The sequence below is a fragment of the Salvia hispanica genome, chromosome 2 (assembly GCF_029641045.1).
Source record: "Salvia hispanica isolate PSC_SH4W2 chromosome 2, Shi_PSC_v1, whole genome shotgun sequence".
NCBI lineage: Eukaryota > Viridiplantae > Streptophyta > Magnoliopsida > Lamiales > Lamiaceae > Salvia > Salvia hispanica.
The window spans coordinates 14,024,051-14,308,069 of record NC_142693.1 but is presented as its reverse complement, the minus strand read 5'-3'; the positions used below and the strand labels follow the sequence as shown (position 1 = coordinate 14,308,069).

At 35.5% G+C, this 284,019-nt stretch overlaps 26 protein-coding genes, 2 long non-coding RNA genes and 1 other non-coding gene across 44 annotated transcripts; 16 read left to right on the top strand and 13 right to left on the bottom strand.

Annotated features, from left to right (window-relative positions):
* Nucleotides 1–9,140: 9,140 nt before the first annotated feature.
* Nucleotides 9,141–11,849, top strand: LOC125187293 (G-type lectin S-receptor-like serine/threonine-protein kinase LECRK2). The gene is made up of 2 exons (XM_089064846.1): nt 9,141–10,429; nt 10,694–11,849. The coding sequence occupies exons 1-2, from the start codon at nt 9,141–9,143 to the stop codon at nt 11,847–11,849; spliced, it is 2,445 nt and encodes an 814-aa protein (XP_088920972.1).
* An 810-nt stretch (nt 11,850–12,659) lies between these two features.
* LOC125201494 (delta(7)-sterol-C5(6)-desaturase) lies at nt 12,660–15,655 on the bottom strand. Its single transcript, XM_048099637.2, has 3 exons — nt 15,299–15,655; nt 14,351–14,656; nt 12,660–13,181 (listed from the first exon to the last, which is right to left on the bottom strand). Exons 1-3 carry the CDS (start codon nt 15,513–15,515, stop codon nt 12,889–12,891), a joined length of 816 nt encoding a protein of 271 aa, XP_047955594.1. The 5' UTR covers nt 15,516–15,655; the 3' UTR covers nt 12,660–12,888.
* A 3,105-nt stretch (nt 15,656–18,760) lies between these two features.
* LOC125224244 (copper ion binding protein) lies at nt 18,761–20,853 on the bottom strand. Of its 2 annotated transcripts, XR_007176858.2 has the most exons (4): nt 20,701–20,853; nt 19,660–20,460; nt 19,394–19,469; nt 18,761–19,157 (listed from the first exon to the last, which is right to left on the bottom strand). XR_007176858.2 is itself a non-coding variant. In XM_048127649.2 (3 exons), the coding sequence occupies exon 2, from the start codon at nt 20,404–20,406 to the stop codon at nt 19,666–19,668; it is 741 nt and encodes a 246-aa protein (XP_047983606.1). In that variant the 5' UTR covers nt 20,407–20,460; nt 20,701–20,853; the 3' UTR covers nt 18,761–19,157; nt 19,660–19,665. The 2 variants fall into 2 exon arrangements, 1 of the variants encoding a protein (XP_047983606.1); XM_048127649.2 differs by lacking the exon at nt 19,394–19,469.
* A 3,522-nt stretch (nt 20,854–24,375) lies between these two features.
* Nucleotides 24,376–32,112, top strand: LOC125211113 (uncharacterized). The gene is made up of 6 exons (XM_089064845.1): nt 24,376–24,387; nt 24,458–24,538; nt 27,780–27,878; nt 28,406–28,564; nt 28,655–28,804; nt 31,960–32,112. The coding sequence occupies exons 1-6, from the start codon at nt 24,376–24,378 to the stop codon at nt 32,110–32,112; spliced, it is 654 nt and encodes a 217-aa protein (XP_088920971.1).
* A 3,586-nt stretch (nt 32,113–35,698) lies between these two features.
* LOC125187276 (uncharacterized) lies at nt 35,699–36,957 on the bottom strand. Its single transcript, XR_016134884.1, has 3 exons — nt 36,810–36,957; nt 36,621–36,738; nt 35,699–35,901 (listed from the first exon to the last, which is right to left on the bottom strand). It is a non-coding gene; the product is annotated as an uncharacterized LOC125187276 (long non-coding RNA).
* LOC148931618 (uncharacterized) lies at nt 36,094–38,165 on the top strand. Its single transcript, XR_016134885.1, has 3 exons — nt 36,094–36,415; nt 37,430–37,494; nt 37,999–38,165. It is a non-coding gene; the product is annotated as an uncharacterized LOC148931618 (long non-coding RNA).
* Nucleotides 38,166–60,340: 22,175 nt separating this feature from the next.
* Nucleotides 60,341–62,639, top strand: LOC125212837 (uncharacterized). Of its 2 annotated transcripts, XR_007174781.2 has the most exons (5): nt 60,341–60,509; nt 60,953–61,013; nt 61,078–61,273; nt 61,449–61,725; nt 62,225–62,639. XR_007174781.2 is itself a non-coding variant. In XM_048113111.2 (4 exons), exons 1-4 carry the CDS (start codon nt 60,384–60,386, stop codon nt 61,489–61,491), a joined length of 426 nt encoding a protein of 141 aa, XP_047969068.1. In that variant the 5' UTR covers nt 60,341–60,383; the 3' UTR covers nt 61,492–61,914. The 2 variants fall into 2 exon arrangements, 1 of the variants encoding a protein (XP_047969068.1); XM_048113111.2 differs by lacking the exon at nt 62,225–62,639 and having other exon boundaries at nt 61,449–61,914.
* A 95-nt stretch (nt 62,640–62,734) lies between these two features.
* PGLCT (plastidic GLC translocator) lies at nt 62,735–69,209 on the bottom strand. The gene is made up of 14 exons (XM_048099601.2): nt 69,014–69,209; nt 68,557–68,814; nt 68,256–68,370; nt 68,022–68,089; nt 67,077–67,209; nt 66,885–66,984; nt 66,694–66,806; nt 65,658–65,751; nt 65,403–65,556; nt 65,054–65,200; nt 64,896–64,969; nt 64,135–64,223; nt 63,927–64,041; nt 62,735–63,084 (listed from the first exon to the last, which is right to left on the bottom strand). The coding sequence occupies exons 2-14, from the start codon at nt 68,786–68,788 to the stop codon at nt 62,902–62,904; spliced, it is 1,617 nt and encodes a 538-aa protein (XP_047955558.1). The 5' UTR covers nt 68,789–68,814; nt 69,014–69,209; the 3' UTR covers nt 62,735–62,901.
* Nucleotides 69,210–77,921: 8,712 nt separating this feature from the next.
* On the bottom strand, nt 77,922–79,426 carry LOC125221860 (uncharacterized). The gene has a single exon (XM_089066160.1). The coding sequence runs from the start codon at nt 79,278–79,280 to the stop codon at nt 78,591–78,593; it is 690 nt and encodes a 229-aa protein (XP_088922286.1). The 5' UTR covers nt 79,281–79,426; the 3' UTR covers nt 77,922–78,590.
* Nucleotides 79,427–87,883: 8,457 nt separating this feature from the next.
* Nucleotides 87,884–90,464, top strand: LOC125202005 (uncharacterized). Its single transcript, XM_048100313.2, has 10 exons — nt 87,884–88,152; nt 88,697–88,792; nt 88,970–89,054; nt 89,151–89,272; nt 89,360–89,384; nt 89,477–89,560; nt 89,650–89,679; nt 89,760–89,862; nt 89,986–90,050; nt 90,205–90,464. The coding sequence occupies exons 1-9, from the start codon at nt 88,060–88,062 to the stop codon at nt 90,047–90,049; spliced, it is 702 nt and encodes a 233-aa protein (XP_047956270.1). The 5' UTR covers nt 87,884–88,059; the 3' UTR covers nt 90,050; nt 90,205–90,464.
* A 1,054-nt stretch (nt 90,465–91,518) lies between these two features.
* LOC125216089 (Glutaredoxin family protein) lies at nt 91,519–93,059 on the top strand. The gene has a single exon (XM_048117714.2). The coding sequence runs from the start codon at nt 91,604–91,606 to the stop codon at nt 92,753–92,755; it is 1,152 nt and encodes a 383-aa protein (XP_047973671.1). The 5' UTR covers nt 91,519–91,603; the 3' UTR covers nt 92,756–93,059.
* Nucleotides 93,060–101,797: 8,738 nt separating this feature from the next.
* On the top strand, nt 101,798–105,617 carry LOC125201650 (mannose-6-phosphate isomerase 1-like). Its single transcript, XM_048099850.2, has 5 exons — nt 101,798–102,298; nt 102,694–102,861; nt 103,822–104,034; nt 104,593–104,859; nt 104,936–105,617. Exons 1-5 carry the CDS (start codon nt 101,945–101,947, stop codon nt 105,275–105,277), a joined length of 1,344 nt encoding a protein of 447 aa, XP_047955807.1. The 5' UTR covers nt 101,798–101,944; the 3' UTR covers nt 105,278–105,617.
* Nucleotides 105,618–107,481: 1,864 nt separating this feature from the next.
* Nucleotides 107,482–109,301, bottom strand: LOC125205752 (small ribosomal subunit protein eS7-like). The gene is made up of 6 exons (XM_048104859.2): nt 109,168–109,301; nt 108,601–108,684; nt 108,430–108,503; nt 108,233–108,356; nt 107,877–108,059; nt 107,482–107,783 (listed from the first exon to the last, which is right to left on the bottom strand). The coding sequence occupies exons 2-6, from the start codon at nt 108,673–108,675 to the stop codon at nt 107,664–107,666; spliced, it is 576 nt and encodes a 191-aa protein (XP_047960816.1). The 5' UTR covers nt 108,676–108,684; nt 109,168–109,301; the 3' UTR covers nt 107,482–107,663.
* A 962-nt stretch (nt 109,302–110,263) lies between these two features.
* On the top strand, nt 110,264–115,347 carry LOC125201664 (zinc transporter). 2 transcript variants are annotated; one of them, XR_016135859.1, is made up of 12 exons: nt 110,264–110,489; nt 111,136–111,328; nt 111,431–111,516; nt 111,869–111,953; nt 112,318–112,396; nt 112,537–112,667; nt 112,799–112,885; nt 113,047–113,150; nt 113,570–113,700; nt 114,131–114,244; nt 114,635–114,995; nt 115,138–115,347. XR_016135859.1 is itself a non-coding variant. In XM_048099871.2 (11 exons), exons 1-10 carry the CDS (start codon nt 110,431–110,433, stop codon nt 114,241–114,243), a joined length of 1,068 nt encoding a protein of 355 aa, XP_047955828.1. In that variant the 5' UTR covers nt 110,264–110,430; the 3' UTR covers nt 114,244; nt 114,635–115,059. The 2 variants fall into 2 exon arrangements, 1 of the variants encoding a protein (XP_047955828.1); XM_048099871.2 differs by lacking the exon at nt 115,138–115,347 and having other exon boundaries at nt 114,635–115,059.
* Nucleotides 115,348–115,407: 60 nt separating this feature from the next.
* ABA4 (abscisic acid (aba)-deficient 4) lies at nt 115,408–117,314 on the bottom strand. Its single transcript, XM_048099872.2, has 6 exons — nt 117,017–117,314; nt 116,417–116,618; nt 116,229–116,329; nt 116,004–116,132; nt 115,824–115,912; nt 115,408–115,745 (listed from the first exon to the last, which is right to left on the bottom strand). The coding sequence occupies exons 1-6, from the start codon at nt 117,068–117,070 to the stop codon at nt 115,604–115,606; spliced, it is 717 nt and encodes a 238-aa protein (XP_047955829.1). The 5' UTR covers nt 117,071–117,314; the 3' UTR covers nt 115,408–115,603.
* A 1,138-nt stretch (nt 117,315–118,452) lies between these two features.
* On the bottom strand, nt 118,453–122,337 carry LOC125202719 (alpha/beta-Hydrolases superfamily protein). 2 transcript variants are annotated; one of them, XM_048101168.2, is made up of 9 exons: nt 122,198–122,337; nt 121,882–122,078; nt 121,142–121,171; nt 120,511–120,637; nt 120,275–120,421; nt 119,571–119,701; nt 119,350–119,487; nt 119,184–119,282; nt 118,453–118,843 (listed from the first exon to the last, which is right to left on the bottom strand). In XM_048101168.2, the coding sequence occupies exons 1-9, from the start codon at nt 122,241–122,243 to the stop codon at nt 118,634–118,636; spliced, it is 1,125 nt and encodes a 374-aa protein (XP_047957125.1). In that variant the 5' UTR covers nt 122,244–122,337; the 3' UTR covers nt 118,453–118,633. The 2 variants fall into 2 exon arrangements, with proteins under 2 accessions (XP_047957125.1, XP_047957130.1); XM_048101173.2 differs by having other exon boundaries at nt 121,882–122,073; nt 122,198–122,328.
* A 927-nt stretch (nt 122,338–123,264) lies between these two features.
* On the top strand, nt 123,265–124,136 carry LOC125224424 (uncharacterized). Its single transcript, XM_048127859.1, has 3 exons — nt 123,265–123,527; nt 123,619–123,673; nt 123,791–124,136. Exons 1-3 carry the CDS (start codon nt 123,442–123,444, stop codon nt 123,965–123,967), a joined length of 318 nt encoding a protein of 105 aa, XP_047983816.1. The 5' UTR covers nt 123,265–123,441; the 3' UTR covers nt 123,968–124,136.
* Nucleotides 124,137–125,815: 1,679 nt separating this feature from the next.
* Nucleotides 125,816–127,238, top strand: LOC125212483 (uncharacterized). 3 transcript variants are annotated; one of them, XM_048112688.2, is made up of 4 exons: nt 125,816–126,155; nt 126,660–126,792; nt 126,882–126,964; nt 127,014–127,238. In XM_048112688.2, exons 1-3 carry the CDS (start codon nt 125,992–125,994, stop codon nt 126,936–126,938), a joined length of 354 nt encoding a protein of 117 aa, XP_047968645.1. In that variant the 5' UTR covers nt 125,816–125,991; the 3' UTR covers nt 126,939–126,964; nt 127,014–127,238. The 3 variants fall into 3 exon arrangements, with proteins under 3 accessions (XP_047968645.1, XP_047968646.1, XP_088920191.1); XM_048112689.2 differs by having other exon boundaries at nt 125,817–126,155; nt 127,029–127,238; XM_089064065.1 differs by having other exon boundaries at nt 125,822–126,155; nt 126,882–127,238.
* A 7,223-nt stretch (nt 127,239–134,461) lies between these two features.
* Nucleotides 134,462–137,012, bottom strand: LOC125218647 (cytokinin hydroxylase-like). Its single transcript, XM_048120367.2, has 5 exons — nt 136,527–137,012; nt 136,106–136,332; nt 135,781–136,022; nt 135,274–135,643; nt 134,462–135,058 (listed from the first exon to the last, which is right to left on the bottom strand). The coding sequence occupies exons 1-5, from the start codon at nt 136,801–136,803 to the stop codon at nt 134,633–134,635; spliced, it is 1,542 nt and encodes a 513-aa protein (XP_047976324.1). The 5' UTR covers nt 136,804–137,012; the 3' UTR covers nt 134,462–134,632.
* Nucleotides 137,013–142,090: 5,078 nt separating this feature from the next.
* On the bottom strand, nt 142,091–146,334 carry LOC125212126 (ALG6, ALG8 glycosyltransferase family). Its single transcript, XM_048112200.2, has 6 exons — nt 145,914–146,334; nt 145,480–145,663; nt 145,268–145,375; nt 144,246–144,407; nt 142,824–143,076; nt 142,091–142,734 (listed from the first exon to the last, which is right to left on the bottom strand). Exons 1-6 carry the CDS (start codon nt 146,312–146,314, stop codon nt 142,295–142,297), a joined length of 1,548 nt encoding a protein of 515 aa, XP_047968157.1. The 5' UTR covers nt 146,315–146,334; the 3' UTR covers nt 142,091–142,294.
* Nucleotides 146,335–147,514: 1,180 nt separating this feature from the next.
* LOC125200767 (ubiquitin receptor RAD23c-like) lies at nt 147,515–151,856 on the top strand. Of its 2 annotated transcripts, XM_048098528.2 has the most exons (12): nt 147,515–147,722; nt 148,506–148,667; nt 148,956–149,006; nt 149,895–149,968; nt 150,046–150,087; nt 150,187–150,361; nt 150,559–150,699; nt 150,779–150,844; nt 150,922–150,969; nt 151,059–151,168; nt 151,264–151,342; nt 151,546–151,856. In XM_048098528.2, the coding sequence occupies exons 1-12, from the start codon at nt 147,657–147,659 to the stop codon at nt 151,660–151,662; spliced, it is 1,131 nt and encodes a 376-aa protein (XP_047954485.1). In that variant the 5' UTR covers nt 147,515–147,656; the 3' UTR covers nt 151,663–151,856. The 2 variants fall into 2 exon arrangements, with proteins under 2 accessions (XP_047954485.1, XP_047954486.1); XM_048098529.2 differs by lacking the exon at nt 148,956–149,006.
* A 346-nt stretch (nt 151,857–152,202) lies between these two features.
* On the bottom strand, nt 152,203–179,670 carry SWEETIE (HEAT repeat-containing protein). Its single transcript, XM_048098527.2, has 48 exons — nt 179,336–179,670; nt 178,619–178,826; nt 177,091–177,197; nt 175,904–176,140; nt 175,718–175,807; nt 175,566–175,647; nt 175,192–175,256; nt 174,007–174,111; nt 173,256–173,345; nt 173,094–173,174; nt 172,118–172,186; nt 170,901–171,026; nt 169,866–169,969; nt 169,519–169,651; nt 169,337–169,443; nt 168,625–168,732; nt 168,341–168,508; nt 168,084–168,170; nt 167,804–167,897; nt 167,639–167,707; nt 167,421–167,543; nt 167,272–167,340; nt 167,085–167,189; nt 166,006–166,094; nt 165,107–165,263; nt 164,114–164,263; nt 163,649–163,698; nt 163,379–163,478; nt 163,245–163,301; nt 162,636–162,703; nt 161,444–161,537; nt 160,610–160,830; nt 160,144–160,288; nt 159,986–160,054; nt 159,204–159,260; nt 158,959–159,045; nt 158,751–158,879; nt 158,399–158,599; nt 157,846–158,295; nt 157,653–157,718; nt 156,492–156,589; nt 156,320–156,416; nt 156,036–156,165; nt 154,703–155,013; nt 154,497–154,631; nt 154,102–154,266; nt 153,905–154,030; nt 152,203–153,605 (listed from the first exon to the last, which is right to left on the bottom strand). The coding sequence occupies exons 1-48, from the start codon at nt 179,498–179,500 to the stop codon at nt 152,586–152,588; spliced, it is 6,864 nt and encodes a 2,287-aa protein (XP_047954484.1). The 5' UTR covers nt 179,501–179,670; the 3' UTR covers nt 152,203–152,585.
* Nucleotides 179,671–183,927: 4,257 nt separating this feature from the next.
* On the bottom strand, nt 183,928–186,296 carry LOC125215729 (Cytochrome c oxidase biogenesis protein Cmc1-like protein). The gene is made up of 3 exons (XM_048117259.2): nt 186,137–186,296; nt 184,807–184,954; nt 183,928–184,238 (listed from the first exon to the last, which is right to left on the bottom strand). Exons 1-3 carry the CDS (start codon nt 186,189–186,191, stop codon nt 184,160–184,162), a joined length of 282 nt encoding a protein of 93 aa, XP_047973216.1. The 5' UTR covers nt 186,192–186,296; the 3' UTR covers nt 183,928–184,159.
* Nucleotides 186,297–190,595: 4,299 nt separating this feature from the next.
* On the top strand, nt 190,596–193,977 carry LOC125202334 (ultraviolet-B receptor UVR8-like). The gene is made up of 11 exons (XM_048100712.2): nt 190,596–190,812; nt 190,878–191,022; nt 191,120–191,230; nt 191,331–191,391; nt 191,562–191,680; nt 192,074–192,159; nt 192,369–192,570; nt 192,964–193,017; nt 193,278–193,388; nt 193,498–193,554; nt 193,652–193,977. The coding sequence occupies exons 1-11, from the start codon at nt 190,784–190,786 to the stop codon at nt 193,850–193,852; spliced, it is 1,176 nt and encodes a 391-aa protein (XP_047956669.1). The 5' UTR covers nt 190,596–190,783; the 3' UTR covers nt 193,853–193,977.
* Nucleotides 193,978–196,286: 2,309 nt separating this feature from the next.
* Nucleotides 196,287–210,742, top strand: LOC125222599 (uncharacterized). Of its 4 annotated transcripts, none has more exons than XM_089065475.1 (12): nt 196,287–196,832; nt 197,101–197,243; nt 197,323–197,505; nt 197,585–197,675; nt 197,758–197,890; nt 199,688–199,758; nt 199,832–199,925; nt 208,342–208,695; nt 209,515–209,802; nt 209,886–209,972; nt 210,053–210,113; nt 210,228–210,742. In XM_089065475.1, exons 1-8 carry the CDS (start codon nt 196,800–196,802, stop codon nt 208,554–208,556), a joined length of 963 nt encoding a protein of 320 aa, XP_088921601.1. In that variant the 5' UTR covers nt 196,287–196,799; the 3' UTR covers nt 208,557–208,695; nt 209,515–209,802; nt 209,886–209,972; nt 210,053–210,113; nt 210,228–210,742. The 4 variants fall into 4 exon arrangements, with proteins under 4 accessions (XP_088921601.1, XP_088921599.1, XP_088921600.1 ...); XM_089065473.1 differs by having other exon boundaries at nt 210,213–210,742; XM_089065474.1 differs by having other exon boundaries at nt 209,502–209,802; nt 210,213–210,742.
* A 40,987-nt stretch (nt 210,743–251,729) lies between these two features.
* LOC125206282 (uncharacterized) lies at nt 251,730–260,397 on the top strand. The gene is made up of 2 exons (XM_048105558.2): nt 251,730–251,910; nt 258,374–260,397. The coding sequence occupies exons 1-2, from the start codon at nt 251,730–251,732 to the stop codon at nt 260,395–260,397; spliced, it is 2,205 nt and encodes a 734-aa protein (XP_047961515.2).
* LOC125208743 (small nucleolar RNA R71) lies at nt 258,436–258,542 on the bottom strand. Its single transcript, XR_007174222.2, has one exon. It is a non-coding gene; the product is annotated as a small nucleolar RNA R71 (small nucleolar RNA).
* A 6,591-nt stretch (nt 260,398–266,988) lies between the features above and the next one.
* Nucleotides 266,989–274,430, top strand: LOC125222557 (uncharacterized). Of its 4 annotated transcripts, none has more exons than XM_048125254.2 (15): nt 266,989–267,375; nt 267,565–267,662; nt 267,746–267,832; nt 267,900–267,993; nt 268,073–268,300; nt 268,669–268,811; nt 268,891–269,073; nt 269,153–269,243; nt 269,326–269,458; nt 272,008–272,102; nt 272,844–273,215; nt 273,404–273,501; nt 273,585–273,671; nt 273,748–273,808; nt 273,908–274,430. In XM_048125254.2, the coding sequence occupies exons 1-10, from the start codon at nt 267,268–267,270 to the stop codon at nt 272,082–272,084; spliced, it is 1,242 nt and encodes a 413-aa protein (XP_047981211.1). In that variant the 5' UTR covers nt 266,989–267,267; the 3' UTR covers nt 272,085–272,102; nt 272,844–273,215; nt 273,404–273,501; nt 273,585–273,671; nt 273,748–273,808; nt 273,908–274,430. The 4 variants fall into 4 exon arrangements, with proteins under 4 accessions (XP_047981211.1, XP_047981195.1, XP_088922163.1 ...); XM_048125238.2 differs by having other exon boundaries at nt 271,903–272,102; XM_089066037.1 differs by lacking the exon at nt 268,073–268,300 and having other exon boundaries at nt 271,903–272,102.
* A 2,716-nt stretch (nt 274,431–277,146) lies between these two features.
* On the top strand, nt 277,147–283,294 carry LOC125204130 (uncharacterized). 3 transcript variants are annotated; one of them, XM_089065401.1, is made up of 11 exons: nt 277,147–277,515; nt 277,703–277,800; nt 277,884–277,970; nt 279,332–279,685; nt 279,878–279,975; nt 280,059–280,145; nt 280,212–280,272; nt 280,375–281,718; nt 282,116–282,570; nt 282,682–282,694; nt 282,836–283,294. In XM_089065401.1, the coding sequence occupies exons 4-8, from the start codon at nt 279,515–279,517 to the stop codon at nt 280,534–280,536; spliced, it is 579 nt and encodes a 192-aa protein (XP_088921527.1). In that variant the 5' UTR covers nt 277,147–277,515; nt 277,703–277,800; nt 277,884–277,970; nt 279,332–279,514; the 3' UTR covers nt 280,537–281,718; nt 282,116–282,570; nt 282,682–282,694; nt 282,836–283,294. The 3 variants fall into 3 exon arrangements, with proteins under 3 accessions (XP_088921527.1, XP_088921528.1, XP_088921526.1); XM_089065402.1 differs by lacking the exon at nt 282,682–282,694 and having other exon boundaries at nt 279,336–279,685; XM_089065400.1 differs by lacking the exon at nt 282,682–282,694.
* Nucleotides 283,295–284,019: the final 725 nt, after the last annotated feature.

Here is a 284,019-nt window from a genome sequence, read left to right as displayed (position 1 = left end):
ATCCGTGGTAGAAGCCACCCTATGCACCTTACTCCTTTCGTTGCTCCATCCTTCATCACTGGATGCAAGCTCTTCAATCACCTCCATCGCCTCTTCCTCTCCTTTCTTGAGAAGATTACCTCCCGCGCTGAGATTTAACTCCCGTTGTGCTTCAGGTATACATCCCTTGAAGAATGTAATGACTTGCACTGTTGGGGATAAGCCATGATTGGGACACCTCTTCAGCAGGGCCTTGAATCTCCCCCATGCATCTTTAATAGTCTCCGCAGGAATCATCTGGAAGGCAATGATCTCGTGTTGCCTCTTAATAGCCTCACTAGGGGGATAGAACTTCTCCATGAATTTGTGGACCATCTGGTCCCATGTTCTAATGGACCCCGGTGTCAAACTCTCGAGCCAATCCTTTGCCGCGTCTTCCAAAGAAAAAGGAAACAGTCTCAATCGGATCTGATCATTTGTCACTCCATTCATTTTCGTCGTGTTGCAGATCTGAATGAACTTGGTAATATGCTTGTTAGGGTCATCTGAGGATTTGCCCCTAAAAGCATTATTTTCCGCCATCTGGATCAGTCCTGGTTTCAGCTCAAAGTTGTTGGCGTCAATATTGTTAAATACAGTTGGGTTTGCCACTCCGTGGTATACATATTGATTCTGCACCGGCACAGCGGGTTCACGATTAACCTGTCGACGCAATTCCTCCAGCTGTCGTAGGAGCTCAGCATTAGTGGGAGGAGGGGGTGGTGGGCCATTGTTGCCTCCGTTGTTGTTCCCTTCTTCGTTCTCCATCAGAAAAGGAGAATCGGGATCAAGCTGAAGATGATCCTGAACTGGTGATCGAATAGGTGAGAGGTCCCTCCGATCTGAAGATGCTCCTACGCGGTTTGGCGAAGAAGCTTGAATCTTCTTTGTGAGTCTCCTATATGCGTTCCTCTTCCGGTTCGATGCTTCGATCTCAGAGTCGAAAGGTTCTAGAGGCAAGCCTTTAGAACGTGTGTGCATACACCTGAATAAGAAACACAATTGTGAGAACTCGAAAAATTAAAAGAAACGAAAAAAAATAAAAATAAAGCAGTAATGTCTGAAGTAGTAGTCTTGATTATTATCACGATATCAAGCTATATAACACAAAAATCATCCCCGGCAATGGCGCCAAAAACTTGACTCAACTTTATTTTACCCAATTAATACCCGCAAGTGTACGGGGCTATCGTAGCAAACAGCAAGCAAGAGTATATCGTATCCCACAGAGACAATTAAGTGTAAACCTAAGTACCACGAACCAATTTCAACTACTATCCAGACGATCGAGAAGTTTGGTTTTAAACTAACAACTACTAAAAACATATAAAAACAGAGATTAAAATAAAACACTTAAACAAGAGAACAAAGAAACAAGTTGCAGATAAAGTTGAAGAAATATGCAGAATTCAAGGATCCGATGCACAACTCATAGCCTAACCCAATTGAAATCGATTTACCATTTAAAGTCTCCAGAATTGTTGAATCAATCACAAATATAGATTAAACCCCCTCCCGAGGTGAGAAATCCGTAGATTAGGTGTAATAATTGAAGTCCCCTTCTAATTCTTAGACCTAACTCCTAATAGTTCGATTAGATTAAAGATCCCACTCAAAACCTCAACTCTCCCGAGTTTTATTGAATTAAGGTGTGAATAATTCTTCTTTCAAGGTTAAATATTTCATCTCCCGATTAGTCTAAGAAACCCTACACTCCCAATTGGTGATCAAGCAATTGTTAGGAAAAAGCACAAGAATAATTCAAACAATTGCAAGAGCAAGATAAAAACGAAGTCAATTGGATTAAAACTATAAATCAATGCATCTTCACCAAGAATTCTACATAAAAGATGTTTAGCTACTCATGTTCATGGTAGAAAACAAATAGAAACAAGGAAAAACAGTGGAAATCATGATCCGAATTGCAATTGGTGGAAGAATTGAAGCTTGAATCTTCAATCTTCTTCCAAGAGTTCTTCACAAAGAGAGAGAGATGTGTTTTGTCGCTTGTCGAGAATGAATAGAATTGACCTAATTCTTCCTTCTTATTCCCCTCTTCAAAAATAGCGTTTCTGCTTTGAAAAACGTCAGCTTGACGGACCCGGCCGGGTGGAATTAATCCACTAGAAATTCACCCGGCCGGGTGGGACTTCTTTGGTACTCTCTGGAATCTCGCAGGCATAATTACGCCACCCGGCCGGGTGGAATTATAGGGTAATAATTCACCCGGCCGGGTGAGATTTTCTGGACAGCGCAGTGTTCGTATAACGGCCATAACTTCTTCTACCGAACTCCGATTGAGGCGTGCGAGATACCCACGCGAAGCTCTTTCGAAGAAGAAGAGATTGGTATGCATTAGGGGCTGATTGGACTTCAAAATCTCCCGTAAATATTGTCTCAAACCAAGGCTGCTGCACATCCACATATTTTGTACCTTTTTCTACACATTCTTAACAAAATGGTCAACATACCAACATAATAGAGAAGTAGATATATACACGCCTAATAATAGACGAAATATGCTCAAATTCATACAAAACTACCCTCTAAAACCATGTAAAATCCAAGTATGTCAGTAATCCTAGTTGTTCTCTGTTGGGGATGATTGATATATTGTTCGGATTAATAGCCATGAGCACGTCAATGAAGGCACCGGATGATAAGGACTTTATCCCTATCGACGTCTACTATCACAGATTCTCTCCTCCGTCGCGGATGTCTCTCCGTCGAACAAGAAGAAAGAAAGGAAATAGGAATAGTTTCTGTAACTGATAAGGCTCATTTCATGCATTGGTTTTGGGTTAAAATTCTGTGCATTTGGGGCGCTAATCTGTGTTTCTGAGTTCAGGTGCGTAATAAATCTGCAAGACCTAGAAGTTGTTGTTACCTGACCCGACAGATGCAAAAGAGAGGAGATTGAGGTGAAATTCAGATGTCGTCGTCCGGACCTGGGAGAATTAGAAGTTGGCGACATGAGCTGAAAGAGGCAAAGAGCAGATATTTTAGAGCGTCTTATTCAAGGGCACAAGCGTCAAATCACCAAAAAGGATCCCCTAGGGATCAGAGCCTCTCCTATATAAAGAGATCAACCTTAAGGAAGAAGGCACGACCGAATATATCATTTCTCGATCAGCTTCAACACATCATACTTAGCTCCCTGTTTTTCACACTTCAAACTCGTTTTCACTTGCTGCGCACTTGGAGATGAGGAGATTTCTGGCCGCCGTCGTGGATCTCATCATTTTGCTCTCGTGTAACACCGCCTTGTGAAGGCGAAGAAACAATGTTTACCTTGCTTTGTTTAGTTTGCTTTCTGTTTCAAGTACTCGTTGGTTTTAAGCTCCATAACTTTAGTTTCTGACTTGGATTGGCTGGATTCGAACCTATTTCTCGTTATTGGGGAGAATGTATCTGCAGTAATTCAGAAGAGGATAATGCCGTCAAAGCAGACTGACCCAGGTATGTTTACCTTACCTATCACTATAGGAGGTGTTAGAGTCGAGCATGCTATGTGTGATCTAGGTGCGTCTATTAATGTGTTACCGCTTTCCATATATAAAAAACTGGTAGGAGCAAGAATGACTGATACGAAAGTGGTGATCCAGTTAGCTGATAGATCGTGCATTAGCCCTGAAAGAGTGTTAGAAAATGTGATAGTAAAAAGTACATGATTTTCTATACCCTGTTGATTTCCATGTGATAAAGATGAGTGAAAATGAAACTGCTGAGTCTAGTGGTGTTCTTTTAGGAAGATTATTTTTTAGGACCGCTAAGACTATAATTGATGTTTTTGATGGTACCATATGTTTAGATTACAATGGGGAGAAATTCACTTTTAGCATTGATGAAGCTATGAGGAAACCACTTGACGTGGAAAACCTCCATTTTGTTGATGTCATTAACCCCCTGGTCCAGGAGTTTCTTGAGACCGAACTATTGCAGGAACAGGCTGATGTCTCGGAGATGACTGAATCTATGAAAAAAGAAGTTGCAGGATGGTGTGAAGCAGTTATTAAGCAAGGGTTATCTGATGAAGAAATCACAAAGGCAATAATGGACTTCTGTAGCAAAGCAGGATCCCATGGGTCCAAGGGATCAGTCCAACTGGCCAGTGTGGAAAAGTTGCCAGAGTTGGATGAGCTAGTCAAGAAAGGTATGGTGAAAAACTCGTTGCCTCCTGAAGTACCCCCTCCAAAGAAAGAGTTGAAGACCCTTCCTCCTGGTCTAAAGTACGCCTACCTAGGCGAAGACGAATCTCTGCCGGTTATAATCAGCAGCCATCTGACCCAGGAGCAGGAGATCAAATTATTGGAAGTATTGGGGAGGAACTAGAAAACAATAGGGTGGACTCTATCTGACTTGGTGGGATCGGCCCCGATTTATGTATGCACCACATCCATTTGGAAGGAGCCAAGGAACACCGGGATCTCCATAGGAAACTCAATCCCAACATGAGAGAGGAAGTCTTAAAAGAAGTATTGAAACTATTGGCCCTGGGAATCATATACTCCATTCCCGATAGCGAGTGGGTGAGTCCTGTTCACATGGTGCCGAAAAAATCCGGAATACAAGTAGTCACAAATGATCGCAACGAGCTGGTGCCCACAAGGTTAGTCATTGGGTGGAGAATGTGCATAGACTATCGAAAACTTAATGCGGCCACACGCAAGGATCATTTCCCGCTACCCTTCATCGACCAAATGCTGGAAAGGTTAGTGGGAAAGCAATACTTCTGCTTTCTAGATGGCTACAGTAGATACTTCAAAATCTATGTCAATCCGGAGGATCAGGAGAAGACCACATTTACCTGCCCCTTTGGAACATACGCCTACCGAAGAATGTTGTTTGGTCTATGCAACGCACCTGGGACATTTCAGCAATGTATGATTAGCATTTTCTCAGATTTGCTGGAGAATTGCATAGAAATTATTATGGATGATTTCACCGTATATGGAGATTCCTTCGAGATTTCCCTAGGGCACCTGGATGTTGTTTTGGAGAGATGCAGGAAGAAGAACCTGGTGCTAAACTATGAGAAATGCCACTTTATGATCAAGGAGAGGATAGTACTAGGACATGTTGTATCGGAAAGGGGCATCGAGGTGGATCAGGCGAAGGTGGAGGTGATCTCTAAACTTCCACACCCAACGAATCAAAAGGAAATTCGAGGATTCTTGGGGCATGCTAGGTTCTACCGAAGGTTCATTAAAGATTTCACAAAAATCGCGCAGCCCCTGACAAGATGGGGTGATTTCTGGCCGCCGTCGTGGTTCTCATCATTTTGCTATCGTGTAACACCGCCTTGTGAAGGCGAAGACACAATATTTACCTTACTTTGTTTAGTTTGCTTTCCGTTTCAAGTACTCGTTGGTTTTAAGCTTCGTAACTTTAGTTTCTGACTTGAATTGGCTGGATTCGAACCTATTTCTCGTTATTATGGAAGTTTACGATGGTTTTTGTTGGATATATTTCTTGCTTTTTACTTTCGGTCTTGTTTATTGTTGGATGTTTGGAGCTGAGATCTGTTGGTTTCTTGTTGAAGGTTGTGGATTTACGTATGTAGATGTTTGGATTTGTTGAATCGTGGTGGATTTGAGTTGGAGTTTCGTAGGTCTGGTGTTTGTTGTTTACCATGATTATGACTATTTACTTCTTGTTTCTGCATTCTCTAGGTCTAGTAGCGTAGATCTGTTAGTTTAGGCTTTTATTTCTCATTTTAAGCTTTGATCTGAAGTTTGCTCTGTTTTCATGGTGTTTAATGCTCTGTTTTATCTGCTATTCTCGTTTGATTCCCGAAGAAGATGAAGTTTGTTGATAGTTAGAACTAGATCTGCTTTTGTCAGTACTTTTTGCATGTATCTTGCTTTTCTGCATGTTCTTCAGACCTTGTCAGTACTTTCTGCATGTCTTTTTACTTTTCTGCATGCTTTTTCAGACCCTGGTAGTTTAAGAAAATTTGTCCCCACTGTTTGCTTTTTCTTTGTTTGTCCAAATTAGAAAAGTCCATCTAGTTAAGTTAACTCCAGTTGTCTTAGAACTTTAAAACATTTCGTTTCTCAAAGTCATGCATGTTCCATACGTTCTCATTTCTTAGACCTAGTAGGTAGAGTAAAGTAGTTTAAGTCTCTCAGACCCAGTAGTTTTAGTACTCGACCCACAAATTGCGTGGCAGCAGCCAACCCCCTTCCCCCAAAACATCCTCAAATGCAGTTTCGTAACACATTCGTCCTCGTGGGATCGATCCTTTACTTCCCTATGCTAGTCGTAGTATAGTGGGTTGAGGTTTTGAAGAAATAGAGTGCATCCAACGACCCATGTCTGATAGTTTCATGATCTTCTAGCCTTTGTGAACTAGTTGAATCCTCTGGACCTGTTAGATAGAGAGATAACACTTTGCACTGCACGTACACTTTATAGCTCTTCAGTAACTGATGAAGAGAAAAAATATTTAAAAGGGTTCTTATTATTGCTTAAATTCAATTAAGATAATACGTTCCCTATTTATATTTACTAAGGACCCTAGGGTTGATTCGACTCTCTTTTGCATATCGGGAAAGAACCAACGAAGAATACCCGACATGGAGCTTATAACACGCTCGACTCTTCCTATTACATTAGATAAAGCAACTGAACGAAATACAACACACATAACTAATAACTAACATAGTCTTGGAGATGTGAAGATCGACGTCTTGTGCGACGAGTACTCGAGTCGCGCTTGCTTGTCTGTGCCTGACCATCTCTGTTTTCCTCTGATGGCTGCTCATACTCAGCTGTGGATGATGAAGGTTGACTCGTATCATGGTGTCAATAATATTATGCCATTGCTTCATTCTCGTCCCTAATAGCATATCGCACAATAGACATGATAATACTCCCTCCGTTCACGATTAATTGAACATTCCTCTTATGACTAAGAGGTCATCCTCCAAAAAGACCACGATCAAAATAGCTAAACTAAATTTCATTTTTTAACACTGCAAAATTAGGGAACAAATCCCCTCCTCTCGTAAAGAAATTTCTGAAAAAGAGTCTCAATTCGGAACCTTTCAAAATTTGAAATTAAATTTGCTTATCTATTGGAATATGGGGTCGTGGCATGCGAATTTTTCGGAATAAGTGATTTTTTATTTTTTTTTATCTATTTTCTCTTCTTTTTTATTATAATTCTCAAAATATTTATTATTGACCAAATTACCCCAAATATTTTTAAGAAATTATGATATTTTTACCGCTAATATTTTCACCCAATTCTGAAATCACCGCCACCTCCGCCCTCCTCCTGCTACCCTCTGACAAATTTCAGATTGCTTATGTGACCCCTATTAAGGTAGACAGTTTAAATTATGTACAGATATATTGGCTTTTAATGCAATAAAGATGTTTAATTTACTCTATGAGACAAGCTTAACAGAAACTAGATCCTGATTCCTGAATTCCAAAAAAATTTCTCTATGCGTCATAAGCTATAGAATCATGAACTTATAAATTTCTTAATGTTTCCATAAAGAATAAATAAATCAATCCTACAGAGATTAAGTCATTCAAAACTGGAAACAACCATCAAATGGATACATTATCCCATTCTCCCCCTTCGAAAAAAAAAAGGTAAGGGGGAAGGGGAGGAGGAGGGGTGGAGTGGGTGAAAATAGAAGGGATAATTTGGTCAATAATAAATAGGGATAGTCTCCCTAAAATCATAAATTTTGGCTAAAATTTGGTATTTCCTATGAACTTTAAAATAGGCGTAGAATATCACAAACTTTGCACTTTGTTTGGTATTTTCTACGTCATGTCTATCACCATATTTGACAAACTTACGAGACATTTTTATCATACTTGACACAATTAAATCAACATGTTTTTTTACGTGACTTTTTATCATACTTGTTATTAAATTAAAAAGTGATTTAAAATATCATAAAACGTATCATGGTTGCCCACGTAAAATAAGATTTTGATAAAAATATCTTATTTGGGTCAGTTTGGGAAATATCAAACAAAGTTCAAAGTTTGTGATATTCTATGTCAATTTTAAAGTTCTTGGAAAATACCAAATTTTGGCTAAAGTTAATGGTTTTAGGGACCAATATACCTAATAAATATTGTGAGAATTATAATACTTCCTTCATTTTTTTAAAATAGCAACTATTTCCATTTTAGGTCGTTCCTTAAAAATAGAAACTTTAGAATCTTTCTATTTTAGGACATAGACCTCACAATCCACTAACTCTACTTTCACTACTTTTTCTCTTCATCTCTCTTATTTTACTCATTTTTCTTTTCTCCTCTCTTACTTTACTAGTTCTTCTCACTTACTTTACCAATTGTGTATTAAAATCTGTGTCGTTTCAAATGTTTCTATTTTTTTAATACGGGGAGAGTAAGAAAAAAGAAGAGAAAATAGATTAAAAAAATTGAAAATCTCTTATTTCGAAAAATTCGCATGCTACGATCCCATGTTCCGAAAAATAAGCGAATTTAATCCAAATTTCGAAAGACTTGCGATTGAGACCTTTTTTTCAAAATCTCTTAAGAACTCTATAAACAACTCCAACTTGAATAACATTGTACAAAATAAATATTAGACTCTAAACCAAATCAAACTCTAAGATATAAGTTTATCCCTAGCAAACTAATACTAGCAACAAAATAAATTAATCATAATAAAGACTAACGAGTACTCCCTCCGTCCCTCTGTAGCTGTGCCGTATCCCTTTTTCGGTTGTCCCAAAAGAAACGCATCTACTACATAGGGATGAGCACTGAGCAAAGTACCTGAAAACAGACTATTTGATCCGAACCAAATTAAAATTTGAAATTTGGTTTGCTTTTTTCTTCGAATTTCAGTTCGGTTCGATTTAAATTCTTGGCAAATTTCGATTTTTGGGTTCATAGGAAGTGTTTTAGGGATATAGAAATTTACCTGCGAATTTAGATTTGTGCCGCCATAGCATCTAGATTGTTTACTAGAAGACAAGTGCATTAGCTGTTACCAAAGATGATCATTTTGTCTATATATTTATACAAGAAATGTTGATAGTAATTACCGAAGTAGATTAAGACTTGAATAATCTTGCATGGTAACCCAATGCTTCTCTTTCTTGATGAAAATAAGTAAAATGGCCACTTTTGCAGCCTTGTTTCTCTTCCTTTCTGCTCCCATTTCAGCAGAACCCACTTTTCCAGTAATCACATCAATCAGCCTATTATCTTCCTTAACACCCACAGACAACACTTCATGGTTCTCGGCTTCGAACACCTTCGCCTTCGGGTTCCACGACACGGAGGATGGCTATTCCGTCTGCATCTTTTTCGGCAGCATCAAGGAGAGGACAGTGGTGTGGACAGCTAACACAGAGAAGAATCCGGTCGTTCCTGATGACGTTGTTCTGGTGCTAACGGGAGATGGACTGGTCTTGCATAAGAACGATACAAACGATATATTATCTCGGGTTGATAACTCTTCCCAACCTATAGCATGGGCAGAAATGCTTGACAATGGCAACTTTGTTCTCTACAATGCTAATTCCAGTGTCGTTTGGCAGACCTTTGATTACCCGACTGACACCCTTCTGCCCGGACAGCGCCTTCCACGGGGCGGGATGCTTTTGACTAGAGCTGCGAAGACGGATTTCAGGATGGGGATTTTCAGGCTGTGGATGCAATATGATGCGAACCTTGTTCTGTACTATGTGTACGGACAAGACACACCGATAGATGCCTACTTCTCGTTCGACACATGGGGGATGGGCAACGATGTATCGTTGAATCTTGAATATGATGGCTGTCTTTCTTTGTACAACGGCAGTGTCAGGAAGAAGAGTTTAACCTCGGGAGGGAACCCAACAGTAGGGGCCATCAGTCTCGTGAGGCTCGATTTGGATGGAATTCTTCGTCTGTACAATCGATCACTGGAGAGAGAAGACAATTGGAAGTCAATATGGTCAGCCACGGAGGACAAATGTTTACCGGAGGACTTGTGTGGCGTTAATAGCTACTGCACTAACACGGATGGAGGTGCGGAGTGCAGATGCCTCCCCGGATTTGATATCGCTCGTGAAGGAGAATGGAGCGCCGGCTGCACCTCCGATTTAAAGGTAGACTGCAGAGACACGAAACAAAGTAGAAGCTATGAGATGAGGAGTGTTGCCAATGTAACATGGGAAGACAATTACTACAGTGCTTTGAGAGGAACGACTGAAGAAAGTTGCAAAGACGGCTGTCTACAAGATTGCAACTGTACTGTAGCCTTGTTTAGAGATGGAGAATGTCGGAAGCAAAAGCTTCCGCTAAGCCGTGGCAGATTTTCTCCAAAAGACACTGACATGGCTTTTGTGAGAGTGAACAGCCTCACCCATATTTATCCAGGCAAGACAATTATGAACTATCACACTGTTCACAATTTCTTTTCCATATGTATGCACTTCTGAGGCTTAACCATTGCTAGATTTCTATTCGGATTGACAGGACATCGAAAGAGGCTTACCGGTGTGCAGAAGCGTGCATTACTAGGTAAGTACCGAATAAATAATCGTGTACAAAAATCTCACTAGAACTGCATGTCAAGCAAATAGTGTTTCAGTAGCTAAAACTGCAGTCTACCTAATTGTTTGTTTTTTCCAGTATCTATTTGGTTAAAATTCTGCAACCTATATTATTTGTACAACTCGGCAGGAGTATCGCTTGGTATACTTGGTCTGCTTATATCCGTCATTTTCTACTACGTTAGAAGACAGCGTGGATGGTGCAATCAGGGAAAGGAAAACAAACAGCGTATCGACAAATTTGTACTCAACCATGGATATCTGGCTCCGAAAAGATACAGCTACAATGAAATCAAAAAAATAACAAAATCCTTCACTGAGAAACTAGGCCAAGGAGGCTATGGTGTTGTGTACAAAGGAAAGCTACCTGAAGGTCAGCTAGTGGCAGTGAAGGTCTTAAAGAAAACTCATGATAATGCGGAAGAATTTGTTAACGAGGTCGCCAGCATCAGTAGAACCTCCCATGTCAACATTGTCAATCTCTTGGGATTTTGCTATGAGAGAAACAACAAGGCTCTAGTCTATGAATTTATGCCCAACAAATCATTAGACAAGTTCATCCACAAGAGCCGATCTGTGGATCCAAATTGCTCGCTAGGGTGGAGGAAAATGTACGAGATTGCAGTTGGGGTTGCCCAAGGTCTTGAGTACCTGCATAGAGGCTGCAACACGAGGATCGTGCATTTTGATATCAAGCCTCAGAATATTCTTTTGGATGAAGACTTTTGCCCAAAGATATCGGATTTTGGGCTTGCTAAATTGTGTGTGAAGAAGCAGAGCATAATATCTATGCTTGGAACAAGAGGAACTATAGGGTACATTGCTCCTGAAGTGTTCTCAAGAAATTTCGGTGTAGTTTCTCACAAATCTGATGTGTACAGCTATGGTATTACGCTTCTTCGAATGGCAGAAACAGGGACTAATGTTGAGAATAAGTCATCTCAATCAAGTGAACATTATTTCCTTGAAGAAATTTATGAGCATGTGGTAATGCAAAATGAAAAGATTCATGCCCTCATGACAGAAGAGGAAGAAGAAGTTGTGAGGAAAATGTTAATGGTAGGTTTTTGGTGCACTCAGACAGCTCCATTAGATAGGCCTTCGATGAATAAAGTGGTGGATATGTTGCAAGGGAATCTGCAGTCTATACAGATTCCCCCAATGCCATTTTTGCTCTCTTCTCCTAAGCCACAGCTCTCATGTTCACTTCCTGTAATTGTGGAAACATATGAAACTCCATATGGTTTAATAAACCATTACCAACCTAGGGGCACACTCCCGTGAGCGCGCGCAAATTTGAGTGGCGGCGGCTGAGTGGAAGAGGGAGAGGCGATGGCCGTGCAGGAGGGAAGGAGACAGCGGAAGAGGTGAAGAGGGGGAGGATTAACCTATTGTATACAAGTTTTTTGGTGAAACAAAAGGTTGAATATCGAGTTCCATCAGTTTTCTTGCTAAATCGATCATGTTTCGACATTACTCCCATTACTAGGAATTTGCAATGTAAAGTCATAAACAAACTTCAACATTTATGCAAATAAGAAAACTGCTTTAACACTATCAATCTATCATAAAATCACCACCCCAGTAAGTTATATATTATGAACTGGAAGGAATACTTACTAAACAGCTTATCTGATCTGATGCAACCGTCTCTTTATCCCTGTCCAGCAAAAGCGCTGAGGTTGTCAGCCAATGCTGCTAACAGCCACCAGTTGGGCCTCTTCCGCTGCTGCAATTTTCTCCACTGCTCTCCTTACCACATCCCACGGCCTCACCACCATGTAGCCTGACCGACTTTTCATTCCTTGCTTTTTTGGATTTTCCTCGTTTATACACTAATGCTCATGTCCTCAAGCACGAGTATGAGTCCCCCTTAATTGATTTCAACCCCAAACTCAAACCTAGTATAATATAGATTGGAGTTCAGAACAATATTCTAAAACAAGACAGAAAGTAGCATCCTAGAAAGAGTTGGTACAACATTTGTATTGCAAATCAGATCTCCAACCATATACCACAGCCTGGATCCAAATATTTTACTGCTTATTACAACTATCACCTTAGCCATGTTCCATTGTTTTGAGAGAGAAAAAATGCGAATAAAAGGTGTCTGGAATATAGAAACAAAACAAATACGAATAAAAGGTCTCATAAATTTCACATTTTTTCCCTACTCTAGAACGAATTCTAGAAAAGAAAAACCAATCAGTAATTGACAAAATGTACATCTGAAGCATGCAAGCAAAAGATAGTTTTTCTTTCCTGATGAATCATCAAAAGGAAAGAAGAACTAATACTAGGACCCTAAAAACAGCAACGGGCATTATATCTTCTTGGCGTCATCTTCCAGTGGATCACGTAGGGTTCCGAACATCCAGTCCATCCATATTGTGTAGTGGCCATAGTTATGGCGATAAGTGGTGTGGTGAATCGTGTGGTAGCCAGCACCCATTACCGGCCATATTTGCCCGTGTATGCAGTCGTGAATATTGGCAGTCCACAGAGCCTCTATGAACAGAAGGGCTATGTGCGACGTGAAATGCATTGGCACCAGGAAGAGAGCTACCACATGGGGCACTGCCTGCAGTATACCATCAAGTGGGTGGAAGGCCAGACCTAATTTAAAAAGAACCATCTCAATAGTTAGCAGTCATAATTTTCAATGCAATGCATTATAATCTACCCACACTAGAAACAAAACAAGATCATAATATAAATGTGATGCACAGGCACGGCACAGCCATAATTTTCAAGGTAATGCGTTATAATCTATCCACACAAGAAGCAAGATCACATTATAAATGTGATGCACAAATTTTTAGCAAAGAATGTAGTACTAGTTTACAGTGACTTGCATCTATTAGATTATATGAATAACACATTGAAATTAAATGGAACACGTAAACTAAAAGATTCATGACATGAGGAGTACAAAGAAAATAAATTTTAAACACATAAAAAGTTAAAGTTTCAACACATTTATTTATTCATCACTGTATTGCTACAAACGCTGATTTTTCTTTTCATTTATGGAGAGACTAAAAGCCAGATCTTATAGATCAAAAGGTGTTGGATTTAGCACGTATGGGCATATTAACAGGCGATAGAATGTTATGCTAGATGTAGAATGGAAAGTAGAATAACACTAGTTGCAAAAGGATGTCGAGATAAAATAAGACTAGTTACTTTCACAAAATGGATAATTACCAAGGAGCCCAGGTTTCTCAAGATCTCGACTAGTTCAAAGTACATTGTATTACATAACCAGAAGAAATCCAATTCCTGTACGAGGTAACTGTTTCAAAGCATGTATCGATGTAACCATTGACAGGGGGGTATTAAGTCATCTTCTTAGCAGCTGAGGGAGGTCACATACCTCACTAAATATACAGTTTCAAGTCAGTCAATTACAATATTGTTGTAACAGAAAGTTCACACACAATCCTAAGGTGACAATGAAAGAAATAATTAGGAAATACTTTAAGGTTACTTTTCCTCTCTCATAAGCATCATTCTAGTGCTGATTTTTGCCAATTGCATGGTTTACTCTTTACACAAAAGCAAAAGCAAAAGTGAAACAAACTACAGAATTCCATAAATAATTCTTCTTCAAGGCCACAAAATTCATAGGTTACCATTCATGTTCGAAGTATCCTACCTTGCTGCAACTTGGCTACTTTCAAAACTAAGTGTCTACTGGTTGCAGTGAACACTCCTTAAAATTGTCTAAGCAATGGAACGTAGTAAATTATCATGTGTAGATATGAGATAGAACAAGAAATTACCAGCAAATGGGGAGAGCGTATTTTGCTTGTTATATATGTGATGCGTGGCGTGGAGATACTTATAGAGAGGCTTTATGTCATGCAGCTCTCTATGCATCCAGTATATTCCAAATTCCACAATTATAAGATAGACACAAATATAGCAGAGGTATTCAGCAAACCCAACATCGCTTATTCTTGGAAAGCATTTAGTCCATCCACGTTCAATCATGTATTCAGAGATTGTTGGTAGAGCACAGTACCATGGCATAGCTTTCATTGCAACCTTTATCTGCAAAAGCATGGCTTTTCTAGTAGGAATGGCATCTGAAATCAAACAGATCATCAATGTAACATATCCTGCCAAACTAGACTGATATTCATATGCTTCATTCAGCTAAAACCGCTCAAGGAGAACAACAAACACAGATTTAGGCCTTATAAATCTAGTTTCCACCTGCTCAATTGCATAAACAAAATAGTAAAGATGAACAAAACATAGCCTAAAAATAAAGTACTATCAGCTAATAATGATTTTGACCAAATAATTTAAAAAGAATTATCTAAAATACTAGCCACTAGCAGATGAGAGCTTAAAACAGTAAATACACCGAACAAAATTAGGTTTTGCTCCCATATTTGCAACAGTCAAATCTCTTTAAAAGGCTTCCAAGGAGACAAACAAACAAACCCAGTCACAAACTACATCACCATAACAGATTCCGAATCGATCCAAATTTGGCAAATGTGAAAATACTACGTCAGACATCAATACTTCATTTCCCCAAAATCACAGAATCCACAATTTTTCTAACTAATCCGCGCTCATCACACATTGGGAAAATGCTCAAATCAAAATTGAGAGCAAACCAAAATTGACATCAGATTAAAAAGCGGATACACGATCAGATCGCGAGAATGCGGCTAATCCTCATTCATCGAACAGCAGAAAAAGAGAGAGACGGTGACCTTTAGGAAGATAGACATTGCGCTTTAAGTAGTAGATGTAGAAACACCATAAGATCCCGGAGACCATGTAGAGCAAGGTGCCGCCAATGTAGTTCCGTAGCCAGCCTCTGTAGAAGTGGGGGAGTGGGGCCCACCACTTCTCCGGCAGCACCGCTCCGAGAACGAGGTCGTTGTACCACGAAGTTTCTTCCACGAACTGGCGCAGCTGATCCTCCATCGCCCCGGCGGAGAAGCAGAGGATTCAGAGAGAGAGAGTTCCAATTGGGAGTAGTTTAATGGGGAGAGAAGGAGAAATAGAGTGAAGTGTGGAGGAGATTTGTTTATATTGAAGATTTTTTAAGTTCTCTACCTCTTTTTGTTCTGTAAATGCTTCGTCTGGCTTCATAATATATCTGATATTAATATTTACCCAAAAAAAAATGGTGTGGATCGTATTAATTATTACTTTCTCTTTTATATTTCATTGCAATTTTTCCCTTTTCATTTATCTCATAAATATGCATTTTTAACTTTGAAATTTTTTCTTCATTATTAATATTTTAATTATTTTTCTTTATATTTTTCTCTTACTTTACTATTTGTGTATTAAAATCACTAATCGTAAGTAGGTCTCGTATTTCACTAACTTACTTCACTCGCAATCTATTATAAAACCAATATAAAAAAAATAGACATCGTATTCCACTAACATTTTCATTCTACTATTATTCACATTTCTTAAAACTCGTGACCCTACCAAATACTCCCTCCATCTCAATTTTATAGTCACATTTTACCATAAAAGTTTGTCCTACATTTATAGTCACATTTAAAATTTTTCATATTTGGACATAAAATTTTACCCCATTATTCACTAAAATTACACCAAAATGTCATTATTAACACAAAAATAAACCAAAACAAAAATAAAAAACCAAAAAGTCAAAAAGGGACCACCTTTAACCAACTCCCTTCATTTATTACACACTTCATTATCTTACTTCATTTATTACACACTCCACCATCTCACTCTTCCATCTCACTTCATTTATTACACACTCCACTATCTCACTTCATTAATTACACACTCCACCAATTCCTTAAAACTCATGCTATAACTAAATGTGACTATAAATTTGGGACGGAGGGAGTATGATTTTTATTGTGAACGGAGGAGTAACAGTTTAAGTAATTTTATAAACTAATAGATTTTGAATATAATATTGTTAAGAGTAAGAAAAAATGATATAGCAAAATGAAAATAGGTAAAATTTACATCAAAACAAATTATAGTTAAATGATACTTTAACATTTTAACAAAAAGAAAAAACAAAAATTAAAAATACCAAAAAATGAAAAGAAACCAAATAAAATGAAAAATGGTAATGTTTGGACTGGGGTGCAAAACCCATCAACACTCATTCGCGTAGAAGTAATCCTAACTTGGTGACGTGGTGTCTCATAACAGTTTCTTTAATGAGGTAAATTTAATATTTTAATTTTTACTAATAATATTTCAACAATTTGTTCGCTTTTATATCTGTTTACATATTCGTATTTTAATTTTTGGTTAGTTTTGAATTATTTTTCCCCAATCAATACTCCCTTCATTCTATAGTAATAGAGTCATTTTGACATTTTGGTACATTCCATATTAATAAAGTCATTTTCCTTTTTAGTAAAAGTCTAACACATTTTTTCACTAATATTTTTTTCTCTTACTTTTTTATCTCTCCGTCTCTTTACTCTTTTTATTTTTTACTTTATTCTCCATTTACTTAACTCACCTAGCATGATTTTTTTTAATTTTCGTGCTAAAAAGAAATATTTCTATTACTATGAAATAGAGGAAGTATTAGGTTTATTAATTTTTTTTGGAAGAAAATATTACTAGGTTTATTTGTTACTCCTAATAAAATCTTAGATTGTGCTTGAGTTGGAACATGAATGGGATACAGACATGCATTAACTTATATTATTGACACTGACGTGACATGACATCAACAATTCTATGTGCACTTGCATTACTATGTACTGTACTCCACTTACCGATATTTCTTATACTCCCGCCGACCGCCACATTACTATGTACTCCACTTACCGATTTTTTTTACCGACCGTTATTAGAATCTCATTTTTTTGCGATACACTTTGAAGAAATGTTAAAAAAATGGGTAAAAAAATTAACAAAGTGGAATAAATTAGTGGAATGTGGGACTCTATTACTATTTATAGTAAAAGTGAATTGGGACTTCTATTTGCGGACAGACTAAAGTGGAAAAAAACGGGACTCCTTCACCTTTTCTTTTTAATTTATCACACTCAAAATGTCCGCTTTCTACGTTTGAAAATAAACCCTCTCTCATTTCCTGTCATTAAACTATTCAAACTACATTTTTCTTTCTAGTTACTCCATTTAATTACTCCTTTCCTTTCAAAATTCTGTATCACTAAAAAAATGTGAATATTTTAAGTGAGACGAAGAGCGTAGAATATAAGTTCTTATTTCAATTTAGACAAAGGGCGTACTACTATTTAGACGAATTTTAAACATCCGTGCCTCAATCACTGACGCATCACTTCATTCGCATTAACAATGACATTCATATTATATTGTTCATTTTGTTACCGTTTTATTATTATAGTTTGTATAATAATTAACTACACCTAATGATTTCATTAAAGAAGTTGAAAAAAAAATATTAAAATAAAAAATCATCAAAATTTAAAAATATAGTACATTTAACTAAAAAAAATTCCATAACCGTAACTTAAATAATTATGCAAGTGAGAATATGTTAATACTTCATCAAGGTTCGAGGAGATCAAAGTGCACTATGATTTCTTCAATTAAATCATTTCGGAGTTGGGCGTTGACGTTTTAATCACTTATGGATGAATGTTGCAACTGGTAAATCTCAGAATGTCATGGATGCACCTCGAGATGGATTTCACTGGCGAGTCAAGGAGCTCGAGGCATTGCCCGTTTGGAGGTGTATGTTCCTTCGCCCTCAATTATCACGTTGAAGAAAAATTGTGGTTGTGTTGGGACGAAATGAAGGGTATTCTAGTGATGGCAGGAGAGTTAAACACTCATACCACGGGGCACTCGAGCCAGGCAACAGTTGGTTAGTTCACTTCTCGAACCCATTTCATATCATTTCGTCAAAGATGACAAAGACGGCCTAATTTCAGAACTGTATTCCATTGATGCAGCTTCACTCCAGTTCCGACAATAGGCAAGCAATAGGTCTCAAAGGTGTTGGTCATACAGAAGAAATTTACCGGAAAGTCAATTGCTTTTTCCTCCACATAACACCAAGTTTTCAAAAAATGGACATTGTTTCTCTATTTAGTACTACTACCTAAATGAAATATTCTCGAACATACAACATCAAGTTATTAATTTTCATCTGGCAAGATATAACATGAATACAACGACATACTGAAACTTGATTAAATCAGATCATAGGACAAGGTAACTTAACTGGTCGTAGGCCAGTATAGATTGGAGCAGCATTTTATTTAATAATTTGAGAAAACCATGAAAGCAAAAGGAGGTGTTTTCTTCCCATTCCTTCATTTGTACGATTACTCATCCCCTACATACAACAAAACAACCAAGAATTCCCATGCAAGCAAACCAAGATCCAAGAATGAAATAAAGGATCCACAATGATTTGAAATACTAGTCAAAAGAGCCATTGGAGATTGCTAACATGACTACTGCTAGATTCTTATTTGCAGCAAGCAACAACTATCAACCAACCAAAATGTGACTTAACTAACCAAAGCTGCATATGCTGCAACAATTTAGTCATCATATCATAAGCCCAAGACCACCACAAACTGAAGCTGCAAACTGGCATTGAAGCTTCACCTGGTGAAAATAGAAATTGTTCAGCAAACTATAATAATATTATCAGTAATGCAGTTAGATACATATAATGATTGCTTGATTACCTAAAATTTGACCAGAAAAACGAATAGGACTTACTAGCAGCAGGTATTAAGCTATTCTAAATGTCTTTTAGCAGTTAAAAGTCCAAATTTATACACTTATTTAAAAACACTTAAGAGGGAGTATAGTATGGATGATAGAATAAATGGAAATACCTGATTGCGAATTTGAAGAATCGGACAATCACAAGCTCAAAATTATTCATTCCATCAAACTTTGAGGTCGACTAGCCTACGTTATTGTTATCTTTGTAAGTTATCAACTAAAATAAACACTTCCTAAGAGGGACTACCGAAACATGACAAATGTTGTAATAGATGAATCTTAGTTAGTCTATTAACCTTATGCTCCAGAAGTATTCCAAATACTTCAAACATGATAAGCATTAGAATATGAAAGAATCATGAAATACGATTCTAACCTCTTATCATCTACGCTTCTTCCCTTCAACACTCTTCCGTGCTGCCTCGTTGATCTTCTCACTATAGCCTTCAATTGGTGGGGTCAGTGTTGCCATAAATCTATTCGCTGGAAAAGGAGTCAAATCCGGGACTAAAGCAGCTGCTCTCAGATGCTCAGGCAATGCCTCAATTGCTTCTTTCTTACACTGCAACAGCAGCGTCTCTGCCGCCCGCCTTGCTCTATGCTGCCTCATCAAGGTCCTACTATACTCCTTCGCAAGCCTTCGTCCATCCTCAACACTCAGATCGTACTTCGGGATCTTATCAGCATCAACTAACCCTAAACTAATATAATCCAAACCCGAAGTTCCTATGGCCCAAGGTGAAACAAATTCATCGGTTTGTTTCTTTAGCTTCTCTTTCGCCTGCTCGTTCGCCTTACTTACGAGCCCCATCATCTCTCGCTCGGCTTCCCTCTCCTTCTCTTTGGGCTTCAAGAACCTCCGTGGTGCAGTGGCAGTCAAACATTGCTCAACCATTTCATCAAAATTGCTCTTCTTCCTCGGCCCTTCTTTCTTAGATGGATCGGGCGGTGTCCCCTTCTTCGTAGTGACCTTCGATCGCTTCAACGGCTGCCCGGTCTTGATCTTACCCTTCCCCTTCGCAGTGCCACTGACAGAGCATCTCTGAAGGAGCTGGTAGCTTAGAGAATGATCCAAGGATGAGGCCAAAGGCTTCAATTTCTTGACAACAGTAGAGCTCAGCATCTTTCAATCCAATAACAAACCTCGTTTTCGCTTAATCAGCGAATACAATTAGACCTATTCCAAAGATGAATGCACAAATGTTCATCAAATTATCGCCATATCAAAAGGTATTAAGCACAAACGCAGCAGTGTGTTCAGATTCTTCAGAAATCGCTACTAGCATATGCAACTAGATCTATAACATTTCATAGAATTACTAATGAAATTGCAACAGTGTGCGTTCAAAAATTGCGAATAACACCTCATAACTTCAAAACAAAACAAAAAAAGCGACTAGCCATATTAACAACTCACAATCGGAGAAGTCCAGCGTTGGCGATTCAGGCGTGAATGAGGCGGCGCTGCACAGCAATTTGTTCAGAGAAGGAAGCCCGGCGAATTTACTAGGGCTTTTTCTTTTTACTGGAGCAATCTCTTTTCTCTTTTCAAAATTTCAGGCCCATTACGCTGCCCACAATTTATTTTCTAAACTTCACTATTTAAATTTTTTTAACTACTTTCCTATGTCTTTTAAAAATAAATCACGTTTATCATTTTGAAATTTTCCTTAAAAATAGATTAAATTATATTTAAGAAAACTTTTTCTCATGAATCTCAATCTACATTAATAATATTTCAATCACTTTTTTTATCTTTCTTTTAATATTTTACTAATTGTGCATTAAAATTCGGGTCGTTTCAAATATTGTCTATTTTTAATAAGGAAATGAGTAGAATTGAAAGTATAATGATAAATGTAGTATTTAATTTTTCACACCTGATACACAACTAAATAGAGTATCAAAATCGGACTTTTTATTTAACTATTCTTCTAATTTATTTTAATAGTAATAAATCTCCAGAAAATAATGTTTTGATTATAACATTTTTCTTTGGAATATGCAATCTCACGTTTTCTTATTTAAAATAGATATAGGTTATTTGTTGGTATTTTATGTTAAAAGTTGTACTTTAGTTACGCACATCTATCAATATTATCATTTATACAATAAAATTACCATTCAATAAAATTACATAACAAGAATATATTATTGTGATTACATTTTTATTGTATACGTATGAATTAATATGATAACATGCTAATTATAACAAATAAATTCAATTCAATTATGAGTCCGAGTTTATTCTTATAATAATAGTCTCACTCCAGTGCTATGCACGGTCCATTCTATTTATATAAAATTATGAAATATTTAATTGAAATACGAAAAATATTACTCCCTTCGTTTCCCACTAATTGAAATATAGTAAAAAATGGGTGAAAAAAGTTAATTGAACGTGGATCCTACTTTTATATAATTTATATAAAATGTAGTAATTTGGAATGAGTTAGTATAATGCGAGGTCAATAGTGAAAATACTAGAAAAAAGTAAAAGTATTTGATTTTATTAAAACAAAGTTGTGCAAATATTTTAGATAAGAATAACTTTATTATATAATATAAATGTGCATAAATGTAGAACAAAATTATATAAATGGAGTAAGTTTGTGACATACTTGGATTTTACATGGTTTTAGAGGGTGGTTTTGTATGAATTTGAGCATATTTCGTCTATTATTAGGCGTGTTTATATCTACTTCTCTATTATGTTGGTATGTTGATCATTTTGTTAAGAATGTGTAGAAAAATGTATACAAAATATGTGGATGTGCAGCAGCCTTGGTTTGAGACAATATTTACTGGAGATTTTGAAGTCCAATCAGCCCCTAATGCATACCAATCTCTTCGTCTTCGAAAGAGCTTCGCGTGGGTATCTCGCACGCCTCAATCGGAGTTCGATAGAAGAAGTTATGGCTGTTATACGAACACTGCGCTGTCCAGAAAATCTCACGCGGCCGGGTGAATAATTACCCTATAATTCCACCCGGCCGGGTGGCGTAATTATGCCTGCGAGATTCCAGAGAGTACCAAAGAAGTCCCACCCGGCCGGGTGAATTTCCAGTGGATTAATTCCACCCGGCCGGGTCCGTCAGTTTGGCGTTTTTTAGAGCTGAAACGTAATTTTTTTAAGAAAAAAATAAGAAGGAAGAATTAGGTCAATTCTATTCATTCTCGACAAGCGACAAAACACACGTTCTCATTTTTGTGAAGAACTCTTGGAAGAAGATTGAAGATTCAAGCTTCAATTCCTACGCCAATTGCGATTCGCATCATGATTTCCACTGTTTTTCCTTGTTTCTATTTGTTTTCTACCATGAACATGAGTAGCTAAACATCTTTTATGTAGAATTCTTGGTGAAGATGCATTGATTTATAGTTTTAATCCAATTGACTTCGTTTTTATCTTGCTCTTGCAATTGTTTGAATTATTCTTGTGCTTTTTCCTAACAATTGCTTGATCACCAATTGGGAGTGTAGGGTTTCTTAGAATAATCGGGAGATGAAATATTTAACCTTGAAAGAAGAATTATTCACACCTTAATTTAATAAAACTCGGGAGAGTTGAGGTTTTGAGTGAGATCTTTAATCTAATTGAACTATTAGGAGTTAGGTCTAAGAATTAGAAGGGGACTTCAATTATTACACCTAATCTACGGATTTCTCACCTCGGGAGGGGGTTTAATCTATATTTGTGTTTGATTCAAAAATTCTGGAGACTTTAAATGGTAAATCGGTTTCAATTGGGTTAGGCTATCAGTTGCGCATCGGATCCTTGAATTCTGCATATTTTTCTATCATTTTCTACAACTTGCTTAATTGTTTTCTTGTTTAAGTGTTTATTTTAATCTCTGATTTTATATGCTTTTAGTAGTTGTTAGTTTAACACCAAAATTCTCGATCGTCTGGATAAGAGTTGAAATTTGTCCGTGGTACTTAGGTTTACACTAAATTATTTCTGTGGATACGATATACTCTTGCTTGTTGTTTGCTACGATAACCCCGTACACTTGTGAGTATTATTTGGGTAAAATAAAGTTGAGTCAGTTTGAAAATAATTATATTGTACATATGCATATAGACTATAGAGTATGCAATATGAAACTATTGTTGGAGAAATTATATATTTTATACCAAAAATATGTAGAAAAGAACTATAGTTATTTAAAAGCATACCATTTTTATATTTATAACTTATATAAGGGGGTCTTCATCTATCAAAATCAGTCCTTAAGTATAGAAATATAGACCATATCTAAACCGTCGGATCTGGTGATTAATGGCTAAGATCGTTAGTGACTCCTTGTTTTGTATGGGTCATAATAAGACCAATCTGTGCCATGTGAGGGGTAATTTAGGAATCGAAAATATTAGGAACCGTCGTTCCGTTTTCTAGGCGCTGATTAATTGGGATTTGGGAGTAATTACTGCACACGTTAAGTTGGTGCTTGGATTCCCGCGCCATTCAATCTCACTCTCTTTCAACCAAATCCCTTCAATTTCCCACAAATCTTCTTCTTCTACCACCAAATCAACAAACAATCCTTCAACAAAAAATCCTCTCGGCCCATAAAAATCGTCGTCTCCTCCACAAAAACGTCGCCTCCTTCCAGACATTCGTTTCTTCTACAAAAACCCTATTCCTAGTCCAGAAAATTGGCGAAGAAGGGAAACGAAAAACCTAATTCAACAATGGTGGACACTAGATCTGTTAGTCATGACGGAAAAGGTTAGTAATAATTTGTTCAACTCTTGACTTCAATTTGACAAAATCAGGCCAAAATTTCACTTCAATTTGTTGTTCGACACGTAGTGTATCAAAGAAAGGACGTGAATAATAAGAAACCTCGAATCCCAAAAGCACCGAAAGGTAAGTCGATTTCACTTTCTGGGATTTGGATGCATGTAGTTTTGTTTCGATTTTGGTATATAATTGTGGTTTTTGTTTCATAAGCAAAAGGTCAAACTTCCACAAAACCCTCAACTGAAGTGAGGCCTAGTAGCCACGACACAAAACAAGGTTAAAGTTACTGATTTTTTACATTATGTAGCTCTGATTTTTAATAACTAATGAATTGGTATGACAAATATGGGAAACCAGGTATGGAATAAAGGCATATTTTTTTGCTTTGTTTGTAGTAATGTTATACGCTAATTTATTGATGTTTCAGATACGGGACCCCATAACAAAATCATTCCAGAAGGGGACAAAGGGAAAGAGACGGCTGGGGATTTTCCAATTTCTGAAAAAAGTGCTTACATTATTCAACTAGTAATAACTTGCTATGATTGTGATTATATCTCTACTTCACAATTGTTTTGTAATGACACTGGGATTAAGTTGGAAAATGTCATATATTCTTCACTCTGTTGTGTATGTACTACCCATTATTGTGGGAAAAAAAAGAGTCATCTTTGGTGCCTGTGATGTGGTTATATAAGTGTGTAAAATGTATTACTTAGTTGAATCTTTTGAGAACTATAAAGCTTACTCTACTATGATCCAAGAAATTGATGAGGGTCCAGTAAGTTTATTATCTAAGAATAATGTCATACTTGCTAGGATATATATGTTGTACTAATTTATTGATGTTTCTGATACAACACCACATAAGAAAATCAGTCCAGAAGTGGAAAAAGAGAAAGAAACAACTGATCATGTTTCCAATTCTGGAAAAAGGTACTTAGTTTTAACACAAATAATAACTTACTATGATTTTTGTGATGTCTTTATTACACAAATGTTGATTTATGACGGTTACCTATAAGTATTAACATCGTTCCATTGCACAGATGCACTAATAGGGGGAGTAGACACCTCTGCAAATGGGAAAGAAGTGGCAGAAAACGCAATGAAGGGTGCAAAAAGGTTATTCATTTACATTTTAGAAAATTGTAATGCTTATTCCATCTAAGAATAATGGCATACTTGTTTAGGACATGTGACAGTGACCCTAAAAAAATACACTCAAATGTTTAGCTCATTTGTTTCCCAGTTGAATGTAACTGGGGTAATAACACAATCATCTTGATTGTTTCTGGGTCATAATAAACAGATATTGAAGTCATTAATCGTATGGTTAATCTGGGTCATAATAATCATTTATTCGAATCATGACATAATTAATTCAGAGCAACAGGATGCCCCATACAACCACTTCTAAGGGTATAAATATTGCACTTCAAGGAGTAATGCACAACTTGTAATCACCTGTGTCTAATTTACTATATTTTGAAGTTTTATATAATCATGGCTGTAGTTACAACTATAATGAATACTTTGTGAAAGTATTATGTCACTGGAGAAATAATTAATTTTGCCTATAACTGTGTAGGTGTAGGCATGACTGGTCTGTCCTTAAACAAGGCAAACGAACTGATCATCAGGAAAAGAGCCAGGGCTAAGGAGAGCCTCAAAATTATGCAATTGGAGACAACAACAAGAGATAAGGCAGATACCTCCAATGCGACTGGCGATGTAACTGAATCACCTGATATGTCTAAAGGTATTACTCAAGTATAAGACAACTAATATTATTAACTAAAAGTAATATTACCTGATTTGGTTTTATGTTTGCAGGCTCAAAGCGCCTTCGTGAATCTGTGATGGAAACAAACTGTCCAGGTGTAGACAATAAAGACAAGATACAACCAGAAGAGATACACAAACATGCACCTGGGAAGAAGAAGGATAGCAAAGGGAAGGAAAAGGTCGAGGAGGTTGTTGGAACAGCAGAGACATGTGAAGAGAATATAAGGCACGGAACGTTTAAGTTCAAAGCCAGCCCGCGGAAAATCATAGAGCTTTTACAAGCTCTAAACGAAGAGCAGATGAATGAAGTGGTAGAGATGGGATTTGGAGAGTTGAAGCATTTTTGCATCGCTGAGGTCCCTGGCAAAATGCCTTATGACCTGGTCAGAGGTTTCTGCGAAATAGACTGCACAATACAGCTGGACACCGGACGACTGCCTATTTACCCTGAAGATGTCTACATGACTTTGGGGCTTCCTATGGCGGGGACGTTGATCAACCGCGTCGAAAGGCAGAAAAAGAAACCATTCTTTGAGGAGGTTGCTCGAAGAATAGAAAAAAACTCTGGTCGTATTCTTCCAGAAAACCTTATAAAACAGGTTTTGAAGTATAAGTCTGGAGGTGAATGGTTTCGAAAAATCTTCGTACTTATCTTAGACACAGTGCTAATAAATCCATGTGGGGATGACAAGTGCAGAACTCATATAGACTATTTATTCAGAGACATGTCAGTTGTGAAAGAATAAAACTGGTGTGTTTATGTACTTGAGACACTGGCAGTTGCAACAAAGAACTGGAGGATAACCAACAACGCCCCCTTCACAGGACCAATTGCATTCTTGGTGGTATGATCTTTATTACACTATGTTTATATACAGTTTCCAAATAACATTCCATTTACCAAATCTGCATTATGTATATAATTTAAATTCTTGAAGCATGAGTTATAACTTGTTAAATCTTACACTTCAGTTGCAGGCCTTTTATGTGGATCGTGTTTTCCACAAAAAATTGTTGGTGTCACGCGTTTTCCCGACCGTTTATGGCTGGACAAGCGAAAAGCTCAGGCAACGAGAGAAGATGGAGCTTGAGTCCAGTGATACTATCGGGAGCGGAAGTGTGGTAGAAAGAGGTGACCCTGAAAAGCTGCCTCGACCATCAATGCTAGTTGTCTTTGAAGCAGAAGAGCCGGAGCCAAAGGAGCAGTTGGAAACCGCGATGGAGGCGTTCGCAGAAGTAAGTGACGATGCAGTACGGGGACTGGAAAATTTGGTGAGAAGTATGCATGATTTAAGTGATATAATCCATAACTTTGAAGCGATGAAGCTTCCTGCATCGACTGCCAGCAATATGATGGGGATAATTGCTGAGGTGGAGGGAGATGAGGAGAAAACGGTTGCGTCCATGAAGACCTCTTTGGCAAAGGACAAGCTGAATGCACCATAGCTTGTAGAGGTTGTGCAACGCATGTTCAAAATTACAGCACAGCTGACAAAGCTTACAGACGAAGGGCTACCGTTTGAACTCCATCCTTCTTTTGTAGCAGATAATGTAAGTTGAAGACTAACCCGAACACAAATGTAATTTTTTGTGGAAAACCAATTGTCTGTACTAACTATTTGAACACTGGTGTCTCAGTAGCATGTAATTTGTAATGGTACAATGATGATGTGCAACTAAGGAACCGCTTGTTATGACCCACTTTTTACATGTGTTTCTATGACTCAGATATGCGTTTAGTATCACACATATGCTTATATATTGCTATGACTCAGATATGCGTTTAGTATGACCCAAAGAGCTGATATGATGTTTTTGGATATTGTTAGTGTATCCTTCGGGCGTAGTAATTTTTTGTACCCATGACAAGCTTATCTGATATATGTGATACAAATGCTCTTTTAGTCTGATGCATGATACTGTTTCAAAGTATTCTGTTACAAAAACATAGTGAATCGCAGGGTGGTGTTGTCAGAAGAATCTCCATGAAAGATAGAAACAGAACTAACATAAATGACTTACAGAGTTGTTTTGGTACACCAAATATTGGAGTGAACAAGGTATATCTTCAAGGAATAATTCTATATGTTTATTGATTATTAATGATCTAAACAGGATTCTGCAATGACTTTATCGTATTATATATAGAAATTATTTTTGCAGATCAATGTCATACTTAAACATTCTTTAATATTACTGTTGTATTTAGTCTGTTCCGCAGATCAGTAGTTTCACGGCTATAGGAAGAAATGAATGCTCGGACACAGGAAAATCTGTTATGAGTGTTGGTTCCGGAGCAGCACGTCTATGTGCATCGAAGGTAAATGATATGTACTGAAAGGTTTGTTGAGGTAGTGTATAGTACTTATTATCTATAACTGTTTCAGAGTGAGTATCAGGAGCGCAACCCAAAAAATGATACATCATCACACAGTGGTGGCAGTGCATCACATCCGACCGGTTCAGAAAAGGTACATTAAGCGTTGGTAAACATCGTTGTATGCATCTATTATGACCCAAAGGCTCGTACAGATTGACGTTAGTCAAAGATTATTTCGTAGCTTATTCTGAACTGTCATATAAATAGGAAGGAGTTGTCAATGTGGATGAGATTATAAAATCAGCCGTGGCTGACTACATGGAAGGCGGTGGTAATGATGTTGCAGACGAATTTTTCTTGGAAGCATCAGGAACAAAATTAATTACAAATTTGGATAATAATCTTAGTAGCATTGATGAAACTAAGGTATGTGTCTATCCTTAGTTCCATTATTAAAGAAATACTACAATGTTGTATGCACGTCTTTTGTAACATTTTGATAAAATTAACATGTAGGATAAGGAACTCGCTGTTGAAGCAATTGTAAAGACTGCAGTGGAAGCGTACATGGAATGTGACGAAGTTGATGAGGATTTTGTCACGCCTTTCTCTAATAAGTCAGAACCAAAAGTAGGCAAAGATTTGGTCATCTATGACAACGAACAAGTAATTTGTTGTTATTTTATACATTGATTGAGTTGTTGAAGTCACGCTTTTGAAATTCTGTTCGTTATTGCCACATCAAGAAGTCTCTACAGGAATAATTAGTGCCTACTGCTCGGTACTTAACCAAATGGAAGATTTGAAGTCGGCCACTTCACCCAAAAGGCTATTTTTCACAACCTACCTTGTTGTGAGTTAACCTAACCCACCTATATGGACACGAATATCTAGTTATCATGACATGTTTTTAATGATTTAAAGTTATTACCTAACTCTGCTGCTATAACTTGTGCAGCTGTACACGGTTGTGGAAGCAAATGGAAAAACTAATGATGCAGACAAACTAAATGAATTTGCCACAAACATTGACAAAGAGGTCAGCGAAATACCACACTTCAGATGGGAAGACATAGATATGGCATGTTGTTGTAGCATCCACGATACAAATTCAAAACTGGAATCATATCATAACAGAAATAGGCAACAATTTTAAGGGGACAACATTTACCTATTCGTTGAGTAGGTAGTGTCAAACGAGACAATGTCACCAAATTGCATGAAATTCTTCTTAGCAATAGGATCGCACCAGAATAAATGCATCAGTCGACTACGAGAATCAACCTCATACTCGTACGTGAAGGCGTCACAACTTTCCTTCTTCTTCTTCTTCATCTCGTCTATTATCATTTGGGCGTCATATCCTTCAGCGTATCTTCTGATGTCCCGTGTGTAGTTACGGATGTCCAACACAGTACACCCAACGGACTCATATCCGCCATCAATTCAGTCAACAACTTGAAAGTGAGAGAAGGACCGATATTAGCACCAGCACAATCCGTAATAAATTTTTGATGAACTAGATCAAGTTGACGATTTAATCTCATGAACTTCTGGTGTTGAACCAAAACCATGGGGTGGTTGTGTTCTTCGTTCAAGTGTTGAATGACATAACCACGGTCAGAATCGAATTTGAATGCAACCCGAGCATTACATCCACTTTTTTTGGATTTACGTCGTCGTTTGGGATGTTCATCGCTAAATTTCTGCTCACCTTCTATGTGACACACCATGCAAAACCATATGGTAAGATCATCAACCTTCTTTGAACCGTTCTTCCTTGTGTCAAAACCGGCACATCGACCATAGTTCTCGTAAAACTCAATGGCGTTGTCCAAAGGAGGGAAGCTACGACCAACAAAAGGTTTAAGCTCTATAGGGCATTCTGGTGTATTTAAATCTGTAATAATAAAAACAAAGACAGTCAGTGGCTGGTTGATTGTCCTAAAATAATACATGCAGTACAAAGTACTGCTAAAACTTGTTACAGTAAATAACATGTCATGCTAAGTGCATATTTGAGTCATACAAAAACATGTCATAGTTGCCCCTTTACTAAGTAATACTTGTATCATTACTACTACCGATGAAGACTCAAAGATAAAAACAACCCAATCGTTGTGTCATACTAAGTGCGGATTGAAGTCATACGAGATAATGGCATAATAAACAGATAAATAAGTAATGATTGTAACATTACTAAAACAAAATGATAAAGAATTCATGGTTGAATCATTATTAAAATTACAGTCACAAAATTAAAATCATAACTTGTATTGTCAAGAATGTCATCGGGGGATGATTGATTATCTAGATGTGAATTAGATGGCGTTTCAGATTCCATTTCCATAACGATTGAATCTGGAAACAAGTGCTCTATAAGTGTAACAGAATGATGCAGCGTCTGAATGTTATAAACGGAAATATGTAGTTTTCGACATTGTGGAATGCAAACTCAAAGGCTGTGAAGAAGAAGAAGACAAAACTGGAAACTAAGTAGAAGGTAAAATGAATTTAAGATCGTATGAATCTTCATAGAAGATATGAAGAAGAGAAATTATTGATTGTAACTCACGCTGATGATCAGTGAGTGGAGAGAGGAATATGCAACATTATAGGAACTTCCATAACCAACGAAAACATGGATTAACCAAAGTGACCTTTTATGAATATAAATGATTAAATTAATATAATCTGACAAATAAATCTAGCCATTAAATAATCTAATCTGAAGATGATCACGCCTAATCCTATGGACAATAAACCGTCTGTATTTCTTTATTTAAGGCCATTTTTGTTTGATCAAAATCCTATATAAGGGACCGCATTTTTAGTTATTTAAAAGTTAAAACTCATTTCATATTGGGGTTTAAAATGAAAATATTTCACGTGCATGAACCATATATATTCCTCGAACAATAAATTTTATAATTCAATAATATTAATACACTTGCATTCTAGAATTAAAAGAAAAAAAAAATTGTGTCGCTGTTTTCTTCCTCCCATTTATTTCTCTCTTCCTCTTCAACTCTTTCCTTCATTAGCAAAGTTTTTGTAGCACTCGAATAAACAAACATTACTACTATGTATACTTTGTTTGCCGTTGATGCAAGCCCCGACCGCCGTCGATGCAAACCCCGACCGCCGGCGATTTCCTCTCCCTGACGACACTAAATAATATTATGGCTCATTGATCGGATTTTTTCATCGCATACGAAAAGTAGTAAGAGCCCCCGTCGTAGATCCTCGTCCAAGAATAACAGATTTATTTTGAAGGTAATTAATATTTATTTTTCCTATCAAGAATGTCACATAGATAAATAAGCGCATGAATATTATAGCACCTGTTAAGTGCATGAATAAGCGTGAGTTCTTTCAGATTAGTTGTTGCTGCGTGCTACAGTTTTCCTCTTTCAATCGTGGACTATCATTCCACACCTCCGTCATCTACAATACCAATGAAGAGACATGGGTATGCTGAAATATCAATCAAAATTCAAAAAAAATTTATCAGAGAATGTGTATTGCTCGTCTAAATGGGATCTCTGACACATGAAGTAGCACAATTATATTGGCAAGAGAGGGGTCGAACCACATAGACCATGGACCTACTCGAGATTGTTTCTACAACACGGGTTTGGTGTTAGCCACCACGCCTTGAGCACTGGAGCATGGGACCTAAACACTAGGGTGAGAAACTTGAACTTTAAACATGAAAACAGAGTTAAGAGCTTAAACTAAATCTAACTAAGGGAGCATGGAATGAAATATAATCTCGGCGTCGGAGTTGTCAATTCCTTCGCCGAGACTACAGAGCTAAGCTACATGAAAGTAAGTCAATCATCAACATGAAAGTAAATCAAAGCGGTAAAGAAAGCAAGGATCCAATATCGGAGCTGTCAATTCCTCTGCCGAAACCATTAAATCTATCTAGAAAGCGAGGTGTGAAAGAGCTTCTAAAATGGGGGCGTTAATTCCACCATCGTAACAACCAACACACTGTAAACCTGCACTAAAACATTGAAAACATGAAAATAACTAAAGCTACATAAAACTGGAATTTAACCAGGATCCAACGGCGGAGTCGTCAATTCTTCCGTTGAAACTCGGATCTAACTATAGCATCTCTAAAGCGGTAAAGAAAGCAAAGATCCAACATCGGAGTTGTCAATTCCTCTGCTGAATCCGTTAAATCTAACTAGAAAGCGAGGTGTGAAAGAGCTTCTAAGATGGAGGCGTCAATTCCATCGTCGAATCAACCAACACACTGTAAACCTACACTAAAGTATGGAAAACATGAAATTAAATGTAATCCCAATGTCGGAGTCGTCAATTCCTCCATCGAAACTACAGAGCTAAACTACCAATTGCGAAAAGCATCCAACAATTATAAGTAAATAGCATTATCAACATGAAAATAAACAAAAGCTTCGTAAAATTGGAAATAAGCGAGGTCCAACGCCGGAGTCGTCAATTACCTTGCCGAACTCTTTAAATCTAACTACAAAGCGAGGAGGTGAAAGAGCTTCTAAGGTGGAGGCGTCAATTCCACCGTCGAAATGACCAACGCCATGTAAATTTACACTAGAGTCTTGAAAACATGAAATTAAAAGTGATCCCGACGTCAGAGTCGTCAATTCCTCCATCGGGGCTACAAAGTTAAGCTAAACTAAGCTAAGAGAGCTTCCTACCTAAACTACCGTAGTGTTCAACCCTACTTTATTGTGGAAAACTTCCATTTATAGAGCGGCTTCAATCGTCAACCCTAAGGTACTTCTCGTCTGATTTGACCATTTTATCCTTGTAGTAATTTAGGTTGACCCAACAGATATGTCCTCATGTGGTGGCCTGATCTGTTAGAGTTTGTATACTAGAAATCACGTTTCAAGTGATTGAATGTTGCAAAACTCTTATTTTATTTTCCAATAAATAAAACAGATTATTTTTGTCATAATGTTGTTATGTTTTACATTTAATGGATGTTAATGCATGTTTAAATGTATAAGTTAACTTAACAAAGTCTAAGTCTTTGTTTTAGTAGACCAGTTGTGGGCGTCGTCCACTTTAAGGTAACACGGTCAGTTCTAAACAAAGAAAAAGATGAATTTCACAACCTAGATGGAATTTGACTATCCATCGAGAAAGGTTGCAATGTCAGTCCGCATATTTCTAAGCCTTACTGAAATAAGATGACATTGGTGTGGTATAGCACTAAACGGATCTAACAGCAAGACTTGCCTTAGGCTATCTACTGAAAGGCGAGGTCTTGATAAATATTTATTTCTTAATCAATGTAGGTTAGCATTGAGCATACGGTATTGATTATGCACTGCTTTGACTTATAAAATGGTGCGGGTTTTTCGTAACCCAATTATCCTGATATATTGGGTAGTGGTGATCGATATCTAGCGGTGCTAGGATTGCTATTATATTGAATCGTGCGCGAGCTGAGTCTCGTTTGATAATGTCCTCAAGAGGAGCGCGAAACGAGGTTTTATTATTCGGAACCTAGCTAGTTGGAGTGTGATTACTCTATGAATAATAAATAAGCGTTTCATGCAAAGTCCACTCTTGGAATTAATAAGAAGTTAATTAATTAAGTCAATAGCAGACATTAATTAATTAATGGACATTTTAATCTTAAGCACGGGAAATGAAAGTTAAACGGAAACCCGAATTACTTGTAATTTCGGATTTGGATGGGGAGAGTTCAATATTACTTCTTTAGTGGCTGCTCGTAATATTCCAATTATAACTTATATTAAATTGTGGGTTCAATTTAATTAGTAAAAAGTAAATTGGATGAGCCCATATCCAAAACCTTCCATAGATCCCTGTCTGGGCCCAAAAAGAACTTAATATAAATAGGAGAATAAAGGAGACAGAAATAACACAATTTTATTTGCTAAAATTTTCGAAAATTTCAGCTGTCACAAGCTGTAGGAATTTTCGAATTCCTCTCCTATTCCAAAAAGGATTTCTTCTGTCTTCTTTATTTAAGTCCTAGTATTCTAGTAAGATCAGCCCACACTGATATTGGGATACAGTTCGGGAACCAGAGAGAAGATTTGTGGTTTAGTACTCAAAGCATCACGTGGAGAAGAAGCTAGCCATCTTCAATTCTTTGGAGAATTAATTAGGTATTTTTCTGCTCCGTAGAAAAGCATGTTTTAGGTTTCAATATTCTTAAAGCATGATTGATTCAAGTTATGAGCATGATACATGTGATAATTACGCGAATAGCTTTTGTCTAAATAATCTGCTAAATAGATCTGATTATTATGTGATTAATTTATGCGCCCGCTTCCGCTGCCGGTTCCAACATGATCAACTCATGTCTTCATGTGTTGGCTTGATCAGCTCATGCTTCATGTGGTGACTTGATCAGCTCATGTCTTCATTTGATCAACTTGTTGGCCACCTGGTATTGTCAATTCACCTTTGCCCACTTGATCAGCTTGCACCATCTGCTTGATCCAGCTTGATCAACTTAGCATGGTTGCCTAGTATTGTCACCCCCATCTTGGCTCTCTTGATCAGCTTGTCTCCAACTGATCAATTTGTCCTCATATTTGGCCATTTTTTGCTCCATTTCCGAGTTGATCACGTTGTACTGCATTCTGCTGCTTCAACACCTTTTTTGCTCCTACACACTTAAATTCACCACTTTTTCACATTTATCAACCCAATTAGTGTAATAAACACCTATAAAATCATGCATGAAACAAACCTCATCAACCATCAAAAAGCACCTTTTGTGAGTTGAAACATCTGATCTAACTAAGGTATCAAATTTAGCTCAGTCGGCAGAACGAATGACAGCCAACATAGAAGCTGAAAAAAATTGTCAGCAGAAGAGAACTATAGAATTTTATAAAGAAGTATCGAGATCTGATAAGAAGTTTAAGGGTTTTCATGGAAGTAACTATTCTGCACCTTCTTGCACTCAGGAGTGCAGTCAAGAAAGAGAATCAAAATCCATACAATGATCTCAAGATCCCTCTGTGATTAGAGGTGCCCACGGTTTAGGAACCGGCGGTTACGGTTCGGAATCGCCGGTTCCGATTTTAGAAATTGTTGAACCGGAACCGAACCGCGAGGGTGTTTCGCGGTTCCGGTTTAAGTTTCAGTTCCGAATCGGCGGTTTTTCGGCGGTTTTTTACGTTTTTCACGGTTCCGAACCATCGGTTTTTTTTGCGATTTTTGCGGTTCCGGCTTGATTTCACGGTTTTCGGCGGTTTTTCGCGATTTCGGTTTGGAACCGTCGATTCTCGACGGTTCCAGCATGGTTTCGGTTCGAAAATTTTTGGACCTGAACCGAACCACGGTTCAAAAATCGACGGTTTCGATTCAGGTAAATTCTCACGGTTTGTAACAGCCCACATTTATTTTAATGCTAATAATAGTTTCATATAGAAAGTGAATGATACCATAAAGTGGAGTAGTACTTTAAACTACTATGTTTGCTTGCTTTACATTATTATCTATGTTGAGAAAAATTAATTACTAAGATGTGAGAAAGGAAGCTTGCTAGAATGATAAATACAAGAAGTCGAGGAATGATTTATGCAAGTGCAAGTATAGTAGAAGAATATTAAGTGTTCATGTACATATATGAGATAATGTTCTTTAACATGAGTAATACAGTAGCGATACATGTGAATATAATTTTCAACTCTCTAATATTTAGTACTATACAATAGCAGCTTCTCGGATAGCCATTCCTTATTCTTGAATGCCCACTTTCTCTCCCAAACCATGTCCTGCAGTCAAAGAAGATGAGTTTGTGATACTAGAAGACAAAGTACTTCTACACTCTACTTCCTTATTTAGTCAAAGAGGAAATAGTCCATGAAAGAACAACTTTGACATCATTCTATTGATGGTGACACCGAAGCACACACGCGTTACCATCTTTCAAAATCTTGCAAGAATAAACCCTTCCCCATGCATGCTCCAACAGTGAGTTAATTAGCATAGTAAGTTAATTAGAATCAGAAAGTCTCCAACATCATGATGAATTTGAGGAGAAGAGTTATGTTTCTTGTCGCCACATTCAAGATCACACGGTAAGAAATTCACTATAAATAGAACATCCCTCTCAACCTTTTTCCCATCACAATCTCTCATCAGCTTCATCGCATAAATGTATCTTTTCCACCCACAAAAATCCATGTTTCCACACATTCAAATTTAGAGGAAGGTGCTTCAAGAGCTTAGCTAGCAAGTAGAGGAGAGTTGCATTTTGTTCACTCACCAAGTTTTCTCATTATCTAAGTAAGTTCCCTACCAAAATTCTTTCTTTAAAGCATGCCATCATTTAGTACATATCTCTGTCCCAAAACTCAAAATACAAGCATGCTTAGTACTTCTTCAAAATCTCAACTTTTATGCATAAATAGGAAAAATCGTAGCCTCTTAAGTCACAAATATATGAAGCCACCCAAATAGGAATTTAACTAAGGAAATAAGAAAAACATGCCTTGGCTGGAATTCTGCTCTCCGGTAAATCGGCGGCGGCGGCGGCGGTGATGGCAAAATCCGGCAAAAGGATGACATTTCTCCGTCCTCTTTAATGTGTTTTCCATTCCTTCTAATTTCTGGAAATTGATATGCAAAGATTCAAATTTTAGAAGCTTATTTTACAAAATTCAAAATGAGATAAACTTACCTTCTGAGCAATGGCAACGGTGGTGACCGGAGCAGTGTCGGCGTAACCGGTGGTGGCAGCCGTTTTCCGGCAGTGGCGAGAGGGAGTTGAGAGAGAGAGACGTTGGGGGAGGGAAGGAGGCGCAGCAAGGGAGAGAGAGTTGAAGTGAGTAGGGTTCATCTTTTATTTCCTTGTTGGACTAAAAGATTGGACTTTAAATTAATTAAGTTTGGGCCTCTTTTATTTACTCTCTACTACATGGAATGGATCCTTTTTAAATCAAATTAGTAGAGCCCAAGTCTTTCTTTAAATATTAGAGTTGGTCTAGTCCAACTTATTTGATGAGTATAATTAATTCTTGAGATTTGAATTATTTAACTAGTAAGCTATGTTGAAGTGTAGTTTTGGAGATTACGTGCCTTAGATTAATATGTGCTCTAGCATAATTGGAGTAAAGTAATTTATGGTTATATTAGTCATGTAATCTCTCGATTAATGTATTCCTTGCAAAAGAATTAATTCTCCTAGTTGAATGGTTTAAGTTGATGTCTTTTAAGGAATGGGATGAGATATGATCCTAGGTGTATGACATCTACTTTTACTTATCTTGAAGCTAAATAGTTGTTATTAATTTTCTTAAGGCATTCGCAAGGAAGTAATACCATAAGGAGGAGGTATTTTTGTATCAAAGTTGCAAGGACCTAAGGTGAACTTTCGAACTTATATACAAATGAAAGTATGAAATATATTGAGATAATATTTATCTATGCAAATGATATTGTCTTGCCATAAATTATTTTGGTTTTATGTGATGATGCCTATCTGTGTTGGTTATACCGAATGTGCTATGCCAATTAAAGTAAGAATCGAATTCGGGTCCCAGCAAGGGGAGAGTCCCTACTCGGACTAGTGTACACATGGGCTGTGTGTCATCGAGAGGGTTGGCCGGTCCGGTGTCCGTGGAAAGTGGTCACTTTCCCGGCACAAGAAGGAATGTTCAGATATGGCAAATTACAAAAGGAATGAGACTGCAGTCAACTTTTTAAGCAAAGGAATTTAGTAAGCTTGGGCCCTTTTTACGAAAACTCCCAAGTATTACTGTGATGATGGAATGACAATATTTCATTTATAAATATATATGTGTATATTTCGGCAATGTGTTCACTGAATACCTTTGTACTCAGCCCTGCATGTATTTCTAAATGTGCAGGTTGAGCTGCGATGAAGGGGGGAGAGTGCTGAATCAAAGGGGCTTATTTCTAAATCATGTAGTACTCTCGGAGGTTCATGTCTTCACACATGGAACCATGTTTCAGTCATTCCGCTGTGCTAGTTTCTACTTTTTCCCTAAGACTCTGATATTTAAATAAATTGTGTTGTACGAACCTTTAAACTCGAATCCTTATGTGATCGAGTGTACCTTATCTAAGTACTCCTTTTATGTTTCTCTTTTATTATATGATTTATTCTTATATCTTCTTCCCCATTTCCATCCCCTCTTCTTATTCCCATCCCCAGTCACATTAACCATGTTTTACTATCCTTAGTAAAATGCGGGCGTGACACGGTTTCAGTTCGGAACCGTAACAGGCGGTTACGATTTCGGTTTTAACCGCCAGTTCGATAAACAGGTATCATGAACAAGTCGTCCTAATGTGGATATTGTGATGGGAAACACTATGGCATGTGCAGAAAGTTATTGGGACTTTGCTTCCGATGCGGATCTGCGGATCATTTTCTGAAAAATTGTCCAAAGAACACCGAAACTTCTGTTGTTGTTTCTGAAAAAGCCGGTACCAATGTTAAGAAAGGTCGTGAAACCGGTAAAATTCAGAAATCGGAGGAGGTCAAATAATAGTTTTTGGATCAACTGCGAGAACAGAAGTCTAAGCACCAACCTGAAACTTTTGTTATACGAGTTCGTACATTAACATCGACATGATTTTAGGTACGTTTAAATTATTTAGCGTTATCTTTTCATTCAGCTAGAAACTTCGAGGAAGAAATTTTTTTTAAGGAGGGTAGAGTTGTTGATGCACTATTTATTAGCACTAAAAATACTTGCAAGTTTACGGGGTAGATCTAGTATAGCTAAAGGTCAGTACCGGGATATCGAGCACTGGGAATAAGATTGCAACTGGCTATCATATACTAAGCGTTATACTATCTAGACATACGGAGTTTTTGGGTTTTGGATTTGTAAACTAGGCAAAAATATGAACAAATAAAAGAAAACAAAATAATACAAAGCAGGCTAAGGAATGTAGAGTTTTAGAATCCAACCACTACGACCTAGTGATGATTAATCTTATAGGACCTTTACCTTTATGTGTCTTAGGATTATTATGAAAGTCGCGATTCTAGGATAAGTCCTCTCTCGAGTGCACCTACCCAGCAGATTAGACTCTAACTATCAAAGTCTCCTTCCAATAGATTAGATTGAAACTCCTTAAGTTCTACTCAAGCCCTCACAAAGGGTCCCTCTCTCGAGTGCAGATAAACCTATGTGTTGTACTCGTTCCTTTTACCACGTAAAACTAGCTATCTCTCGATTAATCTAGTTAAACGGACATAGTTCTAAAGTTGGCCAGACAAAAGAACAATAAAAGCACAAGAACAAGCAAAACAATCACAAGAGATAGGAAAAAGTTCAATTCAATAAATCAAAACATGTTCATAATAGTTTTCACCAAAAAATCTACAAATGATGTCTAACTACTCATAGACAAGTAGTAAAAACAATAAAAGTGCTAGACATGAAAGAAATCGATAAAATCGAAGATTGAATCTTCAATCTTCAGTCTTCTCTTACCTGGATCTGTAGAGCTCCGCTCCAATGGAAGATGGATGAATTGATGTGTGGAAAAATAGAATGGAGGTATGTGTAGAGGGGGAGAAGGGATTGGAGGCTCTGAGATCAAGAATGTGAATTAGATTAAGGGGTATTTATAGGTGGGAAAAAAGGCTTAGACATGGTAAAAAAATTCTCCTCCAAGTAATAGAAAATATAATAATTTTGATTCCCCAATTAATGGGAGATATTTGGGCAATAATTTCCTCCTTCCTTGATTTTCCGCCTAATTTTCGCTAGCTTTGACTGCACTGCGCAATGTTCGTAGAGTAGTCATAACTTTCTCTATAGAACTCCGATTGAGACGTTCTACGTATCCACGCAAAGCTCTTTCGAAGACGAAGAGAATGGTATGTAGTAAGCACTGATTGGACTTCAAACATGCTGGCAGAATGGGCTCGAACAGAGGCTGTTGTACCTTTTTGCACCTTTTTCTATCTATTTCTATTATTTACCAACAAACACATAAAAATACCAAATGTATAACATATGCAATTTAAGAATATAATATGAATGATTGACATTTAAAAGGCGTCAAATCTAGCCCTTAAAAATATGCAAAATCCGTGTTTGTCAGTTGTAACGCCCTATAAATGACCCTAGATGAAATTACTATTCTGATTATATAATCCTTGATTTAGGTTTTTGGAAAATAAAGATTTATATTGAAAATGTAAAATAATTAATAGGCATACTTGATAGATTGCTGAAGTTCAAAATATGAGGATAATTAAGAATTGGAATTATTATATAAATTGGATTAAAAATAAATTATATTGAAAGTATGATGGTTGTCGGTTTAGAATAAAAGTGTTAATCTAATTTAATTATTTGATTAAACAAGCATAGGAATAAAGTGTTGGAATTAACTTTAAGACTAAACAAGGGAATTTATATCAACGTCTATTGTATTAAGAGGTTAACTTAATAGTTAGTAACGACTAGATATTAATAGTAAAATGAATGTATACACATATTTTGTTGTAGGAAATAAAAGAAAATGAAAAGGTAAAATAGTAGAGAAATTGAGAGGAGTGTGAATTATTCTAGAATTACCTATGATAAATCCTTTTTATAGTTTCTTTTAAAGAAGAAAGGGGAGGAAAGAATCACTCTCTTCACCTCTTACTCTCTCTCACACAAAAAGGAGAAAATAAATAAAACACCACACTCCAAGCCCCACACTCACCGTCTGCAGTGTTGGTCGGACCACCACCCGGCTACCCAGCGTCTCCGGCGTCACCTCATCCTCATCCCCTAAAGTTGTCATATTTTGGAGTCATGTCTCAGTCATTGCCTCTCCGTTAGCACTACGCCCTACTTAGTCACTGATCAAATCTCATTTTGGGTACCTATCTTGTTTTGATGGACTGTAGAATGTCTAAGATAAATTTTATACCTTGGATTATGCTGTGTTGTAAATATGCTACATTGTATGTTTTGCTAACATTGAAATATTCATACCTATATATATAAAATTGCATGGTGCAGAATATAATTGGTTATCAGTTAGTCTATAAAAATGATTTTTTTACTCAGCATATTTTTGATACCGGGATTGTGACACTTTCGATTCGGTCAATCGATGACCGAGATTGGGGGTGTTACAGTATTAATGTATTGATGATAGGTCTAATAGTTCATTTTATTCTATATCTAATTATGTATAGTTTTTATGGTAGTGAGTTGAGTTTGTTTTTCACTCATGATCTTAGTCACAATGTGATATGAAATATTTGTTCACAATATGATATGAAATATTTGTTCAATAGTATATGAACTTTAGTAATTTTTTCACACAATTTTTATTTATAGTATAACAAAATTTGTGAATTAATTGTTACAATAGTATTTTGCTTTTCTTGATTTCATGACTTACATGTATGACTCATATTACATAATTTAATTAGAAAAGAATAAATTGTTGACAATATTTATGTTATTTAAGTATAAAAAAAATTAAATAAGACATCTTGATTATAAAAATTATATTTAAATAAATATATAATGCATGATAATTATGGTGACAAAGGTTAATAATTTTAGAAAATTTGTTCTATTTATAAACTCAATATGATTATAAGGATTTAATTATAGTAGATTTACTATATTTATAGAGTATTTTGAATTTAAATGAAATTAATATCTACCTTCAAATATTTATATTGTATTTATAATTTATGATTACATACAACTTTTAAATATAATATTTATCTGCCAATTCTTGAGTGTTTGATTGTCCTACATTCTGTAATATTACTTCAGTTTTTACAGATTTTATGATATTTTTGGAACTAAGATGTTTAATTTGTTTTGTAATGCATAGAGAAACATTATTATAATATATCAACAAACAAATAATTTATAAATAAATATTTTAATAAATTATTTTTTAATTTTCTATTGCTGCATAATAATTTAATATTATATCATTTAAAGAAATAAGATATCGTGCATAGCACGTTTTTCTTTTTAACGACACAATATAGTTTACTTATGTTTATTTGTTCGTGAATTAATTGAAAGAAATCTTTTTTTTTAGTATTGATTTTTATAATTAAAATTTTTCTTTACTTTTAAGTTAATCATAATATATAATTTACTATTATATTTTATTTTTTAATTTTTTTTCCGAATAAATACATACAATGGTGTAATTTTATATTTAAATACCACCATAACAACCTTTTTACAATATTACATTGACTATATGAAAGTACATTTCTTTAGTAAACTCTGATACCATGTTTTGTATACGCATTCGAGGTTTAGAACAAGGATAACATACAGATCACTATGCTAACGGAAGCTTTTTTCTTGTTTCATTTTACAAAAAAATGTGACCGTTTACTACTAAATTAATGTTTCTTGTTCATTTTTAACATAGTACGGTCAATGACGGAACTAGGAATTTAAATAAACCGGGGGTGAAAAATTTAAAAATTATAACAAGAGTAAAATATTTAATTTCATATACAACAACATTACAATTTTAAAAAGTATTAAATTACTCCTTCTGTCCTTCTGCAGTAGAGACATTTCATTTTCAGCATTTATTTTGGAAAAATGATACTCCCTCCGTCCCATAGTAGATGTCACACTTGAGAGATTGCACGAGATTTTAGGATATATTAATTTGTGTGATAAGTGGTGAGAGAAAATATAATTTTGTAATTTATGTGAGAGGGAAATTTTTCCAAAAGAATAAATGTGATATCTTTTGTGGGACAAACTAAAAAGGAAAGTGTGACATCTATTATGGGACGGAGAGAGTAATAAATAGAGTAATTAAATAGAGAAAACGTAAAATAAGAGAGAAAATAATATCGAGAATACTCTTTTTTATATTATTCTCTCTCTTACTTTACTCTATCTCCACTTTAACTATTTATTAGTATATTTTTCCAAAATGAGTGTTCAAATGAAACCCATCTACTAAGGAGGGAGTAATTGTCTTAGACGAATTGTAGTAAAAAAAGTTTTTCACTATCAATTTTATATACTTTATCCACATGACAAATATATTTTAATAAGTTTCACAAATACTCTTTATCTTAGTAAATTTAAGACTGTTTGGAACTAAACTTTTTTTCTTTATTTGGGAGTAGTTATGTAGTTTGTGATGATTTGATTTTAATTATTAAGGGTGGAATTAAATTATGATAAAAGTATTTTATACGATGGAGTATTGGACTATACATATGTTAGGGAGAATAAAATAAATTAAATGCTCCTTTCATTTTGCTCAATAAGATGGAGTATCAAAATAGGGTAAATATAGTTATTTATCACTAATTTTTATACCATTTGACACGTCTTTTCCTTCTTCCAATGCTAGAGATATATAAAAAACAAAAAAAAAACAAAAAAACAACGGATCTTTTGCACTCCAGTTCCTCTTTCTTCTTTCCGTAATTCCTCTTTTTGCATACTTCTCTCGGGCGGCGGGACTCTTGGGGCGGAGACTGAAAGCTTTAGAGATAGACTCCATAAATGGAACCAGAGAAAGAGACAAATATTATCAGAAGAGATATTTCATTGCACCTTTGTTCAACAATACATTAGGAATTTATACAAGATGAAAGAAGCATCTAGAAAGTGACATCAATGCTAATTGTCCATGAAAGACCACAAGAGATTCCCAATTCTGTTAGGATCTCATCACAGTGGCTATGCAACGTCGCCACGTTGCATATTTGTTTTCTCTTCTTTAATCTTAACTCTATTACGCCCCCGCAATTCGAGCGTAGATAGCGAACACATGCCGAGTTTGTTTCGTAATCTAGCGAAGAATTGGAGACTAAGAGGCTTTGTGAGTATGTCCGCCACTTGGTCGATTGAAGGGACATGACGTAGGTCAAGTTGCTTAGCTAGGACCTTGTCTCAGACGAAATGCACATCCAATTCGATGTGTTTGGTGCGTGCATGAAGGACGTGATTGGATGCCAAGGAAATAGCACTCAAATTGTCGACCCAAATGGTGGGTGGCTTGGGTGGCAGCATGTTAATTTCAGAAAGCAGAGACATGATCCAAGTGACCTCAGATGCAGTGTGAGCGAGGCTGCGATATTCAGCTTCAATGCTCGAGCGAGATATGACATATTGTTTCTTTGAGCACCAAGAAATAAGATTAGACCCAAGAAAAGTGCAATATCCAGTGACTGACTTCCTATCATCAAGATCTGAGGCCCAATCTGAGTCACAAAAGGCACTAACCATGTTATTTGAGCGACGAATGTGAAGACCGAAGTCAATTGTGCCAGCCAGATAGCGGAGAATGCATTTCACAGCCTTCCCATGAGTGTCAAGAGGAGAGGCCATGTATTGGCTCACTTTGTTGACAGAATAACTTATTCCAGGACGAGAAATTGTGACATATTGCAGGGCGCCTACTATGCTTCTATAGAGTTTCCCATCGGGAATGGGATTGCCATCTGACTTGCTGAGATGAGGAGAGGAAATCATGGGAGTGGATATTCCTTTGGCATCTTGCATTTTGAGTTTGGACAAGAGCTCTTTTATATATGTTGACTGATTAAGGTGAATCCCCTTATCAGTTTTACTCACTTCAATTCCCAAGAAAGTCTGCACCTCGCCTAGATTCTTCAAAGAAAAATGAGAGCTCATTTTGTCAATGACATCTTGTATGCATGAAGGAGAATTCCCAGTGATTAATATATCATCAACATAGATTAAAAGGTAGATCACTTTTCCATTTGAAGACCTGTGAAAGAAGGAGCCATATGCCTTAGATTGTGAGAAGCCAAGAGAGATCAGAACCGAGTGTACTGTGAAAAACCAAGCTCTTGAAGCTTGTTTCAAACCATTGAGTGACTTGTTTAATTTGTAAACAAGGTTGGGAGAGCCTTGTTCGAAACCCGGAGGCTGCTTCATGTAAATTTCTTGCTCAAGATCGCCATGAAGAAAAGCATTATTTACATCAAGGTGTGTGATGCTCCAGTTGGCAGAAGTGGCCAAGCTTAAGATAATTCTGATGGTGTTTGGCTTGACGATGGGGCTGAATGTCTCGAAGTAGTCAAAACCCGGCTGTTGGGAGAACCCTTGAGCAACCAATCGAGCCTTGTGCCGAGCTATAATACCATTAGAAAACCTTTTGATTCTGAAAATCTATGTACATTCAATGAGATTTTTGCCAAGTGGCAGCTCAGTCAAAGTCCATGTATGATTTTTAAGCAAAGCTAGAAATTCATCTAACATTGCTCGCTTCCAAACGGGTATGAGTAAAGCAATATAGGCAGATTTTGGAAGTAGAGATGAGGGTAGGACAGCAATCAGCAGCTTGGGCTTGAAGACACCAGCCTTTGCCCTAGTAATCATTGGATGAGGAGAAGATCTGCTTGAGCTGACGAGGAATCACTAGAAGTGGAGGGTGGATCAGAATGGTGATCATGATGCTCAGTAGGAGGATCAGGGATTACAGCAGTTTTTGGAGGAATGAGATCAGGTTGTGGGATTTGAGTGGGAGGATTATCAGTAGGTGAGTTCTGAGAAGAGAGTCTATGATCGTTAGATGAATTTTGAGCTGAAGTTTGAGGTGTGAGAGGATTTTGATGTGGAAAGCTAGCAGCTGGAGAGGTAGAGTGTGGAGAAAAGAGTGACTAAAGGGGAAAGAGGATAGTGAAAAAAAAGTGTGTATCAGTGATGGGGGGAGATGAATGAGTTCTCTGAGGGAATTGCAGCTCATCAAAGACAATATCTCTTGTAACAACAACTTTTCCACTAGGCAATAATGCTTTGTAGCCTTTATGTGAGCTGCTATATCCCAAAAAAGTTGCAGCATCATATCTATATTGTAGCTTGTGCTTATTGTAAGGTCTAAGGAATGGGTAACAAAGACATCCAAAGACTTTTAGAATGTGATAATCTGCTTTCACATTAAAAAGTTTCTGATAGGGAAAAACAAATTGCAGTACCTTAGAGGGTATCCTATTGATGAGAAACACAGCAGTGACAAAAGCATCGTCACAAAAGCGTGAAGGAAGAGCTGCTTGACCGAGCATAGCAAGTTCCATTTCAATAATGTGCCTATGCTTCCTCTCAGCGAGACCGTTCTGTTGAGGTGTGTAGGGACATGATACTCGATGACGAATACCATGCTCCTTAAGAAAACCAGTAAGAGACTGAAACTCCCCACCCCAATCTGATTGCAAAACCTTAATTGGCTGTGATAATTGTTTTTCAGCAATAGCTTTGAATTGAGGGAAAATGTGCTTTAGCTCAGCCTTTGACTTCAGTAAATATAACCAAGTGAATCTGTTGCTACTCATCAATAAAAGTCACATAGTAGGAGAAACCATTTCTTGATTTGGTGGGAGAAGAACCTCGGAGGTCACTGTGAACAATAGAAAGGGGTGCAGTGCATGTGGAGGAGGATAGAGTGTAAGGAAGTCTATGTGATTTAGCAATGCAACAAGGATGGCATAGAAGACTTGAATTCATTACTTGAAAAGAGATGTTACAGTTTTGGAATGCCTTTTTCACAACATCATAAGCACAATGGCCTAGCCTTCTATGCCATAACTCTAAACTAGTAACAGACTTGGAAATAGAGGAAACTGTAGCAGAACACACAATGGGTAAGCCACTAGAGTGATTATTGAAAGTAGGAGAGACAACAGGCTTTGAGATGGAGTTGAGATGCTTGGGTGGTTTGTGAAGGCAGAAGCGGTAGAGTCCTTGGTCAAGGGAACCCTTGAGGTTGACTTGGTTGGTGGACAGATCCTTCACAAAATAAGACGATGGGTAAAATTAAAAAAATACCCCATTATCCTTAGCAAAACGAGATACGGAAATAAGATTTTTAGTGATGGAAGGAACATGTAATAGATCTTTAAGAATGAGAGGTCTAGACAGAGAGGTAGACTGAGATGAATTAAGAACAGTATGACCAATATGAGTAATATTAACTTTGGAGCCATTACTAAGATGAAGTTGCTTACCACCATGGTATTCTGAGCTTGAGTGCAAGTTAGAGAGATCATGAGAAACATGATTGGTTGCCCCTGAATCCGGGTACCATGAAGGGGCTGATTGAGAATCCAGACTGAAATCAGATGGAGGGGTAAAAGATGGAGGAGAATAGGTGGGAGGGCCACGAACTTGAGCAAGATTAGCTGCTGGGTTAGAGTTGAAATTAGAATGAGAAGGAGCAGTAGGTTGATGATAGTGTCTTGGAGGCTGGGATTGTTGAGGTGTGGTGAAATTTTGGTCGAACTTGTACCAACATTTCTCGGCCATATGGCCAGGCTTGTGACAAAGTTGACAAGAGAGGCGATTAGAGTAGTAACTCCTTCCACCATGACCTCTTCTACCACCTCGGAAACCACCTCTGCCACCATCACTTCTACTTCTTCCCGGATGCTGCTGACTTTGTTGAAAAATGGATTTGTCCCTTTGATTAGAGGTATGAGCAAGATTCAGGGATGGTTGAGATCCCTCAAGGCTCCCTGCAGCAGGCATTGCAGATTCTTCTAGCCTTGATTCAAAACTCAACAGTAGAGCACGAGTGTCTTCAACAGAGTACGCATCAATTTTTGAGGAAATTGCTACAATGATACCATGAAAGCTTTAGAGATAGACTCCATAAATGGAAGCAGAGAAAGAGACAAATATTATCAGAAGAGATATTTCATTGCACCTTTGTTCAACAATACATTAGAAATTTATACAAGATGAAAGAAGGATCTAGAAAGTGACAGCAATGCTAATCGTCCATGCAGGACCACAAGAGATTCCCAATTCTGTTAGAGACTGGTCGGAGGACGGCCATGTAATGGGGAATCTGGGTCTGGGGCTGGCCAAGCCCCCGCTGGCGCGGGGGTTTGTCTCCATGTAGTTCCGTCACTGAGTACAGTGGTCCTCTTTCTAATTCATTGCTGCAGGGAAGTTGAGGATATAAACGAAGATCATGATTTTGAAGGTATTAAATCAATTAAGAGAATAGTAGCTTTGTACATGATCATCTTTTAAATAAACATGGGCACTTATGTTGAGTATATAGGCAAGGGTGATGATGAGTATACAAATACTCCTTCTGTCCCATTAGAAATAAACGTTTTCCTTTTTGGTCTGTCACATTAAAAATGAAATGTTTCTAAAAATGGAAACAATATTCTCTCTACTTTTTCACCTCTCTTATTTTACTCTCTCTTCATTAACTCATAAAACAACACAACATAAAATTATGTGCTGAAAAGCAAATGTTGCATATTTAATGGGACGAAGGGAGTATAAGTGAAGAGCATGAGAAGAGAGTGATGGTGAATACACTGTAGTGCTAACTAAATGCTACTCCCTCCGTCCCGGCTAAGATGACATATTCCTTAGCCGACACGAGATTTTAGGAGTTATTGGTTAAAGTATTTAATTGGAGAGAGAAGATGTGGGTATAAGTATTAAAATAGAGAAAGAAAGAAAGATGAATATTTTAATAGGAGTGAGAAAAAGTGGTTGGATGTATTAATTGGAGAGAAAATATTTCCAAAATATGAAATGTGTCATCTTAATTGAGACAAACTAAAAATGAAAACGTGGCATCTTAAGCGGGATGGAGGGAGTACCTAGTTAAGGTATACGTACAATCATTAATATTCAATCTTATTTAGGCACCGATCGATACTTTTTGGCCTTGGCTTTTATCTTCCATCCATTGAGATTAAATAAAGGGTACGGATTGAGATGTGATATTTCTCAATTTGATTGTATATGTATTAATGTCTAGGATGTCAGGTTGGAATACACACGAGCTTCATTTTTCTCAGTTAAGCATGTTTGACCAACATCTTACCTTAATTGAGACCTTTTAAGGGGGCGGAGGGTCATTTCTAATATTCGTAATACATTGCTAATATCCTAATACTATTGAATTAAGTAATTAGATGAGTGTCTGGGCACGTTTGACCAACATCTTACCTTAACTGAGATCTTTTAAGGGAGTGAAGGGTCATTCCTAATATCCCTAATGTGTTGCTGATATTTAGATGAGTGTCTATGCACATTTGACCAACATCTTACTATCACTAAGATTTAATTGAATATTTTAGAATATGCAAATATGTCATGTCGCAGTATTATTACTTTTATCGTGAGAAGCATGTTCTTTATAACTAATACTAGAAGATTACTAAATTTTAGTTGAAATTTGTAAATAATTGAATTTTAGTTGGGATTTAATAAACGATGAGTTGGGTGCACAGGTGAACATCAATTGTTAATTTACGAGTTAACAAATCGTTGTCATGAGTACGCAACTACTTCTTTTATTTTACTCCCTTCGTCCACGAAAATTTGTTCCAGTTTTCCATTTCCGTCTGTCCCCCAAAATTTGTCTCATTTCACTTTTACCATTTTTAGTAGTGGACCACGTATTCTACTTACTCATTCATGCTCACATTTTATTATAAAACTAATATTTTAAAAGTAGGACCCACAACCCACTAACTTTTTCAATTCACTTTCCATTACATTTTTTAAAACTCGTGCCCGGTCAAACCGGGACGAATTTTCGTGGACGGAGGGAGTATTATTTTTTTTATTTTTTTATTTTGTAGAGAAGGCGGCGGATCGTGCTTTTGGGTGCAGCATGAAATGGGTTTGTTAATGATAATGCAAGTAAGCTTCCAGTTATAAATAGAGCAAATTAATCAGTGATTCATATCCTATATCCATCTCAGAAAAATATAATGGGGTCTTCCACAATTTCCATCTTCCTAAGTCCTAACACTTTCCTTCTTCGCCGCCACCGCTGCCGGACATAATTCTCCACTGGATTTCTTGATCGCCCACAACGGCATACGGGCGCAGGTTGGCGTCGGGCCCATGATCTGGTCGCCAACTACGCCCTGAGCCGCGCCGGTGAATTCTTGGGTGATAGAGAAGTGTGCATAGATGCAGATGTCCGACAACCCGGAGTTCACCGGGTTGCAGTCGCCGGCGCGGCTCAGGGCGTAGTTGGCGACCAGATCATGGGCCCAACGCCAACCTGCGCCCGTGTGCCGTTGTGGGCGATCAAGAAATCCAGTGGAGAATTCTGTCCGGCAGCGGTGGCGGCGAAGAAGGAAAGTGTTAGGAAGAGGGAAATTGTGGAAGACCCCATTATATTTTGGATATTATAGGATGTATGCATCACTTATTTGCTTTTTTTATAACTGGAATTTTACTCGTATTAGAGTGTAATAGCTGGAATTCTTATTTGTATTTGCTCATTATCTACCAAAAATGCGGTAATGTGTTGGTGTAGTTTCCGAAGCATTTTGTTAATCTTTGTATGCTTGTCCTCCTATTACAGTCCTTATACAATCTCTGTTTGCTTGTCCTCCTAAAAGTATATATATACACTCAGTGTAGTTCTTGAAGCTCATTTAAAAATAGCGAAGTCTTTACAACCCGGCTGTGCACGTTCACACACAAATGAAAGAAAACAAATCGATCTTCATCATCTTTAGAATGACGCCGGTAGTCGAGGGATGGATAAGTGAACATGGTTGTTTTCGATTGCCTCTGCTCACTTTATAATTCGCCATTTTATTTTATTTTTATTTTTCTACTTGTGCTAGTTCTTTGTTATATTCCTTCTGTTCCATTAGAAATGCAACGTTTTCCTTTTTAGATTGTCCCACTAAAAATGAAACATTTCCTAAAATGGAAGCATCAATCTCTCTACTTTTCTCTTTCTCTTACTTTACTCTCTCTTCATTAACTCACAAAATAACACTGCATAAAATCTCGTGCCGAAAACCAAATGTTTCATATTTATTGGGACGGAGGGAGTATTAGTTTTATAATAAAATATGAGTAAAATGAGTTAGTGGAATATGAGTCCTACTTACCATTTACGATAAAAATGAAGTGTGACAATTATTGTGGGACGGACCAAAATGGAAAAGAGTGACAATTATTGTGAGACGGATGGAGTATTATTTATTAAAATTGCAGTGATTTCAAGTTGTTGGATATCAAATAATAAAATGCAATTCTAGAAAATATATAAAACTAAGAGCCTTGAAAGAAAAACAACAGTAAAAATAATAATTAAAATATTATTTAAAATTTACTTAAAAAATGATTCGGCAACTACATTAGCAATCAACGCCACTCAAAATAATATTAAATATATATGTAACAACATTAATGTTATATTTTTGTTTTAGGAAAATCGATAATGGTTTTAGAAAAACATTTTATTAGTGAAGTTAATTTAAATTTTGAGATAATAATAGCATATAAAAAGTGAATAATTCTATTTTAAAGAAAAATGTTTTTCCATACATTTAAATTGTTCTTCTCATTAGAGAATCATATATAATTATATTTTCTTGATCATATTATAGCGAAAGCGAAATTGTCATCTTGGTCCTCAAATGCTTGAAATTAGATTTGTCAATAAGAGAAATTTTTGATTCAGCAATTAGTTAATGAAATGGTTTAATATTTTTAGGTGAATAAAACATATTGGAAATGTACCTAAAAACAAAAATATAAAATAATTTCACTGGAAAATAGAAGAAGAAAGTGACAAATAGAATAACACCTACAAAACACAACACATCCACGAATGCAATATTAATTGTAAAAACACAAATAAAAAATAATTACAACCAAAACTGGCTCAACCTGTAGTTACCCAAATGGCCAATCACAATAAAATGGCTTATCATCAATCCATTTAAAACCCATTCAAATACATAAAAACTAATACTAACAATCAACGCTCTCTTTGCCTCCCAACGGCTTGCTCTCTCTGTAGCTGTGACAACCCTCCAAGCACATACAGAAAAACAAATGCATGTTCTCTCACATCGATATGTTTGCTGCGTTCGTGAAACATTTGATGCCTAGAAAGACAAATGGCCCCATTGTTGTCACAATGGACAGAAACCCCTTCTTGCTTTATTCCAAAGTCTGAGATTAATCCCACCAGCCATTTGCTCTCCTTTACTGCTGAAGTGAGAGCCATATATTCGGCCTTTGTTGTAGACAAAGCCACCACATTTTGCAGTCCTAACTTCCAACATATAGCAGAGCCAAATAAGGTAAAAATGTAGCCAGTCTGAGATCTTCTAGTGTCTAGATTAGATGCATAGTCTGGATCACAAAAACCAACCAAGGGCTCATTCTCTGCTCCACCTTCTTTGGTAAACAAAATTCCAAACTTATCAGCTCCTTTCAAGTACCTCATTGTCCACTTTAGAGCACTCCAATGCTGTCTGCCATATCCCACCATATATCTGTTGGTAGTGCTTATGGCATGAGCTATCTCAGGCCTAGTACAAACATTAGATACATCAAGCTTCCGACTACATTGGCATATGGGATCATCTCCATCTCCTTCTTCGCAGCTTCAGTCTCAGCCACTTGTTGCTTTGTCAACTTAAAATGCATGGCCAGAGGTGTTGAAGTACTTCTCATGTTCTCAGCTCTAAATTTCTTCAAGGTCTTGTGGATATAATCAGTCTGAAACAACCACAGCTCCCCTTTTTTCCTGTCCTTATTATATCCATGCCAAGAATCCTTCTAGCCACACCAAGATCCTTCATGTCAAATTCAGCCCTAAGTTGAGCCTTCACCTTTCTGATCTATGTGACATCTTTTCCAGATATCACCATATCATCCACATAGAGGAGTAGGTAAACTGGTTGCTTTCCTTTCTGCTTCTTGATGAACACACAAATGTCATACAAAGATCTGCAGAATCACAGCCTAGACAAGCTTTCACCAAACTTCAAATACCACTGCCTACTACTCTGCTTAAGGCCATAGATGCTCTTTTTGAGCGAACCTCAAAACCTTGTGGCTGTGACATGTATATTATCTCCTCCAAGTCTCCATTGAGGAAGGCAGTTTTAACATCAAGTTGCTCTAGCTTCCAGTCTTTCCTTGCAGCAATTGCCAAGAGGATTCTGATGGAATTATGTTTAACTACTGCAGAGAATACTTCATTGAAGTCAATTTCTTCCTCTTGATTGAATCCTTTTGCAACTAGCATTGCCTTGAATCTTACATTCTCTGATTGTGCAGACTCAATCTTTTTCTTAAACACCCACTTACATCCAATTACTTTCCTGAATTCAGCTTTATCCACAAAAATCCAGGTCTTATTCTTAATCAAAGAATTTATTTCCTCTTTCATTGCTTGGATCCATTGCTTGGACTCAGCAAGCCTCTGCATAGGATTGGGGCTCGGCAAGCTCTATCTGCTCTGCAACATGAAGAGCAAAGAACAACATTTCAGTATCTTTGTATCTTGCTGGTGGCCTCACATTCTGCCTCCTCACCTTATCTCTAGCTAGCTGATATGTTGCAAGACCACCAATATCTCCTGCATCTTGAACATCACCAGCTCCTTGGATATCAGGGATTTCACTTTGAACATCCTCAGCATCAGTATCAGTTGTATGAGTATTTCCCTCCACCTCAAAGTGATAATCATCTGCACTATTCTTAGCATCTGAAATGGAGTCAGCCTTTTTCTCAAGAAAAGGCATCTTGTGTTCAATAAAAACAACATCTCTACTAATCAATATCTTCTGATTATTCGGCTCTATGCTCCAGAGCCTATATCCTTTAACTCTCCTCTGATACCCCATCATCACATACTGCACAGCCCTTGCATTTAGTTTTCCCTACTTCTGGTGTGCAAATGTTTTGCAGCTAAAGGGTCTGAGGATTGCATAATCTGGCTTCCTTCCATAACACCTCTCATCAGGTATTGATCCACCTATTCCAGAGGCTGGACACTTGTTTATTAGACATGCAGCAGTAGAGACAGCCTCTGCCCAGAAGTCCTTCGTAGCACCTAATGAGGAAAGTAGACATCTAACTCTTTCAAGCAATGTTCTATTCATGCACTAAACAACCCCATTTTGTTGTGGATTTGCGGGCACAGTTTTATACCTTTTGATGCCACTCTCTTGACAGAATCCATCAAACTCCTTAGACAAATATGCTAAACCATTGTCAGTTCTTAAGACTTTTGGGGAACATCCCTTTTCTTTCTCAACCTCCTTACACCAGACCTTAAATATCTTGAACGCCTCTGATTTCTCCTTCAAGATATACACCCACACTTTTCTGGACCAATCATCTATAATAGACATATAGTACCTTCATCCACCCATGCTCTTGACTGGAAAGGGTCCCACAAGTCTGAATGTACATAATCTAAAGGAGATGTTGAGGTATGTTTACCTGTAGGAAAGCTGAGTTTCTTTGACTTTCCAAGCAGGTAATCTTCACAGGGTCCAGCTTCTCTTCTTGCCCAGCTTCAATGAGTTCAAGCTTGATCAGAGCCTTGAGGCTTCCTTCTGCTAGTGCCCCAATCTGCAATACCACTGCTTCAAACTCTGCTTGGCAACAGAGTGTGACTCTCCAAGAACAACAACTGCCTGCAGATAATAGAGACTTCCATTCCTTCGAGCAATCATTTTTACTGGAGAATTCTTTGAAATCTTCATCTCACCATTTTCTGAAGTGAAAGTATATCCCTTCCTCTCCAGAGTTCCCAGTGAGATCAAGTTCCTTTTCACCTCTGGAATATATCTCACTTCAGACAAAACCTTGATTGATCAATCAGAGACTCTCAATGAGATGCTCCCTACTAGACTTGCCCAAGGTTTATCGAACCAGCGGTTAATCGCGAAACCGTAACCGTCGGTTATGGTTCCGAACCGAAACCGTGAGAAATATCTCAAACCGAAATCGTAAATTTTAGAACCGTGGTTCGGTTCAGGTTCCAAAATTTTCAAACTGAAACCGTGACCGAACCGTCGGTTCCGGACGGTTCCAAACCGTCGGTTCCGGACGGTTCCATGTGATAAAATTATTCTAATTTTGAATCTAATAACTAATTAAGCTAAAATTTTAAAATTCACATCTAAAAAATCTTAGGATTAGCATTTTAACAAATTCACACAAAATTCTCAAATCTTTATGAAGTAATATTGATTTTATTTCGACCAAAATTAAGAATGAAACATGATTTAGTTAATCAAGATTAATTAAATTCAATTACTTTAGTTAATGCAATCACACATGATTTATTAATACTATAAATTAAATGAGCACAGTTTTTTACGCATGAATATTCTCATATGCAATTTTCAAAATTGATTAATGAATATGGACATAGCATAATATGATAATACTATAATTAACATTTGGTTTAGGTACTCGAAATTGATGAGGGGGTGGGGAATAAGCAATGAATAGGCGAGAAACATAAGATTGTTACTTTCAATATTTATTTTCATACGATTCACTGGAGAACAACATAAATTATTTAGACAAAAGTTATTATATAAAATTGTTACTTTCAATATTTTATTAAAACATATAATTATTACATAACTGGAATTATGCTATAACAAGGAGTAAGAGGATATATGGTTAATTATGTCTAGAAACATCAATGTAAATAGTTCAACATCAATGCATACATAATTTATATATATAGTTTTTATATTACTAAAATGTTTGATTATGTTAATAGTTCAACATTATTGTTTAAATAACTTTTTTCTAGAGGTGACACATATTTGATGGTTAACCCAATCCCATAATTAGACCGTTATATGCTAATAATATAATTAACATTTGGTTAATGAACATGCGGTCTTCGAAATTGAGTGGTTGGACTTGGCGGTGGGTGATGATGGTTGCACTCCTCAAAATTAATTGCACAAAACACTATTTTTTATTTATTTTTATTTTTTTAAAATGTTGATTTTAAATTTAAATTGGATCTCATTTCCCTCCATTTTTATCTATAAATATCCCCCTCTATTCTCACTTACATTCATCCCAAGAATTTCTCTCTTCAACCTCTCAATTCTCTCTTTGCCTCATAGTATTTCTCATTTTTGCAATTGTGTTTACATTTTGAGAATTCAAGTGCTAGTGCTACTTTTATTTATGTATTATTTGTTATACTTATATTACTGTCAAAATTGTGGATACGTAGGCAACTCAACTTAAATTTGAAAAGTCTAACTAGTTTAAGTTGAGCTCAAGCCCTTTTTCAATTTTTTCCTTTTTCCCGCATTTCATACTTTTTTTTTGGTTACTTTTAGACGAGTACGACACTTGTAAATTATATCAGAATGTAATTTGTTTGTAAATTATATCACATTGTAATTTGTTTGTATATTTTATCACATTGTCATTTGTTTGTAAATTTTATCACATTGTAATTTTTTTTTTATATTTTATCACATTGTCATTTGTTTGTAAATTTTATCACATTGTAATTTGTATATGTAAATTGTAAATTTGATATAATTTTCACCTTACTCGTCTTACTTCAATTTAAACTATGCATTTTCTTGTTCCAATTTATTTATAATTTCAAACTACATGGCCAAAAAAAGAGGAAAAAAATCGCGAAACCGCGAAACCGAACCTAAACCGCTACGAACCGTCTGAAAACCGGCGGTTCAGAACCGAAATCGAAACCGCCGGTTTTCGAACCGAAACCGAAACCGTGAAACAGCCTAACGGTTCGGTTCCAGTTCCATAGTTCCTAAAACCAGAACCGGCGGTTCAGAACCAAAACCGCCGGTTCATGAACCGTGGGCAGGTCTACTCCCTACTCCTCTGATACTGCAGGTTTGGTTGTTATCTAGCAGCACAGAGCCCTGCAACTCATTGAGATCTTGAAACCACTCCTTAACTGGACACATGTGAAAAGAACAGTCGGAGTCCATTATCCATGAAGCCCCTTGACATTGATCCACAACATTCATCACTTCATGGACCTCATCTGCCTCACCACTGATGACATTAGTGTGTGAACCCCCTTCTGCAGTCTGCTTTCTTTTCCAAGCATAGCATTCTTTCTTAAGGTGCCCTGGCTTCTTGCAATAATGGCATGAACGTGTTTCTTTTAATGTAGAGGCCTCAGTTTTTGGATCTTCAAACTTCTTTTTTGAAATTTTTCTTGCTGAACTTCTTGATGTTCAGAGACTCAAGCAGAGGGTCAGATTTCTTTGCTGCACTCCTTTGTAACTCCTTAGCCATCAAAGCTGCTTGCACCTCAGCCAAGGTAATCGCCTTATCCCTTCCATATAAAATTGCATCGCTCATTTGATCGTAGGAATTTGGGAGAGCATTAAGAACCAAGATTGCCTTGTCTTCGTCGCTTATTTTTACATCCACAGCTTCAAGATCGTCTATAGATTTGGTGAAGTCCTCCAACTGCTCTGAAATTGATTTATCTTCAACAAAACTATACGAATAAAGCCTTGTAGGGATCAGATCAGTCTAGATTCACTAATTACCGAGACCTCTTTGTTCTTGTACAAGAGAGCTAGCCAAACTCTCACCCACGCGGCTGATTTTACACAAGTAATACAAACTTAGATTACAAGAATCTAGTTCTAACTATTACAAGGTCTTGGAAGCTATTAACTCTGCTTCCTAGCGATTACTTCAACCTGCACACTCAACACACAAGTTAGTAACAACAAGAAGGATCCTCTTGGATCTAAACACAAGAACTAACTAAGAACAAAGCTAAAGACAATAGATCACATAAACTTGGCTCAGAACCCGCCACAACAACACTGATCTATTCTTCCAGAACTAGACCCAAGGGAGCACAGATGGATTGGATAGAGTTAACCCTCAGACCACCAATACCTCCACCAGAGAAACCCCTCACACCAGATCAAGTTCCACCGAACAAATCTCCACGCACAACCTCCGAGTTCTCACAAAACCTAGTTCCTCTCCAGCAACAAGCAATCGAAGAGATTGCTTCACACCAGCACTCACAACAGATCTACCAATCAGAGAACCATGGAAGATCACCAAGAGATGGCCGGAAGATCATCGTAGAAGAAGAGAGAAGAGAGAGAAGCACTGAATCGAAAGAGGAGAGAGAGATTAGAGTGAATAATGAGAACGGCGCATAGCCTTCTCTCAATTAACACACACAACCCTACATCCAACGGCTGGAAAGCAGCATCCGAGAGAGAGGGTCGTGGCAGCATCTGGTGAGAGAGGGTAAGTAATTGGGCTCAGCCCAATTAATCACATCCGGGCTTAACAAATAACATAGCCCAAATAAGAGTCCACTCTAATATATACAACAAGCCTCCTCTTCATGTAGAGGCGATTGGCCAAGGACTTTGCTAAATAGACTTCATCAAGCCTTTTCAAAATGCCTGCAGCTGTAGTCTCCGATTGAATTTCCCTCAGCACCTTATCTCCCAAACACAGAACGACAACGTTGTGGGCTTTCATCTGCATCCACCGGATTCAATATCTCAGCTAGACCTTGCTGCACAAGAACCGCACGCATCTTTAATTTCCAAAGACCATAATCATTTTTTTGGGTGAATTTCTCAGCTTCAAGCCGCGCAGCCATGATCTGAATATGTGGATTGATCGGAATTTCCGCCGGACGGCGCCAATTGTTGTAGATCTATAACTACTGCTTGATTTTGAGAGCAAGCGAGAGAGAGAAGAATGGGGGAAGAGCTTCTTCTTTATTCAATGATTTTTTATTCTACAAAGTTGAAGGAGAGAATACAACTGACTAACTAACAAGAGCTACAAAACTGACTCTATATACTAAGCTAAGTCTCGGGTGTATGAGAACTACACCGAGTTAGTTACAAAAGCTAACCAACTAACTCTAGCTCAAATCTTGATCACATGTGTTGCATCTCCATGATAAGCTTCCCCTGCACCCCTGCACCTCCATCTGACGCTCCATGCATACGTTCACAGCTGTGCATGACCACAAACCCCAACGCTTTCTGTAGGAATTTATAGATCCGCACCTTTTTAGAGAATGACATTTTGGGATTGATATTTATAGTAGATTTGGTAGTGTTTGGAATTCTTCTCAAATGAATGATTTTTAGGGAGTGTTATTGTCATTTATTATAATTAAATTATAGCGATGAAATGTTTCATCACTTTTCAATACTAAATTGTGTGATGACAATAGGAGTTTCTTTCCAACTAATGCGTTTTTTTTCCAATTAATACTTTTTAATTTTTATTTTGATTTGATGGTGGAACCAATAATTATTTGTAACTGTAGGCTGTAGGATTAATTTTAGTTTGCAGTTTTTATAATATGGCAAAGCAATAAGATGCTAAATAATTATGATTGGCAGTTACATCAAACTCTACATTCTTTTAATTCATTCAAAAGGTCTATAACTAATAACTATTTAAAATTTTGCCTCAAATTTATAAATATTTAAAATGATACTCGCTTCATATGCATGTATAAAGTTATCATAATTTTTATTTAAGCTGGCGTTACTATTTTTTATTATTGAATCTTTAAATTTCATCTACTAAAATTATTTGAAAGGTCCAAATAATTACGAGTGATTTATTATTAATTTAATTTATATGGATCACTAAAAGTCATTTAAGTAGAATACCAAAAGCTACAATATATGTATAAATTCCAATATAATTGTGCTACTTCTTGTGTCAGAGATCCCATTTAGACGAGCAATACACGTTCTGTGATAAATTTATTCTGAATTTTGATTGATATTTCAGTATACCCATGTCTCTTCATTGGTATTGTAGATGACGGAGGTATGGAATGATAGTCCATGATTGAAAGAGGAAAACTGAGGCACGCAGCAGTAAATAATCTGAAAGAACTCAAGATTATTCATGCACTTAACAGGTGCTATACTACTTTTATCTATGTGATATTCTTGATAGGAAAAATAAATATTAATTACCTTCAAAATAAATTTGTCATTCTTGGACGGGGGATCTATGGCGGGGGCTTTTAGTGTATTTAGTTCATGAGATTCAATCTCATCATTCAATTCTAAATGGATAATCATGGATAATTAGTCATAGCAAACCTTATGTGACTAAAATAATCTCACAACTCGATCCTAGATTGTATTTTGATATATTATTTTATTTAGGAAATCGAACCCACTTAGGTAATTAATCTACACTAAAAATTCAATCATGATAATAACTTAAATCATCTTCTTACCATTAAAATTTTCACTTTTCCGTTTTAATTGGGAATACAGATATTTTAGTACAATTACATTTCAAAATTAATAGGACAAATTATTATATTGAACACAGAATTTAAATATTTATTTTATTTATATAAAAAAAATAACTTGTACTATACTATTTATTTATTCACATAAAATTAAATAATTTCTCTCATTTATAAACAATCTCTCTTCATCCTCTATCTGTTCGAAAATTGCAGAGTCAGAGAAATGGAAAGGGAGAGCCGAGAAGAAGCAGACGAAAGGAGAGAAGCAGCTATAGCCTCAGCGGCGTGTTTACGCCCCAATTTCAAGCCCAAATCTGGAATTACTGAATCGCAGCTCTCCAAATTTCAGGTTCCCCATCAACTCTTTCAATCCCTCTCTTCAATTTGTATTAAACTGCAAACCCTACAAAACAATAGGTTTTGATCAGCAATCTCCTTATTGTTGTGTTTACTTGTGTATTGATCCTGGGAGACTCCATCTTCATAATTAAGTAGCAACATTCATATTTATTTGTTTATTATGAGTAGGCATTTACAATTATCTAATTTCTATCAATGGAAAAGATGCAGTTGGGAATAGAGTAACCGATGTCTTGATTTTCATTCACATATTTCTCCAAAATGATATATCTGGTTAAATTGATGAACATGAGATGAAACTGTGTTGAAATTGAATTGAGTTCATTGGTTTTCTCTCCTTTTTTTTGTTTTGTTTTTAATTCATATTCATGTGTGGTTACTCTGTAAGGTAAGCAGTGATTCCAGGTTCTTTTTTCTTGTTATGATTGTTAGGAATTGCGCAGGAGGCGTTTACAAATCAAAGCCAAATCTAAAATACACAAGCAAGACAAAGGTATATACTGTTCTGTGCTTCTTCGACGTTCATTGATCGGTTTCTGATTGTTGGAGATATGCAGGAGCTAAAGGGAAAGGGAAAACCCACAAGAAGCCGGTTGAAATTCAGGAAAGCTCCAATCAAGAAACAAGTAAACCTACTATGAATGGCACTGCTGATTTGAAACCAGAAAACAACAGACTGGTGAATGTATCGTCTGAAGTAGACAATGTAGCAAGAAACGCAGCTGTGAAAACCCGCCAGAAGTTGTTTTGGGGGTATTCTCAGACTCGCTTTCACATTTACTTGTCTGTTATCATGCTAATTTAACAATCGGGGAAGATAGTGGTTGAATTAGGAAATGAAAGATGCCTGCATCAGTTGATGATACAAGTGTATTAACCTTTGAGATTATTCAGTTATATTTAAATGCTCTTTTTACAAATTGTGCAGGCTGGACACGAAAGAGAGGTGGGAGAGGAAGTCCAACATGTGAAATTGCCACCGCAAATTTTTATGCGAATCAATCTTACTTCCGGTATTTGGTGGAGTTTTTAAGAGAGGGGGATGCAGCAGAGATTGTGTCGATTATACAAGGTTATCTTCCTCAGCTCCAAAGACGAGTATGTGATTTACTTCTTTCGTGTTTGTGGTGTTTTATCAATGGCTGCCAGTCTTCAACTAATGGTAAAGGGAGATCAAGCTTTACAAAGTGAATCGCATATGTTTGGTGAGATGCATACCTTTTGGCATTGTCAGCATTTTAATGGTCCACATTTTGGATGCTTACAATTGTCAATCATACAATTTTACTCATGTGATGCCATGTTCGTGTATATATTAGATTTGCATGTTCGTGTATCCATTTTTTGATGTGATAAATCACATTTGGCCTATACAAGATTTGGATTCACCATAATCTTACCATATTTGTGTGTGTACTGTATGCAAATACTCATATTTGGATAATGTTTTTTTTGTCTAAAATGTAGATATCATTATGCCAATAAATGGAGACCAAGTTTTACAAAAAGAATATACAGAGCTTATTTTATAGAAATCGTATAATCCTGAGTCCTAATCATTTATCACTGATAACTGATAAGTTCCTTAATTAAGGAAATTTTGTATAGGTATTCGGGTACATGAGTATCGGCTCATGTGTACATGATACTCGTAAAATTCTTAAATATGATACCTGCTCCTGACTTGCATCCCGACTTTTGCAGGTAATGAATGTCGAATACCTGCACGGGTAGTATGTACTCCCTCCGTTCCATAGTAATAGAGGCAAAACTTTTCGGCACGGAGATTAAGAAAAATTGTATTAGGTGAGTTAAGTAAAGAGAGAATAAAGTGGAAAATGAAAAAGGTAGAGATGAAGAGAGAAAAAAGTAAGAGAGAGTAAAGTAGGTATGTAAAAATGTGTTGATTTTTACTAAAAAGGGAAATGACTATTACTTTGGAACGGAGGAAATGGAAAAACGCCCCTATTACTATGGAACGGAGGAAGTATATAGTGTTGTGTTGTATGTATACATAGTGCATTGTGTGTGTAGTGTATGCATATAGTGTGTGCACAATTTATTTCAATTCAATTTCATACTACCAATTATTTAAATATAATTTCAATTCCAATTCCAATTCCAATTCCAATTCCAATTTCAATTTCAATTTCAATTTCCATGTGACCAAATGGAGCTTATATTATTCAAATTCCAATTCCAGTTCCATTTCCATGTTACCAAAGGGAGCTTATATTATTCAAAATGTAAGTGAACAACTCTGTCCATTCCATGTACGTCAAACTCCTCTATAGTCCTAGCTGGAGTTGGCATAAAAACAACTTAAGTTACTACAATAAAAAAAAAAAAGTTAACACACAATACATACTAGGAAAAATGTGTCAAACAGCGGGGCTTAAAGCGCGTTCAATTTCCTCCAAGGAGCGCCCCTTTGTCTCCACGACATTGCCAGATATGTACATAACTGCAAGGAGACACACAGAAGCGAATCCCAGGTACACCGTGCTGATTCCAAACTTAGTTACAACACTCAAGAAGTAGAGCCCAATCACAAAATTTGATATCTGTAAATGTCGGAAATATGGTTACCTAACATATAGCAGGAGATAAACCCCAAGTAACAGACTATTCAAAACTCTGACTTTGTGCCATTACAGAATAGTCAGTGTTTTTATTTTTTAACGTGCCATATGATACAACTAATTTAAGTTGGCCTTGGTATTTTGTATGGGTAATGGCTACATAATGAGGTGCTTAATGTGGCTCGGTCTCCATGAAGACATTGAGGCACATATACAACTAGTCCCAATTAGCTAAGCTCAGAGTCGTCTAATTAAACAACATTTCATCCAAACCTAGCAAATTCATGCTTTCTTTGTTCAGCATATCCATTAATTTTTTTTCTCTAAAGTTCTTGTATGTTTTATCTTTTGTCCTAAACTGTTCTCAGGGTTATGATTCTTATTTTAGGTCCCATCTTCTTAGTAGCATATGCAATGTAGAACGGCAGAAGCAAATGTCAAGGCATCTAACGTTTAGATCATCCAATAAACAACTTAATCAATAAAAAATGTTGGAAATATAGTTGGGTCATTTAATTCCCCTTTCCTCTCATTTTCAAATTTTTTGATAGGATCTTTGTATGACTAATCTCAACAAAGTGGTAGTTCCTGAAACCTAAACAGTAGATAAGACATCTAAATAAGAGTACATGTGCACTAGAGCAAGTCGACATGCTCACCCACAAAATTCAATGAAACTCTACTTATAATACCGCGACAATCCTATTCTTTAAACCAAAATTTTTATTCATACTTATTGGTGGCAGAGGCTGCTCCAATGTGAAACTGAAGCATATGGAAAAATAAAAGAACAAAGTAAAACATTTCCTTAAATAATCTCTTACCCAATGCATGCCCAGAGATAATGCCACTGCTTTTGCTCTGATTCGAGATGAAAAGATCTCTGGAAGAAGGAGAGCAGGCACAGGACCAGCACCGAGAGAGAAAGATAATACGTAGCTGTTTGACAAAAAAAGAGACATGTTGATTACAAGACAGCATTATCACTACAACAAATACAATAAACATGAGCTGCCAGAAAAGATCACTTACAGAACTGTCCCAAGAACAGCAAGTGTTCCTGAATATGGTGCCAGGGCCTTCCAAGTAAAACTCAAAGAAAGCAACAACATCGAAGCAGCCTTTCACAGAAAATCAATAAAAATAATCATTCAAAACAAGGGAAATAACTAAAGCAAGACAGTGGAGAGCACGTATTCAAAAAAAATACTTGCACAAGCAAAGTTCAATAAATAATTCAAGTTCATGCAGCATAGGGTTTCGGATGTTCACGTTTCAAGTTGAGGCAGAATCTAACAAGAAACCTACAAAATACTATACAACTTCCAGCGATAACTTCCATATGGTGCAAAGCAACAGATTTTTCAGATTGCTCCAAGTTTTTGTTGTCATTATCGGACAGATCAAAGAGCACAAGCATCATGAAATAACTATATCAAGTAAGCAGTAAGGACTACTGGAAGGCAACATCTTGGTCTCAATCGGAGTTGGCCTACAGCATTACAATGACCTAGCACTAGCAGTAACACTGGCCACTTACTTTGCTTCATTCCAGTTCCATTGAACCAGTTACCATAAGTTGTTAGAAGAAAAGTCAATTGAATCTTCTAGCAACTTGAGTCAACCATTTTGATAAAGCAAGAACTCATGCCAAATAGAAAAGCAAGTTGTACCTAATCCCCCCCCCCCCCCAAATCCATGGGCCCAGGGTGGTTCCAAAGAGCTTATGTCGTAATTCTTGAAGAATACTCAGAAAAGGCTCATTATTCGGAATCCTACAAACTAAAACATACCATTCCAGCAAAGCTTGTAAGAAGAAGGCTCTTGCGTCCTTGCTTGTCCATCAACGAGGATGCAACAGTTGTGCCTAGAAGAAGATTTACCCAATAAGGAAAATTACTTGCGGCCCTAAACAACCCAACCTTTTACAGATTTTAATATAAAGACTAACCAAATACATTTGCAGCTCCAACAAGAGCACTGGCAGCAACATCAGATGTTATTCCAGCACTGCGAAATACTGAAGTTGAATAATAAACAACGGCATTTATTCCAGCAAGCTGCTGGAACAAGAAGAGAGCCGCACCTACACTAACAACTACATGGAAACATGTGACGAGTATTAGTTTTCGGCCGACCCAAGAGATCATTATTTAAGTTTCTATAATTCAGAGTGCAATCAGTGATTGGGACTACAAAAAAGAGACCACCAATATCCATAAACAATATTGATGAATCAGAACCATATTTGATTAATTTAAATGAGGTCAAAAGGAACAATCAATAATGGAAAGATGTACTTTTCCAGTAACGGCTGCTGAAAAGATCAAACCAGCCTGCTTCTGGTTCTGTGGAACCCTGTCCTGCTGCAGCCAAATCCCTCATAACCTCAGAAACTCTTTCTTTCCCATATAGCCTTCTAATAGATACTTCGGCATCAGAAATTCTTCCTTGCTGCAAACACAAAACGGGATTGTTTAGCACTATCTACAAACTATCACAACAAATAGGCAGCCACAGAAGCATGGAGGTTGCAATCAAGTTCACAATGAAACCTGATAAAGCCATCGTGGACTTTCAGGAGAAAATGCCATTCCAAGTGCGAGTAAAACAGATGGAATAAGCGCAACACCAAACATTGACCTCCACCTAATACAAGGGTAGAGAGAGAGATAGAGAGATAAGACAATCAGTCAAAATGTACGAGGATAATCTTCTTCATGTGAACAAAGTTAGATATATGAGAGATTAAAAATCATATTACACCTATGAATAACAATATAAGATTCATAAATGAAGAAACTTATGACTGGCAAAATTCCTTTGAAACCACCAAATTCTAGACCAGTAAATGGTCTTATACTTCAGAAATTATTTTAGTTGGGCTTATGTCCAGATATATTCTCAGGGTGTCTATGAATTGAAATACACATGAGGGTACTGAAAACAAGCATAGGATCCTATATGAATTCAAATACAACAAGATGGTACTGAAAACAAACATAGGATCCTACCCCACCTTTAGATAAAGTCAAGACGGGTAGAGAATTCTAATTGCCTCTATCAAAGTAAAGAAGCTTATACCAGATAAGAATAAAGAGACACTACAGAAAATTAGATTAGATTGATGTTATCCAGGTACATATACTAAAATCCATCCGCTTGCTAACAAAAGTTTCAGGAATTGATGCTCTTTCATTCTAGAGAAGCCCATCATGCATAGCTGGCAATATGAGAGCCACCATGTTGCTTCAGATAAATAAAGAGAACAATAAATAAATGACCACAAGCTCATGATGCTGTGGTGATACTCCAAATGATAAAAAGTATTCACTGTTATCATCTTTGAGTTTTTTTAAACTGCAAGCAACCATAAAACAACTTAAAGAAAGAAAGTCAATGAAATCAATTTAGATCAATTGGAAAATTGCAGACTACTTTTGACTCCATTTGTACAAGCAAAAAAATATTGGCTATATCTTGGAGTTGGAAGACAACCTTAGTCAAATTATCTATTTACGCAAATTATTCCAGTCAAGTATGAACTCCTATTTCCTGTTAAGAATGAATTTGGGAAGGATAATTATTTACCACAGAGGATTCCCGGCCAACGGTAGACCAGCCACCAATGCTGCAAGAATCCCAATACATATAAATAGCTGGTTGACAGATCCAAGTGTACCTCGGATTTCAGTTGGTGAGATCTGGCAAGAGAAAGAGGGTTAGGGATGTAAAATCTAGTAATATAAAACATTGACATGCGAATTAAGAGAAATCGGTACCTCAGAGATGTAAAGTGGCACAATTGCAGAAGAAACACCAATCCCAATGCCAGCAAGTAACCGACCTATTATCATTGTCTCTATATTCTGGGCAGTGGCACTGCAATGAGAAGAAATTTCAAGCATTGTTTTCCAACCCCCCACTTAAAAATATTATCGAAGAAATTGTATCCTCCATTTAAAAGTATTTACCAAAGAAATGCTCCTACAGCAAGTGGAACTGCATCCAAAATAAAAGTCTTTGTTCGCCCAAACTTATCTGCCAATGAACCTCCAGTAAACGAACCAACTGTGGCACCAGCAAGAAGTGTGCTAACAATCCAGCCTACAAAGAAACAAAAGGCACAATGGTTGATTCATATAATAACATAAAATCCATACCCACCAAAATAGCTCTCCAAACAAGAATAGCAACTGTATAATGAGAGTGAGTAGGTATTTGGTAATCATACATATCCTGAGCAAAAAACAACATATACTGCATCAACAGCGAACCAACCCCTGCTGATCAGGCTAGTGTTATCAGTATAATCTTATTAAGATACATCAATCTACGGGTCTAATCTGTAGGATGCATAAAAGGTTGATAGGTTAGACAGCCACAGCGAAGATCTTTCCAGCACAGTCGAAATGACTTTTCAAAAGGAATCGACAATGTAAGGTACTTCAGATGCCAGTAACAGAAGGTTGCAGATTGGAGCTACAGGATTAAGCACACACATCCTTTCTACATTTATTAAGCTGAAGATAAATCAAAACTCTAGAGATCACTCACTTCTGATCAATTAGATATATGCTCTCAGTTCCTTATCCCTTAAGTCATTTAGGGTGCATTCTCTTTGGTTGTAAATTTTTCATGGGAAAATAACGAAAAGAAAATTTCCACACTTTCTTGTTCCTCCATTTCACTTCAATGAGGGATAATATTATCACACCAATAATTCATTATTACATTATCCCTCATTGGATTATTGGAGTGAAAAGGAGGAATAAGAATGGGTGAAGAAAGGAAAAGAAATTAGGTGTGCTAAATCCTAGATTGCACCTTTATCCTTCTTCTGATCATCTTTCTAACCCTTTATTAATCAATTACAAAATGGACCTCATAAGTAAAAGAAGAGTTCAACAACAACTTGCCTTGCAGCACTGTGTTCTCTGCAATTCCGAGATCCTTAGCAAGGTACTCGAGAGCTCCATTAACCACTCTGAAGAAGAAATGTTACAATAGATCAAAACAAATAAGCTTCCGAAAATCTAACTCAAACGCTATACAAAATTGTATCTCGCTCAAGCATGGAAGTGTTGCGAATGCAAGAACGGCGAATTTAGCCAGTTTTTTTACTCAAAAAATCATCTAACAAAAGAACATACCCTAGATGATATCCAAATAGAAATGCTCCAAGACAAGCAACACCAACATACGGCAACACAGAACCAGACGATTTCACCGGGATTTTCACAGGGGCGACATTCTCAATATCTCCTTCTGCACGATTGTTAGTGTAAGAAAACACTAATAAACCAACAAAGTAGCATCACTGATCCATATTTCCATTCCCTAGTTTAAGGCATCTACAACAATGTTAGATTCCCCAACTGCATCTCACACAATAGCAACATTTCTACTCCTTGCAAGTGTTAAAAAACATGAAATCAACCAAAAATTACGAACCAGAAGCTTGAGCTCTGACTAATCTAGCCTTGGCCGATGAACCGAACAAACTCTGAACACTACCTCCCGCTCTCCCCATTGAAGTCGAACCACCGCAGCTAATCCTCAAAGCGTTGTTCCTCTTCGTCGCGCGAACACTGCATCCTACTCCAATCGTCGATCTCGTCAAAATCCCGCGGCTGTGGAGGCTGAAGCACGATTTTGTGTTGACGGTATACACGGAAGCTTCCATTATAACACTAAACTGACTCGTCAACGCTGAAATTCATAAAAGTCCAAATCAGAAAATAAAAAGTGTTTATAAAATGCAGTTCGATGAGAGTCTGCAGAAAGTGATATTTATGCGCGCTAATTACGCACAAGCAATGCGATTCAAATCAATTAAATCGCAAATCAGCATAAGATCACCACTGTAATCCAAATTATGGCAAAAACAGTGAGATAGATGAGCTATTACCGGTAGCGGTGGCGACGGCGGCTGGAAGCGGAGAAAATCCGGTAGATGATTGGTGAATGGTGGTGGTTTTGGCGGTTTGCGGTGTAAGCGTTAATCGAATTTGTACGTGGATTGTAACGGATGAGTTGGCAGCTTACTGCTTTGAGGAAACCGGAAGCTGAGACTGGTAAAAAAATCAATCATAGATTTGTTTGGATTTTGTGAATTTTAACCGCGCCACATCAAACTTCCCAGCACGGATTTACCAATGAGCCAAATAGAATAAAGTTATGGATAAGGCTGTACAGTATCTAGTTATATCACAATAGACAAATTGTGATTACATAAGTCATGTATAAATGATTTCAATTACAAAAGTTTCATATTTATATATCTATCCATTACACTTATGCTGATATAAATAAAATATTTATATTTGCACGGTTATGTAATTCCTGTAAGCTATCTATTTCTATACTTCATCATTCCTAGACTGTCTAATTATAAGTGGGTACATTCTGTAAAAATGGAATTTTTGCAAACAAAAGATTTATTAATTATAATGGATCGTATGATTCATATCAATACTTTACATATAATTTTTAACTTACTTAATTCGTATGTCCAAATGATTTAGGTTATTTATTTAGAAATAGATAGAGTATTTTGCAAAATCAATACAAATTTAAAATTCTACTCCACTTATTATTAATTAATTTTAAGGCAGTACCATGTGAATTTCTAGCATGGTATCATAGTGGGTCGTCGACTCATGAATTGAAACTTAACCGATCCATCAATATATTTGAATTGAAACAAAAAAGTGATAAATCTAATACTAGTATGTATAGGCTTCAAATTTGATGGACCGGTGGACTGAAATTCTATTTGACACAACGATATATGTATATCAAAACATGAAAATAACTACAAATTACTATAGTATAGAATTAGTCAATATTGATTAAAAAAACCTCAATCCCTGTAAAATTCACGTTAAGGAGGATATTGACAATTGAATATAAAATAAATATGACATATTTATGTAAAAAGGGATTCATAATAAATACTACAAAAAAATAAATAAAACCATTTATATAACTATTTAAGTATTACTCCCTCCGTCCCAACAGAATATGCGCTCTTTCCTTTTTAGTCCGTCCCACAAGAATATGCACTTTATAATTTTAGAAAGTCTTTTCTCTTTAATAAAGTGAGACTCATTCTCAACTGACAATACTTTAATTATTTTTTCTTTCTACCTCTCTCTTACTTTATCAATTTTATATTAAAACTCGTGTCGAACCTAAAGTGCATGTTCTTTGGGGACGTGGGGAGCATGACTACGAGCCTACTAATATCAATTAGTTTTAAGTTGCAACAAGGTACACTTTTTTTTTATCACAAGTATACCGAACCCGCCTTTGACCTGCTCGACCGGATTTGTGGATTAAGGCCGAAAGTCGCCCAACAGATGGCGGGGTTTGAACCGTGACCTCATGGTCACCACAGCTCCGTGCTACCAGCTGTGCTACGACCCGTTGGTGATGTACACTCTTATTACTACAGGATGAAAGAAGATTACGGTGAATGAGACCGCTGCATCAATTCAAATAAGGGAGTTTCTATTTCTTGTGGTCTGTGTTTCAAACAATTTCTCTATTGTAGTAGATTTTTATTGCCACTTGTGCGACATACATGTCGTATTATGCTGTATGATGAACAATATATGGGACACTATGTTAATTATTAAATATACTAATATTAGAATTGAACTTATTCAAGTAGGTAAGAAAATGATCTAATTTCTACTACGCCAATATCATTTATACAAAAATATGACGCGCGCGCGCGTGTGTGTAAATATATCATAATTTATACATATATTTATTTATAACATGGTTAGGTTATATAGTTAAAATCATGTTATTCATAGGAATAGGAACTCATTTGAACCTTTAATTAACATATGACAACCCGTTATTAAGTTGTCCAGAATTTTTCCCTTACAAAAAGGTCATTTTCTGGGGAATGGATCCCCTGCAGTGGGGAATTCAACAGCACCTCATGCTGTGCATGAAACGCAGGCATCAATTCATCAAACGACAGGTAATAAGTTGGCCAAATTGCATTTAATTTCGTTAGATTTCATATTTGACTTTTACACATTGTTAATTAATATTTTTATATGATTATTTTGTCATGATTGATACACAATTTAGTGATACTAGTATTATTGAATTTTTAATATCTGTTTTATTAATCATCATTTTTAAGTCATTTAATAATTGAATTTATAGAATTAATATTAAATAACAATAAAAGTGTAGTAAATGAATAAAATGCAATTTGACCAACTTATTACCTGTCGTTTGATGAATTGATGCCTGCGTTTCATGCACAGCATGAGGTGCTGTGGAATTTCCCACTGCAGGGGATCCATTCCCCATTTTCTGTGTTATCAAAGATAGGGGCCGGTGAAGCCTGATTTCAATTTACTGAATGCACACATGGAGTGCTCCTTAATCTGAGTTTGGATAGGAGTTATTATAGGGCTGACAATTTTTGATATAATGCAATAATCCAATAGGAATCTGCATGAAATGAATGAGTTTGGGTCAAGTCTTAGGCCATCCGCAGCGCGGCTCGTCGCCGGCTCGGACTCGTCCCGCAGAGACGAGACGGCGACGAGACGCCGTTGCAAATGCCATCCCGTCCCGCGTCGCACGCGGAAGGGTCCCGTGACGAGCTGTTGATAAGGCTAATTTCATGCATTGGTTATAGGGATAAATTTTGTAATTTTCTGGGTCCAACAAGGTTTTATAAGCCAGGTGTGTAGAGAAATCGCCAGCCCCAGGAAGAAGACGAAGATTGCCTGGAGGAAGAAGCTGGCGGGAAAAGTGAGCAGAAGAAGGAGTTACTAGACTGAGAAGCATCCGATTGTAGGGCAAAATGGGAATCACATGAACAGTCTAGAAGCTCTATCCACTATAAATAAGAGCATGCGATCAACATGAAGATATCTCTCTCATTCCATTTGGCTCTTAGCTTAGTTTTTCCACTTTTCTCTACACATACTGAGGGGAAACATTTTGGGGAGTGCACTTTCGGATCTAGTTGTGGTGTAACACCGTCTCTACGGAGGCGAAGATACAATCATTTACTACTTTTCGCTTTTCATTTCGTATTTCCCCGAGTCTTCGCTGTTCGAAGCTCGGTTATGCTTGTTATTGTTCCATTGGATACTGCGTATTTTGCTATGGATATTTCTATTTTGGTTTCAGTTAAGATATTGTCTTTTTATTTGATTGCCTTGGTGGATATTGTTGGTTGATTTGAGTTTGGAGTTTGAATTGCTTGGAGATTGTGGTTGATCGGTTGAATCTAGTTGAATCTGTGAAGATCGGAGATAGAAATGGTGTTTTATTGTTGTGGATGGCTTGGATCCGGAGTGGATGAAGCATCCGACGTATAGATCTGTTCGCAATTGCATGGTTATTATGTTTTGAATTCTCTTTACTTGTTTGCCTCATCTAAGTAGTCATGGATCTGTGTTAGTTTCAGTCGCTCTTGATGTCCATCAGTTTAATTTCGTTAGCCCCTGTTTCGATCTTTATTTGCTATGTTTTTCATCGGTTGTTTCGTGATAAAAATTAGAGAAGATGATGTCGCTGTTAGTTAGTCCTTAGGTTAGTTAATTTGCAGCTTTTTTCAGTCATACTATGCCGTTTTGGGAAATGGTCCCCACGTTTAGCTTTTCGTCTGTCTAGGCTAGCTCAGGAAGTCGTTTACCCAGTCAAGTATTCTTTTCAATTACTTTTAGCCATTATGCATGTCCTTGCCTAGATCTAGCTGTTAGAGTAGAATATTTCATATACCCAGTCTAGGAATTAAAGCTCAACCCCAAAAATTGCGTGGCAGCAGCCAAAAATAACTTCCAGGTCTTTGAACATGTTTTCTTACACATCTGTCTCTGTGGATTCGATCCCTGCTTCCATGTACTAATATTTTTAGCTATAGCGGGTTGAGGGTTTTGAAGGGCGAATGAAGTGATTGTGTGCCCAACGACAGGTTACCCAAGATTCTCTGAGTTCCTAGACCCGGTGTCTAGTGGATTCTGTGGATCGGGAGATTTTATTTTAAACACATCTCGCTTACTCTTCGACCATTCTTCAGCTGTCTCGCCACGCGCCAGCGCCACGTGGCGCGCGCTGGCGCGAAGCATGATGCCCACTCGCAGGCCCGCGAGTGGGCGTCGTAATTATGACGTCATAATTTGATTTTTTTTTTAAAAAAAAAATCGATTTTCAGGGAAAAAAAAATTAAAAATTAAAACGGCAATATGACCGTTCAACGGTCAAATTTTTTAATTTTTTTATTTATTTTTTATTCTATAAATACTCTTCATTATCCGTTTTACACACAAACACGCATCTATTCTTCTCTCATCTCTCATTCTTTCCTTTCCAATCACTTCTATAAATCATTCCTTTATTTTTTTCTTCTCCCAAATTTAATCCATTCATGGATCCATTTGAGCAAATGCGTCGAATAATGGAAGAATTGGTAGAAGAAGATCGACGTAGGGAGGAGGAAGCCGCCGCGCCTCCTCAAAGGCGACCCCGGACTTACATCCATCGTAACCGGGAGGAAGTCGCCGTAAGGTTGGAACGTGATTACTTCAGTCGGAACCCGGTATGGGGAGATATCTACTTCCGTCGCTGTTTCCGTATGTCACGCGTGCTATTTTTGCATATCGCGAATACATTGGCGGCCCGGGAAGAGTACTTCAGAGAAGGGTTCAACGTTGTTGGCCGTCCTAGCCACACGACGCTCGAAAAATGTATTGCAGCGATCCGTCAGCTTGCTACTGGACAAACGGCGGATTTGTTCGACGAATACCTGCACGTCGGAGAATCCAATGGGAGACTTTGTTTGATGAACTTCTGCAAAGGCGTCCGGGCAGCCTTCACCGATGAATTTCTGAAGAAGCCAACCACCGCAAATTGTCAGTTTCTGCTCCAACTTCACGAACAAGTGCACGGATTCCCCGGGATGCTCGGGAGTGTCGATTGCTTGCATTGGCAATGGAAGAATTGCCCTGTGGCGTGGAGGGGGTCATACACGATCGGCCTCAAAGGCACCCACCCCACTGTTATACTCGAGGTCGTCGCCGACTACCGGCTATGGATTTGGCATGCATATTTCGGGGTCCCCGGCTCGAACAACGACGTCAACGTGCTCAACAATTCCGACCTCTTCAGCGAAGTTCTGAATGGTAAAGCGCCGGCCATCAACTTCATCGCTAACAATCGCCAGTATAAAATGGGGTACTATCTTGCCGACAACATCTATCCGAAGTGGACAACCTTCGTGAAGACGTTCAACAGGCCTGCGAACGAAAAACAGACTCTTTTTGCGTAGAAGCAAGAGGCTGCTCGCAAGGATGTGGAGAGAGCGTTCGGGGTTCTCGAAGCTCGATTTAACATTATCAAAGCCCCGGCTCGCACGTGGTTTATGGATAATATGGTCGACATCATGTATACGTGCATAATCTTGCACAACATGATTGTCGCCGACGAAGGACCTGAGGCGGGAAATTGGTTCGACCCTGAAACCCCGGGAAGCTCGACCGCAAGTAGTCCGCCTTAAAGGGGAGTGCATCCGTCTTTGCAAGAGCGGTTGTCTATTCGGACAAGGACACGTGATTCTACCGCCCACGCCCAACTCCAGGAGGATCTAATGGAGCACATTTGGGCAAAATTTGGCAACCGTTAGATGATCATCACTAGAGAACTCCTTCTTCTGCTTCTTTGCCTCCATTTTTTTGTGATTTGAATTTAAGTGTGCAATTTGTAATTTCTAGTTTTTTAAATTATGTCTTTTTTTATTTTTTTAGGTTTTTAAATTGTAATTTTATTTTATTTAATAAAGTGTTTTTTATTAATTGAATTTGTTGGAAATAAAAATAAAAAATGAAATTGAATTAATAGTTAAGGGATGAGATGGTTAAGAGATGGAGGGATGCAGGTGTTGTCTCTTAGTTAAGAGATGATCTGAAAAGCACAGTGGGGCCCATGAATAGTTAAGGGATGAGATGGTTAAGGGATGAATAAGAGATAGGGATGCGGATGACCTTATTGGTTTTAGGTCCTTACCAGGCTGACCCAATAAGAATTTGATGACTTCGGGTTGGGTCGAGTTGGGTTATCCGATAAAAAATAAAATTATTATTTTATCAGGGAGTATTAAACTTTAATTTTATTATCTAAATTTTGATTGTGATAAATTTTTAATTATGTTATGACAAGTTTTAATTGTGTAATGTCATACTCCATTCGTCCCATAATAGATGTCACACTTTACTTTTTAATTTGTCCCACAAAAAATGTCACATTTTATTTTTTGAAAAAAGTTATCTCTTACATTAATATAACTATACTATTTTCCTCCCTCCGTTCTGCCATTTGGCACGGAGATTGAGAAAAAGATGTTTAATGTTTAGTGGGAGAGAGAAGCAAGAGATGAAAAAGCAAAAAGAATAAATAGAAAATTGAATAAAGTAGAGAGATCAAAGTAAGAGAGAAAATGTAGTAGGAAAGGAAAAGTGAGTTATTTATTGTATAAGGAAATGTCTAAACTATGAAGGAATTTTCCAAAAGGGAAAAACGACTCAACTATAGTGGAACGGAGGGATTATCTCTTAAAATCTCGTGTCATAATCCAAGTGTGTCATCTATTAAGGGACATATGGAGTATTTTATAGTGTACTGTCAAATTTTATTCATTTAACATTATGCATAGGTCGTTATCGTGTTGTGTCAAACTAAATTATATAGTACTCCTAACTTACTAACAAATGGTAGGCTTGACAATTTTCGATAATTACACGAACACACACAAAGTTAATAGGTTGGGATCCAATAAGAACCCGACCATGTCAGGTTGACTTTTACAAATTTAAATCGAGGGTTCTAAATTTCTAATAATTAGATGATGATTATTTTCCAAGGGCGGGCTTCTGTAAGAGAAAAAAGTGAGAGTTTATATGGAACGGTCCACTAATATGCAGAGCCCAAAAACAAACATACATGGGCCAACTACAAATGAGATGAATGCGAACAGCGTGCAGAACAGTACACAGATGCTCAATTTAATAACAAAAAAATAATTGAAAAAAAAACAAATAATAAACCAAAACAGAAAATATACAAAGCTACACCAGCTCGAGTTCTCCTTCAACAATGTTACTATATCATTTCATCGCATTTCATATACAATAATGTAATTGTTGCTGATTTTTATTTTAATGGCCTCACTTGTAACTATAGGCTATAGGTTATGAAAAAAAGAACACTCATATTAGTCATTTTTACATTAATACCCATTAATAGTATTAGATTTCTATAACAATTTAACTTTCGTTATTTTCTGTCCAACCAAATAAAAGTTCCGCAAAGTTATATGTATCACCTAGAGATGTAATCAAATGCAACCTCTAAATATTGTACAAACTTCAAACTATGATCTGACCGTTAGAAAATGTCAACAAATAATAAAATAATAGCAATAAAAAATGTCAACACAGTGTCAACGGTTGATGCTATGTTGACATTGTGTTGAAACTGTGTTGACATTTTTTGTTGCTATTATTTTGTTATCAGTTGATATTTTCTAACGATTCAGATCATAGTTTGGAGTTTGTACTATAGAGTTTGCATTTTATTACTACGTGTATCCCCTATATATAAAACCATGTAGTGACATAAATGCGATTAGCATGTACAATTCTTTCCCTAGATCATACTACAAACTTCCTATCTATTTTAAAATTTGAGAGTATCTTACTACCATTTTACTCTTACTAAATAAATCTAGAATTTTGGCAATGAGTCGTATATATGCATTTGCCATGATGATCAATTATGTTACATACATACATTTTCTTACATGCTTGATATTATGATATACTACTATATATGTAATTTAACGGCATATAGACTTCAAAGAGAGGTAATGAAAATATGAATACATAAAATTAGCTGGCAGGTGAGAGCTTTTAAATGTTTGTGATCTAGAGTCCATCCATGGTGATGGTCATTATTAAGCTTCAATAATTTTGATTAAGCTTGCCATAAATAGGTTGGTGTATGACAACTGACAACCAAAACTGGTAAACTCACTCAAAGACATTTTTAATTGCTCTTTCTAGTCCATCACCATTATCAATCAAATGATGTTGTTGTATAAGATTTAATTCCACACTAATAATATTTGTGGGACCTATATTCTAGATAATTGATTAGGCCATCCGCAACGCCGTCTCTTATCCGTCTCATAATCGTCTCATCTCTTAACTATTCATGCGCCCCACTGTACTTTTCAGCTCATCTCTTAACTAAGAGACAACACCTGTATCCCTCCATCTCTTAACCATCTCTTACCCATATCTTAACTATTCATTCAATTTCATTTTTTATTTTTATTTCCAACAAATTCAATTAATAAAAACATACTTCATTAAATAAAATAAAATCACAATTTAAAGGCCTAAAAAATTATAAAATACATAATTAAAAATACGTAATTAAAAAAATACATAATTAAAAAATAATATAATTAAATTAAATTAAAATTACAATTTAAAGGACTAAAAAATTAAAAAATACATAATTAAAAATTAAAATTTACAATTTTTTTTTTGAATTTTCGATTTTTAAAAAAAAAATTATGACGTCATAATTCCGACGCCCACTCGCGGGCGGCAAGTGGGCGTCACGCCATCGCTTAGCGCGCGCCATGTGGCCGCGCGCGTCGTCTCGCCAGCTCAAGGCCGGCCTCTTCCGGACACGTCGCGCGACGAGATGTCTCGTCTCGTCGAGACGAGACCGAAACAGCATCGAGCCGCGTTGCGGATGCCCTTAATACCGTTGTGGTTTAACAAATACTATATCAAATCAAAAACCTAGTAGTATACAAGAATGAAGTTTATCTAAATAGGTTGTCAAAGAATGCAAATACATCTCCAAGTATCAAGCAAAAACCCACTAAATTCGATTGGCCGCAACTGTGAATTTAATTAGGGCATTGCAACTACACTAAGGTGTCATTGTATTGTTCTAAATGATAGCAAGATAGTACAAAGTAAAGATTCAATCACGCTGAAAAATAAATTGTTTGATTGGAATGAAAAACATAATTGTGTACACATTATATGTATTTAATAATTTGCTCAAATACTCCTAATTTAATAAAAAAAGTAATTAATCTCAGATTAACTTTGTTAAAGGAGATGACTATAATTCTTTATTACGTGATTGTCCATCCCAAATCATGTTGTGGATTTCAATCTTAAGATCCGAACATGAAATAAATACGTTAAGATCCAATAGCCCGAACCCAACTGTGTATAAACTCCTAGTTTTAACTCTATGACAAACAAAATGACAATAATGTGAAGGAAAAAGAAGATTAAAAAAAAACAGCCAATTTCTATGACAAATTTCACCTGTAAATATGCAAATCTTATTTTCCTCATTAAACATTTTATTTTTTTAATAGCTTTTTTTTGTGCTAAGCATGGAAAAATTATTAAAATCTAAATTAAAAAGAATCCCTTCTTCTTGCCCTTATCCCTTCCACCGGAAAATATAGAGCCCAACCCAAACAGATTCGCAGACGGAACGTTCAAAACGGGGTTAACTTTAACGGCGCCATTGTACGAATAGTAGCCGACCTTCTTCGCCGGCGGTTTACGGTAGTTACTTGACGGAAACTCCTTCAAGGCGCTGTTTGGCAACGCGCATTTCTGAAAATTCTGCTTCTGATTACTCCGCTTCACGCTAGCCGTGGACCCGGTCGAGTTGCTGCGCGACAGAAGCGGCAGCGGGCACAGCGTCCTCGCGTAGCCGCTGCCGCAGTTCAAGCTCGCGCTCCGCTTGAACCGCCAAAACGACGTCGCCGGCCTCGGATTCTGCTTCTCCGAACCGGAAATCGTCGGATTCATCCGCGGCGGCGGGGGAAGTGGAGGTGCCGCCGATCTGAGAATCGACGGTGGCGATCGCTTTTTGATTTCGATCGGGAGGATTTTGCCGTCGGAGAAGAGCTCGTCGGCGGAGGACGATTCGTCGCGGAAAACGCAGAAGTCGAAGTCGATGCTGGAGGAGGAAGACGAAGGGACGTAGTGCTCGATTGGAACAGCGTCGTTTCGGAGATCGTGGGAGAATGAGATTCGAGGGCTGATCAGCTCGGCACTGGGGCTGTCGGGGAAGAAGATTTCGACCGCCATTGTTAGTCGTTGCAGAGGTCAAAACATCGAACAGTTGGTAGGCTTGTTTGGATGATGATGATGATGGGAATTGGGAGGAGAAGGATTTAAAGGTGAGTTGTAGAGAATTGAAATGGAAGTAATTGTAAAAATGGGAGTACTCATGCATGGAATGTTACTATGGAAGGTTTTTAAATAGGTGGAGTAAATCATAAAAAATGCCTCATTCAATACAACAAAAATAATTACATCCAGCTTTTATAATCACTCCGCACGTAATTAAATGTTACTACATCTGTCCCTGAAAATCTGTCCCTGAAAATTTGATACATATTACCATTTTGGTCTGTCCTTGAAAATTTGATACACTTCATTTTTACCATTTTTGGTAGTGGACCACATATTCCACTAACTCATTCCTACTAACATTTTATTATAAAACTAATACTTTAAAAGTAGGACCCACATCCCATCAACTTTTTCAACTTACTTTCCATTACATTTCTTAAAACCCGTGTCGGGTCAAAGTGTAGCAAATTTTGGGGGACGGAGGTAGTAGTTTTAAAAATATTAGTACATCCAGTTTAAAAAGAAAAGAATAGAAAAATTAATAATCTACATCCACCTATTTAGGTGTATTTCTAATTTTATACTTCCTCCGTCCCACAAAGATTGTCTCACTTTGACCGGACACGGGTTTTAAGAAATGTAATGAAAAGTGAGTTGAAAAAGTTAGTGAAATGTGACTCCTACTTTTATATATTAATTTTATAATAAAATATGAGGAGGAAATAATTAGTGGAATATGAGGTCCACTACTAAAAATAGTAAAAAGTGAATGGGACAAACTTTATGGGACGGAATGAAATGGAAAAATGGGACAATCTTTGTGGACGGAGGAAGTAGTGTAATGTTGATGCATGATTCATTTATTAAAAATAATACTCCTTCTATCATACTGTATAAAAATAAACATTCTTTTTATTTTGGTATATTCCATAAAATAGTCTACATCTACTTTTATTAAACGAGTCTCGTTACATTACTCTCTCCACTTTCTATTTATTACTCCATTAATAAATAAAAATGATCCAATTACAGTAGAACGGAATGAGTAATAATTAGTATTATATAAAACTATACTCCATTAAATATCTAAATATGTAAGAATTTTACAACACATTTTTCCACTTCTACTTTACTCTCTCTGACTTTTTCTCTCTCTTCATCTCTCAACTTCCACTTTATTATTTCTTTATTTAACTCACCTAACACAATTTTTCTTAATCTCCGTGCAGAAAAGTTTTGTCTCCATTAGAGCATCCACAATGGTCGGCTAGCCGATTCATTTAATAAAAATAATACTCCTTCTATCATGCATACTATATAAAAATAAACATTCTTTTTATTTTGATATATTTCATAAAATAGTCTACATCTATTTTTATTAAATGAGCCAATTATTACTGTAGAACATAAGGAGTAATAATTAGTATTATGGAGTATAAAACTACATTCCATTAAATATCTAAATAGGTAAGAATTTACAAATTGGGAAAATAAACTATATATTGTAGAAAAAACTAGGGAATATGTTTGGACATTTGTACTACTTCCTTTGGCCTTTTTCGTTTCATTCTTACACTTTATCAATTGTGTATTTAATCTTGACATCCCAAAAAATATCAATTTTGTAGATTGGATGGAGTAATAAAAGTTTTGAATAATCGACGATGCTATAAAATCGATGCCACCCCAACCCTCTCCTCGTCTTTTCAACCTCTCACATCTTCACTTCTATCATCTTTATATTGTCACTCCACAGTCATCCCAATGGCCCCATTCCATGCCCGATTGTGTTCCCGCACCTTCCTTATCATTTGCCGTTCTCGTTAATGAATTTTCGAAATCCGAATTCAATTGTTTTTACTTTTTTATCTTTACGCAGATGTGTTGCAAGCGTGTGAATATGTATTATCTGAAAATAACCTTACTTGTGCATTGTTTGAGCATATAAATATTCAATTTGTCTTTTATTAAAATGAAAAAATGTTTTGTGTATTTTATATTAAGGTAAATTGCCAAAAAAATTTATATTGGTCAAATTTTGGTCAATTTCATAGTCTTAAAAAATAATCAAATATACCATAACTTTGATATTTTTCTCCATTGTCTCATGGCAAAAACTTTCATTGTACTACGTTTTTTAATTTATCGATATAACATGTACATGTGTGAAAATTAAAGACATGATGCCAAATGATATTAAACGACATCAATTACGTCACCGAATATTTTGTCCGGATAATAATTTTCATATATCAATCAAATAGTGATAATTAAGTAAGAAAACTATCAAAGTTATAGTAATATATAATTGGCTGATTTCGAATGTTAAAAGAATTAAACAAAATTTGACCAATTTTATGATTTTTTTAGGTAATTTGGTCTTTATATTACTTCCTCCGCTTTTTAAAAATAAGGAGGTTTGAAACACACGAATTTTAATACATAATTTGGTAAAGTAAGAGAGAGAGGGAGAAAAATTGGTAAAGTAAAAGAGAGGAAGAGAAAAAAGTAATGAAATTAATGTTAGTTGATCATGGGGTCTATTTTAAGTTGTTAATTGTAGTGGTATAAGTGGTAAATAAATTGATGTATAGGGGTGTTAAGATTTCCTAAAATAGAAAATTTGAAAATTGTTATTTTTAAAGAACGGACTAAAATTGAAAGAGTTGTTATTTTTAAAAAACGGAGGGAGTATCAAAGTAATAAGAGTCGGAAGAGAGGTATATCAAAAATAAAGTAAATTACTTCATTCGTTCCCATATAGTTGAGGCGAAACTTTTAAGAAAGGAATATTAAGTGTGTTAAATAAATAGATAAAAAAAGTAAGAGAGGGAAAAAAGTAGAAAATAAATAAAATAGAAAGAATAAAGTAAGAGAGAGCAAAGTAAAAAAGAGAATAAAGTTACTATATATGGAAATGATTCAACTATGAGGATTCCCGAAATGAAAAAATAACTCAACTACGAAGAAATGGAGGAAATAGTTTACAATACAATTTAAATCTTGAAGACACGCAGAACTAACTAACTGCCTAGCGTGATTGTAGGATATGTCGGCTAATGAAATAACTACAGTACATTATTGTGTTATGCTTTTAATTTCTATATTGTTTTTTAAGTTGAGGAGGACCATAAGCTAATAAAGGTGATTTTTTCGGTTAGAAAAATGCAAATTAAAATTTTAAAATAAATATAAGTTTCTAAGATAAAATATTTAAAAAAAGAGGAACTACATTTTCCAGTCTCTGGATAACATCATTTGCGTTCTCTATATATCATCCGATTTCTCTAGATATTGATATAATATCGTTGAAAAAACTTTTACATTTTTTGGACCAAAATATCCTCTAGGTTAGAAGGGTTATTTATGTATTTTTCATGAGAAGAGATAATTGTCAGTCTGTTACTTTGATTCATTCATTTCCTTTCAAGTATGTGTTTGAAGACTTGACAGAGCAATTATTTGCCACATATTTTGGTGACTTCTTTTGAGGAGTACAACAGAAACAAATGAACTAAATGTTGTCGAAAGTGGCGGTTCTTTCTTATGAAAAAAACAAATATATAATCATAGCTTTTATATCTAAAAAGTGTTAAAAAATTGTAAAGTCCTTTCATGATAATATATCATCTGATAATATTTTTGAAAAATAATAACTGTGGATGGCATTGCAATTATAGCTTCCAACTGTGATGAGTATGATCTATGAAGGAGTGAATATGAAGGTTGTATATGATGGTGGTTGTGTTAGGGTAGGGAGTAAAGAGGACGGATGCTTTGTGTTTATAGCAGAAATTGGGACATAATGAAGACACACATGTGCTTCTTCCAACAAGAACATAAATAACTAATTATAGTATGTGGTACATACATAGCCCACTCCCACGCTCTACATATTTCACATCTTCAAAACTAATTATTAAATGCTCTCACTTCATAATGGTCGCATTATTTTTTTTGCAGGACATTGGCATTCAATTATCCACATGCTTTGATCCTCTATTCCAATTTATGTTTATTTAATCTTTTGTGCGCTTTATTTAGTAATCTAACTTAATTTGTTGTTTATATGTTCACCCCTGGTCCCATTATATATAGTACTAGTACTACATTTATAACAGTATTAATTTGTGCATTTGGACTTACATATGTGTACACATTGATATAATTCCATACTCATTTTTTCGAAAATAGGATACGTATTTGCCATGATCTATGCTAAGTGACAATGTTGAGGCACCGCAAGACTTTCCTTAACGAGAGATATTGAGTTCAATCTCATAAGTTTAGTTCATCCAGCACCTTGTAAAATGATGCATCTAGTGGTTCCGTCTTTGTAATTATTGTAGTATTATTGCAGTAAAAGGCGATTCCGTCGTCTTGGCGGCCCCCTCACTCCGGCCCGACATCATGTGAAGGGGTTAAATCAGGGTACACAATATCCCGTTAAGGGAGAGGCCTTAACCCACTGGCTGTCAGAAGCCCATCTTCCAAGTCCTCACACTTCGAAATTATTGTAGTACTAATATCTTATATGGTGATGGTAGAGTGTTTATATCACAAATATGGTTTTTATAAAAGAAATTACCTTGGTCGATGGAGACAATAAAAGTTTCTTAAATGGGTTCAGATTCAGGGTTAAGACAACACTTATTTTGGTTGACCCATTAAGTAGGTGGCCCAAACCTACTTTTTCTATGTCCCTATGCCCACTACTAGTAGTGGCCCACGTGACCAACAGCATATGTTTACAAAACAAAGTTTTACAGACTTCCTTGGTTATTGACTAATAGTTCAATAAATACACGAGTAAATTTGTTTGCTTGTTGGTAGTTGTTCAATTGATTTGACGGGTTTTTAACTGATAAGTTACACTAGTTTTAATAATTTGTGACAAATTTACTTACTAGTTATAATTTGTTAAATTCTAAACTAATTTACGAAATACTAGTACCAAATATAAATTACACGAGTGGAGTATGGTGTGGGATCAATTGCTGACTTTTTAAGTTACTAATTCTGCTTACTCATTAACATAGTGTATTAGAAATGTCAATACGGTGACATTAAAATGTCAACATTCGTATTGACATTTCTAATACATTGTGTTGATGAGTTAGCCGAGTTAGTAACTTAAACTAGCTAGCAATATAACGCACCCCAGTGGAGGATAGTACTTCATTCATTCCATAATAATAGAGACATTTCTTTCTGCCATGTAAATTAAGAAAAAAGTGTGTAATATATTAAATAAAAAGATAATAAAGTATGAGAGAGGAAAAAGTAGAGAAAAGAAATTAAGAGAGAGGAAAAGCAAGTGGGAAGAAATGTATTGAATTTACTAAAAAAAGAAAATGACTTCACTACTATAAAAACGTATTCTCCAAAATGACAAAATGACTCTACTATTATGCAATGGAAGCAGTATTAAGTTATTATTGATTTTAAAAGGAGAAGAAAAACTAACGATTAAGAGTTGATCTTTGCCGGCATGATATTTTTTGTTATAAAATGATGAGTAATGGTCAAAATTGGTCCTGACATATGGTCATTTTACCTTTTTGGTCATAAACATTATCTTTTGGATTTTTTGGTCCTGAACATATAAGAATTTGATCATTTTGGTCCTCTGTTAACTTTTCCGTTAAAAACTAACGGTCAACGGATTTAAATTCGATTTTGACCAAATTTAAGTTTTAATTCTGTTTTTTAAATCCTTAATTAAAAACCCTAACTATTACTGTATTAAAAATATTCTTTTAATTATAATTAGAAATTATGAGAAAATTGCTGTAAAACACAAAACACGATTTAGGGTGTAATGCCAAAATTATACCCTAAAACCCAAATCTCAGATTAAACAGTGAAAACGAATAAAACACTCAAATCAAAATACTCAACTAAACCCCATTAATAAAGTTAACAAATTTAGCATCTTCTTAAGAAAAAACAAAAATGGGCATACCTCCATTCCCAGCATTGGCCTGATCCTGGCAAATCGAGAAGGCGATGCTCCTGGCGGAGGCGGCAGCATCAGGCGGCGGCGCCGAAGACAAGAAGGAGAGCATCTTCTGGACGTCGTCGGGCAGCGGAGGCCAGAGATTGGATCTCCTGAAAGAGTCAGAGGCCATCTTGGGGGAGAAATCAGGCTGAGAAGATTTGAGTAATTTGTGCGATTTCCAGCACGCCTGAGATGTTTGGTTCACAGATCCATCGGCGTTTTCATCTGAAGGCAGAGAGCCTGCATTTTGCTTGTGGCTCAGCACCCCAAAATCCATTTTTGGTGAGAAAGGAAGGAGTTTATAGGGTTATCCCCACACCACAACATGAGTTCATCTCAAGCAATTTCTGTGTTGAGAATAAAAGATATTTTAGAGTTTTAATCATAATTTTTAATTAAAATTAAAAGAATGTTATTAATAATAGTTAGAGTTTTTAATTAAGAATTTAAAAAACAAAATTAAAACTTAAATTTGGTCAAAATCGAATTTAAATTCGTTAACTGTTAGTTTTTAACGGAAAAATTAACAGAGGACCAAAATGATCAAATTCTCATATGTTCAGGACCAAAAAATCAAAAAGATAATGTTTAGGACCAAAAAGATAAAATGGTCATATGTTCCGGACTAATTTTGACTTTTACTCTAAAATGATATATGAATTTAATTCGTTTTTCCAAATGAACCAATTACCATTTTCAAGTTTTCAAAATATTAATTAATGTGACTGAAATAGACAAACCGTTTGTTATCTTATACCTTAATCTCTCCACCCCCACGCTAAGAAAATTCCACGAATAAATATTAATTAGGGAAGAGCAAAAGCTAAAAAGTATCAAGATTTCCAAATAAATAAATAGATAATCTAAAAAGAATCGATAAAAGTTGTAGATAATTTAATGGATAAAAAGCTAGTACAGTAAAAAAGACTTTTTCTTAAAATTTTGAGGCCCACATTTGTTTTGTATTATTTCTTGTCGGCAACTTGTTTATTAATATGCGCATGTAAAACCAAAGAGAATATTTAAATCCCATTATGTAATCTTATTATACGAGTTATTGTAATAGCTTTTCCGAAATTGTGAATAAATTTATTATCATATTATGATAACATTCAACAAAAAATTGGTTGATAAGTGATAATTGGAAAACACCAACATGCTGAACATTTTATATTGCATACCTATGTGTGCAAGTGAATATTATAAATATATTCAATGTTTTACTACTCCTAATTCAGTTCAAAAAAGAGAAACAAAAAATTCTTGTACTGCTACTTCTCAAATCTGCTCAACAAGTTTTTTATCACTGGGCTCAGCCCAGTGGTTGTAGTGGAACAAAATTTGGGTATTACTTAAAGCCCAATACCCTTTTTGCATATAAAGCTTGAAATTTTTTAGAGAGAAAATAGCTTCATACCTCTAACTTGGTGTCATTTGTTTTCTTTGCCATGTTACTCCCTTTTTCCCTAAAAAAAAAGTACTTTGGGTTCGACACGGATTTTAATATAAAATTAGTAAAGTGAGAGAGAGATAGAGAGAAAAAGTAATTAAAGTATTGTTAGGGGAGAATGAGTCTCACTTTAATAGAGAAAAAAAAACTTTCCAAAATTAAAAAGTGCATATTCTTGTGAAATTGATTAAAAAGGAAAGAGTGCATATTTAGGGAGTATAAACTATATGTTCCTATATTACTCCTATTTGAATAAATATATTAAGATCCCAAATTATTAATAGTTATTCCAAATGCTTACTGTAAGTTGGCTAATGAATAGTAGTAGTAGTACTCAAATAATCAAATTACACTGGGTTACAACTTTCAACTTTCCGCACAACCCTGATAAAGGCCAGGAATTAAGATAAAAAAAAAATAAAAATTCAAATATAATGCCAAAATAATACTCTTTCCATTCACAAATAAATGTTTTTTTTAAAAAATGAATGTTGTGTACCCTAACATATATATATAGTGATAATCTCACCACAGTTTAAGAATCGACAGTTCTGATTTTCAAAAGGTTGGAACAATCGGATATTTAGCAAATTTTACCTATTTTTGTTATTGATTTTCTCCAATATTCCACATTTTCCCGTAATTTTCTGAAATTTAGGCCAAAATCGACTATAAACGACTAATTATATTTCCAAAAATTTTAGAACTATACCAAGATTATAAATGAAATACACTTTCGAAGTAACTAGACAAACTTCATCCGCTCGTGACTAAATGATTCATTTGAGAACATGGATTAAAAAACTCTGTAAATAAAAATAAATAATTTATAGAATGTGAAATTCAGTTTACATAAATAATTTTGTAAATATGAGAGAAATGATTTAGTTACACTTATTATACGCGGACACTAATAAATGAAGCATTTAATTATAAACATTTGAAAATGACAAAACGAATCATTTAATCTCCGATAAAGTGTTCATATAATTGAGTTTAAGGTTTTTTTTCCTTCTAAATAATGAGTCAATAGTCAACCGACAACAACAAACGTCCACGCTTGATTCGTCCAGACAGAAATTGAATTAAATACTCCCCAAAATAACGATTTCAGTTCGAAGATTTCAAAATTTCTCAAATATCAAGACTCCCTTATTTTCAATTTTATTTTTTTGAAAATTTCCTCACTCTATCTTCTATTCTTCTGCAATTGGATTCTTGATCCTCTGTCTGTGTATATTCGAGGGCCCTTTTTTATTTTTTCCCTCTAATCTGAAAACATGAAGCCTAACTGGGAGCTGACGAATTGCTGTCAACATGAACAAGTCCGATTTCTAGCTACCATTGGCATTTTCACCGTTGTTATTCTTGCTGTAAGTCTTCGTGTATATTTATTTCTCTGGTTTTATTAAACTCCATTGTTGTTGTTGGTTTAGATTTGGGTATTATTGAAATTGGAGAGCTTTAATTATTAATTAGCTAACGAACATAGGCATTTAGCTTGATTGCAAAAACTATTAAATTCATTGTGAAATCTTTCTTGATTTGAAGCTTTGTCGTGTATTGAGCTTTGTTATTGTGGTTGTATTGAAAAAAAAAAAGTGAAAGGAATTAAGTAGGATTCACAACTGGCTCTCTCTTACCTGTATTTGGCTTGATCCGGTGTCGATTACGCTGTAAAGGTTGAAGCTTTTGTTGAAGTTAGGTCACATTTAGAGATCTTTGCTTGAATGAATGCTGGGTTTCTAAGCTTCAAGCATTTCATGGTGGGAATTTTTGTGTGTGTTTTGTAATTTTATGCTATATGTATAGCTAGTGAATTGGGGAATTCGGATCTTTCTCGATTTTTCGCACTTTGAGAAGCCATTTTTGGTGAAATAACTTTCCAGTTTGATCTTCCTGTGGTGATGATGGCAGTTCTGGAGGACATTTTTGCTGACACCTTTTAAGCTCATCACTGTGTTTCTTCATGAAGCAAGCCACGCGATTGCGTGCAAACTTACTTGTGGCGAGGTAGAATCTTTCTTAATCGCAGTATTTTGTTTAAGGGCTTTTGGTTATATTGACTTAGGAAGTTCAATAGACTTCGCAAATATGTTACTAATATTTCTGCTTCGTGTGTGTTCCTACCGCCCTAAAGTGCATTCCTCTTTGTTGAGTCCGAGGCATCTGATATCCCATTCTTTATAGGTCGAGGGCATTCAAGTTCATGCTAACGAAGGTGGCATGACTCAAACACGTGGTGGTGTATATTGGTTGATCTTACCGGCTGGATGTAGCACTTCTTTTTCTATATTATGTTTCTGTTTTTGGTTAATTTTGATGCATATGCTACATGCCATCTAATCATTTATATGGCTTCCTATTACAGACCTTGGATCATCGTTTTGGGGTATGGCTCTCATACTTGCTTCGACAAATCTCCTCTCCTCAAGAATCGCTGCTGGTTGTCTTATTCTTTCCCTCTTTATTGTGCTCTTCATTGCACAAAATGTAAGTTTCTTAGGAAATCGTCCCTGAATTATACTACATCTATTATGATATTATGATGATTGACTGACTCATTCAAACGTTGCACAGTGGACTCTACGAGGGCTTTGTATCGGTAAGCCAGTGAAACATTCTTGTTCTTGAGATGTTGTAATTTCTACAAATTCAAGATATTAATTTCTTGAATAATGTGGTTTAATTTACCAGGATTTATTGTTTTTCTTGCTGTCGTCTGGGTTCTTCAAGAAACAACCAAAGTTCGTATCCTTCACTACATTATTCTCTTCATTGGTATAGGCTTACCCATTATATTTGCTGTCTCTTCAACCGGCTTTCAATAGATTTTCTCGTGTTTCTCACACATTCTTCTCTGATGGCAGGTGTTATGAATAGCCTGTTTTCCATCTACGGTAGAAACTCAACTTGTCGCTATCAGTAAATTAAACTCATCACTTGGTGGGACATAAAATAACCGTGTTTTATGATGCAGATATATACGATGATTTGATATCTCGAAGGGTTCACTCAAGTGACGCTGAGAAATTCGCAGAGCTTTGCCCCTGCTGCACGGGAGTTGGTTGGGGAGTAATCTGGTACGTACGTATACATGTAAAATTTCAACTTATTAGGCCTTAAAATCTCTTACGCTTATGAAGCTCAATGTTTTTCTCTTTTAAAAGAATTTACTAATGATTGATGAAACCCCCTTCTTGTAGGGGAATGATATCCTTACTGTTTCTCTCTGCATCGATATATCTTGGACTTGTCATCTTGTCCTGAGGTACGTTACCATGCTGTAATATATTCGCCAAAACATATGATGACCACTGAGAAATGATGCAAAGCTTTATGAAATCTTCAACTCAGAAAATAGCTTAGTTTCTTGTTGGATTTGTGTTGTCCTTATTTGACAATTTCAGTGTTCATTTCTTCAGGGTTGAAAATAGAAGAGTTGGCCTATTAAGGAGTTGCAACAACATTATCCATACATATATCTCCATAGCAATCAAATTCATTTATTTGGCTGCAGGATCAAATTTGATCCTCGAGCTTCGCATTCTAACAAAAATTGAATTGTTTTGGTTCCAATTCTGTCGAATGGTTATAATTTTAGAAATCATTTCCAGATTGTAATATTCAAATTTTATAGTATATGATTCAATGCCAAAGCTGGATACAGCATTTGTTTTAATAAGTGTGTTTACAAATTCAACTATCGTTATAAAAGTAAACAAAGAATTTAAGGCTCTATTTAGCCTAATCTGAGAGTAGCACTAGCAACCCTGCTAACCAAACACAGCCTAAACTGATAGAAACTAATCACATTTTATTAACTTGTAAGAAGATAGAAACCCAGAATTTGCTCTCATTGAGAGGTTTCCGACCATCATATATTCGAGCCATTGCTTGTGAAATAAAAGGTTAAGATGATTGTGTGAAGAAAAATCCAAGCCTTCACAGAGCAGATCAAGAGAAACCTCCTTTAGTTTTAACAAGTTAAAGCTAATAAGGGAATGTCAATAAGAATCATCAAATGGAAGGACCACTTGCGCTCGGTCAATTCACTCCCTTTCAGAGATTGAACTGAACCATCATTCTATCACGTCATTTCAACGTTTAACGTGCATACTGAATTCTCCCCTTCTCAAGTTATTTACCATCAAAGGAGAGGCTCACAGAATTTCCCCTCTGTCCATCCACTGGTTGAACCATTTGCTCTAAAATAGCCTTCATAGACGAAATACACTCAAGAGCGGCAGTAGCCCGGGCCTCATGTAGATCCTAATGTAATAGCCAGAATAAGCTAGAAACTTGGCCTTGTAATAAAAATCAAACTTATAAGGTATCCATGCTGGATTTATAATCATAGCTTAGTTTCAAGAGGCTAATGTTCTCCCTTGTTAGACGTTAGTTGTCATTCTAATTCTGTCAGTTAAAACAAAACTACAACAAATATAGAAACACATTCAAATTATTGATGAATATATTCGTTAAATAATCAAATCGTAGTAGTATGATTTTATCTTTTGTTGACACCACTTAAAATTCAAAAAATCGAAGTTTGGACAATATGTTTGTTCCACTACAAATTTGTATTTTCCTTTTAACCATTACCATTTGTCTCGGACCCCAGCCATCACTCACAAATAAAAATATTTGTGGGTCCATTTCAAAAATAACAAAAGATACGAGGGCATGCCCCAAAATATTACCACCTTATTTTTCAAATTTCAGACCGTTGCCCAACAGACAGTGTAGTAACGGTTTTTTCTTACTGTCTTAAAAATAAAAAACAGAGCAACATTCTGAAAAAATCACTCTCCCCCAAATCAAATGGGCTGCGTCTCGTCAAAGCTGGTAGCTAAACAAATTCAGGAGGAAAGAAAATCGCTCAGAAATGCCGACTACGCACACCACGTCGTCTCCCTCACTTCAACCACCTACGGCGCTCTCTCCTTAGACAAAGCAAAGGTTCAAATTCCGGTTGCGGAGGAGAAAGAATGCGCGGCGAGGAAATCATCGTCGTCGCCGGTCCGGGAAGAGCCGGCGGAGATAATCAACGCGTGGGAGCTCATGGAGGGTTTGGAGGAGGAAATCGCCGTCGCCGTCCAATCAAAAAAAAGCCCCAAATCGAAGCTTTTTAGGGATTCAATGAGCCCTATGAAGTTCCTGGCTTCTCCGAGGAAGGCGAAGAAGGCGGCCGCGGGGAAGGAGAATAAGGGAATTAGGTCAATTGAAAATAGCCCCAAACCGATTTTGAAGGAGAACAATGCTAACAACAATCACAGCGTGAAGAAGCCCTCTCCGAAGCTGTGGGCTTCGATCAAGAAATCCGATAGCTCGAGATTCGATTCAGGTGTCGTTGCGTCGTCGAGGAGGAGAAGCCTAGAGCCGCTGTTCGATCCCGATCTCGTGGCCTCTCTAGAGAGAGAGGTGTCGGAGGAGGAAGAAGAGCTGATGAACAAGAACAAGAGCAAGGCCACGTCGGGAAATTCGAATGCGTTGCTCGAGTCTTACGCGAAGAAATGCCCTCCCGGGGGCGAGAATGCGGTGGTGATCTACACGACCACGCTGAGGGGGATCAGGAAGACGTTCGAGGAGTGCAACGTGGCGAGGTCCACGATCGAGTCGAGGAATGTGGAGGTTGTGGAGCGGGATGTGTCGATGCACTCGGCGTTTAAGGAGGAGCTGAGGGTGCTGATGGGGAGCCAGGAGGTGAGGGTGCCGTTGGTGTTTGTGAAGGGGAGGTTGATTGGCGGGGCGGAGGAGATGGTGAGGCTGGACGAGGAGGGCAAATTGGGGATTTTGCTCGAGGGGATTCCCGAGGCGGCCGGGGGCGGGTGCTGGCGGTGCGGAGGGGTGAGGTTTGTGATGTGTGTGGAGTGTAGTGGGAGTTGTAGGGTTGTTGGGGAGGATGGGAGGAAGAGTGTTAAGTGTGGCAAGTGTAATGAGAATGGCCTCATTCAGTGCCCTAAATGTGTGTAAGTTATCTCACTTGCTGTTTATGTAAGGATTAATTTGATTGCAATTTTGCATTCTAATATGTATTTTAGGGTGTAATTTGCAAGCTTCATGAAGTGTGTCTTTTTGTGCATTGATTGTCTTTTGTTGGAGAAATGTATACTTATTGACATTGATATGGGGATTGATAGTGACATGACAAGGTTATGGGTCGACCAAACATGATTTCGGAATTCAATTTCTAGTTAAAACAAAATACGCAGAAAACGACTTGTTGAAATTTTGTGGAGGTTCATTTGAAGGAAATGGGAATTTATCTGTTTTTATTGGTGATGCGTTTCAATCTTCTTGGATGAGTGAAATTATAGGATAGATGTATGGTGAGTGAAATTAGATGAGATCCATTTTAACAATCAACTTTTTATGTCTGAGAATAATTGTTTCATGTATCTTTTTCATCAGTTAGCAAATAATTTAAAATTGTCTCTAGTATCTTTTTTTAATAAGTTAGACAAATAATTTACAAGGGTAGTGATAAAATGTAAACTCGTATATATATTATACAAATTTCAAACTTTTCAACACAATGTCAATATAGTGTCAACCGTTGACACTGTGTTGATATTTTCTATTGCTCTATTGACATTTTTCAACGGTCTAAATCATAATTTAAAGTTTGTACAATATTTAGAATTTTCATTTGATCACATTCCTACTTTATAAATTGTCTTATTGTTTCATGTATCTTTTTTCATAAATCCACAACTAAATTTGATCACATTCCTACTTTATAAATTGTCTTATTGTTTCATGTATCTTTTTTCATAAATCCACAATTAATTTATAGTTGTCTCATTTACATTTTATTTTTGGTAAATGAATTAAATATTTCACTTACTTCTTCTACTTAGCATTTATTATAAAATACTCCCTCCGTCCCAGAAAGATTGTCCCATTTCCTTTTTCACACTCGTTTTACAAAAATAATAATAAATAGTTAAAGTAGAGAAAAAGTAAAGTAAAAGAGAGAATAATGTAGAGAATAGTCTTACCTACATTAATCATTCTTTTGTTTTACTCTCTTTCAACTTTACCTATTTATTATTATTTTTGCAAAATGAGTACAGAAAATGAACTGAGACAATCTTTCTGGGACGGAGGGAGTACTATCTTACTTGCATCTCATTTATTTTTACTATTCACGATCGTGTACATGCCAATAAAAAATGAGATAATTAATCGTGCACAGAGTGGGTACAATATTACTTTCTACCCTTTCAATTGTCTTAGGATCTTCACTATACTAGTTAGTGATTAGTTGTACTTCCTCTGTCCCATAATAGATATCATACTTTACTTTTTAGTTTCTCATAAAAGATGATACATTTTTTTTTAAAGTCATCTCTCGCAATAATATAAGTATACATTTCTTTTTCCAATTAACACACAAAATCAAATCTCCTAGAATCTCATATCAATCCTAAAATGTCCTAAAATGTGCAATCTATGGGATAAAGGGAGGATTATTTTATTTATTTCATTAGTTAGGGTGAGGTATCAATTGAGACTGAACATCCTAGTATTGTTTGTGTTCAGATGGAAATGCCGGTTCATGTTCCAAAAATATTGTAATTATAATCGAACCATAATGGACTTCATAGTCTCTTTTTGAACCATGAATCACCAGTTCTAGTTTAGAGATAATCGATTCCAGTCAGATTTTCATTTTTTCTTGTTTAAATAAAAAATTTAATTTGCTATGAAACTTGTACTTATAATTTATTCATTAAGTTAAAACAGTAGAATATGTGAATTAAATTTAAAGCAACTCAATAACCACAAAAATCAATATTTTATTGATTTGAATTAATAATTATAATACTCTTAATTGATGAAATGCCCTCGTTAGCTTAATTGAGGATGATATTTTGCAATTTAATTTTTAAATATCAAGTCTATCTATGTAAATTAAATTTAAAGCAACTCAATAACCACAAAAATCAATATTTTATTGATTTGAATTAATAATTATAATACTCTTAATTGATGAAATGCCCTCGTTAGCTTAATTGAGGATGATATTTTGCAATTTAATTTTTAAATATCAAGTCTATCTATGCTCTTGACGTTCATGGTAGAACTGCGAAAGTGCTGCTGCCATATTTGGTTAGCGGAAAAGTAAAGTTGACAAAAAAAAGATTTCTGGGAAAATGAATGCCGAGAATATAATTCTTAATAACTTTACTTTCATGTCTTTAGATAAAATCAAAGATTTTAAATTTTATATTTGTTGAACACCAAACGAAAAAAATACTTATTACTCCCTCCGTCCGCCATTAGGAGTCTCATTCATGGACGACACGAGTTTTAAGAAATGTTAAGAAAAAGTGGGTGGAAAAAAGTTAGTGGAATATGAGTCTCACTTGTAGGAGAGTGATCAATTGCTAACTACTCCCTCCGTCCCAGAAAGATTGTCCCAATTCATTTTTTGCACTCGTTTTGCAAAAATAATAATAAATAGGTAAAGTTGAAAGATAGCAAAATACGAGAAAGAATAATGTAGGTAAGACTATTCTCCACATTTTTATCTCTTTTACTTTAATCTCTCTCTACTTTAACTATTTATTAAGTATTATTTTTGCAAAACGAGTGTGTAAAAGGAAATGGGACAATCTTTCTGGGACGGAGGGAGTAATTACCAATCTCAAACTAAGACTAAATCTTAGCCATTAGATTAGAAGATCTAGTGGTTGAAATAATGTCACATAGATTATATTTTTAATTAAAAAAATTAATAAATAAAATTAGAGGGTATTAATGTCAATTCTCTCTCATTAAAATCGTCTTAAAACTTTAAATTTACGTAACTCTCTCGATTTAAATTATTTTTTTGCAAAAAATATATCAAATTAAAGATAATTTTATAAGGATTCCAACGAGATTTCAATTGCATATGTTCTGATGACGTTCGGATGATGAATTGATATTTTTTATTTTAATTTTCGTAAATGTTGATAACCAGATTTTTATCAATAAATACATCAAAAAATCTCAATAAAACCATGTAAAAATCTCAATAAATATGTGTTGATATTTTCTTGTACTAGTGTTGATATTCTTAAGTCATATTGTTGATATTTGTAATACACTATATTGATATAAAAAAACATTCACGAAAATTATCATATGATAACATAATGACGATATTACCCTTTTGTTGATATTTTGTCTACTATTTATTGAGATTCGTAAGATTTAATCTCATCCACTTATTTTAAAATCTAAGAGTGGAGACTTGGTCTTGATTTTGGATTAGGGTGCTATAAGTATTAGAATATGACCCCTCACTTGTATATACTTAGTTTTAAATGAAATGTGAGTAGAATGAGTTAGTGGAAGGTGGGACCCTATTACCATTTATGGTAAAAGTGAACCGGGACTCCTATTCGCGGATGGACTAAAATGAAAAAACAGGACTCCTATTCGCGGACGGAGGGAGTATTATTTTATATATATATAAATAATAAAATAAATTTTTTATAAATAATAATTATATTATTACATTTATTTTTACGGTGAAGAATTTAAATATGGATCATTCATAATAATATAAATAGATTTATTGTTGATTATAATAATAAGATATGATTATTATTATTATGATGATATTCTGAATATTATAATTAAATAAATATTATAATTTAAAAATTCACTATAATTTTATTAATTAATTATTAATTTCTAAAATAATAATTAGTATTTATTATTATTTGATTTATATTATACAATTATATTTTAATTATTGATAAACTATTATAATTATGGTAATAACAATTATATATAAATATTATAATAATACAGTCGTAATTATGATAATTTTAATTCTAGTTATTTATTATACTAAAATTAAGTATAATTAATAATTTATAATTCTTTTAAAAACATTATAACAACACCAACAACAATAATAATAATATTAATAATATATAGCATTAAATATGTAAGAATCCTAAAACGGACAAAAAAATACCTAAGAAAACTTAGGATTCAGAATTTTATAAAGTTGTAATACTAACTTTCCTTGTTCTTGGGATTCTGATTACTTTCCCAGTTTAATTGAAAACCAAAACAAACAAAAGAATTTAAAAATTAAAGAATCAGATTACCTTTCTAGACAAAATTTTGACAACCAAACATCACATGCAAGTTTTCCAAATGAGGAATAAAGAATTAAAAGTATCTAATTCAAATCCATTGTCAAATTAGCTCGTTTTATAAGCTGCAGTTACAAATGTATCTAATTAATATTCATGAAAAAATTAGCCAACGTTATATAAGTGATATTTACATTATTTTATATTGTATTGGTACTAAAATAATTAAGATAAAAATTGATTTCATCTCAAGATTAAAAATCTAATTATATATCATTCCATGTTCCTATTTTTCGAAAAGGAATAATTAATTTGAATTTAAATTCACTAATCAAAATTGATTATAGGAGTATTACTTTTATTTTTAGTTATTCGATTATAGTTTATTAAATGCAGATACGCAATGCGGCCTCTACCACACTATCGATCGTGCATGTGCGCCTTCCACAATAGCTATTCTTCGGTTACGTTTGAAACATTTTTTCCGCATCACACTACTATAAAGGTTTCAATACTTTGAAGTGATGAATATAGTATGAAGTTATTAGAGGAAAGATAAACAATGGACACACATTTGTGAGATCATTGAGATGCAAATTTGAGACCTCAAGATCTACCTGATATTCTTCGTTGCTCTACCTTTAAAGTATAGATTTTCATGATTTAATTTATTTATATGTCTTTAGGATAGAAAATAAAAATACTAAAGAAATTTGCCGAGGTCACCAAAAAACATATATCACCAAAAACATATATTTTCACTTAGCTCGAATGTTAAAAACACAAAACAAAAAATTTGCTGAGGTCACCAAAAATTTATACTATTATATCCAGAAAATACGAATATATATCTTGTTTTCCTCATTAATTCAATTTAATAATATCCACTTTGCAATGTACTTCCTACAATTATTTTACACTTAAAAATTTAATGGGTTGATGAACTAAAACTCTTGGTGCAAACTACAGTTTCCCTATAAAAGTTATGTAATCAAGAAAAAGTGGTCTATCATCTATGGATTAATTATTAGTAGGTAGTATATAACTATATAATGATAGTAATAAGGAGAGATAATTTAATTGTGAAAACGTTTATAAAACCTAGTCCTAGCTAACTCTACGTACTTAACTCTACCACTTCCTATATAGTATTGACTTTTAATAAACTCATAAAATTGAGGTCTAGACAACATACTTCTTTATTAGTCCACTATGCACTAATACGGCCGATTCAAAAACCAGCTATTACAGTTCAAAATTGGTAGGTTTCTATCATTCTTTCACTTTTCCACAATTTTTCCTAGTTTTGGTCCAAAACAAGGGTTAGCTTAGCCACCAATTCACGGCTATAGTATTAATCAAAGTCGGACTAATAAATCGATAAACCGGATATAGTTGAGTCCACCAAACTAAAGCCTATTGCAGTTTGGCTCATAACCATTGATCCAATTGAGTTGTGAGATTATTTTAATCACAGGGGGTTTGCTAAGACTAATTATCTCATGATTATCCATCTAGAATTGAATTGTGATATTGAATCACATGAACCAAACACACTATAAATTTAATCCGAGATAAAATCTTGTAAACCGAACGCCCCCTCGTATTACTAATATTATTGACCCAACCCCCTCGTATTACTAATATTATTGACCCAACTCTATGCTAATTCAAATTTTAATTAATAATGTGTAGTTTTTTATTTGTTAAATAAGTGTAGACATTTATAGACTAACCAACATAGCTTCAGATTAAATATATGTTAGAAAATAAGAAAAACTGATAGGTTGATGATTTTATAAAAATATACTCCAAACTAACTTGGTGGAGGTTTAAACTTTAAACCCTCAATTTTGACGCCCTTGGGTGACTTATAGCGAAACAAGTTCTAATTAAAATACATACTCAACAAATTAAATATAGCTACAAAATAAATAAAATCCATATGGATAAATTAAATTCATGGTATATTGGTATATACTTGTTCACTTTTATAAATCGAATAGAATAATCTGGATGATAAAAGTAGCATCTATAAATTTATAATTGATGGACTAGAGCATCTCCAACCATTCCACTAAACTCAAATTCATTTTAGTGTTAATCTCACACTAAATATTGATTTTACTCCAACCATTTACACTAAACTCAAATTTAAAAGGATATTCTCTATATTATGTCTTTTTTACTCATAAAATTTGAAAAACTTTTAGGTATTCGTTTAGTGTAAACCTAAAGATAGGTATTTTTTTCTCAAAAACCAAAAATAGAATAGGTTTTTGAGTACTATTTAAGTAAAATACTTATCCCATTTTAGGTTTTAGTGTACCCTTGGAGATGGTCTTACACACGGGATTTTTGCGGATAGGGTATAAGGAATCGGCGTGTGACTCTGAAATGCGCACAAATTAGAGGGTGAAGCATCCGATACCGCTGAAACCACTTTTTTCATCATTTAACGCTAAAATAAAGCGACGTATTCTCGCGAGAACGACTTCACGTTTGATGTAATCCAATTTATTATCAGTATGTCACACCTCACATGCACTCCTAATTATTATAAAATCATTTTCTTGATGCTAACCTTAGACCAATCCGCTTTCTATATATGTTCTACAAACTATCGAACTATTTCAATTTTCAACTTTAACTCTTGCAATTAAAGTATAATAATATATTCTCTCGTTGAATACAAAATTACTACTCCGTATATCTTTTCTCTTTTAAGTTTTATCTGTCATACAAAATTAATTTCATTGTAATAAACTAAAAATTTACTCATAATTTATTACTTAATTTTTTTTATCTTTCTTTCTTCAATTTTATCTATATTTTTTCTTTAATTCTACTTTAACAAGTTTATATATTAAAATTTGTGTTGTTTATTAATAAAACTAAATTTAATGGATGAATGAAGTTAAGGTGGGACACCAACTTATCAAACTACTCGTTGGAAAATCATCCACGTGATCAATGTCCCATTCTATGAAGTACAGTACTACTCCATAATAAATGAAATATATAATAACAACAATGTCCATATTATTGTTCTGGAGTATTAATCCTTTTGAATTTTGACTGACAAAATGAATAATCGAATATCAAATTTAGCAACTTGCACATTTAGAATAATAAAGTGAGCATTTTTAATGGTTAGTTCCGGTAAACTTTGAAAATGTCAATTGAGGTCCGTCAACTACGAGTTAATATCAATTAAATTATTTTCTATTTTCAAGTTTTTTTGGACGAAATACCCTCAATACCTTGAAGAGAAATTCCATCAATTTATTAATAGTATTCAAAAACTAAATAAAACATTTTAATACTCCTTCCGTTCCGCGATAGTAGAAGTGTTTCTTTTCGTCACGCGACTTAAGAAATACTGTGTTAAGTGAATTAAGTAAATGAAGAATAAAGTAGGAATGAAAAAGGTAGAGAGATTAAAAGAGAATAAAGTAAAAAAAGAGTAAAGTAAGTGAAAAGAAATGTGTAGACTTTTACTGAAAATGACTCAACTACTATAGAATATACAAAAATGACAAATAACTTCATTATTATGGAACAGGAGGAGTAATATTTGTTAATAATAAAATAATATATCAATATTCAAGTATCACTAGTGTCTATTGACTGTGATATTAATATTTACGAGTACTCAAAAATATTTTAAATTTTTTTAATTATAAAATATTGAAGAAGGAACTGTTTTTGCATGTCACAAATTAAGTGAAGGTCAAATTATAATTTAGAAAATTCGTTAGAAATATATAATAAAGATATTTATAATAGATATGCGTATGTGATAATTTTAGTACAAAAATATATATCCTCCAAGGCGTTGAGAGTATTTTTCGTCCGAAAAAACTTGAAACTAGTAAAAATAATACGATTGATATTAATTTGTAGTTGATGAACCTCAAATGATTTTCACGAATCTAAAATGATAGTTTCACGAAGTTCACTCACCATAAAACTTTTTTCCATCTTTATAATATAATAGTAATAAGTTTTTATGGGATCTAAAAAGGAGTAATAATTAAAAGGCTAAATCATATTCTTCGGACAGTCATTTTTTTCAAATATCCATAAAACGTACTACTACTTCTAATTTCATTATTATTTATTGTATGTATTGAATTGGTTTTTGATTGATTGCATGAATAGTTAGTTAGTTACCCTATATAGGATTTTGTGATGTGTTTAAAACGATAAATATCAAGCTACTTAAATACACCAATTCAATACAATTATATATTCTGTGATATCTTCAGTGATATTTTGTCTAGGTCTTCAATTATCATCTATATCTTCTTTTGATATTTTGCAGTATCTTCTAATAGAATGGGATATTAAATATCATTAATATTCACAAACAGTGAGCTACGTATTTTTCATCGCTCTAATATATTCACGGCACTTACGATGTTGTTCCACTTACTCAAAAATAAAACTCATGATAAGTGATCAAATCAAATGTACTACATATTCACATTATTGAATTACAAGCACCACGTAATCTTCATAAATATAACCTAAATACTATAAGATCAAATACTACTATACTCGCATACATAAATTAAATTGGTAGGTATTACGTGATTTTCATAAATATAACCTAAATATTACAAACATATAAAAAAGGAAATCATGAAAAAGAGCTTACCCTAGAAATTAATTTAAAAATATTGACTCCAGCAAGTTGGGTTGGCATGCAAGTAACCAGATGGGTCCCAGGAATGCTGACGTGGCCTAGGTTTGTGGACCCAAAACCCGTCAAACGCCGTTACTGCTAAAATTATGTCAACTCGCTGACGCTGTGCGCCACCGACTCACCGAGTCATCACCCGCCGTTTCCAATCTAACGATAACGCCAACAATATTTTCTTCTCCGTCAACTCCTCTCTCTCTCTCTCTAGCCTTTCCCTCTCGATTCGGTTGTCTTCAAAATCCGCTCTCTTTTTATTTCTCCAATGGATTTTTCGCTTCTTCTCAATTTCTCCTCTCTCAAATTCCACTTCATTTCTCTCTCTAGACTTTGACAGTTTGACACACCGTTTCCATGGGGGCGGAAATTCCTGGAATCGTCAGGCTCAAGTGCTCTGTTCAAAACTACGACTGGGGAAAGCGTGGGGACGAATCGGCTGTGGCGCGGCTGTACGCGAAGAACAGTGGGGAAGAGGTGATCGGCGCCGAGCCCTACGCTGAGTTGTGGATAGGAACTCACGACTCCGGGCCCTCCTACGTCGTCGCAGCGGCGGAGGGAGTGAGGGATGGCGGCGTGGAGGGGGAGGATGCCTATGATCGTGAGAAGGGAGATGTTGTGAGTTTGAAGGACTGGATTGAGAGGAATCCGAGTGTTGTTGGGGATAAGGTGTTGCAGAAGTGGGGACCTACTCTTCCTTTCCTGTTAAAGGTATTTTTTCGAAATTTCCTTTGGTTTTGCCGCTGTTTTTTCTGGAATTTACTGAAGAAATTGATCTTAGGCGTCATGCCATCGTCTTCCGATTGAATCGATGCTGTACCTCAAAATTGAATCAGTTGCATTTTATATAATCTGTACACACGCGTATCATGTGTATGTGCAATGCAATCTACATGTTATGCACTCAATCGCCATGTTATCCCGATTTCCGGTAATTAATCAGATGTGGCATGTATGGATCTAGTTTCTGCACCTATTTTCCATTTGTATTTGAAAGATGATGAATCCTATGCTAGAGGAGTGGTAATTTTTTTTTTCAGTTTCTGTCGTTCCTTTCTTTTTGATAAAATTGAAGAGAAATTGAAACGAATTTTGAGCAAAAATAGGTACTTTCAGTGGAAAAGGCTCTGTCGATACAGGCTCATCCAGACAAGGATTTGGCTCGAATTCTGCACAAGCAGCAACCAGAAGTGTACAAGGACGGCAATCACAAGCCAGAGATGGCTTTGGCACTCACCGAGTTTGAGGCGCTGTGTGGATTTGTTGGTCTTGAGGTAGTTTAACTAGCTCATCTCTGGTTTTATCTGATTTGAGATATTATTTTTCATTTGCAACTGGAAATCTTTCTAATGTGTTCAGAGATACTTGCACAGCACTCTATTTTGTCTGGAGTGATTTATTGTTTCGGGCCTCGGTGTGCTTATGCTGTGATTCCTAACATATTGGTTCAAAAGCCTTTAGGTAAATGGTTTGAGTGGTTGGCCTGTTCTCCATCTGACCTGTGGTCTGATGATGTCTTCTCTAATTCTATCTCACAAAGTAGTGTATGATTATGATTTCTAAAATGAACTATAAATAGTTGAAGTAGTTGGTGAATCTGGATGGATTCTCCCCATGTGCTTCTTGGTTGCTTTGAGAGTCCGAGAATACTGATAATAAATTTCATGTGAAGGTGTTCCGTTCTGGAATCGATCAACCGTTTTGTATGTCAGCCATGGCATCAGCTAAAATGGATTATTTTTATGATCCATATCCACTTTGTTTTGTTGCATTAGATGATGATAGCATATTTGAACTAGAAAAAGAGACGCAGTTTTTTTTGCTTGAGCTGCTCTGGTCTCTGGATAGAAGAGAGCCAACAATAATGTCACTGACAGCTGATAGCAGAATTATATTTTGGCTTTAAAACTAGTATTGAAGGAAGTTATGTGTGCAACTAACAAATTTATTTATTTTGAATGTCTGTGTCAGTTACTATTAGGCATGTTAGCCTTATTGGAGTAGGAGTAGATTAATTTCCTAATGGGGATTAATCAGTGACGTTGTACACTCTGAAACACGACTAATCAGTGATTTGTTACATTTTGCGGACATTTTAGTGAAGTATTAAACGGCGCTAAAAGGAACCAAGTTTCAGAGTTAAGATGATTGAACTAGCTGAAGATTAAGTATGGATGACATCAGATTCTCAAAAGTTCGATGCATTTATTTTTAGGTATTTCTCTTTGTTTTAGGAACTTAAGAATGTCGTTCGCTCTGTACCTGAGATGACAGAAGTGGTTGGAAATTCATGTGGGGTTCAAGTACTAAACACTAGTGAAGATGATGGGGAGAAGATAATGAAAGAAGTCCTGCAATCCTTATTTACTGATCTCATGTCGGCTAGCAAGACTGTGATATCTGAAATAATTCCCAAGTTGATAAGTCGGTTGAATAAAAAAGGCCAGGTATGCAGTTTCTTTTATTAATTGTTCACTATTGTTGTTTAATGCATGCTTGACTTCTCAGCATTAAGGTGATTTGGAATGGAGTCTACTTTACTCTCTCCTTTCCCTCTTTTTCCTGTCAGTTTGCACAATCGCAGTTTCTACTTAGTAGCTCAATTAGAATTATCATGATGCAACAAAAAAGAAACTTCATTTCTCTGTTGTTATCCGCTTTAGCTAGCCAAATTGACAACATTCTGAGAAATAAGAGCTCAAAGAAGTTTTATCCGAACTACTCCACAAGGAGAAGCACTGTTATTTGCTAATCTTAGCACAATAAACAATTTATAAACCTGCTGGCTGCTGCCACAAAAATTTTGTTTCCTCCCTCGCTGTTGAATCTCTCTACTCTGACCTCCATACTAAATGTCTAAAAAGCCCATTTTTAGGTCTATTTATTTTATTAATAAAAATGATATGATCACAGCTTATCTCAAGACAAACTTGAAATAATGAGTTACATATATCATTCTATTTATTGTTCCAAAAATTGCATAAATTCACAGTAATTTCTGATAGGAAATGAAACTGACTGACAAGGACGAGCTGGTATTGCGGCTCGAAAAGCAATACCCCGGTGACATTGGTGTGCTAGCAGCCTTTTTGTTTAACTATGTGAAGCTGCAACCAGGTGAAGCTTTATACCTAGCAGCAAATGAACCACATGCTTATATACAAGGTGAATGTGTAGAATGCATGGCAACATCCGACAATGTGGTCCGTGCTGGTCTCACTCCAAAGAAGAGGGATGTCCAAACTCTCTGTTCAATGCTGACATACAAACAGGTAAATGTGATGATGATTACAATTAGTCCAGGACCTCAAATTCCTTATTGTGCGTCTAATTCAACTATTTATGCAGAGTTTTCCAGAAATCCTCCCTGGAGTTGCTGCAAATCCTTATACCGTCAAATATAGCCCTCCGTTCGAAGAATTTGAGGTTGACTGCTATAATATTCCCGAGGAAGTATCTATTGTAATTCCAGCGGTTGGTGGTCCTTGTGTTTATCTGGTGGTTGCTGGCGAAGGAACCATGCACGCGGCTTCTAGTAAGGAGGTGATTGGCGAAGGCGATGTTCTATTTGCACCTGCAAACACGGAGATCACTCTTGAGACTCATTCAGGGTCAATTGTGTATAGAGCAGGAGTCAACAGCAGGGCTTTGGAGGAATCTGATGAATTTGCAGCAAAACTAATGCACTAGTTCAAAAACTAGTTGTACCACATCACATGCAGAATAAGGAAATATGAATCCATTTTCTTAACTGGAAAAATAACTTATGGAACTCAACACACAATCATGCAGTGATTGATCAGTCTACGTTGTACATTGCATAAAATTGTTACACAGAATGATGATAATCTAGTCATTCCTGTGTTTCATGGATGGTCAAGATTCAAATAAGTGTTAGCTCAGGGATTATATAGCCCATAAAATTTGAAGGGTAAAAGGTCGATTTTGTCCCATCGTTGTATCCGAAAGTAGTGTTGTATCTGAAAGTGTTCCATCGTTTAAGTAATTATACTACTCCATCATTTAAGTATCTATCGTTCCATTTCTAGTCCCGCAAGAAAAAAATGGTAATCGAGATATCAAATTCACAATTCAAATTAAACGTCGATTACATAAATTACACCTAGATTACCCAAGATTAGACACGTGTCAGTTTGATGTTCTAATTGCTAAAAATATTTTCAAATAACCTCATGACTAACTTTTTTTCTCTTTCTCTGAAAGTTGACATTTTATAAACATCTCTCTCTGTAGATTCTGTATAAGGGGGGATACTTGAGATTGGAGGTTGGAAAAGGGCTATATATTCTTCTTTGAACATGTTCAGCCATGAACAGCGGCAAAGAGTTGGAGACTATTCGATTTCGGTTTGCTGTTGCAAAGAATTAGATGTAAATTCTAATTAAATTCATAATCGATCCAATTAATACATGATCAATATAATTAAGATACCAAATTATTGTTTTTTGTTATTGGTGATGATGGCGGTGGTGGATTTGAGCTCATATTTTCTAACACTAACTTAAGTGACGAACTTTCTTACTCTGAACTTAGTAGTAGCTGATTTACAATTACAGAATTACTCCCTCCAACAGTAATGGAGACATTTATATTCAACATTAAGATTAAGAAAAAGTGTAATGTACCTACTTATTAATTAAAAAAATAATTAAGTAAGAGAAAGGAAAAAGTATAGATAATAAAATAAAAGAGATGAAAAATTAAATATGAAAAAATGTGTTACCTTTAACTAAAAAAGAAAATAACTTTACTATTACGGAACACCCAAATTAGAAAAATGACTTCACTATTATGGAATAGAGGCATAAAAATTCCCCTTCTTGTTTTAACTTATCTGGTTATCCCTTTTTACAACGTATTCTTTCACTTTAATATTCATGAGAGTGAGTCATCTACTGTATGCAAAGTAAAATAGCCCAATTGTAGATCTACAATCTTGTGTAAACTAAGTGCATATACTCCCTCCATCTATAAAAAATACTCTCGTTGGTGTATAACAAGAGTTTAATGCAAAATTAGTCTATCATGAAATAGTAAAAATATAAAATAAGTAAGGTATGATATAGAAATATGTGGATAAAGATCCATTTTTAGTATGTAACTAATTTTGGTGGAAAGACGGAGAAAGACGTTAGTACAATTTTTGATGGATGAAAAAGTTACTAGACATTACCATTTGAAAGTTCATTGCATGATAGTACTACTAAGAAGCAATTTATTGTGTAAAATACTTCCTCCATTCGTCAATAAACGCCGCATATTATCATATTGATATTAGAATATGCACCATTGAGTGTTCATTTCACTTGTGCTATTTTGGTTTTGTAATGGACGCACATTCTAGTTTTTCTTACATTTCTTTAATCATGATTCATGAGTCCAGTTATATATGAACCAAAAAATAACAAGGCAATTTATGAATGACAAGGAACAGCTTGGTTTTGAATACCCCCCCTTCTGGTTGAAGTCTGCGAAGCATATTAACCACAAGCCTATTTACAAACCAAACCGGTAATGTGGTGATTAAATTATAATGATTAACCCATTTGGCTAAATAGGGAATTTATTTGTCACAACAACTTATGCAAACTTTTGAGTGTTTGTTTAACACTGATTTATCCATAATATATGACAAACTCATGATTAGAAACTCAAATCCAATATAGTAATCCAGATACACCTCTATTAATCCTAACAACTAATATGGGGACTACTATTAGAAGTTAATATAAAATCATATTGCTATTATAAACTCGAGATAAACTTCTACAAATTCTAACAATTGCATAGAATAAAGTTAAGTTTAACAAATACTATTAATGATCTCCAACCAGTAAGAGCAGGAAAAACCAACAAACGATGCAGCAAACGAATGGAATCAGAAAATTTAACCCAAAGTGACATTTAAACTAGGAAAGAGTACCGCTTAAAATTGCTACAAAAATGAGTAGCATATACTAGCCATCCAGATTTCTCTTGGTCAAAACTTGGAACAACTCTTAATTAATCCATTAAAAGCAGAACAAGAAACTAAATCTAGAAAAACATCAAGTTTTTAGACCTCCACAGTGGGGAATTCAAAGACAACATCTTTCCCAGAAAGCTTCCTGTACACCCCAGCAAAAGTTTCCAGCTTATTTTCAGTATCATTCCTCGACTTAGGATCCAAGAACACCTGCATTTGAAAGAAAAAAGATGAGTACATATCCATGTGCTAGTCATCCCAGATTAGGAGAGATATTTGGAGGCATATCAATGAAGCAAGGACCTTCATGATCTTTGATCCATCAAGCCTGTATCTGATACGTTTTCCAACAATCTCAGCAGGGTACACAACATCTTCAAGCACAGCTTCGTGGACTGAAGTAAGTGTGCGGGATCGAGGCCTTTGGACAGCAGAGCCCTTCTTGGGAGGGCGTACTATCCTCCTGGTAGCAACAAAAATGACATCCTGCATATACATTCAATACAGGGACGTGTAAATAAATATGCATTAAATACATGAAGAGCAAGTAAAACAATAGCGCCAAAACCCAATCCATCAGTAAAAAAAGTTAATTATTTTCTTCTTGGACAAACAATAAAAAGGAGAAAAAACCTGCGAAAAATAACAAATCTGTGTACCTTTCCGCTGAACTTCTTCTCAAGCTCTCTAACAAGCTTTGGGTGCACCTTGCGGAAAGCTTTCCTCAGTCGGTAGGGAGCATGGATCACAACAGCCTTCTTACCTCCAGCCACATCAATTTGGCTGTAACAAATTAGAATATGAATTATTGTCAAGCTCGAATAGTACTGGAACACATTAATACTGATAGACTTACACTGCAGAGTTGATATAGAGGTCTTTCAATTCACTCTTAATGTCTTGGTTGGTGTTTTCCAAATCAAACAAAGCCTGCAAACAAGCACGAAGATCAGAATAGAATAAATTCAGTAAATTTCTTATGCATCACAATTGAGTTCTATTCTATATAGAAGGCATATGATGAGACCTGAGCAACAGACTCCTCAAATTCAGTGGGATCAGCATCCCTGTCTTTGTGGATTTTTTGCAGTGCGGTAAACATATTTGACTTCTGCAGAATACCATATTAAGTTGATCATAACAAGATAGTACTACAAATTCTAGCAGCAAATTCAGATAAAAAAAACAAATAACCATAGAATTATGTGTAAACATTCAAATAAGCTACAAATCGAATATCATTCCTTAGTCAGTAATGTATCTTATGTAGGCCTCCGCGATCAATACATCACATTTACCACTTACACCAGAACAATTGCAATCTCAAATATATTTTTTGGGTGGTCATTGTTTTAACCTATCTAAAATTGTGTAAACATCTACGAATCCGAATAAGCTCGAATCTCGCCAACAGAGAAACCACTCGACAGTAGCAACATACTATCTTAACCCAAAAAAACTATTTGAAAAGCGTTCATCGAGATCCAAATCGCACAACGGGTGCATTTAACAATTATTATATAAAATTCAAATAAACAACCAAAGAAATTGAAACCGCAGCTATATTCAAACAATTTAGAATAAAAAAATGTACCTTGATGGAGCTGTGGATGGGGAAAATCCAAGCTTCGGCGCCGGAGGCTGTACCTGAAAGTATGGATGATAAGGAAGAGAGAGTGAGTAGGTCGCAATAGGGATTATATATTACACCAAAAACCCTTGCAATTTGGGCCGCGATCTTCTGTGAATGGGCCGCGATCCATTTTTTAAATTTACTCTAATTAAAACAGCATTGTCTAGGCCTGTCAAATGGGGTACCCGCGGATACCCGATCCGAAAATTTCGGATACCCGATCCCAAATTTCCAAAAATATAATATACCCAATATCCGATCCGAAAATAATTTCAAGTACCCAAATATCTGATTTGGGTATCCAATCCCAAAAAATCGGGTATCCAATCCCGATTGTGGATTTTTTTTTAAAAAATTATTAGCTTTTTAAGAAAATAAACTACTACAAAATTTTAGAAATACAAACTTGTAGTTCGAATTTAGTGCAAACTTGAAGTAGTTCGAGTTTAAGATAAAAAAAAACTAATACAAATTATTAGAAATAAAAAAAAAATCATAGATTAGTAGTATTCATCATTCATATGTAATAAACATCACAATGCATACATTAACCCTAAATGTGACTTAAGAGTGAAGGATTTCGCGAGTACATTTGATTTTTGAAATAATAAAATAGATACATAATTTATTAAATAAAAAATAAAATAAAAAAATGGGTAATTCGGACTATTTGGGTGTACCCAATCGAATATCGGGATTTTTGAAATAATATAATAGATACATAATTTATTAAATTAAAAAAATTAATAAAATCGGGTAATTCAGACTATTTGGTTGTACCCGATCGAATATCGGGTACCCGATATCCAATAATCCAAAAATCATATATCCGAATCCAATCCCGAAACCCGAAAAACCGAGTATTGGTATCCAATTATCCGATATTTTGGGTTCGGATATCGAGTGTCCAATTCCGGATATCCATTTTGACACCTCTAACTGATATATCCAAAATATTTACCACTGCGAAATTATTATGAAAACTTAAAAAATTTTATAATTATAAATATTAATAAAATTAAAAGAAAGAAGTTTCTTAAATACAATTAGAAATGAAATTCAAGTCGGGGTTTCAACCTGAAGCAGTCTTCTTGTTGATTGGGAGCAAACCCAAAATCTGCTTTTCCCTTGAATCTCCATTTCCTCTCCAACCCGCTCAATTTTTGTAGATCAAACGAGTTAAATTTTCGCTGGGAACCAAAAGGTAGAAAGTGATAGAGAAAAATGATGTCCCCAAATCATATACCGGAAAATCGTAGCCCTTCCCGCCCGGCCACTTTCAGGTCAGTATTCTGCATAGCATTCCCAATTCCATTCCAAATTATTTTGTTTGCGACCTTGTTTTTTCTCAATTTTGTTGAGTAGCAATTTATGGAGCTGATTGAAATTTCACAGTTTCAGATCGCATTGTGTGTGCGAATGTGTTTATTTTCCTTCACAATGAAGTATTTATGCATGAAGCACTGAAAATTCGCTCCTATGAGGACAGAAGAGTTGATTGGGAAATAGGACTAGTTTCAGTTTTAGAGTCATTGTAGAGGTAAATGCGTGGTATGTGTTGAGCTACTAATTGTAGCGGATCAAATAGTGAAGTGAGCCCCCACAGAGAAGGAATGTTTTCATTTTCTTTTTTTCTAGAAGAGGAATGTCCTATTGTAACTTATAGAGTCTATATTAGTTATAACATGAAATATAGAAAAGGTACGGTACAGGACAATGCTGGTTCGGTTTTTGTGTTTTGCATTTAAGCACGTCGATTTAAAGTACAAAATGCATTACATGGACTGTTTTTAGCCATTTCCACGGATGATTTTATCAAGTGAGTGTACAGATATGAGTGGTCACAATATTTTATAGATGCCGTCAAATTCAAATTGTCTAGTTGATATTTCATGGTTCTTATTTTCTTGATGATATTTTTGAATGTAGGCAAACTCCCTTGAAGGTCATCCATGTCTTTGGTAACTTTATGAGAATTTGGTCGATCTACTCCGTCTACCGCTATTTGTCTCAAACAGGGGCTTCAGTTGTTTTGTTTATATTCAGCTGTCTTGTTCCATCTTCCATTCTGTTTTTACTTATGCAAAAACCATGGAAGGGCAGACCTCTTTCCAATACGCAGGTTATCACAAAACCCACTGGGACCTTTTATTACTTCCTTATTAAAGCTTAAATTTGATATGAACGTATTTGCTTACGTCTTTAACATTCTTAATTCCTTTAGGTAGTGCCTTCTGTGATAAATGGTGGTATAACTGCCCTATACTTCATCTTATGGGGAAAGGGGCTTCGATCTTGTGGTCCTCTCAGGTGAACCATCAAACCGATTTTATATACAGCTGCTTTAACTAGTTTATAGGCCTTGCATTCCATAGAGGATGGTGGATCACAGCTACTGGAAAAGAATCCAAAGTTAACCTGGTTACTAGGTTTTGTTTATGTGGCCTTCACAGTAGCATTTGTCTGTAAGATAGTTTGAAAAGTGGTGCGATTCTTGATCCTCAGAAGAGTAGAATTACATAATCTGTGACGATACATGTGAATGAAACGAGAAGGACTGGCATGTAGTCATCTTATATGAAATAAAATGTTTTCAAGGGTCAAACCAATTTGTACACGTAGCTTGCAAATTGCTCCATGAAAGAAATGCTTATTATCTCAGGATCATATTGGCGGAGTATTCAGGTGCTGTCCTTGGAGTGTTATCTGCAGTCTTGTATGGAAGGAGAGATCGTGTTTGGAGAAAGGTATTGTTTCAATAGGTATCACAATTTTTTCCAGTTTCAATTTGTAGATGCAAAGCTTAATCCTGTCTTGATTTTATGTGTACCTATCAGGATTTCGGTAGCTTATTACTGTTCATTTTTTCCCTCTAAGTGAAGGTGTGAGGTAGTAAGATATCCTCGTGAATCAATATTTAAGTTTCAAAGAACTTGATTAGTTAACTTCATTAGTGTGGTCGAATGTCTAGTGAATTGCACATGCAGGCTCAAATAGTCTAACATCAACCTGGATGCTTAGATGAACACACCTTTTTCTCTTAAAAAACATGTCACAATTCGTTTTCTCTTGACATGCTATTCTAAGTAGTCTTTCTTATTTCTTTATCAGGTCGGGGGCCTCCTTGCAATGTTAGCATCTTTTTACTTTTTGTCTCAAGGATGGGCCTCAGCTTCACAATCTCCTCTTTATATCCTTTAAAGATTGAACTATGGTTAATTATTTATTAATGTATCCCATGCTACTGAAGAAGGTGGTGATTATATCTCCCCTTTAAACACATTCCATTCATGATTACTTTGGGTTTTGGTCAACTTAACTCAGAACTACCATTTAGTGATAATGAAGATGCAGACGTCCAGCCTGAAGAAGTTTTAGGTGTTAAACAGATGCTAATTCCCATATTTGCTGGAATTTTATCAGCATTAAGGAGAGTGATCGCAAGACGTGTCTCACTTAAGGTATCAACTTCCTTTGGCTGTTTACGTTTTGTATATCAGTTTATAATACCTCTGCCAAACGTACACACATCCGAAGAAACAAACATGAACTGAACATGACATCAAAATATGTTTGCACTTTGTCATTACAGAATCAACTTAAAAGACGGTTGAATGCTGTAACCATTGCTTCTGCTACCTGTTTTCTCTTCCCTGTTGCCATGTGGGACATGATCATTGTAAGTCTCACTCTTTTGTCTTTTCAGCTTATTACATATCCTGGTCTTCTTTTTCTTGTCACTCTTTATATTGTAACTTTTTCCCTGTTAATCCCTAAGGTGTAGACATTTCCTGATATATACTGATACATGGTTTCTCAATTGTGTTGTGAACTTGTCAGGGGTCTACAAATGTGGAATTGCCATTTTCTATGTGGGCTTTTTCAAGCTTTGTCGTTTTTGGAATTATTTTGATATTTTATGTGGACAGTATTGCAGAAGAGAGGTACTTTCTTGTCTTTGTGTGCAATCTAAGTAGGCTTCTGTGCTTCATATGGATTTATTCCTATTAATTTGTTTCCGTGTTCTGGTTTTATCGGGAGTAACACATTAACCTAGTTCCTTATTATCTACTCTGCATAAAATCTGGCTCAAAGTTTTGGTAATCAGTTTCTTGGGGCCAGTACCAGTGTACCACCAGAAATTTTACGAGTCTTGGCATACTTCTCAATAGAGCAGTGCTTACTAAATCACAATAGTAACATGCTGATGAACTTACAATCAGTATGTGTTGTACTTGTGCACTACATCCCTGGTGCAGTGTAAAATCTGAAGTGATTCATTATTTCTTTGTCATGAGATATTGTAGTCAATTCGTAGTGAATAGTGATGCATGGTATATTGATTGGGTGTGACAACTTGCAGATTGAATATGGTGTTCTCATCTCCAAGACATTTGCTGGTTGCTGGTGGATGCATCATTGTGATGGATATTGTGTACAAAATGGATTTCTCTTTGCCTGGCTTTTTACTTTGTGCAGCCATTTTGGGCTTTGGTACGAATGGGGATTTTTTTTGCTTTATTGTTTTGATTACAATGTTTACACTTCATGGGCTATGATTTCCATGGATAGAACTAGGCCTAGTTCCTAATTTATTGTTGGAATAGTGCACTCCATGTCAGTTCTGATTATGCTGTCATAAGTCATTTGTCAGGTATTCACTTTTCAAACTTCAAACCATTCACCTTATACGTAGCATGTTTAGTTGTTTGCTTTAGCAAGGAAAAGTTTACCAAAATCAGTTTATTTGTTGTAAATTGTTCGTGGACTGTCAGTGAGTCCACTTCCATTTATTTTTCAGCTCTTTGTTAAATTCTTGTTGCCCCTTTTCGTGTTAATGTGGTAGTGTTTATTGGCTCATGGATATTTTTCATGTCCATGTGCACCTGTAAATGGGTTCTTAATGAAGCATTCTAATTTGTAGGGATACATGAAGCAACTTCTTTGGATCGTATGAGGAAAGATTCATTGCAAAGTTCAGTTATATCAGATGAAGCTTATGAGGACCAAATTCATATGTCACCACTTCCAACTTAACGTAAGGACTGTTTGTGACATCATATCGTGCATCTATTCTATACATGTTTAATTTTCTTATTTTGATTGCGATGAGTGATCTTTTTCTTATAGCAGTTTCTGAAAATGAGAATCGGCACTAGATGTAGCTGCACTTATGAATTTCTACCAATAGCGAATATCATGCTAAGTATGACATTCAAAGTGAAGTTCTAGTAAACTTGTTTGAGTAGGATTTCTTCACTGTGAAAGGTAGCTTCGTGTCATGAAGAAAATTGTATATTTTCTTAAATAAACTGATCATCCTAGGCCTTGGTGTCCAAAGAACATTAATGAATTGAGGTTCTTGTGTTTTCTTCGCATGTTGAGCTCATCTGATATTACTTTTCTGAACTCTTATGGAACACACCAGATGTGGACAACTGCTGAGGCAAGGCTCGGGGTGATTAAGAGTGGCACATATTTTATCTGACTCCAAAATTTGCAGTATCTAGCTCAAAGTTGGCAGTATCTTGCTCAAAATTTGCAAAGAACATTTGTGACTGCAAGGATCTTTCTGCTGATTGAGTAAGATGGGACTACAAATATGCTAGGAAGCATGCTAGTTTTGTAGTTCAAGATATTGATTATGGTACATATGTAGCCACTGCAATCTTTGGTCTTTTCAGTCTTAGAGGCTATTTTTTATTTCTGAAAAGGATCTGTAAAGACCAATGCTGCACTGCAAATCTTCCAGATCGAACAGTTCCATAGTTCCCAATTGCGCTATCTTGGTATTGTTGTTCTTCATTTTTTTTTTGTTCTAGACTTGTGAAGTAATAGACTCCTGTTGCTAGAGATCAGCTGCTTCTATATTTCCCTCATTCTTACTCTTAACTACCTGCTCTGAGTTGATATTCAGTTAAATATTTACAGAAAACAGCTAATGGTTACAGTCCCAGGCCTGCGTTGTAAACCAGCTTGATCGTGAATATTAGAATTTGCCTCCTGAACCATCAGTTTTTTGGGTGATACAGATAAAAGTGGAAACAGTTTGTTAATGTTGTTGAGGATGCTCTTATTGATATTTGATACTTATTTGATATCGGCGCAAGTCACCAATTGATTGCCGATTTTGCTGAGTAATTGATGGTTGTCTCTTTGTGTGGATTGTTATTGCAGCTTGTATGATTTATTAAGCAGGTATAGCTGGGCAGGCTTGTACTATTAATCATTATAAAACTAGAATAGATTTGGACTTACATATGAATAAAACACACCTTGACTATCTAATGATGTAAACAGAGAGCAGAATGCCATTGTTTCACTGATATATGTAGTAATTTAATGGAATAAGGACTACTCCTATCACTGAATGGATTGATGAAAACTGGTTGGTTGCTTAACGAGTTCCATGCTCTGTTTTCCCGCTCACTGCTTTAGTTATAAAATGTGTAAGAATTCCAATGGGGCAAAACAGCAGGCAAAGAGAAACCGAATGCCGGGTTTCCACATTGTCTTGCAGTCCATCAAAATAAACCTGCCTGTTTCAATATAAATCGACTGTTAGATCAGTGTTTTTCGTTGTGTTAGAGAGAGGGAGAGGAAGTGGAGAGAGAGACCTTGCAGCAAAGAGATCGACAGCTAACAAATGAATCCAAGCAGAAGCGAGTGTCATCTCGCTCGAGAACATCTTTGCAATGCCCGGTAGCTGAATCACAAATAGATCCATGAGCGTTTTGAATGTACTGTTCTCTGAAAAAATGCTACAGAACTCTATACTATGGTTAAAAAAAACACACCTCCGGCAGCAAGTATTTACTTGCAAACATGTAGCGGATTGTGTCGGGCGTCCACGAAAGATAGAGAAGATAAGCATACAAGGTGGCAAGAGCAATATAAGGTATGCTGCTTGCCACTATTTTCTTAGTCTGCAAAACCACAGATACAAACCAAAGCTCAGTCAAGTTTGATCACAGGAGAAGGGTACATGAACAAGAAGTGTGTTTAAGAAAATGGGTATTTACAAAGTTAGCTTGAGGCGCGACAACCATAAAGGTGTAACATGGAAGCACAGCAACTGTACCCCATGTAAAAGCACTAGCAGCAATCTGAGAATTCGCAAGCCCTGCCAAATTCACCATTCGATGTAAAAACTTACGAGCAACATGAGTATATTGATGCTATAAGAGACGAAGCAAGTAAAGATCATTACACGAAGCAGATACGACTGAGCTTTTTCTGTGTACAGCCCTTGTTCCAGGAATTGGTATACTAATAGTTCTTGAGCCTCCAAGAAAATTAGAGCTTGACCGTTGCCTCACACCAAGAAGCCCGATTTTCGTGCTTTCAAGATAATTATTAGTCGCTCGGGTGTTACATTGGTTAGTAGTGGACGATCTTGTGTGAAGATCAGCCTACAAGATGATGCAGAAACCCAACTTATGAGAATCTCACATCAATGGACATAGTGTAGAAAACCCAACTAAATATGGAAAGCAAATTCCCTGTTGAATTCTTGCATCAAAACAAATAAACAAGTCCCTATGAGTTACTAGTGCCAACTAATCAAATCTTGAACTGCAAATGCAATATATTTGCTCCAAAATCATGTTTAAAGATAGTCAAATGCAAAATGTAAAAATCGGGAAAAGGCCAAAGACAATTGAAATCCAGCATTGGGCATGCAGCAAATTTCAGAGGGATCAACAAAACATGCTCATTCATTTACAAAAAAAAAGTACTCCAAATAAGAAAATTGACAACACAAACACACACACAAAAGAGGCATGATTAGACAAGAGTGGAAGCATACCCGGAGAGGAGAAACGCAGGGTGGAGCTCGGAGAAAACAAGAAGAGAATGACATTTCTTGTATAGAAAAAAAAAGAAAGAAAGAAAAATGGTTTAAGAAAGAAGGGAATCTTGGGTCATTTGCAGAGATGGGGTGTTAATTTATGAAGAATGAGAGAAAAAGTAATTGGGAGGCGAAGACGCCATGTGGCTGGATGCTGAACTGGAGATGCCCACTTACAGTTTCTCGTCTGTAAATAGTTAAGGCATTTCAAAGTTCAAACCCAAATCCAAAGAGACAACGTTATTGGATAGAACTAGAGAAGGGCCTTGTCCCTCCGCTGACTAATTTATCCATATGCCTCCTCCTATGCGCTCCTGCCACGTGTAATTTGCGATTGGATTAATCACAGATTATTTTTCTTTTTTCTGTCTAATTTTAATTAACGTTATTCAGAACAGTGAGTAGTATAGGTTTGTGATGTATTTGTTGATGAAATAGTCGATAATTTCATTTGAGGGTGTGATTTGGGTATTTGCAATTCCTCAATCCCTATGACAAAAAAAGAAGTCTTAATTTAGAAAAATGGATTGACCCATCATGTTGTATATCAGTGTATCAATTTTATATATTCAAATACGCCAAAACCTTGATGCATCGCCGCAATCATTATTTAATTATTGATTAGCATTAATTGATTGTTGATTAAATGGATGTATTTTCAAGTGAATTTTTAATTAGGGCTGATGCGTGGTATTATTATTTTATAATTTTTTTTTTATTATTATTATTTGATAGTTGATACCAATTACGTTTTGCCGCACCTGAAATTTTTAACTGTTCAATTTCATATTGATTAATAATTGAGTTGTTACATGAGTAGTTTCCTTGGGAAAATTGCTAAATTGAAATCCAATTTAAATTGAATCCAAATTGAGTTCTTGACCTCTTGAAACTAGAATGAAGCATTTAAGATTTTTGTTGGTATGATCCAAAATCGAAACAACAAAAAGATCTTAACTTTTCAAAATAAAATGTTAGATCCCACATGAGTGACATGACCAGCACTATTCTAAGGGGATATTGTTCGCCTATATACAATGCAACCTAACCTAAAAGCACTCTCATTAGAATAGCATATTTGTCACATGAAGAAGAAATTAATGATTCAGATTTCAGACCCACCAAAAAAATCTGGAACAGGTCTGGTATGTTGTCGTTCTGACAAGATTACACGCAGCTAAAACAAAAAAAATGAAATCTTTCTCTAATCATGGCTTTTTAAAGCAAACTTTTCAAAGTTAAAAAAAAAACACAATAAACTCTGTGGAGTTGTGATTGGTGCAACAGCAAAATGCCATTATATGTTTGAAATCAAGCTGGCATCGAACCACAATCAATAGCCTGTAAAAATCTGTATACCAACACTCGATAGAGAGATGGAAATGCACCTAACATAGCAACAATAAATCACGTGTTTTTCGTGTGTAAAATGCATTCAAGAATGAAAATATCTTGCAAATTCATTTGGTTTTCTGCAGTCTGAGAGTCTAAAAATTCTTTCTTGCAACTCTACGAGTACCTTAAACGAATACCGGAATGCTGTTTTAGCCGAAGCACAAGACAGGGAGGCCTTGCTTAGCAGTGCTTGTCGAGCCAATCTATAATATCGTTGAAGACTTTGAGTATGATGTCATCGGCCTCTCCCTCGAGCAGGGAGTGGAAGGAGTGGTCGTACAGGTTGAGCGTCTTGTCTTGGCTCTTGGCTCTCTCGTATAATGCGTTGCTCACTGATGGATCCGTCACTTTGTCGTCCTTCCCGTGCAGGATCAGTAGTGGCAGAGACACCTGCAGTTGGAACAAGTTTGCGGCTTTCAGCGAAAGAAAAAAAAACCTTATTTAATGAAACGACGTTGTTTTGAGCATTAGGCATCAGCTAACGACATCGTTTCGATCAGCAAACATTTTGTCCATATAAGGTTTCTCGCCTGTCATATCACCATCGAGTTGACTGAAATTAGGATCCGCGAGATAATTGCGAAGGGTTGAAAAGTTGTGATTTTAAATTCAAATTCCAAACCTTATGAGATTTATCAGAAGTCAATGATTTAAATGACAATTGTTCCTAAATATCAACAACAAACTAGAACAATAAATGGTTGTAATGAAGCAATTGAGAGGGACATACCTTATCCAATTGTTGCTCGATTTCTTGCGTTGTCCTCAGCAACTCCACGGCTGTTCTTAACCGAGGCTTATGCTTGTAAGCAACGACGTTGTAGGCAGTCTGAGCCAAGGCAAAAGTTAGATAAACCTACTTGTCACAATATCATTAACATGGTCAGAATCACAACCTGTTGTCGCTTCTTCACATCTTTGAACGCCAACTCGGCTAAGTCCTTTTGTGGGACAAGCTTTTGCTTTGGAAATAGGTTCGCGAGTCCAATTAGAATTTGATCCAATGGCCACGGGGGAACCATTTCATCTGCTAACTAGATATAGATATTTCATCAACTCGAAGCACGGGGAAACTATCGAAGGATGCTTAACTCGTAGAAGAGGAAAACTAAGGTACCTTGCACATAGGTGCAGCAAGAACTGCACCATTCCAAGCATCGGGTTGTTTTAGGTGCACCTTGAGGGCTACTGCTCCCCCCATAGATTGCCCAAACAGAAAACTTGGCAAAAGACGAAACTCTGGATTCTCTGCATCGGATACTTTTTTAGCTACGAAACAGCTAAGCAAAGGGAAAACAAAAGGAAAGCATTGCACTACACAGTTAAACCAAATGTTCCAACCTAACTTACTAAGATTAGGCCTTACTATGCACAAGCATCTAGTTTTGGCATCCACGGACACATACAAATCATCTAAGAAACGACTAATAACAATTACCAATAAGTGCCAAATTCACGTCGAACATCCTCAACTCCAGGGGCTGCATATCTTGTAGCTATTATACCATAACGATTCCACAAATCTAGAATACTCTAGACGTAAACCTACACAAATACTTCATATAACCAATTTATCATCATTTGTACGTGAATTCTATACGGGATATTTTCTTATAATTTCATAAGCCTCGAACGCTGCCTCCTCTGATTCATGAAAATGAATGCCTTTTACAGCAAAAAGTATTGACTCACACACCACAAGATAGAGATTGTATGTTATAAACACGAATTGAGATTGTAGAAATCATCGTATGTAACACCTTTCACTATAGAGATTGTAGAAGTCGTCGTATCTAGCAACTGAGTGCATGGGTATCATACCTTTCACCTTAGAGTATTGCTCAATGACATCATCAACGATTAGGTCAAATTTCGGAATGTAGCCATGTAGACCTTCTGACAGACCAAATCCTGGGTAATCCATAGCAAAAACGGCATAGCCAGAAGATGCTAACTTTCTAGCAATTCCTACAAAAATTAAGTAATAGTTTAGTTCCAAGATCCTCCTTAAAAACAACAAAAAATATATATCCAAGTATATCTTATGAGTTACATACCTTCAAAGAAAAAAGTGCATGTATCGCCATAACCATGACAATAACAGACCACTGCCTTTGGGGACCTGCTATCTGGAACCCAACTTTTCGAGAAAATTTCCAACCCTCTGGAATTCACATCATACGACTGTAAGAAGATATAGGACAAGTTACCATCAGCAACAACATCAAGAGCTTTTGAATGAACTATAAATACCAAACGCTGCAAGTCCATGCTGCTTATGACAGAGAGGAGCAATGCTAGATTCTACCGAAGGCAAGAATGCTAAGCAAATGATAGTTGCGTTGTACATCCCCTTGGCACATTCAACTAAATTCATCAAGAAACTATAGGAAGAAAACTCCTTGTAGACAAGAAATTTTTTGAAAGAGGAAAAGTCAACATTTATGTGAACCAAAAACTAGTTCCTTTATGTTGAATAAGCTTCTTTTTACAGGAATCTTAGCACAAGTTAGATTGTTGGGATCTCATGAAGAGACAGCGGAGTGATAATGCATGGGTAGAAATGCCATCATGTGAAACAATAACAGAGGTTAAAGTAGGGAATAATAGAAGAATGTGGCTTAAAGCTTGCAGGGATCCCTACATCTTCAACAACATATTAGCCAGCAAAAAAAAGAGAAACTTTACCTCTGTCATCTTCAACCTGTCGCATGGCATCTGCGAAAACGAGGGAAATAGCCTTGAGAACTCTACGAGATAGATTTATGCATGCAAACGAGCAAAAACAAAGGACAGAATATAAGATAAAGCTCACACTTTATAACTTGCAAGGATAAATAGATTACAATTCATTGCCAATATCATAGAGTAGAAAAAATTAGAAATCTTTCAGGACTGTGAATGAAGATGACCCAATGAATGATGTAAATCAAGCGAAAACCAAGGAAATTACAAGACAATTTGTTTGAAAGGCATATGTAGATTGACATTTTGGCAGCCGGCAGTCGAAGGAGCTGATAAGCTTATGACATTCCTATGCAAAGACATCATCACCGGTTTTAGGCAAAGACAAATTGATCCCTTCTAACTGATGTAACTAATGTTTAATTTATTTCAGTATTTCTACCACAAACTTTCACTTCATCCTATCTATTAAAAGCATCTTCTTGCATTTTTGGCATTTTAACTTTGAAACATCTTAAACAAACATGGAGCCTAAATTACTGCATATCAAAACTCATTCCCACCACACAGTTCAATATATCAAATTTATGCAGTTAAACAGAGTAATTTCTCATCAGAAATCCTACCAAACAAAATTCAAAACATATTGAATTTTTAACTTAACAGATTTAATTTTCAAACGGCCGAAATTTCAAAAGATTCAATTTTTAACTTTCAATTATTAATTCAAAAAAAGCAAAGACCTTAAACAAGATATGATCAATGGAGAGCTGCATGTGCTTGAAGGCCTCACGAGCACGACGCCTGGGACCCACTTGGTCCATGTCAGCATCCAGAATCTTCTGGAGCTCCTCAGTGATACCCTCGAACTTCACCGGCTTCCCCATCGCCTGCAGTGCTCTCTGAGTCTTCCTCCTAGTGGGAGAAATCGTGGGCTTTACTTCAATTTCATAGAGAGAAGCAGACCCAGAAGAAATGTTAAGAGAGTGAAAATTCCAAGAAGAGGGAAAGGGAATAAAGCAAAGGTGATGACAAGTTGGGATTCGCGTAATTGAATACCATAGAAATGATGCAGCTCAGAAATCTCTGTAGCTCTCAATGCCATGTGGATATGTGAGAGTGGAACGTTAACAATTCATAATCTTGCTTTTAGGAGAGAGAATAATTGTTTAAGTGAAAAGAGCAAATCAATTAGAGAGGATAAGATAAATTGTGTATATATATTAATTAAATATTCTTCTTTAATGATTTTGCTTGGTCGGAACTCACCTAGGGCGTTGCTTAAACAATCATTTCAACGCCAGTTAAATACTCGTCTTCAATGAATTTTTCCTTTTTTATACTCATTGTGTAAAAATTTTAAAATGTTCTTGACTGATTTTTTTATGGGAAGATAAATTGCGTATATACAAATTACTAGTTTATAGACTTTCACACCGTAGAAGAAATAATCAAAGGATATATGATAATTTTATTATTTCCTACCTTTGTCATCCTCCATCCTATTATTATTCTTCAAATAAACATAGTTTTTTTTCTATCTTTTCTAAAATCTCTATCAAATTTCTAAAATCTCTATCAAATTTATACTCTGATTCCATTAAAAATGAAATATTTGCTTTTCAACATGAAATTTTATGTAGTGTTGTTTTATGAGTTAATGAAGAGGGAATAAATTAAGTGAGATGAAAAAAGTAGATATGATGTTGTTTCTATTTTAGGAAACATTTCATTTTTAACGAGACAATCCAAAAAGAAAAACGTTTTTTTTTTGTTTGACGCAGGTGTTCGGTGGAATCAGATTAATCATACTCGGCCGGGCTTACAGATTAAGGCTGAAAGTCTCCCAGCGGGTGTGGTGGAGTTTTCACCCGTGACGTCAAGATCACCACAACTCCCCGCTACCATTGGTGAGGGTTTGAGATTAATATTATTTGAGCATTGTACCATTGTTCAGTTGTTCTAAACAAATTAAATTATTAAATAAATGATCCATAAAAATATCAATTTAACAAAAAAAATTGACGCAATGTAGACCGACCGTATTTTGACGGTGTTTATCTATGTAGTCAAAGAATTTCTTGACACTTAAAAGGTTAATTTCATTTTTATTGGAATCATATAGATAAAAATTTGATAATTTTTGTTTGAAGAATTTTTTTTGATAATTAGTTGATGTATAAAACATCAACTATCGGCCTTCCAATTCAGTTTATACATTTCCAAAAATTGGGTAGCTTGTTTCTTGGGAAATCATCCCAATTTTGCTATAATTCCTCTGCTGCGATTTTGCTGGTGAGAAGATGGCCGATTGTTGTGAGGTCGTTTGCCCCAAGCCCCGCCGGGTTGCCCCGCTCAATCTCAACACTATTTCCAGATTTCACATGCGGTGATTGCCATATTTAATTTCCTTCTTCTCTCTCTCTGATTTGAATCACGCACGTGTTTTGATTTGATGCATTGCATTGTTAATGAAACAGTAATGATTCCGAATCGAATCACGGTGCTGATCTCCTAGGGCTAATCCTTCGGCAGGTTGATTTCTATTGATGCGATTTGATTCGTCAATTTCCTTTTCCCTTTGTATTGCAATTGCAAATTTGCAATGCATGTTGTTATTCATCGATTCTGACGATCTATGTTTTGTTGCAGGACTACAATGAATCGCTTCCATTCTCGTTTGGATCGCCTCCAAGCAGAACGCAAAATCCTGTGGTTCACGATGCAGATTTCTGGGTTGAAAAGCTGACATTTGATTCATCTTGTGAGCAATTCACAAATTTGGGGAAGAAACAAGCAGCTAATAGATCCAGATTGCAAGGTTTTTGACTGCCGCTTCATTCTCCATACATAGCAAAATAATTTTGATCTCTTGAAACAACCTCAAGAAGTCAAACTGAGAAATTAAGCTAATTTCTTGAGAAATGTATTTTCCTTATTGTTTCCAACTTCTGTAAAGAGCATATATTAGTAAATATATATAGCATTTTCAAATTAATCTCATCATTCATATTGTTAAAAATCTAACCTTTTTTCTTCATATTGCTTGCTGCTATAATTCATTTCGATCAATTCGAGGGAGGCTAAAGAACAAATGCCTAGCTTGTAGCGAAGCCTCGCATAATTGGCTACTTAAGGGTTTGGTTAGAATATCGACAATGTGATCAAAAAAAGGCAAATGCCTCGAATCTATTTCCTTGGCCATAACAAAATGAATGTCAAGTTCGGTGTGCTTGGCTCTTGAGTGAAGAACTATGTTGGAGGCCAAGGATATTGAGTTGAAATTAGAAGGTGCAAAAACTTTCATACCAAGTTGTAGAAGTAAAGATTGCAGTCATACAATTTCTGAAACCACATGAGCGACTGGATTTAGATACAACCTTTTTTTAGCACACTATGATACCCAATTTGCTCCAAAGTAAGCGTAATAATAAGTTGTTGATCTCTTGTCATCAATATTGAAAGCCCAATCTGAGTCAAAGAATGTAGTGAGCCTGGAACAGTCGCTTTTATGTGCAGCCCCAAAAAACAGTAGTACGTACTATATTTAAATTAAATATGGTAAGTTATTGGAGTTATGATTTCACTTATAATATGAAGGAAATGATACTAATATTTAAAGTCATGTCCTTATTTGCTTATAAAAAAGTGAATAAAGTGTACTACTATTTTTTCCGTAAAAAGGATAAAGTTACATGAATATAATGAATATCAATACAATCGTAGCACCTCTACCAACTATCCATCCTTGGAGTTCGAAGCTACTCTGCGGTCCACAAACGACAGAGTCGTTTAATTAAGCTAGATAGTTTAGAAAAAGAGATTGCATATTAAAGATGAGACGTGAAAATCCACAGATACGAAGAAGAAACTAGAGAAAAAGAATCGAAAAACTTATCTTCGTAGATCATGTTTATCAGCAACCACCTAATCTAATCCAATCGAACAAGCCACGTCATCAATACTTAATTATTTTCTCTTCCAAGCAAAACCATTTTTTATGGTTCATCAATAACAACCCAACCATATCATTATATATTTATTTTCTGTATTATTTTTTGTAATAATAATATTATTGTATAAAATATTTATTATTGCATAATAAAATTTAGAAAAAAACACAAACTAAAATTTTATAAAAATAAACAAATAAAAAAATATAAATTAAAGTTTTAAGAAGGATAAAAATTTAGAGAATCATGAATATATTATTCTCATCCTCCTTTTTTTTTCATAAGTAGTTAGCAACAATGTGAACTTAAAAATAGTACTATAAAATTGTATCAAAGAAGAATGGTCACAGGAGGAGCAAAAATAATATTTTTTGTATGTCAAACTATAGTAAAGGAGGTTTATATTTATAGAGGATAAAAAATTATGAAATTTTATAATTTTTTAATAAAGTATGATATTTTAAAGATATATAAATTTAAAAAAATATATAACCAATGTTTGGAAAATGAAATTGAAAAGAGTGAGAGACCAAACGATTGGAGGTTGGCTTGGAGGAGAGAGAACGGCCTCCACTTTCAATATTTCTTTTAATTGGGTTGATGTGGCATTCAGCCATAATACACATGTCAAAGTGACACATTTTCATTTTTTAATGTCTCATTGTAAATGACACATTTCTTAGACCAGAGACGTGACGCTCTCTACTATTTTTTTCACTCTTACCTTAGCTTTTCTATAGACTAAGAAAATGTAAACTAGCTAATAAAAATATAAAATGGAATAACTACGAGTACTAACTTTTAAGTAATTACTAGTAGTAATTAGTAATTTGATTTTTCAATTTCAACATCGAATTTACTGAAATCGAAATTAGTCGGCGGAGGTGGAGAGAGTTGGTGATGGCGGCAGCCACTTTCAGATATTTGGTGCAGCTACACAGAGACGTTCCCAAAGCGGCGAGATTTTATTCGGAGGGTCTTGGCTTCACCATTGATGTCTGCACTCTCCGATGGGCCGAGCTCCATTCCGGCCCGCTCAAGCTCTCCCTCCTCCATTCTCCCAGGTGCGTTTCCTATTCTTTGTTTCTTAATTCTACTATTAGATCGCTTAATTATGTTAATGTCGATGAATTCGGGTAGTATTTTTCAGAATGGCGATTGAAAGATTGGGTTTTGAGGCGTAGGGAAAAAAACGTTTTGTTGCTTGAAATTGGAATTAGTTCTATCAAATTAGTATTGGTAATTTTTTTATGATGCAAGAAAATGTGATTGAATATAGGTTTAATGGTTGGCACAACCACTGTTTGAAGCAATCTCATAATTGTTTTAAAGGGTTTGGTTTATGGATGAAGATCATGCTATCGAGTACTGTATCAACTTTTGGTTGCTACTTAGGTTGAAGCATTGTATTCTATGAAGTTCTTTTTGAGCTTCTTCTCGTGTTACAGCGGTTGGCTTGTAATCCATATGAACAGTGCCTCTTCTTTGCGTTGATCAGGTGCTTGAAAGGCATGATGAAAAATTCTCTTTAGCCAGCTTGTTAATATGCCATGCTTCTATTTTTGCAGCAACCGTGCTGAACAGAAGGGTTATTCGTCGCTCCTATCCTTCACAGTAACGGACATCAATAGTACTGTGACGAAGTTGATGACCTTAGGTGCCGAACTGGATGGCCCAATCAAGCATGAAATCCATGGAAAGGTAACCTCCAATATTGGTTTACACCTTAAGCTAACTTCATTAGTCAGGCATCTCCTCCTTAAATTAATTTATGCATTGACTTTCAACAGGTGGCAGCGATGAAGTGTGCTGATGGGCATGTGTTAGGTCTGTACGAGCCTGCTTAGAAGCTCCAGAAATGAGTGTTGCAACGGTAATGACAAATTGATAGAACAAAATGTAACTTTCTGGTGCATACACAGTTGTGATTTTTGCAGTTTGAAGGAAGGTTTTTCGGGAGATGCTTGATGGCATAGAAGCAAGGCTTTCTCTCACTGTTGACGATGCTCCTGGTATGCAGCAACGCCTACACCATAAAATCTGTTGAGCACTGCTGATTTTTGAAATGGCTGTTGCATTGTTAGAATTCATTTTTTGAATAATCAAAGTGAATGATTTCTCTCAATTTGAAGCATTTAGATTTCATACATCTAATCTTGTTTCAGCAATGATGCCATCTGAGTAGTACCCTAGTGTATATACAGGAGCTCTCTTAGTAATGGAATGTGCGAGTTTGCGACTTCAAGTTCTAACTTAATTTCGATAAGTTACAGCTTTTGACCTGTCCAGCGCAGCTGGTGTTTTGCTAATATTGTTATTTTCTGTTTCTCTACATATTTGATTATCAAGAAATATATAAGTAATTGGAGAGATGCGAAAATATATAACAAAATGTGTGCAACTGTAATTGTCTCGTGATTAACTATAGCATATCAACAAATTTGTGTTGTGTTTTGATGAATCATGTTTCAACAAATCATTGTACTAGATATTAACTTGGCCCTAGTTAAAATCTTTTTGAACACAAATTACAAATTTTTATCTCAATAGGGGTATTAACTTGACTGCATAATATAAAAAAATAAGTAACAAATATATATTATTAATTCGTGTTTCAAAAAATGCTTAAATTGGTGCCTATTTCATGTGATTTAGCTCGGCCTGGCCCATTTGACCCACCCATTCTAACTGGCCGGACTGGGTTTGAGTGGGTTCAGCCCAATGAAGCCTATTTGATGTTAGGATTTGTCTTTGTATGTTCTTTTTGATAATAATGTATCTGCTCTGCTATTTAGTTTATTAGCCTTTGCCTGTTTGATGCTCAGTGAACCTAGAGTGGCCAACGATGTAGTGAGAATGTTGTTTGCATGAGATTTGTAAATCAAATATGAGAACTGTAACTCATGCAGTCCTCTGTATGATTTGGTTCAGGATATGAGTATATTTTGTACCAATGCCTCCTTCAGTCGTGTTATCAAGAAGAATACTCGCTTCTTACATTGTTTACATTGTTGGTTATATTTTTCTGTGTCATCTTCCTCTTGTGCAATTCTTCATTGTTCAAGTTTTAGTTTAGTATTAGTGTTCACCATAAGAAGTGCTATGAAAATATAATAGGAAGCTGCCTACCAATATACTTATGATCATTGAGTTTTTTAAGAAAAATTGTGTGCCCCTTTTCATCCATGTTTTCTTTAGATAGATGACTGACTGGGTCTGATGCATATATGACATGTCAATATTTGGAAAAGAAAATAGGATGTGAACTCTGGTAGACAATGTTTTTGGATATATACTCCAGGAATGATCAAGGATGGGTTGTTTTAGGCCTAAGCACTGCATCATCAATGTAAACAGAATACTTAATGACGAGTGCGGCCATATTTGTGTTAGGCAGTTGGGAGCCGCTTAATAAATTTGGCTATAGAAGTCTAGTCAAGTTTGAGATTTAGTGTAACGAAGTTTTCAAGTCATAAATTGGCTTTGATCCAACCATCTAAGCAGCAGCAGAAGGCTCTGCTATCACCTACAGATGCCAATTAGTTCATTTTAACAAATCCAAACTAAACTATTCACAAGTTAAATCTCTAGAGCTCCTCATGAGTAAAGTTCTTTTTTTCCTGTAAATTTCCATAGCTAACTGTTAAATTAAATTTCCACTTATATGTTCATTTTCTATATATGGAATTTGAGGAACAAGGGAAAGTATGCTGATTGAGGTCGGTGAAGTACATTTACCGTATTTATATATTTTTATACACATCGGAGTACAGTAGCTGGCGATCCATGAAGTGACAAGTGAACAAACATCTTGAATCTCATGATGCAAGCTAGAAAATTTTTTGCTATTGCAGATATAATTTTGTAGTGGTAGTGCAAGTTGGCCACCTTTTGGCATGAGGATAAATATGATGGTGATCGATCCTAGCCCGTAAGCAATGCCAAACATGTGTATATCACCAATCTTTTCAAGATCTATCTATATATCTTGCAGGATCTCTCTTCCACCATCTTTCTGCATGTCATTTCAGCAAATTTGCATTTTCTTCGCGCATTATATCTTCCGTCTTTGTCTTGTATCATTATTGAGTGCAAATGGGTCGAGCACAGACGACAAAAACCAGGTACCCAATTCGTCCTTTAACTCTAGGGCTGCCAAGATGAGTTAGGGTAATCTATTTTTGGAAATAAAGATATTATTGAGTTAGAAATGTAATGGAATGGAAAAAAAGAAGAATTTTTTTTGTGGGTGGAAATAAGAGACTTGGTTGACTATGGGCCAAAACCCAATGGCAGTGCTCTCTACACATGGCTGTTGGTATGCTAAAGTGGCTTCTCATGCTTGTCACTGTGCTGCCACAATCATATGTGATAGCTACCAATATCACTAGTACATTTTGTCGGGTTTCTCTTTCTCATCTTGCTCATTCATGCACGTTTTTTTTGTCGCATTTTTCATTAATTCGTTCACCAAAATTAATCTCTATTTAATGGTAAGCAATACTCTGATCACTTTTTCTCTCTATCTCTCTCATACTTCAATTAATTTTGCGTTGAATCTCGTGTCATCCACTGTCAAGAGTGAAGACTAATTTTTTTGGATGCAGATAGTATATTTTTCCTTACTTTATCCATGTATATTATGCATACATAAATAATTTGCCCAAGCAAACATGTTTTGATACTAAATAGCATATTCAGTAGGTGCTGGAGGAGCATTAGCAGCCCTCGTCGCTGGATTGTTTTTGGGTTTTAGGCCCTCTTAAACTATTGTCTGCGTTTTAGGCCCAAATTTGCAAGAATGCTATGTCTAACCTAAGAATATTAAAAATGAAGTCTAATTCTTTATCACTTGTTTAATCAAATTAAATTCTAGGTCGGATTGTCTATGGGCTATTTCTTTATCACTTGTTTAATCAAATTAAATTCTAGGTCGGATTGTCTATGGGCTATGGCATTGAAGGGGTTATTCTAATGCTTATAACACCCTAATTCAAAATCAAGACTAAATCTCTACTTTTAGATTTTAAAATAAGTGGATGAGATTAAATCTTACGAATCTCAATAAATAGTAGACAAAATATCAACAAAAGGGTAATATCGTCATTATGTTATCATATGATAATTTTCGTGAATGTTTTTTTATATCAACATAGTGTATTACAAATATCAACAATATGACATAAGAATATCAACACTAGTATAAGAAAATATCAACACATATTTATTGAGATTTTTACATGGTTTTATTAGATTTTTACATGATTTTATTGAGATTTTTTTATGTATTTGTTGATAAAAATCTGGTTATCAACATTTACGAAAACTAAAACAAAAAAATATCAAATTTCATCATCCAAATGTCGTTGGAACATATGCATTTGAAATCTCGTTGGAATACTTATAAAATTATCTTTAATTTGATATATTTTTTGCGAAAAAATAATTTAAATCGAAAGAGTTACGTAAATTTAAAGTTTTAAGATGATTTTAACGAGAGATAATAGACATTAATACCCTCTAATTTTATTTATTAATTTTCTTAATTAAAAATATAATTCATGTGGCATTATTTCAACCATTAGATCTTCTAATTTAATGACTAAGATTTAATCTTAATTTAAGATTGATAATTAGTTAGCAATTGATCACTCCCCGATATTGAATAGTACTCCATATATGTAGGAGTATTTTTTTTTTAGAATTGAATCAACTGCACCTACGGTTAATATAACTTGTGAGGAAAAATAGTGGAAACCGACCTCCCTAAAATACTTTTTTAAAACATATTTTTGTGCCAATTCGTTTATAAGATGTGGGTTTAGGGTTCAGCTGTGGGTTTAAACCTAAGCTGTGCGTGCCAAAGGTTATCTCCGGCAGTTATATGTCTTTTGTATGACATGACTGATTGATTTAATGTGTGCCCAAGCAAAGAAAAAAACATCAGTGTTTTATTTACTAGATACTCGCTCCGTCCACTCACTCTATTCTATAAGAATATGAATTTTTTTTTTCGTCCGTTCCAAAAAAATATGTACTGTATATTCTAATTCTTTAAACTCTTTTCACATCTAACATCAATTCTCCACTAATAATACTTTAATTACTTTTTCTTTGCACCTTTATCTTATTTTATCAATTGTGCATATTCTTGTAGGATGGATGGAGTATATACCTAAGTAGTAGTACTTCATTCGTCCCACTCAAGATGTCCACAGTCCATCTTTCATTTTTAGTTTGTCTTGTTCAAATTGTTCACCTCCCATATTTGGAAATAAATTATTCTCTCATCTCTCCTCACAAATATATAATCACCTTTTTTACTCTACTTCAAAATCATGTGCTATTCAAGATGTTCAAAATCATGTGCTATTCAAGCATGTGAACATCTTGAATGTTCTTGAATATGACGGAGAGAGTATTTGTATTATTGCATCGACCGACTTGAATATGAATTTAGTAGTAATAAAAACCAAAGGTAAATAGAAAACTAAGAGCATCCACATTGGTGCCCTGTCCGTCCGTGCCAGCAGCGGGGACACCACTCGTCCGCCAATGCAGCTTGTCCATCCTTGCCAGCGGCAGGGCGGTGCTCTTAGCTAAGAGCACGTCTGTGCCGCTGAGCAGCTTGACGTGGCGGGTTGTGATTGGCCAACGGCTTAGCCATTGGAAATTCTTTTTTTTTAATTCTTTTTTTAAAAATTCGAATTTAATTTAAAAAACATTTTTAAATAAAAACAAATATTTTCCCACTTCCCAATAAATTATATCCATTTTCTACACACTTTTAATTTATTTTTCAATTTTCCCCCCCAAAATTCACATTTTCATCTATAAATACTCCCACTTCAACATTAAAAATTATGTAATTTTTAATTTGTAGGATTTTAATTATATAATTTTTATTTTTTAAGATTTTAATTATGTATTTTTATTTTTTAGGATTTTAGTTATGTAACTTTTATTTTTTAATGTATTTTTATATTGTAGAAATGTTTTTAATAATTGAAGTATTCAAATTGAATAATACTAGGATGGTGGGACCTTTGAGCTTGTCCTTGTGGAAGAGCACGGATGTGGGTGTTGTGCTCTTGCCCAAGGACAAGGAGTAAAAGTGGGTCCGGGCCTACCTCCGTGCTCTTATGTAAGAGCACGGATGGGGATGCTCTAAGCAACTCAAAGATGAGTTCATGATATGCTAATTTCGCAGCAGAAAAATTTTAAGTAGCACAACAATTTTGGGGTGTGAACATAGGTAATATTCCTCCTTTCATGCTAATTGATTTTTACTAAAAAAAAGAATGACCGAACAACAAGAAATGTATAAAATCAATGTATACACAAAGTTAACGCTCTTTAGAAATTCACTTGAGAAGAAAAGCAATAGGACAAAAAAAAAATAGAAGTAAATGGCCATTATACATCCAACATAAACAATAATTAAACTATACCCCTAAATTTTGCTATCGACAGTTTTTTAGTAGTCAAATGTGCCATATCGACGGTTGGGAGTTGAGGCTAGGGTTCTGGTCCTCTAATCATTTAAGATCCAACCAAGACTTGATGCAATGGATTTATAACTCGCATGTGGAGGAATTAGTGTTTAGTACTCCCTTTGTCCCAAGAAAATTGAATAGCTTTTCGTTTTCCACTTCGTTTTAAAAAAATCGCCATAAATAATTAAAGTGAATAATAAGTAACAGCAAGAATAATGTAAAAAGAAGTTAAAAACCATATAATTTAAGAATCGGAGCTTTTTTATGTTGAAATATAGTAGTAGTAATATACATTTTGTGATTACTTTGTAGGAGGGATGGAAAGGAATAAAAGTAACTCCCAAATTAATGAGTCATCCATCACCAATTTGTTACAGTAGTATTTGAAAACATAGGTATAATGCCTCTTAAATAGACTAGCATCATACACGATTCAATACCATGTCTATTCCCATTTTAATCACCTTTAATTATCAAAGCACATCCTAGTATTTGTTTATTGAGCATATGTTGGAAGATATACTCAAATTAGATTAATGCGTAGCCTTATAACATATGATACATGATGTATGGTTTCGATCGGTTTGGTCTAGTATGTTTCTCTTGATCTTTCAGTTACGCATCTGTCGATGGTTTTATTTTTATGATTGTCGTAAGTGCTCTGATTTGGTGATTCCGTCTTGTTGCGGGGTTGATTTTGATTGTGCTTGATCGGGCGTTGCTTTTGGCCTTTTTTATGAACAAATGCTTTAATGTGTCATTTTCTTATTTAATTTAGTTGTTTATTCTGCTTACTTCTCACAAGTGATTTGAGCCTTCTCTATTCATACCAAAAAAAAAATGGAAATCCCACCCAACGAGATGACTCATAAGACATCGAATAGTACTACTAGAAAAATTACTCTTGTAAAATAGTACTACTATAATAATAATAGCAATTGATTTTTTTATATTCATGACAGATAGATGAAAACCAGCCGCCGACGTGACTCGTATCTTCCCTGATCAATGAGCATAACATACAAAACTACAAATTGCAATGCTGTGTCAGTTTGCTTCACATTTTCTTTTTCCTCTCGAATTAATTAACACCTTCCTTACATGTATGCTCAAACCCCGATATGAAGAGTCATGACATGAAAGATGCCTTTTGTCGCGAGATAATTTTGTTAACTCATTTAAATAAGTTGGTTGTACGTAATTACATTGTGACCAGGTCACCTATTTTGTGCATATTCCTTTATTTCTTTCATTAATCACAAATAACTAATTAAACTGCACTTATTAGTCCCTGCAATTCTTTTTGTCTCAGGTTTTGTTCGTACACTAAATTTGTTTTTACTTATCAAATTCAGTCCATGAACACTTGCATAGTAGTATATTAAAATTAAACAAACAATCTATGACAAATTAATGGCAGCGGGTGTCAGCATTAATTTGTTTACATATAGGGAGTTTAAATTACGGGGTTTAGTGCTTGTGTCTGTTTATATAGAAATTAGAGGTTTTTGTTTATAAAGAAATTAGAGGTTTTCAATTTCTCAGTGCCGCATTTTGTTACATGTATCTCATTTCCACTCCACTAAATTTCATTATATTTTTAGTATATTACTCACTCTATCCTATAAAATTATGATTTATGAACATTTGAGACCACACGAGAATTAATGCACTATTGATAAAGTAAGAAAGAGATAAAAAGAAAAAAAAGTAATTATCAACATTCTTAGTGGATAATAAGGTCCATCTTATTAGAGAGAAGGAAGTTTCAAGAGATAATTTTATGGGCATTTATGGGCATCCCAAATGAAAGATATTTTCATTTTTATGGGACAGAAAGTGTATAAAATTGATATATAAAAGTACGGATAATATTCCACTAAATTTTTCGTTCACTTTCAAATTTCTTAAAAACTGTGACAAGTAAAGTTAGGATATTTAATCCAGGACAAAGGAAATAACATACTATGTAAAATATTAGTATCATATATCCTCAGCCATATAATAAACTCTATATTTTGGGGAAAAAATGGGAGAAAAAAGTTTCATAGGTGATTCAAGGGTTCCAATAGGATCTGAACGCCATACTTAGGTTTCATGGTGAGCACAACAATGGGTGCGTGGCGATAGTTAGGGGAAATTGTGAAGCTAAATTTTGATATTAGCATTGCTAATATGATGTTGGCCTCCATTAGAGCAAATCCTTGACCCACACAATTCCTAGGGCCCGCCGCGAAAGGGATAAAATGCTGCCTCCCCGCCCCCGATTTTGAGGCGAATCGCTCAGGGTTGAACTCGTTGGCATCTTTTCCCCATATTTCCGGGCTGTGATGGATCGCCAACACCGGAATCCATATCGACAGCCCTTTCGGAATCACTAGATCGCCTAGTTTTATGTCTTCGAACGCCATTCGGGGAAGCATTGAAGCCGGTGGGTATAGCCGAAGACTCTCATTGATCACCATTTTTAACTGCATTTTATAATAAAGTAGAATGACGAATAAAGTAAGAAAAAGAGACATAGAATAAAGTAAAATAAACTAAAAGAGAATAGAATATGTTAAAAGAGTAAAATAGGAGTAGTAAATTATTGCAAAGAAAAGAAAGAAATGTCTCTTTTAGTATTGGACGTCCTAAAAAGAAATACGTCTCAATTAGCCTAGAACAGAGTGAGTATATGATTTACCTCAGTGAGCTTGGAGAGGTGCTCGATGGAAAGCGGGGCGCCATTGCAGACCTGCTTAACCTGAGCTCTGATCCTCTGCTGCCACGACGGATTGGTGGCGAGCAGCATCATCGTCCACGTCAGCAGCAGCGCGGTGGTGTCGTGGCCAGCGAAGAAAAAGGTCTTGCATTCGTCCATGATCACCTGCAGATTCAAGCCTGAATTCTTTGTCTGCATCTCGTTCAGCAGCAATCCCAGCAGATCGTTACCGTACGAGCTGCTCCGGCCCATCTCCACGCAGTCTTTCCGGCTCTCTATGATCTCCATCAGCAGCCTCTCCACCTCACCCTTCACCGATTTTATCTCTCTGTTGTACTTGCTTGGGAAGAATCTGTTTATAAAACGATTGAAGTATTGTTAGCGGAGAATGTGACTCACTTCATAAGAGAGAAAAACTGTCAAAAATGAAAACAGACTAATTTTGTGGCAAGGACCAAAATAGAAAAATGAGACTATTAATAACGATACCTGCTACCGGGAAACCACAAGTTGCGGGTTGATCTGGCGCAGAGATTTTGAAGAACAGTTAAGAGATGAAATATTTGCTTTCCCTTTTCATAATTGGTGCCGAATTCAGTTCTCGAAATTATATCAGCGGTGAGCTTAGCCATGTATTCTCCGATTTCAAATTCCCTCTGCCCATTTCCGTGGGCGTTTTCCAATGATGCGATCATCTGCTTCGTGCAGTCAACCATGTATCCTGCATAGCTCTATACAAAAAATAGTAAAGATTCTCAATCATATATTTATTTATGCAGAGGAGGAAGAAGAAGAAGAAGGAAATGAATGAAACCTTGAGCTTGTCGCCGATGAAAGCAGGAGCGACAATATGGCGCTGGTGGGACCAGTCGAGGCCGTTAGCCATCAAGAGGCCGCGTCCGATGAAATGCTTTGACCCCTGCTGCTGCTGCCACGACTTCCCGGAGAGGCTGCTGTATTTCAACAGCAGCTCTTTGATCAGCTCCGGTTCCGTCAGGCACATTCGCGGCTCCACCCCATTCCAAAATATAAACCGTTTCCCTGCCGATAGTATGAAACAAATGTGCAACCAATAGTTCAGAGGTTCAAGTTATATGTATTAGTAATAAATATGTACTAGTACATATAAAACCGTTTTCCTGCACATCATGTACACTGTACATATATAGAAATGAAACAAATGTGCAACCAATAGTTCAGAGCTTCAAGGCCATACGAATGAATATGTACCGTACCGTAAGTTTTGGACCAGAGGAGGTAATGCGGGAGGAGGCGGGGGACGATGTCATGATGGACGGAATGGCAGTCGTGGGCGGTGGATTTGGAGAGGAGAGAGGCCATGTCCAAGATGTTTCCGATGAGAAAGCGCGGTTTAGGGCCACGGACGCCTTGTTTCGCCATTATTTTCCGAATGCGGCGAGGGCTCACCCAGTAGCATATAATGCTAGAATGCATAACTTTCATCACGCACACAATTAGTATCAACACCACCATCCACACCACCAATTCCATCTCTCTCTTAAACAAAATGCAAATGTATAGAGATATTTAACAGACTAAGAGAGGGCTGCGGGAAGTACTCCAATATTTATAATCTGATTTCACCAACTGCATGAAATGATGAAAATGTATTACCATAAGATTTGGAAATATGATGGAGATGCTACTTTTCCCTTTACACGAAATAAAATGAACAAAACTGTACAAGTAATATAGGAGGGAGCGTTACACAATTAGTCGGACCCTCTATTTCAACAAGATATGTATATATAGGATTAGGATTATTTAATTTGATGAACAAAATTTGATATGATTTTTAATGTAACATCCCACAAATATTTATAGTTCAAGAGAATTTTTTTTTCTCAAGTTGCATATAATCTCCTGTTATTAAAAAGTACTCCATAGAGAATAAGATATAGTAGTACTTATTGTTTAGTCAATTAAATTAATTAAAGCTAGGATGGTTGTACTAAATAAAATGAAATTGATAGAGTAAGTGGTTTTATGGGGGAATACTTTAATACCAATGGCGTATTAAATAAGAGGAACGTACGCTATTGCTGTATGTATGGTTACATGAATTAATCTTTTTTTAATTATAAAAATCTAGAAAGGCAGGGTTAATCTGTAAATCTAAAATCAGTTTTGTATAAATATATATAGATGAAACAGGTGCCTGTGATTTAAAATTCAATCTTGTAATCAAGGAACATATAGTAGGATTATAATTAATTAAACACTTGGAAGAGACGTGCCCTTTAGTGTTAGGGAAAGGGTTATAACTAATTGGGCAAGGATGACCCCATTCTCAATACTTAGTAGGACAAAATACTCCATTCGTCTGCAAATATATTAAGTAGATAGTATTTGTTAGCAATTCGGATTTTAAAAAATATAAATAGAATAAGTTAATAAAATGTGAGATCTACATTTCGAGTTTTAAATAATATAAATAGAATAAGTTAATAAAAAGCGAGATCTAGTTTTTATATACTAGAATAAAAGTAAAATTAGATAATTAATTTAGTAGAAAATAACCAAATTACAAAAAATAACGAATACTACATCAATTAACAAAATATGACATATAATCCCAAAATGAAGCTGTGTACCACTTTTCCTTAAAAAATGTTTTTGTCATGTGCCTTTAGTATATCACAACAAAATTCACATTGTAATATTCAATTTTTAATAAGTTTATCTCTCTAATGAGACAAAATTCATTGTCTACTAACATTATTACAAATATTTATTCTATCTTTCGCTTATGCTTAACTAATTTTGCATTATAACTCTATCATTCACAAGAAACAGTATAACCTAAAGTGCGTAATCGACTTAATTAAGATATGGAATCTTTACTTAATAAATTGCTATAGTAGCCCAATTACATTAGTTACGAATGTGATTGCGTTACTTGTGTTGTTAATTTGTTAGTGTGTAGACATTGTGGATGCAACTGTGCAAATACTAATCTAAGACTTAACCTAGCCTAATTTGGCTTTATGTTATACTCCCTCCGTCCACCATTAGGAGTCTCATTTTTTAGCGGCACGGGTTTTATGAAATGTTAAGAAAAGTTGGTGGAAAAAAGTTAGTGGAATAGGGGTCCCACTTGTACATATTAGTTTTAAATGAAATGTGAGTGGAATGAGTTAGTGGAAGATGAGACTCTATTAACATTTATGGTAAGTGAACCGGGACTCATATTCACGGACAGACTAAAATGGAAAAACGACAAAATTGCATATACAGTAGTGCATGCTTATCTTTACAACTGAAATTAAGCATCACAAATGTTACACATGTTTGACATTTTACATGTAAGAACATATCACAAATACTCTTTAATTTTTAGGATAAATGGTTAATTTGTCCTATCGTTTGAAGTGTTTATCCGAATATGTCCTACCATTTAACGTTTAATATCCGTCGTATCATTTTTTAAAATAAAATATCTTAAATGAAATTATGTTAATCAAAATAGTGATGTGGCAGCCAAAATTACACTTCGATATAGTGATCGATGTGAAATTTTAGGTAAGCAATGTAGGCATTAATATTCGATCGATGAATTTTTTTGAAGAATAATTATTCCAAGAAGAAAACAATGAATACCTAGTGGTAGTAATTACCTAAACAATAGATAAACGCCGTGTAGGACAAAATCATCCCTTTACTCTAATTTTTATATTAAATCAACATACGTGTATTTCAAGTAGACATGCTGATGCGACAATAACTTTTATATGGCACAATAGTTAAATCAAAGAGAAAATTCAATAAAGATTCCATCCATTCTTTAAAAATAAGGACTTTAGGGATCGTATTAGTTTTAAAATGAAATTGATAAAAATATAAGAAAAGTAATTAAGTACTCCATTTATTAGTGGAAAATGTGGCCCATGAGATAAAAAAAACTTATTAAAAATAAAAGTGGACTAATTTTCTAAGACATGACCAAAATAAAAAGGGAGACTAGTATAATTTAAGAATGGAGAAGAGTGTTAAATTTGTGCTTTATAATAAAAACTGAAAATTCCCATTATCCACTAACAAATCTTAAATTCAATAGGAAATGTGACCTCAAAATTTCCTAGATTTAGTTGGACTCTATAGCCTGAAGTTGAAATATATAAAGAAAGCAAAAGGTGGTATACACATAATGAGAAGGATTCAATGTGAATATTTTAAAGTAATGAGAACCAATTATAGAAAAGCACAAGTCCCTTGTTGATCAAAACCCAAGCTAGAATCATTCTCCCAAATCTTCAATGATAATTGACCACGCTTTTAGAAATATAAGAGGAAAACGTGGTTTGATTACGAGACCCTTGTCGAACAAATTCTATTCTAATCTTTTGACTTGGACTTTGACGGCATAACCTCAAATGTGTATCTAGTCCTATTACTTTTTTTCTTTTCTCTTTGGGTGGGAGGGTGGGGTGATTATTTATCTATATGTTCATAAACAATTAAAATACTAGTAGTATATTAAAAAAAATAATTAGTTTACACATTAACATTGTGTATAACAAAGAAAGGGTAGTGTTAAAAAATAACTGAATCTTTATACATAAACCAAATAACAAACATAACATAGAAGTCATTTTAGGTATCAATTAAGTTGTTTTTAGATCATTTTAGTCCATAATTCTCGTAAGAACTAAAACGATCTTAAAAAGACATAATAGGTATCTAAAAATGACCTCCGCGTTTTCGATCTAATCTTTCTATTTTTGATCTAATGATTGAGAGTCTCTAGAGTACATTACAATTTAGTTACTACTTTTTTTTTTTATCACTATCCATATAGATATCTCACAATGACAATAATGAGAAAAAAAAAGGGAAAAATGAAGATTGAAAATAATTAAGCGCAATTGATGGCCCTTACAAACGAAGCCCCTTCAATTTTGGATCAAAAGACAAAATCCAAAGAATTCTAGAAATAAGAAAACATCAGCGTGCACAATCTAAGGATTACAGAATCTTTGATTAGAACGATCCCAAAAGCCCAACATGCTAAACCACTCCTCACTTTATTCAAATAAACGTGTAAAAGTTCCATAATTATTTGAATAAAAAAAAACATTTTTGATAATGGTGGAAGTTAAAATCAGTTAAAGGGAGGATCTAGTATTCAATTGATATGGTCGGAATACTTTATTTTACCTAAGTCGTAAAGGGAAAAAGTAGAAAGGACACGCAAATTACTACTACATGCAAAGGCCCAAAAACCAAATATGTCATTAATTGCGGAAAGGGTATTAGTTTTTCTCGATCATATGGTAATGATATTTCACATTTTGTTGGTCAAAAAGTTGGGAGACAGATTATGAAAATTAAGAGTAAAAAGGGAGGGGATTTCTTATCAATTTTGGCTGCTTGTTTTGAACGTTAAAATCGTGTATTTCTTACTTTTCATAATTAGTCGAACGAATTTTGATTTTTGAATCACAGAAGGAGAAGATAAAATGCCAAAAGGGTAGATTTCTTTTCTCTTTCTGTTTTTGGAGAAACAGATATAAAGGCGAATGACTTGGGCCGAGTTGGCACAACCACCTCATAAAATCCTGTTCTGCCTAGGCCCATAAAAATATAATATGCATATTTTTACGTAAAATATTAATGTACTAATGACTAATGTGCATATTTCAGTAACCAACATTCCAACAATCCATATGCGTTAAGACTTAAAAGTTGAACATTTATAACCACTCTCCGCGAATGGTGCTAGTACCTGATTTATGCGATTAAGTAATGTAACTTTTTTCTATTGAAAATTATTTATCATGATATATTCAAGAATACATAATTGGATATAAATAAAACAAGATCTTTGAACAATATGTATTTCACGTATTAACCATTAACATAATGAATCAAAAACTTACCTTGACAATCCATAGCGGAAGTGATTGGGGAGAGGGAGACAATTCTCTGTAATGTGTGTGATTTGATGGGATCACCACACTTGTATTTATAGGCAGAGAGAAGACATACCCTAATAATAAACCATTAATGTTCTTACCATCAAAATCGCTATTTAATTAGGATGTTTCTTTTTTACCAGCACAAATCCTAACAATAAACCATTAATGCGCTTTCCATCAAAGTGACTATTTAACTAGGACGTTTCCTTTTTACAAAATAATACCAAAACCAAATTAAATAATTCATGATAACAATTTAATTTGATTTTCGTAGTCCATAATATATGAAACGATAAATATATATATATATATATATATATATATATATATATATATATATATATGCGTCCATTTTTTCCCCTTAATAATCAAAGGAATCAAATATTAATCCTTTCAACTACAATCAAATACGCATACATATACTATAATTATGTTAATATATTCTCCTTTTTCGTTATTAGTATAGAAACATACATTTAGTCAAACTTAATGACTAATTTAGAGAATATATTATGGCTAATTGAATGATGATAGTTTAGGAAAGCGTCCCATGATATTAATAGCTAATTTAGGAAAACATCCCCTAGAGAAAAATGTGTCTTATATCAAGTTAATGTATATATCAAAAATCCAATTCTATTTAAGATTCTATCACATGTCACAAAAATTCCAAACAAACAATTAATCAAGCCCATATGGAAATGATGTCTCGCGTTTCATGTTCAAAAGCAAGGATAATTACTTTCACACTCGGCCAGCTGAGCAGGCGTAAGTGAACTACTAAGAAGCATGAGATAAAATAACAATGCCGAATGCATGAGATAGGCAAAGTGTATGAGGAAAAACTAAATCAGACAGACTCAAGAAAAGAGTGTTTTTAGCTTCTGATCAATATCTATTCGATACAATGTGATCTGATGTGTGTGTGGTATGTTAGCCTAAGCTGTTAAATCATCATTAATGGTACAGATACAGCTAAACTAGTATATGGCCTCAAGCAGAAAAGGTTTCGAATATCTGAGCTCAAAATGTGCTTGCAGTCTAATACATCTTCCTAAAGAAAATCAGAGCCTCTTCTTTTTGGTATCCGCCTCACTTGAAATCTTAGATGGTGCCCACTGTTTTAGATTTATATATATCAAAATCAATACAAACTGAGAGAAACATAAGCTCATAATCACAGCTTCAAAGAGAAAAGGATATTTTTCTGGAGGGGTAACTGTTATGTAGACGATATGAATGACAAGAGAGCAAGCAGATGCAAACAATTTCAGAATAACTGGAATGGAGCTGGACACTCCTGCATCTTTCCTGACACCGGGCGCATGGTAGAGTAGGACAAAAAGACCATACATAGCAGCATATGGAACTACCAAATTGTCACGCTTCAAAAGAGGGAACATGGAGAGCAAGGCAGAGTGTATGAACCACTGGAAGACAAAAGGTTCTTCCACAACCAAGAAGCTTGCAGGCAGAAGTGGAAGCAGGATGGATTTCTCATGTACTGTAATATTGAACCGTCAATTACAGATTAGATTAGATTCAATGCAGGAACCGGTCATGGACTAAGCATGAGCTGCCTGTTAGACATACCTTGGAATGAGAATAGGTAAAATGAGAATGAGCAGTTTAGCAAACTGTGCAGAAAACCACGTTTGGTTGGTGACCAAACAAGCTGGATCATGGAAGGAAGACATGTGGAAACAGTTGCAACAAGACTGAGAAGTTTCAGTGATTGTGTTGTAAACAATCTCTTCCATTTCACGGCAACTGAAGTCGTGCACCAAAAGTTTGCAACATAATCCTCGTATATACCTCTCTCAAATGGAGCTAATCGAGAAAGAACCTGTTACAAGCAACAATTTCCATGTGTCACCTATATGTGCAAGTATTTGTCGAGACTTGAGTAGTATTAGCAAAAACAGTCATTATGATAAATTTGCAGTGTATGATAAGTTGATAGCCATAAAGTGGCACGTGCATTATAATACAACCACAAATGACATGAACATTATGGCACAACAAAAAAAATGACCTTTTTATCAAAATTCAAGATGCATTTCTAATAAAACAATGTAGATATAGGACTTTAACATAGAGTCCCCATGCTATTTCCTATTATGGATGCAACAGGCCTTATAATGGACAAGATGACAATCTGCAGGTGGCAGTGTTCAGTCCTGGCAGTTTCACAGGAATACATATCATGTCCCGCTAGATCTTAGAAACAGAAAATGTCATTGCATAATTTCCAGTCTCTTGATCCCTGAACTAATGCATTTAATAGAACCCATGTCTATGCACTGATAGAGAAGAGACAGCAGAGAGAGAGAGAGAGTGTGTGTGTGTGTGTGTGTTCCGACATTGGGGTAACCTGGATCAGTCCTCAAGGGTGTGTTTGACGTGGCATAGTAAAAATCCTACTATCAATATGCTAAAGTAAAATGCATTCTATGAGAACTTGGTTGACATGAAACAAATAACTATATTTGATTGTCAATTCTATGAAAGAAAAATATAGTTTCAGACATGTGGTCTCTATGACTGAGATTTCCTTTTGTCTATGCTGCACTGCACATATCGATTAACAATTAAGAAACTCTGTAGATTCAAAGATATGTGAGTCATGTGACATAATTTATGCATTTTCTTCAGTAGATTATAAACTCAAGTTTTTGCATATCAAATCCTTCATATACGTCTCCATCTAAAAACTTAGCACTGTCTTACACCTATTATATATGTTAATGCAGCATTGCAGCATCTAACAAACTAAAACAAGAATATATCTTTGTTGCATGCAATCATCTACAGAAGCCACGACAAAAAACAATTCAATTCACTCCCAAAAAAATCTTAACAAATGCAGTGTGATCCCGATCAATAACACTTGAACGCAGCAAGTATATGTGCTCACATACTTCAAGAAGTGTACTTAGTTCTAAACTCAGCATTACACAAGTAGAGCTTAAGGACAGGAGAGGACAGAAGGCAAATCAAAATACAGCGACATACCTCCAAAAATGCATCCACTGAATTAAGGTATGGACACCAGATTAGAGCAAAGGTCCCAACAACCACCAAACCTAGTTTTAAAACCTCAACTATTGGACGCTGGCGCCTCAAGCACTTGCCCAAAAGATAAGCAAAAAAGGCAGGCGCATAATACGCACTCATCTGAAAGTCCAAAAAGTAAGGAAAAGGTTAGAAAGCTCGGAACGTATAGCACTAACAAAATGGGTTGTGTACAAATTTTACGTTAAGAAATTTCTCTGACAGATATCACGATCCAAGTAGTTTAATCTCCAGTTTCTAAAAATTTTATACAGCCCATTCCATGAGATCTGTAACTGGTTCCAGATAGTGACTTGCGATATATCAAAGACAGATGAATCCATATAATCAAATTGACCTCTACTTTACCATTCAAGAAAGGTTACAATACAAAAACTGAAAACAGTAACAAACTAATAATATACACAAAAATACTTTTGGGTTATGTTGTTGTATGAGATATACTTGCAATTCAGCTGAGAATGAAGGATGGGAAGTTTGGTTGTGGGCCTGTGGCTACCATCTTGGTGACTGAGCCAGAAATGGCCAAATTAGAGCAGCAGTAACAGTGGTTGTACCTTAGGCAAAGGTAAAAGGTGGCACTGTGTATCAATATGCCTATACTACCTGCGACCTGCTATTAACATTTTATAAGTTTTAAGACGTGTCATTGACGGTTGACCAGGGAATATCATTTACAAAATAACTAGTTTTGATTGGGAAATTCACCAACCACAAGAATAAACACTGAAGCTAGATTCAGAGGCATAGGGTTCAAAGGATGGATTATGTACTAAGACATACTTGCTTCAGTTAAACATATCAAATGGAATTAATTAAGCTCTAGCAACTATATTGGGGAAGTTTTACAAAATTGGAGCCCTCACTATACAACATAATTTTTCACACTGTTTCTCAAACAAGATCCAAAAAGAAATATAAATGACAATAATTACTATTATGTCTTGAGGAGAAAAGTGCACCTGTTTGTGATTAAGAGCAAGGCAAAATAGCATGGAGCCAACAAGGTCTCTATTTGACAAAATTGCCGCAACAGCTGCAGTAGTTAGCCCCAAACTAATACAATTGTACTGCAAATGAGAAACAACAGAAACAGCAAACGACAGGTATGAGAAGGGGGCATTAGCACATTAGAAGTGGGGCAACAACATTGTTCTTGCATTTCATGGTATACCTGAAAATGGCCATGATCAATCAAAATGAGACACGGATTCAACAGAATCATCAAAATGTGCCAAGCCTTACTGCTCTTTTTGTCATCAGGATTCCCAGAGTAATACACAGTTACAAAATAAAGCACTGCAGGAAAGAATATCATCAAATCAGACATCAGAACCGTCCACCTCATCAACAGCTTCCTACATAAAAGCATCACGAATGTTAAAATCAGTGAATTCCATATTTTTTTCTTATAGCACTAAGGAATCAATGGAAACATATCCTAATTTCAAATTTAGCTCGTATCAATCTCCATTTCAGCTAGAAGTGAGCATACAAGCTTTAGAGTTCATTATAGTGCCTCTAGAAACTCCAATCACAATCCTCACAAAGCATAAATGCTGGCAACAAAGCATAATCAAAAGCTTCAAACTCAAATAATCAGCATACCCAATGTAGGATTCGTATCCGTGAGAGCTCGAAAGAGCCACCGATGGTGGATCGAAGAACCTCAGCAAAATGCCATGGAAGTAACTCTGGTAAGCAGTGAGAGGGGGGTAATCGAGTCCCCAATATTTGAGATCATTGACGGTGCTGTTGCGGTACCAGTCCTTAGGTGGAAGATTGATGGTAATCTCCATCCAGTGGCGCTGCGCCTCGTAATCGCCGAAGATCGGCGGCGTGTTGGCGCCGGAATAGGGGTGGAGTGCGACGGCGAGGCGAATGAAGACGGCGAAGAGGGCTATGAAGAGGAAGCATGACTTTGAAGTTTGGGAGGTGATGAATGACCAGATTTCGGGTTCGGATATCGTTTGAGGCGAGTTGTTACTCTTCTTCTTTCCGATCGCCATTCTTGTTTTGCAGCAAAATGTTTTGGGATTTAGTCTAGTGTTTTTTGTATTTGTAATCTCACTATTTAATTAAAATAATCTTTTACTAGTACACTCTGTCCTAAAAAAAGTAATTATTTTAAACGGCATGAAAATTAAAAGTTAATGCACAGTTAAAGCAAGAAAGGTAGATAGAATAATGTTCGTGAATATTGAGATTTACGTTATTATTAATGTTTAATAGTGGGTTCTAGTGATATAAGTTGTAAATGAATTGATGTATATAAGAGTGATGAATTTGAGAAGATTTTTTATAAATAAAAATGACATAACTTTATGGCATGGACTAAAAAAGAAAATGTCCTTAATATATTTTAGTAGTACTGTATTTTTATTTAAAGCTTAACTCTAATCTGTCACAACACTATTGAGCAAATGGTGAGACAAAACTTTTGGTTTTTTTGGATGGTGTTGAACAATTTTTTCACAAAGTGTCAACACGTAAAATATTTCCATGTTTATGAACATGAGCATCTTTGTAAGATCATTGCTCGGTAGGAAGTGGATCTCAAATAGGAAGTGAACTTTCATATGAGCTCGTCACCAAAATAGATTGGGATGAATCAAGGGTTTTGGACCCAAACTCTATTCCAAACAAACTGTGTGACTGTTATTGTCAGCTTGGATTATATTATTAAAATTGAAAGGACTATGACTGAGATTATCTAGATTCATTACCATTTATTTTTGAAATAATAAAACAAGAATGTATACGCTGAAATTAATATGTGAGGGCATGTGATGTTTATAGAATAAGATAATTAATAAAGTAGTTGTTGTTGGACATAACGAATACATTATGGATGGCTCGCGTGTCAAGCCGCTCCACAATGTGCGTTACGGATTCCGGCTGACCCCTCCCTCTAACGGCAATGCGATTGTACTTGTCAAGTACTCCATTCTTAGGCACATAGATGATAGATCAATGCCAAGCATTTACCAAGTACTACATATTTTTCACATCCATTATTTCGATCTCAATTTATTTGTTGCCAAATTATAGGCAAATATTGATAAAGGAAACATACAACCTAAAAACGCATTACCAAAACTAATTGACACGTGTCTATTACTAATTGGTGCAGGTGTGCCGGCTAATAACCATGCTGTTATAGCCAACATAACCGAGCTATATAAACGGCGCGATAGGCAGCAGTTTGCAATTTATTTTGTGTGATCTGCGTCTCGTTTTTTTGGATTTTTAAAAAATTCATCGATCAGCTCGTACCTCGCCGCCGGCCACCGGAGATCGGAGGCGCATTCTCCGACGCGCATCCGGACGTAGAGTCAGAGAACCAGAACGATGAAGATTTTCGTTAAAACTCTCAAAGGCTCGCAGTTCGCGATCGAAGTGAAACCTAACGACTCCGTATGTATATCCTTTCCGCTTTCTCTCACTATGTACCGGTGTCGACCGCCTAATTGTATACATGTGCGCGGAATGTGTTGGATTTCCAATTAGTTAGTGTTCTATTCTATGTGGCTGGAGAGTGGCTAGGGTTTTCGAATGCTACTATTGTTTTTCGGTTTTGTTGATTGTGATTTGTTTTAATAAAATGTTGTTGTCATTGAAGTAGCAGTAGCAGCGTGTTTCTGTGTATGCTTCTTTATTGATCCTAGAACAAGGCGAGTATATTTTCCCTTACATAGGAGCAAGCTGGAAATTGTTTCAATTATGAATTTAGATAAATTGAGGAGGTTGTGGATGCTTAGGTCATTAAATTGTGCAGCAATGTGTGAAACTTTGCACTTGTTATAGAAGATTGTTGCACCAAATTCCTGAAACATTATTTAACTCTTGTAGTTGCGCAAAATATTCATATGTAAAGAATTATGCATTTTAGGATAAATTTGAAAATGCTCATTCCTCACTCTTTAAATGGAGAGATTAATGTGGACGTCTAATATTGGATTAGAACAAAGCTGTTGCTGTTTGCTCTCGGCCTTTATTTACTCAAATTTAGAGCAGATTTTTGTAATGCAATTGGTATGCAAGCCTGTTTCTATGTTGGTGTTTTTTCTTAGTAGATATTTTTTTACAAAGAAGTAATGGAGACAAATCAATAAGTTACTGTATCCATCTTTGTTGATTCTTTTTAATTGAAAAAATTGTAGTTCAAGTCGTGTTACTGTTTATCTTGATTATTTTCAGGTGGCAGATGTGAAGAAAAACATTGAAACAGTTCAGGGCTCTGCTGTCTACCCCGCAGCTCAGCAGATGCTTATCTACCAAGGGAAAGTTCTTAAGGATGAAACGACAGTAGAGCATAATGAAGTTGCTGAGGGAAGTTTTGTTGTGATTATGTTGTCCAAGGTAATTTTTTATCCTGTCTTCTGGAGAAGATCCCCGTTGCAATTTGCAATTACTTGCTATATCTCATTTCATCTTGAGTGAGGGTTTTATATATCACGGGTGATTTGCAAAAATGATAAAACATTAAGATGTGGCTCACTAAACAATGAGAGCGAATATTTGCATTGCCCCAAGGAAAGTTGTGTCCAGGAGCCAACATATTACATTACGAGATGACCTAGCATTGGTGAAAAGTATTGTAGAACATATTTGAATATATTTCTGATTGTATATGCACAATTTTGATAGAACAAGAGTTCGCAGTGTGGATCATCTGCATCTGCTGCCCCATCGAATACAGTGAGCCACAATCTCTCTCTCTCCACCTCCCTCGTTTTGCATATGTTTTTGGTTTCTTTTTTGTGCTAGTGGCTCAGATATGCTATATATAAGATGTTTATGTAAATACGCGTTTAAAATGCTGATTTTAGTACTACTTGATTTGTAAGGGTTAGATATGCCTCTAGTATCTACTCCAAGGTACAAAAACTGATGCCGATAAGGTATTGATTTAGATAAATTTTCATATATGCTTATAATATTCGTTTGTTAGGTTTATGTCTCAGATTGAGTAATTTAAGCTTTAATATATTCGGCAATTGCATGCTCTATAATGTCAATTACAAAACTAACAAGCCAACCTATTACTATTATATTAGTCAAAAGACACCTTGAGAAGGGCATGATGTGACTGTTGGTCAACATTAAACTAGTAGACTTAATTATACATCAATCATTTTATTTAACTTTTATCGGTTGTCTTAGCCTAAGTAAAATTAGCACGTTTGCTCAATGATTTTGTTCATGAATAATTAAACGAAAAGCTGAAATGCATGAATTGTGCATATGTGGCTTTTGAATTAAAGCTTTTTTTTTACTCCCTCCGTCCCAAGGTATTAGACCAACTTTCCCTTTTGGGATGTCCCAACATATTAGACTCATTTCCTTTTTTAGCAAAAAGCATCTATCTTATTTTATTCTCCACCTACTTTTTTCTCTCTTCTCTCCTCTACTTTTTTCCCTCTCTCATACTTTACTCTCTCCACTTTAACTATTTAAATATCAATTCCTTAAATCATGTGCCCAAAAGAAGTGAGTCTAATACTCCGGGATGGAGGGAGTACTAGTTTTGCTGAAAATTGTTCATGAATGATTGCTTTTGGTTGATAATTCTGTTTATTTGTGTAGGTGCAACCTGCAAGTGGCACTCCATCAGCACAACCAGTTGCAGCAGCGTCTGCAGATCCATCTACTCTTGCACCGTGAGTTCATCTTGGTCCTTCGGTTTTGGCTAAATGAGTAATTTCTTATCTTATAAGTTCTTTTCCTGCATTTGTAGCCAACAATCAGAACCTGAATCTGCTTCTGTTCCTGCACCTGCGTGAGTACATCTAATCCGTTCATTATGCAGTATTAACTTTTCCGGTTGTTTTGATTGCCCTCAATTTTTCTGAGATTACTTGTTTGTTCAATCAATCAGCTCAGTAGGCGACTATGATCAAGCGGCATCCAATCTTGTAGCTGGAACTAACTTGGAGGGTACTGTTCAGCAGATACTAGATATGGGTGGAGGAAGCTGGGACCGAGATACTGTTATCCGTGCACTACGGGCTGCATATAATAATCCAGAGCGAGCTGTTGAATACCTCTATTCTGTGAGTCTCTTCCTGAAATTCTTGGACTCCTGATAAATTTTGATTTTATCTTTAGTGGTTCCATTGACAAGAGTTGAAAACTTATTAATTATTAAAAAGTGGGAAAATAAAATCTACTTATTGGATGCAGCTGATTCTTTTTACTCACACTCGTTTAATAGAATCGTTATGATAACCCAATAATAATCCAATCTCAGGGTATTCCAGAGCAAGCAGAAGTTGCTCTTGTTGCGCAACCTCCTGCTGGTGCCCAGCCTGTGGTAACTTCAATCTATGATACACAACCAGCTGTACCATCCGGTGGACCAAATGCTAATCCTTTAGATCTTTTCCCACAGGTACATATACAACTTGATTATAAATTTCTTTATTAAAAAAATAAATCGAAGGACAACTGTAATTGTTTCTCTGGGTTAGGGTCTCCCAACAATGGGCTCAAATGCAGGTGCTGGAAGCTTGGATTTTCTTCGCAATAGTCAACAGGTTTGAAACATTGTTTTCTATTAGTTGCGATGTTTGTTCGGTATGGATTTCATGTAATTAATTCATTCTCCTCTCAGTTCCAAACCCTGCGAGCTGTTGTGCAGGCCAATCCTCAAATCTTGCAGGTACTAATTTGTCTTTTTAGTTAGTATCTGCAACTTTTAGGTGTCACTGGGAATGTTTTCTTGAGATTGTTTCATTCTTTTGTCTGTAGCCTATGCTTCAAGAGCTGGGAAAGCAAAACCCTCAGCTGGTTCGGTTGATTCAGGAACATCAGGCTGACTTCCTACAGCTAATAAATGAACCTGTTGAGGAGGGGGAAGGGTGAGAAGCTGAATATTAACCATATCATATTCCACTGTCTCTTTAATTTCCCTCTGAAAATACTTTTTGACCGTCGAGCTTTGTGATGTCTGTAGGAACATATTAGGGCAACTTGCTGATGCAATGCCACAGGCTGTAACTGTTACACCAGAAGAGGGTGAAGCAATTGCACGTGTAAGTTCTTCCATCCTAAATAGCTGATTTCTGTGTTTTATCATCTCACCACTCAGTTAAGGCCTTCACGTGTCTAGTTGATCTCTCATTATGATTACTGATATGTCGATCTCCGTACCTAAGATCATCTTCTATCCCCAATAGTTCATTCAATACATGCTAACTTAACTTAAGTTTATATATGCTGGTTTGTTGGCTTGTAGCTCGAGGCAATGGGTTTTGATCGTGCATTGGTAGTGGATGTATTCTTTGCCTGCAACAAAAATGAGGAGCTTGCGGCCAACTACCTATTAGACCACATGCACGAGTTTGATGACTGAAATTTTGTTGATGTCTTCTTATGTACAATGTTTTTGTCTTCTTGCTAGCTCGTCGGTATTCATATATTCCCCGGACAAGATATATTTTTGGAGCATTTGTCCCAATTCTCTGTTGCCTTTTACTGCCTAATCAAACGACTTCGCCATTCATTTCTAGTAACTGAAGCAATTTAATCTTCTCGCATTGAATTCAACTGCCAGATTGTCGACTGATTTACCTGCTGTGCTAAAATAATACTAGGAATTACTAATATTTTTGTAGTACTGTAAATGTTGTTTATATACATCTATGAAAATTTGTAGTACAATTTTATTTTCCGCCCGTCCGCAATAATCACTCCACAAGTGAGATCCTAGCCAATGTACCATTCATTTGTTTAAAATTCGTGTTGCCGAAAATGAAAAGTGGAATGGATGCAGCTTTAAATTTGTTTCATTGTAATGCAGCTTTAAATTGAATCCATAATTTGCAAATGTGAATATTAGAAAACTACTATAATTTGATTCCAAGTAAAACAGAGACTTTGCTGACAGTGGAGCTCTCAAGTAAAAGTCAAGCTAACATCTGGCAAACACACACACAAGAAGAATCGACCATTCATTACAAACAAAGAAATAAGCAAAACATCATATTCGATTTGTGATTTCAGCTCTGGGCTCGATTTTTCAATCTTCACGAAAAAACTACTCCTATCTCCCAACCTACTACAAATGAATATACCATAATTCTTTTGTAATGGGATGGCGGGCACTAACTAGCCTGTTCAAAAATAGTCCCTCGAACAAAAAGAGGATAATAGCTTAATGTAATGTCATGACTGCAGTTGGCCAGCAAAAGATCATGAATTCATCAAGCATGTAACCTTCGCTGGCTACCAGAAAATGTTAGTCCCCAACCACTCCCATGGCCTACTTATGTAAAGTTACTCTCTTGCCAACATGGTGCTGCCGTTTTCTGAATCATTAGGAGGCGAACTGGGCTGCTCATATAGATTACTCGTTTTCTCATGATGCCCTGAATTAGATTCCTCTACTGCAGATGCGTCTTCAGAATCATCTGTTGAGACCACTGAGATGTTTTGGTCAATGTTATTGTTCTCTTCAAGAGGATGCTCAATAGATGGCTCATCATTATCCGCTGATAATTCTGTAGGTTGACTACCTTGCTCTAAGGTGAGAGAAGTCCCCAAACGATGCTCATCAGACGCATTGTCATATGAGTCTGTGCTATCTATACATTGAACATCCAAAACAGTTTGATTGTCTTCCTTGTTGGGTGATTTCACCGAAGGTGAAGTATGTTGATTCTCAAGTTGATCGGACTGAATATTAGGCAGCACTTCATCTGCACCTGGAAACACCTCAGCAGACTGCTGATGATTGCTAGAACCATCTTGAGGTCTCTGGCTATTTTCTATCTGATCGTTACCATCGGCTATATAAGACGTACTTGCAGCTTCACCAAATTCATGATCTTCAGTGTTGGAGACCTCTTTAGTGCTAGGAGAGTGCCCTTGGTCATCACTGTTTTCTCCACTGTTATTGCCTGAGATGGATGGGGATCTTTCCAGAGCTGGAGCAGTATCGTCGCCTGCGATGGATGGGGATCTTTCCAGAGCTGGAGCAGAATCATCGCCTGTAATGGATGGGGATCTTTCCAGAGCTGGAGCAGTTTCATCGCCTGAGATGGATGGGGATCTTTCCAGAGCTGGAGCAGTTTCATTGCCTGAAGCTGGAAAAGACTGGAAAGTGTCCCAATCATCTTCCTCATCTTCGTCTTCCGCACTACTGTTATTAGACTCCTCTGGGGGATCTGCTAATGGAACAGGATTCTTCATTACAATTTGCGGAGTCTGTGAAGGTAACTTTATCACTAGGGGTGGTCCAGTGGATGCCATGGGTTGTGGGTTCTTATCTTGGACGACAGAAGCACGGATTATATCCTGAAAACAGGGAAGTAAAATCAGTGAACAAATCAAGATTTCCAATTCCTATGTTACTCACAACAGCTTACTTTGCAAAAGACTAAACCTCTGTTCTTAAGAATGCCGTATCGTAATACATGAATTGAACATTAAGAGCAAATACTGATGATAATCGGAGGGGAGGAGAGGGGATAATGTTCAAAAAATATAAAAACATCAAGAATAAGAACAGTAATTGGCAATTATTACTTCAACTTAAGAGCTTGGAGTTGATACAGAGAGGAGTATGCAAGATAAAACGGGAGAAACAAAAGAACCTGAAGCTGCTGTCTTCGCGTAGCAGGCATTGCCAAAAGAATATCCTTTACAGAAGATGCTGAACTAGGAGTTTGAGCAAGTTGTGCGACAAGCTTAACAGCAATGCTCTGTAAATCATGAGCCTCCTGGAATTGGCCTTAATGATTAGAGCAGGCAAGATTAGACAAATGTGAAGGGACTGAAACATTGGCATTACCGGAGAAAGAGAGCTATCAGATGTCGCAAATATCATCAGAACAGATTCCAGAATAAGATGTATTATGCCTTTCTCATAATCACTCTCTTTTGACACTGTCTGAAGAAGCATTAGAAATTTGAGACACTCCCCAGCAATAGCAACTGCTTCTCTGTTAATAGGGTTCTGCAACCAAAAAATCATATGGTAGGCCAATTAGAATGTGAAACCAGCATGATTTCAATTATAATAAAAATATAACAACAACAACAACAACAATAATAATAATAATAATAATAATAATAATTATTATTATTATTATTATTGTTATTATTATTATTATTATTATATCAATAATAATAATAATAGTGATAGTTATTATTAGTATTATCAAATTATTATAGGAACACTCTCACCTCTAAAATGTTGTGGAGAATGACAAATATATCGCCGACAAGCTCCCCAAGGTAGAAAATTAAGAAAGGATCAGATTCTGCACCTATTCTTTTTTGCAGCATGACCTTCACAACTTGCAAGACAACTGCTTGAATCTGCATGCAGACTCTCAGTCATTAGTTTGTATGTGAATGCATCAATATGAAGATATTTTTGAAATGGTAACCTGTATGTCAGGATCAGTAAGCACAGCTCGGGTACACTCGATACTACGATGCAAAACTCTATAAAAGACAGGATTCATTTCTTGTCTCTCTCCAGGACCTTCGAAAGTACAAACTAGAGCGGCATAAGTAAAAAGCTGTTCCACTGAATAGGCAAGCTTCAACAGCAGCAGCTTGCGCAGGTTGGACCTCTTCTCTTCTAGTTGATGAATTGCTTGGACACAGTCATTAGTCAGACTAACTGTTGCCTCTACACTAGCTCTGGTTATTGATACAAAGTGTGTAACGCCATCAGCCTCAAGTTCAGATAGTCCTGTGAGGAAAGAAACCATCTTGTTGACATATAATTATGCTACTCAAATGAAACATAGTACATCCAGAACAATATCCTCGTTTAGTCGTTTTCCAGGATAAAGATATTAAGATGAAACCAGATGTTACTCAATATAAAACCCTCAGAAAACAGAGTATTTAATTATATAACTATGTCCTTCTACCACCAGGTTATGTCATTATCCTTCTATTATAGCTTATGTCTGATTATTAAGTGTATCTTCTTCAGGGTCACAGCTCACGAGATACTACCACAGCATTTTAAGAGCAATGCTGTTTTGTTATTTGTTTTATCAATTGAAAAGTTATACACAAGTAAAGCTCCCTACCTCATCGAAGAAGAAAAAATTTACATGGATTTTTCTGTCTGAGGTAAATTATTTCACTTGTGAAGACTGACCTCTAGATTTTTATATCACCTTGCTTACTTCTCCAAGTGCAAGACCAGGTTCTTACATGGTCAAACTGCAAGCCAGTAATGGCTCACCTAAAAAAGCAGGCTACAGTGTAGCCTCTGAAGCTTTTTAGCCAGATGGAAGAAAATAAACTAAAAGATATAGAGAGCTAAGATCAGCTTTGAGCAATAGCCTTGAAACTCCCAAGTCATATATGATGATTGAGTCCGAGAAAGAGAGATTCAAGACCCTCATTTCACAATCATATGTGGCTCAAAATAAGAATGGAAGTTAGATGCCTAATTATGACTCAAACTCTTAAAGTGATAAAGGTGTTGCGTGGAGTACCCATTTTTGACACTAGTGCTTATCTAGATTTTTTTCAAACAAAATGGAGTATCAGCTAAGAAAGCAGATTAGTGGATGTAAGAAAATTGAGAAATTCATTATTCCAAGAACAATCCTACAGTGACATGTCAGTGAGGGAAAGGAAAATCCATTAAGTAGTAGTCCATAAGTATCATGGGAAGATTATACTAATAAACTTTTAATAAGCTGGTGGTGATCTAATAGTGCTTATCAGGAATCAAAGTCAAGAGGTACTTGCCGAGTTTTTTCAATGAAGAAGTAATAGTCTGGCTAAAGTAGGTCATTCTTGAAAGGGCCATCTCAGTTGATGCTTCTCCGATGCACTTGTAAGCAATAAGGAGAAAGGGCAACGATAACTTTAGCTGCATCTGCATGAATGAGCAAGGTAATAATAAGTGCCCCAAGCATGATAAAATGCTCCAATGCTTCAGGCCTTCACAAACAAATAACTTGATGTCGGTACTTGTAATGATGAGAAGACTAAAATTTCAGCACTCAGTTACCATCACAAATGTATCTTACCTTAGCTTCAGAGCGTACTAATAGAGTTGAAGCAGCATTAAGTGCAACAGAAATATCTTTTTCCCAGCCTGACGGTTTCTGACAAGTCCCATCACAACTGAAAAACAGCATCGTCATTTCACCTGTTATTCTAGGGATTGTTGAATACATATAACATAATATACTGTGTTACCTTAATAGCACTTTAAAGAGAGAAGTTAGACATAGTTCTGTTGCCAAATAAGTGAAACTCTCCAATAAAAGGAACTCATTAGGACAGTTCTGAATAACCTGCCAAGGCCAGCCAAGAAATAATTGTCATAACAATCATGTACAATGAAACTCCCCTATAATAAAGCACACAGACTTTTCAAGCTTTAAACAGTACAAATCAGAAAACAAGCATGGTTTAAATTAACTTGTGCATACAATAATTTGTGAATAACAAAGCAAAGCATTATGTTTTAGCTAAAGTTGAGACTAGTGAAGTTTACTTAGGCTCTGTTCGGTATCATGGAATTGGGCTTGCGGAATTGGAAGTGGAGCTTTCAATTTCAAATCCAATGTTTGGTAATTGGTACCACAAAAAAAATGGATTTGGAGTTGAATTACGATTCCAATTCCTCCCGATTCCACAATTTGACTTCCATATCAAAAGTAGATAATTGGAATTCCAAATAGTTATAAAATTGGGCACCTTCACAGTTCACACTACACACACATTGCACACACACTACACACACTGCACACACACTTCATATCAATTCCTTCAAATTCAATTCCGTAGATCATTTTCACCGAACAAAAGGATTTGGAATTGAATTATTTCAATTCCTTCAAATTCAATTCCGTAGATCATTTTCACCGAACAAAAGGATTTGGAATTGAATTATAATAATTCAATTCCTTCAAATTCAATTCTTCAGAATTCCAACTCCAATTCCAATTCCAATTCCAATTCCGCGCACCAAACGGACCCTTATATATCTTGTTCTTACATGCTGATAAAAATGAGAGTTCCTCTATTTGAAACAAGGAAAACTAATTTATAAAGAAAAATACAACTACAGAGGAGATAGCGAAATCCAAAATGAGACAAAGAAATCTGACCAAAATTACACTGCTCTAAAATATCAGTAGATAACTCCAAATTATTTAAAATCCCTTATTCCTTTCTAAATAAATTGACCAACTATTTTGAGATTACCAAATAAAAGAGATAAAATTTTATTTGCACAATAATGGGCCATATAACTAGGTGGTAATGTGAACTATGTTCATTTATTTGTTTTTATATGGTTAGCTTCATCTACCAAACGGATGAGTTATGAAAGAAGAGAACCAAAATTGTTACCTGTGATAGAAAGAAGACTGCAAGATGATCCCATCTATCTTCCCCAAAAACTAGATACGAGAATACCTGCATTCAGTGTGTAAAGTTACGGATTGAGAGCCACAACAGTTCACATCCATTTTTTAAATTGAAGTCATTCTATTGTGCCTTCCCTTTGTAACTTGTAAGAGACTGAAATTGTAGGCATGCATACCTTCAGTAATTCTGTGCACACATCCAAACTGAGATATCCAGAACTGAAGAAACTTTTGGTGGACATAAATTGAAAGACAGAGGAGAAAATATTCTTCAAACTTGAAGAAGAACTGGAGTCATCGGCTAAGACTTTACTGCTGAAATTGGATTTTATTTGACAAACTGGTATAATATTATCTCTGGGTGTAACATCTTGCTCCTGAAACAGAATCAGCAGTAGGAAACCCCACAAAAAGTTGAAATCATCAATCTGAAACTCCACCATGCTGTGTCCAGACGTATGAATATTTTCCATTCTATCTGTTGGAGGAGATTCAATCAAATCAGAATTTGCAGGAACTGCGTCCAACACCAGTGCTTGTAGAATTACAGGCCAAGCTTCTTCTAGACATGGGTGCAGCTCAGCTGATACAACTGATGATTGGATTCCATCAAGAAATGGCTCCCACTGTATCTCAATCAATCAAGCAAAGAATGTTTCAGTTTAACAGTCAGTGATCAAATTTTAGTTGAAATAGGTGGCTCAACTGAGAGAAGAAGGTAAAGCTCACATTATCCACACGTAGGTGGAAATGAACAATGTTGTAGTCCTTTAAAAAGGAAAGCCAATATGTTCCTAGAGTGCTTGAACTCTTAGCGAACAGCGGCAACAGAGCTAGATACTCATCGGAAATTTCATCACCTTGTTCCTTTAAGGATGCAAACATGTAACATTTAAGAGATGCATAGACCGTGAGAAGCCTGACTTTTATCTGTAATCACCAAAACAAAAGATAAGCATCTCAGAAAGGCTCCTAGATCTCTTCGTCATGTTTGCTATGCGTGCTGATGAACTAGCAGTCTAGCACAGAAGAATGAATAACTTGACAAAGCTACATAACATGTTAAAAAAGGCAAGTGGACCTTGCATGACACCCATTCGGCATATGATGGATAGAAAAGATCATTGAAGTCATCCAATGGGCGTGAAATCAATGAAAATATTCTCTTGACTGCAACTTGATCTCGGCTAATAATTCCACTAGTTAGCATCTGGAAACCCCGAGATGTCAGACCATCTGAATTCATAATTGAAAATTTACTTTGAACAAATATCTGCATGTTTCTATACCTTAGTGGCTAATTGCAGGCCTGCTTCCAGTAAAATTGGGCCTGATAATGAGTCCAAAGCACTTCGGACAGCGGACACCAGTTGGGCCTAGAACCAGTAATTCAAGCTACAATAAGGACTCTGACTAATTTGTTGCAATTAGGCATGAATAGCTTCTCAGGAGATATTATAAAACAATATTGGATAGCTAATTTAAGCACAAGAATTTAAACGACCGACAAAGTATAGCAATTATGGTAACAAACCTGGTACTGTTCCACAAGGAGGTGATCGGGGAGCTCAGGGTCCGGAATTGCTGCAAACTGACCACACATATAATGATATAAGAATTTACTCAATCAGTTACTATCTTAAACAAGACTGATTCCATTCTATTGAAACCTTGAGTTTTTAGGGCCTCGCCACTTTGTAGAATACGGGTGGATTGCAAGAAAATCTGTGACCAATGTTACTTTCTTTTATTTTAAATCCATATTAAACTATAGTCAGTGAGTACTTTGGATTTGAGTGACTAACTAGTAACCAGTAATGACTATCTCATCTAATAAAATTGGAAATGTATTATCCATCTCTTTCTAGTTAGTACATCAGAGTATGCAAGATGTAATTATTATATCATATTTAATCTATCATATCCATACAGAAAGAAAAAATTCCTCAAACTAAACAAGCCCTAAATACTTCAATCACATGTGTCTGAATTTTCTCTTACGTTTCATCCACGCCCAGGTTAAAAATATAACCTGTTAGTACTGCAGTAACCTTATTACAGTACTGCAAATAAGCTAGCAAGAATGGATGTCATTTACTTGAATTAGAATAGAAATCTCGACTACAAAAATCTTGAACATAATGTATTCGTTATGAATAGAAGTTCTTCATGGAATGTCAGCATACATTCCACATTGATAAATATAGAGCCAAAATTGAGAAATTAACTGAAGGTTATATATATGAATCATGTGATACTTAATCTTGTTTGTTATCTGGTCATTAAAACAAGTAATGTTTAGGTGAGGTGAAGTACCTTATCCATTACTGTACACAGAAGTGTAACACCGATTGGCCGCATTTTCTCTAACTGGATGGTACTTATCTACAAATCATGATTAGGAATCAGAAATACAATTCTTTGTGCAACAAATTGACGTACAATTTAAGATGGCTGCTTAATATGTAGACCACCTGATAAGCAAGAGAAATGATCTCCTGCAATTGAAGAACCAGCCAGTCTCCTGAAAGATGCCCCTTAGCATGTTGTGCCCTCGCCAAAGAGAGGTCAAAGTGAGCAGGATTGTCACCAACAGCTTCAGGAAGATGATTCAAGCACCTAATTCGAACCAGACTCATAATTTCAGTCACAAATCACAATCATAGGAGTACAAGGGAAGTGTTTGCATCTAATAACAAAAGTATAACTAAATCATGTGATTCTCATAGCAACATCAGATCATGGAATTTTAATGAAATAATGAATCAAATCAAGCCACATTGCTCTAAAGTACACAGGCACACATAACATTTAAATTCAACTAGGATACACAAGTTTAAAATCACAAAATAATGACACACTAATGAAGAGTTGATCTTATCTTCACAAACTATATGCGCAAGCAAGAGTACTGGGGGGGGGGGATCAAGGGCAACATACTCAGCAGCGAAAACTCTTGTTCGATATCTGAGGTGCTTATCCCTTGAAAAGTTGGGGCTAGAATAGTCAAAGGCATGGCCACGATTTGGAGATGGTTTGGAGCTAGAGACCATGCTCTCATCATCATCCCCAACACTCAAGGTTCTTTCACCATCCATACCAGTTGAATCATTCGTTGTATTGTTGCTATTGCCTGTATTATGTCTTGATGTAGAAAGAATCTACACGAAGTTCATAAAGAAACTTTATATGAGTCATGGATCAAATTTCAATAAAAGCTAGATGTAATTAGCATCATAACTCACAAGTCACAACCAAACAAACATGAAAAGAGCATATGCGAATGAACATATAATCATTGGCATCCCAGTTCTTAGGTATAACTAGAATACTCATTTTCTATAATGTAGCATAAATGCATTGGCTGGCAGGGGAAATGGGTTTATTATTGATGTCCCAGTTTGAGGAATGATCTTCGCATGCGTGTTCAATGGCTGTATCTATGTCTTTCTTGTGCCGAGCCAGCTTGAAGTTTTGGTCTTGCGGAGATTCTTGATTTTGGATATGACGAGGTTGTGGGTGTAGAGAGAGAGAGAGTGAGAGAGAGAAAAGGTAGTGAGGGCCTTGATTGGGTGAGCAGGAGAGTTTCTGAAAAGAGACAAAATGAAAGTGAAGTTGCTGGGGCTCAAAGATAACAGGGCAGTGGAGGACTTGAGGAAATAGTACAGCTGCTGAAGTTGGGTCAATATTGATTTCAATATATATAAATCCAACATTTGCATAAAATTTTAGAATCACACTAGTAATCCATATTTTCGTAGGCAAGAAAGTTACCATCTTGCGGCATATTGACAACCAACGGGATGGACGTGAAGGGCATGATGCATGGAGTAATCTCATAATCGTACTACGAGCTAAATTGCCAATCCTGCAATCAAGACACAAGAGTCAAAATTTTGTCCTATACTGCTGCTATTCTAGGCACCAGAGTGTATCTATATTTAGGCCACTGACACAAATTCAGCCTAGCACCTAGACTGCCTTGTATGCTGTGGATTTGGCATATATGAATCTACGCATTGTAACCCTAGATGAGTTCTTTTTCTAAACTTCCTATGAATTTTGTATTACTTGTTGAAATTGATGGTCTTGCTTGGGTTATTATAGCATTAGAGAAAACAGATATTGAATAAAGAATTTATAAAAAAAAAAATATTTTTTGCTAAATTAGCAGGGGCTAGAGCAGACTGTGTGCAAAACTTTAGTGCTGCCTAAATGACCGAGGCCTTGTGCAACAGTATGCTTCAAAACACCGGGTAAGACACTAAAGAGAGGGTATACCCTCTAAAAAAAGATTATTGGCTGACAGCAACTAAGACTGATGAAACTTATGAACCACATCATGAGTCATGACAATGGAAATTTCTACATCCCAATAAGCACCATCATGAAGTACATTAATCACCCAGCTCTTTCGTTTACCCTTGAGAAAAAAAAACGAAGCAAATCTTCACTCTTAAGGAAACCTCTCCATTAGAACGCCATAATGTACTGTTCAGTCAGCAGTTGAAGATACTGTTTCTAAGTCCTCCTCTAAATATCATGAATCCTAATGATATTGAAGTTATATAGCACGTAGGAGTATTTCATTTAACTGAAAGAACAACATAGCTAAGCTATAATGATGAACAGCAGAGCACATTATTACACCATAAAATTCTAAGGACTATGAGCCAAAATCATGTTCATGAACTCATGAAGAGCAGATACAAGATACATCCAAATATTTTAAAGTAAATAGACCAAATGGCATCACATGAAGAAGCACATCCTTAAGGCTGTAAAATCCTAAAAGCATAAAAATACGCTAATGGGACCAGAATAGAGAGAAAAATATGTGTTAGCAAGATGAAAAAACAATGAAAGCAACTCCTCAATGTGTAAATGATTTGATGCAGAGAAACAATATGGCTTTCTGGTTGTAACAATACCAACTTAATACAGTATATGCAGGGAAACAACTCACTCTGGGTCAGTTTCCTCATCCAACATGTAGAACAAAGTTTCTTCCATTTGTTCATCAATTATGGACACCTGTAACTTCTAAACATCAGATTCCTACTAAAAATGTTTATATCAATAACGAATCCTATTATAAAAAGGAGATATCATGAAGAGAAGACAAGTCCTCACAATCCCTACATTGGATTAACATTTAAAACTTTTCAGGGGATCGTATAATATCTTCTTTGAAGTGTAGCCACTAGGCTGTTGGAAATTGGGATATTAAGACACTTCTCAAGAAGATCAAAATAACAAACTAACCTCAAAAGAAATTTGGTTAGGAGTATTACACCTCATACATTACTCATTAAATAACCTCTTCGATGGTATATGGAACTTTCCCGCTACAGATAATTTTGTAGTTGAAATGCTTAATACACATTCATGCAGATCAAAAAAATGTATGTTCATTGACTTTATATACGAAGATACGCTTCTGAGAAATGAAGTCAAGCTGTCAATGACCTTTCTTTTTTATTTATTTATTTTGTCTTTATTATTATGATTTTTCTATTTTTATTTTTTGTGATAACAGAAAGATCTTATTATAAGTGACACAGTAGTTACTAACCGGATCCTTTTCTATTAGGTGTCGCAGTGTGGACAAAGCTAGATGTCTCAAAGTCGGCTGACATGCAAAAATTGAATTTAGTTAGAGAACAAGATAATCCATATAAACCCGTTGTATTAGAAAGATAAAGATACCTGTCTTGAGGATAAAGTTGGAAGGAGAGTCAGCACATGAGAATGTACAGGAACTGCTTGAGGTGCAAAAAGAACGAGTTGTTGTGTGAAGCGGACACTCCTGCCAATATGTAAGGAAAAGTGAAATTGCAATATTTTCTTCTGCATTACAGCAGCTATTATATAAAATTCAGTCTGCTACAAAAATTAACCAACTAAAACTATGTGTATTAATTCCTAAACTAGAACTACAAAGGAAAAGTAAACTATCGAAATTTAGAGCTAACATACTCGAGAAGTGTTGCGGTCTCTTGGGAGGAGCTGATCTCTGCAACAGCTGACTATGTCCAAAAGCATCAATTAGGTTAAATTCAGCAATTAAGGCAAAACACCAACAATGAGTTGTCACTTAAAACAGAGGGTAAAATGCTGAAAAATTACACAATGTGAAACCAAATTTGTAATTGTCAGATGAGTTTTGAAATGTTGAAATTTCAACAGCACTATTTAATATAGTTAACCCTGTTTTGAACTATCCCAAATTTCAGTTACAAGCTCATCAAGATCATAAATCCTTGAATAAGTTTACTATTCGAATTATGTGTATTATTTTATATTTTAATTGTTGCTATTTCCTAAAACTTAAATAAATTTTTGTTTTTACATAAAAATATAAATCTATTTAACATACCAGGAGTAAGGATATTGTTAATAGAAAGTAAACTAGAACACAGAATACAAAGGGAGAACTTTCACCTTGCAGCGAGAAAAAAATACACTCCCAGGGGCAAGCTCGGGACCTGTGACTGCAACTATAGCATTAATTAGGCGGCCCACTGCCTGCTGCAGGTCAACCCAACCACTCCCCTCTGATAAAATAATTTCCATTGCCAGGCCAAGTGTTGCCTGTTAATAGAAGAAAGCATTTCAAACTACATAGACATAAGATGTTTTAGATAGCCTAGTTTTATATGAATAAAAGTAGAATGGAAATATATCAATTCAGCATGCCACAACTGAATGGATGTTCCACTGAAAAGACAATACAAAGTTCATCATATGTTTATAGTTTTGCATTTTTAAAGAATTCTTAAAAATTACCATAGAAAAGACAGCAATACATTCTGGAGATTTTTTTCCTTTGTCAGATTTATTCATTGTTTCAAAAATAAAACTTATAAACCACCTCAAAATTTCATGATCTATCTATTTTTTTCACAAGGATCAAAAGGAAAATATAAGTTCTACCCAGCCACTATAACTTCTCAACAAGGACTTTGTGAATAACTCTCACAGACTCATATATTCTACTCCAAATTGGTGGATAATTCATGCAGCATCTAATAGAGAAAGCAAAACCATCAATGTCAAAACTAAATGCTTTTCAGTAGACCTTGTGTTAGAGTCTCATAGTGGATGGATTTAAAAAAGAGAACTTCCAAAAATTTACGGGCTTATCTTAAGAGACAACAATTTGATCTTGGTAGTCTGGAGATCTCATGGCTATTTTTGGAACAGATCTAAAATTCATGTAATATGAAGCCATTATTCCCAAAATCCTCTCAGACTCAAAGCCTTACATCAAATGCATCTTTTAAGATTTTTAAACTTGCATTAGTTATATTCTTGCAAGTCATTTGGGGGGTATATGTAGTAAAAAACTTACAGAAATATAAAATATACACATAGATAAGATTAAGCAATAAGCATATAAAAGCCCACTCAGAAGGTCTGCAAGCCTATGTATACCTGAACCTGGGACACATAAGACAAGCCGGCTGCTTCAATGGTCAAAAGAAGTCCATGCAAGGACCAGATCTGTAAACTTGATATTGAACTTTTAGCAAGCGATGAGACAACATTGACCGTGTTAGGAACCAAACTTGACAAGGCCATTCCTCCTGCACTGTAGCAAATTGATGAAAGGAAGTTTGTAAGCCATTCTTCAGATAATACCATGTTTCCAATGCAAACAAGCTTCGCTATGTAAATAATTTATCAACTATCAGTATATCTTTTTCATGATGAATAATCACTTATGTGCAAACGTGACAGTAATTAAGGCTTAAGCAGTTGCATATTTTCCCCATGCATGCGTATAGCAACTGAAATAGTAATATCACAAAGATAATTAGCTTCAGTAGAGTAGATAAATGAACAATTGAGAAGGAGCACAAGTTGCATATGGTAGAATGAGAGGCCGATTACAACTCCAAAATCTCACTTAGTGTAGGTTAAAAATAGAAAAGCAGATTGCTTCATATGAAGCACACATTTTGCTTGTCCTGCAATCATGAAAAGAGCTACATATTCAATCACAGCAAGTTGAGACATGGTGTAATATTAAATCATAGTTAAAAATGGTGGTGTGGAATAGGCGTAAGACAAGAACCTGCCAGTCTACCATGGCAATATTACACGCAAAAAAAATCAAACTTTGTGCATAAGTTGGAACTTCTGAACATGTTAGCGCTAGACACTTACTAGAGGCATAAAATTAGTTTCTTAATGGGTATGCAGATTTGTCTGTGTGCATCAGCGATGTGTATGTGAGCAAGTGCACACACGAGAGAGAGAGATGAACTCTTGCCCACTCAAGCTAATTTACGTTACATAAATATTTATTGAAATTTGTAAGTCACAATTACCTGCAATGTATGCAACCAAGAGCGAGAGCAATTGATCCAGAATAGTGAGAATCTACATTGCCGGTCACATCACCAAGAAGTTGTTTTGTCTGATCACATTAACGGTCAAAATGATAACAGAATCAATGAAAAATACGGAAAGGAAAATGCACATATATAAGTCACATTACTTTCAGTTGATACACTAAACAAGAATGCATAGCAAATGTGATGTGGTGATAATGAAGATGAATCAATAACCTTAGGTTTATAGAAATCAGCGTGTGCAAAAAAAGGGGGTTTAAGGAGGTGAACTTTTTTTAGCCCTAGAATCAATTACAAAGTCGGGGAACATCACATGCGCAGAACATTAGAATCAATTACAAAGGCGGGGGATATCACATGCGCAAATATGAAGATTATGGCATGGAATATACACGGAGGCTCCTAGGGCAGGAGTACCACCACAGCCTTGAAATCTTTAGGAAGATAAAGGACTGCATGGATGGAGTTTTTGTTGTAAGTATATGGAAATAAAAATTTGTGGATTAGATTCCTCTTCTGGGAGATTGTTGATGAGGTTGCATAGTGGTAATGTGGCACCACAAATGGCTTCTATTGCCAATAGTCTGTAGGGAGATTCCTCAATTTCCATCAAAACTAGAAAAAGTAGTAATACTTTCTAGTGGCCTACTTTATATATGGGCCTACCAAATCAAAAAAACAGAGTGTCGGGAAGAAATTGCAGGTTTAAGCAAACTATTTCCAGAGATAACTGGTGCAACTGATCCACAAAATGTTCCATTAGATATATTACATAATGCTAAAAAGGAATTACTAATATGCAGGCAGGGCCCATCCTGCAGACTGCAGATTGGATCACTAACCACTTAATACTTTTTAGAGGAAGATATTTTTGTTTAGTTTCATATATTGCCAGAGATTGGAATAGTAACTTCAGCTAGCATGTTATCGCCTTGTTGCGGATTACTGATTCTTTTCCTAATACAATGTGTTATCTTATTACTCGTATTATCTTATAAGACAATTCTAATAGTAAGCAAAGAAAATCACTAGAAAGGGTTCATCAACCAACTGACCAATCTGGCAGTAAATGTATCATTTCCTAGCCGTGCTAATAAACCAAGCCCTTCTGATGATGCTCTTCGTTGTGATGCACAAATGTCACCTTCTGCTAAAATACTCTGCCATGAACACAACATTAACACCTAAGGAGAAAAAGAAATAATCTCATAATACTCCAGAAAATAAAATAAAAGAATTAACCTGAAAAATTGACTGAGTAGCAGTCAGTATCTCCATCCCCAGGGGTTCAGAGCGTTGAGCAAGCAATGTCTGGAAGAATATATAGCTTAATGATGTACAACTTGCTGGAATAAAAGATAAGAAACCTGCCCATGAGATTAGTATATAACCTTGAGTCCAGCCAGTAACCCCACACAAATATTGGTGACACTGGCTGCATGCCAAGACTGTCTTTTTCCAGCTTTCAGACATTGATCAATCATGCCAAGAAAGGAGAGCATCCCTCTACTATCCTGGGAGGATGGGGAATCAAGATGACAGCATTCAGTTCTTTCCGCATAATCTCCAACAAAGATTCAGACACTAAACCAACTATAACATCACCTACCTGAGAAGCAAACATGGTTCCGAAGGACAGAAGCATCTGATTGACCAGCATCTTGCTTATGGTCTCAGGCTTCATTGTTTATTACATATATTGCCATCACAGACCAAGAAAAGATTAGTTATAAGAATTCACGCAACTGCTTTAAGATAAGGCGACAAACTTTACCTGGGGAAAACTAGGAGGCTCATTTTCCCAAACACATGTCAGTACACCATCTTTGCCCCCTTGAAATGAACGAAGTTCATCTTCAAACCAATCTCTGGATAATCATATTCCATTAAAATCAAAACTTTAGAAAAAGAAACAACCAATTAACTGTCTGAGAAAAAGAAAATATCAATTAAAATCAATGATGAGGCTGAATGACCATAGAAACAGAAAAAAAGGATCATAGACGGTACAAAATACAAGTTCAGGAAAAATAAGATGACTGCAAAGATTGCACCTTCCAGGAGTCCAAGGACCTAACCAGGCATCTCTCTTGTCTAACAACATCCTCAGACAAGAGCTTTCATCACATCTGGACGCTTCCCTGTTATAAATTTCACATGAAACAACTACAGATGAACTGAGCTCCTTTGAGAAGAAGAAAAAGGAATACATATCCCGCTTTTATTTGCAGTAGAAGTATCTGGTTTCTTCATATGTACATATCTTAACATGCATAAGTAATCTCAGGCAAAGCAATTTACTAATGATTACCTAAAAGGGGTAGTGCATATCTGAATAATTGATGCATGATCACTTTCATATAAGGATGGATCTGAGAGTGCTTGATAGGCTGACAACACCCTAACAATAAATACGTCCATTGAAGAACTTACTCCACCTCGTTCTTTGCCTGCTAACTGGGATACAATGGACAATGCTCTGGTTCATACGAACAGAAACATAATGTTAGAGATACATACACCTAGAGGACGGAACCAACAGATGTTCCACAGAAATTTAGAGCCCAAAAAGAAACTGTTAAGAAATATTTGTACCCGTTGAGGTATAGAAGAACAGGTTGCAGCAATATTGTATCCACAGGATCAGAAGAAAGAAAACATTTTATGCATGACATAAGAGCATCAATGGCAGCAGACCACACTCTACATAGGAAAAATATTATTGTTAGTTTAATATTACGAGAAGAAAAAGAAGAAAGAAAGCAGAAAAGTGATTCAGAATCTCAGATATTAAAAAATAATGAATTTAAGTACTTAGTCCACAATGTTCACTTAAGTATTGAATATATGATACAAGACACGAAATATTAAATGTAATTTCTCCCTTTCTCCCTCCCTCCCGCATCCCTAAACTCTAGATTCCAGACACAAATTCAAGCTGGACACAGATGGTGATTGGTGAGAAAGGAGACGTGGTTCTCAAGGTAGTAACTGCATGGAGAAACTATGCACCACAAACGCTTCTTTTTATTGGATAGTTTTTCCGTTTATCTCTTTTCAATCATGAGGTTCTTAAAGGCATATGAATGAGCAGTACAGTTTAAGGGGCAAATGCAAACCAATCATTTGCTCCCAAAAATCTTAAAATGTAACTAATTGTCATGTTCCACTAATTGGCTGGAAATATTTTACATTTTAAGAGAAAAAATTGTCATATAGTTTCTCCCAGTGAAAATAGCAGAATTGTTCAGCAAAAAAATGTGGAGGTAGAGAAGATGTCATTGAACAAGAATATCATTCAACTGACCCTATTTCTGATGTGCGATCTTGAACTTGGTTCATTGGATTTTTAGTATTTACACTGAATGTGGAAGCCCATAAGGCAAGAATGTCAAAAACTTGGTCATGAAGCTCCTGAAACCATCAAACTAGCTCCGTAAGAAACTGAAAAGAAGTTAGGACCTACAAAATAGAACAAATAAAACTTACCTCTTTTGACACAGAAGTCAATAGTGACGATAGAAGGTTCCACCCAGCTTCTTTTTCTACAGAAGCTGCTATAGGGTTCCTGCTGGATTTCATCAGCATCTTCTTGCAAACATCAAGGATAGATTTGGGCAACCTGCACGCAACATACCAAAATAAGTAATAGATATCATTAAATTGGAAAACCTTCGGTGCTGAAAATAATTGAAATTCCACATTGTACAAAAATATGCACATGTGAAACGTTACGAGCAATCACAAAGCATATAGCTCTACATTAATGCAATTTGGGCAGTTGATAACAACGTAAATGCACAATGTAAAGAGGAAATGGAAACCAAAAATTATACCTGGTTGGATATCCAAGTGGTAACTTTGGTGAAGTGGACACTAATGAAGCCAAAACTGCTGCTAGCCCATGCAGCGAGTCAAGCTCCCTTTTAAAGTTGGATACCTGGATATCAAAGACAGTAAAACAACTTGCACGAAGAAGAATAGCAAGAGGGAAAATTGAATATATATATTTATCATCATAATAAGAAAAACTGAGGCCAGAATGAAAGGAGAACAATGATAGCATATTATACTTTATTAATACATGTAAGGTCTTATCAAAAAATTAGAAATCAAGCAGAAAAACATTCCATTAGAGAAACATATATTACACACACGCATATACATGTATACATTCCATTAGAGGAACATATTACACACACGCATATACATGCATACATGAGGTGAAAGAGTGGAGCATTCACAAAAAAATTATCTTTAAACGAATTTGATCCTTTTGATTCCAAAGATTTACTGAAAATAATGTTCTAGATATAATTTGATGTTCGCATCAGAATAACCATCGCCATTTCCTAATTTCTGCGTGGCTAAAAGAGATCGTATACTTGTTATATTGTTAATGCCCTTCTATACATTGATATAACCACTAAACAATCTATTACATATGGCAAATATGGACCAGAAACTCAAGGTAAAGTTGATGGAGCCAAACACATATGCACACACATTATGATCACTGCTGAGAAACCTTAGATCGTTTTTGCACATGACGACTTTGTTAGATTGTATCAGATCAAGGAAAAGTTCTATCACTTATTCTAACCCACAGAAAGTTATGCATGTGCACTAGCGAAAATCTTATCAAGGCAAGCATATAATCTTGGAGAACCTACCTACAAACAATTGACCTCTACAATAATAATCGTTAGTTCCTCTACTACAGCCTAGCTACTCATCCATAATAGCACTTGCATGTCCCTCCCTGTATTTCTAAGTCTGATTGCACAGGCAATAAATAAACATGCAGAAGTTCCAGGCTCTAGGAAGAGCATATGCGCATAGCACAGTGAGCCTCAGTAATAAAGTTTTACCTTCTGAAATGAAACATTTTCTCTTGCTGCACTAAGCATTGTCATTGCATAAGATATCAAGCCACCAACACAAGAAGGATCAACTTCAGCCAGCATACGAATGGTCAAGGCAGCTTCAACTCTTACCTGGCCAAAAATATGACACAGTGATTAAGATGGAAAAGACACCTGGCTTGAAATCTAAAGAAGTAGATACATCATGTAGTGTGTACATATTTGACTAAATCGTCATAAGCTAAGCCACGTTTTATAATTTTATTACAAAAAGATTGGTTAAACAATCCTGCTTGATAACCATACAAGGCATATAACGAAAAAATGTACTAAGCAAATCAAACTAAAAGCAGAATGGAAGTAAATGGCATACATAATAGGTAGTTCCACAAGAGTAAACTAGGTGAATGTATAGAATACCATTGTTAGACAGACTGAACAGCTCTGAAGGTTAACATACAAATAGTAATGTTCGCACAGATAATGTGCCACAAATAAGCAGATAAAAACAAAAGCAGAATGAAAGTAAGACATACATAGCAGGTGGATCCCATAAAGTGCACACTAGGTGAATGTAAAAAATAACACTGTTTTCACAGAAAGCACTGCTCTCTGAAGGTGAACACACAAAATGTAACAAATATCCAGCCTTTTACACCATCATAGTTGCAGGAATTCAACTGTACAAATCACAAAGTAGACAGTAGCAAATAGGGTTATCAAACCAGTCTCTTTCTCCTTCGGCCAAGTAATTACAAACACCATTAAAGTCTTATTGTCCTTAGAATCAGAGATTTCTTAGCTTTTCTATCTTGGGGGGGGGGGGTGAATAAATTAGCAGTCACCAAAAAGGGCAAGCTCCAAGTCTTCTCCTATACTCCCTAGCTAATGATGATGAGATAGTATCCAGGATGCTAAATACTATGTCAAAATGTCATTTACATCTAATTAGAATGAAATACGCCATAACTTTTATCAGATGAAGATTCAGACAAATTCACAACCATAAAGAGAAGAATGTAAAAGTTACCAAAAAAACTGAACCATAGTATGTGTAAAAAGGTTCATATATATAACATAGATGACTAGGCATGTTTACTAACTTTGCCAGACATTGCATATGCCAACTGCCAACATGACAAAGGTTAGCAATCTTCTCTAACATAAACATGGCTTATTTAACATGGTAAAAATTGAAGTAAATAATATTATCAGAAGCTTACCAATGCTGAATTATGGGACAACGCTGCAACAACTGTGTCATCAAGAACTTCCTTGAATTCGTGTGGAACCTATTGTTAGATATGTGGAGTATTACATTTATGGTAAGGTGTATTTGCAATATAACCCACTAAATCATGCAGTATGTACAAGCAGTACCCACAGGAAACAGTTAACAAATAATGCAAAAACCAGGGAAGTAAGCAGAAAGTATGAGTAGTGGCCCGGAGGCTATGCATAATATGTAACTCATTATCTTTTCCTCAATTTATATAATAAAGTTATCAGGATTACTATAAGTTTTGCAGTAATAGATAGCAGATTGCATGGAATAAAACCAACTTCATGTAGAAGCATGTACTACCTGGAATTGTGCTTTCGATCAGTACAAGAGGGCAGATTGCATGGAGAGTTGTAAAAACATACGCTTGGTTTGTCTATCCAGCAGGAATGATTAAAAATTATGAAATACCTTGAGGAATGTTTGTATGACGTATAGGAGTGGCCGTGTGGGAAGGATTGAAGGTCAAAGTACTATTGTGGATATAAAATAAACAGAGAAGGCACGGTGTACTTTTTGTTAAACAAAAGGATATTTTTCAAATGATTTCCTGAATCTTATATTGATACATGTTTTTGTGTGTATGCATATCAGACCATCAGTTTGGAGGTGTTTAATTCAAGAAGTCCAGCATATAGCTTTTTGCTAATTAGAAGGTATGTTACCCCTTTCATCAAGCCTATCAAACAGCAATATAATCTGGAATTCCAAACTCAAATAAATAATTCCTTCTGCTTTTGGACCATAATAGATGATGATGTCATCTGAAGTGAAGAACTTACAACACAACACAATCCCCGTGTCTGACCTAACTACAACTCTTCTTATTATTTGAGCATGGTTAGACATAATCTGAGGACAAAGATTGGAACACAAAAACTGATTGTTGTGACTATATGTTAAAGCCATGAATGTACCTCGCCAAGTGTTTTCAGCACATATGACAGAGTTCGTAAAGCAGCAACTCTCATGGATGGGGTGGAATCTGAAGACAAAAGCTGCAGCATATATTTATTACCAAGTCGATAATGAAGCAGCCAACAGAAGTATTACAGTTCCAGTTGGACCATGTAGAATACCTGCTTCGCCAGAAAAACTGAAAAGCCTCTCTGAATTGGTTCGCTCATTTGATCTATCATACCAACTCGCACAATATACAGCACACAAGCCTTGAAACAAGGAAGAGGAATATGAGAATTTGAGGTTACAGAAGCTGACATGTATACAAGAAATTACTAAATTCATAAGGTGATCAAAAGTAAGTAGTGGTCAAGATAAAGACACTGTAGATGAGTTGAAAACTTTGACACGTTAATCTTATTTTATGTGTTAGAAATATGGACTGTGTAAGCAAATATTTCTAAAGTGGGCAAGAGAAGTTCTCCTATTTCAGAATGGAAGTGTAATGCCATAGGGACAATGACTCAATTGTTTGTCTACTATGAGCTATCCAAACCACAGAGAGAAACAAATTAATGGAAATGTTATGATGAACAAATAAAGATGAAAATGTCAACAAAAATTTACAGCATAAAGTTGTGTTGGCAATGCATAGCACCAAAATCAGGAGGGCAAGTGTAAGCATACATTCATTCTTATTCAACCATCAAATGGGTTTCGGAGCCATTCAACCAGATTTTTTAATTGCAGGTTATTCTATGAGACTTCTGTTTTGCTCATACAAAAGAGTCCTGAGAGATCTCTGTTATACATGATACTATTCCAGCTGAATATAAATTATAGGAACTAGGAAGTATAACCAAAAGCTATTTTAAGCAATTTATGTGCAAAAATAGCTTCTATCAAACTATATTGTTTAACATCAGATACCAGTGCTTGAGCATCAACAGATGTATCCGAACGGAGCATATCCATGACCAGCACAGCATAGTTTTGTAGCTCACTATCAGGATGTAGGTACTTTAAACACATAGCCTGCAGATTCACGATATTACAATACTTCCAAAATTAAGAATTTAGAAGTAAAAACAGAAAAAATGGTAGTTTACTGACAAATATAAGGGCTACGAACCTTACACCAGGCTCAACATTATAGTATTTAACCATTTTACTTTCTCGTTCTTACCAATGTTTATTATTTACAACTATTTTTATTTAGATCTCAAAAGTCAAACTCATACATAACCAGTGATCAAACTCTCTAGATCTCAAAGCCATGTCAATTAGGCTCTAAGAGTCCAGATACCATTTATTTTCTCACTCGGCTGAATATCCACAAACTCCATGCATACCTTCAAAGGTTTTGATACCGATAGATTTTCTGTGATCATCCTTATCTTTAGTAGTTTATTTTATTTATTGAGATGTTATTTTTAAGAGTTAGAGTTCGAATAGGAGTCTAAATTGCTATCTTTTGAGTTAAGAGTCTTTGTTGAATAGGAGTCTTCATTAGTAGGTTATAAATAGCTCTTCAAATAAGAGCAATGTATCATAGAGTCTACAGTTTAGGATGGTAGTTCACCGTAGGGACTCAAAAGAGGATTATCTTTGTGTTTTACTTTCTCTAGTTCAGTTTCTATCAATATTATTCAGTTTATATTCTGCAGTTTGCTGTTCTTCCTGCTTCCTGTTTTCCTCTGTTCGTTCTTTAAAAACAACCGCCTTATCTCTAACAGGTTTCAACGCGGAAATGGTCCAATGACACTGCATTAACCTTTCAACACTGAGAACCTTCCATGTTCTGACCCAGTTGCACACTAAGATTAGCTCGCTATGTATAATAACTGAATAAGAGAGGTGATTGAGCAAAATAAAATGACTTCTTGCTTCACATGTTATTTCTGCCACCCTACCCAAAGAAGAATGAGAGTAGGAAAACTCTGCAGATATGAATTCGAGATGAATATCTTCCCATTTTCCAATACATCTACCATATCAAGAATTTATTCAAGGTGAATATCTTCCCATTTTGACAAAATTATCTCACTGCGACAAGGCGTGTTTCTTTTTCTAATTCTGTAAAGAAATTATTAACCGTTTGGATGTGTCCATTACCTGTAAAAAGCATACCCATGACAAGGAAATGCCAATACGTACATCCTTCAGACGAGGTCCACTGACTGCAAGTTCACATTGACAGATGAAGATGAAGATGAAGATGAAGAAATAAAAGTAAAAAAAATATGGAGAAGTAACTATATATACAGAAATGATGAGGGAAATATTTCTGAGCTAAATTTTTTTTAATGCATTTCAGAATTAGGTATTATTGGCATAACAGAAACTTCGCAATTTCCTCTAATGGGGGGCTGAAAATAACTATCCATTGTAGATAATAATCTCAAATTTAACTGTCAACAAAAGCTACTAAAGATTTAAGAGAAGCACAAGAGGCAAAAGCACAAGAGCAATCATGCACTAAAGCATACCTTTGGAAAATGGGACTGCTAAGTGCTTCTGTAAGCCCCCTTCTAGCTTCTTAGGAGTAGTACCCTTTCCCTTTGGTTGTACCTAACACAAGATGATAAATCACTACATTAACAATGAACAGCGAGCAGATGCTGAAGACAGAAAGTGATACCTGTGCATCAGGATTCATTCCAAGAGCCAGCAATGCTCCTAGAGCGTCAGCAAAGGCATCTCTTACAGGTTTCACAGGATCCTCAAGAGCCTATAGCAGACAAAAATATACGATCATATGTATGTAAAAGCAAGGTGTTACAATAATGGTAAAAGAAAACATAGAGGAACTTGAAGATTTAAGAACCTTGACACAATAAGACAAGCAATTTTCAAGTTCTCCAATCCCCAACCCTGGTCCTCCAATATTTGCAAAAGCCTTAAGACATCTTGCAGCAGCTATTTTGACACGCGGAGACTTGTCCCCAACTCCTACCCGCATAATTACACGAAAAGCCTCTGTATAAGCTGCAGAAGCAGCACTACCATCAGATCCCTCCAAAGCATTGTGAAGCATGCGCAGAGCCTCTTGCCTCACAAAATCCTAAATCAACATGCAGTTAGGCAAGGTACATGAAAACCAGAAAAGAAAAGGGGGGGGGGGGGGGGGGAAAGATACATCCACAGAAACATTCAAAAATAAGAATTATATTTGATCCGGAGACGCCATTTCAGTCAAAAGTATCAAATTCAGTCTTAGGCTGATAGATCAGCTTACATGCAACACAGTTTCAAATGAATAATCTGAAACAAGTGGGAAAAAACAAATACTCCCTCCGTCTCGCTTATGGCGGGACGGAGGGAGTAAGATTTTTTGGGTGTGGCAACTATATTCAGGGAAAATCCTTCATTATACTGACAAACCTATAGAAATATGAAGAAACTAAATCTTTTGCATCCCAAGTAGGAGACTGGGCTTTTTCACTACAAAAATGGATGACATTGAATATATCAAAGTCACCACTGAAGACACTACCAGGATTTTAAGAGAATAAAAGGGTGTAATTCCCCCATGAGTTTAAACACAAAGTGCATTAAAATAGCATAACATCTACTTTTGAGAATAAAGGAATCCTCAATATGTTTCTAAATTATTTATATGGAATCTTTACTCATCCATTACAAAATTTCCACGACTTCAGCTATTATCCCGTCATTCCTTCGCAAAAGATGCACTCTGACTTTCTTATCTATTTGGGACAGTAGAGGGGTCTTTCAGAACCATTTTGAAAAGGAAAGCAGATGAATATCGAACATATTTCTAATGTACTAAGGAAACTAGACATTGCTAGTTATAACATGTAAACACCATCCTTAGTCCCAGAAAAACTTATGGAAGTTTGCCAGGGATAGGGCTTCTGATATATTTAAAGTTCCTGTTTTCAGTACATAAACCATTATATTCTTGCATCGCAATATAGGAGAAAATTCAGGGTTCATAATACATGGCGAGTTAAAATTGGGTAACTATAGATGGAATGGGAATTTAAATACCTCATTAAACTTTAGTAACTTTGAAACAATAGTAGTTGTTTCCAGTAGTCCAGAAACAATTCGTCTCCCGAAGTACCTATACAATATTCCCAAGCATTGGGAAGCACCTGCAGCAGCAGTGAAAAAGTAATAGAGTTAGAAATCAATATTTCTCAATAATAATACCCTTAACAAATCTTGTGCAACAGAGATGAAAGAAGACTAAGCATGCTTTCTTTAATCAAGTAAGATTAACATAGACCAAAAAAATTAATATAAATGTGATGCTAAGACCATTAGGAAGGTAGCTAGCCGAAGATAGACTTTTCTTTCCTAAATCTCATGTTTTATAAGCAGCAACGTAATTAGGACAAAAAGTAGAAATTTAAAAAGGGATGAGAAACTACAAAAGACGCAGCCCACTGCAAACACAACACCAATCTTTAGTATAATAACTAACACTAGAAACAGCTTGCAAACTTCGTGAAATGACTCCTGCCATGCAACTCTAAACCTTACTATATCCCCCATCCCCTCTATATAACTCATTTACCCTCAAATATTTTCCCATTCTTCATTGACTGTGAAGACCAACATAGGGCTGGAACAATGATCTCCCAAACACTTTGCCTCTTTACAAATTAAACTGCCATTATTAGGAAAAAAAAATCATAACTGGATGTGGCTGAGGCCACCCGCCACTGTATGCCTAACTCATTTAGCACTCTGTACAAAAGTCTGCCCTACATCTCACTTAATTTAGGAAAATAAGGGTTTGGAATTTAAATAAAAATGTAAAGCAAAAGGAAGTGATATTTGCACTACTTTGCTTAATTGCTTAACAAAATGTATGAAACCCCTTGCATGATAACTTTTATCCCTTTCCTACTTCCAAGATTAAAACAACATGTCAGACTCTAAAAAACACCATGGTAGAGCTAAACATTGTTTAAATGGACTTGCCTCAGTTTCAAGCCTAAGTTATCCCACTTGTTGCTAATGAGGTAAGTTTGTGTCCATTAGTGCAAAAAAGAATTCTAAAAGCTTCTAATTTCATCCAAGAATAGAATATAATGTCAACTTCCATTATCCTACAACTCAAAAAACACAACGGGATCATAATGTTGGGAAACGTTTCGACCATAAATGGGTTGCAGGAGACTCTATTTGGGATGAGTTAAATGTTAGTGATTAAATATTGGCATATTTTATGCGCGAGTGTGGTTACTTATCTTGCCAACTTAAAAATTTGGAAATATGACTTTCTTCGATTATGAACATATCTAATTTAATGTCACACATGGAGTATGAGATATATACAATGTGAAAGGGGGGACTAGCCTATGAAAAGCGAAAATGTAAATGAGAATACTTTAAGTACAGTAAGTTCCCCATCATAACCAGATCACCCCAAGCTAAGACTAACAATATTTAAAACTGCAGAAATTTACAACCCTTGTTAAAACATAAAACAATCTCAAAGAGACATTTGAAATGCCAACAGACCAACAAATATCCATGATGTATGAGAAACTACATAAATACACACCGGCAACTTTCTGAGCTTCGCTCCTCTTGCCATCAGAAAGAAATCCCTGAAGGCTGCTTGCTCTAGAGTATATTGAGATTGAATCCCCCTTCAATATAATATTGGCCATTGCTACTGATGCCAGATGTCGCACTGGCCTACGAGCTCCAAGCACCAGCAAAGAATACAGTGTGTCCTCACATTTCCTTTGCCATTGCAATACAGAGTCCTGGACAATGCAAGAAAACCATTAACAAAAATGAAGGTTGAGAAGTTTAGGGTGAGATGATTAGAGATTTGTATACTAAATTCAACGAACAGCCATTGAAAAGACTCTATTTACAAAATTCCTTCAGCAACAAAAACAACATCAGGCAGAATACATATGCGCAATTTGCTAGCAGTTCTTATATAAGTATTCCAACCACAGCAATGTGCTATTTGATGAGAGAGAAACTACAGTATTAAGAATAATGGAAAAAAAAAATTTTAAAAAACGATATACTGTATCAAATTATTTCTTCTCCTTCCTGCAGTTTGTTTCGTATTAAGATGAAAGCATAATTGTACTGATTAGTTACTAAAAAACGCCGAGTTTAACTTTTCATTTTTCCACTAAATCAATAGCAGAGCAGACTCAAAGAAGTGCAACGGCACACACACGCTAACACGGATCAGTCAGCTACCGAGTGCAATGTATATGAAATAAGGGGGGAAGTGAGCATCAGTTCCTCCTACCTTCGACTCTTCTTCAATGGCGGAGATGAGATCAGACAGAAGATCGAAACAGAGAAGTGCGTCCGGTGGCTTGTGCGCGGCGGAGGCGACTATAGATTCTAGCTGCGCCACCAGCACGCTCAATCTGGAGAGCTCCATGTTCTCTCTGGCGTAATTCCTCGCCATTTATCGGCTGTGAAATGGCAAATCTGGTTGCCAGCGCTCTGCTATGGTAAGATCTGAGAAGGTGCTGTTTGGTGGCAAAAGTCGATATTTTTGTTTGGGGATCAAATTTGGAGTGTGTTCGCTCTACACAGTCTCTGTAAAACAAAACACTCCATCAATTATAAGAAATGACATTAGGGAAATTCCTAGTTCGTTATCCCTAACAAGTAACAATCCCTGAAATTGGAAGGGAAAGTTATTTTATTTTTTTATATTTTATATTTTATTAGGAGTATAAGTTTTTTTAATTTCTTTCTTCTCAATTTTTTTCTTTACCAATAAATAGGCTAATTGGCAGTAGTACTACTAATCTCAATCAAATCTCAATACAGAAAAATCGACTAATAAATATGTGAATACAAAACAACTACCAATAATCTCAAACAAATTAAAGCATGCCCTTTTATTTTTATGTATATATGTTTTTGTTTTGATTATGATATAAATACGTCTAGATGTTTACTTCTAATATGAATTTTTATTGTCAACAAAGTAAAGTTATTTTTGAACTAATAAAATTATTTATTAAACCATTTTTATTATCTGACCAAATGTCCGACAGATTAAACTTAACTAATTTTTGTTAGATGTTATGTGTTTTTTATCAACTTTAACCTTGAATCCACCTTAAATATAATCATGTATGCAATTTACATATTAGTAATACAAGTTCTTTCATCTCAATTTTTTCACAACTTCATTTTATTAGTCATCTCCTAATTCTGGGTATTGTGGATTGTATCAATTTTAATAACTTAATCTATTAACGTGCAAGTAAGTTTAAATTTAAAACAAAAAAAAATACAAAATTAAACTGATGACGGTGAACAAACTACAAACATATAATCACAACCACTATGTTTGTTATTGAATTAACTTACTTAGTTTCAACAAATATTCTAGGTATGACATTTGTAAAAGTATATACGGAGTAATCACGATAATATTTATGAAATGGTGCACATTTTAAACATTGTGCAAGCACTAATCCATCCACCGTATAATATTTGCATCTCACATTACATATAGAGGGAATCTAAATCACACGTTTCTTCAAGCCTTCAATACACCCTACAAAACTTGAAAAACTCTTCAAGCCTTCAATACACCCTACAAAACTTGAAAAACTGTATTAATAGAGTGAATTGGCACAGAATATCTCTAACTTTTGTACTTCTTGCATTAGTGACTCCAACTAAAAAAAATAACACCAGAGGGGCTTAACAAAATATATAATCACAAACAAGATTTTTTTCTCAAATGCTGTTATATATTTTGTTAAGCCCCTCAATGGTGTTACATTTTTATCCCTTGTTAAGCACCAGATGGGCTTAACAAGGTTTATTCAAGTGAGGGGTTTAACAAAACTCCTTTTCAATTCATTAATTTAACAAAGATTTATTCAAGTGAAGGGTTTAACAAAACTCCTTTTTAATTCATTAATTTAACAAAATGCTCAAATGGCTAGAAGGGCAATTTAGTCCGCCAAACCTGCACACCCACTTTGCATACCTATAGAGTTTAGTCAAATCATACATGATTATATTATTTGGTGCAGATTTCCTACGATGAGTTTTTGTGAATTAATATTATCTCTCTCCATTCATTTCATTTCTCTCATTTCGTCATTTTTCGTTATTAGTTTGCTTCTATCGTCGTCTCGTCCTCTTATTATAAGTTCAGTAGCCAATCATTTTTCGTCATACACTTAAGTTACATAAATACACTAGTAAAGATTTTTTATTGGGCTAATAACTTGTATGCCCATGGGACTCAGTTAATTTATAGTATAAATAATTAATAAGATCTCTAGCTGTATTCCTTATTCTTTAGCGCATATATCCCAATCATAACAAAAATTATCAGCATTTTTCCGGACTGAGTGTGACATTGTTAGTATCATACTATCAATCAACCAATAACTTTATTCAAATACTAGTACTACTTTCTTGAAGAAGAATATGTATTTAAAGTTAGTCTTACTAATTTCTTGGCTGCGTGGGCCTCTTAAACGAAAAAGGGAACAACTAAATTCTTACGTTGATCCAAAAACATCGATTTGGCAATTCAATCCTTTTATGATTAGCAAAACCTCACATGTCAAAAGGAGCGTACCATGGTCATTTGTTAAGAAAAGTAGAGTGAAATAGAGGAAAGAGAAGTGTTTCAATTTTGGCAAAATAACATGTACTACACCCTCAAGTGGCAAGTGGCGAGTTGAACAGCTCAGGAGGCGAAGAGTTTCTGCATTGTTTCTAGGGAGAGAAGACACTTTAAGTCATATCATTTGTTGATGTGTCAGTCACACAGTGCATGTTGCAGGTTGCATACAGGGCGGCGTTATCATTGTGAGTAATTTGATAAGAATGCTCTTTAAGGTCACGAGGGTATTATCGTTCGAAAAACCTCGTTCGTGAACATATATTTTGTTAGGACACTCTAGTGCTTATTTTTTTTGTTAGGGGTAAAGTTAAGAATAAAATTACAAAATCGAAGTTTTTAAACTAAGGCTATTTACATGTAAAGTACCATACTTTCCCTATTTTCTTATATCGTACTACCAATTTAAAAATATTCAATGCTCATGCTGACAATGGTAGCAGGAAAATTGATGCAAAAATAGATCTAATGCATAACCGTTGATTTATTTATTGCTAATTATGTCAAGTTAATTTATGTGGTTATCTATGCTAGCACAGATGATTGGTGAAACTTAAAAATGAATTTTGGGTCTGGGGTAAATAGTTGGGTAAATAGTTGGGTAAATAGTTGAAGATAACCTTATATTATTAACAATAATAAGTTTGTCAATGGGACTAATAGATAGACCTATTTTGCAGCATTTTCAAAAGATAAATTTTATGATGTAATTATAATTGACTTTTATTTTTCAAACATTATGATTGAACTTATATACTACTACTACTTTCTTTGTCTCAAAGATAATTGAGACATTTTTATTGATATGCGATTTAAAAAATTGATGTGTTTAAGGTTAAAGTGAAGAAAATAAAATAGTAAAGGAAATAAAGGATGACAAACAAAGAGACGGTAAAATATGTGAAAGTAAAGTTTTTGCAAAAAAAAAATAAAGACAATCCAAAAAATACTCCGTGCTACTCAACTAGGGGTGGGATTGAATACGGATGTGGATACCCGACCCGAAAAAACCGGGTATCCAAACCCGAAAATCATCAAAATATCTATCCAAAACCCGCCCCGGGTATCCATATCCGACGTATCGGGTATCCAAATATTTAATAATTAATAAAAAAAATTAAATTTTATATATTAATAGAAATATAGAAATATCTAAATTGACTAATATCTTTAATGTTTCATTTATTTTGTAGTATAAAACTAAAAAAAATGGATCACTTTTATTTTAAAGTATAAGATTATATTTAATGCAAAATGGCTAAACCTAATTTAAAATATGCTTTAAATAATAAATTGGATATTCGGGTAATACCCGATACCCATTCGGGTTATCCAATACCCGATTTATCTAATATTTCAATACCAAATCCCATAAAATTGAATATTGGGTATCCAAATTCGGCGGATATCGGGTCGGGTACGGGTAAATCCAATACCCGATATCCGTATTCCCACCCCTATACTCAACTACCTTGAAATAAAGGGAGTACTTGTTTATAGTAAAACTTCATCTTGGGCTCCCCAAGTAATTTTCTAGCTCGATCAACGAATGGGAAACCATTTCAATTGACTCAACAATTTATCAATGATTATTTAAGGGTTACTCCATATATTTAGGTGGTGTTCAGTTTACTAGATAAAATAATATCAGAATATAAATCTAGAATTAGCTATGAGACTAGTTTAGTTGGAGGAGATTGGTCATGACTAATTATAACATGATTATCCATATTGGATTGAGTTGTAAATTTAATTTCATGATCCAAACGCACTACATATTTAATCTCGAGATACAATCTTACAAACCTAACAAACCCATAAAAATTTGATTAGATCAAACGCAGCATATTTAAGGATGATGACTTTTTGTGAAGTATTAGTCCAAGAGCCTCTAACTCGTTTTTCTTTACAATGATAGCAATAACTATCAGTGCGAATGGATCCCCTGTTGTGGCTCCAAGCACAGCAGGGGCTGCTGTTACACACAACAAATATTTTAAAATAAAAAAATTTTAATATTTTATATATTATTTTAATGTTATATTTTGATATTAAAAATTTGGCTATATGTAACAGCACTGTGCTTGGAGGCACAGCAGGGGATCCAAACCCCTAAACTGCAGCCATTCATAATAATCATCCCCCAAAACAGTATTTCGCATACTTTCTTATCAGATAGACACTAGGAAAATAACTGAGAGAAAGTAACCCTTAAAGTGCACCAAACCTAAGATAAAGTATCCATATCCTATAATAATTAGAAATTCATCACCTCCCAAATGTAAAGACAATACAGGCATAGGGATATATTGTGGCAATTAAAGAACAAAAGCACGGTATGAAACTAAGATTGCAGAGACACTGATCATGCCATATGCATGATATAACGAAGTCATAGGCCCCATAGCGACTTTCTTCTTGCAGAAGCTAAAATACTCCAATCATCAGTAGGAAAATGAATCAAAGGCTTAAAGACCCCTTTCCTTCCTGTTGGAGCATGTATTCTTTCTTCATTTTTTCCAACACAGAATCATTTGTGCTGTAATATACAGAATACAACGACAGAGATTTCAGGGATTACTGATTACACGATGTTCTTTTTGAAAAAATTGGAGCAACACATCCTACATATCTGACAGCTGAAACTCAAATTTGGTTACTGCATCCTTAGGCAAATTCTTGATGCAAGAATAAGTAATAATAATACTCCGTATGTTTTATAGATGAGTGTACCACGAGAGCTGCAACTGACAACTATATAAGCATCCAAGAACTTAGTATATAGAAGTTTCAATGATAAGTACATACTAAGTTGGGTGTCTCTGTCTTTCATCTCTCATTCTCATAAGTCACGATACTAAGTTGAGGCTAACACTTTTTCACTACTCCAACAAGTATTTGTGTGCGTGTAGTATTTATCGGGGGAAATTCTCAACCGAGTGGAAACAAAGTAACAATTTCTCCGTGTCAACATTATTAAAATATACTACGGATAACAAACAGCAAATAAAGTATGAAGAGGCCCATAAGCAGACCGCAGACATATATACAAAATTTAAGAAAATAAATGATACTCCTATATATAAACGGGAAAAAATCCGACTTACTATTGATGGAGGCATGTATTCAATTCCTTAGCTTGACCACGACATGTCCAAACAACGGACAGTGTTCTGCCTACAGCACATTCAGCATATTTGGACACGTATTGATCACATTCTTTCAGTGCTTTCTGTTTCATCTTACTGCGCAAAGCTGGAGTATAAGGTGAATAAATATCAGCATACTTGTATTTAACTAAAAAACAAAAGATAAATTATTTCTGCCCCCAACTCGCTTCTATGATAATGAAGTTGAAACTGTATGAAAATGAACTTTGGAAACGATAGTAAACCATAAAAAGAAGTGCACACAAGATCTAAACTAGTTGATGTAAGTGACTATATGTTATATACACTAAATATAGTGCAGTCTTTCCAATTGCATGTTTGACAATTTATCATTAGAACCCTCCCCTCCCCCCCCTCCCAAAAAAAGAAAAGAATATTAGAGTAATTAATTGCTCAAAACAGAGATTAAGCATAACCAACTAGCCATGGCAGGAGAACCCTAAAAGCATGAAACAACAAGTGTTTCCTGTACTAATCAAGAGGGTGTGATAGTTGATGATGATGATACAAAAAGATAAAACATCTACGATGAGGCAATTACGACTTCCCCAATGATATGAATCATGGTCATAAACACTTAGCATAAATAGGTTCTTTCGTTTATCTCGTCAAAGTATAAGGCACTACATTGCTTCAGCAATTAGAATCAGGCAACGTTACGGTTATTGGTTGAACAAAAAAATGATACTGAAATAACAAAACTTCATCGCGCATTTAAATTTTAAAGGGTGTGCCTATAGACAAACACAAAAATTTCCTTGAGATGCTAAAAGCATGTATTTGATTCTCATGTTTTTCTCCTGTGTAAAATCCACAATTTCCAATCAACAACGCTGGCTCTATCTGTACACCATATTCAAAACCTCTGGCACCAATACTATAGAAAAACATACTTGTAAGCGAAAAAACAAATTATTTATCAAAATCAAAATTTGATGCATGATAGGATGAAATCCGCCTCAATTTGAATAGTAGGCGTTCGGTAAAACACATTCCATCGTTTTCCAATAAAAAAAAAAAAGTCACTGAACTGCAATTAAAGACTGAAATGAAGGTCAGAAAAATGAAACACCATCTTTGAACGAAACACACCCAGGGCACATTGAGATTGATCAAACAAATCACAAATGAACAAGCAAGGTAGTGCAATTAGCGAGGCATCCATTAATGTAGCGTATCTGAGCAAAAAGAGTAACCAGCAATAGGGTTTATGGGGGCTTTTGATAAATTATACGTAGTACTGACATAAAATAGCAGAAGAAGTTACCTTCTTCGACCTTCTTCTTAACGTGATTCTCTCTGGCTTCATCTATGTAGCCCATTTTTACCGATTCAGAGCAACAAATTCAACCCCTCCGCAGAATTTGATTGATACGGTGTTTTCTCGTTTTTTATTTTAAGTTATTGTATCAAACCCCTTCAAGTAAAAAAGCGTTAACTAAATTTCACGCCCGATTTTTGCCCTTGTCGTTGGCATTACATCTGTGACTAAAGTCCCATTTTTATCCTTAACATATTGCGATTTTTTGATTTTGGTCTAAAATTTTATCTTTTGAATTATTCGGTCCCTTACAAATTAAAATGGATCACATTTGGTCCGAATTTGACGGAACTGTTAAAATTTAACAGTCAACGTGAATTAAGATCCATTTTGACTGAATTAGCTTAAGAAATCCGTGATTAATTAACAACTTCAAGAATAGTCTTAATCTACGACGGTGAAGCTCTCGCTCGCGACGGAATCGCAGAGAAGACGGCGAGCTTCGGAGAAGAAGAAGAAGAAGAAGAAGAAGAAGAAGAAGAAGAAGAAGAAGGCGTCGTTTCCTCGTGCTCGGCGACCGCCCGTTTAATATCGCACAATTCGGCCTGCATGTATTTGATCTTCTCTTCGTATTTCTGATTCTGGTTGGTCAATTCCATGAGCAGAAACTCGTTCTCGTTCCTCAGCTGCTCATTCTCCACCTCCAGGCACTCGATCTTCTTCCTAAACCGCTCAATTTCACAATTCTCCACCTCCAGCGTTTGCTCCGAGACGACGACAACTGAAGACGACCCGTCGCCATTGTAATTTCCTCCGCGATTGAGCTGCGTGCGAGAATTGTAGAGAATGAAGGTGGCGAAGGTCTGAAATTGCAACGCTGCTCATGGTGAGTGGTCGCCGAGAGCAACGAGAAAATAAAATCAAAGAATTTTGTATTCTAGAGAGAGATCTCCATTGTTAGATGAGTTTCAGTCTTATCCAATTTGAAGAAAATGAAACCCAAAACTCAAATGACGAGGAAATATCGAATCTTTATGAGCAAAGAAATTTGAAATTGAGAAGACGAAGCTGTTCATGCCCTAATCAACAAAAAATTTCATCTTCTTCCACAAATGGGAGCGATGGGGATTATTTCAATGATTTTCATGTCGATTCGAGCCGGAGCTCAGATTTGGTGGAGCTTCACCACCGCCGCTGCCACCGGAGCTTGGAGCAAGTTGAAATTCCGATTTCACCGTCGTAGATTAAGACTATTCTTGAAGTTATTAGTTAATCACGGATTTCTTAAGCTAATTCGGTCAAAATGGATCTTAATTCACGTTGAATGTTAACTTTTAACAGTTCCGTCAAATTCGGATCAAATGTGAACCGTTCTAATTTTTAAGGGACCGAATAATTCAAAAGATAATATTTTGGACCAAAATCGTAAAATCGCAATATGTTAAGGACTAAAATGGGACTTTAGTCTACATCTGTCTTTGTTTTTGCTAGGGGTCGTAAATCGTACTCCCTCGTCCCTGAAAATTTGTCACTTACTTTTTTTTTCGTCCATCTTTAAAAATTTGTCACCTTTCACTTTTATCATTTTTAGTAGTGGATCCTACATTTCACTAACTCATTCTCACTCACATTTTATTTTAAAACGGAGTATATAAAAGTAGGACTCACATGCCACCAACTTTTTCAACTCACTTTCTATTACATTTCTTAAAACCCGTGTCGAGTTAAATGGTGTCAAATTTTAAGAGACGGAGGGAGTAATACTTTTTAGGTTGTTATTGGTACAATTTGATAGCAATCCAAGCTAATAAAGCCTAATTTAAATTTGAATTTGAATTTGATTTGTTAAGGAAAATGTAAACCTCAACACGAACTCGACCACCTTCTAACTTGGAACATGACCTGCACCTGACACAATAACTACCCGAACCAGATATTACACGATTAACGCCTATATTAACAATTAAAACATGGTATTACACGATTAAAACCTAATATTACATGTATAAACCTAATTTACGCGATAAAATCTGTTTTATACTCCCTCCGTCCCATGTTACTTGCACTGTTGCTTTTCGGCTCGTCTCAAACTCCTTACACTATTTATAGTTTAAGTTAGAATTAATACATTTAATTAATACTCCCTCCCTCCCACTTTAGGAGTCCCGGTTTACTACTTTTGGGTGTCCCATTTTAGGAGTCCCGGTTGGAATATTCCATAATTGGTAATAGGCCTAAAATGAAAAATGCGAGTAACATGGGACGGAGGGAGTACAATTTAAACTTGATTTACAATAAATTAAAAAATTAAAGCAAACATATATTTTTTAAAATAATAATAAAAATAATAATCCATATCTAACCCGACCCAACCCGAACTTATCGGGTTCTTGACGGATCAACAAATAAAGACGTGAACCCGATGAGGCTTGACCCAAATCCAATAATTTCATGCGAATTCGTATCAGATTACCGTGTCGTATCAAATATGGTTGGCATATGTTTTGTTGATTTACTAATTAATACCAAAATCCGGAATTCGTTCCGTAATTAAGATTTTTTCATTGGCTATTAGACCAAGGGTATCCATCGGCAGACCAATGACTATTCCACATGTTGATTTGTACCCCAAAAACAGAGATGGACCTCTTGACCATTTGGTTCAATTTTTTTTATCCTATACCTATATATTATGCGTGTTAACTTTTGGTCCTAAGTAACATGTTTTGGTTTATATTTAACGGTTCTGTAAATAATTAACGGTCAAATGCGTTTTGACCTAATTGATTAATTAAACATCAACTAAATTATATTCCCTTCGTCCCAAGATAAGCGAGTCACATTACTTTTGGGGATGTCCCACTATAAATGAGTCATTTCATTTTTAGCAAAAAATCATCTCTCTTACTTTATTATCCACCTACTTCATTCTCTCTTTACTTCTCCATTTATTTTCTCTCTCATAGTTTGCTCTCTCTACTTTAATTCTTTAAATATCAATGATTTAAATTCCGTGCTCAAAAGAAGTGTTTCGCTTATCTAAGGACGAATGGAGTATTGTATTGGACCAAAAGTTAACACATGTAAAAATGTGTTGGATCAAATAGGTTTTTGTGCAAATATACGAGACCAATTTTGGACTTTAAAATGCAGTTGACTACCATTTTTTTTTATAGAATCGTTAAATATAGACCGAAGCATGTTAATTAGGATAAAAGGCTAACACAATAGATCCAATTTTGGACTTAAAATTTATCCTTTTCCTCCTTTTAGTGCTCATTTCTGTTAAAGATATATTCTATTTATTCCATAAAATTAGAATATTTCGGATGATACGAATTTTAATATAGAAAATAAACAAAAAAATTGGAGTATGTTAGTGAAATTGAGACTCGACTTATTAAAAAAAAATACTTTAAAAATAAAATAATTATTTTTATAAAATTGATCAAAATAGAAAGAATTTTTATTTTTATGAAATTGGGTGGAGCACTAAAAGTTATTATTTCCGTCCCACTATAAGTGTGGCGTATTTCTTTTATGTCGTTCCATTATGAGTGACACATTTTATTTTTATGGCAAAAAGCAACATTTATATTTCTCCTACTTTATTCTCACTCCTAATTTATTCTTTCTTTATTTAACTACTAAATTCCATTATATAAAAATATTTGCCTAAAAGAAATATGTTATATGTAATGAAATGAAAGGAGTACAACGAAATTCTACTAAACTCACTTCTACTTTATTCTTTCTTTATTTAACTACTTATTATATTGTGGAGTATAAAAATTTTTGCCTAAAATAAATGTGTTATATGTAATGAAATGGAAGTAGTACAACGAAATTCTACCAAACTCAACCTCCACCGTCGATTCTCTCCAATCACCAATTGCCACTCGCCACTGGAGCTATCACAACTTTCAGTATATCATTCCTTTGCCCTATAATGGAGATGAATTATTTTATTTTTATTTTACTTTTGGAATAGATTGTGGAAATAATATGCGGAAATACAATAGAATAACCCAACTAGGTTACAACTCCAAGTGTTGTTTGAAAATGTCAATTCTGTAATTCGTTAGAAGATATTGGAGATACATGTAATTAACAATGGAATGCCAAAACGAGTGATGTTATAATGAAAAAATGAAAATTAAAATACAAAAGAGAAATGATTTAAATTAACACTAGTTACACTACTCTCTGACTAATTAGTCTGACTAATTAGTGGAACAATATAAAAATATTCAAGATTTCAGCTTAAAAGACTCGGGTTCATGCCATTCGTGCGTGCAATCGTAATAAAGCATTTCATTATCTAAAATTTGAAATGAAAACGACACTCCTTTAAAAGATAAGTCTCACTCGACCGACAAAGAAAATAAATTGAAATCCGAAAGTGAAAATTCAAATATTTTGACTAAAAAAAAAAAAACTTAAATCTCACGTTTCAAGGGTTTAGAATCAAATCGCAGCCCACCAAGAACAAAACCCGGAATGCAGACATTACTTGTCCTAACAAAAATAAATCTCCACCAAAATCTCACCATTATTTTATGTTCTAAAGTTGGTACTATTGCCTAAACTTTTTCAATCCTGCGCTTGCCGCATTACAGCTATCACTGCAAGCACCAATTTTCTCCACTGTTTATGGCCTCCAAAACCGCCGTCATTGCATGGTGAGTCTCTCTCTGTATCTCTCTCTCTCACACACACTCTTCTTTTCTGACACAGTGCATTTCAGGGGTTCGGGGGAAGACGGCCAGTTAGGAATCGGAAATAATGAAGAGAAAGAGTGGGTTTGCACCATCGACGCCCTTACCTCTGAAAAAGTGTGCTCCGTCGTCGCCGGCAGCCGCAATTCCCTCGCTATTTGTGAAGACGGCAAGGTTTCTTTCGAACCCTTTTACTGTATTCTGTTTCTTTTGAGCATAGGATTCCCAGCTATTTTAATTGGTTTTGAGCAATTGCTTTTGAAATTATTAGTTGTTTACTTGGGGTTGGAATCAAAGAGGCACCTTGGGGCACCCACCGGAGACCAAAACTGAGAATGTTCCTAGTCAAGTTAAGGCTCTTGCTAATGTCAAGATAGTCCAGGTATTTGTTTAAAGTTTTGAGCTTTGGAGTGGATGATAATGAAATAGTTAGCACACTTCTTGAAATGTTGATGGTTTTGGTCTTGTTTTTTTTTTTCTAGGCTGCTATTGGTGGTTGGCATTGCTTGGCTGTTGATGATCAAGGCCGGGCCTATGCGTGGGGTATGCATACTTGCCTTTATGCACTATTTCTATCTTTGCTCGGAACGGCAGATAAATAGGAAAATAGGATGCAATATGAAATGGATGTTTGATTCGTAGAAGTTATTTATTGAGTTTGTTGTAACACGGTTATGTAAGGTGTCTTATGCTGAGGTCTACTGTGGGTGCAGGTGGTAATGAGTACGGGCAGTGTGGTGAAGAACCTGAGCGTAAAGATGATACGGGCAGACTGGTTAGAAGAGATATTGTGATTCCACAGAGATGTGCGCCAAAACTTTCAGTTCGTCAGGTAACTCAACTAAAATTTTCTAAATCTTGTGCGTCTTGAATTTCGTTACAGTTTGGTAAACAAGATTAATGAAAGTTTAGGGGTGTCTGTGGAACTTTGTTTATTTTGAGCTTAACTGGAACTTATAATAAATGTTCATTGTTAGTTGTACACAAATATATCTATGGGAATAGATATCGTTGCTGGTCATTTTACTAATTTTCGGTTTAGAATGACTAATAAGATGTCTGGCTCTGAGAGAGGATTCCATGTTCTGTTGAGTATTCAGCATTTGCAAGACATCAAGGGCTAGAGCACCTTACTGTCAAACCCAATGTAGCATGATTCCATAGATCTGCCAGCTTTTTATGATTTTATCTAATGTCAATATGTCTTAACTTTCTCACACCTCAGGTAGCTGCTGGTGGGACGCATTCAGTAGTCCTAACACAGGAAGGACATGTTTGGACATGGGGTCAACCATGGCCTCCCGGTGATATGTATGTTCCCAGCACTAAAGTCTGCAATAGTATTTTTGTTGTCGTGCTGCCTGATCCTTTCATTGAAGCAAGCTAGGATCCATGAATCCATGATCAGTTAGTGCTGAGTAATTGAATGCAGCTGCTTAGAATTTACAGAAATTTCCTCATCTTGTTTGTTAGCTAATTGCGATGTTCATATGTTTCCCATGGATTTGCTTTGTTTGTAGAAAACAAATTTCCACCCCAGTCCGAGTGCAAGGCCTAGCCAGCGTGAGAGTTATTGCAGTTGGAGCATTTCATAACTTGGCCCTTCTTGATAATGGAACTGTAATGGCATGGGGTAATAATGAGTATGGCCAGCTTGGAACCGGTGATACACAGCCACGATCGCAACCAGTACCTGTCCAAGGACTATCCGATCTTAATTTGGTTAGTGTCCTGACCTTGACATATCTCCTAGAAGCTTTTTCTTACATCTCGCGAGCACATAACTTCACTGCTCAAGATGTTTGCTTTTCTACATGAAAAAAAGATCATCAATATCCTTTGATTTTTGTTTCTTTCTCTAGATGATTAGATCACCATTGTATTAAAGATACTGCAACGACTTAGCCAACAAGAGGATATACCATTTTCAGTGGTTGAAGCCATTTAGATTCATAATTTGTCAGATATACCAATGAATTTAAGAATCGTTGGCTATTTTGTTTTCTGTTTAATCACTTCACTGATAATTTGTTGAACATTCCTTGCCCAAAGAAAAAAAAGGAAAACTAATAGATGAATAATTATCCTGATTTTGTTCGTCACCTGGTTTTGCAGGTTGATATTGCTGCAGGAGGATGGCATTCTACTGCATTGACTGATGATGGAGAAGTAAGATTTTCGAGCCCCGTCTATATTTACGTCCATTTATTTGAGCTTTAGAACTTAATCTTTTGTCTAACCATGTCTTGGATGAATAAAGGCAAGCTTTGCCAATGTATATACCTTTATCTATTGCGTTACATGTAAGTATGTAACTTCATTCTCCACATAATAGCTCTACATGCCATGGCGATAAAATCCTCATTGGATTACCCTTAATTTGTTTATATGCCGTGAATATGTAGATGAACATCTCGTCTTTGATGTAGGTGTATGGGTGGGGTAGAGGGGAGCATGGGAGACTGGGTTTTGGAGATGACAAGAGCAGCAAAATGGTTCCTCAAAGGGTTCAACTTCAAGTAGCCGACGAAACAGTGCAGGTTTTCCCACATATCCTCACCTTTACGCTAAATCACTAGTTTTGAGTTTCAAGTCTTGATGAGAAACAAATCAAGATGTTTTATTCAACCACATGCTTGTGGAGTGCAGGTGTCTTGTGGAGGTACGCATTCTGTTGCATTAACACGGGATGGTCGCATGTACTCGGTGAGTTTTTGCAGACTTCACTTAAAAAACAAACATTCTAGACATATATAAACAATCTTTATCACACATAATGACAACGAATTCTGAATCACTTCAGTTTGGACGAGGAGACCATGGGCGTTTAGGTTATGGACGGAAAGCAACTACCGGGCATCCAGCTGAAGTGCCTATAAACATCCCTCCTCCTAAGGATCTGAGTGCGGAAGAAGGCAGTTGGTGTGCGACCCTTGTCGCTTGTGGGGGCCGCCACACGCTGGCTCTCGTAGAATGGCGTGATCATGAGCAGCAGCTCCTCTAAAGCAAGCTTTTCTTGCTTATGAGAAAAATATAGCTAGACTTTTATTGTACTACTTCAGGAGTCCAAACTAACTTAATTACCTATCTGTGAACTCTAAATATCGATAGAATAATCGTGAGAGTCTACCTGTTCATCCAAACAAAACAAGGCATAGCCAACTATATATGACTATATAATATGAGGATGTATGTTTGGCTACAAATAAACGATTTTATGATACATTAATTAGAAAAAAATGTGAAATCTGCCTTCTTTATTTACCATGAATTTTAGGACGTTGGACTTTTAACCGAATAAGGAGATTTTGTGGTCTCAACCCAATAAGCCATATCGTTTTAGATTCTCACTTGCTTTCTTCTATCTCCTTTTTCCTCTATCGTACTTTATTAGTGTTTTTTTTATTAATTACACTACACAGTGTTTTTTTTTATTAATTACACTACACATATTTTTCTTAATTTCTGTGCCGTAAAGAAATACCTCCACTACTACGGATCACAGGGAGTAGTAAGAAAGGAATTGAGAAAATATGAATAAAATAAAAGAAAATGTTTCCATTTTTGAAATAAGACTATTTTCATGGACACGTAAAATTAGTAAATAAGACTATTTTTCGTGAATGGATGAAATATATATTTACCAAATTATATATTGCAGGTTTATCATTTATGCTTTGTTTACAAAGTGAATCATACTTTTTAAATTTATTATTTACAAAATTCTATATTATAGGTTTATAATATGTAGTATCATGACTTATGTATTACTAAAATTTTAAAATGTTATACTTTTTAAAAAGGATATTGACTTAATATCATGGAACTTTCAAAAAGTTGGATTTTCCTATAAACTTTGAAATTGACAAATAATGTCATGTACTTTACCATGAGTTTGTTATTTTCCATCAATGAAAAAATTCTAACAAATAATTTTATTTTACGAATATTTTTTTGTAATTTCTCGATAACAACTTCGAGAGCTTCAAGTTTTTCAATCTTTGAAGATAGTTTTTCTTGAAGCACACCTTCCAGAATTTTCTTCAATCTATTAATATAGCCTGAATTTTTTCATTGGTGGGAAATAACAAACTCATGGTAAAGTTCGTGATATTATTTGCCAGTTTTAAAATTTGTGGAAAAAATCCAACCTTTTGAAAGTTTCATGATATTAGGTGCCAATATCCCTTTTTAAAAATGAATGTTTGCATAATTATTTCAATTATAATTTAATTTCATTATGAATTTTTTTTGGCCGAAGAAGCATAGAAGAATTATCAAAATAGTAGTAATATAAAATTTTGAATCGATAATATAAGGTGGGAAAATTAAAGAATTTATATTGTTTTTTTTGCATATTCAAAAAGGAAGACAGGTTGCATTTAAGACAACTTATTGTTGCATTACTAACAATTCGGACACTTGTTATAATAACAATTACCATATGTATCAATTCCTATTTATCTCTTGCAATCCAAGTAATTTTTCGCTTATTAAAAACTGAATAGTATTATCGGTTCCAATTATGACAATACTTTTATAGACAATGGCGACACTAGTTATAACAACAATTGCCACGTGCACCTTTCCTTATTTATATCTCTCGCAATTCTATACTAATTTTTTTTTGCTTATTTGAAAAGGAAGAGCATTACCGGTTGCAGTTATGACAATTCGTTGTTGCTTTTATGACAATGCCGACCATAGTTATAACAACAATTACCATATGTGTCATTGCACAACTCGCGTACACATCGTGCAACACACTGTAAAAATATAGATTTACATGTCATGTTACTTTATCCAGTGTGTTTGTAGCCATTTAAATTTTTTTTGTCAACCTTAACAACTACTTCACGAAGAATGGTTCATTTTAATTTTAGTTATTTAATTCTAAAATTTTGTTCACGTAATTTATAATTTTAAGATTTTAACTATGTATATTTTTTTATTTTTACGTGATCTTAGAATTCTAATGTAATTTTATTTTAATTATACTCCCTCCGTCCTAATTTAAGAGTTCTATTTTGCCATTTTCATCCGTCCCAACTTAAGAGTCATATTTTATTCTTTTACCATATATGGTAAGTAGGCTCCACATTCCACCAATTTATTTCACTCACATTTTATTATAAAAGTAATATATATAATTGAGACCCATATTCCAATAACTTATTAAACTCACTTTTCTTTACATTTCTTAAAATTTGTACCCTGACTAACTACATAGTACAACTGCAAATTAAGTGAAACATGAATGATAAAATTAAAAAATTGAAAAAATGAATTGAGAAGTGGTGATCCATTATCGTTGGTGGAATTATAGAGTGTTTTTTTGTTTAAAAATCGATGCAGAGTCAGACATTCATTTATTAGATGAAAATTGCTTGAATTGTTCTTCGATTGTCACTTCCAATACCTTTTATTTACATCCAACGATGATAAATTGATAATAGTACTAATTTAAATTGGGTTAGGAACGGGAGTTATAGGATTTAAGCTTAATAAGTACCATTAGAGCCATTACGTCACTAAAACACCGTAATACTACTAATAAAGTTATTAATATCGTGTAAATGAGAATGAAGTGAATATAGAAATTATTTTGTGTTAATAGTTAATTTTATATATAGTGTCTGTTTACAGATCAATCCTACACACACAACAGAGCTGAGATAGAAAGACAACCATTTCTCATGAATGCGGAAAAGGGAATCAGCAAAGAAAATTTAATTCAGATGAATTCGAAAGATTCTAGGGCAAAATTTCCCAAATTTGCCAATATAAGTATAGAAAACTGTCGCCGCTGCTCATTCCGAAACCATCAAAATTCTCCACCCACAGCGCCGGCGAGTTAAGATTTCAGAAGAAGGAAAACATAATTAACATCCGTGTCATTCAGGAAGGGAAGAGGCCTTGTACTTACCAATGCAGCAAAAGCGACTGCCGAGATGCCAACTGCTGAGGGTTCAGATAATGGAAAGGTTGGTAATGTTATGAATTGGTCTCTAGGTATTCATAAACATTCTCAATGCTTATTGTATTCATGTAAGATAGTGATTTCTGATTTACTTTTTCATATTGCTTTGAAATCATCTAGATTTTCATGATTAGTCCGTTCTTTTGTTTGAAATGTTTTCTCGTTAGTAATCACTATTTCCAATTAGCATCTCTGGTATTATATAGTTACAAATACCTTTATCACTGTGGCTTTACTTATCTTTATGGTTTGCTTCGTCTAATGAGCAACAGATCCTAAAATTGAAAGATGGGGAAGCATTATGCGTCCTCCGAGATATATTTCATGGGCGAACTGCAAAGCATGGAAGATCATGTCCGGCTGTCCTGTTTCATGTACACCTGCTATCAGTAATTAATGAGGAAGAGGGAGAGAAGTATGTCCCTTGATTTAGTAACAATTGACAAGTCAGAATTTATTATGCTGGAATAAATGCTTTTCCATTTTGTGTATAGGGTTGCGAAGCCGAATCCGAGCTCGTGGTTCAGTGTGCTAGAGAAATACTTTGCTGAATCTGAACATGTTCTTAAAATGTTGGGGAAGCATTACTTAGAGAAGGCTGCCGACCATGACGCTTTAAATGCTTCAGAAATGCTTAGGGTCTTAAATCTACTATGCATTCATGCTCTTGGCACGAAGTAAGAATCTTTCTGTTTTATGTTATACATGCCACTCCCTCTTTAATTCTCACCTTGATTGATTTTCTTTTATTCACAGAAAGCTAAGAAATTGGATAAAACACCAAAAAACACAATTTGACCAAAAGGCAGAAGAAGCTATACATAAGGTTTTTGAAGCAAAAGGCGAGGTATTTAAACATTGTCATCAGTAAACACACCAGCTGTGAAACTAGACTTATGTCAGATTTCTTCCTCTTCTCTTTGAAGCAGAAAATAAAAGAGGACGCTGCCAAAGCTATTGATGCTAGGGATGGGGAGCTGGAAGCAATTGTTTCTCTTAATAGATCTGCTGCAGAGCAAGCTCATGGAAAGCTGCTCGAGTCAGAGGCAATGCTTTTGAAGCGTAAGTTCTGTAATATTTTTACTAATTTTTATTGTTAAATAAGGGTCCGTGTTTGTGTGTCTGTGTGAAGAGATTCAAATGAGAATCCCTATTTAAATTGGGAACATGAGTACGGAGATCTACGACAAATGCATCACCCGGGATTGAATCCCATAGATGAAAATTCCATTTTTTGTAATGCCGTTAATTTCAAGGCGAATTTGTTGTATCATAATAATGAATAAATAAATAAATATTAAAGTTAGATGAAGTTTCATATATTTAAATAGATTTGATACAACTAATCTCTTATTATAATATACATAACTAAATTATCTTTATGTTAGTAATAAAATATTAAGAATGTTTTTTTAATTTTTTCTTGATAAAATAAACATTTTTAGAATGTAAAAAAATATATAAAAACTAAATTTTTAAATTAAATATTCATGATACAACTTGGATCCATCTTAAAATTTTTGTTCCATGTAATAATTTAATTATATATCCTACTAAAATACTCCATGACTAGAAATGGATGGGATGATGACATGAACACTCAAACTCATGATGATTTCTAAAACCCATGAGGCTACAAGAGGCATTTCAGCTGAGGGAGCACTATTTACACGTTCCTTGAATGCGTATTCGGAATTTGGAATATGCATTTCAAGAATGCGTCTCACTAGAAGTAAATACGCATTTGCCAAATGCGTTTTTTCCATATTTACAAGTAAAAAATTGTTCCCCTTCCGGAAATCTTTCACCCTAAATTACAAACAAGCCGCTGGTACCTGCACCTGAAAATGCATCCTTAATTGTGTTTTGGAATATGGCGTTCAGCTGAGGGAGCACTAATTAAGCGTTCCTTGAATGCGTATTTGGAGTATGACGAATCTGGAATACGCATTTAAAGAATGCGTTTCATTAGAAGTAAACGCATTTTCCAAATAAGTCGAGATTTCCATATTTATAAGTCAACAAAATATTCTTTTTTCAGAAATCTATGTTATATTTTTTCTCTAATTTACCAAATAAGTCGAGATTTCCCCTACCCTCATCTGATGCCCCGAATACCAGCAGCGGGTACCCATGTCCGATCGATGTGTGTACCACACCCACAATTTTTCTTGAAATAACCCTTTCTATCATTATTGAGACGATTAGTCCTGAAAATTACAGGTCAATTTCATGCATGCGAGCACTTTGGAATGTGCTGCATGAGAATTGTCTTAACATAATAGCTCTCCAGAAAGTTTGGTCTCCTATTGCTTGTATCCTCAACCTTGATTTTTCAGCTTGCCTAGTAATCAATCTTTTGACCTTTTTATAAATTTCAATGCTGAGTGGGATTCAAAACCACTTTAGTATTGTGTTGTGTAACTTGTAACTAATACTCCCTCCGTCTCACATTAGGAGTCCCGGTTGAGTTCGGCACGAGTATTAAGAAATGTAAAGGAAAGTTGGTGAAAAAAGATAGTGGAATGTGGGTCCTACTTTTTTATATTAGTTTTATAATAGAATGTGAGTGGAAAAAAAGTTAGTGGAATGTGGGGTCTAATACCTTTTATGGAATATTTCAACCGGGACTCCTAAATTGGGACACCCAAAAATGGTAAACCGGGACTCCTAAAGTGGGACGGAGAGAGTATTTACTTTGCTTTGATTTTCGCATAACCTCTCCAACTTGTCAGCAAAGTATGATTCTGGCATAATAAATTACAATTGTAGGTTCAACTTTTGATAACACAGTTTATGAAATCTATGCGGGAACAAAAACTTGTCTAACCTTTTGATGCTATCTATCATTTAAATCAGTTCATCAGACAGCTGATGCTACAAGAGTAGAGCCCACTATTGTGCTGATGAATCTGATGTACTGCTTCAAGGTAAGTAACACGGCAAATGTTTTATTGTGTTATTTGCTGTTGAGCATGGCTAACTATAATCTCCTACCGCTAGATGTTGGGAAAGAGGATACTCTTACCTTACATGAAAAATGGTTTGCTCTCAGTGCTGAAGAAAAAGAAGAAATTGAGAAGAATATTACTACAAGGTAAACTATATACTCATTCAAATTTTGTGGGTTTTTCCTAGTTGCATTTTTAAAATTATGGTCAGCACCACAGAACACTATTGGAAAACTTATAAGTACACAAGATGAATTCTGACCGTTGTGAATCTTAAAGATGCCTGGGGAGAATATGCACTCATAGAAATTAGTATGCACTACAACAAAAAGAACGTCAAGGACATTTTTAATACTAATAAGGACGCTAATTTGTGTGTCCAAACTAAAATTAGGAGACACAACTAGAAGAGTCCTAGAAAACAAAAGATTAAGTTAATTTTTCCTCAACTTAGACACGCTTCCTTTTGGGTTATAAATTATGATTATTTTTAAAAAATTTCAAACCATAGTAGCTGCGTCTCAATTTTGGTGTCTTTAAAAGAGTAAGTTTTTTTTGTAATGATGGAAGTTATAGGAGGTACTCAGCTGTGGCTGTTATGAGTGATGAATTGCTTAAATTGTTCTTCGATTGTCATTGCCGATACCCTTAATTTTTTGGACTCAATTATGGAAATGGTACTAATTAAATTGGGTTAGTGAATGAGAATTATAATGAGAATGCAGTCAATATAGAAATTATTATTTTTATTGTGTTAATAGTTAATTTTTGAATGAATAAATTCAGTGTGGTATATTATTACTGTACGCCTCTGTTTACAGATCATTCCTACACACGGAACAGAGCTAAGATAGAAAGACAAAGAAATCGGCAAAGAAAATTTAATGCAGATGACTTTGAAAGATTCTAGGGCAAAATTTCCCAATTCTGCCTATATAAGTATTGAGAACTTTCGCCGCTGCACATTACGAAACCATCAAAACCACAGCGCCGGCAAGTTCAGATTTCAGAAGAAGGAAAACAGAATGAAGGAAAATTTCCGATCTTGGATATCTGAATACTACACAGAAATGGCGGTTGAAGCATCTCCAGGTAAATCTGTAGCATCTCCGTCGGCAGAGAACGTTAAATCAACCAGAAAATCGGCTGCCGGTAGCCAAGTTAGTAATTCTGGTGACGGAGTATATTGCCATCAGGTAAGTCCTATTCATACCGAAAACTCCTGATTCATTTTTTTTATATATTGTATTTCATTTAAGCTTGGATGGATCTGGTCATTGAGCTGCAGAATTTGACTTCACTCTTAAATTTATATAGCTGTGGAAATGAATGTGCCTAAACTGGTTTCGTTTCTTTTTCTCACATGTAAACTCATTGCTGCAGTGTCGTCAAAAAACCAGGGCTCCCGCAGCAGCATGCAAGAATCTTACGAAGAAGAAACCCTGTTCAGTAAAGATGTGTTGCAGATGCCTATGGAACAGGTTCTAAACGTTTTCTTTTTACTAGGATTAGCTCTTGATTTAGGTACTCGAACTGGCAAGTGAACTGAAATTCTTGGATCCAGGTACGGTGAAAAGGTGGAGGAAGTAGCTAAGTTGGAGGATTGGAAGTGCCCGAAATGCAGGGGCATTTGCAACTGCAGTGTGTGCATGTGAGTTTTCTGACTTATTTATCCATGATCGTCTGGTGTTTTACTGTTTAACATCCGTGTCATTCAGGAAGAGAAGGGGCCTTCAACCCTTGGGTGTACTTACCAGGGCATCAAAAGCGACTGGAAAGGTTGGTAATGGCATGAATGGGTCTCTGGAGAATGCTTAAAGATAACAGTTGCTAATTTTGTGATCTGCTGCTTTATTTTTTATCTTATGCTGTGCTTCTGAAAATTAACAGGATGTATTATCTGGTAGAAAGAAAGGAAGAAAGGGAAGGAAAGTTTGGATGTAGATGATAATACCTCTTCGAAGAGAATGAAACTAGCCAAACATTCAAATTGTGTTCACTTGATAAGTTCTGTAATATTTATACTACTTTTTATTGATAAATTCGGGTCCATGTTTGTGTGTGTGTGTGTGTGTGTTTTTGAATAGATTCAAATGAGAATCCTTATTTTAATTGAGAACATGAGCATGGAGATCGACGACAAATGCATCACTCCGGGATTAAATCCCATAGATGAAAATTCCATTTTTTGTAATGCAGATAATATCACGACGAATGTGGTGATTTATATCATTAAAATATTATATGCTCCGGGTGGTGTTCTCCCATTCTTACATAAAATTGTAATTAGAAAAATCTCTAATCGCAAGAGGCTATAGCGAAACTCGTTAATCAGTTCCCTCCAATCTTAAACCGTAGCTGAAAGAGAATTAGCAACAATAAAGAGTTTCAAGCCACTACAACCACTGCACCTATTAAGAGATGTTGGCAATTGCATTGTCGTTGTAACAGGAGGGAGGGAGGTAGGGCTGAATAGCTGCAGGAAAGGCAAATGCAATATGTATTGCTTGAAGGAACTGAAGGTATGAAGCTATTATCTGATGTCTATTTTTTTTTCCAAATTAGACCAAAACCTTCTAATTAGTGTAGGATAGTTGGTGGAGAAGGGAACGAGTGTGACTTTCGAAAATCAAAGGTGTGTCATTTCCAACAAAAAGATGGGAAATTTCTCTTCAAAATTCCAATGGAAAATAAAGTCTTTGCATTTGATCATTCAAAAAGATGGAGCACAACCATTACGCGTTCACCTCAAGGAGCACTAATTACGCGTTCCTTGAATGCATATTCGGAATACGACGTATTTATATATGCCATTCAAGAATGCGTCCCACTAGAAGTAAATACGCATCAGCCAAATGTCCATATTTAGTAAAAAAATATTCCCCTTTCGGTAATCTAAGTTTTATTTTCGCCCTAAATTACGAAATAGCAGCCGGTACCTGCACCCGAAAATGCGTCCTTGAATGTGTATTTTGAATACGACGTTCAGCTAAGGGAGCACAAATTTCGCGTTCCTTGAACACATATTTGAATTACGGCGTATCTGGAAGACGCATTTCAAGAATGTGTCTCACTAGAAGTAAATATGCATTTTCCAAATGCGGTTTTTCCATATTTACAAGTCAAAATAATATTCCCCTTTCAGAAATCTATGTTTTATTTTTGCCCTAAATTACAAAAAATCTGCGGGTACTTGCACCCAAAAAATCAAAATTTCCCCTACCCTCATTTGATGCCCGAATACCAGCAGCGGGTACCCATACCCGATGTATTATTTCCTATTTACATCTCTCTCGATCCCTAATTATATATATATTTTTACTTATTCGAAAAGGAATAGTATTACCGGTTGCAATTATGACAAATCATTGTCTGCCGACACTAGTTATAACGACAATTGTCATATGTATCATTTCCTATGTATATCTTATTCGAACATGAAAAGTATTATCGGTTGCAATTATGACAACTCATTGTTGCTTTCTGACAATGCGAACACTAGTTGAAAATTACTGTATATAACTCTCGCAATTCTCCACTAACAATATTTAAAAACTTTTCTATCTAGCTTTCTATCTATAGATTATCTATCTATCTATCTATCTATCCTTTACTTTATCAATTATACATTCAAACTCATGTCAAACCAAATTCATACTTTTCAAGGCCAGAGGGAGTATAAATTATATCTTGGCACAATTGGATTACCCTTTAGTCTTGTTGCTTTGAGGCTGTCGGTTTGTATCCCGGCTCCTATGATCTACGGTACTCCCTCCGTCCCAAGGGAGATGACCCATTTCTTGGGCGGCACGAGATTTTATACAACTTTATTTTGTGTGCCAAGTGGAGAGAGTAAAGTAAGAGAAAGAATGAAGTAGAGATAAAAGTGTTTTCATTTTTAGTAATGAGTCATCTTAGTTGGATAAACCAAAAAGGAAAGTGGGTCATCTTCAGTGAGACGGAAGGAGTAGTATTTTTATACTATCCCTATAATATTTTATGCTCCTTAATTATTTTACATTTTTCTTAATATTTCATATTTTTATTCATTTTATGTGAAAATATACTCTTTATAATTATTACTTCCTACTCCGTTCACGAAAAATAATTTTATTTGTGAACATATATTTTAATGAGAAATTAGTAAATTAATAGATGGGGTGAAAAAGTAGATTAAATAGGATAGTAAAAAGAGAAAAAGTAAGAGAGAGAAGATAAAGATTAGTAAGAGAGAAAATGAGAAAATGTGAATAAAGTATGAGATAATGTTCCCATTTAATGAAATAAGGCTATTTTTCATGGACACACAAAAATGATAAAATGAGACTATTTTTCATGAACGGATGAAATATATATTTACCAAATTATATATTGTAGATTTATCATTTACGTTTTTGTTTAGATTTTTTTAACGTGTATTATACTTTTTAGAATTACGATTATTTACAAAATTCTACATTATAGATTTATAATATGTGGTATCATGATATATATTAGTTGTTTTACGAACAATGTTGATACTAGTTATAATGACAATTACCATATGTATCATTTCCTATTTTTCTCTTGCAATCCAAGTACTAGTTTTTTTTCTTATTAAAAAATGAAGAGTATTACCGGTTGTAATTATGACATCTGAATGTTGCTTTTATAGATAATGCGACACTAGTTATAACAACAATTACCATATGTATCATTTCTTACTTTTTATCTCTCGCAATTAAGTATTATATACTCCCTCTGTCCTGGCCTAAGCGAGATGTTTCATTTTCGCACATGTTTTGCGAACATAATAATAAATAGTTAGAGCGGAGAGAAAAGTAAAGTAAGAAAGAGAATAGCGTAGATAAAACTCTCTTCTACAATATTATCTCTCTTACGTTATTTTCTCTTCACTCTAAATATTTATTATCATTTTCCAAAACACATGCGAAAATGAAATATTTCGCTTAGTCTGGGACGAAGGGAGTAGTTCTTTTGCTTATTTGAAAAGGAAGAGTATTACTGGTTGCAGTTATGACAACTCATTGTTTCTTTTATGACAATGCGGACCCTAGTTATAACAACAATTGTCATATGTATCATTTCATATTTATTTATCTCGCAATCCCCTATTATCTAGGTTGCAAACAATGCAAGCACCGAAAAGTTCTCAATATCCCACCGTGGAAATTTTGGATCCGTTTACTTGCATTTGGTTACATATGACTTTATATTACATATAGTGCAAACATCAATGCAAAAATAAAGATTTACATGTCCTGCACTTTATACGGTGTGTTTCTAGCCGTTTATGTAACTTAAAAATATGCGTATAAATGAGAATGAAGTCAAAATATAATAAATTAATATATCTATTGTGTCAATAGTTAATTTTGAATAAATAAATTCAGTGTGTTTATGTGACTGTACGCCTCTGTATACAGATCATTCCTACACAGAACAGAGATAAGATAGAAAGACAACCATTTCTCTTAAAGGCGAGAAAAGGAATCGGCAAAGAAAATTTAATGCAGATGCTTCGAAAGATTCTAGGGAAATTTCCCAATTTTGCCAATATAAATATTGAAAACTGTCACAGCTGCTCATTCCGAAACCATCAAAACCACAGCGCCGGAGATTTCAAACAAAAGAAAACTGAATTAAGTAAAATTTCCGGTGTTGGATATCCAAATACTACACAGAAATGGCGGTTGAAGCATCCGTAGGTAATTTTTTGGCGTCTCCGTCGGCAGAGAACGTTAAATCAACCGGAAAATCGGATGCCGGTAGCCAAGTTAGTAAATCTGGTGACGGGGTATATTGCCATCAGGTAAGTCCTTTTCATACCTAAAACTCCCGATTTACTTTTTATTTATTGTATTTCATTTAAGCTGGGATGGATCTGATCATTGAGCTGCAGAATTTCAATTCACTCTTCAATTCATATAGTTGTGGACATGAATGTGCCTAAACTGGTTTTTAGTTTCTTTTTCTCACATGTAAACTCATTGCTGCAGCATCGTCAAAAAACCAGGGATCCCGCAGCAGCATGCAAGAATCTTGCGAAGAAGAAACCCTGTTCAGTAAAGATATGTCGTAAATGCCAATGAAACAGGTTATAAATGTTTTCTGTTTACTAGGATTAGCTCTTGATTTAGGTACTCGAAATGGCAAGTGAATTGAAGTTCTTGGATCCAGGTACAGTGAAGAGGTGGAGGAAGTAGCTAGTTTCGAGGAATGGAAGTGCCCGAAATGCAGGAGCGCTGGCAACTGCAGTGTGTGCTTGTGAGTTTTCTGACTTATTTATCCATGATCGTCTGGTGTTTTACTATTTAACATCCGTGTCATTCAGGAAGAGAAGAGGCCTTCAACCCATAGGTGTACTTACCAATGCAAGTATAATTTAATTTTGCTTGATGCAATCAATAAAACGTTTTTCAAAAACGCATACATGGAAAGCGTAACTAGTTTTTCAAATTCGTTAAGTCATTTATTCTTTCTTAGAATTGAAGTTGCAGGCCTTTGGAGAAAGGTGATGGAGAGAGTTATATATCATGGTGACCTTATCAGTGTATATAGTATTATATATTTATTACCTAGCGAGAGAAAATAGTGACAAGGGTATAAGCAAATTTCGATCACTAAATTAAGTTTTTACTCTCTATTCCCTTTGTCTCTAAACAGTAGTCTCCTTTTTCTATTTTGGTTAGTTCTACAAAATTAGCCCATTACCCTATTTGGCAACTTTTCACTCTTATGGGTGAGTTCATTCTTCACAAACAATACTTCTTTTTCTTTGTAGAATCTCTTTTATACTTTAACAATTTTGTATTAAAAACTGCGCCATTTCGAAGTCCCTAATTTTAGGGGACAGTTGATTGCAAAAATATTTGTTGTATCATAATAATGAATAAATAAATATTAAAATTAAATGAAGTTTCATATATTTAAATAGATTTGATGCAACTAATCTCTTATTATAATATACATAACTAAATTATCTTCAAATTATAATAAAATATTAAGAAGTTTTTTTAAATTTTTCTTGATAAAATTAACATTTTTAGAATGTAAAAAAAATATAAAAACTAAAATTTTCAATTAAATATTCATGTTATAACTTAGATCCATCTTAAAATTTTTGTTCCATGTAATTATTTAATTATATATCCTACTAAAATATTCCATGACTAGAAATGGATGTGATGATGACATGAACACTCAAACCCATGATGATTTCTAAAACCCATGAGGCTACAAGAGGCATTTCAGCTGAGGGAGCACTATTTACACGTTCCTTGAATGCGTATTCGGAATTTGGAATATGCATTTCAAGAATGCGTCTCACTAGAAGTAAATACGCATTTGCCAAATGCGTTTTTTCCATATTTACAAGTAAAAAGTTGTTCCCCTTTCGGAAATCTATATTTTGTTTTCACCCTAAATTACAAACAAGCCGCTGGTACCTGCACCTGAAAATGCGTCCTTAATTGTGTATTTGGATTATGGCGTTCAGCTGAGGGAGCACTAATTAAGCGTTCCTTGAATGCGTATTTGGAGTATGACGAATTTGGAATACACATTTAAAAAATGCGTTTCATTAGAAGTAAGCGCATTTTCCAAATGCGTTTTTTTCATATTTATAAGTCAAAAAAATATTCCCCTTTCAGAAATCTATGCCGGGATAGAGGGAGTATATTTTTTCTCTAAATTACCAAAAAGTCGAGATTTCCCCTACCCTCATCTGATGCCCCGAATACCAGCAGCGGGTACCCATGCCCGATGGATGTGGGTACCACACCCACAATTTTTCTTGAAATAACCCTTTCTATCATTATTGAGACGATTAGTCCTGAAAATTACAGGTCAATGTCATGCATGCGAGCACTTTGGAATGTGCTGCATGAGAATTGTCTTAACATAATAGCTCTCCAGAAAGTTTGGTCTCCTATTGCTTGTATCCTCAACCTTGATTTTTCAGCTTGCCTATTAATCAATCTTTTGACCTTTTTATAAATTTCAGTGCTGAGTGGGAGTCAAAACCACTTTAGTATTGTGTTGTGTAACATGTAACTAATATTTACTTTGCTTTGATTATCTCATAACCTCTCCAACTTGTCAGCAAAGTATGATTCTGGCATAATAAATTACAATTGTAGGTTCAACTTTTGATAACACAGTTTATGAAATCTATGCGGGAACAAAAACTTGTCTAACCTTTTGATGCTATCTATCATTTAAATCAGTTCATCAGACAGCTGATGCTACAAGAGTAGAGCCCACTATTGTGCTGATGAATCTGATGTACGGCATCAAGGTAAGTAACACGGAAAATGTTTTATCGTGTTATTTGCTATTGAGCATGGCTAACTATAATCTCCTACCCTCTTACTTTTTTCTCTTTTCTCTTACTTTACCAATTATACATTAAAACCCGTGTCATACACAAATTGCTCTATTTTTTATGGACGGAGGGAGTATTATTTTTATTGTGTTAATAATTAATTTCGAATGAATAAATTCAGTGTGATATATTATTACTGTACGCCTCTGTTGTTGACAGTTCAATCCTACCCACAGATAGAAAGACAACCATTTCTCTTGAAGGCGGGAAAAGGAATCGGCAAGGAAATTTAATGCAGATGACTTCGAAAGATTCTACGGCAAAATTTCCCAATTCTGCCGATATAAGTATTGAGAACTGTCGCGGCTGCACATTACGAAACCATCAAAACCATAGCGCCGGCAAGTTTAGATTTCAGAATGAAGGAAAATTTCCGGTGTTGGATATCTGAATACTACACAGATATGGCGGTTGAAGCATCCCTAGGTAATTATGTGGCGTCTCCATCGGCAAAGAACGTTAAATCAACCGGAAAATCGGCTGCCGGTAGCCAAGTTAGTAATTTTGGTGACAGAGTATATTGCCATCAGGTAAGTCCTATTCATATCGAAAACTCCTGATTCCTTTTTTGTTTTTTATTTATAATTTTAAGATTTTAATTATGTATATTTTTTTATTTTTACGTGATCTTAGAATTCTAATGTAATTTTATTTTAATTATACTCCCTCCGTCCTAATTTAAGAGTTCTATTTTGCCATTTTCATCCGTCCCAACTTAAGAGTCATATTTTATTTTTTACCATATATGGTAAGTAGGCTCCACATTCCACCAATTTATTTCACTCACATTTTATTATAAAAGTAATATATATAAGTGAGACCCATGTTCCAATAACTTATTAAACTCACTTTTCTTTACATTTCTTAAAACCTGTGCCCTGACTAATTAGGACTCTTATGAAAGGACGGATGAAGTATTATTTAACTACATAGTACAACTGCAAATTAAGTGAAACATAAATGATAAAATTAAAAAATTGAAAAAATGAATTGAGAAGTGGTGATCCATTATCGTTGGTGGAATTATAGAGTGTTTTTTTGTTTAAAAGTCGATGCAGAGTCAGACATTCATTTATTAGATGAAAATTGCTTGAATTGTTCTTCGATTGTCACTTCCAATACCCTTTATTTACACCCAACGATGATAAATTGATAATAGTACTAATTTAAATTGGGTTAGGAACGGGAGTTATAGGATTTAAGCTTAATAAGTACCATTAGAGCCATTACGTCACTAAAACACCGTAATACTACTAATAAAGTTATTAATATCGTGTAAATGAGAATGAAGTGAATATAGAAATTATTTTGTGTTAATAGTTAATTTTATATATAGTGTCTGTTTACAGATCAATCCTACACACACAACAGAGCTGAGATAGAAAGACAACCATTTCTCATGAATGCGGAAAAGGGAATCAGCAAAGAAAATTTAATTCAGATGAATTCGAAAGATTCTAGGGCAAAATTTCCCAAATTTGCCAATATAAGTATAGAAAACTGTCGCCGCTGCTCATTCCGAAACCATCAAAATTCTCCACCCACAGCGCCGGCGAGTTAAGATTTCAGAAGAAGGAAAACATAATTAACATCCGTGTCATTCAGGAAGGGAAGAGGCCTTGTACTTACCAATGCAGGTTCTAAACGTTTTCTGTTTACTAGGATTAGCTCTTGATTTAGGTACTCAAAGTGGAAAGTGAATTGAAGTTCTTGGATCCAGGTACGGTGAAAAGGTGGAGGAAGTAGCTAGTTTGGAGGAATGGAAGTGCCCGAAATGCAGGGGCGTTTGCAATTGCAGTGTGTGCATGTGAGTTTTCTGACTTATTTATCCATTATCGTCTGGTGTTTTAGGTGTGTGTTTTACTGTTGTACATCCGTGTCATTTAGGAGGAGAAAGGGCCTTCAACCCATGGGTGTACTTACCAGGGCAGCAAAAGCGACTGGAAAGGTTGGTAATGCCATGAATGGGTGATAAGGCCAATTTCTTGCATCGGTTATGAGGTTAAATTCTTTGATTTCTATAAATTAATACACATTTTAAGTTTAGGTGCGTGGTGCGTAGAGAATCTGCCAGGTCTGGGAAACTAAGGAAAAATCCACCGGGTAGAGGAAATCGGAGGAAAATGGAGTGAAGAAGCCAGTCTGCAACCTGACCGAGGAGATCGAGGAAGCAGCTGAGAGCGGAAAATATCTTTTTGAAGGACTTTGTAGGAGGGAAAAATCGACAATTCAGCAGAAGAATTACCCTAGAAGTTCGAGACTCAGCAATAAATAGAGACAACATGAAAGAGATCGAAGAATGAATCATCATTCATCACCTTCACTTTTCCGCTCTTAGCTCCTCACTTCACACACATTTCTCTACGCATTTAAGCATTTATGGGATAAATTCTGGCATATTGGTGGTAGTCTAGTTCATTTACAGTGGTGTAACACCGTCCTTGTGAAGGGCGAAGATACAATTTACTATTTTCCGTTGTTTTGAGCCGAGGCTTCGATGTTTTAGAAGCTCGGTGTTTATCATTTCCGTATTGAACCTTACGTATCGTTGCTATGGAAGTTTATGTTTTCTGTTTAGTTGTTTTAGATGTTTTAATTGTTGGTATTTACTGATTTAATGCTTTTCGCAATTGATGTTTGAATTGGAGAAGAGATCGGGTTGATCGGGTTTGATTTGTTGAGAATCTGTTAAATCGGAGTTGAGGAGTATGGATCTGACGTATTGGAGTTGTTATTGTTATTGATTGGATGTTGGATTGTTGATTGGAGTTGTGGATGTGAGACGTGATGTTCTGAATTTTGCATGGTTATGAATGTTTATTTTTTCTGCTTGTTTTTGGCCTAGTAGTTCAGATCTAGTTGTTCTGCGCCCAATCGTCCCAAGGAAGATAACCCATTTCTTGGGGGGCACGAGATTTTATATAACTGTATTTTGTGTGCCAAGTGGAGAGAGTAATTTAAGAGAAAGAATAAAATGGAGATAAAAGTGTTTTCATTTTTAGTAACGAGTCATCTTAGTTGGATAAACCAAAAAGAAAAGTGGGTCATCTTCAGTGGGACGGAGGGAGTAGTATTTTTATACTATCACTATAATATTTTATGCTCCTTAATTATTTTACATTTTTCTTAATATTTCATAGTTTTATTCATTTTATGTGCAAATATACTTTTTATACTTCCTACTCCGTTCACGAAAAATAATTTTATTTGTGAACATATATTTTAATGAGAAATTAGTAAATTAAGAGATGGGGTGAAAAAGTAAATTAAATAGGATAGTAAAAAGAGAAAAGTAAGAGAGTGAAGATAAAGATTAGTAAGAGAGAAAATGAGAAAATGTGAATATAGTATGAGATAATGTTTCCTTTTAATGAAATAAGGCTATTTTTCATGCACACACAAAAATGATAAAATGAGACTATTTTTCGTGAACGGATGAAATATATATTTACCAAATTATATATTGCAAATTTATCATTTATGTTTTTGTTTAGACTTTTTTTTACGTGAATTATACTTTTTAGAATTACGATTGTTTACAAAATTCTACATTATAGATTTATAATATGTGGTATCATGATATATGTATTAGTAAAATTTTAAAATGTTGATTAGTTTTAAAAATAAATCTTTGCAATCTTTGCATAGTTATTTGAGTTAGAATTTAATTCCATCATGATTTTTTTTTGTTGAAGAAGTATAGAAGAATTATCAAAATAGTATTATAAAATTTTGAATCATTAATATAATACGTAAAAATTAAAGAATTTATATAGTTTTTTTGCTAATTCGAAGGAAGAGTATTACCGGTTGCATTTAAGACAACTATTTGTTGCTTTACTGACAATGTTGATACTAGTTATAATGACAATTACCATATGTATCATTTCCTTTTTTTCTCTTGCAATCCAAGTACTAGTTTTTTGCTTATTCAAAAATGAAGAGTATTACCGGTTGCAATTATGACAACTGAATGTTGCTTTTATAGACAATGCGACACTAGTTATAACAACAATTACCATACGTATCGTTTCTTATTTTTTATCTCTCGCAATTAAGTATTATATACTCCCTCTGTCCTAGCCTAAGGAGATTTTTCATTTTCGCACATGTTTTGCAAAAATAATAATAAATGGTTAGAGCGGAGAGAAAAGTAAAGTAAGAAAGAGAACAGATAAGGCTATCTTCTACAATATTATCTCTCTTGTGATATTTTCTCTTCACTCTAACTATTTATTATCATTTTCCAAAACATATGAGAAAATGAAACGTCTCACTTAGTTTGGGACAGAGGGAGTAGTTTTTTTGCTTATTTGAAAAGGAAGAGTTTTATCGGTTGCAGTTATGACAACTCATTGTTGCTTTTATGACAATGGCGACCGTAGTTATAACAACAATTACCATATGTATCATTTCATATTTATATCTCTCACAGACCCCTATTACCTAGGTTGCAAACAATGCATGCACTAAAAAGTTCTCAACATCCCACTGTCAAAATTTTGGCTCTGCTCACTTGCATCTGGTTACAAATGGCTTTATTTCACACGTAGTGCAAACATCATTGCACAACTCGCGTACAAATCATGCGACACATTGTAATAATATAGATTTACATGTCCTGCACTTTATCACTTTATCCAGTGTATTTCTAGTTGTTTAATTTTTTTTTTCAAATAACCTTAATAACTGCTGAACGAAGAATGATTCATTTAAATTTTAATTATTTAATCCTAAAATTTTGATCACGTAATTTACAAATTTAATCGTATAATATTAAGATTTTAATTATGTATATTTTTAATTTTTACGTGATCTTAGAATTTTAAAGTAATTTTATTTTAATTATATAATTTAACAACATAGTACAACTGCAAATTAAGTGAAATATGAATGATAAAATTAAAAAAATTGAAAAAGTGAAGGTAGCAGTGGTGATCCATTATCGGTGGTGGATTTATAGAGAGTTTTTTTGTTTAAAATTCGATGCAGAGTCAGTCCATTTTTCTGATGTAAATTGCTTAAAAAATTATTTAATTGTCAATGCCAAATTGCCAGTACCCTTACTTTTAGGCCCAACGATGGAAATAGTACAAATTAAATTGGAGTGAATAGCAATTATAAGATTTAACGAGACATTGGTAATTAAGAGTTTGGGGTGAAAAAGTTGATAAAATAGGATAGTGAAAAGAGAAATAGCAGGAGAGAGAAGATAAAATGTAGTAAGAGAGAAAATGAGAAAATGTGAATAAAGTATGAGATAATGTTTCCATTTAATGAAATAAGGCTATTTTTCATGGACACACAAAAATGGTAAAATGAGAATATTTTTGTGAACAGATGAAATATATATTTTCCAGATTGTATATTGCAGATTTATCATTAATGTTTTTGTTTACATTTTTTACTGTGAGTTTTACTTTTTAGAATTATTATTATTTACAAAGTTCTATATTATAGATTTATAATATATATGTGATATCATGACATATGTATTAGTGACATTTTTAAATTTTGATAATTTTTAAAAATAAAAGTTTGCATAATTATTTCATTAAAATTTAATTTCTATCATAAATTTTTTTGGGTTGAAGAAGCGTAGAAGAATTATCAAAATAGTATTATAATGTTTAATCATTAATATAATACGTGAAAATTAAAAAATTTATATAGATTTTTTGCTAATTCGAAAAGGAAGAGTATTACTGCTTGCATTTAAGACAACTGTTTGTTGCTTTACTAACAATGCCGGCAGTAGTTATTACTGGCTGAGCCAGGAATTTAATGATGGGGGGCCCAAATTTCTGATTGATAATTGTTCAGTTTTTTTTAGTTTCAATATTATTCAGAGCCGATAAGTCATAGCCACGTAGCAATAGGAGAGACCGTTGAGAAGAACATATAAATAGTGAAAATAATTAAAAGATAATAGAAACTATAAACACATGTCCAGATAAAGTCAATGTGAAATTGTTTATTTTCTTAAATTGTGAAGATATTAGTGTGTGAAATTCATTACATAAAATTACTAGTTGCTAAAAAATCAACAAAATCTATAAATGAAAATTAAAGATGGTAGTATTATAGTAGTATTTACATATTTATAGGATAATAAAATATTTTTATTTATTTAAATTTCAAAATGAAAGCAATAAGTAGAAATTTATTGAGTAATATATAACATATTAGGGGATTAACTATTAAACATGAAGACAAATGGAGTATAAAAAAAAGCAACAAAAAAAAGCAATGCTTGAAGAGGATTGATCCCTGGATCATGCAGGTGGTGTAGACGGACAACAGAACCAACTGTGAGACAGACATATTCTTGAATTTTACGGTATATATATATAGGATCATGATCAATTGAGATTATTTAGGCTAATTGAGAAATGAGATGCAATATCAGCCACTCATTTTTATTAAATGAGTGGTCCAGATTTTGCCACACAATAAATATTATTAGATTAATTTAATATGAAAGGGTAAAACTGTCTTTTTGCGTTTTAATTTAGGGTTCATCAGATTTCATCTTTCGTCGGCGATTCTAGTGAGATTTAACGATTGAATCATATCTCTCATTGAATCTATTTTAACGATTTATGATTCAATTGATTTGCAAAATTAGACTCAGACGGTTTCAACGATTTCAACGATACTTGATTTGCGATTCAATTTTCGAAAAACAGACGACCTGTTCGACGGATTTCTTTGTTGATTTTGACATTTTTCGGTCGATTTTACTGACTTTGATTCTGTTTTTATCCTTTATTTGTTGATGCCCAGTCAAATTTGTTCCTAATTAGTTTTTTTTATTTATTATTTTCTCATCTTTATGTTCGATTTCAGTTCGTAATCAACAGCTAAGTGTTATTTGATGGATTCTTCATCTTATTCCGAGTCTACGTCGACGAATGGTGGAGGTAGTTTGGTTTGATTTTCATTAACATGATGTTTTTGTGTTATGTTGGTGATTTATGCTCTGTTGACATGATTTATGTTGCTTGGTAAATATTTTGTGTTGTTGCTATGCTCTTTGTTGACTTTCTGTTTCATTAACATTATTTTGTTGTGTTATGTTGGTGATTTATGCTATGTTGACATGATTTATGTTAAATATTCATCGTGTGTTTGGATTGGTGTATTCTAATTAAACTGGACATTTTGACCTGGTAATTTAAAGCATGTTCTAATATTTTGGCTTACATAACTTATATCAATTGTCTAAGAATTTTACAAGAGTGCAGCCACCTCTTTAGATATAACTATAGGGGTAATTTTCTGATTTATGTGAAGCTACTTGAGAAATCAGCTCAATAATTCTTAACCGAGGAAATAAACGTTAGTCTAAGTGGATCAATGTTTGGTTAGATTTTCTTGAATATAAAAGTCCATATGATATAACCATAATCAGAGTCCTTAACTTGACTTAAAAAAAACACTTAGTTATTGGCTAAGCAAAATACCATAAATACTGAGAAGGTTGAGAAACATGGTTGAGTTTGGAATCTATGGATACATTAGGTGCATACTGTTTAACCCTTTTTTCTTAATCTGTTGTGAGCTTTCAAGGGAGAAGTATGGGTTATGAGCTCTCTGTTGACATTCTGTTTCATTAATATTATTTTGTTGTGTTATGTTGTTGATTTATGCTCTGTTGACATGACTTGAAAATCTGTTGACATGATTTATGTTCCTTGGTAAATATTCTGTGTTGTTGCTATGCTCTTTGTTGACATTCTGTTTCATTAACATTATTTTGTTGTGTTATGTTGTTGATTTATGCTCTGTTGACATGACTTGAAAATCTGTTGACATGATTTATGTTCCTTGGTAAATATTCTGTGTTGTTGCTATGCTCTTTGTTGACATTCTGTTTCATTAACATTATTTTGTTGTGTTATGTTGTTGATTTATGCTCTGTTGACATGACTTGAAAATCTGTTGACATGATTTATGTTCCTTGGTAAATATTCTATGTTGTAGGGTCTGTTATTTCAATTTGCAAGCCTGAGTTGAGGCCTTATGAAGGTCAAAAATTTTCTTCCCTTGAGGAAGGAATTTCCTTTTATGAAAAGTATGCTCAGGAGTCTTGTTTTGATTGTCGAAGATTTGGAAATAGGTCTAGTGGTGGTGTTATTATTTTTCAGTATGTTGTTTGCAATAGACAAGGATTTCATACAGTAGATTCGTTGGATGTTGATGTAAGTGTATCTGAGGATGGTAATGTATCAGATGATGATGAAGTATCTTCAAAGAAGAACGTAGACGTGGCACCAAAAGGTGTGGATGTGGAGCAAGAATTAGTTTTAAGTTTTTTTTTTTTTTTTTTTTTTCTGATTTTGGTGATAAGTATTACCTTGTGCATCAATTCGTTGAGAAACACAATCATGCTATGGTTGACAAAGATCATAAGCGATTTATGAAAGGTAATCGGAGTTTGAATGATGTTCATTATAAGTTTGTTGAAGATTGCACCAAAGCTAACATCGGTCTTACCTCAACTTTCAACTTATTAAAGGAGTTTTTTGGTGGTTATGATGTTGTTGGGTGTACGTTGAATGATGTTAGGAATTGTTCACGTGATATTAAAGAGAAATTAAAAGAAGTGGATGTGCAAATGATCCTAAATCAGATGCAAGAGAAGAAGAGAATTTGTGAAGGGTTTTTTTTACAAATATCAATTATCACCTGAAGATAATAAGTTAGTGAGCTTATTCTGGTCTGACGCTGAGTCTCGGAAGCATTACCACATGTTTGGAGATGTTGTAGCATTTGATACAACATATTCAACAAACAGGTAGTTTATTTATTATACTTAGTAATTGACAGAGATAGTAGTTGACATGGTAGTTGACATAGGATACATTTGTACTTTGCATCATTTCTGATTTAATAGTTGATATAGCATATACCTATAATTGACATTGTTGATGTATTTGTTCAATAGGTATCGTATGGTGTTTGGTCCATTTACCGGGAAAGACAATCATGGTTGTCCTATTGCGTTTGGAGCTGGTTTCGTATCTGGTGAGAATTGTGATGCATTTTCATGGCTCTTCACTGTATTTGTTGAATGCATGGGTGTTGCTCCAAGAATCATAATCACTGACCAAGATTGGGGAATGAGGCTTGCCATTGAGAAGGTATTACCTGGTACAAGGCATCGTTTGTGTATGTGGCATATTATGAGCAAGTTATTTGAGAAGATACCTAAATCAATTTCTGATAGAGAAAAGTTTAGTAAGGAGTTTAAATCTTGTGTTTGGTCAGAGTTGTTAGATCCGGATGAGTTTGATATATTATGGACTAGTATTGTTGAAAAATATAGTGTAGAAGATCATAAGTGGTTTAAGGATATGTTTTTGATTAGACATATGTGGATCCCAGCCTTCTTTAGAGATGTTCCTATGAGTTCTTTAATGAAAACAACATCTTTTTCAAAATCTGAAAACAGTTTTTTTAAGAGGTACTCGAAACCGTTGTTCAATTTTGTTGACTTCACTCTTCAGTATAACAATGCCATTGATGCTCAAAGGAATCAAACTGAAAGGCTTGACTATTATGATTCTGTAATCACTCCAGAATATGTCACTGATTTAGCATTTGAGAAGCAATTGACATCTGTATACACAAATAGGATGTTTAGAGTGGTACAAGAATTGATTGTTGAGGCTGATAAGAGTTGTCAGATGATTAGCATGTCCACATTGGAGAACATCGAGGTCTTCAAAGTTTCTGATGCTAGAAAGAAGATCTTTACAGTTAGACATGAGATAGAGACTGAGTCATATGAATGTGAGTGTAAACTATTTTTAAGGTGTGGTTATCTATGTAGCCACCTTTTTTTCATCCTCAGAAACAAAGATGTCAACAATATTCCAGAGAAATATGTTGGTAACCGTTGGCTTAAAAGTGAATTACTATAGGCAGTTCATGGTCTAACGATTGATGAAAGTGAGTCTGACAGAGGTATGCAAACAGATATTTTAGTTTATGTTTTAGCATGTGTTGTATAAGCTGTTGACATATCTTATATTGGCTGTTGACATCTTATATAGGCTGTTGACATTTTATATGTCTGCAGGTTCTAACAAAGATGACAAACTACAAATTGCTAATAGGTGTCATGGACGTTACTTTGGTCTATATCAGCGTGCTTTTAGGAATAAAGATCATTTGATTGCTTTGGATAATTTGCTTGCGGGTATTGGCCCTCAAATCTTTAAAGATGACTGTGCTGGATCGTCTTCTCTTGATAAAAATGATTCAATCATGAACATATATGGTATTGCTGTTCCTGAAGAAATAACTGCCCATACTCCAGATGTGGTTAGTACAAAAGGAGGTGCAAGTGACAAGAAAAACAGGATTAAGTCAAGCATAGAGAAAGCAATTGAAAAAGCAAATAAACCTCATAGGCGTTGTGGAAAGTGTCGCAAAGTTACTGATCATAATGCTAGAAGTTGTGGCAGAAAGCAGACATGATTGTTTTTTTTTTAATAGTCAGAGTTGTTTTTTATTTGTTGACATAGACTACAAATTATTGACATTTCCTCGTTTGTTGTTTATATCTGATTTTAGTCTCTATTGACATCTATTTATGATTCTGTTTTTTTAATTTTAAGATTTATTTTCTCAGTTGTACACCTTTATACAAAGTGTTGACATTTGGTTATAAGTTGTTGACATTTCAATACAAGTTGGACATGCCTTGCTTTCATGTTCCTTCATGTTTTTAATGTGTACATGCCAACAACTTAAAAATTAAGTCAACTATATATATACTGGCCATGTCAACAAGTAATATAATTATGTCAACTATGGTGCACATCGTGTCAACGGCACATACCAGTCATGTCAACTACGCTACATATCGTGTCAACTACACGTACAAGTCATGTCAATTATGTTACAAGCCATGTCAACTAAACGTACTAGCCATGTCAACAACTAATATAATTATGTCAACTATGGTGCACATCGTGTCAACGGCATATACTAGTCATGTCAACTATGTTTTAAGCCATGTCAACTACACGTACAAGCCATGTCAACTATACATAGAAAACATGTTAATATCAGTATTACAATTATATCAACTATGATGCATATCGTGTCAGCGGTACATAAAATTCATATCAACTACACGTTAGAGCCGTGTCAACTATATTACATAGTATTTTAACTACTCATAGAATCATGTCAACAAAAATTATAAGTCATGTCAACTACGTATAGACCCATGTCAACTACGTTACATACTATGTCAATTATGCACAGAACTATGTCAACAATAATTATAAGCCATGTCAACAACAGTTTTATCAACTATGGTGCATATCTTGTTAACTGTACATGGAAGTCATGTCAATTACACGTTAAAGCCTTGTCAACTATATTACATACTATGTTAACCACACATAGAACCATGTCACCAAAAATTATATATCATGTCAACAACAATTATAAGTCATGTCAACTACCCACAGATCTATGTCAACAATAAGTATAACCCATGTCAACAACAATTATAAGTCATGTGAATAACAATTATATCAACTATGGTGCATATAGTGTCAACGGTACATAAAAGTCATGTCAATTACACGTTAAAGCCGTGTAAACTATATTATTTACTATTTTAAGTACGTATAAAATCATGTTGAAAACAATTATGAGTCATGTCAATAACAATTATAAACCATGTTAACAATAATAATAAGTCATGTGAATCATAACAAAATTAACAGAAAATATACATTTTAATAAGTTCAAAAGTTAGAAACCACAATAGTAGCTGTTTTGAAATCTATCCCAAAACAAGAAAGTTAACAACATTAAACGTTAAATACATCCCAAATTTTGTTTCACTTCTTTCTATTAACAAACCACTTTCTGTATTTGTTGTTTAAACTATTCAATTTGTGCTTGTTTTCTTCCATCCATGCATCAGCTACTTCTAAAATGGGCACTCTCTGGTTGTTGTAACTTGATGCAATCAAGTTGTAGCAATATCTTCCACGCAGTACCTGGAGTATCTTTATGCTGCGTGCAGAGAAGCCAACATTCCATTCACTATCTTTTTTTCCAACATAAGTTTCCATGTGTCTCATTAAATAGACATCACAGTCCTTTATGTTGGTGCTTGTGGCCCACTTCAAGGAAAGAACATCGATGCAAGACTTGTTAATATTTTCGAATATCTCTAACAAGTTCTTCTTTTTGTAGTATGCCTCCAACATATCTTTCTGCAAATATATTAATAAATAAATAAAAGTACACATAAAAAATATTTTAACATTGTGCATAAATTATATCAACAAAATGTAGAGACTGTTTCAATAAGATAAAAAAAATCATACCAGTAAACCAATTTCATGTCCATACTCCTCTAATGCATCCATGCCATTAACTTTTCTGTTGTCTATGATCTCAATCTTACTTTGTTTCAGCTAAAATACTACCAGGTAGTAATGTCGGTGTTCACAGATTGGAAAGAAGAATTATATGACATGGAAGATAAAATTACATTCAAATAACACATCCTAATATTTTCTCAAAAATTTAATTGTTAGATCTAATTACCAAATCAATGTTTCTCCAATCAAATTCTAGTCTTTTTTGAATCCCATTCTCTATTTCATCAATGAATTTGTTCGTTGCCATCATAGTATTTGATAAGGCTAATTTCATGCATCGGTAATGTGCAAAAAATGTTATAATTTGCTGGGTCTAACACGTTTTCTAAGCCATGTGTGTGAAGAAAATCGCTAGATCAAGGAAGTAATGAAGGAGATGGTCTAGCGAGAGAAAGGAACGAAATGAGCAGGATTTACAAGGAAAATTGGCGTGACAGAGGAGTCTACAGCTGAGGGCAACAAAGTCATTATCTATACCTCGCTGGGCCCACCCAAACGCCTATATATAGAGAAGAGCATGCAACGCAAAAGATATAGATAGTTTTTCACTCTTCTTAGCTCACACACTTTACACACACACTTGAGAATGGATCTGGGTTAATCGTGATCGGGAGGGTACTTTCTAGAAGATTTCGTGCTTGGCAACACCGTCCTAGTGAGGGCGAAGATGCAATTACCTTTAATTTCAGTTGTTTTTGCTAGTTTTCACCGTCGAACTTCACTTTTGGGAGTCGACCTTGATGTTGATGATGTTTAATTATTTTATCATTCGTGGATTTGCGTTTAGCTGTTTAATTTCAAGTCATTTTGCATAGATCTCTCTGTTGTTAGTTTATTCCTTCAATTGTTTATTTTGATGTTGAGGTGTTTGATGTGGAATTTGGTGACAGATCTGTGGTTGTTTGAGTATTCGGAGTTCTTACTTTTAAAATCTGACGTGATGGAGAGTTTCTTCTGTTTGGAGTTCATGTCGGACGCTTGGATCCGGAGTGGATTTAGCGTCTGAGGTTGGATTTGGCGTGTGGAAAGACAGTAGTTCGATAGATTTGTTTTATTTCTTCTTGGTTTCTATTTCACTTCGTCTAGGGTATGCAGATCTGCTAAGTTCTTCGTTTATTATGCATAAATTTGATTTCAAGTCAGTAGCTCTGTTTTTGTTTTGCTCATGCTGTTTTTCTTAAGAAGTTTTACGCAAATTTGGTTGTAGAAGACGATGTCACTGTCAGTTAGTACGAGAGTTAGTTATTCTGCCAACTTTTCAGTCGTACCTTGCTTTTTTTTAGACATGGTCCCCACCGTAGATTTATTTCCTAGGTCTAGCTGTTAGTTTAATAATTTTTAAAGGTTCCCAAGTCAAGTTAATTTTGATTTTCCTCAACCCAAGAAAATGCGTGGCAGCAGCCAACACCAAAAACACTCCCAAATCCTTGAACATGAGTATTACGCATCCTTCTCTGTGGGATCGATCCCTACTTCCCTATACTAGGTTTAGTAAAGTGGTTGGGGGTTTTTTTTGAAAGAAAAAGTGCTCTGTGTGTTCGACGACCGGGATTCCTCGCGACCCACGAGTTCCTAGACCGAGTGATCCGGTGGACTTGCTGGATCTAGGGAACCTGCTATTTTCTTATTTGAACAGCCATAGCACAAAATAAACCTTTCAAGTGGCGCCGTTGCCGGGGATGGATGGCGTTTGTTGTTATTTCATTTAAGGATTTGGTGTAAATATTTTAATTTCTGTTATTTTCTTTCTCCCTGACAGTTTATGAAAGCGGGCTTCCAATCTGGAAGTTGGGCAAGCTCATTTGGATCAGGGAGTGACCAGTACGAGTGGCGAATCAAGGAATCTACATCTACCATCACCACTAGATCAGGATTGAGAACGGAAGATCCATTCATGTTCGAGTCAGAGAGTGAAAAGGAGTGAAATTCATCGACAGAGGAGAACCCAGGGACATCAACCGAACCAGAGCATTCCGAGACCGAGGAGGAGAAGGACCCAGATATGGCTCATCTACTAGACCCCAATCCGGAAATAGGGTCGCTCACCGCACATCTTGATGGTGAACCCGCTCATGCTATAGTGTCGAACCCACGACGGAGGTCGATCGACATCAAGACGAATGTACTTGGAGTTCTACCTACTTTCTCTGGGCGTAGGAACGAATGCCCCTATGAATTTTTGAACGAGTTCAGTAAACTATGCAACATTCAGAAGCGACCCAACGAGGTAACAGAAGAGGACTACCGTCTTCGAGCAATTCCGTTTGCTCTCAAAGGGGAGGCGAACACTTGGCTGCTGAGGCTTCCACTGGACTCGATCAACACGTGGAAAGATTTTAAACTGGAATTTATGGATTACTTTTTTCCATCTAACAAGACGAATGCCTTGAAGAAGGAGATTCAGGAGTGCTTTCACGTGCCCTTTTGGTACATATGCATACCGAAGAATGCCATTTGGATTGTGTAATGCACCGGGGACTTTTCAGCGATGTATGATGAGCATTTTTTCGGATCTGTTGGAAGTATGCATTGAGATATTCATGGACGATTTCACCGTTTATGGGAACTCATTTGATAATTGTTTAGCCAGCCTTGATCTAGTGTTGCAAAGATGTCAGGAAAAGCATTTAGTGTTGAACTTCGAGAAGTGCCACTTCATGGTGACTGAAGGCATTGTCCTGGGTCACGTGGTTTCTGAGAGGGGTATCCAGGTAGACAAGGCAAAGGTGGATGTGATATCAAAATTACCATACCCTACAAATCAAAAAGAGGTGAGAGGTTTCCTAGGCCATGCAGGGTTCTTAGGAGGTTCATAAAGGATTTTGCAAAAATCGCTCAACCACTCACTCGGTTGCTACAAAATGATGTTGAATTCGTCTTTGACGATGGATGCGAGAGGGCGTTCCAGCTGCTTAAGGACAGGTTAGTATCAACACCAATAATCAGGGCACCAGACTGGAACCATCCTTTCGAGATAATGTGTGATGCAAGCGATTTCGCTGTGGGAGCCGTCTTAGGACAAAAAATTGATGGAAAAAGCTATGTGATTTTCTATGCTTCCAAAATACTAAATCAAGCTCAGAAGAATTATGACACCACGGAGAAGGAAATGTTAGCCATTGTGTATTCCTTTGAAAAATTCCGACCCTACCTTCTTGGGTCAAGGGTTATAGTCTTCACAGATCACGTAGCAATAAAGTACTTATTGGCTAAGAAGGGGTCGAAGCCAAGGTTAATCCGTTGGGTGTTACTTTTACAGGAGTTTGATTGGGAAGTACGAGATAAAAGAGGAACGGAGAATAGGGTAGCAGATCATTTGAGAAGAATCTTCCAAGGAGAAACAGAAGAGGCCATACTCGATGCCTTCCCCGAGGAAAATTTGTACCTTTTGGAGAAATTTCTTAGACCACCTGACTGGGAAGCAGTTTTGGCCTTGACCGGTCTAGGGGAATCGGATAAAGGGAAGCGCACGCTGAATACAGAACCGTGGTTTGCTGATCTAGCCAACTACTTGGTCACGGGAGAGATGCCGATTTCAGAAGAAGTTTCCCGGGCCCAGAGGATGAAGATTAGAAGCGAATCCAAATTTTATTATTGGGATGATCCTTACCTGTGGAAAATGTGCTCAGATCAAGTGATTAGGCGCTGCATTCCTGAATGGGAACAAAGAGATGTGTTAAATCATTGCCACGCGTTAGCATGTGGAGGCCACTTTGGGCCAAGGAAAACAGCGAGGAAGGTTCTAGACAGCGGATTTTATTGGCCAACATTGAATAAGGATGCTTTCGAGTTCTGCCAGTGTTGTGAGAGATGCCAGCAGACAGGGGGAATTTCAAGGAGAGATGAGATGCCTCTGATCCCAGTGATTGTGTGCGAAATTTTTGATGTGTGGGGAATGGACTTTATGGGACCGTTTCCGTCATCCTGTGGGAATACTTACATATTGGTTGCAGTGGATTATGTATCTAAGTGGATAGAAGCTAAGGCCACCACAACTTGCGAATCGAAGGAGGTGGCGAAATTTCTCAAGGATAATATTTTCAATAGATACGGAGTTCCTAGAGCCATCATCTTAGATCAAGGAACACATTTCTGTAATCGCACCATCGAGGCTTTGATGAAGAAATATGATGTACACCATCGAGTGTCAACTCCTTACCGTCCTCAGTCTAATGGCCAGGCAAAGATTTCTAATTGCGAGATCAAGGCGATATTGGAGAAAACAGTTAATCCGTCAGTATTCCAACTTTCTGGCCGATTTGTAACATTGAAATTCTGCAATTAACATATTCGGTTAAGGAGACCTGTAATTCAAATATTTTATATAAATTTTTAGATTACTTACGGTTGGAGATGTTGTCATGAAAAAGCGTGCAGGTGATGTTGTTGGCTTTTCTTTTTCAATGTTGTTCAAATGTGAAGCCCATGAGTCAATAACACCAGATTTGATTTCTTCATGGGGCTTCAGTGAGTTGAACAATTCCTTGGTTGCCCAAGTAAAATCATCATCATACACACATGTATTCCTGAAATGAAGTTATAAAAATGACATATGAACAACAATCATAAATCTTGTCAACTGTTTAGAAAACTAAATTTTTTTTATATCGTGAATATAATTAAATTATACATACTCATCTGTTCTTCCTGTTTCTACTATGTAGTATTAGAGATCTCTTTCATGAACTTCGAGGTATGGCAGTATATCAACAACATTTACTTCTATTATGTAGAGTTCTGATTTGTTTTTATCTTCTGGAAGTGCAATCTCAGATAATGAAGCAATATTCTGTTTTCAGTGGACATAAAATTCATGTCAACTACAAATTCTTGCCATGTCAACTACGGTTCATATCTTGTCATAAAAGTAATGTCAACTACGGTACATAATATGTCAACTACTCATAGAGGCCATGTCAACAACACTTATAAGTTATGTCAACTACACGTAGAATCCATGTCAGTAATTATTATAACTCATATTAACTACACTATCAAGTCATGTCAACAACACTTCACTCATTTTATAAAAATAATGTACTGTTTAATTTTAGTTTTAGTTGCCCCAACAATATTATCTTCTTTATCCAGTGGTTTTTCTCTCTCCGTTTCAACATTTGTGTCATCTTGATTCTCCTTATCTTCCTGTTGTTTCAATTGAAACACATTACATTATGTTAATTATATTTTTTTCTATAATATGCAGAATATCTTTAGAGTTTAAGATAGTTATTGTAAATTGTACATGTTCAAGATCTTTCTGATTTTCTGTCTCACTCCCCTTGTTATCAGATTCTAATACATGGGGTGATATAGGAGACACTGATTCATTATTGACGCCACATGTGTTGTCCTCTTTTGATCCTTCTCGTTCTTCATTTTCTTGTTCTTCATTTTCTTGTTCTTCACTTTGTTGTTCTTCATTTACTTCTTCTTCAACAGTCTATTGAAAGAGTAATTTGTAATTAATATTAAATTAATTTCAACTTAGAAAAAGGTATGTAAAGAAAATTATGTACTTACTTTGTTATATGAATCTCTCCATTTAAAAGTTGGAAATTCAGTCAAATCTTCAAGTGCTTCCTTTTCTTTTTCGGCAATAACTATTAATTCACAGATTATTTTACAGTTATCAAATGCCTCATCTTTCTCTTGAAGAAATGACTCAGCCAATTGTACACACTTTTGTTCCACAGATTGAACTGAAGTTGTTGGGCTTCCAAGAGCAGATCTAGCAATATCACACACTAATCCAAATAGATGATTAGTTTTGACTTGTGTAGGGGTTTCTTTAAGAGTTTTTACAAGATTCGTCTTCCCATAGTTCATGATTTGAATGTATTTCATTACATTCTGCATGATATCTTTTGGGACAACGCTTTGGGAAGACCCAATCCCACTGTCAACTACGTGGGGAATCTGTTGTTGAGGCTCCTGCTCCTGCTCCTGCTCCAGTTCACGGATATATCTTTTGAAGATAAGTCCATTACCAAATATTCCCACATCTATCTCCCGATTTTCCCTAGCCTGGAGATGTGTGCTTGTCCAGCCTTTCATTAATGGGAATGTGCGAGGAACTGAACGTTTGGCTTGTAAAACTCTATCCATGTAGCAGAGCTGCATATAAAATACATATCAATAACAATTATAAGCTATATCAACTACACATTCAACCTAATGTAATTATGTTCACTACATTAATGTGAAACGTAAAACATACCATGAGCAAAGGAAGTGGTCCTGCAAAAGCATTCTTCTTTTTCTTTGACCAATTTTCCTTTGCAAACTTCAGAACAGACAATGTGTACGAACACCAGTTGACATTTCTAATATTGTCCAGATCATCAACTATTTCCCCAATCTTAGACTTTATTGTTCCACATGTTGATGGCTCAATCAATGCTGATTCTAATAGTAACAAGAACAATTTTTTGAACCATGGCTCTCCTTCACAATCTTCTAACATAAGCTCTTCAACAACTTTATGGCTAACATTTCATCCTTTTTTTTGTTTTACAATGTCTGGCTATATCTCTCATGAAAGACGCATTACTTTTACAGTTAGCTCTGGAGTAATTTATCCTACCTCTCGGAAATCCGTATACCAGCTCCACATCGTCTTCTGTGATATTAACACTCCTCCTACTATTTAGCTTTATCTTGCACTCTTTTTCACCAAAACATTTCACCAATTCAAATGCCAAAAAACTAGGAATGCAATCTACGTTGAAATGAAAAACATTCCCAGTACCCAAGTCCTTGACAGCATTAACATGTGCCTCATTCAATTTGCTCAGTGTTTCAATAAAATACAACGTCTTCCTTTTGACTAGAAGTCGTTTAGAAAAACAATTACTTTTCTTTTTCTGTTCCTTAGCCTCTGTATACTTTTCATTCTGTTTTTTGCTTCTAATCTCAGAAGCAATTAATGGTCTCTTGTCATTTTTTCTTTTACTTCTAATCTCAGATGTAATCAACTCATCCTCATCAATTGATGTACTTCTTTTTCTTTTTGTTGTGTTCTTTTTTTCTGGTTTAAAATCAGGTACAATAAAAATGTCAACAATACAGTAATATAATGTCAAAATTAATAGCAACTAAACCCTACATATGACAAGTGCAGTCATATGTTGTTTAACATAAACAATCCTTTCTCAACAGATCAGTTTCGGGTGAATGGATATCTTGACAGCCATTTAAACAAGCTCACATTATGTCAATAATTATTGTATAAAATGTCAATACCACTATATCAACAAAATGTCAACAATACAGTATTATCATTTCAAAATTTATAGCAACTACAATCATACATATGACAATTGCCGTCATACCCTGTTGATATACTTTGTAATCCTCTGACACTTCACATATGAATTCATGTTTGTGTGTACAGAACATATTTATTTTATAGGAACCATATGCCTATGTCAACAACAATTCAAACAAGCATACATTATGTTAACAATTATTTTATAAAATGTCAATACCACTATGTCAACAGACATCTTCTAATGTCAATAATCATAAAAATTTAAATACATACTACTTAACCTCAAAATTATCTTCTGCTGTTTTAAAAAAACAAAAGTCGAACTCATCAGATTATTAAATAATGAAATCTAAAAATAAAATCTTTTAAATAATCAAACTGTGTTTTAAAAAACTGAAATTGGAGTCATACAATTAATAAATGAAAGAAATATTTAACCTGAATGAGTCGTTTCAGTACTATTTGTTGATTTCCTGTTGACCTCCATTTCTGACATCGCTTTTCTAGGAACGGTCGACGATCCAACTGAATCACTTGTGTTTCTTTGTCCGGTTGACATTCCTAATACTCTTAATCGATTTAGAAATCTAGAAAAGTGATGAAGTCGAGTAGATGAAGGGTTTGTATGTGAGAGAGTAGTCGAAATGTTTTGAGCGGTATTCATTTGTTAGAGAGTAGATGGTTGAGAAATATTTATTACTCTGCTTTTTATTGAGTTAGCGAAATAGTTTGTAGAGAAGAGAGTTTTGAATTAAATTTTTTTTCCTCCATTTTATTAGAAAAAAAGACAGTTGACATCGTTAACATTTGAAAAAAAGGCAGTTGACATGACATTTATTTAGTTATTGACATTACATATAGTTTATTTATATTTTCTTTTTTATTTTTGACATTTAATTTGCTTTATATTGACATGTATTGTATGACCATAATTCATGAATATGTTCCAAATATTGAGTTATCTGAAATTTTATATGAAGTCTATTGACAAGATGTTCAAATTTTTGCTATAAGTTATTGACATTTGATAATTAAGGTATGGACAAAATGTTGAGTTTTTATATGAAAAATATTAACATGTTTTTTATGATAATGATGCCAGTACATATTTTAAATTAAAAAATTAAGAAAAATAGGTGTATATTTTTTTAGTTACAAGAATTGTTTTTGAGCTGTTGACATTCAATTCAAGTTGTTGACATTTCTATTTAAGTTGTTGTACTGATTTCATAGTTGACATATTATTATAGACTGCATAGTTTAAAAACCACATTTGATAATTGTTTTACACATCCATCTAAAAAACATGATAACATCAAATATTCAAATCAAGACAGCAGGAATTATTGGTTCTATGGCTAAGCATCAAATCAAAACATGATAATCTTTGTCCACATATTCAAAACATGATAAGCATCAAATCACTCTTTGTCCAAATCAGAATAAAACAGTTGTTTACTTATTGGTTCTACGGCTAAACCATTCCTTGTACTTGTTCTGTAACGCAGATAAACTTTGCTTGTTTGCATTCATTCAGATGTTAGCATCGCGTATCATATCCATACACTTCTTGTTGCTCTCTGATGTAAGCATTGCTTCGCAATATCTTCCTCTGAGTACCTGTAGAGTCTTTAAGCCACGTGGAGAAAAGCCTACATTCCAATCCCTTCCCTTGCTGCCAAAGTATGTCTCCATATGTCTCATCATATAAACACCGTTGTCTTCTTTGTTGGTGTTTGTGGCCCAATATAAAGCAACAACTTTGTATGGAGACTTATTTACATTTTCTGATAGATCTGTCATGTAATTCTCTACAAAGTATTCTTCAAACATATCTTTCTGCAAATATATAAACAACTAAATTAAAATTTGCATACAAAGCATATTAGCAAGATACATAAATTATGTCAACAAAAAGCTAAACATAATGTTAGCTATATTTTAAAAAGTATACCAGTATTGCAACATCAAAGCTATACTTTTCCAAGGGATTCCTGTCTCTAGGTGGTTTGGCATTATCAATTATCTCAAATTTGTTCATCTTCATCCAGAATACCATAAGATAGTAATAACCACTTTTAAAAACAGGAAAGAAGGCCCGTATTGTATGATAGATAAAATTAGAGAAAAGAATTTGACAACTCCTGTCCAAAATTATGCAGGTGAAACTGTGAGATCTTTGTACAAAAATAAATTTGTTACCAAATCAATCTTTCTCCAATCGAAATCTTCTATTGTTCTAATCTCCTGTTCAATTCGCGACACAAAGTTGTTCTTGGATTGTAATGGATCCCAATGAGGCTGCCGATTTGTTATATTCAAATACTGCATTTAACATTTTTTGTTAGTGAAATTTGTTATCCAAATAGTTGACACAGAAATTTAGATTACTCACGCATGGGGATGTTGTCAAAAACAGGCGCGGAGGTGACGATTCTGCCCTTTCTCTTTCCTTGTAGTTCAGGTGCGTTGCCCGTACATCAATTACACCTATACTGATTTCTGAATGGGGTTTCAGAGATGAAAACACTCCTTTGCTTGCCCAAACAAAGCCATTAGTGTAGACACATGAATCTCTTAAATGACAGCGTGCAGACAACATTTATATATCATTCATAAATTATGTCAACTGCATGGAAATATAAAAAGATTGTATAGATTATTCAAAGAATTAAATTATGCATACTCATTTGTTCCTTCAGTTTCTACTATGTAGTAGTACATATCTCTTTCATCTGGGTTCAGGGTTGTTTTCATATGCACGGCTCGTATTTCAAATGGTGAGCGTAGCACTGGGCTAGGATGCATTTCAGCACGAGTCAGTTTCTCTCTAGCTTCAGCCAGTGGAATCTCAGAGATCGGAATAGGGTTCAGATGCTGTTGTCAGTGAATTTAATGTTAGTTGCAATTACAAATCATGTCAACTATATTACACTAACCGTGTCAATAACTAATATGATTATGTCAACTACATTACATATCATGTCAACTGCATAAACAAGTTATGTAAACTAATCTACATGCTTTGACAACTACACGTACAAGCCATTTTAACAACTATTACAAGCAATTTAAACAATAATTCATTCATTTTTTTAAGAATAATAAGATTAATTTTAATTTTTTTACCTGGTAAACAGTCATTCTTCTGTCCGTGTTTTCAGGAGTTTTTTCTTTTTCCTCATGCATCTTCTCTTTTCCTTTATGTTCTTGTTTTTGTATGTTCGATTCAGGAGGGGTTTCATCCAGTGTTTCAATATCCTCTCTCATCATATACTCAACAATTGAGCATGCAGCTGTATCCTCCCTATCTTCCTGAAACTCCATGCTATACCATGTCAATTATATTTTTATCTATGTCAAATACGATATCCACAATGTCAATAACTAATATAAATTAAATACAAAGATTCAAGAGTTTAATATAATTATTATAAACTGTAACTGTTCATTTATGATATCAACAATAGCATTTGTTGCCTTGATTGCTTCTTCATTGTTGCTGATTTCAAAGTCAGTACATGCTTTTGATAATATATGCAAGGCATTTTGTGTTCTTAAGTCTATATCAGCTTCATCTTCTGCTTGAATTTCAAACTCACTTCTCTTGTTCTCAAATCCTATAATTGATGCTTGAATATTGACATGTCCAAGATATTCATTTGTTGGTGATGTCCTATCAGCTTCATCTTCTGCTTGAATTTCCAACTCAATACTCCTGTTTTCAAATTCTATAAGTGATGATTGATTATTGACTTGTCCTGGAGATTCAGTTGTTGGTGATGCTCTATCAGCTTCAACTTCTTCTTGCATTTCCAACTCAGTTCCACTGTTCTCAAATTCTATAATTGATGCTTGAGTATTGACATGTCCAGGATATTCAGTAGTTGGTGATGCCCTATCAGCTTGAACTTCTACTTGAATTTCCAACTCAGTTCCTCTGTTCTCAGATTCTAAAACTGATGCTTGAGTGTTGACATGCTTTGAAACATTGGCTTCTTGTTGTTGGAGAGATGGGGATGCTGTCTGTGGAGATCCTAGTACGACTGTCAAGATAGGAGAGTTTGATTCATTATCACCATCACACGTCATGTTCTCCTTGCTTTGTTCATCTTCTTCAACAGCTTGTCTGACCTCTTAGGATTATCAACTGGTGATGTAGGTAAATTTTCTCTATTTCTTTCTTCTACAGCCTGTTCAAAAATTAGTTCAACAATGATACTTTCTGTAAGGAATTGATGGCTCAGCTGCATGATTAGAAGAAGCAGCTGATCACAGCTGATCTCTCAATCAGCTCTTTCAGCAACCGTCAGATTAGATTTTAAGTTTGGGGCTTTTAATCTGAACCGTTGGATGCACATATCAATTAGTTTTGTGATAGGTTTAAATACAAGTTTGTTTGGAGTTTGTTGTAATCGTTTTTTCTTCCGTTCTCAACAATCAGTAAATAGAATTACATTTTCAATCTTGCAATTCCAATCCCAGTCAATTCTCGTCGGTTTCAAGTTTGTTCTACAATCACTTCTACAATTGGCGCCGTCTGTGGGAAGGTCGCCGACGAAGAGGAATCAAGCTCGGGGGAGAGGTCTGATTTGGGGGAATCGAATCCGCGAAGACGATGGCTTCAAGATTTGAGGCCGAGAAATTCACAGGCAAGAATGATTTCGCATTATGGAGGATGAAGATGCGTGCTATGCTGATACAACAAGGTCTTGCTTCCGCTCTGACGAGTGAGGGGAAAGAAGACAAGGAGAAGGAAGATCTCGATGAAAAGGGCGTGCAGAAGCGTGCGGAGATTGAGGCGAAAGCTCATAGCGCAATAGTCCTTTGCCTTGGTGATAAGGTACTTCGAGAAGTTGCGAAGGAGAAAACTGCAGCGGATATCTTGAAGAAATTGGAGGATCTCTATCTCACGAAGTCTCTTGCAAATCGCCTACTGATGAAGCAGAGGCTATACTCCTACAGGTTCTTGGAAGGGAGAGGGATCCTGGAGCAATTGGAAGATTTTAATAAGACCGTCGATGATCTTGAAAACATCGATGTGTCAATAGGAGATGAGGACAAAGCTATTCTCCTATTGAATGCGCTTCCTCCGTCATATGATCAACTTCGTGATGCGATCTTGTATGGCCGTGAAAAGACCATAACCCTGTTGGAGGTGCAATCGGCATTGAGGTCGAAGGAACTGCAGAAGGGAGATTCGAAGCTGGGAGACTCGACATCTGAGAGTTTGAATGTAAAGAAATTCAAAGGAAAAAGGCAATTCAAGAAGCCTAATGATAACCTCAAAGCCAGCTCAAGTGATCAAAAGGAAACACGATCTTGCCATTGGTGCAAGAAACCGGGCCACTTGAAGAGAGATTGTTATGCTTGGAAGAGAAAACAAGAGAGTAGCGGTGGCAAGGTTGTGAACTCAGCAGAGGAAGTTGAGGAAGATGGGTCTCCTGAGGCATTGAATGTTATGGAAACGAAGGAGGGAGGATCTTGGATAATGGACTCGGGTTGTAGTTTTCACATGTGCCCGAATTTGAGCTGGTTTGATGATATTAAAGAAACATCTGGATCTGTCATTCTTGGTAACAATCAGATATGTTATGTAAAGGGAATAGGCACTGTGCGATTGAAAGTTGAGGGTGGATGCACGGTTATCTTGAATGGTGTTAGGTATATTCCTGAAGTGAAGAGGAACTTGATTTCTTTAGGCTCTCTTGAGCAAAAGGGATGCAAATTTGTGTCAGAAGGTGGAAAGATGATTGTGAGCAGGGCTGAAAAGGTGTTGATGGTAGCAGAAAGAAGGGGGAGTCTGTATTATATGACAGCTACCGTTCAGAGGAGTTCTGGGGAGCTACACACTGTGGCTGGTTCTGTGAATCTATGGCATGTTAGACTTGGCCATCCGGCTGCTGGAAGTGTGAAAGAACTCATCAAGAAAGGAGTTCTGCAATGCTCTGATGAAGATGGTGCAATCCAGTGTGAGGAATGTATATTGGGGAAGGCCAAAAAGTTACCATATCCCAGAGGTACACACTCTTCAACTATGCCTCTAGACTATGCCCATAGTGATCTATGGGGGCCGGCTCAAGAAAACTCAATTGGAGGTGGTAGATACTATATGAGTATAATAGATGATTTCTCTAGGAAGATTTGGATCTACATCTTAAAGCAAAAGTCTGAAGCTTTCAACAAATTCAAAGATTGGTGTATGGAAGTTGAGGCTGAAAAGGGAATGAACTTGAAATGCTTGCGGACTGATAATGGCTTGGAGTTTTTATCAAGGGAGTTTGATGTTTTTTGTAGATCAAAAGGGATTAGAAGACATAAAACGGTCCCTATGAATCCCCAGCAAAACGGGGTGGCAGAAAGAGTAAACCGTACTATTCTTGAAAGAGTGAGGTGCATGCTCTTGGCTGCTGGAATGGAGAAGCGTTTTTGGGCCGAGGCAGCAGCCACAGCAGTGAAGTTAATCAACAAATGTCCTTCTTCCAGCATTGGAGGTGATACACCAGACTATAGGTGGTATGGAAGACACAGCAATTATGATATTCTTAGAACTTTTGGCTGTAAAGTGTTTGCACATGTAAAGCAGGGCAAATTAGAAGCAAGGGCTCTGAAGTGTGTCATGATTGGATATCAACGTGGAGTCAAGGGATATAGGTTGTGGTGTGTGGAACCTGGAAATGCAAAGGTCATTATAAGCAGGGATGTAACTTTCTGGGAAGATGATCTGCCATTTAAGAAAAAGGCTGATGTTGTGACTGAAGCTTCTAAGTTTGAGGTGGAGGCTGAGGAAATTGTTCAAAAGCAGCAGGATGAGCAAAATGGTGAGCAGCAAGGTGGAGCTACTCCTGATGCTGATAAACATGGTGACCGGCAAGGTGGAGTTGCTACTGATGCTGATATTGATGCCCCTCAGTCAGATCAACAGACACAAATTGAACCAGGAAGCTATAAATTGGCAAGAGATCGTGTAAGGAGAGTTATAAAACCACCAGCTAAGTATTCTGATGCTGAGTTTCTGTTTTTTGCACTATTAGTTGCCGAGGAAATAGAATACTCAGACCCTAGCACTTATGAAGAAGCCATGGATTGTAAGGAATGGGAAAAGTGGATGAAGGCCATGGTTGAAGAAATTGACTCATTACTCAGAAATGGAACTTGGGTGCTGGTAGAGAGGCCTGATGGAAGAAGAGTGGTGAGCTGTAAGTGGATTTTCAAGAAAAAACTAGAGGGTGCTGATAGTGAAAATGTCAGATTCAAAGCCAGGCTCGTTGCTAGAGGATTTACACAGGAGCATGGCGTTGACTATGATGAAGTTTTTTCCCCGGTTGTAAAACATACTTCTATCAGAATACTATTGGCAATAGTTGCAAGGAGAGATTGGGAGCTTGAACAACTTGATGTCAAGACAGCCTTCTTGCATGGGGATTTGAAGGAAACTCTCTATATGGCACAACCAAAGGGCTTTGTGAAGGCAGGAGATGAGGGCAAGGTATGCTTATTAAAAAAGAGCATATACGGCCTCAAACAAGCTAGCAGACAATGGCATAGGAAGTTTGATGACCATGTAATCAAAAGTGGTTTTTTTGAGGTCAGCATATGATGAATGCGTTTACATTAAAAGTGTAGGTGGAGCTGTTGTAGCTTACCTGTTACTGTATGTTGATGACATGCTCTTGGCTGGAGCATGTCCAAAGGAGATTCAGAAGGTAAAGCTTGATCTCAAAAAGGCTTTTGAGATGAAAGATTTAGGGCCTGCAAAGCGCATACTGGGAATGACCATTATCAGAAACCGAAAGAAGAAGGAAATATGGTTGACACAGACAGATTATGTGTTGAGATTGCTCAAGAGATTTCAGATGAGTAATGTTAAAGAGGTCTCGGTTCCCATGAGCCAACAATATAAACTGTCAGCTGATCAAAAGCCTAAGTGCAAGGCCGAAGAGGAAGAAATGAAGCATATCCCCTATGCTAACATCATTGGAAGCATTATGTATGCTATGATTGGTACCCGGCCAGACATTGCGCAAGCCATCTCAGTAACCAGCAGGTACATGTCTAATCATGGGAAGGAACATTGGTCTGCACTAAAATGGTTAATGAGATATTTGAAGGGAGCTTCTGATGTTGGGATCTTGTTTAAAGGGGATGCTGAGTTTAAAGGAGATGCTTTGACAGGATGGTGTGACTCTGATTTTGCTGGGAACATAGATACTAGAAGATCACAATCTGGTTTCTTATTCAGTTTATATGGGTCCATTATCAGTTGGAAGAGTAGCCTTCAAGGGGTGGTTGCTTTGTCGACTACAGAGGCAGAGTTTATGGCTATGACTTCTGCTGTCAAAGAGGGTAAATGGCTTAAGGGAATATTGGAGGATTTTGGTATAAAGCAGGAAGGAGTCAGCATTGGTTGTGATAACAACAGTGCATTGAGCTTAGCAAAGCACCAAGTGTACCACGAGAGAAGCAAGCACATAGACGTGCGTTTGCATTTCATCCGGGAGGAGATAGAAAAAGGTTCAGTTAGAGTATTCAAGGTTGACACAGCTGAGAACCCAGCTGATATGCTAACTAAACCAGTACCGAAAGAGAAGCTCGATGTGTGTATGAAACTTGTGAATCTTTGCAAGAGAAGCTCAGTTAGCAGCTAATCCATCAAGGTGGAGTTTGTAAGGAATTGATGGCTCAGCTGCATGATTAGAAGAAGCAGCTGATCACAGCTGATCTCTCAATCAGCTCTTTCAGCAACCGTCAGATTAGATTTTAAGTTTGGGGCTTTTAATCTGAACCGTTGGATGCACATATCAATTAGTTTTGTGATAGGTTTAAATACAAGTTTGTTTGGAGTTTGTTGTAATCGTTTTTTCTTCCGTTCTCAACAATCAGTAAATAGAATTACATTTTCAATCTTGCAATTCCAATCCCAGTCAATTCTCGTCGGTTTCAAGTTTGTTCTACAATCACTTCTACACTTTCTAAACTGTAGGAGTAATCCAGTGTCAACTAAAAGAAACATATATCAACAAAATGATGTATTAATCTGAATATAGGTTGATTATGTGCTTACTTTATTGAAGAAATCTCTCAATTTGAAAGTTGGAAATTCATTCAAATCTTCAAGTGTTTTGTTTTCTTTTTCAGCATTTCGTATTGAGTCAAATACTGCTTTCCAGTTATCAACAACAACATTGTTGTCTATATGAAATGACTGGGACAAATGCAGGAAAGTGTCACTCACAATACAAACAGAGATTTTTGGCTTCCAATTGCGCTTCTAGCAATGTCACAAACAAATCCAAATAAATCATTATTCTTGATCTGTGAAGAAGCTTCTTTGAGGACTCTAACAAGATTGGTCCTGCCATCATTTATCCGATTGATGTATTTTACGACATTTTTCACCATTTCTGATGGGAGTATGTTCTGAGAAGAAGACCCCACTCCACAGTCATCTACATCAATACTTTGTTCTTCATTCCCTTGCTGCTGCTCCTCATTTCGAATATATCTTTACTTTATATTTCCTAAACCAAAAACTCCTGCACTGATCTCTCTATCTTCTCTAGCCTGAAGATGCTCACTTTTCCATCCTTTCATTAATGGAAATGTCCGAGGAACAGGACGCTTGTCTTGTATAACTCTGTCTATGTAGCAGAGCTGCATATGTTTAAAAAATGCATGTCAATTACTATTGAGTCGTGTCAACTCAATACACAACCACTTAAAATAACTAATACAGCTTATGTGAACTATAGTACAAGCTATATCAACTACACACACAACCTAATGTAATCATGTTAATAATCAGCAATGCAAAATGTAAAACATACCATAAGGAATGGAAGTGGTCCAGCAAAGGCATTCTTCTCTGTGATCGACCAATTTTGCTTTGCAAATTTGAGAACAAATATTACATACGAACACCAATTTACATTTCTCACGTTATCCAGATCATCAATTATCTCTCCAATCTTAGATTTTACCATTCCACATGTTGATTGCTCAATCAATGTTGATTCTAGTAATACCAAGAACATTCTCTTAAACTGCCTTCCTCCTTGAAGATCATTCAACATAACATTTACAACATCGTTATGGTTCACACTTCTTGCTTTCGTACCACATTTCTCTGCTATCTTCCTCATGAAAGTTGCATTACTTTTACACTTATCTCTGGAGTAAGTAATGTCACCTCTTGGGAATCCATATACAAGCTCCACATCCTCTTCAGTGATATGAATTTTTTACCATTATTAAGCTTTATCTTGCACTTATTCTCTTCAAATTTTTTTAATAATGCTAATGCTAATCTGCTAGGAATGTAATCAATTTTGAAATGTATGACACTCTCGAAACCCAACTCATTCACAGAATTAATCTGTTCCTCATTCAGTCTGCTTATTGCATCAACAAAATACATCGGCTTCCTTTTTCACTAGAAGCCTTTGAGATAGATTTTCAGCAATAACAATCTATTTTCTATCCTCTACACTTTTCTTTTGCTTTTTCTTAACAATAATTAATTCTTTCTGATATACTAAGGTACTCCTTTTACGCTTGGATGTTCTTTTGCTTTCTGGTTTAAAATCAAACATAATAAATCTATATCAATTATATAAAGTATAATGACAATAACAAGTGTACTCTGTTGACATCAAGTGTGTGTATATTACTAAAATTATTTCATTAGATATACCAAGCAATTAACAGAATTTTAGGCATTAAGTATGCTCTGTCATTAACAGGTATTTTCCATATATAGTTAGAAAAATTATATTATTACTATTATGTCAATAGTTAAAGTTTATAATGTTGACATAACCTGTTGATTATCTTATAAAGTTTATGACAAGTATACTCTGTTTACATAAATATGACTATGTCAACTATTATTTAAACAAGCTTAGAATATGTCAATAGCTATTGACATACTACTACAACCATACATATGTTTTCTACAGCCATCCTAACAGCCATTGAAACAAGCATACCCTATGTCAATAGTTGTTGACATACTACTACAGCCATACATTTGTATGTTTTCTACAGCCACTCTAACAAGCATACAATATATCAATATCTATTCAAACAAGCATACACTACTGTCAACAGTATATTATTATAGATATGTCAATAGCTAGTATATAAAATGTCAATAATCTTAAAAATTTAAACAAATCCTTACCTGGAATGTGAAGCTTCTTCTCTTCCTTTTTTTACAGCAGCATTTTTCATTGCCATCTGTTCCGATTCTACCATCGCAAATCAACAAAAAAATTCAGCAAGAATCGAATTCATAAAAAACGAAATCGAGATGTTTTTTAAAACACCAAAATCAAATCAATATACTTAAAATTTGAATCAATTTCTTAACCTGAAGAAGTGGCTTCATGCATCGCCGATTTTGACTACTGTTTCTCAGCTTCAATCGATTTTTCAACCAATTCATTCCGATTTTCCCCTTCATTCGTCATTTAGATCAGCGAGATTTTGAATGTTTACGTTTTGAATTTTGAAGATTTTGAAGATTTTTTAAGAGAGATTTTAGAGAAATTTTTAGAAATTGGTTTGAAATCAGTTTGGATGTTTCACGCTTTTTTTATTAATGAAATTACAATTTTACCCCCTTGTTGACATAATGTTGTATTTGTTGACATTTTGTTTAGCTTGTGGATTAGTGGCCCATATTGCATTTCATTTCTCAATTTAGCTAAATAATCTCAACCTAACAAGACCCTATATATATATATATAGGGGAGTGATCAATTGCTAACTCATCATTTATGTGATGACCCGAACTTTTGATATTATAAATGTAAGAAGTGACGGCTAAATATGTACTATATGAATAATAATCGAAAACTAAATTTTGGTTTTATGAACTTGAAGCCTTATACAGTTGTATGATAAAGTTGTGAGTTCAGGGCGAGCCATGTAGAAAGTTTCGTTGTAATTTGTTAGTGTCGAAGTTGTTGCCACCAATTATAATAAATGCTTAACTCAAATAAAATAATAATAACCCCAAAAAAGGAAAATATAACTCTCGCATATACATGTTCGGAAATTCAATATAAATTAATTAGATATGCACACCTCTATATTTTTATATATATACACCAACACTTTGACTAAATATAAAAATAAAATTATGTTGGCCAAAGTTAAGCGTTGAATATAGTAGTCGATATTTTTAATTGAACAATAATATGATTAATGTGATGAATAGGGAATCTAGATAAACTCTAGTATTCAATATAAAAAAAAAACACATAAAATATAAAAGTGGAAGGAATAACAAACTTATACATCCATTAAATATTAATTTAGGATAATGATGATAATAAAAAAAAAAAGAAGCCATCATTATATCTAACTATAGCAATGCTTATTAAGGTATCAAATAATATACACATCAACTAGGCCTAAGCTACGTGTAACATTAGAATCTTGTATATATATAGGTATGTGTCCCTCATCTCCTCACTTTTAAAATAAAACCAAAAAGACATCGTCTAAATTTCCAAACTATACTATAACTCCTAGAAATCTAGAAAGAGAAGAAGGTATATTTCGTAATTCTTCATTTTTATTTAAAGAAGGTAGTTCTTGTTTTGTATTCATTCCTTAGATAGAAATTGAATTGAAAGAGTAAATAATACCTACAGCATGCTTGATAAACCCATGATTTTTTAATTAGCAACATAAATTAGAGGACATTTTGAAGAGTAGTTTCGGCTCAGATTCCGGGAACACCTCGGATGACCGCTCAGGCAAACCCCATGAGAATTTCGTCCCTAATAAAGATAGAAACCTCCCAACTTATCCAAAGAGTTAATTGTTATGTTAAACATTTAAAATTTGATAAAAAGAAAGTTATCGAGAATAATAGTATGATGCTGGAACGGAGAATAGAAGTCTTCCATGTTAAGGTTTCGGCGATAAGATTCTGATGCGACCGAGCCGCCACGCGTACCGTGGGACGGCGAGGCTGGAGCGACGGCGTCAGTTGGGGCTGATCGTCGCTCAGTGGCGCGAGGCGTGGGCGAGTGGCGGAGAGACTGTCCCTTGTCCATGCTCCGCGGCGTCAGAGAATTTAAAAGAGGGTCAGCGGTTGTAACGTGTGAAACCTTAACATAGGGCTGCTAGGAGAGAGAGAGGTGTTGTCGACAACGGCCATGGCAACGGGGGTTGGCAGCAGGGGCTCTCGGGAGAGAGAGCTACTCTCTCTTCGTTGGGTCTGAAATCGGGAAGGGATGAAAAATTCCTATCCTTTATAGTTTTTATAGTTAAGCGCGTTCAACTATTTAATTGAGAGTTGAGATGCATGCATGAATTAAAGGAATCCATTTTAAGTTTTATTTGTTGCTACAAAAATAGTTGTGCCCCAGCCTCTTTCCGAAAAGCATTAATAACTTAACTATTAATATAAAAATAAAAGATGAAAAGATAAGAACTAGTAGCATATCTTGAGATTAAAATATTCCTCATAGCTAAACTTGGGTTGCATTTTGATTGAAAAGGGAGGAAACAGTAGGAAATTGTCACTGAGACAGAGTAAATCACAATATCTTGGAAAGTGAATAAGGTGAGCTTTCTATCCTACATACTAATGTGGATAAAAATCCCAAAGTAATTTCGAGAGGAGTTTTGGTATAAATCCAAACTCATGCTCGTAAAATGTTATTGTCCTGTCATAATTGATTTATGCCTATCTGCCTTGGTTATGCCAAAAATGTTATAATCGAATTCGGGTTTAAGTAAGGCCGCAAACCTTGCTTAGACTAGTGTACACAAATGGACCGTGAGCTGTTGGCCGGTCATGTGACCGTCGTGGAAGGTGGCCACCTTCCCGGTACACAAATGTTAAGATATGGTAAAGGAACTTAGACCGCGGTGGAAAATAAAATTTTAGCAAGCTCGGGCCTTTTAAGTAAAAATCCATGAGTGTTGCTGTAATGACTTGACAATACTTTCAATGTATAATTGTATCTTTCGGCACTGTGTTCATTGAGTACTCCTGTACTCAGCCCTGTATGTATTTCTAAATGTGCAGGTTGAGTTGCAAAAATGGTGATGCGAGGGTGTTGAGAGAAAGTTCTTTTTGAGTTGTTCACTTCCGCTGTGAAACCTAGAACTACTAATCCTATTTTGCATCATAGCTCTATCTTTTGGTCCTGTATAAACCTTTAATCAAGTATTCCAGGATGTAGTATGTGATATTTTGATAATCTTCAGATTGAGTTTGTGCTTGTTATTGCTCATTCCTAGTTCTCATCCCCACTTCTCTTAACCCTTCCCTTTTAGTCACGAATTTCTGTACTATACTATCCTTAGGTAGTGCGGGCGTGACAATTTAATTGCTAACTACAACTAATTTAAGGCCACATGATTTTAAAAAACGTGTGGTCTACAATTTGCCACGTGTAATTTTCGTTTTTATTAATTAAATCGAAAAAAATTATAAAAAAACGCCAAATTAGGGTTTTGGATGAAAATGTCAATATAGTGTTTCGAAAATATCAACACAATGCTTTGAGAATGTCAACACAAATTTAGGATTGACATTGTATATGCTTTATATTGACATATTATCTTAGCTGTATTGACATTAGCCTGTGTACGAAAAATACGAAAATTCTAGATTTTTTTTTTCAAATTTTGACGTCGGAACATATGCATGTAGTATATCGTTGGAATCCTTATAAAATTATCTTTAATTTGATATATGTTATATGAATTTAAAGTTTTGGGATTTCTTTTAAAAGTTAGTTATAACTAACTTGACATTAATACCCCTATTGATTTTTATTGGAATTAATCCTATAGCTTTATTGACGTTTTTTGTTGATCGTATTGACATTTTGTGGTTAATGATCTAAGCCTTTAATTTGAATATCTAATGGCTATTATTAAGTTGTAGTTAGCAATTACGCATTGAGTTAGCAATATAACACTCCCCTATATATATATATATATAGGATTGTGATCAATTGAGATTATTTCGGCTAATTGAGAAATGAGATGCAATATCAGCCACTCATTTTTATTAAATGAGTGGTCCAGATTTTGCCACACAATAAATATTTTTAGATTAATTTAATATGAAAGGGCAGAATAGTAATTTTATGTTTTAATTAGGGATGAAGAAGCTGGCCATCCAAAGAGTCGATGCGGTGATCCAATCATCATTCTTCTCTCTCAACCAGATCAATCATTCGAAATTCTTTGTCATTTCACTGATTTCTCATCGGAAGCTTTGTTTCTTAGATATTCTGGATAGGTGGAGAGAGCTTTCACGAGCGCGCTTCGATCCTTCACCGTTGAAGCTAAAGGAATCGGCGTTTTCGACGCCGTCGAGGAAATGGCGGTATTCGAGAAGCTGAATCAGCAACTGAATTGAATCAATTGATGATCTGAATGTTCAATTCGCGTTAATTGAAAACCTAATTCGGTGAAATTTGGGGAAAAGGCAGGGAATGGGGGTTCGAGAAGCTGGAATTCAGAGATTCGTGAACGGGGATAAGGCAAGATCGGAAATACGCGATTCAGGCGAGAAACGCCTACGCGACCGGCGTCCACATGTCGGAGAATGTCGCCGGCGGGAGCTCTGCCGCAATCTCCTCCCGGCGAAGGCGGCGCTTTCTGGAATTCACAGATCGTATTTGGACACATGTAATTTAATTTCTAATCTCATTTCATTTTTCTCGTTTAGATTTTGATAGCAGCAGCCATGATCCGATTGATTTTGTATTGATTTTTATACATATTCTTCCTCTTTCCCCTCGGATTTTGTTGCTTTTTTTGTTTTTGTTGTTTTTTCTCGCTTGAATGATTGATGTATGGATGATGATGGGGATGGAGATTCACCTAAATAATGATAGTCCTGTTAACTGTGATATCTCAACTTTGTTTTAATTGTTGACATTTGATATTTTGGCTATTGATATGTGAATTATAAGTGTTATTTTTTAGTTGTTGACATTTTAATACGAGTTGTTGACATTCGATATTCTGGCTATTGATATGTGAATTATAAGTCTCATTTTTTAGTTGTTGACATTTTAATACGAGTTGTTGACATTCGATATTCTCGGTATTGATATGTGAATTATAAGTGTTATTTGTTAGTTGTTAACATTTTAATACGAGTTGTTGACATTCGATATTTTCGGTATTGATATGTGAATTATAAGTGTTATTTGTTAGTTGTTGACATTTTAATACGAGTTGTTGACATTCAATATTCTCGCTATTGATATGTGAATTATAAGTGTTATTTTTTTGGTGGCAGGAGGAATTGCTGCATTGTTACGATGTGATGGCGGCGGCGTCGGGGCTGTTGACGCCGACGAATGTGCTGGATTTAAGCTGCTCGTTTTCTAGCAGTCAAATTGAGAATTCCGCCATTAATGAATCACCTCAGCTTTCTCAGAATAAGAAGAGGTTGATTTCTGCTCAGTGATTTAAGCTCGTGTATGAATCTGGCATTAGATGTCGAATTAGTGCTGATTACTTGATGATTTTTCACAAATTTACAATAGCTTGAATCTAGCTTAAAAAAATACTACTGATGTTGTGCAGAGCCGCAAAAAATACTACTGATGATGGTCTTCTCATTTTGGATTGAAGTGGCATGTTCAACTCATGAATTATATTCACTGATTTTGTCGTTTCCGGAAAGTTTGTTTGCGGGTGTAAGATTCTTTTGGTAGATAATGATAATCTGGATATGAATTTTCATTGCTCTGTTTGGATCACTAAACATGAGTTGCATGATGGTTGCTCACTGGATTTAGAATTCCAGTTGAGAGTCTCTAAACGACAAAAGCTTAAATCCTCATCTCTCAAATTTGTATATCGCAATAAGGTCAATTCTTATAATTTTTGAGTTTTCAAAAGTGATATATATGTATATCTGCATCTTATATTTTATAGATTAGTTCAGGTGTATACTAATATGAAAATAATCAGCACTTTGAGAAATCTTTTGGAAGTCAAGTGATACCACTCTAATTTTATGATAAACTTGCTAGGAGACTATTGATAGCATGGATTAGTTACTTTATCTGTGGAGTAATTTATCTTAACTCTATTTTCTAGACCAGAAACTGAGAAATAGGAGTCTGCTGCTGATGCTGTTCTTGTAGGGCCATTAGTTAATTTTTGAACTGGTTCTTCTCTTCATAAGACTTAGCTTAAAATCTAAGGGGCCACACTTTCAAGAATTGTTTTTGAGTTGTTGACACTATATACAAGTTGTTGACAAATTGTTAACATTTGATATATCTACGAGGAATATAGGAGGAATCTGTACGGTGGATTGACGCATAATGCTCTACTCGTTGATGCAGTCGGCACACTCGTCGTTCCGGCTCAACCTCTGGCTCAGGTTTGCTGTTCCTCATGCTTTCGATTTTGAGTAGCTGTTTCATTATGCTAAATAAGTAATTGTTAATTGTGTTAGTTTGAAGGTGCGAGTTGATGTTTTTGGAATATGTTTTGGAGTTTTCTCATGAATAATCCATCGAGTAGCTGTTTCATTTGAATTGAGTTGGAAACGGATTGGTTTCTTCGCAGTTGCACTTCAATTCTCGTTTGATTAACTTTTTCACTCTGTTATTAATGTTTCATTGAGGGTTATAATGCAGTTGCTATGTCTGTTGCAACAAAACAAATGCATTTCTTTCTTTCTTACTTTCTTTTTTCTTTTCTTTTTTGTGTTTTTTCAAGTTTTAAATGTTTGATTTCGTGTCATTTTTTTTGGCATGTACATGGTTTAGAAGTTTATCTGTATGAATTTTATAAGTTATTGATATTTTAATACGAGTTGTTGATATTTGATATTCTCGGTATTGATATGTAAATTATAAGTTTTATTTTTTAGTTGTTAACATTTGATATTCTCAGTATTAAAATGTGAATTATAAGTGTTATTTTAATACAAGTCATGTCAACTACACTTTCAAACCATGTCAACTACACGTACAAGCCATGTCAACAACAATTATGAGTCATGTCAACTACACTTGCAAACCATGTCAACTACACGTACAACCCATATCGTGTCAACTGCACGTATAAGTCATGTCAACTATAGTACATATCGTCTCAACTCCACATACAAGTCATGTCAACTACGGTATATAATATGTCAGCTACACGTACAAGCCATGTCAAGTACACGTACAAGTCATGTCAACAACAATTATAAGTCATGTCAACTACACTTTCAAACCATGTCAACAACAATTCCCTTAGTTGTGAATTATAAGTGTTACTCCCTCCGTCCCGTTTTAGGAGTCCCGGTTGATCAATTTTGGGCGTCCCGATTGGGATAAATTAATAAAAAATGCCTACAAAGTGTTAAAAGTGGGTCCCAACATCCACTACAGCTAATAAAAAAGTGTTAAAAGTGGGTCCCAACATCCACTACAATATTTATTTATTGGATACTCAATTAAAAGTGGGTCCCAATATCCACTACAATATTTATTTATTACATACTCAAACACTTTTTTCTTAAAACATGTGTCCGACTCAATCGGGACTCCTAAAGCGGGACGGAGGGAGTATTTGTTAGTTGTTGATATTTTAATACGAGTTGTTGACATTCGATATTCTCACTATTGATATGTGAATTATATGTGTTATTTGTTAGTTGTTGACATTTTAATACGGGTTGTTGACATTCGATATTCTCGATATTGATATGTGAATTATAAGTATTATTTGTTAGTTGTTGACATTTTAATACGAGTTGTTGACATTCGATATTCTCGATATTGATATGTGAATTATAAGTATTATTTGTTAGTTGTTGACATTTTAATACGAGTTGTTGACGTTTGATATTCTCGGTATTGATATGTGAATAGTAAGTGTTATTTGTTAGTTGTTGACATTTTAATACGAGTTGTTGACATTCGATATTCTCGATATTGATATGTGAATTATAAGTATTATTTGTTAGTTGTTGACATTTTAATACGAGTTGTTGACATTTGATATTCTCGGTATTGATATGTGAATAGTAAGTGTTATTTGTTAGTTGTTGACATTTTAATACGAGTTGTCGACATTCGATATTCTCGGTATTGATATGTGAATAGTAAGTGTTATTTGTTAGTTGTTGACATTTGCATACGAGTTGTTGACATTCGATATTCTCGGTATTGATATGTGAATAATAAGTGTTATTTCTTAGTTGTTGACATTTTAATACGAGTTGTTGACATTCGATATTCTCGGTATTGATATGTGAATTATAAGTGCGATTTGTTAGTTGTTGACATTTTAATACGAGTTGTTGACATTCGATATTCTCGGTATTGATATGTGAATTATAAGTGCGATTTGTTAGTTGTTGACATTTTAATACGAGTTGTTGACATCGATATTCTCGGTATTGATATGTGAATTATAAGTGTTATTTTTTAGTTGTTGACATTTTAATAAGTGTTATTTTATTGAATGTTGGAGATTTGAAGATTTGAAGAATGTCGAAGATTTGAAGATTTGAATGTCGAAGATTTGAAGATTTGAAGATTTGAATGTTGAAGATTTGAAGATTTGAATGTTGAATATTTGCAGATTTGAATGTTGAAGAGATTTGAAGAATTGAATGTTGAAGATTTGAAGATTTGAAGATTTGAAGATTTGAATGTTGAAGATTTGAAGATTTGAAGACTTTGCAGCTAGAGTTTTAGAGAGGATTTTAGAAAATGAATTCAAACACAATTTAATGAAAAGACAATTATACCCCCGTGTTGACATAATGTGATAGTTGTTGACATTAGGTTAATGTTGTGAATTAGTGGCTGAGATTGCATCTCATTTCTCAATTATACCCAAAAATCTCATCCCAACAAGACCCTATATATATATAGGTTCATGATCAATTGAGATTTTTTAGGATAATTGAGAAATGAGATGCAATATCAGCCACTCATTTTCATTAAATGAGTGGTCCAGATTTTGCCTCACAAATTTTTTTTTAGATTAATTTATTATAAAAGGGCAGAATGGTAATTTCATATTTTAATTAGGGGATTCTGGTGAGGGTGCTGGTGTAAGTGGCTTCGTGATATCGGCTTCGACAATGGTAGCTTCTAGCGCCTTCAGCGCGCTCCCGATCTCAGCGAAGAGCTCCGGCCGATTGTCGCAGCAGATCGACGCCTTGATCTGCTCCGATCTGTCTTCAATTGATGGACGATCACCTCGTCGATCTCGCTCGGCACGCCGCTGCTGATTTTGCTCGCCTCCTTCGCTCTTTGCCGTTGCTCCTTCACGTGATCCACCACGTGCCCCAATAGCGCCGCCTTGTCAATCTACATAGATCGGAATGTTAGGTTTGGTATACTGAAAAACATGTTTCGAGCAAGTTTCGCTCGAATAGAATCTTGCTTGTATACGTAAAACTCTGTAATCCACTTTTAACCCAATTCAGTATTATTCGAGTAGTTTCGCACGAATAGAATTAGTATATTATTACATTGTGTTTGCTTGTGCATTTATAAGATGTTTTATAAACATTTAAATGTATAAGAAGCAAACAATGTCTAAGTCTTTTGCTTAGTAGACTGGTTGTGGGCGCCGTCCACTTTAAGGTAACACAGCCAGTTCTATGCAATGCTTTGCAAAAGAAAAAGAAGAATTTCACAACCCAGATAGGCTTAGACTACTGATAAGGCTAATTTCATGCATCGGTTATATGTGAAAAAACGTTATAATTTGCTGGGTCTAACACGTTTCCTAAGTCAGGTGTGTGAAGAAAAATCGCTAGATCGAGGAAATGCTGAAGGAGATGGTCTAGCGAAGAAAAGGAACGAAGTGAGCAGGATTTAAAAGAAAAGAAGGCGCGATAGAGGAGTCAATAGCTGAGGGCAACAAAGTCATATCTATACCTCGCTGGGCCCACTCCAACGCCTATATATAGAAGAGCATGCAACGCACATCATATCACTTTTTCACTCTCTTCTTAGCTCACACACATTACACACACTTGGGAATGGGAGATCTGGGGTAGTCGGGTACGAAGGGTTACTTTTCTTTAGAAGTTTCGCAGTTGCAACACCGTCCGAGTGTGGACGAAGATACAATTTCTCTTAATTTCAGTTGTTTACTCGTTTTGCTGTCGAACTTCACTTTTGGGAGTCGACTTGGTTGTTGATGATACTTATTATCTTTTCGCTTTGTTGATTTGCGTTTAGTTGTTAATTTTCAAGTTGATTTACGCAGATCTCTCTGCTGGAAGTTTATTTTTACAAGTATTATTTCAATCTCTGTTTTAATTTGATATTGTGGTGTTTGATATGAGAATTTGGTGATAGATCTGTGGTTTATTGACTGTTTGGAGGTTGTTGTTCGAATCTGAAGTGATGAAATGTTCCTGTTGGATGGAGTTTGTGTTGGACGCTTGGATCCGGAGTGGATTTAGCGTCTGAGGTTGGATTTGAGGCGAGAATAGGAAGTTGTTAGATGGATTTGAGTTTTCTTCTTGTTTTCTGTTTTGCTCCGTCTAGCGTCTGCAGATCTGTTCAGTTCTTCGTTGATTATGCATTGATTTGACTTAGAATTAGTTGCTCTGTTTTGATTTCGTTCATGTTGATTTTCTTATGAGTTTTACGCAATTTGGATGTAGAAGATGATGCCGCTGTTAGTTAGTACTAGAGTTAGTTATTCTGCCAGCTTTTCGTTCGTACTTTGCTTTTTCAGTCATGGTCCCCACAATCAGTTTGTTTCCTAGGTCTAGGTAATTAAAGTAGTTTTCTTAGATCAAGTGTTGAGCAGTTAATTTTCTTTGCAACGTTCTCTTATAATTTCGCCTAGGTCTAGCTGTTAGCTTAGGAGTTTTAAAGATTCCCAAGTCAAGTTTAATTTATTTTTTTTCCTCAACCCAAAAAAAATGCGTGGCAGCAGCCAACACCAAAAACACACCCAAATCTTTGAACATGAGTATTACGCATCCTTCTCTGTGGGATCGATCCCTACTTTCCTATACTAGGTTTAGTAAAGTGGTTGAGGGTTTTGGAAAGAGGTGCTCTGTGTGTCCGACAACCGGGATTTCCTGCGACCAACGAGTTCCTAGACCGCATGATCTAGTGGATTTGCTGGACCTAGGGAACCTGTTATTTCCTTTTGAACACACTGTGTAAACACAACACACATACAAGTCCGACCTTTCAACTACCTATCGTGAAAGGTTGCAATGTCAGTCCGATTATTTCTAAGCCTTTCTGAAATAAGATGACGTTGGTGTGGTATAGCACTGAATGGATCTAACAACAAGACGTGTCTTTATGCTATCTACTGAAAGACTAGGTCTTGATAAAATACTATTTCTTAATCTGCATACGTTAGCATTGAGCATACGGTATTGATTATGCACTACTTTGGTAGTGGTGATTAATATCTAGCGGTGCTAGGATTGCTATTATGTTGAATCGTGCGCGAGATGAGTCTCGTTTGATAATGTCCTCAAGAGGAGCTCGAACAAGGTTTTATTATTCGGAAAACTGGCCAGTTGGAGTTTTATTACTCTATGAATAATAAATAAGTGTTTCTTGCTAAGTCCACTCTTGGAATTAATAAGATGTTAATTAATTAAGTCCATAGCAGACATTAATTAATTAATGGACATTTATATCTTAAGCGCGGGAAATAAATAATATAAATAACGGAAACCCGGATTACTTGTAATTTCGGATTTGGATGGGGAGTGCAATATTACTTCTGTAGTGGCTGCTCGTAATATTCCAATATAAGCTTGTATTAAATTGTGGGTTCAATTTAATTAATAAAAAGCTAATTGGGCGAGCCCATATCCAAAACCTTCCATAGATCCCTGTCTGGGCCCATAAGGAACTTAATATAAATAGGAGAATAAAGGAGACAGAATAATCACAATTTTTATTCTCAAAATTTTCGAAAATTCCAAACTCTCCAGCTGTGGAGGATTTCGAATTCTTCACCTATTCCCAAAATGATTTCTTCTGTCTTCTTTATTCGAGTCCTAGTATTTTGATAAGATCAGCCCACCCTGATATCGAGATACAGTTCGGGAACCAGTCAGAAGATCCGTGGTCTAGTATTGAAGATCATCACGTGGAGAAGGCGCGAGCAATCGACGATTCTTTGGAGAATCAAATCGGTAACTCTAAACCGTAGAATTCATGTTTTAGGATTTACTTTCTATAAGCATGAATTATTTGCGTTCTAGCATGCAATTATCCGTTTAACATGTGAATTGATTAATCGCATAATCGGTCAAATAGATCCGTGTGTCTGATTTATTTGTTTTGTACAAGTCTTCCGCTGTGCAAGGGGCACCAAACCCCAACAATTGGTATCAGAGCCAATTTTTGGCTCTGATTATGTGGATTAATTTCATGTTATGTGAATTGCTTGAATGCATGTTTTTCTTCGTTGCGTTGCTTGGTTGTTAATTTTTGAATTAATGAATATAACGTATGAACGAAGAATTGAAAAGCCGTGGAATTTAATTAGCCAAGACATGTAGTCAAAATAACATCATCATTACGTGTAATGATTGCTCCAATCATTTTGTTGTTGAATCAATTCGTTGATGACTACCCATGTTTGCAAAATCGATTCAATTCGGAGGCAATTTAGAGTCATCCCCGACAACAGCGGCGACCGGAGGGCAGCTCCTCGCGTGTCCACGCGGAGCAGTGGTGTTCGGGGCAGCGCCGGCGCCAGCGAAGCGTCAACGACGCAGCAGCCGCTGCGAAGGTGCCATCGCAGTTGCGACGACGAAGCAGCAGCGGCGGCAGCGGTGACGCAGTGACAGCAGCTCCGGCGGTGCGACATCGACGCAGCAGCGTCGGCGATGTCCAGCGCCCGCTGTGAGTAGATGCTGCGTGGGAAGCTGCGTGCGACGGAGGGGACAGACCAGCGGGATGCCGGCAGCGATGGCGGTCTGAGTGGGAGCCCTTCATGGGCGGTTTCCGGGCTCAAAAGACAGCGCGCCGTCGTGAACAGCCGGGGTTGGAGCAGGCTGGGGGTCTCGCAAGTCCACGGGCAGCAGCAGCGATGTTTGAGAGGGAGTCTGACAGCGTGCAAGATTAGGATTTTCCTATGCGCGACGTCGTCTCGTCCCGTGACTTCGCTTTCCAAAATTGATTAGGATTTTCAAATCCTTGGATTCAATTTCGGAAATAATTCAAGATTAATTTGGAAATAAGATTTGAATATATCTTTTGTGGATTTTATATATTATTGATTTTGTATCAAATCATGGATTAATTATAGATTTTATCCTTATTTTATGGATTTGTAGGGATTTAATTCCTAGACGAAAATCCTAGTTAAATTTGGATAATGACAATCTAATATTTATCTATATCCTATGGATTAATGTGGATTTATCCCTAGACGTACCTTAGTTGGATTTAGATAATGATAATATTATTTTATTCTTATTCTATGAGTTTATATGAATTTATTCATAGATAAATTATAGATGGATTTGGATAGTGATAATATAATATTTTATTCTTATCTTATAGATTTATATGGATTCATTCCTAGATAAATCTTGGATAGATTTGAATAATTATAATATAATATTATCGTATTCTATGGATTTATATGGATTTATTCCAAGATAAATCCTAGATGAATTAGGATATAAACATTTATATTAATTTATTTTATCCTATGGATTTGAATAGATTTAATTCTATTTAGACAAATCTTAGATGGATTAAAATAAGTATTAATCCAAGTTATCCTTATCTCTTGGATTTATGTCCTAGATAGATTAGGATATTAATGATATATAAGAAAATCCTTATTTAATTGGATTTAGATAAATTCATTTATCTAAGAAATCCTAAGTAATATTTGATATATTTTAGATGTCTATTCTAAATAGAATTAAGATTTATATAAATCTTGGTTAATAGGATTTTATTTTTATCTTATGGATTATGATGGATTTATTTCTATCTAGTAATATCCTAGTACGATTTAAATAATGATAATCCTAGATCAACGTTATCTTGAATTGTAAGATTTGATTTTATCGAAATAAAATCTAGAATAATCCTAAGTGGATTTAGATAGTTGACTCTATCTTGATAAATCCTAAATAAATTTGGATAATTATTATCCAAGATAAAACTTAATTATTTAATTGATTCTCCCTTGACTAGATTAAATAATTTTCGATAATTATCCGGTGTGTTTAAATGCCATGCATTTATCTGTTTATTTGGTGTTTATCTATTTTAAGTGGATTACCTGCTTTATCTGCTTATGTGATAATTATGCAAAAAACATATAAAAATATCTAAGTGATGATTACAACAAGTGCGTTGTATACGGTCTCCATCGGTTGGTTTGCAAATTTATGAAGCTAGTTTCTAATATTATCGCCATCCATGCTGCGGGGACAATAATCCTAAGAAATAGCAAGTTCATAAGGGCAGACTTCTCAAATATAAATAATATGAATTAGAAAGTAGTTTCTAATATTATCGCCACCCATGCTGTGGGGACAATAATCCTAAGAAATTACAAGTTTCAGAAGTTCAAACAGAATTTATGAGATAGCTTGGTTTTGTTATCAACACATGAGCATTGTTATGGGAGTGTGTTGTAGAAACAAGATTCTGTAATGCTAAATCTGATGGCCGTGCTTAGGCAACATTTGGCGGCCATGCTGTGCTGCGGTCTCTGGACTATTCGTCGGAGTTGTGACCCGTAAAAATGCTAAAATTTTGATGCGTATTGACCTCTGCTTGAGGGTACACAATTTTAATTTTACAGTTGCAAGATACATAATTGTTTTGTGGTTATTTGCGATTATGTATTGAGCATAAGTATGTGATAATAAGTTCATTTGCCAAATCTTCATTATGTCATTCAATATTTGTCTGCGATCCTTAAAGAAAGTAAACTCGAATGCCTAAATTATGTAGACCGAAAACGAAAATGGATATGATTCTCATCGCTGAAAGCTTGGAGTTTATACTCAATGATTCATGTCCTCCAATTCCTTGACATAATTCCACGAAGAATGTTCGAGAATGCATTATGCATGTACTTGACAAGTTCTTTGAGGAATAAGGTCAAGCTATTTTCCTTTAAGTAGCACGACAAGTCTTGGTTAATGACGATGAAAGATGAATATCAATAGAATTTGTCAAGATGATTCGATTGGAATATCCTAGAGTGACAGAATGTTTTGAGGATCTTTTGATCACTCAAATGGTTTCTGACACACAAGTCATCGCCTAAAGTAATAAGAAATGACTACAAGAAGGTTTAACTGAAAAGTAGAAAATCTTCAGACTAATAGTTGTTATATTACTGTTAGAGAAAAGTAACATGATAGATGTCGAATTCATAAAGGCTGCATTTTTCTTAAGTCCTAGTTCATTTGAACAAAAGACTAGATATGGAAATGGGACAGCCTAAATTGTCATCAAAATTTGTTTAAAGCGAGAAAAGATATTTTGTGAGTTGGATTGACCTATTTTATAGAAGGACAATGACTTACATGACAATGCAACTTCTAAGTAAGAGATCTTAATCCAGTTAGGTTTTTGTTGCAGTGGGAGCTATTAATGCTCAACTATTGTTTTATGGTTGATGCTTAAGGCATCATAGTATTAAAATAATATAAGTGCGACAAGGTTGAGTATTCAACAACATATCAACTTCTTAATCATTGAATGATAAAGTATTTATGGCTCTTAGTCTTAAGGCCAAGAAAATACTTAGCAATTGTTCGAACTGATCTAGACTATCGAGATTTTAACATTTCGTTAAATAGTTTGAGAGTTGAGAAAGTCTGTTTGATGCACTATGAGTTAGAATCATTTGATTTTTCAAGAGATTCAGTATACTTATAGAAGTGCAACATAGAAAGACTAGCAAGTCTCAATGGTTTACACCATAACGAGACGAGCAAAGGGTTATGATCAGTAATAGGAGTCTAATCTCCATTAACGAATCCAAGCATTCATCTAATGAATGGGATAGTTATGTAAGAAGGAATCGAAGTCTTTCTAAGACAAGTTTGATTAAGTGATGAGTTGTACTCATTAAAATCTTATCATTGATGGGATAAACATTAAAGAAACTACCAACATCAGTACCTTCTACAAAACACGAGTTGTAGACTAGAGTGTCTCTAGTCTAGCACATCTCAAGGTGTAATGTTGTTCCAACACATGTGTTGGAAAAGTGTCCAAGAAATTGGAGTTGAGTACTGAGGCATGTTTTAAGGTTTGTCCCAAATGATGTAAGGTTATAAGTTTTGTAATCTTCAAAGATATAAATCTTGTATGAAGATCATGAGATGAACTATAAGCCTAGCAACGTGATAACTCTCAAAATAAAGCGAGAGATATCAGATTTTCCACATTACCAAGAAGTCATACCATTAGAAACTTTTGCACTAATAGAATCAACTTCAGTACCTAAGATTGTAAGAACCATATCGTAGTGGGAGTGTTCCACTGGAACACAACAAGTTCATGGGTCTAAGAGTGTCGTAAGACTCAGTCTTAGATTAACTTGAACATAATCCCTTTAACTACAATGTAGTATTGGTTAATTTGGATAATCATCTTTGAAAAGGTGATAGATTCCATATTACAATCTAAGATAGACAACATATTTTACAAGACTTGCAATACTACCTACAGGTTGTGTCAGTTAGTGGGAGCGAGTATATTTGCAAGTGTAAATGTGGATCTCAAATGGCAAGACAATGACAATGGGTTATGCCCAAGGAGAATTATCTTCTCACTATCGTTGTGCCAGAATTTATTCGATCATATTGTCTATTAGAACTTACATAAATTAGAATGTATGTATTATGATTGTCAAGACAACCTTCTATAAATAGAAGTCTTGAGGAAATCATCTACTAGAACATTCTAATGGATATGTAATTAAGGGCAAGAAATGCATGATTGGAAGCTAATATAGACCTTCGTGGTCTTAGGCAAGCATCTAAATCAGAGTATATGTGTTTTATCAAAATTGTCAAATATTTGGAATTTGACTTTTGCCCATAGCAGTGTAAGCACAAGGAAGTTGAAAGTGCATTAAAAATGATATTATTGGTACTCTACGATGATGAAATCGACAAAAGTTGCAAACAACTAAGATTGGCATCTGGCGTAGGAAACTGGTTGTCTGCCCAGTTTAAGATAAAGGATTTAAGAGAAACTAATTACATTCTTAGCATCTAAGTCCTTTTTAAGATTGCTAGAAAGAATGTTGAGATTCTCTTAGGAATCTTATATCTACACATTGCTTGGAACATTTTAGCATTAGAAATTCCATGAAAAGGTTTATACCTTTCAAGATGGAATTGTCTTGTCTCTAGTCAAGTGTCGTTTGATGCTTAGTGAGATCAAGAATTATGAGACTAGTTTCGGAGATAGTTGTCTCATGTATGCTATAATGTGTACTAAGTTTGATATTAGTTGTGCTTATGCATGAAAATCGTATATCATATTAACCATGGCAAAGGACTTTGATTGAGGTAAAGAGTATACCATAGTGCTTGAGAAAGACTAATTGCTATATTCTAGTTTACCAGTCATTCATGTAATGTCCTTGGGATTACACTGACTTAGTTTTATGACTAATCAGTGATCGAGTAAGTCATCCTCTGAAAATGTGTTTACCTTAGGAGTATCTTCCTAATAGCTTTAATCGTAAGTTTGAGTATGCCTATGAGTATTACGTTTGGTTGTGATTGCTCTAGTGAAGGCTAACTCAAGGGACACACGAGCTAATAAAGCTAAGCAATCACATAGAGAGATGAAATTAATTAAAAGATCAAGTACGCAGCAAAGACATTATGGTGGAAAAGATATGATCAGAGAACAACCAAGCAGATTTTTCACATAAAATGCCTTTGTGGCAACATGTTCAAACATGATGTGAAATGAATGGTGGTTCGATATATCTAGTACCAAGACCTGCTTTGTGTATAAGTGGGAGAGTTTTTGGCAGTGGGTATACTCGAAAGCATGTTTTGAGTATAAGTGGGAGATTGTTAGGTTTGGTATACTGAAAAGCATGTTTCGAGCAAGTTTCGCTCGAATAGAATCTTGCTTGTATACGTAAAACTCTGTAATCCACTTTTAACCCAATTCAGTATTATTCGAGCAGTTTCGCACGAATAGAATCAGTATATTATTACATTGTGTTTTCTTGTGCATTTATAAGATGTTTTATAAACATTTAAATGTATAAGAAACAAACAATGTCTAAGTCTTTTGCTTAGTAGACTGGTTGTGGGCGTCGTCCACTTTAAGGTAACACAGTCGGTTCTATGCAATGCTTTGCAAAAGAAAAAAAAGAATTTCACAACCCAGATAGGCTTAGACTACCTATCGTGAAAGGTTGCAATGTCAGTCCGATTATTTCTAAGCCTTTCTGAAATAAGATGACATTGGTGTGGTATAGCACTGAATGGATCTAACAGCAAGACGTGTCTTTATGCTATCTACTGAAAGACTAGGTCTTGATAAAATACTATTTCTTAATCTGCATACGTTAGCATTGAGCATACGGTATTGATTATGCACTACTTTGACTTATCAAATGGTGCGGGTTTTTCGCAACCCAATAATCCTGATATATTGGGTAGTGGTGATTAATATCTAGCGGTGCTAGGATTGCTATTAAGTTGAATCGTGCGCGAGGTGAGTCTCGTTTGATAATGTCCTCAAGAGGAGCTCAAACAAGGTTTTATTATTCGGAAAACTGGCCAGTTGGAGTTTTATTACTCTATGAATAATAAATAAGTGTTTCTTGCTAAGTCCACTCTTGGAATTAATAAGATGTTAATTAATTAAGTCCATAGCAGACATTAATTAATTAATGGATATTTATATCTTAAGCGCGGGAAATAAATAATATAAATAACGGAAACCCGGATTACTTGTAATTTCGGATTTGGATGGGGAGTGCAATATTACTTCTGTAGTGGCTGCTCGTAATATTCCAATATAAGCTTGTATTAAATTGTGGGTTCAATTTAATTAGTAAAAAGCTAATTGGGCGAGCCCATATCCAAAACCTTCCATAGATCCCTGTCTGAGCCCAAAAGGAACTTAATATAAATAGGAGAATAAAGGAGACAGAATAATCACAATTTTTATTCTCAAAATTTTCGAAAATTCCGAACTCTCCAGCTGTGGAAGATTTCGAATTCTTCACCTATTCCCAAAAGGATTTCTTCTGTCTTCTTTATTCGAGTCCTAGTATTTTGATAAGATCAGCCCACCCTGATATCGAGATACAGTTCGGAAACCAGTCAGAAGATCCGTGGCCTAGTATTGAAGATCATCACGTGGAGAAGGCGCGAGCAATCGACGATTCTTTGGAGAATCAAATCGGTAACTCTAAACCGTAGAATTCATGTTTTAGGATTTACTTTCTATAAGCATGAATTATTTGCGTTCTAGCATGCAATTATCTGTTTAACATGTGAATTGATTAATCGCATAATCGGTCAAATAGATCCGTGTGACGACTTAGCCAAAAAGTTCTTGGAGAGGTTTTTCCCTCTTAGCTCTACTCTCAACCTACAAGCGGAGATCTCCCACTTTAAAATGAAGAGCCAAGAGTCTATGTTTGAAGCATGGGAGAGATTCAATGCTTTGTTGAAGAAGTGTCCTAACCATGGGTTGTCTCCGGGCCATCAAGTGAGCCTTTTCTATAATGGATGCTCGGAATTTATCAAAAGTCAACTAGACTTTGGTTCGGGGGGATCATTCTTGGACAAAGGGGTTGATGAGTGCAAGAAGATGCTTCAAAGGCTTGCATACACTAGCAAGAGTTGGAGCTCGGGTCGAGATGGCTCTATGCCGGTAGCTTCGGTTGTTGATTCGGATGCATTCAATCTCCTCAACCAACAAATGATGATTCTCAATCAAAAGGTGGATAGCATAAGTTTGAGGATGACACCCAATGTAGAGCCTCAACCTACCGTAGAGGATGTTAATTATGTGCATCAAGGAGGAAATCAAAGGAATTTCTACAATTATCGCCCCAACAATGGGGGTGGTAATTATCGTCCATCCTTCAATACACATCCAAATCTTTCGTATGGGAATCCGAATAATGCTATTCAACCAAGTGGGGTTAACAATTCACCTAGCACTTCAAAGTCTTCAAGTGATGTTACCAATGAGCTTCTAAAAGCTTTGATGGAGAAGACCGATGGGATTATGGAACACTCTACCAAGAGGATTGATAAAGTTGAGACGGCGGTGGTAGAAGTTGCTACAAGAATGGGGGCCTTGGAGCACCAAATGAGTCAAATTGCTCAAACCGTGGGTCAACTTCATCAACCGGGGCAATTCCCAAGCACTACAATTCCAAATCCGAAAGATTGCAAGGCAATCTACTTGAGGAGTGGGACAAGTTATGAGAGTCCTCCTATGCCCGAAGTGGAAGCTAAGGAAGTACCCGAAGAAGAGAAAGAAGAAGAGGAAATAGAGGTGGAGTCACCTAATATGCCATCCGAGGGTCAACCCGAGACAATTATTCCTCCCAAGCCCATGGAAGTCAAAATTCCTTTTCCTCAAGTGGTGCATAAGAAGAAATTAGATGAGAAGTTTGCAAAGTTCCTTGAGATCTTCAAGAGGGTGCACCTCAATATACCTCTCATTGAGGCACTCCAACAAATGCCCGGCTATCTCAAATTCTTGAAGGAGATTATGTCAAAGAAGAAGAAGTTGGTTGATTATGAAACCGTGAGCTTGACCGAGAATTGTAGTGCAATCATCCAACAAAAGATGCCGGCAAAGATGAAAGATCCAGGAAGCTTCAACATCTCTTGTGTGATCGGGAATGATAGGCAAACCAAGGCCTTGTGTGATTTGGGGGCAAGCATAAATCTTATGCCCTTAAGCTTCTTCCGGAAGTTAAAGTTTGGTGTTTTGAAGCCGACTACCATCACCCTTCAAATGGCGGATAAGTCCGTCAAGTTCCCCAATGGAATTCTTGAAAATGTCTTAGTAAGGGTGAATGATTTTATCTTCCCCGTGGACTTTGTAGTCTTGGACATGAAGGAGGATCCTAATGTTCCTCTCATTCTTGGAAGACCATTCCTTGCAACCGGGAAAGCTTTAATTGATGTCACCAAGGGAGAACTCACCCTTAGGCATGGAAACAAGACGGCTATCCTCTCTATGTTAGACAAGATGAAACGCCATGAAATGGAAGAATCCAAGAGAGTAGAAGAGGTGCCTTTGGAAATTGAAGAGTGCAAGGTGATACAAGTGTCTAAGGATGTTGAAGTTGAGAAGCCATTGGAGGAGATCTTGGTCCCTAATTGGTTTTTTGAGCTTGAGAATGAAACAAGTTTGGGGGAGCAAAAGAAGGAGGTGCCAAAATGGGCAAATGGTGAATCTCATGGAGTTGACCTTGGAGAAAATGACAAGCCTATTTGGTGGAAAAAGTGGCTAAACAAGCTCTATTTGGCCGCAAAAGCTAGGACGGGCCCCAATGAGGTGATCCAAGTGAGCTTGGACCATTAAGTGAGAGCTTGAAGACCGTCGGGCAAACGACGTTAAACAATTGCGCTATGGGGGAGGCAACCCCTAGTAGGTACAATTTTATTTTGTGTCAATGTGTTTTTCTCTCACTTGTAGGATTTTTCTTTGTTTTAGTGTGTGGAACAGGAAAATGGGAACAAAAGAGTGAAAAATGGAAGAAATGGAAAAATAGGTTGAAATCCAGTGGAAAAACCCGACCGGGTGTTTTTCTTTTTCAAGAAAACCCGGTCGGGTGTTTTGCCGAAGCAAGTGGGAGTCCAGAGAGGAAACCCGACCGGGTGTTTTCCATCTCTCGGAAAACCCGGTCGGGTGTTATTAAAACACTCGACGCCGATTCCGAACCCTAGCTCCCCAATTTCCGAATTTCGGTGATTTCCTATAAATTTCTCCCTTCCAATCTCACTTCTACACTCTAATAACTCTTCTACTTCATCCTCTACTTCATCTTTTACATATTTTAAACCATTTAATTGGTGGACTTTTGTGAGAACAAGGCAAGAAGCTAATTTTTGAGTTCTACTTAAATTAAGCCCTAAAGGTATGAATTTCTCCCTTTATTCTTCTCTACCCAAGTATTATTGTTGTTTATTGAGTGATTTATGGAATATTATGATGAATTTGGTGCATAATTGTGGGTTTTTGAGGATTAAGAGTGGATTTGTTGTAGAATTGCTAGAATGGGTGAGAATTTAGAACTTGTTTGCATAATGTGAAGTTGAATATGTTGATATGTTGCCTTGTTGGACATTGTTGCTCATTTGTTTTAATGTTGATGAAGAGTTGGGTTGTTGAATGATAATACTATCAAAGGATGGTGTAGTTGTGAGTAATTTTGGTTTGAATTGATTGGTCTTGGGGGAGAGTTTGGCTACAAGCATGAGGATATAAAGTGAAATCTTTGAGCTTTACATGTTAGAACAAGGATAGGATGAATTTGTGCATCTCTTGAGCTTCAATTGTGATTTTGTGATTAATTTCTTTTGTTATATGCTTTGATTGTTGATATATAAGAAATTATTAGGAGGTGATGCCTACTCTTGTGTTTTAAATGATTAGTTTGATGATAGAGATTAGTGAAAAGTACTCCATGATGATAACTTATTGAATGTTAGCCTTGAGCTAAGTTTGGGGGAGTACTTTTACTTTGTGTGGTTAATAGTTTCTCTAGGTTTTGGTTACATTGCCATCTAATGCTCTCTATTTGTAGGTACAAAAATGCGGGGTCAACCTTCGAAATGATGAAGAGATTTACAAATGGAATGCCTTGGCCAAGTTAGATTACAAGGTTGCACAACAACCATGTCGGGACTTGCTTCAACGGCTAGGTCCCCTTCAATGCTTCGATAGTGAAGGTCCATGGAAGATCCACTCTCTTTCAAACTTATCCTAGCATTGCTTAGAATAAGTTTGGGGGGTGTCTAGTGGATTTCCTTTTACTTTTCTCTCTCTCGTTGATTTGATTTGATGATACCCGACATGTTCCTTTTACTTTTCTCTCTCTCGTTGATTTGATTTGATGATACCCGGCATGTACCCCTATTCTTTTAACTATATTTGATGATGATATTTGGGCATGTAACCTAACTTATGATTTTCTTTGTTTGTGGATTTTGTGGAATATTTTCCTTGTTCCATTTGTGTTGTTTTTGTGTTTATGTTTCTTTTTAGGAATGTTTTTCTTGTTTTCTTAGTGTGTTTAATAATCTTCCTTGGGTAGAATGACAATAGGGTGAGAGAAAGTGATGTTTGAACGAGTGTGGGGATTTGTTGGAGGAGTTGCCAATGATTATTTTGTGCAAAAATTTTTGAAAATCTTGTTGATATGGCTAAGTAACATGTAATTTTCATTTCAAATTGCCTAAAGTGAATCGCATGATGCCTTGTCTTTTGCCAAAATGACCTTGTGAGAATTAAGCCTATACTATCACTAAATGTGTGTTTTATCTCAAGCATGTCATATGTTTCTAGAACTTGCTCGCGATCTCCTTGAGTCTACATAGTAGCTATAGAGATAAGGGAGGATGTTAGGCCATTTTTATTAGCCAAATCCTATTTCACCCGCTATGTTAATAATCCTTGTTAGCCCACTTTGAGCCTATAAACCTTTTCTTTGACAAACCGAGGGGTTGGAATTGTCATGTGGTACTTTTGAAAAATCAAAGAGAAATGTGAAAGTGGTGTTGGCAAATGAAAAACAAGTTTGTTGAGTTAGAAAAGAAAAAGAAAAAGAAAAAAAAAATAGTGATGATACCATGCAAAGCATGGAGAAAAAGAAAAAAAAAGGGGGAAAAAGAAAAGAAAAGAAAAAAATGAAAGCAAAAAATGGTGAGCAATTGACATTTGGTGAAAAAGGGGTGCCTTGAATGTTGAAAAAGAGGTATTGAACATAAGTGGAATGTTGATAGATGAGAAGAGTCTAGGCAAAGCCTAGTACTAGCTAAGATTGGGGAAGAAAGTTGGTGAAGTTGAATATGTCATATCTTGGGGATTAAAGTCACTTTAGCCAAAAATTACCTCACCTATCCAAAGAGCCTACATTACAACCTATAGAAAAGACCTTTCGGACCTTAGATCTTTAATCACACCGTAGTAGAGGAGAGTGTAGATTTCGAGCAAGCATATGGTAAACTATGCATGATTTGATGATTTGAGAGTTATGTCATGAGCCTATACACCTTGAGAGTGAGTGAAATTTCTAAAATGCACATTGCATTTTCTCCTTGTGAGGGCGAATTGGCAAGGTTGAGTACATGATAGTAGCTTGAAGCAATACTTTATAATATTATACTTTACTACGAGGCCATTGATACTTGTTGATTACTTTATTTCTACTGAGGCAATGATGACACTCCAACATCCTTACATGAGTTTGTCTTCTTATTTTCTTCTTCTTGTTTAGGGACAAACAAGTGTTTAAGTTTGGGGGAGTTGACAAACTCATAGTTTAGGCTTGTTTTATGGGTGATTAGAGAGTGCTTTTGATGGTTTAAGGTGTTTATAATAGGTTTTCACTCATATAGTCATCAATTAGATGAAGTAATGAGTTTGTCGGAGTTTTGAAGTAAAAACAGGTCAAAACGGAGCAAAATGGAGCAAATGGCTGATTCCAGAGAAGAAACCCGACCGGGTGTTTTCCATTCTCGGAAAACCCGGTCGGGTGTTTCGTGCAACTAGCGGGTTCCAGAGAGAAAACTCGGTCGGGTGTTTTGCCACCTGCAAATCACCCGGTCGGGTGTTTTTGACAGCTTCAAATATAAAAGGGGTTCTCACTCATTTTCGAACCCCAACTTCCCCCACTGCAAATTGAGAGAAAAATCGAGAGATTCAAGAAGATTGAAGGCAAGGAGGCTTCCATCTTCAAGTGATTGAAGAAGAAAGATCCTCCCCAACATCAAGTCTACCTTAGGGAGTTCTATTATCTTTTCTTACTATGTTTTCCTTTGATGTTTTTGTATTTTCCTTTGTCCCAGTTTCTATTATGAGTAGCTAAGTTCTTATTAGGGATATTGGTGAAGTTTGTATGGAATCCATGGGTTAAACCTCGAATTATGCTTATCTATATCTTTTGTGGTGGTTTTGTTGGTTATTGTGTTTGTTTCATTGTCTAATTGATTAGCTACCAATTGGATATGTCTTATTCTAATTATTGCCATTGAGAGATGCTTGATTAGATTGATAAATAACCAACAACTCCGTGCGTTGTATGTGCTCGAGAGAGGCATAGCTAGAGAGAGGGCTTGGGTCTGTAGGTTTTAGGAGTCGGTTTCGAAGTGTAGGGAGGAGACTCCGACATTAGAGGCCGATCAACGCGTTAGGTGCACCCGAGAGGGGGTCTAGCCAATTAACCCGACCTTCCTAGCCACACATAAGACCATTTAGATGAGCATGATCCCTAGGTGAACACCCGTGATCCATACCAACGGATCCATATCCCTACCTTCCCAATTTGAGTGAAAACTACCCTTATTTGCTTTATTTTCCTAATTTGCTATTTGTTTACTTGTTCTTTGATCTTAGTTAAGAAAAAACCCAAAAACCCCTTCTATTAGTCTAGATAGTGTTCAAAGTTGCATCGTAGTACTCAAGCCGGCATTTAGTCTTCGAGGATCGATAATTTCAACTTGCCACGTGCTACATACCCCATTCACTTGTGGGTGACATATTTATTGCAAATTTAGCATGAGTCAACATTTTAATACGAGTTGTTGACATTCGATATTCTCGGTATTGATATGTGAATTATAAGTGTTATTTTTTAGTTGTTGACATTTTAATACGAGTTGTTGACATTCGATATTCTCGGTATTGATATGTGAATTGTAAGTTTTATTTGTTAGTTGTTAACATTTTAATACGAGTTGTTGACATTCGATATTCTCGGTATTGATATGTGAAGTATAAGTGTTATTTGTTAGTTGTTGACATTTTAATACGAGTTGTTGACATTCGATATTCTCGATATTGATATGTGAATAGTAAGTGTTATTTGTTAGTTGTTGACATTTTAATACGAGTTGTTGACATTCGATATTCTCGATATTGATATGTGAATTGTAAGTGTTATTTGTTAGTTGTTGACATTTTAATACGAGTTGTTGACATTCGATATTCTTGGTATTGATATGTGAATTATAAGTGTTATTTTTTAGTTGTTAAAATTTTAATAAGTGTTATTTTATTGAATGTTGAAGATTTGAAGATTTGAAGATTTGAATGTTGAAGATTTGAAGATTTGAATGATAAAGATTTGAAGATTTGAATGCTGAAGATTTGAAGACTTTGAAGCTAGAGTTTTAGAAAATGATTTCAAATACAATTTAATAAAAAGACAATTATATCCCCGTGTTGACATAATGTGATAGTTGTTGACATTAAGTTAATCTTGTGAATTAGTGGCTGAGATTGCATCTCATTTCTCAATTATGCCAAAAAATCTCATCCTAACAAGACCCTATATATATAGGGATGCGTTAAAATAACATCACTCTTAAAATGACACTGTGACACCACGCTAGACTGCAATATTATATATGCTAGACTGCAATAGTATAAACGCTAGACTGCAATCTATAGATTGCAGTCTCGCGTATTGGATATTGCAGTCGGAAAAAATTGCAGTCTGGTGTATTGGATATTGCAGTCCGTGAAAATTTACCCTTGAGCAATTTTTATGATTGCCACATGGCAGCTTATTATTCGTCCACATGTACAAATGATTGGCTAGGAATGGTGGTATGGTGTTACTTTAAGAGGTGTTGTCATTTTAAGACAATCCTATATATATATATATATATATATATTATATAAGGGAAAAGTGAAAATGGCTGAGGGGGCCCCAGCGTGGCTCCACCACTGCTAGTTATAATGACAATTACCATATGTATCATTTTCTATTTAATTATCTCGTGCAGTCCATGTAGTTTTCCGCTTATTCAAAAATGAAGAGCATTACCGGTTGCAATTATGACAACTGAATGTTGCTTTTATAGACAATGGCGACACTAGTTATAACAACAATTACCATATGTACCATTTCTTATTTATATCTCTTGCAATTCCTTATTATATACTCCCTCTGTCCCAGCCTAAGCGAGACATTTCATTTTCGCACATGTTTTGCGAAAATAATACTCCCTCCGTCCCAAGGTAGATGTATCACTTGGGAGATGACACAAGATTTTAGGAGATGTTATTTGTGTGTTAAGTGGTGAGTGAAAATATAATTTTATAATTGATGTGAGAAGGAACTTTTTCCAAAAGAGGAAATGTGACATCTTTTGTGGGACAAACTAAAAAGGAAAGTGTGACGTCTACTATGGGACAGTGGGAGTAATAAATAGTTAGAGTGAAGAGAAAAGTAAGGTAAGAAAGAGAATAATGTAGATAAAACTCTTTTCTACAATATTACTCCCTCCGTCCCAAGATAAGTGACTTACTTCTTTTTGGGCACGGGATTTAAGGAATGGTATTTAAATAAGTTAAAGTGGAGAGAGTGAAGTATGAGAGAGAGAAAAGTAGAGGAGAGAAGAGAGAATAAAGTAGGTGGAGAATAAAGTAAGAGAGGTGACTTTTTGCTAAAATTAGAAATAGGTCACTTATAGTGGGACATCCCAAAAAGGAATACAAGTCATTTATCTTGGGACGGAGGGAGTATCTTTCTTACGTTAGTTTTTCTTCACTCTAACTATTTATAACTATCATTTTCCAAAACACATGCGAAAATGAAACCTCACTCTTAGTCTGGGACGTAGGGCGTAGTTTTTTTGCTTATTTGAAAAGAAAGAGTATTACCGGTTGCAGTTATGACAACTCATTGTTGCTTTTATGACAATGCCGACCCTAGTTAAAAAACAATTAAATAGGAGAGAATGGGAATTGCTATAACATACTTATAAACTTAATAAGTATCATTAGAGCCGCTATGTACCTAAAATACTGTAATAAAGTTAAAAATATGCGTATAAATGAGAAAGAAGTCAATATAGAAATTATTATTTTTATTGTGTTAATAGTTAATTTTGAATAAATAAATTCAATGTGACTGTGTGAGTAGATCATGACCGTACTCCTCTGTATACAGATCATTCCTACACACAGAACAGAGCTAAGATAGAAAGACAACCATTTCTCATGAATGCGGAAAAAGGAATCGGCAAAGAAAATTCAATGCGGACGACTTCGAAAGATTCTAGGGCAAAATTTCCCAATTCTGCCATTATAAGTATTGAGAACTGTCGCCACTGCACATTTCGAAACCATCCAAACCACAGCACCGGCGAGTTCAGATTTCAGAAGAAGGAACACCGAATTAGATAAAATTTCCGGTGTTGGATATCTGAATACTAGACAGAAATGGCGGTTGAAGCATCCCTAGGTAATTCTGTGGCGTCCTCATCGGCAAAGAACGTTAAATCAACCGGAAAATCGGATGTCGGTAGCCAAGTAGTATATTGCCATCAGGTAAGTCCTATTCATACCGAAAACTCCTGATTCATTTTTTTTATTTATAGTATTTCATTTAAGCTGGGATGGATCTGATCATTGAGCTGCAGAATTTCAATTCACTCTTAAATTCATATAGCCGTGGAGATGAATGTGCCTAAATTGGTTTTTCGTTTCTTTTTCTCACATGTAAACTCAATGCTGCAGTGTCGTCAAAAAACTAGGGCTCCCGCAGCAGCATGCAGGAATCTTACGAAGAAGAAACCCTGTTCAGTAAAGTTATGTCGCAGATGCCTATGGAACAGGTTCTGAACGTTTTCTGTTTACTAGGATTAGCTCTTGATTTAGGTACTCGAAATGGCAAGTGAATTGAAGTTCTTGGATCCAGGTACCGTGAAGAGGTGGAGGAAGTAGCTAGTTTGGAGGAATGGAAGTGCCCGAAATGCAGGGGCGCTTGCAACGGCAGTGTGTGCTTGTGAGTTTTCTGACTTATTTATCCATGATCGTCTGGTGTTTTACTATTTAACATCCGTGTCGTTCAGGAAGAAAAGAGGCCTTCAACCCATGGGTGTACTTACCAATGCAGCAAAAGCGACTGCCGAGATGCCAACTGCTGAGGGTTCAGATAATGGAAAGGTTGGTAATGCCATGAATGGGTCTCTGGAAAATGTAGGCACCTTAAAGATAACAATTGCTGATTTTGTGATGTTGACAGGATTTATTATCTCCTAGAAAGAAAGGGAAGGAAAGTTTGGATGCAGATGATAATACCTCTTCAACGAGAATGAAGCATTCTAAATTGGCAGAAACCAGCCAGACTATTCCTAAAGAAATTGTGCTGCCAGAGGGAACAGATTTGAGCAGTGTGGCTGGCATTGATGTACCTGCAGAAGATGTTAGAAATGCTTTGGAGTTTCTTGAATTCTGTTATGTTTTTGGAGAGGCAAGTGACTCTACTCATATAGTAGTAATTAGCAGATGCTTATGATTATTTGAAACAAGCTATTATCATGCATATGGATTTCCTATTACAAATGCGCTGCATCTCCCATTTTCAATCTTTTTAGGTTGCTGTCCTTATCTAGGTATTCATAAACATTCAACTCACATATGAACCCAATATTCTCAGTGCTTATTGTATTCATGTAGGATATTGATTTCTGGTTTACGATTAGTTGTTCTTCTGTTTGAAATGTTTTCTCGTTAGTAATCACTATTTCCAATCAGCATCTCCGTATTATATAATTACAAGTACCTTTATCGCTATGGATTTACTTATCTTTATGGTTTGCTTCCTCTAATGTGCAACAGATCCTAAAATTGAAAGATGGGGAAGCATTATGTGTCCTCCGAGATATATTTCATGGGCGAACTGCAAAGCATGGAAGATCATGTCCGGCTATCCTGTTTCATGTACACCTGCTATCAGTAATTAATGAGGAAGAGGGAGAGAAGTATGTCCCTTGATTTAGTAACAATTGACAAGTCAGAATTTATTATGCTGGAATAAATGCTTTTCCATTTTGTGTATAGGGTTGCGAAGCCGAATCCGAACTCGTGGTTCAGTGTGCTAAAGAAATGCTTTGCTGAATCTGAACATGTTCTTAAAATGTTGGGGAAGCATTATTTAGAGAAGGCTGCCGACCATGACGCTTTAAATACTTCAGAAATGCTTAGGGTCTTAAATCTACTATGCATTCATGCTCTTGGCACGAAGTAAGAATCTTTCTGTTTTATGTTATACATGCCACTCCCTCTTTAATTCTCACCTTGATTGATTTTCTTTTATTCACAGAAAGCTAAGAAATTGGATAAAACACCAAAAAACACAATTTGACCAAAAGGCAGAAGAAGCTATACATAAGGTTTTTGAAGCAAAAGGCGAGGTAATTAAACATTGTCATCAGTAAACACACCAGCTGTGAAACTAGACTTATGTCAAATTTCTTCCTCTTCTCTTTGAAGCAGAAAATAAAAGAGGACGCTGCCAAAGCTATTGATGCTAGGGATGGGGAGCTGGAAGCAATTGTTTCTCTTAATAGATCTGCTGCAGAGCAAGCTCATGGAAAGCTGCTCGAGTCAGAGGCAATGCTTTTGAAGCGTAAGTTCTGTAATATTTTTACTAATTTTTATTGTTAAACACGGGTCCGTGTTTGTGTGTCTGTGTGTCTGTGTGAAGAGATTCAATTCCATTTCTACAACAAATGCATCACTCGGGGATTGAATCCCATGCATGAAAATTCCATTTTTTGTAATGCAGTTAATTTCAAGACGAATGTGGTTATCTATATCATTATATGCTCCGGGTGTGTTCTTCCATTCTTACATGATATGTAATTCTCACTACGGACCCAACTCCTACATATGTAGAGAGCTAGAGAGTGATAGAGTACATGTGATTGGTGCCGTAAAAGAACAGAAGAAAAACAAAAGATAGAATAGAAAAATCTCTAATCGCAAGAGGCATGATCATAGACGCTGATCTCTTAAATTATATTTTTGATCAATGCAACAGAGGAAACATAGTCTTATAAATAAAATACTAACAAACCTTAATGCAAGCCTAGACCCATATCAACCGAACAATAGTTTAACCTAATCAACTAAATATCAGAACACAAACATTACATAACATCTCTATCTAATCTACTGCATCTCTATTAACTGCGGCACTATGTCAAAACAGGCATGTACACAAAGGTGGATGAAAATATTAGAAACGACCCAAATCTGCCACAGTCATATTATAAACTTGAAAAACTCGTAAATCAGTTCCCTCCAATCTTAAACCCTAGCTCAGAGATAATTAGCAACAATAGAGAGTTTCAGCCACTACAACCACTGCACCTATTAAGAGATGTTGGCAATGGCATTGTGGTTGAAACAGGAGGTAGCGAGGTAGGGCCGGTAAAATGGATACCCGCTGGATTTTTTTTCTAATTTAGGGCGAACATAAAATATGTACTCCCTCTGTCCATGGGCGGATCTACCTTGAGCAAAGGAGGGGCAATTGTCCCACCTCATATTTTCCAACAAATGTATATATTACCTATTATATGTTTATTTCTTTTATCCTCTCACTAGCATGCCCCTTCTCAAATTCTCAAAATTCTTTCATATGTAAAGTTCCCCTCGCAACTACAAATTCCTGCCTCCATCTGCCTCTATCCACCCAGTGTATATGTCACACTTGAGAAATACACCGTATCTTAATGCATATATAATTTAATTTTGATTGATGCAATCAATAAAACGTTTTTCAAAAACGCATACATGGAAAGCGTAACTAGTTTTCAAATTCGTAAGTCATTTATTCTTTCTTAGAATTGTAGCTGTAGGCCTTTGGAGAAAGGTGACGGAGAGAGTTATAAATCATGGTGACCTTATCAATGATAATTACCTAAGCGAGAGAAAATAGTGACGATGGTAGAAGCAAATTTCAATCGCTAAATTAAGCTTTTACTCTCTATTCCCTTTGTCACTATACAGTAGTCTCCTTTCTCTGTTTTGGTTAGTCCTACAAAATTAGCCCATTTCCCTGTTTGGCAACTTTTTCACTCTTATGGGGTGGGTCTCATTCTTCACAAATAATACTTCAATCACTTTTTATTGAATGCGTGTTTCAGATAACGGCGTATTTGGAATATGCATTTCAAGAATGCGTCTCACTAGAAGTGAATACGCATTTGCCAAATGCGTTTTTTCCATATTTACAAGTAAAAAATTGTTCCCCTTTCGGAAATATATATTTTGTTTTCACCCTAAATTACAAACAAGCCACTGATACCTGCACCCGAAAATGCGTCCTTAGTTGTGTATTTGGAATATGGCGTTCAGCTGAGGGAGCACTAATTAAGCGTTCCTTGAATGCGTATTTGGAGTATGACGAATCTGGATTCAGAAGTAACGCATTTTCCAAATGCGTTTTTTCCATATTTATAAGTCAAAAAAATATTCCCCTTTCAGAAATCTATGTTATATTTTTTCTCTAAATTACAAAAAAGTTGTGGGTCCCTTCGCCCAAAAAATCGAGAATTCCCCCTACCCTCAGATGCCCCGAATACCAGCAGCGGGTACCTATGCCCGATGGATGTGGGTACCCACACCCAGAATTTTCTTGAAAGAACCCTTTCTATTTCATTATTGGCATGATTAGTCCTGAAAATTACAGGTCAATTTCATGCAAGCGAGCACTTTGCAATGTGCTGCATGAGAATTGTCTTAACGTAATAGCTCTTCAGAATGTTTGGTCTCCTATTGCTTGTATCCTCAACCCTGATTTTTCAGCATACCTATTAATCAATCTTTTGACCTTTCTATAAATTTCAATGCTGAGTGGGAGTCAAAACCACTGTAGTATTGTGTTGTGTAACTAATACTTACTTTGCTTTGCTTATCGCATAACCTCTCCAACTTGTCAGCAAAGTATGATTCTGGCATAATAAATTGCAATTGTAGCTTCAACTTTTGATAACACAGTTTATGAAATCTATGCGGGAACAAAAACTTGTTTAACCTTTTGATGCTATCTATCATTTAAATCAGTTCATCAGACCGCTGATGCTACAAGAGTAGATCCCACTATCATGGCAACTGTTTTATTGTGTTATTTGCTGTTGAGCATGGCTAACTATAATCTCCTACCGCTAGATGTTGGGAAAGAGGATACTCTTACCTTACATGAAAAATGGTTTGCTCTCATTGCTGAAGGAAAAAAAAGAAATTGAGAAGAATATTACTACAAGGTAAACTATATTCTCATTCAAATTTTGTAGGTTTTTCCTAGTTGCATTTTTAGAATTATGGTCAGCACCACAGAACACTATCGGAAAACTTATAAGTACACGAGTCGAATTCTGACAGTTGTGAATCTTAAAGATGCCTGGGGAGAATATGCACTCGTAGAAATTAGTATGCACTACAACAAAAAGAACCGCTAAGACATTTTTAATACTAATAAGGACGCTAATTTGTGTGTCCAAACTAAAATTAGGAGACACAACTAGAAGAGTCCTAGAAAACAAAAGATTAAGATAATTTTCCCTCAACTTAGACACGCTTCCTTTTGGGTGGCTATAAATTATGATTATTTTTTAAAAATTTCAAACCATAGTTGCTGCGTCTCAATTTTGGTGTCTTTAAAAGAGAAGTTTTTTTTTGTAATGATGGAAGTTATAGGAGTTACTCGAGTGTTTGTTATGAGTGATAAATTGCTTAAATTATTCTTCGATTGTCATTGCCAATACCCTTAATTTTTAAGACTCAGTTATGGAAATAGTACTAATTAAATTGGGTTAGTGAATGAGAATTATAAGGTTTAAGCTTAATAAGTATCATTAGAGCCATTACTACTAATAATGTTATAAATATGCGTGTAAATGAGAATGAAGTCAATATAGAAATTATTATTTTTATTGTGTTAATAGTTAATTTTTGAATGAATAAATTCAGTGTGGTATATTATTACTGTACGCCTCTGTTTACAGATCATTCCTACACACGGAACAGAGCTAAGATAGAAAGACAAAGAAATCGGCAAAGAAAATTTAATGCAGATGACTTCGAAAGATTCTAGGGCAAAATTTCCCAATTCTGCCAATATAAGTATTGAGAATTGTCGCCGCTGCACATTACGAAACCATCAAAACCACAGCGCCGGCAAGTTCAGATTTCAGAAGGAAAACAGAATGAAGGAAAATTTCCGGTCTTGGATCTCTGAATACTACACAGAAAGGGAGGTTGAAGCATCCCTAGGTAGTTCTGTTGTATCTCCGTCGGCAAAGAACGTTAAATCAACCGGAAAATCGGCTGCCGGTAGCCAAGTTAGTAATTCTGGTGGCGGAGTATATTGCCATCAGGTAAGTCTTATTCATACCGAAAACTCCTGATTCATTTGTTTTGTTTATAGTATTTCATTTATGCATGGATGGATCTGGTCATTGAGATGCAGAATCTAACTTCACTCTTAAATTCATATAGCTGTGGACATGAATGTGCCTAAACTGGTTTTCGTTTCTTTTTCTCACATGTAAACTCATTGCTGCAGTGTCGCCAAAAAATCAGGGCTCCCGCAGCAGCATGCAAGAATCTTGCGAAGAAGAAACCCTGTTCAGTCAAGATGTGTTGCAGATGCCTATGGAACAGGTTCTAAACGTTTTCTGTTAACTAGGATTAGCTCTTGATTTAGGTACTCAAAGTGGAAAGTGAATTGAAGTTCTTGGATCCAGGTACGGTGAAAAGGTGGAGGAAGTAGCTAGTTTGGAGGAATGGAAGTGCCCGAAATGCAGGGGCGTTTGCAATTGCAGTGTGTGCATGTGAGTTTTCTGACTTATTTATCCATTATCGTCTGGTGTTTTAGGTGTTTTACTGTTGTACATCCGTGTCATTCAGGAGGAGAAAGGGCCTTCAACCCATGGGTGTACTTACCAGGGCAGCAAAAGCGACTGGAAAGGTTGGTAATGCCATGAATGGGTGATAAGGCCAATTTCTTGGATCGGTTATGGGTTTAAATTCTATGATTTCCATAAACTAATACACATTTTAAGTTTAGGTGCGTAGAGGATCTGCCAGGTCTGGGAAACTAAGGAAAAATCGACCAGGTAGAGGAAATCGGAGGAAAATGGAGTGAAGAACCCAGTTTGCAACCTGACCGAGGAGATCGAGGAAGCAGCTGAGAGCGGAAAATATCTTTTTGAAGGACTTTGTAGGAGGGAAAAATCGACAATTCAGCAGAAGAATTACCCTAGAAGTTCGAGCCTCAGCAATAAATAGAGACAACATGAAAGAGATCGAAGAATGAATCATCATTCATCACCTTCACTTTTCCGCTCTTAGCTCATCACTTCACACACAATTCTCTACGCATTTAAGCATTTATGGGTTAAATTCTGGCATATTGATGGTAGTCTAGTTCATTTACAGTGGTGTAGCACCGTCCTTGTGAAGGGCGAAGATACAATTTACTGTTTTCCGTTGTTTTGAGCCGAGGCTTCGATGTTTTAGAAGCTCGGTGTTTATCATTTCCGTATTGAACTTTACGTATCGTTGCTATGGAAGTTTATGTTTTCTGTTTAGTTGTTTCAGATGTTTTAAGTGTTGGTATTTACTGATTTAATGCTTTTCGCAATTGATGTTTGAATTGGAGTAGAGATCGGGTTGATCGGGTTTGATTTGTTGAGAATCTGTTGAATCGGAGTTGAGGAGTATGGATCTGACGTATTGGAGTTGTTACTGTTGTTGATTGGATGTTGGATTATTGATTGGAGTTGTGGATGTGAGACGTGATGTTCTGAATTTTACATGGTTATGAATGTTTATTGTTTCTGCTTGTTTTACTTGGCCTAGTAGTTCAGATCTAGTTGTTCTGTGCGCAATCGTCCCAAGGAAGATAATCCATTTCTTGGGGGGCACGAGATTTTATACAACTTTATTTTGTGTGCCAAGTGGAGAGAGTAAATTAAGAGAAATAATAAAATAAAGATAAAATTGTTTTCATTTTTAGTAACGAGTCATCTTAGTTGGATAAACCAAAAAGGAAAGTGGGTCATCTTTAGTGGGACGGAGGGAGTAGTATTTTTATACTATCACTATAATATTTTATGCTCCTTAATTATTTTACATTTTTCTTAATATTTCATAGTTTTATTCATTTTATGTGAAAATATACTTTTTATACTTCCTACTCCGTTCACGAAAAATAATTTTATTTGTGAACATATATTTTAATGAGAAATTAATAAATTAAGAGATGGGGTGAAAAAGTAAATTAAATAGGATAGTAAAAAGAGAAAAGTAAGAGAGTGAAGATAAAGATTAGTAAGAGAGAAAATGAGAAAATGTGAATATAGTATGAGATAATGTTTCCTTTTAATGAAATAAGGCTATTTTTCATGCACACACAAAAATGATAAAATGAGACTATTTTTCGTGAACGGATGAAATATATATTTACCAAATTATATATTGCAAATTTATCATTTATGTTTTTGTTTAGATTTTTTTTACGTGAATTATACTTTTTAGAATTACGATTGTTTACAAAATTCTACATTATAGATTTATAATATGTGGTATCATGATATAAATAAATCTTTGCTATCTTTGCATAGTTATTTGAGTTAGAATTTAATTCCATCATGATTTTTTTTTGTTGAAGAAGCATAGAAGAATTATCAAAATAGTATTATAAAATTTTGAATCATTAATATAATACGCAAAAATTAAAGAATTTATATAATTTTTTTGCTAATTCGAAGGAAGAGTATTACCGGTTGCATTTAAGACAACTATTTGTTGCTTTACTGACAATGTTGATACTAGTTATAATGACAATTACTATATGTATCATTTCCTCTTTTTCTCTTGCAATCCAAGTACTAGTTTTTTGCTTATTCAAAAATGAAGAGTATAACCGGTTGCAATTATGACAACTGAATGCTGCTTTTATAGACAATGCGACACCAGTTATAACAACAATTACCATATGTATCATTTCTTATTTTTTATCTCTCGCAATTAAGTATTATATACTCCCTCTGTCCTAGCCTAAGCGAGATGTTTCATTTTCACACATGTCTTGCAAAATTAATAATAAATAGTTAGAGCGGAGAGAAAAGTAAAGTAAGAAAGAGAATAACGTAGATAAAACTCTCTTCACAATATTTTCTCTCTTACGTTATTTTCTCTTCACTCTAACTATTTATTATCATTTTCCAAAACACATGCGAAAATGAAACATTTCGATTAGTCTGGGACGAAGGGAGTAGTTTTTTTGCTTATTTGAAAAGGAAGAGTATTACCGGTTGCAGTTATGACAACTCATTGTTGCTTTTATGACAATGCGGACCCTAGTTATAGCAACAATTGTCATATGTATCATTTCATATTTATTTATCTCGCAATCCCCTATTATCTAGGTTGCAAACAATGCAAGCACCGAATATCCCACTATGGAAATTTTGGATCCGTTCACTTGCATTTGGTTACATATGACTTTATATTACACATAGTGCAAACATCAATACAAAAATAAAGATTTACATGTCCTGCACTTTATATCGTGTGTTTCTAGCCGTTTAATTTATTTTTGTCAAATAACCTTATCAACTGCTTAACGAAGAATGAGTCATTTCAATTTTAGTTATTTAATCCTAAAATTTTGATCACGTTATTTACATGTTTAATCATACTCCCTTCTTCCCATAAAAATATGGGCAATGTGTATGGCATGAAAATTAAGCCAAAATTGGTAAAGTAAGAGAGAGGAGGAGAATGGTATGATAAAATAAGAGAGAGCGGGAGAATGGTAGTTAAAGAAGTGTTAGTGGATAGTTGGATCTACATTATTAAATTGATATATCTTTGCAAAAATGAAATGCACATATTTTTATGGGACGGACGAAAATGGAAAGTGAACATATTTTTATGGGACATGGTTATTATAATTATAAGATTTTAATTATGTATATTTTAAATTTGTACGAGATCTTAGAATTTTAATATAATTTTATTTTAATTATATAATTTAACCACATAGTACAACTGCAAATTAAATTGGAGTGAATGGGAATTACTATTGGATACTATAAGCTTAATAAGTATCATTAGAGCTATTATGTAACTAAAAATCTGAAATACTGTAATAAAGTTATAAATATGCGTATAAATGAGAATGAAATCAAAATATAATAAATTATTATATCTATTGTGTCAATAGTTAATTTTGAATAAATAAATTCAGTGTGTTTATGTGAGTAGACTATGAAGTTTACAGATCATTCCTAAACAGACCAGAGCTAAAATAGAAAGACAACCACTTCTCTTAAAGGCGAGAAAAGGAATCGGCAAAGAAAATTTAATGCAGATGCTTCGAAAGATTCTAGGGAAATTTCCCAATTTTGCCAATATAAATATTGAAAACTGTCGCTGCTGCTCATTCCGAAACCATCAAAACCACAGCGCCGGAGATTTCATAAGAAAGAAAACTGAATTAAGTAAAATTTCCGGTGTTGGATATCCGAATACTACACAGAAATGGCGGTTGAAGCATCCCTAGGTAATTCTGTGGCGTCTCTGTCGGCAGAGAACGTTAAATCAACCGGAAAATCGGATGCCGATAGCCAAGTTAGTAAATCTGGTGACGGGGTATATTGCCATCAGGTAAGTCCTTTTCATACCCAAAACTCCCGATTTACTTTTTATTTATTGTATTTCATTTAAGCTGCGATGGATCTGATCATTGAGCTGCAGAATTTCAATTCACTCTTAAATTCATATAGCTGTGGAGATGAATGTGCCTAAATTGGTTTTTCGTTTCTTTTTCTCACATGTAAACTCAATGCTGCAGTGTCGTCAAAAAAACAGGGCTCCCGCAGCAGTATGCAGGAATCATACGAAGAAGAAACCCTGTTCAGTAAAGATATGTCGCAGATGCCTATGGAACAGGTTCTAAACGTTTTCTGTTTACTAAGATTAGCTCTTGATTTAGGTACTCGAAACGGCAAGTAAATTGAAGTTCTTGGATCCAGGTATGGTGAAGAGGTGGAGGAAGTAGCTAGTTTGGAGGAATGGAAGTGCCCGAAATGCAGGGGCGCTTGCAACTGCAGTGTGTGCTTGTGAGTTTTCTGACTTATTTATCCATGATCGTATGGTGTTTTACTGTTTAACATCCGTGTCATTCAGGAAGAGAAGAGGCCTTCAACCCATGGGTGTACTTACCAATGCATGTATAGTTTAATTTTGATTGATGCAATCAATAAAACGTGTTTCAAAAATGCATACATGGAAAGCGTAACTAGTTTTTCAAATTCGTTAAGTCATTTATTCTTTCTTAGAATTGAAGTTGTAGGCCTTTGGAGAAAGGTGATGGAGAGAGTTATAAATCATGGTGACCTTATCAGTGTATATAGTACGGAGTATTATATATTTATTACCTAAGCTAGAGAAAATAGTGACGAGGGTATAAGCTAATTTCAATAACTAAACTAAGTTTTTACTCTCTATTCCCTTTGTCACTAAACAGTAGTCTCCTTTTTCGATTTTGGTTGGTTCTACAAAATTAGCCCATTACCCTGTTTGGCAACTTTTCACTCTTATGGGTGGATTCATTCTTCACAAATAATATTTCAATTACTTTTTCTTTTGTAGTATCTCTTTTATACTTTAACAATTTCGTATTAAAAATCGTGCCATTCTGAAGTCCCTAATTTTAGGGGACAGTTGATTGCAAAAAAATTTGTTGTATCATAATAATGAATAAATAAATATTAAAATTAGATGAAGTTTCATATATTTAAATAGATTTGATACAACTAATCTCTTATTATAATATACATAACTAAATTATCTTCAAATTATAATAAAATATTAAGAATGTTTTTTAAAATTTTTCTTGATAAAATAAACATTTTTAGAATGTAAAAAAAATATAAAAACTAAAATTTTCATTTAAATATTCATGTTATAACTTAGATCCATCTTAAAATTTTTGTTCCATGTAATAATTTAATTATATATCCTACTAAAATATTCCATGACTAGAAATGGATGTGATGATGACATGAACACTCAAACCCATGATGATTTCTAAAACCCATGAGGCTACAAGAGGCATTTCAGCTAAGGGAGCACTATTTACACGTTCCTTGAATGTGTGTTCGGAATACGGAGTATTTGGAATATGCATTTCAAGAGTGCATCTCACTAGAAGTAAATACGCATTTCCTAAATAATAACCCTACACATTATTCCACTAACACTACTTCTCACTTACGTTTTCTCTACTCTCTTACTTTTTTCTCTTTTCTCTTACTTTACCAATTATACATTAAAACCCGTGTCATACACAAATTGCACTATTTTTTATGGACGGAGGGAGTATTATTTTTATTGTGTTAATAATTAATTTTGAATGAATAAATTCAGTGTGATATATTATTACTGTACGCCTCTGTTGACAGTTCACTCCTATCCACAGATAGAAAGACAACCATTTCTCTTGAAGGCGGGAAAAGGAATCGGCAAGGAAATTTAATGCAGATGACTTCGAAAGATTCTACGGCAAAATTTCCCAATTCTGCCGATATAAGTATTGAGAACTGTCGCGGCTGCACATTACGAAACCATCAAAACCATAGCGCCGGCAAGTTCAGATTTCAGAATGAAGGAAAATTTCCGGTGTTGGATATCTGAATACTACACAGATATGGCGGTTGAAGCATCCCTAGGTAATTATGTGGCGTCTCCATCGGCAAAGAACGTTAAATCAACCGGAAAATCGGATGCCGGTAGCCAAGTTAGTAATTTTGGTGACAGAGTATATTGCCATCAGGTAAGTCCTATTCATATCGAAAACTCCTGATTCCTTTTTGTTTTTTATTTATAGCATTTCATTTAGGCTTGGATGGATCTGGTCATTGAGCTACAGAATTTGACTTCACTCTTTAATTCATATAGCTGTGGACATGAATGTGCCTAAACTGGTTTTCGTTTCTTTTTCTCACATGTAAACTCATTGCTGCAGTGTCGTCAAAAAACCAGGGCTCCCGCAGCAGCATGCAAGAATCTTACGAAGAAGAAACCCTGTTCAGTAAAGATGTGTTGCAGATGCCTATGGAACAGGTTCTAAACGTTTTCTGTTTACTAGGATTAGCTCTTGATTGAGGTACTCGAAGTGGAAAGTGAATTGAAGTTCTTGGATTCAGGTACGGTGAAAAGGTGGAGGAAGTAGCTAGTTTGGAGGAATGGAAGTGCCCGAAATGCAGGGGCATTTGCAATTGCAGTGTGTGCATGTGAGTTTTATGACTTATTTATCCATGATTTCTGGTGTTTTACTGTTGTACATCCGTGTCATTCAGGAGGAGAAAGGGCCTTCAACCCATGGGTGTACTTACCAGGGCAGCAAAAGCGACTGGAAAGGTTAGCAAAAGCGATTGGAAAGGGCCTTAAAGATAACATTTGCTGATTTTGTGATCTGCCGCATTATTTTTTATCTAATGTTGTGCTTCTGAAAATTAACAGGATGTATTATCTGCTAGAAAGAAAGGGAAGGAAAGTTTGGATATAGATGATAATACCTCTTCGAAGAGAATGAAACATTCTAAACTGGCTGAAACCAGCTACACTATTCGTGAAGAAATTGTGCTGCCAGTGGAAACCGGCCAAACATTCAAATTGTGCTGACTTGATAAGTTCTGTAATATTTATACTTGTACTTTTTATTGTTTGTGTGTGTGTGTGTTTGAAGAGATTCAAATGAGAATACTTATTTAAATTTAGAACATGAGCATGGAGATCGACGACAAATGCATCACTCCGGGATTGAATCCCGTAGATGAAAATTCCACTTTTTGTAATGAAGTTAATATTACGACGAATGTGGTGATTTATATCATTAAAATATTATATGCTCCGGGTGGTGTTCTCCCATTCTTACATAAAATGTAATTCTCACTATGGAACCAACCCCTATATATGTAGAAAGTTAGAGAGTGATAGATTACATGTGATTGGTGCTGGACTAAAAAAACAAAAGATAAAATAGAAAAATTTCTAATCGCAAGAGGCTATAGCAAAACTTGTTAATCAGTTCCCTCCAATCTTAAACCGTAGCTGAAAGAGAATTAGCAACAATAGAGTTTCAAACCACTACAACCACTGCACCTATTAAGAGATGTTGGCAGTTGCATTGTCGTTGAAACAGGAGGTAGGGCTGGATGGATAGCTGCAGGTACAGGTACCTGGCTTTTTTTCTTATTTATGGCGAACATAATATAGTACCCCTTTGTCCATGGGCGGATCTACCTTTAGCAAAGGAGGGGCAAATGTCCCGCCTCATATTTTCCAACACATGTATATATTACCTATTATAAGTTTATTTCTTTTAATCTCTCACTAGCATGTCCCACCTCATAGATATGCTGGCTTTATGCTTGATTTTACCTAATGTCAACATGTCTAACTTTCTCACACCTCAGGTAACTAGCTGCTGGTGGGACGCATTCAGTAGTCCTAACACGGGAAGGACATGTTTGCACATGGGGTCAACCATGGCCTCCCGGTGATATTTACGTTCCCATGCATTGAAGTCTACAATAGTATTTCTATTTTAATGCTGTTTGATCCTTTTGTTGATAGCAGTTGCTTAGAGTTTACAGAAATTTCGTTATCTTGTTTGTTATCTAATTGCGATATTCGTATGTTTTCCATGGGTTTGCTTTGTTTGTAGAAAACAAATTTTCACCCCAGTCCGAGTGCAAGGCCTAGCCAGCGTGAGAGTTATTGCAGTTGAAGCATTTCATAAGTTGGCCCTTCTTGATAATGGAACTGTAGTGGCTTGATAATGGACTATCCGATCTCAATTTGGTTTGTGTCCCGACCTTGATATATCTCCTAAAAGCTTTTTCTTACATCTTGCGAGCACATAACTTCACTGCTCAAGATGATTGCTTTTATACATGAAAAAAAGATCATCAATATCCTTTGATTTTTGTTTCTTTCTCTAGATGATTAGATCACCATTGTATTAAAGATATTGCAACGACTTAGCCAACAAGAGGATATACCATTTTCGGTGGTTGAAGCCATTTAGATTCATAATTTGTCAGATATACCAATGAATTTAAGAATCGTTGGCTATTTTCTTTTCTGTTTAATCACTTCACTGATAATTTGTTGAACATTCCTTGCCCAAAGAAAAAAAAAAAAGGAAAACTAATAGATGAATAATTATCCTGATTTTGTTCGTCACCTGGTTTTGCAGGTTGATATTGCTGCAGGAGGATGGCATTACTGCATTGACTGATGAGTGAGAAGTAAGATTTTTGAGCCCCGTCTATATTTACGTCCATTTATTTGAGCTTTAGAACTTAATCTTTTGTCTAACCATGTCTTGGATGAATATAAAGGCAAGCTTTGCCAATGTATATACCATTATCTATTGCGTTACATGTAAGTATGTAACTTCATTCTCCACATAATAGCTCTACATGCCATGGCGATAAAATCCTCATTGGATTACCCCTAATTTAGCTTCCTTTGCTTTCTGGTCAAATTGGTGTTCTATCCAATTTCTTAGCTTTCTGCGCATAAGGAATATTGATGTAGGTGGATGGGTGGGGTAGAGGGGAGCATGGAAGACTGGGTTTTGGAGATGACAAGAGCAGCAAAATGGTTCCTCAAAGGGTTCAACTTCAAGTAGCCGACGAAACAGTGCAGGTTTTCCCACACATCCTCACACCTTTACGCTAAATCACTAGTTTTGAGTTTCAAGTCTTGATGAGAAACAAATCAAGATGTTTTATTCAACCACATGCTTATGGAGTGCAGATGTCTTGTGGAGGTACGCATTCTGTTGCGTTAACATGGGATGGTCGCATGTACTCGATGAGTTTTTGCAGACTTCACTTAAAAATCAAACATTCTAGACATATATAAATAAACTTTATCACACATAATGACAACGAATTCTGAATCACTTCAGTTTGGACGAGGAGACCATGGGCGTTTAGGTTATGGACGGAAAGCAACTACCGGGCATCCAGCTGAAGTGCCTATAAACATCCCTCCTCCTAAGGATCTGAGTGCGGAAGAAGGCAGTTGGTGTGCGACCCTGGTCGCTTGTGGTGGCCGCCACACGCTGGCTCTCGTAGAATGGCGTGATCATGAGCAGCAGCTCCTCTAAAGCAAGCTTTTCATGCTTATGAGAAAAATATAGCTAGACTTTTATTGTACTACTTCAGGAGTCCAAACTAACTTTATTACCTATCTATGAACTCTAAATATCGATAGAATAATCGTGAGAGTCTACCTGTTCATCCAAACAAAACAAGGCATAGCCAACTATATATGAATACATAATATGAGGATGTATAGTTTGGCTTCAAATTAAACGATTTTATGATACATTAATTAGAAAAAAATGTGAAATCTGCCTTCTTTATTTACCATGAATTTTAGGATGTTGGACTTTTGCTAATTCCTATAACCGAATAAGGAGACTTTGTGGTCTCAACCCAATAACCCATATCGTTTTAGATTCTCACTTGCTTTCTTCTATCTCCTTTTTCCTCTCTCGTGCTTTATAAGTTTTTTTTAATTAATTACACTACACATATTTTTCTTAATCTCTGTGCCGTATAGAAATACCTCCACTACTATAAATCACAGGGAGTAGTAAGAAAGGAAATGAGAAAATATGAATAAAGTATAAGAAAATATTTCCACTTTGAAATAAGACTATTTTCATGGACACGTAAAAATAGTAAATGAGACTTAATGTAATTTATAATTTTAAGATTTTAATTATGTATATTTTTTATTTTTACGTGATCTTAGAATTTTAATGTAATTTTATTTTAATTATACTCACTCCGTCCCAACTTAAGAGTCATATTTTGCTATTTCCGTCCGTCCAAAATAGTCATATTTTATTTTTACCATAAATAGTAAGTAGGCTCCACGTTCCACCAACTTATTTCACTCGCATTTTATTATAAAAAGATTATATATAAGTGACACTCATATTCCAATAACTTATTAAACTCACTTTTCTTTACCTTTCTTAAAACCTGTGCCATGACTAATTAGGACACTTATGAATGGACGGATGGAGTATAATTTAACTACATAGTACAACTGCAAATTAAGTGAAACATGAATGATAAA

What these genes read in the sequence shown, in the direction of transcription:
- LOC125218647 (XM_048120367.2), bottom strand. Translation starts at nt 136,803, where the DNA reads ATGGAATTGGTGGTGTGGATGGTGGTGTTGATACTAATTGTGTGCGTG. An exon ending in TTGTGGTTTCCCGGTAGCAG is followed by an intron (nt 135,644 to 135,780) that starts GTATCGTTATTA and finishes TTTTATAAACAG; the next exon opens with ATTCTTCCCAAGCAAGTACA. An exon ending in ACCTCTCCAAGCTCACTGAG is followed by an intron (nt 135,059 to 135,273) that starts GTAAATCATATA and finishes TATAAAATGCAG; the next exon opens with TTAAAAATGGTGATCAATGA.
- PGLCT (XM_048099601.2), bottom strand. Translation starts at nt 68,788, where the DNA reads ATGGAAGCTTCCGTGTATACCGTCAACACAAAATCGTGCTTCAGCCTC. An exon ending in GCTGTAGGAGCATTTCTTTG is followed by an intron (nt 66,985 to 67,076) that starts GTAAATACTTTT and finishes TTCTCATTGCAG; the next exon opens with TGCCACTGCCCAGAATATAG. An exon ending in GTCCACGATGGCTTTATCAG is followed by an intron (nt 65,557 to 65,657) that starts GTTTCATTGTGA and finishes TTGTGTTTGCAG; the next exon opens with CAAGGAAGAATTTCTGATGC.
- LOC125221860 (XM_089066160.1), bottom strand. Translation starts at nt 79,280, where the DNA reads ATGGCGGTCGAAATCTTCTTCCCCGACAGCCCCAGTGCCGAGCTGATC.
- LOC125201664 (XM_048099871.2), top strand. Translation starts at nt 110,431, where the DNA reads ATGATGTCCCCAAATCATATACCGGAAAATCGTAGCCCTTCCCGCCCG. An exon ending in TCCCGCCCGGCCACTTTCAG is followed by an intron (nt 110,490 to 111,135) that starts GTCAGTATTCTG and finishes TTTTGAATGTAG; the next exon opens with GCAAACTCCCTTGAAGGTCA. An exon ending in CCATGTGGGACATGATCATT is followed by an intron (nt 112,886 to 113,046) that starts GTAAGTCTCACT and finishes TGAACTTGTCAG; the next exon opens with GGGTCTACAAATGTGGAATT.
- LOC125204130 (XM_089065402.1), top strand. Translation starts at nt 279,515, where the DNA reads ATGAAGGAAAATTTCCGGTGTTGGATATCTGAATACTACACAGATATG. An exon ending in ACAGAGTATATTGCCATCAG is followed by an intron (nt 279,686 to 279,877) that starts GTAAGTCCTATT and finishes TCATTGCTGCAG; the next exon opens with TGTCGTCAAAAAACCAGGGC. An exon ending in TGCAGATGCCTATGGAACAG is followed by an intron (nt 279,976 to 280,058) that starts GTTCTAAACGTT and finishes TCTTGGATTCAG; the next exon opens with GTACGGTGAAAAGGTGGAGG.
- SWEETIE (XM_048098527.2), bottom strand. Translation starts at nt 179,500, where the DNA reads ATGGCGAGGAATTACGCCAGAGAGAACATGGAGCTCTCCAGATTGAGC. An exon ending in GAATGAATCCTGATGCACAG is followed by an intron (nt 175,648 to 175,717) that starts GTATCACTTTCT and finishes ATCTTGTGTTAG; the next exon opens with GTACAACCAAAGGGAAAGGG. An exon ending in GAACCATGTTTGCTTCTCAG is followed by an intron (nt 167,544 to 167,638) that starts GTAGGTGATGTT and finishes CCATCCTCCCAG; the next exon opens with GATAGTAGAGGGATGCTCTC.
- LOC125202005 (XM_048100313.2), top strand. Translation starts at nt 88,060, where the DNA reads ATGAAGCCTAACTGGGAGCTGACGAATTGCTGTCAACATGAACAAGTC. An exon ending in TCACCGTTGTTATTCTTGCT is followed by an intron (nt 88,153 to 88,696) that starts GTAAGTCTTCGT and finishes TGATGATGGCAG; the next exon opens with TTCTGGAGGACATTTTTGCT. An exon ending in TAGCCTGTTTTCCATCTACG is followed by an intron (nt 89,680 to 89,759) that starts GTAGAAACTCAA and finishes TTTATGATGCAG; the next exon opens with ATATATACGATGATTTGATA.
- LOC125215729 (XM_048117259.2), bottom strand. Translation starts at nt 186,191, where the DNA reads ATGGGCTACATAGATGAAGCCAGAGAGAATCACGTTAAGAAGAAGGTC. An exon ending in TAAGAAGAAGGTCGAAGAAG is followed by an intron (nt 184,955 to 186,136) that starts GTAACTTCTTCT and finishes CTTATACTCCAG; the next exon opens with CTTTGCGCAGTAAGATGAAA. An exon ending in AATACATGCCTCCATCAATA is followed by an intron (nt 184,239 to 184,806) that starts GTAAGTCGGATT and finishes TGTATATTACAG; the next exon opens with CACAAATGATTCTGTGTTGG.
- LOC125206282 (XM_048105558.2), top strand. Translation starts at nt 251,730, where the DNA reads ATGCTGCGTGGGAAGCTGCGTGCGACGGAGGGGACAGACCAGCGGGAT. An exon ending in CCACGGGCAGCAGCAGCGAT is followed by an intron (nt 251,911 to 258,373) that starts GTTTGAGAGGGA and finishes TCGGTCAAATAG; the next exon opens with ATCCGTGTGACGACTTAGCC.
- LOC125202719 (XM_048101168.2), bottom strand. Translation starts at nt 122,243, where the DNA reads ATGGCATTGAGAGCTACAGAGATTTCTGAGCTGCATCATTTCTATG. An exon ending in TGAGCTGCATCATTTCTATG is followed by an intron (nt 122,079 to 122,197) that starts GTATTCAATTAC and finishes ATGAAATTGAAG; the next exon opens with TAAAGCCCACGATTTCTCCC. An exon ending in ACAGGTTGAAGATGACAGAG is followed by an intron (nt 120,638 to 121,141) that starts GTAAAGTTTCTC and finishes ATCTTCTTACAG; the next exon opens with TCGTATGATGTGAATTCCAG.
- LOC125222557 (XM_048125238.2), top strand. Translation starts at nt 267,268, where the DNA reads ATGGCGGTTGAAGCATCCCTAGGTAATTCTGTGGCGTCCTCATCGGCA. An exon ending in TGCAACGGCAGTGTGTGCTT is followed by an intron (nt 267,833 to 267,899) that starts GTGAGTTTTCTG and finishes CGTGTCGTTCAG; the next exon opens with GAAGAAAAGAGGCCTTCAAC. An exon ending in TCTGTTATGTTTTTGGAGAG is followed by an intron (nt 268,301 to 268,668) that starts GCAAGTGACTCT and finishes AATGTGCAACAG; the next exon opens with ATCCTAAAATTGAAAGATGG.
- LOC125212126 (XM_048112200.2), bottom strand. Translation starts at nt 146,314, where the DNA reads ATGGCGATCGGAAAGAAGAAGAGTAACAACTCGCCTCAAACGATATCC. An exon ending in TTGATCATGGCCATTTTCAG is followed by an intron (nt 145,376 to 145,479) that starts GTATACCATGAA and finishes TCTCATTTGCAG; the next exon opens with TACAATTGTATTAGTTTGGG. An exon ending in CAGTGGATGCATTTTTGGAG is followed by an intron (nt 143,077 to 144,245) that starts GTATGTCGCTGT and finishes TGCTTGTAACAG; the next exon opens with GTTCTTTCTCGATTAGCTCC.
- LOC125216089 (XM_048117714.2), top strand. Translation starts at nt 91,604, where the DNA reads ATGGGCTGCGTCTCGTCAAAGCTGGTAGCTAAACAAATTCAGGAGGAA.
- LOC125211113 (XM_089064845.1), top strand. An exon ending in TTTTCCAATTTCTGAAAAAA is followed by an intron (nt 24,539 to 27,779) that starts GTGCTTACATTA and finishes AGTGAATCGCAG; the next exon opens with GGTGGTGTTGTCAGAAGAAT. An exon ending in GTAGCATTGATGAAACTAAG is followed by an intron (nt 28,565 to 28,654) that starts GTATGTGTCTAT and finishes ATTAACATGTAG; the next exon opens with GATAAGGAACTCGCTGTTGA.
- LOC125205752 (XM_048104859.2), bottom strand. Translation starts at nt 108,675, where the DNA reads ATGTTTACCGCACTGCAAAAAATCCACAAAGACAGGGATGCTGATCCC. An exon ending in TTGAGGAGTCTGTTGCTCAG is followed by an intron (nt 108,504 to 108,600) that starts GTCTCATCATAT and finishes GCTTGTTTGCAG; the next exon opens with GCTTTGTTTGATTTGGAAAA. An exon ending in ATGGATCAAAGATCATGAAG is followed by an intron (nt 107,784 to 107,876) that starts GTCCTTGCTTCA and finishes TTTCAAATGCAG; the next exon opens with GTGTTCTTGGATCCTAAGTC.
- LOC125200767 (XM_048098528.2), top strand. Translation starts at nt 147,657, where the DNA reads ATGAAGATTTTCGTTAAAACTCTCAAAGGCTCGCAGTTCGCGATCGAA. An exon ending in GATCCATCTACTCTTGCACC is followed by an intron (nt 149,969 to 150,045) that starts GTGAGTTCATCT and finishes CTGCATTTGTAG; the next exon opens with CCAACAATCAGAACCTGAAT. An exon ending in GCTTCTGTTCCTGCACCTGC is followed by an intron (nt 150,088 to 150,186) that starts GTGAGTACATCT and finishes TCAATCAATCAG; the next exon opens with CTCAGTAGGCGACTATGATC.
- ABA4 (XM_048099872.2), bottom strand. Translation starts at nt 117,070, where the DNA reads ATGTCATTCTCTTCTTGTTTTCTCCGAGCTCCACCCTGCGTTTCTCCT. An exon ending in CTCAGTCGTATCTGCTTCGT is followed by an intron (nt 116,330 to 116,416) that starts GTAATGATCTTT and finishes TGAATTTGGCAG; the next exon opens with GGCTTGCGAATTCTCAGATT. An exon ending in GTAAATACTTGCTGCCGGAG is followed by an intron (nt 115,913 to 116,003) that starts GTGTGTTTTTTT and finishes TTTGTGATTCAG; the next exon opens with CTACCGGGCATTGCAAAGAT.
- LOC125201494 (XM_048099637.2), bottom strand. Translation starts at nt 15,515, where the DNA reads ATGGAGGATCAGCTGCGCCAGTTCGTGGAAGAAACTTCGTGGTACAAC. An exon ending in CAATGTCTATCTTCCTAAAG is followed by an intron (nt 14,657 to 15,298) that starts GTCACCGTCTCT and finishes GTTTGATTTCAG; the next exon opens with ATGCCATTCCTACTAGAAAA. An exon ending in TACGCTCTCCCCATTTGCTG is followed by an intron (nt 13,182 to 14,350) that starts GTAATTTCTTGT and finishes TTTTTAAATTAG; the next exon opens with GTCTGGCCTTCCACCCACTT.
- LOC125187293 (XM_089064846.1), top strand. Translation starts at nt 9,141, where the DNA reads ATGGCCACTTTTGCAGCCTTGTTTCTCTTCCTTTCTGCTCCCATTTCA. An exon ending in CACACTGTTCACAATTTCTT is followed by an intron (nt 10,430 to 10,693) that starts TTCCATATGTAT and finishes GTACAACTCGGC; the next exon opens with AGGAGTATCGCTTGGTATAC.
- LOC125212837 (XM_048113111.2), top strand. Translation starts at nt 60,384, where the DNA reads ATGGAAAGGGAGAGCCGAGAAGAAGCAGACGAAAGGAGAGAAGCAGCT. An exon ending in CGCAGCTCTCCAAATTTCAG is followed by an intron (nt 60,510 to 60,952) that starts GTTCCCCATCAA and finishes TATGATTGTTAG; the next exon opens with GAATTGCGCAGGAGGCGTTT. An exon ending in CGCCAGAAGTTGTTTTGGGG is followed by an intron (nt 61,274 to 61,448) that starts GTATTCTCAGAC and finishes CAAATTGTGCAG; the next exon opens with GCTGGACACGAAAGAGAGGT.
- LOC125212483 (XM_048112688.2), top strand. Translation starts at nt 125,992, where the DNA reads ATGGCGGCAGCCACTTTCAGATATTTGGTGCAGCTACACAGAGACGTT. An exon ending in TCCCTCCTCCATTCTCCCAG is followed by an intron (nt 126,156 to 126,659) that starts GTGCGTTTCCTA and finishes CTATTTTTGCAG; the next exon opens with CAACCGTGCTGAACAGAAGG. An exon ending in AGCATGAAATCCATGGAAAG is followed by an intron (nt 126,793 to 126,881) that starts GTAACCTCCAAT and finishes GACTTTCAACAG; the next exon opens with GTGGCAGCGATGAAGTGTGC.
- LOC125222599 (XM_089065475.1), top strand. Translation starts at nt 196,800, where the DNA reads ATGCCAACTGCTGAGGGTTCAGATAATGGAAAG. An exon ending in TTTTTGAAGCAAAAGGCGAG is followed by an intron (nt 197,676 to 197,757) that starts GTATTTAAACAT and finishes TCTTTGAAGCAG; the next exon opens with AAAATAAAAGAGGACGCTGC. An exon ending in AGAGGCAATGCTTTTGAAGC is followed by an intron (nt 197,891 to 199,687) that starts GTAAGTTCTGTA and finishes CATTTAAATCAG; the next exon opens with TTCATCAGACAGCTGATGCT.
- LOC125224424 (XM_048127859.1), top strand. Translation starts at nt 123,442, where the DNA reads ATGGCCGATTGTTGTGAGGTCGTTTGCCCCAAGCCCCGCCGGGTTGCC. An exon ending in ATTTCCAGATTTCACATGCG is followed by an intron (nt 123,528 to 123,618) that starts GTGATTGCCATA and finishes TTAATGAAACAG; the next exon opens with TAATGATTCCGAATCGAATC. An exon ending in TAGGGCTAATCCTTCGGCAG is followed by an intron (nt 123,674 to 123,790) that starts GTTGATTTCTAT and finishes GTTTTGTTGCAG; the next exon opens with GACTACAATGAATCGCTTCC.
- LOC125202334 (XM_048100712.2), top strand. Translation starts at nt 190,784, where the DNA reads ATGGCCTCCAAAACCGCCGTCATTGCATG. An exon ending in CAAAACTTTCAGTTCGTCAG is followed by an intron (nt 191,681 to 192,073) that starts GTAACTCAACTA and finishes CTCACACCTCAG; the next exon opens with GTAGCTGCTGGTGGGACGCA. An exon ending in CCATGGCCTCCCGGTGATAT is followed by an intron (nt 192,160 to 192,368) that starts GTATGTTCCCAG and finishes CTTTGTTTGTAG; the next exon opens with AAAACAAATTTCCACCCCAG.
- LOC125224244 (XM_048127649.2), bottom strand. Translation starts at nt 20,406, where the DNA reads ATGCTGAGCTCTACTGTTGTCAAGAAATTGAAGCCTTTGGCCTCATCC.
- LOC125201650 (XM_048099850.2), top strand. Translation starts at nt 101,945, where the DNA reads ATGGGGGCGGAAATTCCTGGAATCGTCAGGCTCAAGTGCTCTGTTCAA. An exon ending in GGTTGAATAAAAAAGGCCAG is followed by an intron (nt 104,035 to 104,592) that starts GTATGCAGTTTC and finishes AATTTCTGATAG; the next exon opens with GAAATGAAACTGACTGACAA. An exon ending in CAATGCTGACATACAAACAG is followed by an intron (nt 104,860 to 104,935) that starts GTAAATGTGATG and finishes CTATTTATGCAG; the next exon opens with AGTTTTCCAGAAATCCTCCC.